At 38.8% G+C, this 243793-nt stretch overlaps 10 protein-coding genes across 16 annotated transcripts; 7 read left to right on the top strand and 3 right to left on the bottom strand.

Moving 5' to 3' along the window:
- Positions 1-15013: 15013 nt before the first annotated feature.
- Positions 15014-78101, top strand: plekhg4 (pleckstrin homology domain containing, family G (with RhoGef domain) member 4). Of its 3 annotated transcripts, none has more exons than XM_056753574.1 (24): positions 15014-15167; positions 29928-30125; positions 37381-39844; positions 42876-43010; positions 43502-43625; positions 43779-43872; positions 46222-46308; positions 48649-48765; positions 48925-49023; positions 52870-53018; positions 57414-57552; positions 58427-58549; positions 58778-58969; positions 71356-72275; positions 73532-73781; positions 74953-75042; positions 75149-75373; positions 75461-75631; positions 75741-75921; positions 76262-76378; positions 76725-76967; positions 77111-77307; positions 77682-77740; positions 77869-78101. In XM_056753574.1, exons 1-23 carry the CDS (start codon positions 15165-15167, stop codon positions 77718-77720), a joined length of 6357 nt encoding a protein of 2118 aa, XP_056609552.1. In that variant the 5' UTR covers positions 15014-15164; the 3' UTR covers positions 77721-77740; positions 77869-78101. The 3 variants fall into 3 exon arrangements, with proteins under 3 accessions (XP_056609552.1, XP_056609535.1, XP_056609543.1); XM_056753557.1 differs by having other exon boundaries at positions 42819-43010; XM_056753565.1 differs by lacking the exon at positions 77682-77740 and having other exon boundaries at positions 42819-43010.
- A 3591-nt stretch (positions 78102-81692) lies between these two features.
- Positions 81693-82931, top strand: si:dkey-148a17.5 (uncharacterized protein LOC100535037 homolog). Its single transcript, XM_056752869.1, has one exon. The coding sequence runs from the start codon at positions 81709-81711 to the stop codon at positions 82738-82740; it is 1032 nt and encodes a 343-aa protein (XP_056608847.1). The 5' UTR covers positions 81693-81708; the 3' UTR covers positions 82741-82931.
- Positions 82932-83065: 134 nt separating this feature from the next.
- Positions 83066-84326, top strand: si:dkey-148a17.6 (uncharacterized protein LOC108190685 homolog). Its single transcript, XM_056749786.1, has one exon. It carries the CDS (start codon positions 83136-83138, stop codon positions 84189-84191), a length of 1056 nt encoding a protein of 351 aa, XP_056605764.1. The 5' UTR covers positions 83066-83135; the 3' UTR covers positions 84192-84326.
- Positions 84327-86462: 2136 nt separating this feature from the next.
- esrp2 (epithelial splicing regulatory protein 2) lies at positions 86463-103314 on the top strand. Of its 4 annotated transcripts, none has more exons than XM_056751661.1 (17): positions 86463-86619; positions 86783-86935; positions 87370-87501; positions 93323-93436; positions 93692-93806; positions 94068-94163; positions 94691-94745; positions 94950-95060; positions 95301-95433; positions 95759-95801; positions 96356-96657; positions 97053-97289; positions 97440-97638; positions 98296-98500; positions 98590-98773; positions 101107-101208; positions 101984-103314. In XM_056751661.1, exons 2-16 carry the CDS (start codon positions 86804-86806, stop codon positions 101191-101193), a joined length of 2145 nt encoding a protein of 714 aa, XP_056607639.1. In that variant the 5' UTR covers positions 86463-86619; positions 86783-86803; the 3' UTR covers positions 101194-101208; positions 101984-103314. The 4 variants fall into 4 exon arrangements, 3 of the variants coding, with proteins under 3 accessions (XP_056607639.1, XP_056607644.1, XP_056607630.1); XR_008907065.1 differs by lacking the exon at positions 86463-86619 and adding an exon at positions 99855-99888 and having other exon boundaries at positions 86626-86935; XM_056751666.1 differs by lacking the exon at positions 86463-86619 and having other exon boundaries at positions 86626-86935; positions 94953-95060.
- Positions 103315-104889: 1575 nt separating this feature from the next.
- nfatc3a (nuclear factor of activated T cells 3a) lies at positions 104890-175058 on the bottom strand. 2 transcript variants are annotated; one of them, XM_056743857.1, is made up of 10 exons: positions 174646-175058; positions 147623-148796; positions 143832-143994; positions 131554-131753; positions 129550-129722; positions 129295-129435; positions 120993-121048; positions 120448-120574; positions 117161-118177; positions 104890-107353 (listed from the first exon to the last, which is right to left on the bottom strand). In XM_056743857.1, exons 1-10 carry the CDS (start codon positions 174734-174736, stop codon positions 107274-107276), a joined length of 3222 nt encoding a protein of 1073 aa, XP_056599835.1. In that variant the 5' UTR covers positions 174737-175058; the 3' UTR covers positions 104890-107273. The 2 variants fall into 2 exon arrangements, with proteins under 2 accessions (XP_056599835.1, XP_056599845.1); XM_056743867.1 differs by having other exon boundaries at positions 129301-129435.
- Positions 175059-183971: 8913 nt separating this feature from the next.
- On the top strand, positions 183972-186944 carry LOC130426150 (amine sulfotransferase-like). The gene is made up of 4 exons (XM_056752769.1): positions 183972-184114; positions 186419-186531; positions 186625-186719; positions 186792-186944. Exons 1-4 carry the CDS (start codon positions 183972-183974, stop codon positions 186942-186944), a joined length of 504 nt encoding a protein of 167 aa, XP_056608747.1.
- Positions 186945-190592: 3648 nt separating this feature from the next.
- Positions 190593-192556, top strand: ddx28 (DEAD (Asp-Glu-Ala-Asp) box polypeptide 28). Its single transcript, XM_056754855.1, has one exon. The coding sequence runs from the start codon at positions 190752-190754 to the stop codon at positions 192450-192452; it is 1701 nt and encodes a 566-aa protein (XP_056610833.1). The 5' UTR covers positions 190593-190751; the 3' UTR covers positions 192453-192556.
- A 1449-nt stretch (positions 192557-194005) lies between these two features.
- Positions 194006-227696, bottom strand: galr1b (galanin receptor 1b). Its single transcript, XM_056754869.1, has 3 exons — positions 226604-227696; positions 225925-225990; positions 194006-194958 (listed from the first exon to the last, which is right to left on the bottom strand). Exons 1-3 carry the CDS (start codon positions 227255-227257, stop codon positions 194641-194643), a joined length of 1038 nt encoding a protein of 345 aa, XP_056610847.1. The 5' UTR covers positions 227258-227696; the 3' UTR covers positions 194006-194640.
- A 7418-nt stretch (positions 227697-235114) lies between these two features.
- Positions 235115-238442, bottom strand: ctrb.3 (chymotrypsinogen B, tandem duplicate 3). Its single transcript, XM_056753665.1, has 7 exons — positions 238247-238442; positions 237403-237506; positions 237190-237269; positions 236725-236809; positions 236437-236617; positions 235822-235955; positions 235115-235742 (listed from the first exon to the last, which is right to left on the bottom strand). Exons 1-7 carry the CDS (start codon positions 238296-238298, stop codon positions 235581-235583), a joined length of 798 nt encoding a protein of 265 aa, XP_056609643.1. The 5' UTR covers positions 238299-238442; the 3' UTR covers positions 235115-235580.
- Positions 238443-238989: 547 nt separating this feature from the next.
- On the top strand, positions 238990-241118 carry LOC130426753 (chymotrypsin A-like). Its single transcript, XM_056753678.1, has 7 exons — positions 238990-239539; positions 239621-239724; positions 239929-240008; positions 240184-240262; positions 240386-240566; positions 240728-240861; positions 240957-241118. Exons 1-7 carry the CDS (start codon positions 239488-239490, stop codon positions 241116-241118), a joined length of 792 nt encoding a protein of 263 aa, XP_056609656.1. The 5' UTR covers positions 238990-239487.
- Positions 241119-243793: the final 2675 nt, after the last annotated feature.

Below are 243793 nucleotides of genomic sequence, written 5' to 3'. Positions count from 1 at the left end.
TCCTGACACTTGCATCTTTAGTTTTTGTCTCTGCTGTTTCTTCTTGGTTGTTAGGCCTTTAAAAACTTTTGGAGTGTGGCACTTGGAATTGTGTAGAGGATTTACAGTATAAATAACAATGAAGTCTTAAGGCTTCAACAGTTATAATAAACCCCCAGACATGAAACACTCTTAACTTGACACTAGAGCATAACAGTCTCTCTTAATGTGAAGACCACATTAATGGAAGGTCTGCTTGTTGTAGCAAGACTTAAGTAATTGAGAAAAGCAGAACACACTGGTGTCATTTAAGACCACCCGTCGAAGTTTAGACAACCTAGCTGTCATTTCCACAACTCCCCATTCGCCCTCAGTGTAATACTTAGTAGTTTTTAGAGTTGAAAGAATATGCATTTATATACTGCCATGTTTGATACAATATCCTGTTTCAAGTGGTTCCACAGGTGTAAGACTTTCATTCAGTATATTCCAATTAAAAAAAAGTTTTTTAACTATTTTCCTTTTATTTAGTTATTGGTTAAATAGTTAAAGACGATTTTATTAAAGTTAATGCATACAAAACATTTCAGCAGATATTTATTCTGCAGTGTCGTGTCTGTTTTACGTCATTCTGGAAGCAGGCTTCAACAGATCCCAGAATAAGGCTTTGTTTCTCACCTTTTGTGTCTGTGTCATATCCACACCTCTCATGGGCGATTTCTGTTGACATGCAGTGAAGAGGTGCGTCAACCTGCTCTACCAGAGTTCTAACACTTTCCATCCGTTTTGTGATCCATCAAGTTCACTAGTCTTGTTTATGTTTACATCAAAACAGATCTGCCTGTAACTTAAATTAACTTCACGAGCCACAGACTGCACTGTCTTTGTAATGGCTGGGATAGTTTCACTGACATGACTGGATTGACTGCACAAAAGTGGTTGATTTAAAATACAGGAAGCATCTTTCATGGAAGTCGATTGTCTTAAAGTGAAAGATTTCTTGAAAAATGACTAGCATCACATAGTAGCTTCATGTATTTTTATTTTCTTTTGTTGTTATCCATTTTTCTTCGGTGCAATTTTGAATTTTCCTAGTTTTCATCTTGGTTATGTTAAGGCAAGTGTACTGAGGCAATGTTATGTTAAGGGTTGTATATCAAGACATCTTGTGCCTGTGAACATTTTTACAAACTATACATCATAATTTGAGCATCATAATACTATGTTCTCTTAAAGGGGTGTGGTGTGTACATAGAGTTATAGACAGACTTTGAGTGTCTGTGGTAATTCTAAAAACGTAGTGTAACTTTACTACTCATACTGCCTCAAAAGGAGAGTCTCACATGCTCCAACAGGCAGATTTGGGAAGATTGGGAAGCAAAGAGCCGAACAGAGGGGTTTACACTCCCCGAGAGAGGGAGAGAGAGGGAGGGAGGTTTTACAGAAGGGAAAAAGGAGGAGCATTGTCCGGGTGAGTTACCACAGTGACAAGCCATCTCAGTGCGTGTTTGTGTATGCTTACACGATGTGTATTATCTCTCTCTCTCACATGCTACCAGTATTCCCAGAGAGGGTTTTTGGAGTCTGGCTGTGTTCTGATTCTGTAGGACTAAAGACTTGGGATTAGTGCTGAGGTGCAGAAATCCACTAAGGGTGAGTGAATCTTACACTGAACATTCTGTCTGTCTGTGTTTATCTGTTTGACTCTCTCCACCTGTCTCTGGAATTCCTGCTGTCCACTCGCTCAGCCTACAGTCATAGCTCTCCATGCCCCAGCAATTCATCCTTACAGTTTCTTTCCCCCACTTTTGTTCTTCATGCCTTCCATCTTCCTCATCTCTCTTTTTTTAACTTCACTGAAGCTGCTTTCTCTCTCTCGCTCTCTCTGTGAATTTGAGTACTAGACAAATATCAGATAACATGTTTTTCCAACATCAAGATTTTATTTGAAATGTATACGGATGTGTAAGGGGAAAGTCTTTACTTTTATGTTTGATGTTAACTAATCATTTCACAACAGATCTTGTTTAATATACTGAATCATTCATTATACCGTTCCCATGCATTATCTAGGCAGCTTATACAGTTTTGGTCTATTTATGATGCTCGGATGTATGGAAGCCAATCGAGCCATCCAGAAGGGGAGGGGTGGTGTTAGTGTTGGAATGGAACGCTGTGTGTGTGCATGGACAGATGCCCACAAGGCTCTGCACAGTGTTATTGTTTCAAATAGCCCTGTTAAGACTTTGTGTGCCTTGACTGCAATGAGTTCACACACCATTAACTTACCACACGTAAAGACGACTGTTCATACATCAGTCAGGTCAGTGTCAGAGAGAGAGAGAGAGAGAGAGAGAGAGAGAGAGAGAGAGAGAGAGAGAGAGAGAGAGAGAGAGAGAGAGAGAGAGAGAGAGAGAGTGAGAGAGAGTATAAAGAGAAAGAGAGCGAGAGGAAAAGAGCTGGGTTGATAACGAGTTTAGATGAATGGCTGTTGAACTTTTGTTAAGGGCAGGATGGATGTGACTGTGTTGATTTAGTACTGCTGCAGCCATTTGGACACCCCCATCCAAGAACAGAGCACTCATAATTTACACTTGCAGTGCAGGATGAGTGAACCGAGCGATTTCTCTGTGATTCTCATCATGTGTGTAATCTATAGCATAAGTGATCCTAAAACAGGATGTTTTTAAAAACATACACTGGATAATCTATACCTCCCTAAGAAATACCTCCTAGGTCCTGGATTGACAAATACTAGTTCTCCTCCCACCAGTGCTGTAGTCAGTTACACTAAATTAAACAACACAACCCGTACATTTTTCAGTGTATTTGTTGGACGATATGCTGATTGTTTATAAAGATGATGCATAGCTCAAGAGTTCCTGTTAAAATAGATATGTCTGCATTGGACCTGAAGGTAAAACATCTGACACAAAGTCTACTAAAAGTGGGGGAAACATCCCTCTCTGTTGGTTTTTGTCTGACAGGCTTCTTTTCAACACTCCTAAAATATAAAACCTTATGAAGATTAGGATGAAACGGCTTGATTTATGCATTACTCAAGGAAAAAGATTGTTTTACAATTTGAAGTTTGTAAATCGCTATGGCACTGTGTGTGGGTTGTACAGACACATTAAAGGATTTATATAGTTTAAAGGTATTTGTTGGACATCTGAAGTAATCACCCTTTTACATGTAGATTGTAGATAAGCGACTGTGAGCAAACTATATGTGCACCTCTTGACAAGGTTGTTGCTATTATTGAGTTGGACAAAATTTTGTTGTGGGCCCTGTCTGACCTAATGTGTAGTTAATGCAAGTGGTTGTCAAAGTTCTCCGTAGGAAGGTCCCCAATCTCTTTGCGGACCCCACCTTTGAAGATGTATAACCTTAAACTTTGAATTTAAATGAACAAACAAAAATCATTTAGTTTGGTTGGTGGTCTTATTTTTCTGATGTTTGATTGCATAAAATGTATGATAAATTTCTATATTTCATAAATTGCCACAACGTTTGTGCCTCCCCTGGATCCATCTTTCTCCCATTAATGTGCTTAGTGGGCCCCCCTCTCATCACAAGGTCCAGAACAATGTACAAGTTATGCTTCTGATGACAGCACTGCTGCCTGGTATTAGTAGTGATATTTTACATAAGCAGTCAAAAAAACAGAGAGGGAGAGGACAAGAGAATGCGCGAGAGACACGGGCACAGGATATTACAATATGTCCGTACAAAATAATAGAGTGAGCGCATTGCTCTCAAACTTTAATTTCCTCTTCTAAAGCTCCAATCATCCACCTTCTTCGTCCACATCCCAATAAGCCCCTGTGCATGGAGGTGAGAGAGCCAGAGAATCTTGGGTTATTAAATAAGTGGAGAAATTAAGAGCTGGGTTATCAGAGTATGTTCACTTTTGCCTGGATCTGGACTCTTTGGTTTTCACAACCTCAGGGTGAAATTACTCTTCTATTCAAACAGAAAACATATCTTCTCTCATTTTCTCTCTCTCGCTGTGTGAATATCCTGTATTAAATGTTTAGATTAGACAAACAGTACATTGATTTCCCCAGTGATAGGATCTAGTTCTCATTAGATTTGGTTAACAGGTTGGCTCTGTGTGAATCCTCTGGCTCGACAGGGTAGATAAAGTGGGTCCATAGAACTGCAGACAGGGTCAGAAGAGAGGGAGTGTTTGGAGTTTTTCCCACATGGGTTGTATTGTGTGCTGAAATAAGGACTTGTTATAAAGTCTGAAGAGTTTCATTTTATCTTACTTTAGCACATACACTATAGCTCAGTCATTCAGCTTGATACCTGGATGATACATTTGATTTGAATTTTAATCATGGCTCCAGAAGACTTCTGGACGCTGCATGTTTTTCTGCTTTAATTCAATAATATTGTACATCTGATCTAAGATCACTGTCAGCAGCAAAGTCTTTTTGTCCTCAAGCACTTGCACTTGAACGACAAACTGGAGCGGTTTTCTTGGACATACAGAAAAGCTCAAATGTTTATGGCTACTTTTGTTTATACATTTTTAATTGTTTGTCTGGTAAGAACAAGTAAGAAGGAGTGTAAAAAATGTATCTAACCAAGAGAACCCTTGATGTTGATTCATTGACTTCATTTACATGCACCCTCCAGGGTTTTAGTTTTTTTCCAGGTAGGTGGTGTCATCCTTATCTTGTACACAAACGCACATGTAGGCCTACCGAACCTTTAAGTGGCATAATCATGCATTTGGTGTAGACAGTGTAATGCTGCTTCAACGAGCCAACTGCACAGCTTAAAATATTATACATGATGTACGCTACGTTAATTTAAGAAACCTTTTAAGAAATTGAATGGTCTTGGATGCAAAACAAACAATATTCACCTGAAAAGCAGTAAAAGACAGCTAATATAGCTCCTATAAGCTCTTGTACTGCAACTCTTCAGCGCCTAACTAGGCTGATAGTGAAACAGCGCCTCAAATAGCACTTACAAATTACAGTTTTTGGACAGAATACATTGCAGTCTTTTTTGTGAAGACACCCATCATAATTTTGGCGAGAGTCTGAGGTGGTACAAAATTTGACGGAGCCGACTGTCCTCAATTTTTCTATGCAGGAAAAACCCTGCCCTCATAATGAGATTATAATAGGTTTTTGGCAATACTACGTTGGGAGACATTTTCCATCTTATTTCTATTCTCATCAAGGTACCGAATAACCATAAAATACATCCACATAACGAAAGCCAGTAACCAGAGGTGGAAAAAGTAAAAAAATATATACTCAAGAACAAGTACTACTACATTGATGAAAATGTTCTTGAGAGCAAGTAAAATTACCAGTCAAAAAATCTACTCAAAGTAAAAGTTACTTTTTAAAATCGGGGGGGGGGGGGGGGGACTTCTCCTCTTTGTACAATAGCAACAATAATCATCATAGTGCCTGATTTTATATATTAAAACGGGTAACAAGTGCACCGCAACAAATAAAGAATTGTTTGTCTTGTTTTGCAGAAATATAACAGAATCTGAGAGCAGAAGTATTAAAGAAACAATTATTAAATCGATATACATTTTCTTCAGAAGCAAAATTAAGCCTTAGAAAAAATGTAAGCCTTAGTTTCTTATCAAATTATCAATGGGACACACTGCTAAGTTTCAGTAATGAAACCTCCACGCAGGGTTCCATGTTTATACGGAACGAGAGTAAATGCAATGATTGACAGTTGTAACCCGGTGCTTACCATGGCAACATTTTTGCCGTTGATCGCAGTTAACAGAAAACATGAATCTTGCTGTTTGAAGACTGGTTAAGTGAGGCAATTTGAACTAAAACACAGACAGAGACGCTGTGTTTTGTTTATGTTCAGAGCTTCACAGTGCGCTCTCGCGGTGTTGCCATGTTTACTTATAAAAAAGAGCTTTGCATTTGTTGTTTAGTCTTTTCTTATGAACCTGCATACACATAAAACAGTTAATATACTGAACAGTTGCGGATAGTTTTTTTTGCCTTATTAAATGTGTCGATGTGTAGGTTTATTTTGGGCTTGTCATTTTTTGCTATTCTTTTCAACAATATGATTTGGCAGCACGGTCCAATTTACGGCAGGGCTTGTGAGGCTTTTCAAAACCTATGAAATAGCAAGCATATTTTCATGTGACTTTCTTGCCCCATATGATGCACATTTAAAAGCAGAAGTTGTTCAGTTCGGTTCCATTGCACACCGCGTAAATGTGGTGCAGACACATTAGTGAACTGTGCGTCTACATTTTGCATTATGCACCAATGTTGTTTTGACTTACTAAACTGTCCAAACTATTAGTTACAAATGCAACACAAGCATTATATTGTATTCTTGCACATAAGAATTTTTATAAGATGGTAGATTGCACAGCGTCCAAAATCCTGTCTTGAAGCTGAAATGGTTGCTTATATAGGGGTTTACTTCATTGTCTTCTGCAGTCAGAGTTCGAGGGGTCGACATTTGCACTACCGACCTTTATCCTTTTCGTCTCCATTGCTCTTCTGGTATTGACATAAAATTTACGTCATTCACTGGAGTAATTTTCGATCACGTTTTTTCCTTGCAGTATCTTCGTTTTTTTACTCGTTACCGATGTGATTTTTAACATAACGAAGTACAATACATCACACAAATCATACTTATGTACAGGTAAAATTACAGATTTTATAATCAACTTAATTAAGTACAAGTATACAAAAAACCTACTCAATAGAGTAACGCGAGTAAATGTAATTCATTACTTTCCACCTATGCCAGAAACACATACCTGTATCTGAGATCATCGTTTGAGCTGTGTATTATGGCAAATAAACTTCCTTACTCTGATTATTGGAAATAATTGCATTATTGATGCCACGTAAATATAGTAAGTGATCTGTTCCTCAACCATTATTATTTTTGTTAACAAAATGTAAAAAAATATGTAAGAACAGGCTGGAGAATGATGCTGAACTCACTAAATGTAGATATATTTAAACGTCAGTTGGGCTTGGGTGGACCTGCTCAATTCCTCAGTGATGTAACATTGAGTCTCTCTGCACGTTACATAGTAACAGACACGCCTCGCTTTCTTCTTCTCACTTATTCAGTGTTTTGAGATTAAGAGTCATACTCATCCTGTTTCAATCTGTCAAAACAGGTTTTTTATAATCGGATTTAACTCACAGCTTTCTCCATGAGTGCGGATGTTTAGTAAAACATTACTCTGTCACATCACTATTTCAGTCATTTCTGGCTGTGTCGTTCCTGACTGGTAGTGCATTTTGTGTTGCTCTGTGGCATACACCGAGCCGATTCTTCCTATACGCTGGTTGCATAGGGCCCCTAATCCACCAGGTGGTTTTTGAGCTCATTTCAGCACTTTTACATAAATTCATCTGCATGCATGAATGTCTTTATAGTTTCCAAAATTCGTTTTCTGTACTTCTGAAGTTACCCTGTCCCAGTGTTCTCTGGGGGAAATCCTCTTTACAAAAGACTGAAAGCTCCAAGAGTTTAATAAAAAAAGCCATCACGTTAAAACTTTGGAGGAGTAAATAATAATTTATTCTAATCTTATCTGTTTTAAAGAGATTTTATACTTGTTACTGTTTTATACTGAGTGAGTGGGACAGTCATAAATGCTAGAGTACATAAACTCGAACAGTAATTGTAAGATAGTGGGTGGTAAGTGATAACATTTACGGAAATGTAGCAATATTTACGTAAACAAGAAAAGGTGTTGCTGTATGTTACTCAAGCCCCTTAGCACCCAAAAACTGCACTTACCTTTTAAACAAAGGAATTCACTGGTCAATGTCACAACTGCTTACTTTGATAAGTGCAGAGTCTGACACCGAGTCTACATCGGACAGATCATGGAGCGATGTTCTAATGGGATTGTCGCACCGCGACGCATCCAGTGTGGACAAAATGTTAAATTATAATGTGTTCTTATGCATTCTATTGTCTCTTGTCGTGTTGTATCGCGCCCAGTGTAGACATGGTGTAACACATACTTTCTTTCCTTTACATCATAACTTTTATTAGGTGCAGATTTTTTGTGGAATCTTTTTTAGTTTGAATTTGTGAGGACCCCTTGTGTATATAGGGCTCATTCCTCTGTCATTCAATTCAATTTTATTTATAAAGTGCATTTCACAATGTGCATTTTTCCGAAGGCGCTTTACAGAAGAAAATAAGAAAAACACAAAAGCACAAAAAAGGTGCACAGCACAGTGCATGGTGTTTATAGAACAAGCAAGATCATTCTAGTAAATCATAACTAATAAGTCATCATTTGGAAACCGTTATGTTATTGTTTTTAAGACAGATGCTGAAGGCATTGATTTCCCTGTGTTTTCTGTCAAAGTTTGCAGTTTGTATTTGGTCGTATTTAATGCCTGATTTCCTTTACTGTAAGATAAACGGTTCTTTATATTTCAGAATTACAGGAGGAGAGCAGCCGTCTTTTTAGGTTCCTGGTAGATAGATTTTATCATAGCATCTTACAGTTTATATATTAGGATGCTTGGATTGACGAATAGGATCAACTGTGATGGTTCTCACACATCTTTTTATTATTAGAACTTTCTTGCTCAACATTTTTACATAAAAACACATGGCACATCACAATTATCCAACATCCTCCTCGTCAACAGTGAATTCCACATGTGTGTTGTGTAATTGATCTGTTTAATCCTTGTTTTCATTGCTGATGAATCTGGGTTAAGTTCTGTATATTTTTTGATTAGTGCAGATCACACTATAGAGTGATTCGGTTCTGCTTTTGATGGATCATGTGTTTTTCTCTCTCTCTCTCTCTCTCTCTCATACTCTTGCTGTGTTTGAATAAACAGTATAATCTAATAAATCTAAAAATAAATCTGTTCCTCAGTTCTCTGAGCCACTCTGAAAGCAGAGGGTTGAGGTTAACTGGTATCAGCAGAGCATTAGTCACTCATGCCAAACAAACTACGTCTCTTTTCATGTCTAATCACTAAATCAGATTGAGTTTTGAAGAAACAAAGCAGGACAGTCTTGCGATTTACAGCACGTATGTTTACAAATGTGTACCTGTTTGAGTAGGCAAAAGATCTGAGACGCAAAAAATAAGACTGGTAAGAAAATGCTATTTATTTATTTGAAGAAGGAAATAAAAAATCGGTGCATGATGGTAGGGTGTAGTAGGGTTGGAGGTGTGTGCTTTTTCTATGCATTATTAGCCTTCAGCTGCACTGTTTATTCCTCACTTGCTGGAATTTAGCTCTGAGCCAGTGCCTAGATTCCGAACACCCTCAAACACGCACAGATTTTCATCTGTGGCATGTCTGGAGAAGCTCATGGCCTTTTTCACCATTAACCACATTAAAAACAGCTCTACTAGTGACCTATTGTCCCCATCTTTGCCCATCTTCCTCTTAACATTCTCTTTGTTCCTTTTTCTCTCCACAGCTGTTCTCTGTGGGTTGCCAATTAGTCATTATGTTATCCGACCTGTTAATGTACCCATTATATCCATTAAAACAAGATTGCTAGCACTCACTTAGTCTGGCCTTTAGAGCTTGTAGAAGTTCTCTGGATGTTTTCTCTAAAGTGTAATAGCTTTTCAGATTTTCTCTGGAGATAAATTCACACTCCCATGTCTGATTGCTTAGTAAACTGAGAAAATATACTGAGATATTCTTCATTTTGGTTCAGTTGAATAAAACGGCTACCTGAATGTATACTCATTGATTTAATACATCAAGTTCCCTTTATTTAATACAAAAAGTTGCTTGTATTTTGCACAGCCCTAGACAACTTAACTCCTTACTTTACATATACTTATACAACACCATGCCAACCATAAAATAACTTCTGTAGAACAGCTCAACTGTTTATTAACCTCAAGCTCTGCTGTGTTTGTTAACCATATGATTAAGTATCTAACTGCAAACACACACACAGTCACACCGGAACTGAGAATGACTCCAAAGTCATTGCCTTGAGTCATGGACCATGACTAATAATGGTCCATTAACAAAGGTTGTAATACAAAACGCTATTCTTGCCCATGGCAGAATATCCACTCCTCACAAAAGCATTAACTGAAATTAAGTTATACTTCCCGTCATATAGGTACTTTGTGGAATTAAAGCGGTTTTGTCATATTTTATTAACAGTACACATCAGCAAAATGTAGTCTGCAGACTTTCCAACATATTATCAAAATCCGTTTACGGAAGTTGTGCTACTGTGCAGCCATGTTTGCAATGCCTCTGGACAGCTATTTATGTCATAGCAAGTCCCCAGTCCTAATTCTTGAATGAGGAAATCGGTGACATTGCAATTAAACATCATATCACTGATCAACAATTAAACAATACATAAACTGTATAATAACGTTGGTTTCCTAAGCTTAAATTGCGCAAAAGAACACTTTTTCGGGGTCGCCACATCTTCTGCACACAGACTGGCAAGCACCTCACGAGAGCACCGCCCCAGAGAATCGCCAGTCCTTACTGATTGATGATTGGCTCGTTTTACTGGAAGGCGGGACTTCTTTTGCTAGCGCGGCCATATTGAGCGATGCATTCCTCGCCGTTCACTGTAACGGCAGTGGCGTATCTTGTTAATTAATATCTTTGATATTTTGCATATAACTTGGGGATCTGCAGGACTGAGTGGATTGAAAAAAGCATGAAATGTAGCTGACAGCATTGCACTTTTATTTGTTGCTGAAAGCATAATACAGTTAATTTAAATTATTTAAAATATGTAGCGAACAAACAAACAAGGAATAGGCGGCTTCATTGGAAGCACACGTTGGGCCACATTTGTTTATGTTGTCACTTTAAATCTATCTTTAGAGCATTCATAGAGGTTTGTAAAGGATTGGCATTTAAATTCTGTGGAATCTGTGGAGCTTTCTCAGGAATTCAGTTTATACGACGCTGTTTTCAACTGATATCGGGAAACTTTTTATGAGTTTTAGAGTTTAGACTGAAACAGCTCTTTGCGGGACTGAAAACGTAAACTTTTGAAAACATGCAAGACTGAGCTTTCTGAAAACTTTTTCTCAACTATGTATTAATGTGGATATGCTGCACCTATAAGACCAGCGGAGACAGCACTTAAACAAACATATATGTCGACCAGCGGTATTAAAAAGCACTTGTGGGTTATAACTGTAAATGTGCCGTCGTGTTTCCCTCATATCTTCTCAATATAAGCATTAAATATGATGTGTTTTACATGGAACTGTTTCTCTATATGCTATGATGAGAAATAAGTGTTAGTATGGAGGATTGAGAGTATGATCCGATCGCTTTCCTCTCACATATCTAATTTAAGCCTTAGTTTTTATGATTAAAAATATGATTTCAAGAAGTCATCAATCCATTGTGACTATATAAAACACAACAAAGATCACATGCATGTTCTAATGGTACAATTGTTACCATCTTGTTTTAAACTAATAATTTCTGGGTGGATGCTACTAACTCTGAGCACCGGTGCTTCTAAGGCAACTCATTAATTTCGAGCCCTGGTCTCTATTTATTTGCTTAAATATTATCTATACAAGTTATCTTTGCCTACTATTCAGTTGTTAAAGAATTCTAAACTTTGCAGTTATGATAGGGGATACTGTCACCATGACAGTATAAAAGGGCATTTAAAGTCAATCAACAGCACTGTTTCCTCTCTCAATCAGTAGAAAATGTGGTAACAAAAATACCGCCATGTCTGGAAAACACCGTTATATACATTTTTGGTCGTACCGCCCAGTGGTAACCCAATGTGAGTTAAGTCTATTTATTATCAAAGTATTTGTCAGTAATACAGCTATTTGTGGGAAAAATCTCTATAACTGTCAATAAATGTCAGGCAACTCTGTTTTCGTTCATTTTCATTTTGTATGTTTTTTATTGTGCATTCAAAGTACAATATTTTAAACAGTTGGATTGTAATAGTAATAATAACTCAATAATACAGTTAAGTAAAACCGTAAAAACGTGATAAATATTATTTATCGTGTTTTTATAGAGTTATCTAGTTTTGCAAATAAACTCTTCATGTGGTTGTCTATTCTAGACACTTTTAGCAGACCATGGACTATTCTGATTATGTACACTGAATAATATGAAATACAAATTGTTATATTAAAAATATATAAACTATGACTATATATAATAGCGTTGGTGGGGCCTTGCACGATTGTCATCATTTTACCCCGATGAGTTTGCATCCCTGTTCAGTACACTTTACACATTGTGTTGAAAGCGAGTTTATGTACAAGCAATAAAATCAATAATCCTTATAACTTGTTTTTCTATATCAAACTAGACAGAACCTTAATGCCCTGGCATTGGCAGATAGTTTTGGTTTTATATTTAATTTGATTACAGATTAACAAGAAATATTTTAAGTTAAAATTGTTAATGCTACTATGTAAAGAAAGTACTGTTGTAAAAAAGCACACTTTTTGTTTAAAGTGTTTGCGATCCAAATCTTATTGCACTTTTGTTCCTATAGCTGTACTTTTAAAATAAAAATTCACAATACACTACTTTTGAATTCATTATTGAATTTTACACTTAATGCGATTAATGACGATTAATCAAATAAAAGTGTTGCGATTAATCACGATTAAAATGTCTTTGGCCAGCATTACATCATATGTAAATGTGTGCAGCTTGGTGCCAGCTTGTTACATTTTCTTTGTGCTTTAAAGATTAGTTTCAAATAAAGAGGCATTGATTTGTTGTCATCTACTTGTCGCATGTTGGCTGAGGAGTTTGAGGCCATGTCAAAACAATGCCCTAATTGCTGTTTATTTGCACGCATTGTATTCTATAGGAGGAAAGAGAAAATCAATATAAGTTAATGAAATTGAGACTGTTTTAATGTATATATTCAAAGTTTTGTTTAAATTGATTTATCTCAGCAAATGTGTTTAGTTATTGATTGGTGCTCTGTCAATATTACTTAAGACCATCAATATGTATGATGACTTGAAATGAAAAATTGCTTTAACCCAGCTGCTTTTAAAATTATAGCAATTAAAATAAGGGCGAACACGGAACATGGCTTTTTGCATTTCTTCTATTTATGTTGCCAATTGTTTCACTATTGCATAAACTGAATGGTCAAAATGTGCTTTTTATATTTTGTCTTGCTTTTCAATATAATAAAATATATCTTAAAAAAACAAGTAGATTAAAACAAAAAAGTTGACCCCTCTACCTTCTTGAATAGCCTGTATTAGGCCTTTGACTCACTGCTGAATGAATGTACAGTAGTCTGTACCCCTACAACAATAACCTCATTAAAGTGTCATTCAACATTACAAGCTAAAAATATAAATGAATAAACGAACACTGTTTGATTATTATAGGCTACACTGCAAAATGATTTAAAGGAAAAAAAACATGCAAGCAATTCTAACTGACTCCGCCCACAAAAGCTGACTGTTCTCTCAGCCGGGATGCACATTACATACTGCATACTGATGTCTCCGGCGCGGAAAGTTCTGTGCTGTGTCTTTCTGTGACACTTTAAAATGCTTATTCGGGCATTTGACTTATTCAGCCGAACATGCCTTTTTTGCTATTTTCGGTCGCTGAACATCCGGTGCATCCCTAAATTATTTTCCCAATAGGAGTAGCTTTACAGTCAATCTCAGGGGGCATTGTGACTAAATATCTTGTTTCCTTGAGTAAGTTCACCCCCTCTGCACTTAGGAAATCAAAATTAATGGTCGTTAATAAATGTGAACATTTTTAATTTAAGGCCCTTAATTAATGAAACTGTAACTGTAGATTGAACCACAGATGGAACAGAAAGAGATTTAGTTGCAAGGAACGGGGCCGAGATATAAATAATTTCTCAATTAAAAAGGTTTTTTTAAGATTCAAATTAAGTTAAGAGGTCCTTTAATACCTAGAGCAGCTGTGCTTTTGACTGAGGCACTGACCCCCTGCGCACCATGTTCACTTTACCCCACATGGCTGGTCTTTCTCATTATTTGCCCTTCTCAGCTCAGACAGGGAAGAGCAGATCAAATGACACTCACTCATCTTGGTCAACATCCTCCTACAAGAACTGCCCGTCTATTCACTGGTAGAGAGGAAGTCAGCAGGGTGTCAGTAGCTGAATGTGTATGCCTGCCTCACCGCTGTAATGCCAGATTACTGTGATTACTACAATTTCCCTGACTCATTTGTGTTTTACAAGTAAATTCTATTTGATTTAATGAAATATCAGGGGAAACCTATTTCATTTATTCATGGATTTTTACTTATAAAGTCATTTGCATTGTGCAGTGCTTTCAAAATAGCACTTTAGCGGTGAGGTTGTGGACTGCAACCAACGGCTCTCTCTACTCCTCCCCCCTCCCTTTCGAAGCACTACGGTCGGTCGGTGGCTGACACAGGACTAAGATGTCGTTACGTTTTTGCTTCTTTGCCAAAGGAGACAACGTAAATAGGAAATGTGCTCTGTAAACAGTTTGGCTATTTAGGGCTACTGTAGAAACAACATGGAAACATGTTCCTCCTTAATCTTCCACATTGCACTTTTAATGCAAAATTGATTTAACATAGACGCTAAGCCTAAATTAACCTCAAACTTGAACATTTTTTCTGCTCGGTTTCCACTCCACTCTGCGAATGCAAAATTAGTTAGAGTGAATCATCACTGCCTTCGCGTCAAACAAATATTTGTGTCTAAATTATTGTTCATAAATGCGAAATATACTTCTTCCTTTGCTTTCTGATTATATGGTATACTTGTTGTATTTGTTTATGCAAATCGGCCATGTTTTCTTTCTGCATTGTTTAAATTCAGCTGTATCAGTTTGCTCTAGCAGCCATATCCAGAGTGTACCGGGGAAGGGCTTTTTAAGGATGGGTGGGGCTAGAACTGTTTGAGTGACATGCATGCAGGCAGGCAATGTAGGAGGGGAGGGACAGAGAGTGAGGGGCGGTCTCTACCTCGTGTCTCGCTGCAGTGTGTGGGGAGTGTGTCAGTGTGTCGGAGACCTGCAGTTTGAAAGGGCTAGTGATTAACACACGGGCAAACTTGCCCACTCAGCACACATGTACTCACACACGGACATACTCGCATCAGCACGGGATGCCTCAGGACTGGCTGGAAAATGAATCTTGTTAAAGAAAGTGTTGGAAGGACTATCAGGCTGTACTATGGTGAGTAAAATGCTGGAGGATAAAAGAGTTTTGATGGCGGTCCTGAGGTGCTAATGACTTTACCTTACGGGGGTTGTGAAGGGGGGAAGGGTGGGAGAGTGGGGGCACTCTTACTGTTTTTATAGTAAGGCTGTTTTAATAGAAACGTCCTACTGCTGAATGCCTGTTTACCAGTCAGTCTGGAAATGAGCATGCTGTAAAGGTTGAACTACAGTTAATAGTGATGCAGTTTTTGGCGCATCTGAATTTCTGACTGTGTTACATGCAAGAATGGATTGTAATTGTTTTATGTGTAAGTGTGGAATAAGTCTTGTTTTTGACTGTGTTGTTCTTGAGGCAGGTAAAGCAAGGGAGGGGAGGGAATCTGAATTCAGCATAAATGAGCTCCACTGAAAGCTGTTTTTTTCAGGACTGTGTGTTTGAAAGAGCAGCCATGCTGAATGTGCCTGTGCTTGACCTCTCGTCATGACTGTCAGGGCGATCCAATTGTAAATGTGTGTGCGTGTGTTCAGGCATGTCACGCCAGCTGTTCTTTGCTTTACACTCTTCTTCTTTACATCTCAGCGAGCCTATAAAGAGGTCAACAATGCAGAGAGGAAGTGTATGTGGATGAAACACTCTTGGCCTTTCACTCCCTTAAAGGTGAATACTTCCCAACACCATGTCCTCCCATCCTTAAGTAGTTTGGGTGTCTAGTGTAAAAGCAAAAATGCTGCTCAATGCACCTTATTGTGAAGGCAAGTTTGAATGTGTTGTTTTACGTACGATTGTACACAGAGGGATATGAAACAGAAAGTGACTGGAAAAACATCCTGTTGCTATCTGTGATTTGATGGTGGTCAGCTTCAAAGATTTATTTTATGCTTGACACAGGTAGTCTCCATGGCCTACAGCATGTTCTCTGACCATCTGATATACAACGTCCTTGATCTCTCATGGGCTAAATGTACACTTCGACTGGAAGTTCTCACTTTGTACTGTGATAAAGTGAGGAACAAAGGTGAAATGAAAATGAGAAACAAGAAGAAAATCTAAGAAGTAGAGCCGTAAACTCATCTTTAAGCCATACTCCATTTTTCCCCCTTTTATTTCTTTGCTTCCATCTGGGTTAGAGAACACCGACATGTGTGGATTCAATTTAGCCTCATCTTCTGTGTTTGGGTTTGCTCGAGTTGATTTTGAAAACGGGCCCACCAAGAATAGTATTGAGCGCAGAAAGAGAAGCAAAAGTACAGGCATTGAATGTGAGTGTTTACATTACAATGTTATTGGTATACTCATATACTCATTTATCAGACCAAACCGCAGTTACTCTTTGAGCAGGTTGCTCAGTGCTAACATCTGCTTCTTGACCACAAACATTCGTGGTTCAGACTCTTTATGAGGCACTTCCTCTGACCTGGAGCGTGTCCTTGCGTACGAACAAACCGCTCTAAACCCATTTATTCTACTACGCTACTGGGCCTGTCCTGTTAGCAATTGCTCTGTCCTTGTAATTGAATGAGGCGGGTACAATTTTGAACTGTGTACCTTTAAACGTGCTTTTCCAAACACATGGTTTGGTTTTTCAGGAAACACTGCCGTTCTTTCTTGGTGATCTTCAGCTTACAATAACTGGAAACAAATGCTTTGAAAAGAAAAGGCTCCCGGACGGTCCCACTTGTTCATTCAATGCTGCTTGTCAAGATGTCAGAGACCTAAATTAGGCCCATTTATAGTCTCCTTTTTCCCTTCATTGCTTTTTTGTGTCCAAGGGCAGTTTGGCAGTGAGACGATCTTTAATTCAATCCACCTCGCAGTAGAGACGTTTGTCCAAGGGTGACTGGGTTATCTAGCAGCTTTGTTTGAAGGATTATTCAGTCTGTGTTTATTAAGTGCTCAGAGAAAAGAGGTCTGAGTTTCATCTGTATCCATTTTTCAGGTTTCTGACTTTCTTGACCCTGCTCTCGTGTGTTAAACTTTAACCCTTCAGAGTCAAGCTGCATGCTTGAAAGATCACAGGATTTCACAGGTTTTGTACAATGTAAGGGGTTTCATGAGAAAGTCAGCATGTTTTTGGTTGAATAGGGGAAAGTAATAACAAACACCTTGTCTGTGATGAAGGTATAGGGATGTGTGTTTATGTTTGTGTGCAGCTGCAGACTGCTTTTGTGGGTCATTTATCACAGTGTTTACTTTGGAAACACATCTGTCAAATCCTCAACTTGGAACTGTTGAATAATTATTTATGGAGAAAATTGAACAAATAAATTGGAAATGTGAAAAATGATCTTGTAGTGGCAGGATTTGGAGTTTCAGTTCCTAGTTAAGTTAGCATGGTAAACATGTGTTTGTGTAATGACATTATGGAAGGTCTCTGAGTTTATTTATCTTGGCTTTCCTGTGGTTCAGTGGTTATAGCATGGTCCCAGGCTCGATCCCACGGATTGCACATAAAGCAAATATAAGCTATAGTATAATGCAATAGTCGCTTTGGATAAAAGCATCTGCCAAATGAATAAATGTAAATGTTTATTGCTGAGGTAGAATTCTCTCGATGCCTCTCCTGATCACAATTTTGTAATACAGATGTAATGCTCTGTATTTCTCTCCTTTCTTTCTTGGACTGTCTGTTTATTTCTCTATGTTATGCTGGATATCAACAGAAATCGCTGAAGTAAACAAGATTTATGTTCAGAGCTCCTAATGTACCCTTTATAGTCCATTCCTGTGTTGCCCTAGCATACAGTCACATGAGTAGCTGGAGATTGGTTGATGGGGTTAGAAAAGTCCTGTGATTGATAATATGATAAATCTGGTAATCATCAATTAATCCAATGTCACATACAAATAGTAGTAAGCAAAAGGTCACACGGGAGGTTACGGCATGTTTGGACCAGCCGGTTTACCTTCATCTGCTCAGTGCCTTCTAAACGGTTCTGAACTTTAACCCTGTGATGCTTCATGTTCTTTGCACAGATAGCAGCATACTCTCATGTTGGAAGGTACAAAGATAGATCATCCAGCGTTGGATTGACTTTGAATAGCTTTTGGTAGAAGGATGCAACAGAGGTCTTAATAATAGGTTTATATTGTGAGATGGAGAGACAGTTGAGATTTTGACTAAAGACTTTAAGGGTTAATTTTGTCCTACATGCTTGTAAATCACTGTCCACTGGCTTTCTATGTTACAACCGTGACATAAACACAACTCAAGACGTGCTGTTTAAGGAGCCGTGAGAGAAAATGCAATGTGCAACGCTGAGGGATTCCACCAATCCCAGATATAATGATCAGATGGAATGATGTTGAATCAAGCCATGAGTTTTTTAAATGTTTATACACTATTTTCTTTAATGGCTAAGTTTTAATTAAGGTTTCTTTTCAGATACAATCAAAGTAAAAAAATGAATCCTTTATCTGCACCATATCCGAAGGTATTGTCGCATTACAGTTAGTCAGCGGATTCCATGAAACCAACAAACTCATGTTTATATGTATGTACTCAATATTAAAACGGCCTTGTATGCAAAGGACAGATGTGGAGGAAGTGTCATTTGTTTCTATCAGTTCCTCGTCGCATTTCGTTGACGTCATCGCAATTATTTCTTATAACCGCAATTATTGTAATACTTTAGGAAACAATGGTGATCTGCAGTATCTGCTGAATACTACATCCACTGTCTTTGATCTGCACTTACTTTTACATTCAAATGATATTGCCTCCATCATCAGAGTTGTATGAGCTTTGCATTTTTTGTTGATTTGTTTTGTTTCTAGACTTGCTACATCTACACAGCAAGACCCTCATATCTTGTTCTAGTGTTCAAGACTTAAGGTTGCTCTGATAAGGTCACTCTAAAGTAAATAAAATTAGTTATTTACAATATTTGGGTTTTTTTTGTAAATTTTATCTTCTTTGAATAAATTAATTTTCATTAATAGTTATATTTTCAAAACATTGTCTTAAAACAGATTAATCCATTAATCGTTTGCCAAATTTCGTAATTGCGACAGCCCAACTCTGAGGCTGTATGTTTTAGTAAAATTAAAATCCTGTTACCTTAGAAAGGCTGATACAATGAGATACAGAGCATGTGTAAACAGACAGCGGACAGCAAGCTGGTATAGACACTGATAAACTCATCTGCAATATAGATTTACAAAAACCATTAACATTTGTTTTTGAACAGAGCCTTTACTATAAAAACATAATTACATTCAGAAGCAAAACTAATCCAAGTTTAAGAGAGGATAAAGGGTAACCAAATAGCCTACATGTGATCTCATGAAGTTTGTTTATTTTCTTCACAGATGGTACGCATGCATGTGCCAAAGTTAACCATACATAGCCCTTCCATAAAGACCTTACAATGTCACATCCTGCTGAGTTCAGGCCCAGACAGCGTCGCCACACAATCCTGCGTTCAGCCAATAGAGTGTCACTTCACAATAGAAGAGGACTCAATCCATCAGTGGCAGAGGGCCAAAAGTCAAAGTTTTTTGTGTTGGGCTCATGAATAGGCTTTGATCTTAGTGCAGCCGCTCTGGAGTTGTACACCGTTCTGGAGATTAACCCCAGAGACCCAAGTACTTGAGAATTTGAGTTGAGTTTTAGTCTGATTATTTGCCAGTGGGTTTAGATAGTGTCCCATCTAAGGGTTTGGATTTCAAGGAAAGACTGATTATAATTAGATGGGATTATTTTGAGAAGACACTTGAACCTAGTAGCTGCCTGCCATGTAAGTCTGGTCTCCATGTGCATTTGATCGTTTCGCCTCTGCCACTCAGCCGTGTCTTAATCCAAATTCTCTTGCATAGGATTCATTTGCGTAGTCATAGAAACATGCTTGTTTCTGACAAATAATTGGGTTAATCATGGCTTACCTCACACAAGCTTTACAATAACCATATGCATCTCAGTATAGGTTTTGTGATTTATGTAAGAATTATGCCACTGGAGTAAAAGTTGCAGATCTCATAAACACAAAAACACCCCCTGGTCACACTACAAACCCTCAAACAATGACTGGCACCCTAATGGCACTAATGCTACACAATTTATTGTTTTAAGTAGACAGCTGTAGTCGGACAGGGCGTCTCGTGACTTCTGACTGGATGGCACACTGTTTACAGCCTGACGCCAGTGCCATGGCAGTATGAATCAGAATGAGCACTGGCCAGACGCCTGTGGGTCCACATGTGGGCTGTCTGATGAGTGCCACTCTTCAAGCATTCAGAGAATGCCAACAGGATACTTCAGAATGGCTGGCTTTATCTGAGAGCAGTATTTTAATGCTTCTGTCACTGTTCATCAGCACTCATGACAGTTTGAAATCTGGTCGGCAAATGCTGGGATTATAAAATGAAGAGAAAATTTGAAAGAAACAGTTGAAAAGAGACACCGCTCCTTTCCCCACAGCAGAATTGACAACTTGCATAGTAAATCATTTGGAAAGTACATTCTGAAAGTTTTTTTTTGAACGTGTTTGAGGGATGGAAACAGAGTTGTTTTAAATTTAAATTTATTCATTTGGCAGACGCTTTTATACAAAGCATATCATAACATTTTAACAACACACTAAACAGTACCTCTAGTCTACAAACTGTTACAAAATGGTTTGAACATTTATTGCTTGCGTTAGCAACACGTTTGATTTCCTGTGGAATGTCAGAGCACATTCATTTTCTGCTTCGCTTACACAAGAAATGTGATCATCTCTGCATTAAAGTGATGAAAGTTAACCCAGAAATGGTGACAGAATTTTCATTTTTGGTTAAACTATTGTAGGTCCAGTGTATGAAATTTTGTGGCATCTAGTGGTGAGGTTGCGAATTGCAACCAACGGCTCACTCCACTGCTCAGCCCTCCCTTTCGAAGCATTACGGTGACTGACACAGAACTAAGATGTCTTCACGTCACGAGATAACGTATTTACGAAGCACGCTTTGTAGAGCAGTTTGTCTGTTTTGGGCTACTGTTGAAACAACATGGCGAATTTCTATGTAAGGGGACCCTCGATGTATGTAGATAGAAATAGCTCATTCTTAGGTTATAAAAACATACCACTTCATTGTGTAAGGTCTTTATACACCTCTGAAGACAAAGTTATGTATATTGTATTGCATTTCTGTCAATAGATCCATGCTTTACTTCACGCTGTAAAAAATTTAGTGGTGGGCCGTAAACGGCGTTAACGTGCTGCGTTAACATGAGACTCTTATCGCGCGATAAAAAAATGTCGCCGTTAATCTATTCTCAAAGTTGGGTTGGGAGCTGGGTCTATACTACGCAAGATATGATGACTTTCACCTTGATATTTAAGCGCAGATGTATACCTAGCTGAATTGCACTGTAACGGGCGAGGATGCAATTTTTCAACACGCGTGATTCGCGCAATTCGCGTTATTCACGCCGCCTCATCATCTCATGACCAGGGCTTCATTCGCACCGCAAGTAGATCTATCGCGTCTTTGCATTGACTTAACATGTAAATCACTCATGCTTGACGCGCCCATTCGTGTTTGGTCTGAACACAACATTCGTTACTGTGAAATTACCACATCAAACGTGACGTGCTAACATGGATGCAGCTATGAAGCCGCCGGGTTTGCTTCAGGGAAAATGTATTTTTAAGAAGCTTCCCAATGGAAACATCGACAACACTAAGGTTGTTTGCACCTTGTGCAATGCAGAATTGGTTTAAAAAAAAACTTTCTCTCAACAGGTAGTGGTCTAGTTTTAGTTGAAACCAGTAAATTTGTATTGGCACCTAATGTATAATGGCTCCTGTATAACATATCGCTTGTTGCTCCCTAACTCTTTGTAAATTGCTTTGGATAAAAGCGTCTGCTAAATGACTAAATGTAAATGTACTTACAGTCTCAAGTACCACCTAAACGCAAAGCATCCCTTAGCTAATGCGGAAGTAAACACAACTACATCTTATTGAACATAATTTACTTTCATCACCAATTATCATAACGAACAGCTTTCTCAAGCAGTTTGTGATGCATTTTGGAAACAGGAGATGAGCCCCTGGTCTAATGCGCCACCTGGCTTGAGACACCCGTTCTCAAAGACTTACGTTTAGTCATTATTTGGGTAGCACACATATTCTGAATGCCTTTGGCAGAATTCAAATGAGCCATTTTAATCTAGATTAATTGCAAGATTAATCTAGATTAATCTAGATAAAAAATTTTTTATCTATGCCCACCACTAAAAAAATTACAGGCTGGACCTTTATGGACCTGCTTTCATAACCTTTTTTCCTTGTTTGTGCATATCTTCTAAAAGATGAAATGATATTCTAAAATGTGCAAAATAAGTTTGATTTACTTATAAAGGGGTCATATGACATGAATACGTGTTTTTCTGTGTCTTTGGTGTGTTATAAATTATCAATGCATGTATTAGGCACGTAAAACCTGCCTGAAACGCCTCATGTAACCACACCCCCCCAAATGTGTTTGTGGTATTCGTGGTATGATTTGACTAAGACCGCCCAAATGTATACGCAAGTAAGGTGGGCATACCTTTCAGTACAATTCCTTTGGAACCTGATGTACATATCAGTCACACGCTTTCAGTATTCGACCAATCACTACGCAGTACGCACTTGATAACTGGCCAATCATAGCACACAGAGCTTTGTAGAAAAATTGCGCGTTTCAGAGAGGCGGGGCAAAGAGGAAATTCAAACATACACGGTATGTGGAAAATACAGCGTTTTTTAACCTTAAATCGTGTATACCCATTGCACTGCATCTAAAACAAACGATAATAGTAGTTTTAGCCATGTCATATGAACCCTTTAAAACCATTTTTACTTTTAGAAAGTAAATAAGCCTGATAAGCCTGCTTTTATTTAAGTATATTGTGTTGCATTGCCCAAAGGATCTGCCTCATCTTGTTATCGGCCATTCAAACCCTCTCATCTGTTGACCACTTCTGCTGCCAGAAAAAGTTTTATATTTACTCATTCTGCTCTTCTTCCTGAACCTGTATCCTGTTCTCTTTATAGAAACAGTTGCTCATGAGATCCATAGGAAATTCGTTTTTATGGAACATGTCTATTAAAGTACCATTTGTCCGGTGAGCTAGTGTATAAATATTTCCTGAATGTGTTTTTCTACTTTAATGCTATATTTGAGTGCTGGAAAGGTGTTACAGGTAGATTTAACCCCATCTGCTCAGCTGGTTTGTGCAGCGGTCTGATGTGGTTACCGGGCTTTCTAATAGGGTAGTGGATCAACAGCTGTTACTTCACTTCAGGAAATGGGTAGACCCTTAATGTCCTCGTTCCTGGAACCTTATTCTTATCGGCCTACTGAGTGAGGAAATGTGTATGTTGGGGGGAGAGGATAAAATGAGTCTTTCTAGTGTCTCTGTAATCTCCACTAACGTGCCAACATTATATTGATCTCCAACTGAAGTTTCCACCAGCTAAATCTCAGGCAGGTTCATGTACAATAGCCTGGTCACCTCATTAGCTGGTACAGGACAAACATTGGAAATGGGAAATAGTTTGTCACTCTTTAGGGTGGAAGATCTCTTTTACTGTCATTCTCTTTCACTGTGTTGCTCTAATGGACAGCTGGTTCACTCTGTCGCTTGTGTTGGGGTAAAAGGTCAGGTCCCCAGTGGTCTGCCCTGCCATACACCATCTCTGAGTATGTGTGTCTGTCTCTCACTTGACATTTGTTACAGCTTGCCTGAAGTTTTAACAAATGCAGTCTCTTTCATGCAAGTCTCTTTCATATTGACTCATATTCTGTAATTTGTATATTATGGAAGATGTTACTGCTGCCAATTTTGAATTATCCCAGTTGCATTAAACATGTTGGATATGGTTAAATTAATTTCACAAGACTGCACTTTTTCCCTAACAAGTCAATGCAGAAAAATTATGCACATTTAATTGGAGACTCCTTATGACTAAATGAAAATGTGTCTCTACAATTCTCACTCTTTGTGTCTTTTTTTAAACATAGCACTGTAAGAGTTAAACAGCCAACAGATTCAGTGTTCCCTTGAGACAGACACAATTGATTGTTCACCAGTGAGAGTGTGACCCATAGAGATATTTTATTAAAGTAATCTAATATTGTCTAGCCAAAGGCCAAGCTGTTGTCTTAAAAGGGGATAGGCTTGATTTAACAAAGCCATATGCCTTGTGCTCCCATGTGTACTCCAATGTCATGATGATAATCATCGTCAAAAGAGCCCGTGTCATAAATAACAATATTCCTAGAAGAAAACAACATCCCCAAACAGACACAGCCCTAAGTCGTCATTGAGACTTTTTAAAATACATGGGAGTGGCTGTTTTATTAGTGTAGGATTCAAAATCATTTTAATTTGAATCTGTTTCTCAGAATAAAGTAGATTTTGTACAGAATCAGCACAGATGTGAAAAATGGTTGGGTTCAGTGCAATGAAGAACAAGTCCAAATACTATATATCCCTCTGAAAAAAGTAGCCGGGTTTCCATCACCCTTTCTTGACCATTTTGACATTTTGCATCAGAAACGAGTAGGGATGGGTATCGTTAATATTTTATCGATATCAATACCGATATCAATACTGCTTATCGATAACGGTACTTACCAATACTGTTATCGATTCCATACTCTATAATTTGATGTAAAAACACACAATGTTAAAAGATGTTAAACATTTTAAGTGTATTTATTGCAGCTGAGCTTTAGAACTGCAGTTTAAAAATGCTTCTGAGCAAACAGAAAATGCCACATAACAAAACTTTTGTGTGTTCCTTAGGATACCACTTACAGCACTTAGCATAGGCATAGGAGCACATCATAATGTAATGCAACATATATACTTTACTTCACTTTGGTTATTTGGCTGGTAGACTGCATTTATTTTTTCCTTTCTGGTTCTAGGTCTACATAAATTTAAGTACTATTTTATAAGCAAGTAATATATTTTTTATTATATTTAGTATTTTTTATAATTTTATTAGCGCATTTACTTCAATTTACTAAAGTAAGTAAATATACTCCGTGGCCGAATTATTAAAAGCAATGTTATAACTTGTTCTCAAATTAAGGACTTTTATTTTGTTGTGGGTTCTATCCCAGGGGATTGCACATACCTATGTATAAATGTATAGGTGTATCGAGGTTCAATAAAAGGAAGGAAGGAGGCGTGAACCGGCGAACATTTAAAGCACTTTAATCAAAACTGATTTTTTTGTGTGTTATTATTTTTAGACACATTATGTTTGTCAATACCCTTGACTTAGATGAAGATCAGATCACATTTCATGACATATTTATTCAGAAAACCATGAAATTCCAAAAAGTTCACAAACTTTTTCTTGCATTATAGACCATGATGCTGATGAAGTCCAAAATCTCTTAAAAAAGGTTAAAAAAAATAAAGGAGGAATGTTTGCTTTTTGCTCAAAATAGGAAGTCTACATTGATTCCCCTTCCTTCCTGGGTCAGAGCCTAAAGAGTAAAACACACACCAGAGTCAGACACAGTCATGCTCATCTAGTCAGGAGCACATGAAACCACAGCCTCCTCCAATCAATCTCTTTCCTCTCATACTGTGCCATTGTGTTGTCGAGGATGTTTTAATTTGAGAACTTGAAAAACAGATATTACATTGTGGTGATGGTTGGTGGCGTGTATTACTTTGCCAGTTTAAATGGGGGATCCTAATGATGTTATACATTATTCAGCAGAGAGAGTCTGCAGAACTTTTTGTGGGCCCCGAGAGTTTCCCCCCAGGCCCCAGTGCCTCCTCTTTGAATGATGCCTTCTTGGCACCTTAGTGGGAACTGTATGAGAGGAAAACCCCTCTGTCTGCTTTTGAAGGACGTCGGGCTGCCAGACTAAAAAAAGCCTTCACTCATCTCAAGTTCCCAGCTAAATGATGTATATAATTGTCTGAGGCTTCTTCGGTTCTCTGTTCCACACTACTCTCCTTTATTCATACATAATGGAAGCTAAACACCTCTCCATCACACATCATTTCTATAGGGACGCATAATATCAAATTCTTAATTTCACAAATCAAAGTTGAAAAATTACAAGCCTGCCACCAACGGCTCACTCCACCCTCTCCTTCCAAGCACTACAATGGCTCTAACAGGACAAAGATGTTGTCGTGTTTTTTGCTTCTTTGCAGAAGGTGAAATGTTTTAGGAAAGGCGCACTCTGTAGAGCAGTTTGTCCATTAACGGCGACTGTAGAAACAACATGGCAAATTGCATTCAAGGGGACCCACAAAGTATGTAGATAGAAATAGCTCATTCTAAGGTAATAAAAACATCACACTTCATTATGTAAGGTCTTTATACACCTCTGAAGACATAGTTTTACGTATATTATATGGCATTTGTGTAGATCCACCTAAATATTACACACAGCACCTTTAAGTTTGTCTTAAATAGTCATATAGCACAATAATTTAGGCCTGCCATTTATCTGCATCACTGAAAAATGAGTTACATATTAATCACATTAATTAACACATTGACACATTAATCTGAACTTTTTACATTGCATTATCCATAAATTTGACATGTCCCATTTTTACATCCATATTGTGCAGCTCTCTTCCACAACATCTTTCAGCGGGCTAACATATCGTGTGTCTATAATGACTGATGTTGATGAAGAACATTCAAGCATAGAGTAAACATGAACTTTCACATCAAATACTACACATTCTGGAATTTAGATTTGTATAATGTGAACAAGGTCAGAAAAACAGGTTTTGACTTTGTAATGCCCTTGATAGATTTAGTTCTTGAAAGCCACGGAGGGAAAGAGAGATTGGAAGATGAAAACATGAAAGAGGTGGGGATGAGAAAGAAAGAGGGATACTAGATGAAGTGAACTGTGAATCGAACACAGATTGTAATCTGTGTTTTAAACCAGCATAAGACACACACCAGTCAAAGTAAAAGCTGAGAATAAGAGAATAATGACACTTTTATCCCGTTTGTGTTATTTCTGATGCTTGAGATGTGCGGGGGGATATCACAGTTCCAAGGCTGACGGAGTTACAGCACTGATAACATGGCACAACACACACACACACGTACATTTATTATCTCTGTGGGAACAGTTGATAGGCGTTATGAGTTGTATACTGTACAAACTATATATTTTGTCCCCTAACCCAACCCTAAAGTATTATTAATTGTCTATAAATCACTCAATGGTCTAGGACCTAGATACATCTCAGATATGCTCATTGAATATAAACCAAACAGACTTCTCAGATCATCAGGATCAAGTCAGTTAGAGATAACAAGGGTTCACTCAAAACAGGGCGAGTCAGCGTTTAGCCACTACGCCACCCGTAGCTGGAATCTGCTTCCAGAAGACATCAGATGTTCATCAAAAGTAGCTACTTCTAAATCCAGATTAAAAACACACTTGTTTAGCTGTGCATTCACAACATGAGCGCTGTGCTGGTTTACATCAACTGCACTTCTATTTCTAATTTATTTTATTTTGCTCTTATTCTTTTTATATATACACTCACATTTTTTAATCAATTTTATTGCTGTTTTATTGTTTCTTAACATCTAAAGTATTTGTGATCTTAAATAATTTGCATTTTATAGATACGTTTTATTTCTTTCTGTCAATCATTTTATGTAAAGCACTTTGAATTGCCCTTGTGTATGAAATGTGCTATATAAATAAACTTGCATTGCCTTGCCTTGCCTAGACTTAAAGATCGTAGAAAACTTTTTGCATTTTAAGATTTTCAAAAATGATTGTTCTGTAGAATTTATAAACTTTTGTGCCCGTGGGGACCTCAATTCGGTCCCCACAGTAACACGGGTCCCCATGAGTTGGTGTGCATTCAGGTTAAGGTCCCCACTAACATATAAAAACCAAGTCCACACACACATACACACTGCAGCAATTAGTTGAAAAATTAATGCAGGTAAAGCAGGTTAATTAATGCCTCAATTAACCTGCTTCTTCCCTTTGGTCTGTAGAGAGCATTATGAGAAAATGATTTCTCTTTGTTGGCTGGTAATTAGACTAGGTCCTTCAAACTTATGAAAGATTTATAACTTTCTCTTGCCAAACAGTATCTCTATGGGCAAGCAAAGTTAGTTATGGCGTTGAAGCTCCCTGTGGTCAAAGTTGTCCTTTTAGAGAAAACGTTCGTTCTGATCGACATGTATTTTGACATTTCTGTGATCAAATAATTTTTTGAAGAAATTTTAGACTGTTTTATTTAGTAATTAGTCATTTATATATATATATATATATACAACTTTACTTAATACATTTTGTGTGCTGTTTATAGTTTGCCTTGTCATTTGAGACTAATGCAATGTAAAAACTGATGCAACACTGCAAACTGCAGAATATTTGCCTCTGATCTATCACATTTCTTCCTTCTGTTAACACACATCTTCTTTTAAAAAAAATCTGAATTTTGCAGTGTTTTGTGTAAGAGAAATTCTTTATCATCTTTCCTACTTATATCTTGTCTCTCATGTTCTGTTTTTTGTGCTGGTGGATTTCAAATACTTCCAGCTGTGCAGTGTCTTTTTTAGTCCTGTCATGTTCTTTGTTTCTTTATCTATTCTTTATCTCTTTTATAGTTTGCTCTCAATGCAGTCTTACCCCCTTGCGGTATGTGACTAATTGTTTCGCACTGGTTAACTTGCCAATCATATCACACCTCGCTTTTCAGAACGATGAGCTTTGTAAAAAAAACACATTTTAGAGATGTGGGGCAAAGAGTAGATACAAACATGCACGGAATGTGGAAAATACAGTTTTTTTTCCTTAAATCTTGTAAAAGTTTACCTTAATCTTGTAAAAAAAAAAAACGTTGCATTACATCTAAAACAAATGATAATATTTGATTTAGCCGTGTCTTATGACCCCTTTAATTGCATTTCTGAGCAGAAAAATAAATATCAATTTTCCCTGATTTACAGAAGACGCCTACTAAAATGTGAATCGGTGTAACAATCTTGTCAGGCATATTTACAACAAAAAATAATTTATGACATATTAAAAAACGAATTACTTTCAACCAAAATGCTAATTAGTTACATTTTGTAAATGTATGGTACTGTGTGGTGTGGTACTGTACTTCTGGTCATTGAAATAATCATACATTTTCTTCCTTTTTGGGTTGAGGAATGAGTGACAGATTTGGGTTTGTGTGATATGTGCACACATGAGTATTTGTTGTCATCACCTGGTTACAACTGCGCATTGCATGTTGAAGACCAGTAATGAGAAAAAATATATTGCAAAGTTGCAGAAAGTATCAACTGATTTGCTGAAGTACAAATACCCCTAAATTCAAGCAAAGACTGTAAAGGGTAGATGATGAGATCATGCTTATAAGAAACCAACCAACTGAGGAAAGTTCACTAGCCTGTTTCCTAAAGTGTGTCTGTAGCGGCTGATATTTTTAGCAGCTTTTTGGTTGGTCTGCAAGAGTCATGTTTCACTGCCCATCATGGAGGCCATCCGGAACGCTGATCAGCTGCTTTCCGAACACGTGGACACAGCGGAAAAAAGCTTTGCCTGGGTATTGACAGACAAGAACAAGCCTGGGTGATTTAGTGTGCTTTTAAAGTGCACGTGCTGGAGTTGCAAAATATATCTTGCTGTCTCCTGGTTTGATGGACAGCATTGCGTTTCATGCTTTTAGGATGATCAGTGGCCAACTGAAGTTATCTAGCATTCTCTTTATGTTAGTAGAGCTTCTTCTGAAAGTTGAGAGTATTTCTGTGTTTTTCTCTGCAGGACTCTGAATCTCTGGACAGCTGTATCCAGAGCACACTCTCGGCTCTCTACCCTCCGTTCGAAGCCACTGCGGCCACTGTGCTGTGCCAGGTGTTAGACGTGGTCGAGACGACATATCGCGGGGACGGGCTACGCTACATCATTGATTTCCTGGTGCCTGCAAAACACATCCTACAGAGCATTCAACAGGACGCATGTGTAAGTTTCAATGTTCCTTTTCAGTTGAAGAAAATAAATAGACAGACAAAATAGGAATGTAGTTGGGTTAAACACTATGAATTTTCATATTGGTCCAAGCTTATTTATATCAGGTTGGGTGTGGGTCTAGCTCACTGATCTATATAAATGACTGGATTGCGCATAGAATGCTTAACCAACTGCAGGAGGTTAAGCCACCAAAAGTTTTTGCACCGCCATGTTGGTATGCTCAAAGGACAGAGTTTGTTATTGACTTAAATAACTAAAATAACTTGTTTTGCAGCATACCATGAGCACAATAATTTTTTTAATTACATGTTTGTTTAAATTAATTGTTACGTCTAATGTTTTTTCTAATGTTTATGTTTATTTTGGGCAGAATTGTGATGCTTTGAAATTGTTAAGGTGAGTGCGTATTGCATACAATTCTGTTGTAAATGGCAGATATAAATGTAAAAGGGATCATATTGCGCGAATACGTTTTTTTTTTTTACGTTTTACTTTATAAAGACAAACAAATAACTGCATATTCATTTTTTTTCTTTCTTAATAAAAACTCCAATAAAGTACAATAACATTTGCTCATATTAAACAACGACCTTACCAAACGAATAATCAAAGCACACATCAAGCAAAAAATAAATAAGAAACGAAAATAAAAAAGCACTTGCGTTAGATAACTTGCAATAAGAATTATTATTTAATTACAATTAAATTAATGCAATGACAAGGAAAAAAAGCAATTCTCTGCTAAAAGAATAAGAAGGGTATGCGAAACAAAAAACGTTTAAGTTAAATAAAAAATTAACAAACAAAAAAGAAAGGAATACAATTTACTACAAAGGGTGGGTTATTCAAGATTTAATAAAAAAACTTCATTCTTAATGGTCACATGTTCTATAAGCTTTTGTATTAACACCGCTGGACCTCCGTAGTCTTTTTAGCTGTCTCGTCTTTCACCAAGATAAAAATCTACATCATGTTTGTTTGGTAATGACGCGATCGCGATCCAGCTTTTCTCCTATCTGACTAAACTTCCTTCTTCCCGCTTGAGTAGGCGGGTTTGCATGATGTGTGGTCCAGAGAGGTGTGTTTAGGGCGGGGTTTTAGAGCACCGCTGCCGAGCTACCGGCCTGACAGTGGAGACGCAAAATATTTTGTCCCCACAGCCAAAAACCTGAGGCCACTGGCTCGGCCCAGCTCGATGAAAGCCCTGGCTTGCACTGGACCCCCAGTGGAAACCCTGATATTTTGACTTGTATCACACTGAAGGGGCTTATTTCGCGATAACAGCCGACAAACTCTTGGTTTTAAGGTAAGAAACGATGTTCAAATGTCATGAACAGGCAATTTGTAGTAAGGCAATAGTAAGTAACATTAGATCATTAAAATTACATTTCATGCAGTCTGTTATGTTGCCGTGTTTGAAAGTAAGCGGTCTGCCAAGTTATAAGTCCGAAGGTGAATGACTAACAAAGTTATTGGATTGTAAAAAAGGGAGTCTACTCTGAATCACACAAACGAGACGTAACCTATTCCGAGTCATTATCCACCGCCTATCTACGTCACTAGACATTGATCCGGCCTATGTTTTGATGGGACTGCCGCGAAAACTTCATTCTCCTAGCCCAAACAATACCGCTCGTTCGTGATTCGTGTGCATCACATCTAGAACCTGTGTTCTTCTTTGTGAAACTAAGTCCGTTTTACGTAAACTACCAAAGGAAAAACTTCTGAGGAACAATGGTTACAATTCATTTTTCAAACGACAAAAAATGAGTATAACCCCTGACATAATAGTGTTTTTACACCTTGTATGTACATAAATCTGTTATTGGACACTCCATAAACCAAAGCAGGACCTTAAAAATCATATTTAACTTACTCTTTAATCATTTGTAAATATAATGTCATATATGTTATCAAAAGACATATTTATATTTAATTTGTCATAAAAACTGTCAAAATGATTTGCTGCCTCCGGGTAACCGTGTGTTATTAGTTTTGAGAGGTTGTTATCTGGGAATAACGAACATGCAAATGCCGCGACTGGCCATTCAGAATCAAGCATTCCAACGAGCCGTGTAATAATATTTGATAACTCCCTGTTAATTCAATAGAATGTTTGGGCATACCAACATAGATCAATGGTCTAGCTACATCACCAGAATAGTGACCTACAAAGTATAATGAAGCCAAGACCAAAAAAGACCTGCTGTTAAGTTAAGAAGGTTAGCATTAAACCACAATAATTGTTGGGGATCATGAATGCTGGTCTTTTAAATACAGAAGGCAGTGATTGATTGACCAGAGTTTTAAATACACGTAAGCTAATGAAATGTGTAGACAATGCATTCCCACGCCATTAGCAGGATGCAGTAGTTACACATGTCCCTTTTATTTTATTGCTCCCTCTTACTCACTACTTCATTCATTCTTTACATTTCAACGGCATTGTCTTAGTGTGTAGTCTGGATCTCTTGTTGTGTTATGTCATGTCCTCGTCTGAGTGTTATGTTTTGTTAGCTGAGCCCCCACTCATCATTAGTCATCGTGAGGGTGTATCCAGAACACACATTTATATTAAACAAAAGCGGTGGCATGCCTGTTGGCCTGAGTGTTTGTGTTAGTGCGTCTTGTTTTGGTTATTTGAGAAGAAACCCTAGAAGTCCTATCAGCGCTTCTGAGTGCAGGGACCTTTCCCAGCCATATCAGGGTGGCTCTCACACACAGCACACATACACATGTGCTCATAACAGCTGTCCACACACAAACGCAAGCTCTTCACGCTCCATTTTAGCTGCTAGTTCCTTAGTTACAGTTTTCAACACGACACCCCCATATGCTATACTTGACTGAAAGTGACAAAATGAGGACATGGGGGGTTTGTAATGTTTAGCAAATCTTCAGCATTTTAAAATGTCAAAGAATCAGTGGAACCCGATGGCTCAGACATCTGAGAGACCCCACAAATACTTTCCTTCATTCCTGCTGTGCTCTTCCACACAAAGGTCAGCGCAGGTGGAGAGGGGCTATGCTTTAGTGTGCACCTGAAAGTAGGCCCCTAAATCGAACCCCTACTGCTTTATGTATAGCAGGTTTTTGTTGTGTATTTGTGTGTGTGTGTGTCAGCATGTGCATTGATGGTCTCTTGAACACTGTGGGAACAGCTGCAGGTTGCTGCACCTGGGGTCAGTGGAGTATCTCCAGGTCCGTCTCTTCCTCCCTTGTAGGTGGGGGCCACAGCTTGGGCTTGTTTGAAAGTAAATGAGAATATAGTAATGGGAAACAGAAGCTTGAAATGAGAGGTCTGTGAATAAAAAGTCCTTTCACCTCCCCCATACCCTCAGCACAAGGACACACAACTCTCCTTCCTCCCTTGGCCTGTTCTGACTTTCAAAGGAAATGGGTCATTTTCTGCCGACCTGAGTTAAACTTATAATATTCATTTCATCTCTGGTATATCCGAAAGCATTTTGAATCATGTTACATAGAACAATTCAATATTAAAGTCATTTAGGAAGCAGATAGGAAGGAACGCCCTCAACTATGGAGTCATTTTGGTATTTAGTTGGAATGTTAGTTTTCTTTTTTTACATTCTATAGCAAAGAGAACAGTAAATACTAAACTTGTTTTGTGGTGAAGTCTTTTTACTTCCATTATTATTCATTAAAATGAAATACACACACAGCGACTGCAGTGCTCTGAATTGAGCTAAAATAAAAGGGCTTATTGTCTCTAAACTGTCTTGGTGACCTAAAGAAGCATCTGGATTTAACAAGAAAAGAACACGTGTCCTTTAATCCCCGTCTCCTCTAATCCCCTTCTATTTTATTAGCTGTTACTAAATGTTTTCTATGAATTTGAATACGTCCCAAAACATCCTAGAAGTGACCGAATGTTCACATTGTATCTATTATGCATTTGAATGCAGGCTTAATTGCATTTGTATAGTATAATAAAGAGCTGTTAGATAATTTGTGCACACAAACAGTCTTCTACAACCAAGTCGATCTGCAGAAATCTCGGTCTCGTTTATGGCGTTTATGGTACCTCGTTTACTCAAGGTACATCTCAGTTGATTCTCGATTTATTATTGAACAAACGGAGGCTTATATTCAGCTTTACATCCTTGAGAAATGTTACAAAGAGTTTAATCAAAGAACATACAGTTTGTTTCTCATTCGTTATCAGAATGGAAAGTACAGGCATTCAGACGACAAATACAAAAACATGTCTGAAGATCATAATAGGAAAAAAAACATTCAGAACTCCGATCATAAAAGCCATGTAAGCATTTATATTTTACATTGGCCACTTCAAATCATTTATAATTTAGCGCTCTTGTGATAACACCCTATTTAACACACACACAATTTAAGATTATAGTTATCATTACAAAAGAGTGTAGGATAATAATAGGGGTGACCCTAAATACTCGAAGATTCAATGCTTCGATAGGAGGAGCCTGATTCTACTACCAATCTCACAGTCGAATCTTTGCAGAGGTGTTATGCAATGGGGATCATACAATTTTGTTTAAATGGGCAGTTGAGTAGCAGACGCGCATGTACTGCTTGCCAAAAATATTATTTATGACGTAAGGCAGGTGTATTCAATTAAAGTTCAAAGAGGTCCAGTCTTTATATTTTCTTCGAAACAGAGGTCCGTATATATACTGTATATTTATAAATATATATATATATATATACACTGTAGAAAAGAAATGACCATATGCTTTATTTTTTTATATCCACAGTATGTATGTATAGGCTCTGTAGCTTTAGGGGAAAGCCCACTAAATAGAAGTCTGGGCCCATATTCATGAAAAATCTTGAAAAAGCTCCTAGTGACAAAATTCTATGAAAATTCTTAGAAATGTGGGCGTTTCCCCTTAGAATAACAGAAAAGATCCTAGTAAAGAAAAAAGTAATTCATAAAGCATCTTAATGCTTTATAGACGTCTTAAGGTCCAAAATTTTAGCAGTAGTGACGAGGACTTTTAAGATACTTAAAGGCCCCCTTTCTTCGTGATGGCATTTTCAACCCTAGTTAGCGTGCAATGTTGCTGATAGAGCATAAACAATACCTGCAAAATGATAAAGCTCAAAGTTCAGTGCCAAGGGAGATATGGTCTTTAAAAGAATTTGCTTTTCAAGGACAGTGAACGACTGGAATCGGACTACAGCCCTCTACTTCCTGGGTACATGATGTCACTATTCCGAGTGCTTTTAATAACCTCCGCTCAAAAGGAATACACCAGAAAATGGACGGGGCCTTACCTAGAGAAGTGGAAATGGAGTGGTGTTCGGTTATCAGAGATTGTTAACATTTGACTGAGCTGCGCACTGAACTACTTTCACTTTCATCACAGTCCAACGGCTGGTAATAAGAATTCATCTAAACACATTCTAAGATAACCAATCAAATAACAGCTTCCATGACTTTAACATTGGCTGTGAGAGCTGTGTTTGTGCGCATACCTCTAAAACACTTCTATGAAACATACATTGAAGTCCTGCTTCCAAATGTCTCCTGGTCAATCTGCTTGTTTTATTATCCAACTCGGGTCCAATATAAAAAGGCAAAACTAACTCTTCTGTTATTAGTGTAAATTAAAATAACCGGTCTGAGGCAATTAAAAAAAAGTGTGATCTCTAACAAAGATTGACGTTTGCACATGCACAAGTAGACCTCAGTCACACTTTCATAGACCCGCATGTTTTTAACTGATGAAGTGAATTTGACGCCATTGTTACTGTTTATTACTGAAATCCAAAGTTTATGAACACACGTGCACTGAGAGGGGCACCAATATGGTATGGTATTCTCACACACAATCTAAGTGGGGAACCAATCACGACAGACTGGGTCAGCTTTACCAATCAGAGCATTTTGGAAGGAGGGACTTTATATAGACCGGAAGAAATCCAGTCGTTTGTTAGAAGAGGGACAGCTGTGAACAATAGACTTGAAATATGTGAAATATAAAGCGTTATTTTAATAATAAACATGAACATCACTTGTTAAACACGCAAAAAGCATAATCAAAGCATCAAAAAAAGCTAAATACTGGCTCCTTTAAGAGTTTTAGTAACAGCAGAGAAAATGGACAAAACACGAAAAGTCGCGAACCGGACAAAAGATCACCACGATCGAGGGTCTCAAATGTTAAGAGATTTTCCATGATAAAAAACAAACGAGGGCATTTTCAGTTCCAACACTTACATGATGTTTGCATGAATACGATTCCCTCTTATATAACAAGAATTCGGGTTAAATTTGTGATTTTAATTCATGCCTCCTTTAAAATTTAATAAGATTTTATTCTAGTCATCCTCAAAAAGCAAGCAAACGTGCTACATAGCATAAGTAAGCGGTCAGGGAATCTTTCTGCCTTCACCTAAGCTCTTCCCACAAAAATGCGTCACAAAGTTTACTAACAGCAAAGGCCTCTATACACACGTATTTCAAATCAACCAATCTTAATAACCATAGAAGTATACACCATCAGATTTAAAGTTTTAAACATGAGCTATTTACAAATTGTTATTCTCCCCCTTTTAAGGCCATATCTACACACACCTCGGCCTAAGTCACTTGCGCATTGTTATATAACAATGTATTTTATATTTAATTTGTATTGATATTAATTTATATCTACATTTTATTGTATATTAATTGCATTCAATTAAATTAAAACCACTCAACAGTTTTTGATTCTTTGCTGAGGTCTACCCAAAGTTAAGTTTGATCCACAAAACGTTTGTTTTGGTTGATGCCTCTGAAACCGTCTATACACGGGTTCAAAGCAACAACATAAACGTTTCTATCCGTGCGTGCTTTTGTGGCCCAAACTTAACTTCCGGATCCTGTACAGTTCTTGTAGATTACAGTATTTCTGATAACAAGCTAAATAAATGACAATTAAATTACATTAGCTAGTAAGTTAAAATGATTATTTTAAGTTAAACAATCTATTATTTTGAGTTACAAAATAATATAATAAAATTCAACAAATTGTTTATTTAATAACTATTAAGTTAACTGTTATAAACTATAAAAAACTAATACTACAATAAAATACTAATATGAATTGATTAAAATATAAATAGTTATAATATCAGCCTCTAGAAAGACTGATAAACAAACATAGACCGAAAGTTCAGGCCATACGCGTGCATCCGATGAAATGTCTATACATGAGCATTGATAGATTCCCAGACTGATTGATTCTCTCTATTCTCTTTACAGTTTCCGTATTGTGGTTTCCTGTTCCGCCACGAAGGCTGGCCGTTGTGTATCCACGAGAAGATCATAATCCAGCTTTCCTCTTTGGACTGGCGTGTGTTACGGCCCAGTGACTTCTACTTGCAGGTGACACCATCACCTAGAAGCCCCCCTCGTATTACAGTGAAGTGCTTGGCAGTAAGCGGGCAGCATGTTGAGGAGCTGCACGTTCCGAAGCTAGCATACACCTCTCTATTCACTATGGACTGGCTGGACTCCATCAATCGGGAAAGGAGTGTGGTGAGAAGAACCGCCCTTGAACACTGTCTTTTATCAGCAGATAATGACATATTTAGGGTACCATGGGAGGATATCGTTCACCCAGAATTTATCAGCAGACCCCCCAAAGTTTTGGAACAAGGTGCAAGTATGGCGGTGGTCAAAGAGCATGGGGACAGAGAGAGAAGGAACTCTGCTGGAGATCAGGAAGACAACCCTGTTGACATAGAATGTAGTATTTTTATTGACACTTCCACAGACCAATCAGGGGAGACGGATTGTCAAAACAGGGATGTTAAGCTCCTCCCTGCTCTTGATGAGATGAATAAAGATAACAGCGGGCGGAGCTCCAGCTGCACAGCGGAGGATTCTGAAGGCGAGTACGTGGAGCTAGCCGATATCTCCTTACCGCGCTTTTCCCCACAGAAAGGCTCTCTCACTCAAGCCATTAGCATGAACTACAGAAATCTACATAAACCACAGACTGCCGGAGGCTCCACTAATTCTAAAGCTAAACCAGCAGAGAGATTCCTAACGAATGGAGCGTGCTCGCAAAGCATGGTGTGTGCCATGTTAATTGAAGAAAACCTGAATGACACCTACAAACCTGTGATCTTAACCCCCACGGTTCCTGCTGTGGTAGAGAGTGCATATCAGCAGGCGGAAGGGCCTGTGCCCACCTGTGCTACAGGTACAGCCGCCGGTGACTTTGTGTTTAAGCATGCGTCTGACAAAGAGTTTTTCGTTCAGCACTCAAATTGTGATTCAGCTCTACTTTTAGATATCCCAGCATGCAACACATCACAATTAGACAGCAGATTAAAGGTAGATGACAAACCAGTCAGTACATCACAACCAGACAGCAAAACAGTTAAGACGTCGCAACCAGACAGTGAGCCAGTCAAGGCTTCACCGCAAAACAAATCAGCTAGCGTTTTAGACAAGAACCTAGTCAGCACTTCGATATCAGACTGCAATACAGTAAACACAACACAACCAGAATGTCATTTATTTAGTGCATCCCAACCAGACAGCACACTGGTCAACGTGACACATGTAGACAGCAAAGTAGTTAACAAATTACAACCAAAACAGGAAGTGTTAAATAACACTAAAGAAAGTGAAAACTCAAAACAAGCTATTGTTGAATCCTCCATGTCCAATTCAGCGGAAGAACCAAACATCAGTTCTGAATCTGAGCAGATGAGAGGTGACCGTGATTTGGGAAGCTGTTATGACCAGCAGAACAAGTCATTGCCCATGTCTGAGTCCAGCCTATGTCAGATACACTCACACATTCCAACACCACCTGAAGAGGACCATGTACTTCCTGTAGTTCAATCAATCGCTCCTACAGTAAATAAGAACCATGAGACATGTATTGATGGTAGCTATAACACTGAGAAACCTGATGGTAAAGCCAGTGGTATGGAAGAAGTCGGGCCTGTTTTAACTGCTCTACAAAACAAACAGGTTGCCTTGGCCTCTGTCACCCCAGAGCCTGGGGAGGATCTGCTTACAACATTTTCACAAGGTCAGGTGAGGACAGAGGCCTGTGAAGACAGAACAAAGACAGAGGTAGAGATCCCGGAGGTAGACAGTTGCCAGACAAAAGCAGAACATGTAGAAACGGAAGACGTGGAAAAGCCACCTAGTGAGGAGGAAGAACAGGTGGAACTGAAAAGAAATGTAACGGAAGGAAAGACAGAGAGAGGTATAGGAATCGTTAGTACGACAGAGGAAGTTGAGACGGCTCGAACAGGTCTGGTAGATACCACACCCGAATTTCACTCCACAACAACAAACGTTCAAGTTCACGAAGAGGGCAGCTCCTCTGTAGGGACAGATAAGGAGAAACCCTGCGATATTGAAGTGATATCAGAGGGCAGTGTTATGAGATGTCCCGTGGTTATGGGTGAGCAGGAGGCCCAAAATAGAGTTGAATCAGCATGCTTCCAAGTCTCTGATACAGCCCGAGAGGTGCCAAACACAAACGGACACACACACCTAAAGCAAATAGACACAGACGCTCAGGACACAATGGGGATGGGAGAAGACACAACCACTGCAGGAGGGTTAAAAAGAGAGGAGGAGAGAAAGGGGGAGAAGGATGTGAGGAGAGATGAGGAGAGTCAAGAGGATGGCTCTTCAGCAGAGCATCAACAGCAGACTGACATGGAGTCCCATTGCCATCAGCAAGAAGAGCAAGGTAGAGTCATCTTCACCAAAGTCCATCTTCATCTCACCTTTACTTTGTTCATATGCTTTCTTTCTTCTGAGAACGTTTTTTCCCTTAAGTTCCCTTCCTGATTAATCTTCAGCAGTTCCTCTAAACTGCCTCTGGAGACTGCCTCCTCTCCCTAAACTCATGAAGAAGAGCCCGCTTCTCTCACCCCTCTCTTCCTCAGTCACTTCATTTCATATACCTTTTCAACAATTTGTCCTTAATTTTCCAATTATTTCCCGCTTTTGTGTTTTATTTCTCCTCACTTTTGTAATGAAAGTGTTTTATGCGTGAGTTGCGCTTTACAAACCATCTCAGTGGCACTATTCATCTATAGTATATACACCAGGCAGCTGTTAATTGTTCTTCAGTCGCAGACTTCTGACAGGTTACAAATTGCTCTCAAATTGCCCATGCATGCCCTGCTATGGCCGCTTTTCTCTTCAGGAGAAAGAGGTCATATAAAAGTCTGTAGACGGTATGCTTTCTAATTTAGACACACACATTTATTTCACTGAACACTGTCCAAGATAGACAGGGTTTTACAATGTGAGCTGAAAAAGTAGACGGCAGAGAAGCCGGGGTTATGTGAATGATTTCTGCTTTGTGTGCTTTGATAATGCGATATTGCTTGAATTGAGAATAAACTCTGTTTCTAGATTCCCAGCAGTCTGAGGGAGTTTTGCGTGATCTTTAGCTACCTTTATGCAGACTAGTGTATGGGAATTTGGTTTTGCCAGATGTGCTCACCTGGCTCAGGTGTGGTACAGGTGTGAAGAGATATAGGAAATGAGGTGAGGTGGGCGGGCTCGAATACAATCCCTGCTGTGTTACCTCAGAAAATGCTGGGGGGGTAGTTTGAGGGGGATGTTGGGTGTGTTTAAGTAACAGAGAACGGATGGGGGTTATATTGCAGACAGAATCAGTGACTGTGTGTTTGTTGTGGTAGTCTGACTATGATAGATCTTATTCTTATGATCTTAGTGGGTGGTTTTAAAACTTCAAAACATAGTTTGTGTTTCAGAATTACAACAGTGTTAATACCTTTATTACTGAAATGGACACAAAATTGAGCTTATTTTTTGTTTGTTTATTCTTTCGTTAAAGACTAAACTCTTACTTTTTGGCTACAAATTGACAATGAAACATTTTTAGAGCACTTTATTTTGAAAGGCAAATAACCTTTTTTCACACTTTTGTTTAAGGAACAGATCACTAGTTTGCCAACATCATTTACCCTCTAGTTGTTCCAGATGTGTATACATTTCTGATCGACACAGAGAAAGATATTTGGAAGACTGCTTGTAACCAAACAGTTCTTTGCCACCTTTGACTACCATAGTAGGAAAAATTGCTTTGTATATTTCTTTTTTTTCTGTTGAATGCAAAGATATTTCGAAGAATGTAGTTAAGGAAAACAGTTCTGGTGCACTTTTGACTACCAATGTTAAGGTAGTCAATGGTGGCCAAGAACTGTTTGGTGACAAGCATTCGTCCAAATACCTTTCTCTGTGTTCATCAGAACAAAGAAATGTATACAGATTTGGTAAAACTCAAGGGTGAGTAAATGATGACAGAATTTAGATTTTTGGATGAACTGTACCTTTAAGCACTATAAAACCTCTTAAACAGGAAAAGCAGCATATACTTTAATGAGAATTCAGGCTGTGAGAGAGCTGATGAGGTAGGCAGCTGGAACAGGCATCTATTTATAAAGACTGAGGACCTATGTGTTATCACTAACTATTCCTCCAGGGAACCATATTTGACTTTTTGAAGCTTTGCCAGAGTCTCTTGTTTACTAATGTGTGTCATCTTAAAAACAGACACACGTGCAGTATATAATGTACAGTACACATTCACAGGAAGGCACCTTTTTAGGACAATAAACATATCTCTCTACTAGTTGTATATTATACATTATAAATGCTATGATTTAGAGACGTTACAAATCTGGCTTCATGTCAGAATGGAAATGAAAATCAGATAGAAAGAGAAGAAATGCAAAAAGAATCAAGTCAGAGTTGATAGCCCACTCAGCTCCTTGGGGTTTCTTATGCTTGACTTCTTCCTTTGTGTTGCTGACAAGGAGCATATTGGATGGATGAGGAAAGCAAGAGCTTGTGAGGTGGCATGGGGTATGTGGAGAAAATGTAATAAAGACTTATTTCTCCGATTTACCGTAGCTTCTACCTAACTGTAGAATAACATTCCTCTGAGCCTCAAGTCTGCTGTTTCAGCCAAAATCACTTCTGAAAAAAGGCAGTCTATGGCAGATTTTGCTTTAGAACAATTTATCCTTGTTTTCCTTGTCCTCGTGTTAGCTGTTTTACGAGTCCTGTGCTACATGGAATTCCCAAGGCTGCATATCATGTGCTTTTGATCTCAGTATCTATTTTCTTCAACAGTAGCGGCAGTGCACTGGAGCAAAGCTTTAGTTTTATGACTCTCAGAAGCTGATCTCTAGTTATCTCTGAGCCATATCAGGCTGTTAGGTATATGAGGCACAGATCCACGCCTCCCTATGGTTCGATGCACGGAGTGATACCTGGAATGCTTTGAAATTTGACATATTGTGTTTGAGATTTTGAGGCCAGGCCACGTGCCGGGACAGATTGGACAAATGCTTACACTTTATGCTTTGTTGGAGGTCTTCTTTACTTTGGTGCTTGTTAGCTGAGGATTTAAGATTTATGGGTCTAAGACAGATAGTCTGAATAGTTTTTTTGTGTGTATTTGGCTTTTTTAATGATATCTTGATCCAGATTAAATGATCACTTTTTTGTGTGTGTGAGCAGTCAAAGTTAGCCACAAACTAACTCGTATTAATTAAATCTACGTTATTTATGCTCATACTGAGAAGTAGAAAGATGTGTTGTTGTCTCTGATGCCAAAATAGATGGAAAATTGATAAATGTGTTTGTTTGTGTGTGTGACCCAACTAATCTTCATGTTTCAGCTTACAGTGAAGCAGTAAGTGATGCCAATTGCAACTTGTCTGATACTCCTTTGTCAGCTATGAGCCAGAGTGAAGATCCTTCAGCAGCTCCTTTACCACTGCCGGCCATCTCACAGAAAACAAAGTCTGCTTTAAGTGAGACCCATGATATCAATCCTGATGTCATGAACTCAGGAGTGCTCTGCCTGCCTGGTGAGGAACTGGTTCAAGGACTTATAGGCGGTTTCAAAGCAACAACAGAAACAAACGTTACTGCGCATACGTGGGCTGCAGTTAACTTCTGTTACACTGTAGATTATTTCGGAAAATAATCAAAAGAAACCGAGAAGAACCGTTACTTGGCTAAACTTGTCTCTCCAATATTTTGAAACTAGACAGCGATACCAAGCTCTACCGCTTGATGCCAATGTACAATACGGTTTCTTTAAATGCAACCAATCTACAGCACCCAATCAACAAATGGTTTATTTATAAAAATGATTATACAATAAAATTACACAAATTAATATGAACATGAATTAAATAAAATATAAATAGTTATATTATTAGACACTAGCCAAACACGAACCGGAAGTTAACTGCAGGTCAGGCGCGCGCGTCCGATGAAACGGTCTATAGTTTATTCAAATACAGGTTTGAATTGATATGGTCCAAATGTCTTCTCTTTTTTATCTTAATCATAGGTACAAGAGATAAATCAGGCCATGCACTTGTGACAGTGACGATGAGGAATACTATCTGGTTGAATCCAAACTGCAACAGTGGAGAGCTGGTGCGGATCATGGTCTACTTCTACACTATACTCAGGTGAACTTCATTTCAGCTGTCACAAATCTAGATGGAAACGAGACCTTTGATTTATTGAGCAACAGATATTTCAGCAAAAGTCTTTGCTTTATTGAAATTTGGATAACAACATTTTCCACAAGTGTTTTATCTGACTTTCATCATGTGTTACAGAAAAGAAGTCAGTGCCTTGGGTTTGACCGTCTTGGTGGATGCCCGCAGGTGTTCTCCTGTCCCTGCTCTCTTTAAAGCCTTCAACATCCTCCAAGTAAGAACACCCTAACTGTATATGATGTGTTAATTAAGGGATATGCACAGACACACCCAGGTTCGTATCCTCCAGTGAACACGGCACTCATATCCTCAAGGCATTTCCTCTATAATACTTGCTTGAAAACTGTGTGGAATGCAGACATGCATTAAACTTAAAGATTTAACCTCGACTTCCAATCCGACATCCGCTTCTGAGGAATTCAACAGCCAGCAAACTGAACTGCGAGGAAGAGTTACTATCAATTATTATACCAACAATTATTATTGGCTAAACCTTGACAGACCGGCTCCCTATAAGGCAAATAAAACCAACGCATCATAAATGCAACAGTGATTTACCAACTGTAATAATATACAATTACATTTCCATGCATGCGTTCACGCACAATTACACACGCTGAGACATGCTCACACGAGAGTATGAAGATGAATGAGAGTAATTTTTCAGGTTTGGTGTCTTTCCTCAGCTGACATGAAGCTTGATATCAAAACCCGAATTCTTGTACATATTTTGTCATTTAATTAAATACGTCACTGTGTATGGAAAACGGCTGTCTTATCTCATATGGGTGGCCATACAAAATATGCTTTGTTGATATATAATCGCCTCACCAGCTATTTACATGAAAGACTTGAGGAAACCAGTAAACACTCAAAAACAATTCTTCAGCTGCTATAGGAATTTGATCCCTGAGCACTTTTAATGGAAGTGGTTTCTGGTTTCGAGCCAAGGGCTTTAATGCAGATTTCTGCTGCTTTCTTCTACTGCCAGCAATCTGCCCAACTAAGACTGACAGGCAGTGAGGCCATGGCAAGGCTAACTTTACCAACTTCCCGATTTAAGGAGAGAGATAAGAATCGGCAATGGAAAAGTAAAATTGAAAAATGTTTTTAATCACAGCGTCGTTTTTGCACAGCTTTGATCTTCGTCCGTATCATCTGTAATCCATGATGAAGAGCGTACAAGTTCTGTCTAGTGGAAGAGGTGGCTTTACACAGAATAGGGATGATTTAGGCAAGTCCTGAATGATGTAAACATCACATGTGTTCAGATGCCCTTGAGAGCATTCAGGGTTAGTACTAATGCCGACAGATGAGAGGAAGCTGAATGAATGCAGTAACTCAGTAGCTGGTCTTTAGAGAACTGACATGGGCTGATAATATCATCTAAATGTGGATGTCCTTTAGAGCTGACAATTGCACTTTTCCTGGGGTTTCGGTATTCATATAAATATGTTTGAAATGTGGCCAACCAACTTATTGATTTTTCTTCTATTGCTTTACAAATTGATTTGTCAACAAAATAGAAAAGCCCTGGTTACTTTTTCCAATTTATAGGAGCCTTTGATAAATATTAATTCAAGCTTTATCTGAATTATTGAGATATGATCCTATTATTATCTGTTATTTGCCAGACTTAGGTTTACTTTGATCAAGCCCCACATTAGCCATTCCTTTTCATCAGCTTTTAAGTTCCCACATGGCAGAGAAATGCCAGAAACCTGACCCAACCTTAGTCATATTCATACTTTACGCACACTTATGCATACTAAACAATGCTCAGGGAAAGAAACTGCATCAGGTAGTAAATATGTCTTCAACAAGATTTTTCCCCAAGTTGTTGTTGTTTCTGGAACATTCCTCAGTAAATGCTATTTTTCCTTTTCAGAAGTTTTTTTTCTTGCTACTGTTCTGATGTGGCTATGATCATATTGCATGACCTGAAAAAATATTCCTTGTCTGTTTTTACAGAGTGTTGTTTTTTGGTTTTTACTTGCGTGTATAGTGTATACCTGCATTATTCACACTGACAGGAGGCTTTTCTCAAGGCTCATGTCTGCTTATATAACCTTTGGAAACGATTGTTGAATGACGTGAATGCATAGTTAAGGAATATTCCTGGTACAAATACAACTTGAGCTCTATCGATAGCATTTGTGACTTTCACAGACTCATTTCTCAGTGTTAAAAAAACTTTGGCAACAATCGAAGTGTGTAGGACGAATATGCATCACGGGAATAAACATGTAAAAAAATACAAATGTTCATAAATTATGAATTCAACAATGTAAGCATCCAGTTATTCAACTCGAACCTGTTTAGCATTTGGAAAAAAACCATGAAGGATAATGACAACTATCCACAAAATGCTGTTTACATGGACCAAACTCAACCCACAGCAATTATATTGGTCATCCACTTCTAGTTGAATCAGCCAACACAGTTTTTAATAACATAAAAATTATTCGCAGCAGCTTAGCAATAGTGAGCATGGCTTCAGTTTAGTCAGAGACATGCAGCACTCTCAAAGCACTTTATAATAAAGTCTACTCGATTTCTGCAGGAAGCCATGCCTGGATGCATCCACACAGTACTGCTGCTGGCTGACAGAGATGTGGCTCTACGCATGGAGAAAGCTTCTTCTGTACAGGTAACATACACACTAGGGATGATTGTTGAATTTGTGTGATGCCACATATGGTGGTAATATGAGCTGCATATATTTACTAAAGGATGAAGAAAAAACACATAATGTAAATATGCTATAAATATGAATATGAAATATACCATAGTTAACTCTATAATGAGAAATAGAAATCAGATTTGACCTGGATGGTAAATAGTCTAATGTTCGTCTTCTAAAGTGCCATTTAGAAAGTTAATTTAAAAGAAAAAAGCAAGATTGTCTTATTAAACTTGGCTAAATGGTTTTTCACCACATAAAGTACAGCTTCAAGTTTTATGAAACCAAAGCATCCATCCAGTACAGAGTACTAACATTGAATTTTGATAGGATCACAACACTTTTTGCTGTCTAAGTAATTTTGTCTAAGGGTGTATTCACACCAGAAAAGTCCGGACCAATTGCAATGTTGATTTTTTTTTGTTTGCTGTGGTTTGCATTCACACTGCCCTTTTTGCAAGTGAACCAAAATTGTAAACAAAACCACATGTGTGCAAAGGTCATCCACTCATTGGACATTCATTTTCAGGAAGGGAAAAGCAGGAAGTGCAAAAATAGGCTAATCATGGAGATCTTTTATAGTGCAGTTTTTATTTATCAGCTACTAACGCAATATACAGAAACTATAAAAGCGTCCTAAAATACAATGTTTTCTATATGATGCTTTTATTAGGATTTTGAAAAGACAAGTTGCGCTTCAAAACTAGGGATGGGTATCATAGATTTGAATGGTATTACAAATACTGCTTATCATTGTAGTTATCCGTTTTAAAAATCATATTTTTATGCAAATAAGGAAACCAAAACAAAAACATAAAGGATAAAACTTACACTGCTTTATTTTTAAAAAAATGTAAAATAAATTGTCTTTAGCTTGGGCCAGCAACAACGTGTTTTTTATGTTGAAAAGATTAGCAACGTTGGAAAAAGAAAAAAAAATGGGGCCTACATAAAAACCCATGTGGAGCCAACGCATAAAAACTAAACGCACAAAAAACATACAAAACAGAATGTTGTAATCTGGTAATGTTCCTCAGCCAGTAAAAAAGAAAGAAGACACGCTGCTCTTCATGTGCCCGGTAACAATAGCCACAACTGACAATAAAATCTGTTTTTACCATTTATAATGTTGATAATAAATAAAGTCAATAGTATGAGTTAAGATCCTAAAAATTTACCCGCAGACAGAGCCATTGTAGTGCATGTTTTATAATGTGACTGTCATTTGAGGAAAATATTTACTAATTCTACTGATCCCCACCGCATATAAATGTTGTTCTTATTCGTGTTTCATTAGTTAAATACATAAACTATTGTTAATATTGTCATATTAAGTGGTATTTCTATACCTAATTGTTAAGTAATGTTTCCGGATTCTGTGGCTCACCAGATAGGCTAGTAATTAAATAATTTTGTGAGCGCCCAGTTTGTAAACTTAAAAATGAATGTTCCTAAATCTTTGTTCACTAAGTCTGCAGACTAATTTAAATATTTTATTACTTATTAAATAAGTCATTACAGATGAAACAAAAGAGCGTTAAATGAAAATGAACCTTCTAATAGTGTCTTCTGTGGCAGGCATTTAACCATGTTTTTCATTTTCGAATAATAATTGTAGATCTAATATTCAACTAAAGTTGTGCACACCCCTACTACATATTTAGGAGACACGCAGCGCAGTGCGGAGCCAGGTGCAAGTAAAAAACATTTACAGTCACCAGGCTGCCCCAGTGCTGCGTTTTTAGCCTCGGTGCCTGTTTAATTCCGGGTTTCGTTAACCATCCCTATGACAGTTCCGGCGGTAAGAACATGCTCTTATGTGCGCCTATGGCATGCTGACAGTGGCATTGCGCAGAAGACAGAGTTCTGCAACTGGGTCGAATCGAAGACAGGCCATGTTCACACCTTAAACGCACCGTTCCAGAGTTCGTTTGGAACCGGACCACCGCCTCAGCTGGGTCTTGGTATGGTTGTTTGGTCCGCACCCGAGTAGGATTGCTGTATTCAGACTTGTCCGCACCCAAGAGGGAAATTAATTTGAGTTCGATTCAATCGAACCAAACAAGACAAGTCTGAATTCACCCTCAGTGTCTAAGCAGTTGGCCAAAGATATTCTTAGCTGAAGGACTTTCCTGCTTAGCTACAAGAGTCTGTTACTGTAACAGCTGGACCAGATCTATTTAAACCCATACTGTAGCCTAGATATCTATCCAAGCTATTCTGACATAGCTGTTTCAAATACCGCTACAAAACATATTTTTTCCCCTTTAACACCAAAGCATGTTTTGTGTTTTTTCTGTTTGTCAGGTTGAGCTGTTAACATCCATGAAATCTCTCCATAAGCATGTGGACATCACTCAACTTCCCACAGACATGGAAGGCACTTTCCTTTATTCCCACAGCAGCTGGATCTGCTTCAGAATGGTGAGAAAATCTTCCTCATTTTCATTTATATGAGTAAACAAAAATCCACAAAAGCAAACATTTACAGACACGCTATCAAGAAAACGACAAATGCAATAATCTGTCAACAAATGATCTGGTCCATTTTTGTCTCTGAAACAATTTTATTTTGCATGTCAGAGGTTGGAACAGTTGACCAGCCATTGTGAGGACGCTGTGAACCTGCTTCAAAACACCATCAGCCAACTGGAGTCCACAGTGCTGCCCCCTACAGCAGAGGTACTTCAACAATAAAACTCAACGCTCAATAAAACGCTGTGAGACAGCTCCTCTAAAACTCCCACAGGAATCACACAGTGTTTTATGGATTCCAGCATGGATCCACACCTGGTGTTTAACCGTTTGCTATGATCAGTAAAAAAAGGGTTAAAGGTGGAGTAAGTGATTTCTGATAAAAAATATTAACAGATATCAACAGTGTTTTTTTAGAAATTGCTTGGTGGCACTTTAAATGCATTACACTACATTACACAATAGATTCCCCACAGAGTGATCTAGGGCGGTGTTTCTCAACCGGGGGGGATACGCGGACCCCTAGTGGTCTGTGGCATAATTGCAGGTGGTCTGTTATCGGTTATCTTGCATTCAGTGTCTGAAATTAACACCCGTCCAAACGCAGATAAAAATAAACCGAGTCGACTATTGCTGTCAAATTAATTGCCAAATTGACTGTTTACTCACTTTGCAGGGAAGGTTCACATAAACCTAATCAAATTTAATATAGCCTATTGCGCAATTTCTGCGTATTTCTGACTCAGACATACCCGTCATGTGGAGACATTTAGGGGCTGTGTCCACTGAGGCCTTTCTGCCGGCGTATACCATGTTTTTTCAATTGCGTTTAATGTGAAAGGTGCGTTTTTGGAAAACGGGTCGGACCTGGCACTGAGTGTGCGATAAACACAGAACGCCGGCTTTCGACCGGGTGCCCAGAGTTGAAAAATGCTCAACTTGGGGCAGAACTCTGCGCCTGCATTTTCAGCCGAGTAAAAGCGCCTCGCTGGACACTGCTCCTTAGAGCGGTCATCGCTTTTCATCGAAGGTGCACGTCAGGGCAAGTTGGGCAACTCACAGGTATTGCACATCAGATTTCAATGTCCACTCCTGATAGAAGTTTAAAACTTATTTTTCTTTTCTTTTTATTGAACAATGGATAGCCTCTATATCACGTTGGTAAATCTGTTATTGTTTTCTTGTTTTTAATTATTTTCTACACATATTAAACATTATGTAATGGTTACTTATAACGGTAACTGATCAGTAATCAGTTGGTGTAAGTCCTTGTTGACAAATGAATGTCAAAAGAATAAACTGCAGTAAAGTGTGTTTAAACTGTTGGAGATACTGAAATAGAATGTTTTGGCGATGTAATTTAGATTATTGTGTCATTTTAATGCAACTGAAAACCAATTAAATGATCACGTGTAATACATTTAAGTTAGATTTATTGAATTAACCAATATCATTTTTTTGACTTTATTAATCATTATATTAACCTAATTTAGTGGAAATATGTTGTTGTGCTGAGGATAGATAATGGGATGGGGTGTGATCGTGGGGTTGGGGTCCATGAGGATGATTTGAGAAATGATGGGGTCCAGTTCTCAAAAACTGATATAGGGCATGGAGCACCATGGCACTGAGACAGATGATTAATGAAATGCACTCCAGCTTATCACAAACTGGAAACTGTTCATTAGTGTACCTCCAACCTTCAGTCTTGAATATTTCGCAGTGTACATTCAAGTCTGTTACACTCAAGCTATTATGAGCATCTGCATCATTGGTGTGTCAGTGAACTCTGCCTCTGGAGGGCATCACCATGACACTAGGGTCTTCTATTCGGAGTCTCAAGGACGTCTGTTATGTTTCCATGAAGTAAAGCAGTGGTACCAGTGTCCATCTACAGTGATTTAGGGACATATCTACAGTATTTAGGAGAGATGATGTGGTGTGTGGTTAGGGTTAGTGTGTCAAGGCTTTGACTGACTTGACCTCTGGCTGTCAGTGGAGGTCATGAGGGACCTTTCTATCCACAGTGTCTGGGTGAAACCAGGGCCTCCGGAGAAATAATGATCTCCCAGAGGAGTTTTTTATCTGCAGCCATCTTTAAAATCACTTACTGAGGGTTTATTGAAGAGAGACCAAAAATCTTTTGTGGGATGGATTTCTGCCTTGAGCTGAATGTTAAAACAACCTCTTTAGGATGAAGTGATGCTTAGATGTTTGAAGACTTGAAAACCAGAACAAGCCCCATTCTGTCTTTTATTCTCTTTCCAATTCTTTGTCTTCTATCCTCCATCGTTAATCTTAATGTGACACTTTCCTTTTTAATGTGTTTTACCCACAATTCTAAGTTGCTTTTATATATTTTTTTCATTGTGTGTTTCCCCATACACCTCACATGTCTCCTTTTTAACACATTTCTCCTTAAGTTAAAATGCCCTGTTTTTCCTTATTACTCTTTCTGCACATGCTTAGGGGACATATTAAATGCAGCCACCAAGGAGTTTCAAAGCAGTTTTGTACTCTGAGCATGCACAGACAAAGTAAAATGAAGAAGCAAACCATATACACCCACAGACAGCTGAAGGTGTGGCAGTATTGTCAATTACACAGCGAGCAATTGAGTTTAAGACCATTTGATCGTTTAATGAGTACAAATATGACGTGGGATTAGATTAAAGGAGGTTTATTTAATGAATAATGCGGTGTGTGTGTCTGTAAGTGTCTGCATGCGTGTGGTCCTGGTAAACTTTAGTGTGAGGACCAGATGACCCCCACAAAGATAGTGAGACCAGTATTGACCTTGTGTGGGCTTTTTGGTCTCCATGAGGAAAACAGCTTATCAATCAAACTAAATGATGTTTTTTTTTACATGTAAAAATTAGGGATAAACCAACCACTCACATGACATATAGCATACATATAGCCCTATGATTTCAGCAATGCGTTAAAAACGCAGACGGTATCGAGGAATCCAGGCAAAAAACTGAATTTGCCTTACAATAAGGAATGCCACGGAATCTGGCAAATGTATTTTTTCCTAACAAGAAATTAGCGCTGAACTGCTAACAGCTAACGAAATATTCAGATACTGTTTAAATATGTATTCTGCTTGTTTTGTGTGACTGTGTGTAAAAGAATGGTGCGGTTGCGTGTACTGAACCTGTACGCATTGTGCTTGTGAAGCTTTCAGAGCCAGCGTTTCACTGCACAAACACATAAACAAACGTTCTTTGCGGCATTGTTATTATCAATAACTTCATTTAAGTAGACCTAAAAACAAAAGAAAAAAATGTACCAGTAAGATACTGGTTTATTAATATACTTGTACATTATACAGGCATAGGTTATAGGTATCAGTATCGGCGAGTACCAGGAAAAAAATATTGGTACTCATACTCTGTCTTGGTATCGGTTCGTCCCTAGTAAAAATGCAGTTTAGGGATAGTGGATAGAATATGCAGTTTGAATTGTATAAAAATCATGTTGTCCATGGAAAGTCCCCCTAAAACGTAGAAACGTTGTGTGTGTGTTTGTGTGCGCTTGTGTGCGTGCGTGCGTGAACGCATAAACAGGTAATGACAGTGTGTTTGTGCTGCTAAAGCTGGCACATGTATTATTCCGTAAATCCATGGATAGAATTGTGGGACAGAACCGTAATGATGGGGTGTGTTTGCTGGTATTATTCAGTGAGAACAGTAGATGTGATGTGCGTGTATAATAACAAGGTGTGCAGGTGTGTGTGAGCAATTTAGGGAATTGGAGAGGAAATGTGTATACATTATACACTACCATGTTTCATATGATAATAACCTTTGTTTTTGAAATGGTTGATATTGTTTTTTAGACAGCTGTAGATTTTGAGTCTGTCAGAATTGATTTACAAAACTTTGCTTTTTATGAGTCAGTATAGTTGTGCTTTGTATAGTTTTTCATTTTAATAATTTTTAAATTCTTCCAGTTTTATAAAATGGGAAAATTTGTAATAGTAAAGTGAGTAAATTTGTCTGAACTTTTAATATTGAGTTTATAATGACAAGTGTACGTGTGTGTTTGCAGGAAGCTCAGATTTTGTTGAATAAGTTCAGAGAACTGATGAGGAATGTTCTGGAAGACAGCCGGCTGGTGCGGCTGCAGCTGGAGGGAGGAGCTGCTCTGTCCCGTCTGCGAAAGGAAGAGACCAGTGTCAGCCTGACAGAAGACTACAGGTGAGAGATGACCGTCAAATCGCGAAAAATTAAAGACACCAAATACACCTGAGAAAAAATGTTGGGAGCGTGTTTAAGCCTCTGATGATCAGGGTTGGGTTCAGCTCGAGGTTGTGGGAGTGTAAATATGTTTTTCCCACAGCCGAGCCAAGAGAAATGTCTTTATCTGCACACAATTATTTTCATCCTGAAACATACACACATAATCTCAGACCTAAACAGACACCAGTTTGCACATGTGTCTGATAAAATGTTCTAGTTTGGATGCAGTGTGGCATTTGTGCTACATCCTGTTTGACTTTGTTTAAACATGCAGGCATGTATATGCTGGCTTTGTGCCCTCCTGCTCAGACATACAGTATAAACACTTCAAGCCCAGGGTTCATGAGGGTCTCCTATGAATGATTTCTCATTTTTCATTCATTTTCATGTCTGTCCTCAGTAGGCCCACACAGATCCTGCACACTATTTTACTTTTCAATGGATTATAAGAGAAAATGTGTGCAATACTATTATATTAAAAGTGTGTACAGGGTGTAATTTTTGTGTAATTCAGCATTGAATAGAATATAACAACATAATATGAACTGCTTGGGGCTGTATAACTGAACATGGAAGATACAGTCTTACTCCTCAAATAAATAGTGCAATGTTATGAAAGTGCTACAGACAGTTAGAATCTGATTTGTCTAAAGAATTATGCACAATATGAAAGATCTTGATTTTCACAAGCTGAGTGAATGGAGTGCCACAACAGTTTAGGGAATTTGTACGCTGTTTCTGATGTTTAAATGCATATTTGGTTTCATTATCACGTTTTCCTGGTGAGTTTTGTAAAAGTTAAGATGTAGGTCTGTGCTTGTTCTAAAGTTGCTCATTTGCTTCCAAAATGAATCCTTAGCTGAACTGTTCACACATTAGCACTTCACCTGAATGTTGACAGACACACAAAAAATCAATCTCACAGGTGTGACACCTTCTAAAACCTTGGACCATAGTGAACAAATCCGGCTTGTTTTTTCTCTCTTTTTCTTTGTTGTTGACACTGACACTTTCACACATAACATCTCTCAGTCTAGACTTTTGTCTTCTCTAGGTGAACTATGACCTCTTCCGTTTTCACTGACTGAAATGATGACCCTATTACTCAGCAGTGATTTTGACAACCTTGTGTATTTTTAAGTTTACATATCAGGAAACAAAGAAACATTGCTTTAATAAACACAGGCAAAGCAAAAAAAAAACACAGGGGGCAATAAACAATAGATAAAAATAATAACAGACTTGACAAGAAACAATAACTGACTGGATAGAAATAAACGCTTGACACTTGACACGATCTTGACTGATAGGACTAGACTATGGCTTCACTTGGAGGACAAAATCCACAAAGCAAGATGCGTAAAATTATTAGCAGGAATACAGAGCAAATGAACCAGCACAAGAAAGAAAACACAAGGGCATTATATAGAGTATTATGAAGAGGGATCAGGTGAGGAGCAGGAAAACATTACATCATCAATAATGAGAAAATGAGAGGGGGGAACAAGGACCGGAGAGAGTGCATGGGATGCCAAAAACAAACAATGCCGTGACTCTCTCCACACTTAACACCTGGTTACTGCCATGATCCTGACACAAGACTAGAAAACCTGAGCAAGGAAGCAGGATCATGAGAAGAATTCCTTTTAAACCACTAGACGTGATTATTTTGCTTATTTAACCCAATAGTTTAACTTAACAAATGTAGATACTAAATGTAGTGCTAAATGATCTTTTACATGGGAATAAACACCATGAATGCTTCCAGACATTTCGCCAGATTCCTAAATCATGATCCCATTTGCCAAATCGTTTTTGCTTTCTTTGTAAGTTTTCTCTCTAATGCTGAAAGATTGTATTTGTTTATACTGGGCTCCATACGAAAAAACCTATTTAGGAGCCATTGGCAAGCTGCCTCAAAATTCTTTTTTTAAGATCCACATAACATGAATTTACATTTTTAAGTCACTTACTTTTGGTTAATCCGTTGTGTGTAAATCTTTCCTCTTATGGGTTTTGCTCACATAAAGTTTTTTCAAGTTGTTTTTTCCTCATAAGCAGGGCCATACGGAATCTGCAGACTTGTTTGTTGATTCCACCCTAAATTTTGGGAAAAACCTTCAGAATTCCACAAAATAGTTTTAAATGTGTTTACATTTGTACACAAATATAATGTGTTCAAATAGTCTTAAAACGTTGCCTGTCTATGCATTTAAATGCACATGACTGCATATTTAGTTCTGCTTATTAAAAATGAGGCAGAGAAGTGTTGTTGATTGATGCTAAAATGGATTAATCCCTGAATACACCAGACCAAATTACTCTGAACCAATTCATTTGAATCAACAAGAAAGGTGCATGTAAAGACCATATTTATAAATTATACTGTAAGAAAAGTATATATTTTATTGTTTTAGAGTTTAAAGTAAAACTAAAGGAAAAAACGAAGCTTGATCATTATTATGTTGATTTTAGTTAGTTTTTTTTCACATGTTCACAACACAGCGTAAAGATAACTTCAAATAAAACTTAAGAGAATTCGCCTGTCATTCATTCTTGCTGTGAACGGATTTGAATGATCCAACTGTGTCTAACAACAGCTACGTTCCCTGAACTTTGCCGCGGTTAGTTTAGTTTTAAACATCTAAAATATCACATTGTTCGTCCGGGCTCATTAAAATCTGTCATAACAAACAGAGCATACTTATGAGGGGCCGTGTAAGATTTTATTATTGAATTAATTTTTTCAAACACTGGTGAAATAAAAACATTGATCGAACTTAGTGAAATTCTTTCATATGCATCACTGAAATACCTCTTACAAACACTTGTGAAATAAAAACATCGATTGAACTTCGTGAAATTCATTCATATGCATTACTGAAATACCTCTTACGAACACTTGTGAAATAAAAACATCGATTGAACTTCGTGAAATTCATTCATATGCATTACTGAAATACCTCTTACGAACACTTGTGAAATAAAAACATCGATTGAACTTCGTGAAATTCATTCATATGCATTACTGAAATACCTCTTACGAACACTTGTGAAATAAAAACATCGATTGAACTTCGTGAAATTCATTCATATGCATTACTGAAATACCTCTTACGAACACTTGTGAAATAAAAACATCGATTGAACTTCGTGAAATTCATTCATATGTATTAATCAGATACATCTTACAAACACTAGTGAAACTAAAATATCTATCGACCTTAGTGAAATTCTTTCATACCTATTACTGTGATACCTTTTGCGACCGTTTTAGGCGCAGTCTGGAGCCTTAATATATGTACAGTATATATATTTTGAGAGAGATTTGGTGTAAAAATTAATAATACAGCTGTAATAAACACCTTTATCCTGCTCTTTTATTTTAACAAGCACCAGTACTATGACTAAATGCTTAATTGTTCTGGCATTGAGGCCTTTTGATTTTTCATACATCCATCTTTGACTCTTATCTCTCTCTGCCACTTTTTGGTCATTCTCTTTCGTTGGAATGTCTTTGATATGGCCTGCATACTGTGATAGGCAGTGTTTGCTTTGGGTGTGTACTGTGAATAATTGGGGGGTTTCAAAGTGACTCCAGGGTCACTGATAAGCCTCTTGTGCCGCTCATTGTGCAGCTCTAAACCTTCAGCAAAACCCTAGTTAACTCTGAAGATTGTGCTATAAAAGTCATCTGTACTACTCAAAGTAGTCTAAAATCATGTTTATTTGATCAGTCCCACATTCCTGTTTTGACTGCCAAATATCTTATCAAAGTTTTGAAGTCTGGATGTTAATATTGACATTCATGTTGTGGGTGATGTGTGAGTGTATAAGCATGTGCATGGATTGAATAACTGTTTGACTGAGTTGGGATATCATTGAGGGGATGAATGTTTGACGAGAGCACAATACAGTATTGTGTAAGTGAGCTACAGCAGAGATGAAGTCATCCAGTAGACATCAACCACTGTTGCTTTATACAATGCCTTTGACATTTACACATGCCTTCAAAAGTCACATCTCGTAAATGTGCATGAAATTTCCAGACATAGTGTTGACATGCATTCACAGCACACAGTCCAGTATTACTCAGTATTTCTCTTTAGTCTTTGTATCCTCTCTCTCACACACAACACATGCACACACATGGAAGCAGAACAGCATTCAATATTTGAATGTCTCATCCAGTCAGTGTGGTCTGTTAGACCGTCTTAGCCAGTGGGATCACAGACCTGCATTCAGTGTTTTCATTCGGTTCCTCTCTGGAACTACTATCAAACTCCGGTCAAAATCTGGACAGTTTTTATATTTAATATACTAAAGAAGACACCCTCTCTGTTTGTGTTGTAGAGATGCCATTGAGAATGCAGGACATCTGTATAACCAAGTGGACGAGTTGGTTCACAGACTGGTGATGCTTTCCAACAAATGCACACAGGAACTGGAATTCATCATGGAGTTTAAGATTCTGGAGGAGGGATTCACAGAGGTGAGGACTGAAGCTTTGTACTTGTTGTTTAAAATTCTCTTTGTAATTGGTGACAATAATAACGTACTATCCATACTCGATGGATGAGACAATATTTCTTTGTGTTTCGGGTTTAGATTTATCTAGCTTTTAAAGAATGTGACCACTTCATTTCTCGTGCCAGCTTGCTTGCATGCACTCATAGAAGCAACAAGGGGACAAAACAAATACTAAGTCTTGTAAATATTTGCAAATCTGTTTTGACTTTACTCAAATTGTTATGCTTGTAATATCATTTTTTATTCAACTTTCTCAATAAGCTTATTAAGCATTTTGACAAGTCCTCATTGTCTTACCATGACTGTACATCTGGTCACTTTATGTCTTATAAGTTAGTTTGTGCGTATTTATAGCAATAGTTTCCCTAACGCTTTTTCTTAGTTACCTATAGCAAAAGACAAATGGAAAATACTTGCTCAAATGCTACAAACTCACATAAACATCCTGGCTAAGATAAACACACTCATTCTTGGAGACTTATTCATCTCATTGTTTTAATGACTGATTGTGCCCAACAGGCAGAAAGGGAAAAAATATTGGCATGAATATAGAGGAAATTGCTGAACCATATTCTCAAATCACACAAACGCACTCTCATGCAAACCATGAGTAAGTTAAATCCGGCACCATAGCGTCTTTTTCAGATGTCAGACACGATTGATGGTTTTGTGAGTTCACGTTTCAGCTGATCACGCGTGTCAAAATTTACTGCCACACAGAACACAATGTAACTGAGCCAAAATCTGTCACAACTACACATTCATCATGTTTGAATTCATGTACACTGAGTCATTCAGGCCAAATCTGATGTGTTTGTGTGTGTGTTATCTCTTAGGTGAGTAAGTGGATAGAGGAGGTGGGCGAGTCCCGTCTGAAGACACTCGGTGAGCTGGAAGATTCCTTGGAGCAGCTACATCATAAACAGACTGTCTTCAAAGATTTTTACACGGCTGCATATGTACGTCAACTCGTATTAAACACACTTCACACCGCACCTTTCCCCTCTCCAGCACGCCTGCATAGTTCTTGTATTTTCTTAACAAGTGTCAAATTTTACCACAGCAGTCAAACATTTGCTTAATTGTGTCAACACAAGCTTCAGGGTGTTTGTGACTGTTTTAAATCTGGTCAGCTTATTCATACCGTTTCAGTGTGTCATACTGGGTGTGTGTGTGTGTGTGTTTAGGAGCACTGTAAGAGTGGTGAAGCTCTGCTGAAGCGTTTAGAGAAGTGGGAAGATATCTCCTCGGCAGAACTCCAGGTGTACGAGGTGAAAGTACGTTCTTTCTGGGTCCACCTGCACAGTTTCTCCCAGCGAGTGGAAGACACCAAGGAAAAAATCCACAAGACTGTTCGACTCTATGAGTTCTTTGATAAGGTAAACTATCGTTAAAATCATATGTGCAACTACTAACAATCGCCACTGGTTGTTCTGGTTTTTTTTAAGATTAGACTCAACAGTACAGAACCAATGAAACACAGTTAGCATCTTACCAGACGTGCAAATAACAAAATGTATATAGATTAATATAAATACAAAGTGTATACAAATGTGTATTTACAAGAAATATTTTTTTATGCCGTTTTAAGTTATAAGACAAAGAAGCTGAGACCAGTTCAATGCATAACCATTAAATTATACTTTCAGATTGTTATATCATTGACAAGTGGCTTTCTTGGGTTAAAATATATCAAAATATATACTATGTAATTATTAGAATGTGCAAGGCTTTCTGACAGGTGACTAATGTTTTTACAATCTCAGCTCTTCAGAGAAGAATGCATTGTTTCTTAGGCACCATCTATTACAGAAATCCATGCAGTTATGTCAGGCAAACAAACGTATACAAACACAATTGTCTCTGGGATCAGACCATCATGAACAGTTCCTTGTGTTTCTCTATAGTGGCACTGGGTCAATGGTGCACGCTTTAGTCTTCAGTCCCCCCCTCCCTCTTCCTAGTAGGGACAGATGGTCTTGTTGGCTGACCACTATTCGATTTTATCATTAGCATAATCATAGTACTTTTTCCTGACTCGTCATTGCATCCATAAGCAATCTCCTTGCCCTGTTGGCATGGCGACCTCATCTAACACTCTCCTGCCATCTGTTGGCATATTGACAAATGTCATCCACGTGACAGATTTAGTGTTAGTAACTAGTTACAACGGGCAGGGAATAAAGTAAAGCTGATTTAATTTACATACAACTTCAGTGTCATACTCAACTCTTAATTCCTGAGGCTGTCTTCACAGGTCTGAGATCAGTGGCATGCAGCACAGTTGAGTCTTTGTGTAGTTTTCTTTAGATTTTCTCAGCAGAATGACACTTGTGGAACTCACTGGCATCGTTTTACTTGCTTACTGGTTTATTTTGACTAGCACACACGTATCATTGAATTACCACACCAGCTGTGCTGTGCTTACTGGATTTATGCTTTTCACTAGATGTGTGAATTGAATCACACCGTATAAGTATATTAGTCTTGTGTGACCATTGTGTGAATATAAAGGTGTGTGTCTGCGCGAGCGCATATGTGTGTTACACATGGATGACCATTGAAAGTCCAGAGCCTCTGGTTAAGTTTTGTGTGTGTGTTGGAAGTCTCCACATCCAAGGCTCTAGGGCTTGATTTGTCTTTGATGACAGACTAGCCCATCCCAGATTTAGATGATGGCTGTTTAAGCGTGTAACCTAGCAACCGGTCCAGCCTGGGTTTGGTTGATTGTGGTCATCTGTGTGATATGACAGCTGAGGATGAATTAAACCCACAGGAGAGGAGACATTCCGAAGCTATGATAGGCGGGACAACAATACACAACTCACACAAATGAACAGTAACAAAGTTAGCATTTTATATTTAGTATTATTTTAATAATTTATGGGATGAAAATTACGTATTTAGTGCAGCAAATCCGTGGGGAGACACTGAAATTAATGGGCTTCAGTGCAATGTTTGAAACTATCGGACGCTCAAAATTTACTCCCGCATTCTTACTGTGGAGGTCTATGTGAGTGTCGTAGCTCTCAGATTCAACGGCTCTGGATGGACCATGAGCAAATTCATCATTTTAAACCATTAAAATATTTTTTTTTTCATAAAACTGCAGTTTACCAAAAACAGTTTAATAAATGCAGTTTGAAACTGCTTCTGTTCAAGACGTCGTAACCCTGTAACCAATCACATTAACAGATTTTAGCCATAGATTTAGCCACAGAGTATTACCTTAGAATGAGCTATTTCTATCTACATGCACCACGCGTACCCATACATGCAATTCGTCATGTTGTTTCTACAGTAGCCTTATAGGGACAAACTGCTTTACAGAGCGCATTTCGTAAATACGTTATTTCCTTCGGAGATGCAAAACTGTGACAGCATCTTAGTTCTGTGTCAGCCACCATAGTTCTTCGAAAGGGGGGTGGAGTGTGCCGTTGATTGCAATACGCAACCTCACCGCTAGATGCCACTAATACCTCCACATTGCTTCTTTAAGGCATGAAGAAATTATCACAGAATTATCAAACATCACATATGCTATTTGAATGCTTAAAGATAAGTTTTAGGTTATACAATTATCAAATCCAGCCAGTGGGACTTTAAAAAACTTGTGTATATAAAGTGTATATTGCAAGACATATTATATTAAATTCATTCAAAGGTCTTTTTGGATAAACAGTGATTTAGTGGTTATCACATTTGACGTTGGTTTAATTCTGATCTGTCTTCAGATGTTTTCCTGACCCTTCTCCTTGTGCTTCTTTTGTAGGAAGAAAGCCCAAATAATGTCAATTGAAAGAAATTTCACTTATGTGTGACCTATATAGGTTTGACTCCAAAACAAACAGCAGAAGTGAATGTGATGAATGAATTAATTCGCTCTGACCTTGCCGAGCCCTCTTTGAGCGCACTGACACACATTGGGTGACAAACATAATATTGACAATCTATTGTCTGGATCAGAGCCCTGCAGGCAATCACAGCAGCCAGCGGTGCAGAAGGTGACAGGCGAGCTGTGAGCATGTGCCCTGGGGCACAGGAGACAGTAGAGGCAAATGTGTGAATCCTTTCTCCTCCAGATGGTCTATGTGTGTAAAACTGTAGAGAGACCGAGAGAGTCCGAGAGAGACAAAGAGAGACAGAGAGACCGAGAGAGACCGAGAGAGACCGAGAGAGACAGAGAGAGAGAGACCGAGAGAGACCGAGAAGACAGAGAGAGACCGAGAGAGACCGAGAGAGACCGAGAGAGACAGAGAGAGACAGAGAGAGACAGAGAGAGACAGAGAGAGACAGAGAGAGAGACAGAGGAATCACTGGAATGATCCCTGTTGTTTGATGAAAGAATGAGGGTGAAGTGACAGTCGGACTGCATGCCCACAGAGAAGGTGTAGTATTAAGGTTTAAACTTTTCTTTACTGCTCAGAGTTAATGTGGGGTTAGTTGACTTCTTTCTCAATTAGCCTCTGTATGTAGGAGGAAACTTTCCTCATTTGTCCTTTATGGTTTCAGGACAAAACACATACAGTACACCACACACTGAAAGGCAAGGGAAATGGCTCCTCTGTGTTTCATTATAATGTATCATTATAATGATAATAAGACAGCCCTTTAGTAAAGAACAGAGTTAACACTCTAAAGACCACTGACCAAGAGGATGAGCTGATTTATGCCTCTCCAGCTGTGTAAATGGAAAACATGGCTAAGTTATACTGTAACCATTTAAAAATATATATCATTTTTAATTGATATACTTGTGCTACATATTGTGCTTTTAATAATGGACAAAAACAATCTGTTTTTTGGGGTTTCCCAGTTTTTATTTCCTTATCTAGATAATTTACATTATTGCCAATTTTAAAAGTGTTTGAAATGGTTTATATATTTTTTCGCAATATTAATTGTAGGTGTTTTTTATTTTGATGTTATAGGACCTATAATAATGAGAATTATAGAAAATATCCTTTACTATAATCATTTAATGTCATAATGCAAAAAAGGCATAAGTAATAAATTATTAAAATGTAATTAATTTTACTTTACTTTTCCTGTTTATAATAAGCTCCATACAAATACTGTTAGTTTCTGTTACATGAGTGAAGACTAATAAAAGCATAAAATGCAAATTTGAATTTTTGTTCAAATGTGTGTTTTATGAAGCCCTGACATATGCAGCAGTTGGTGTATTATAATTGTGTGTGAGCGCAACATACTGTGACCGGTTGGGTATTGATCGTGTTATTGATACTTTCATGTCTCCAAGGAACAAACTCTTTCCCCACACGCCTTCTGCTGTTCTCTCTCCATTTCAGAATTATAACAACTTGCTCAACTACACACCAAAAATTATATCAAAATAATACACATCTGTGTACTATTGAATTTTGATCATTGACCTCACATGATAACCTATAATACATCATTTCCTGCAGTTTTGTCATATAGCAAGCATGCATCCCATCCATGTATATCATCACATCTGGTTTGCTTGGCACAATTTAACCTAGTCCATCTCCTCCAGATTTTTCCCTTTTACGGGTTCACACGGTCCAGTTAGCACCACTGTGCCAAGTTTTGGTCTCCCGTCCTCCCCTCTTTCCTTTACCCTCTCTAGTAATGTTCTTTGTAGTGTTGTTGACAGACACCCTCCTGTCCCATCCCCCTTCTCTCCCTGGCTTCGACCCCCTCCGTCCCCTCTAGTGAAGTTGCCGGGGCAGACCCATCTGGTATTTAGACTTGCATTTGCCTGTGAATAGCAGGGAGGTGGGGAGAGGAGAAGAGTGGGCGCCACTTGCTCTCTCTCCCTCAGTTACTTTGTCAGTCGGAGAGAGAGAGAGAAAAGATGACTGCCGCCGCTCCGTGCTCTGGTCACGGGACCACCGGCGTCTTAGTAGAGCAGGAAATCGGATATATCCATGAAGAGGTAGGAGTTTGTGGAGTTTGTGATGATAGAACAGAAGAGTTTGTCTAATCTTAAATACTTTCGTATTGCATGCACAGGAAGCTTTTGAATCATGATGCTTTGACACAAGTGTTATCTTTGTAGTTGACAGTGTGAGTGTAGCATGTCTTTCTTAAATGCTTATGTGTATGATTATGAAAAGATTGAGAACTCAATTGAACATTCTTTAAAACACTTTTAATGGAGCTTTTTGAGTCCGTTGAGAGTTTCTACTCTTTCCACTCTCCTCCCCCTCTTTCTCTCTCTCTTCAGTCCCTTGTTTAATAAGGGTATGGTTGGTAAAGTGTGTTGCGGAGGGAAGCACAGGCTGTTTGCTGTGGGTGTGTGAACTACGGTGTTTAATAGAGTTTCCTCTCTGCATGCGGTATTGACCAGCATTTTTCACACAGCTTACATCGGACTTTGCTGCCCTGGGCAAATGGGTCTCAACAGGCGGTTTATGCCATCTATTATCTGTGTAACTCCACACCTTGTTAGTCAGATCGTTATGGAAGTGGATTATTTTACGGCTTTGCCCCAGGAGCACGTTCATATGAGTGATGATCTAATATTCTGTCATTCACATGGTTTTACTTCTGTTGTCTGCGGGTGACATCAGTGATCGTGATGTCACCGTTTCCTTACTCCTTTTCCAGCCCAAAGGACTTTTCTGCTGTTGCGTGTTTTAAGTCAGTTTGGTTTTATATGGCATCCTGCAGCGTCATGTGATACTGTGAGAGATCGGTGGCATATACTTTCCCTTAAAAGTTCATTGGCAAATTAAGCTGCGTACAAGTAATCTAAATTCTGATGCGGCAAACATTAAAGCCACGAGACGAAGTTGCCGTTACCGTTGATTGTGTCTTTCTGGTTTCCAGATCTTTATTATTTAATGTTGGTTACTAGGTTACCAATACCACCATGATCCACTCAAGGAACTTGATTGAAACGCACCAATTTTGCATTAGTTTTTATCCTGTTATTGCGAACTTCGAAAAGATTTGCATTACATGTGGATGGAAACCCGGCTATTGTCACAGTGTAAATATAACGCTTACACATTTATTTTCATTAGGTTAACATACAGAGCTTGCACATTTATTTTCATGAGCTCAGCTGGCTTTTAGTAGCTATTAAATAGCTTACAGCTTTGCTGCTTTTGAAGTGGTAGTTCTCCCAAAAATGAAAATTCTGTCATCATGCACTCACCCTTTTATGACTTTCCTTCAATATGTATGACTTTCGTTTGCAGAACACAAAAGGAGATATCTTAAAGAAAGTTGATAACCGAACAGCAGTGGCATCCATTCTGTTTTTTTTTATTGTATGGACACAAAACCAATACAAGTGAACGGGTGTCAGGTAACAACATTCTTCAAAATATCTTTCTTTGTGTTCTGCAGAAAAAAGAAAGTCATACAGATTTGAAATGACACTAGAGTGAGTAAATGAAAACTTAGTTTTCATATTTGGGTGAACTATCCCTTTAAGGCCATCAATAAATAGTTTTTCATTTGAAATCTGTCCCTTTTCTAGTGATGTGCGATACAGAAAATCATGTTGTGCATGTGGGCAGAGAATAGAGAAAGTGTTAGTGAAGGTGTCAAAGTGAGTTTTAGGGAGTGGCAATAGAGCATAAGTGAGACCTGAGTAGAGAATTGTAGGGGAATCCCCTTTTTGTCTGATTATTTCTAGCATATGCCCATCTCAATAAATGTGTGTGTGCATTTCTGGCTTTTCTCGCAGCAAAAGTCTCACGTTTCTTCTCATCATTATGCGCTCTCTAATAACATTTCAAGACTACTACTGCTGCTGCTTGACTGGACTTGAGGTATGTTCCCCCTCCCCAAAATGTTGTACCATCTCTGGACAGTTCCCCCCAAAAACACAGGACCCCAACTCCCCTTTTCTACACCTCATTGCCCTCCAAACCCCCAATGGACAACAGGAGACAGCGTTTAGAAGGACAAAACATGCCTATGCTCTGTTAATTAGGTGTGTCTGTCTTTTGTAGAGCTTTGACTGTGGCCTCCTGTCTCTAGTCCTGTGTCCCGGTCTGTTATGGCAGAACCTGGGGTTAGCACCTGTGGACACAAAACCCTGACCTCCACACTTGTTCAGTGACAAGAAGCGAAAGATGATAAACTTATGGGAGCGATGATTGACCTCCCATGACGTTCTTACAGAACTGGGTGAAGAATGGGAGAAAGACTGACAGACAGAATAGGCTAAATAAAAGGGCTGTCGCTTTTCTCCTTGCAGCTTGTAATGACATGTTGACTAATCGCTTGTGAGTTTGCACCTTGCACTCATTAGCCACCTGGATGGCATGTGCTGGCTATAAAAACTCTTTAGTGCTCCAGAAGAGTTTAGGGATAGTGTTTTTACTTATGGGACACAAAATAAAAACACAAACAAAACTCACCAAAGTTTTTACTTTGTCTAATTACATTTATGAACTTTTGTATATTTAAAAAAATCAAGATTTCCCTTTATTTAGATTTTTGCCCAAAACAATAAATGCAGTTAAATTCTGTATAAGAAAAATTTTACTTACTGATTTAAAGGGATATTTTGCCCAAAGATAAAAATTATTCACCCTCAAGTTGTTCCAAATCTTTATACATTTCTTTGTTCTGATGAATACAGAGAAAGATATTTGAAAGAATGCTTGTAACCAATCAGTTCTTGGCCACCATTGACCACCACAATAGGAATAATAGCCTCAGAACTCTTTGCTTTCCTACATTCTTCTAAAATATCTTCGTTTGTGTTCTATAGAACAAAGAAATGTATACAGATTTGGAACAACGTGATGGTGAGTAAACGAAGACAGAATGTTCACTAAATTTCAATTAAATTTCAATTTCATAAATCCAATCATTTTTGTGTGAACTTTGTGAAAGTCCCAGTATTGGTGTTTAAATATAGAATAAACCACTTTCTTGGATTTTAGTCTCTTGGTCTGATTTTAGGATTTTCGTTTATCTTCCTGTGTTGCATACTGTGTATTCCCTTAGGGTATGTGACCTAATAAGCTTTTGCGGGCCGTGTGGGTGTGCGTGGGGCATTTAAGTAGCCACTCACTCTGATCAGTATTGTGATTGGTCGTGATTAATGCCACTCTGATGGTTCTAATGCAGTCTGATTGGCTTGCTCTGCAGACCCTGTTTTCCCAGCCCCCTCCTGAATTCTATCAAATTATACTCACTCAGACAAAACACACAACACACTCCTGTGATTTTTCTTCTTCTGTGTGCTTGTCCCCGGCTAGGTGGTCATTTACTTTTTTTCAACATTTTGGTAAATTAAGTTCTTTTGGGTCAATATTCTTCTCAAACAGTCTTATTTACTTCCACAAAGAAGCTGATAGGCCGTATAAAACTCCAAATAATTACAAATGGATCATTGTGCTACTAGTTCCTCTTTTAGTTCTAAATGCTGATCATTTTCTTGTAGACATTCAGCATCTATTGAAGCATAAAGACACAACTGCTTGTGTTCACTTACGCTGTAGACCCGCTCCCCTGCTTAGCAAAATGATTTCCTGTTCGCCTCATAAAGTTGGACTAATGGGCAGACGGTGTCGATTTTACAGCCCTCACCTGAGCACGCTGCCAACCAGGCCAGGGCAAAAAAACACATCAGCCCCCGGTCCTCTTAGCTTCATTTTCCAACCCGTCATTACCCCCAATAAAGCCAGCAAACCTCCACTATATGAAAAACAGTCCCTTCCCTCTGCACCGCAAGTTTGTTCGACATCTGTTCTGTATAGGCACACATCTAATGCCTTTTGAAGTATCAAATGAACCAGCTCAAATGCGTGTCCTCACTCTTTCTTTCCTGAGCTAGAGTTAAACCAGAGAGGAAATAGGAAATGGAAAGCTTGCAAAAGCCCAGCACTCCAGACAGGCATTCAGTTTGCGTTAAGAGTTCAAGATCTCCTTCCGTCTGGAGCAGCTGCCGTGCGTCTGCTTCCCACTGCTCTATATATTCAACACGTGTTTGATTTCTTAAAAAGCGCACATTCTATTTTAGACCAGAAAAAGACTATAAGGCACATCTGTCACAGGCTGTTCCCCCCTCACTTGTGTGTGTGTGTGTGTGTGCATGCCATCGCTGAACTCTTCTTCCTTGAGTCTGATTGCTCAGGCTTTGACATTCATGATTCTTTGTAGGAAACACAGAGAGGTTCCCCCTGCAGCAGACACGCGCATACTCGTATGCATCACTGCTGAGACGCATAACAAAAGAACAAAACAGAGCTGAATCACGCACTACTAATGCGTTCCATGATACGATCTATCATACACCCGCTTTAATTGATCGGTCCAAGATAAATGACTTTTATTGGCTGTCAGGCTTGGTGAATGTGATGCACCATTATATTGCATTAAACCACCATTAGATTGAGTTTGTCCAAATCACAAGGGGCTAGTTATCATACAGGTGCCATCTCTCTCTAGCTTGAATATTCTCAAATTATTTGAGCATTTCTTTAAATAGGACTCAAACGGAGGATAAGATAGCAGATGGTGCCTGGTTTGTTGACACAAAGTTGAAAACTATATTTTTTGGAGGTTGGTCATAAGTAGCGTCTCACCCATTTTTGAATAGCATAGCAACAGTAAATGCTTTTGCTTCTGTTGAGAGGGATTTAAGAGGATTCTAAGGTCTGTGGTTGGTCTTCTGACACTCAGCAGGGTGTCTTCATTAAAAGGGTCTTGCTTGCTCGCTCTCATTTCCTGCAGACTTTATAGCTGCTCGTCCAGATCAACTTATTGTCTCTTTTTACTACTATTATCTCAGTCCTTCACATCATTGTAGAGATGAACATCAACGAGCAATATTGTGTGGCCGCAGTGCTGTGTTTCAATCATTTCTTTCAATCGTAAGTTTACGTTAGACACGTCTGCCTGTAGTGTGCTGCTGTGAGTTCAACCCTGTCAGGAATCTTAATCCCGTGCCTTCTAAAACTCACGCTTTGACACACAGAAAAACAAATTCTTGGCATCGCTCAGACATGAGATCAGAAACGGGCTGATGTCATGAAAATCTTTCCCCCCTTTTCTGGTTTTGTATTAGAGGACAAAATAAAAGATGGTTCCTTTCAAGTTTAAAACGCTCCTCTTGACCCGCTTAAACTGCTAAGAGATTCATTTATGGGAGTGTACAAAAGCTCATTACAAATCTGTCTCCCGCTTTAGCACATCGAACTCTCTCCCTCTCTATTTCTCTCTGTTTCTCTCTGTTTCTCTCACTCTTTGTGTGGGGATGAATAGTGTGGGGCCTTCCCTCAGGCAAACTAATTCTGCTCTCTACAATCAGAGCCCTACCACACACACACACACACCATTCACACTTCAAAGAGTTTTACACGCCATCCAACCAAACGATGATGTCATCCCCTGCCCACAGTAATTTGGGTATCATCAGATAGAGTGTGGAACTATATTGAGCTATAGATCAAAGTGTTTGCTTTCTTCCACTAAAGGGGGTTCTTTTTTTCACTGAGGGGGGCAGATTTGAGAGCTGGATTGGCCTGTGGTCCTCTGCAGAACCTGTGGATGAGTATGGCAGCATAAACAATTGGTGCTGTTTTACTGCAGGAACAGTGCACTTTTTATATTTGTGCTTCCCATGTCTGTTTTACACATATGGGGCCAGATTTACAAAGCTTTGCTTAAGACAAATTATGAGATTGTTCTTAAGATAAATTTTAGGAAGTTCAAAAGAATGTTTGTAAGAGCGATTCTCAAACATTTCTATCTAACTTCATAGACTTCATCCTCTTAACTTTTGTCGTCAGAATAAAATAATACGATTTCACTCTCTTGCTCATGTGGTAACTGTATATGTTTATCTAATAAACTTTGTGTGTAACAAGCACATCACATTCTTATATGTCATATATATATTAGAATGTGATGTGTTAAAATGCATTTACGATCGCATGTTAGCTAATATGTTAGGAAGCGTTAAAAATAAATACTTATTAAAATACTTATAGGCATAATACTTGCGACCCTCTCCATTTCCAGTCACTTTATCCCAGAATATTGTAAAAAAAACTAATGTAAGGGAACTAGATCATTATTATATCCAAATCAATATTTCTAAATGGCAAGTAAACTTCTAAATTATGAGACAGCTTTTGTTTCAAGAATTTAGATTTTTCTTAATGTTTTCCTAAAATCAATCTTGAGAACATTTTTAAGAACTGATTCACATTTAATGTCTTTTGTGCGTGCAAGTTCGTTATTTTAAATTTATACACGTGGCAGGCGCACGTAAATAGGGAGAGACTCGCATGCGGTGTGGCGTGCATATTTTTCTAGCCCCGACGGCGTAGCATTGAGATGGAAATAGTTCAACTTTCGCGTTATCCACTTGGTTTTAGACACAAAATGTGAATCGCCCCTTAATACATTTTTTTTCGGGAATACATAACATTACTAGCTTTTAGATTTAGAATTTAAGAAAAAACATGGAAGTTAAGAAGAATTTTCTTCTAAAGAATGTTTTGTGAATCCGGCCGGACGAGTTTGGCAAAACAGGACGTTGATGTAGAATCAGCAATACGTGATGTTTTCGGGAGGCACCTGAGAATGCAAAATAATATAGTCAATATATTCTGGATTAAAGAGTTTTGGGTTTATAGCATGCTGTCAATAACCACAGAAAATAATTTGTAATTACAAACAAAACATTTTCGCTAATTGCTTATTTTCATCAAGTACATCAGTTGCATATTTTCTTCTTGTCTTCTTTGTGTGTCTCTTTCTCTTCTCTGTCTCTTTGAATCCAATGCTCTGTCACTTTTTGGCAATGTGTATTGTTAGTGTGGACGGCTGATCTCTGACTCTCGCTCTCGGGTGAGACTTTAGTATCTGGGTGCTAGAGGTTTGGCATGGGGTCTCCATGTCACCCTAACCTGAGAGTGAGGAAAGAGTGAGTGTGTATGAAAAGGCAAAGGATGTTACCATTTAAAATATCAGCAAAAAGAGAGTGTGGAGGGGAGAAAGAGGTTTTGTGTGTGAACAGAAAGAGAAAGAAGATGGGAGTTTTTCTTTCCCAGGAATGTCTAAACACAGGCCTGTGTTTGCAGCCACCATCGATGTGTGTGAATGAGTGCGTTGAGCTTGATCTGTGTTAATCCCATTTTAACCACTTATTTCACTATTTATAATGCAAACCTGTCAGAATGTTCATGAGAAAGTCATGAAGAATTTCTTAAATCTTCTAAAAAAAGGTTATATGCGAAAATGTGGTGCTGTGTGGCTACAAGAGCTAAGAAAGAGTTAGAAAGGGGCATTGAATTTTCTCTAAAATGGTGAGATGGTTAGTAAAGAGGTTTGCATGTGTCTTTGTGGCAGTTTTCTGTCACACATAGCTGAAACTATAGTCTGCCCTGCTGCTAAGCTGCACGTTAAAGCCTTCTTACCCAGACCTCCCAGCTCCTGGCTAAAAAACTCTTTATTTTCCATAAAAAAGGTGCTGGAGGTTTCTCTCTCTCTCTCTCTCTCTCTCTATCCTTTCCCCATTCCCTTTCTCTATTTTTTCCAGCTCTTTCATTCACAATGAACTCATCGTTTTGTCATAAAGACTCTCTTTGTCCCTTCTTCAACGTGTAAAAAAGTCTTACTGTGATATATTGCCTTCATTCTCTATATTGCTTTCTTCTCAGAAGGTGCCTTTTACCACACACAAAGTGCTGTTTTCATGTCTTTCTCATTATTTTTTTCTCGCTTTAGTCACCCTCTTCCCTTTCATCACATCATCTGACTCAGTTTTGCTCTCTCTCTCTCTCTCTCTCTCTCTCAGGCTTACGAATGGGCACTAGAGGGCATGCGTCATTTGGCGTGTGTTAGCATGGAGGACTGTGGTATGACTGAGAAGTGCCAGAACGTGATCACATGCTTGGAGACCTATCACAGTCAGCATCCACCGATACCAGACACACGCTTTCAGGAGATGAAAGACCTTGCAGAGGAGCTGAGGAGCGACCAGGGACTCAAGCAGTGGAAGTTCGCCTGGTCCAAGTGTCAGGAGACCAAACAGATGTTTGAGAAGAAGCTGGAGACTGCGTTGCGAACCCGCCGTGAGAGCGATTCCAGATCCTCCTCCAGACGAAACTCGGAAGTTAGCGGCAAAGCTCAAGAACGCAGCAGCAGCATTTCCTTCTCGTGTCGGAAAGCATTTGGTGGAGCTTGGGGACGGGATAGACTTTCCTCTCTCTCAAGCACATCCTCAACACCCAGCAGCCCATCGGGCGTCCGTGTGGACACCCGGGATTCTTCTATCCGAACCTCCACAGGAAGTCCCTATAGCGTTGAGCACAGAATCCCCCACAGTACACCCGTCAGATCCCACAGGCTAACACGCAGTGTCTCAACGGATGAGCCTGCTCACCGACCACATCCTGAAGGGCAGGCGTGTGCTCCTTCATGCTCCACCAGCCCAAGCCTCTCGTCTATAGAACCAAACCGCAGGGTTCTGCGGAAGACTCAAAGCTTTGATACGGCCGGTAGTGAGAGTGTGTCACGTTACAGCACCTGTCAGAGAACTCTAAGTGAACCTGCACGGAGAGGGAACACGGGGGTGTTTATTAAGGGTCTAGAGGTGAGCAGCACTGAGGTGATCGATCGGCCGTACAGCCCGCGACTGCCGCCAATGCACGAGTGGTCTTCTCTTGATTTGCACCGTGATGGGAGTCCCGCTCCAGAACCCCGCAGCAAGGGCAGGTGGGTCAAACAGCGCACACCTGCATGCATTAACACACACTCACCTGTAATAACATTAATACAATCGACCATGGAGGTCTGTGAGATCAGTTTACTGAAGCAAGCCTAAGCATAAAACTTAAGACTTTATATAACACTGTATGAATGGTGTGTAACAGAGCACACACACACAATGTTAGCAACAGTGCTGCCAATACACACAGACAAAAATATTTAGCCTGTCTCACAGGAGAATATATAGGAATACTGACAGGTTTGACAGCTGAATGCTTAAAATAGACATTCAAGGAAGCCAAGTTTTCAGAAGTCGCACAAGTTCACAAAAAACACACACAGACTATATTTCCCTAGTCATGCCCTGTTGAACTTTTTCATGTGTACTAAAGCGACTATAAGGTGATTGTGTGATTATTAGTTTCGTATTAGACAATAAAAGCTCCCATAATTCTCAAAATCCCTGTGGATGGGTTTTCCAGCTGTGGACCCTTCTGGTCACCTTTAACCCCCTGGGAAAGAGCCTGAGATACAGATGACTTTCCCAGGTGGGAGCTTCTCCGCTGGGCTTTGAAGTGTTGGGGAACATTTTTGTGTTCTGCTCAACCACATAGAAGAGATGGATGAAGTGACTATATAGATCTTTAGAAGCGTTTTTACTGTACATCTGTGTGACCCTCAAAACACATTCGTCAGGTTACCATTTGTAGATTGCAGTATACGGGTAATGTTGATACAGATTTTAAGAAACAAAGTATTCAGAAACAAGGCATTTGGTCGTGTGTGGTCTTTTTTTTATTGTGAATATTTAAGAAACAAACTGATAATAATACGGTCTATGGTTCATGTCAGGACAATAAAGTCGAGTAAACCTCATTTTGTAAAGTTGCAGCACAGTGTGATCACTTTACTGGTGAGAAGTTATTTTTCGTACTAAATATGTCCTGAAAAATCATCCCCGTCTTTTCTTCTCTCTTAGCATCGTGGTTCAGAGTAAACATCCCAGTGTGTGAACCACCTGTCCTTTAAAAAGTCTGGCAAAGCTATTAGACCCAAATTTACTCATAAACTCATTTAGCGTTTCAGAGCTACAATGATGATACTGTAGCTCCTTAAGAGGTCCCATTAGAAACCTTAGAAACCTTACAGATATGATTGTCAAAGGCTTTTTTAGAAAATCAGATTTGGCCCAATAGCCTTATCTCATAAAATCTAATCACACATATTTAAACACTTTTTGTGTCTCTGTGTCTGGCCTTCAGTAAACTACGTCACATTGTGGATGAGATGGTGACAACGGAGCGGGAGTATGTGCGATCTCTGCGGTACATCATTGACAACTATTTCCCTGAGATGGAGCGTGCTGACCTGCCACAGGACCTGCGTGGAAAACGCAGCGTCATCTTCGGCAACCTGGAGAAACTGGTAGACTTCCACAGCCAGTTTTTCCTTAAAGAGCTGGAGAGCTGCTGTAACCACCCACTACGTGTCGGCAACTGCTTCCTGCGACATGTACGAGAGTCTCTTTATTCTGAATATCTTATCTTTTTTATTAACACAGATAGGTTAATATCTGACTAATGTTGTATGATTTTTTTGTTTGCTTCCGCATTGGATGTTTTCAGTTCCAATAGAGTTGCTTAATCAAAAATGAAATTTTATAGCTTGACATTTCAATTCCATTTTACTTTTATTCAAAGCGGCTTACAAATAAAGCTTGAGTAACATTTTCATTGGCAGTACACTATTGAACTTAGTGTAACATTTAGTTACACATTAGTTTATTCAAACCTATTTAGAGTGCAATGCTATTTAGGGTTTAAGAAATCAAAATGTACGCTCAATTTGTATAGTAGAAACCAAGCTTAAAGTGAACATTCACCTAAAAATATCGTTATAATATATCGTTTACTCAGCTTCTTGTCATATGAAACTTGTATGAATTTCTTCTGCAGAACACAAAGAAGATATTTTGAGGAATGTTGTTAACCGGCATCCATTCACTTGCATTGGTTTTGTGTTCATAAAATAGAAGTGAATGGGTACCGGCGCTGTTCTATTACCAAATTTCTTCAGAATATCTTCTTTTGGTTTTTGCAGAAAAACGCAATCATACAGGTTTGAAATAACAAGAGGGTGAGTAAATGATGACAGAATTTTCATTTTTGGGTAAACTATCCTCTGTGTTTTTCCACAATAGAGTAAAACCAATCAAAATGTGTTGGCCATTCTCTCTTTTATCCACTATCAAAAAGAGCTCCTAGGTCTTCAAATAAGTTAAGGGCCGCCCTGCACTGCTATGTTTCTTCAGTCGTGGTGAACTCATATTGCTGGCTTACTTTAAGATCTTTACCCTATGACGCTTTAAAAACATTACTTCACAAAAGAGAGAGATAAAGAGAAATACACACAGATGCGAGCTGACCTACAGCAGAGTATGAACTAAGATGAAATCACTTTTGACATATTCCTGGTACAACAATGAATATATGGCACACTCCACATGAACCAAAACATGTTACAAAGCCATTAAGCCTTTCCGAACAAAAGTACACCTGGAAATGATAAGGGATTTTAATTTCCGAAACAACAAGAGTTGTTGTTCATCAGCATATTAATATAGAAAGGTGGATGATAGACCTGACATATTGGTTTTGTTCTTTGTTTCCATTTAAACCCACAGCATGACCAGTTTAGCTTGTACGCCTTGTACAGCAAGAACAAACCAAAGTCAGATGCGCTTTTGGCCAGCCATGGAAACAGCTATTTCAGGGTAAGCAAATCTATAATATTTACTGCAGACCACACAGAGCATCTGAAGAGAGTTGATCAAGATACATCACCACATAAGTGATCTCAGTGAACTGTTGTCTTTCCAGCATAAGCAGCTAGAGTTGGGGGATAAGATGGACCTGGCATCGTATCTGCTGAAGCCTATCCAGCGCATGAGTAAGTACGCCTTGCTTCTCAAAGATCTGATCAAAGAAGTAAGTGAGGTCCAGGAGCAGGAGCTATCGTGCCTACGTGCAGCAGCCGAAATGGTGAAATTCCAGCTTCGCCATGGGAACGATCTGCTCGCCATGGACGCCATCAGGGACTGTGATGTAAGTGCGAATGATTCAGTGGATACGCAAGCTTGATCCTCAACACATGTTCAGATACTGATACATTCTCTTCTCATGTGCCCTCAGGTGAATCTGAAAGAACAGGGCCAGTTGGTTCGTCAAGATGAGTTCACGATTTGGTATGGCAGGAAGAAGTGCCAAAGACACGTTTTCCTGTTTGAAGATCTAGTGCTGTTCAGCAAACCCAAACGGATAGAGGGTGGCCTAGATGTTTACATATACAAACATTCTTTTAAGGTAAGTTCCTAAAGTCGAGTGTGAGTTTGTTGTAGCACTCAATATACGACCGTGATTTTATCATATATTGGTTATGTATATTATTAAATATGTCCTATTCTTTCTGAAGGCGGCTGATGTGGGTATGACAGAGACATCGGGTGAGAACGCTTTGAGGTTTGAGATCTGGTTCCGCAGGAGAACATCCAAGAACCAGGCCTACATTCTTCAGGCAAGCAACGCTGATATTAAACACGCATGGACTTCGGACATTGCACGGATACTATGGCAACAGGCCACACGAAATAAAGGTGAGAAAGAATTCCGCTTTGTTTTGGAATGGAAATGATGAGAAATGAGAGAGAGACATATCTACACATTTTTGAGAACATGTACAGCCCCAGGCTAATAGGAGGCTGCTTTAAACAAAGTCGCACAACTATTATATTTCTTCAGTTCGGCATGGCTCAGCATGAGTGAATGATGCAAATTAAAGGCACTATTTGGTTTGCATATTTATTTTCACTTGTGTGAAGAAACCAGTTTTACACTTTTTCTAATGTCTGTTAGTATCTTAATGTCAACATCTTTGTGAGTGTGTTAATACATAAAGGAAAATTAAATCTTTATATAATGTGTGTGTGCATGCAGAGATTCGAATGCAAGAGATGGTCTCTATGGGGGTGGGCAATAAACCCTACCTGGACATTAAACCCAGTGATGCTGCTATCAATGACAGAGCCATCGATTACATAATGAAAGGCAGAGGTGAGCTTGTGTACTGTAACATGATAAACTAATCAACTAATGTTGATTTGCTCGTCTGGTTTGCTGAATTCTGTCTTGTTTTTTCTCTAATGTAAAGCTAAATTGTGTCATTTCTGCCCCACTAACATCATCTAACTGAATTGCAAAAAAATTAAAAAGAGTTTCTAAAAGTTCTCATTGTTGCAAAATCTATTGGTTGAGACCATATTGCTGAATCTGGCTGGTTGGGGGACTCCTTGAATTTTTGACACACTTTAGCTTTAAGTTTAGTGATATAACTAATAATAAACGTCAAGATTAATTGAAGAAGAAATGTACTAGCTTCATTCTTTTCCCTCTGTTACAGGGGCTAGAACAAGAGCCTCCATTGCTGTCTCTCTGTTTGACCACTCAAACCCATTCAAACGAGCGGCGGTAAACGCTCCTGTTAGCGGGACCCCGGCGGCCGGCGGCCCCTCTTCCTCCACGCTGCTGGGGCCGTTGAATCTTCACATGTTCAGCAGCCAAAGTCTGTTAGAGAGACCTCTTATCGGCCCCTGCATAGAGGAGGATGAACTGGAGCATGAGACCAGCAGTCAGCCCTCTATGAGTATGTAGCAGAAAGTGTTATTAACATAATATGACTTTTGTTTCTTTGTTGTATGTGGTTCAATAGTACAATGGCTGATCTGTTTTCAGATATTAAAGTATATGTGATGTTAAGGGTATAAATTCTATTGTGTCTGTCTTTAGCTACAGAAAGCTCGGGTTCGTCGTCTCACTGTCTGTCTGGTAGTGGCTCGAGTGGCTCAGACAGTGGATGTGTTTCCAGTCACCTGCCCGAGGCTCTGTCCGAAGAGCCCAGCTCACCGTGTGACTCCTCCTGTTACTCCTCCATCACCTCTCCCACAAAAGAGAAACCCTGCTACAGCAGCCAGTACATTTCAACAGTTAGTATTACAGTACATTAGGGCTCGGCATAACACCGACCGAACCGCAATGAATGTGACTTGAAACTATTCAAATACAAATCGGACAAATTAACAAAAAAGCTTATGACAGCCTTTTAATGCCATTAATATTGATTAATTTTGGTCTGTTAGCTTTTTTGTTTTCTCCCAATTAACAGAAAAATCAAGCTAAAGATATATGAGACCTGCTATTGCATACATGCATTAATGCATTCATGTACTGATCATTGTGTCTCTCTGAGCCATTAACATTTCATTACATCATGCTAATGCTAGCACCAATGCAAACAGCTGTGCAAACGTCTACTTTAACCTGTGATCTAACCCCCTGCACCCCTCTCGTTTTGTCACAGGGAGAAGCACAGGTGATAGGTCCGTCTACTGTAGTTTGAGCTCAGTAACCACTGCTGCAGTAAGTGGCTTTCGCTCCATGACGTCACACTGCTTGTGCATGTTTAATCATCATTAAATCCATGATTCATGCTTGTTTATTTCAGGATGCTGGTATGTTTTGTAACGTGTTATTCTTGCGTTCCATAGGTTTAATATCTGCTTTGAGAGTGACAACGCCACGTTACCATGCAGAAGAGGAATACAGAGCTACTATTTATTGTTCCTGTTGAGTGCAAGCAAATCTCATGTCACACCGAGTTTATTAAGCGCTCAAAATAGCACTGTTTCTTTCTGTTTTCTAAGCCACTTTTTCCTTTTATATAAATTTAAAGATTATCTATAAAACTGAATAAATATTCTTGTATTTATCTTCTTTTCAATTGTTTAGAACAGTAGTGTTCTTTGCTGCATTATTGACTGTAAATAATGACTGTAGCAGTGTACAATAGATATGCGTTTTAGTTAAGCTGTTCCCACTGTTTTTGTTGCCCACTTTGCTGCAGACCGCAATAGATTTGTTTCTCAGACAGAAGGCCATCCATTTATGAGCTTCAGTTTCATGTTTAAAGCCTTTGTTAACTGACAACTTGAGGTGTTTCTGTTAGTGAAGTCTCTGTGTTCTTTACAGTATTTCCATAATGACCGTGCCCCCTTTTAAATCTGACCTGTGGTAAGTCACCTCAGCTTTCTGTTATGCCGTGGAGTACTGGTATAAGCAGGTGTCACAGCATTAACTATCCCATGACTGACCTCAGGTCAGCTCAGCGCTATTGCTGCTCTTAGGTGCTGGGTACTGCTGCTGCCTGTTTGGAAAGAGTTTTTTCATTTCAGTTCTATTATTTACATTCATTAGTAAAACGAGAAACAAAATGTATATTATTGTAAATAGTTGCACCAGTGGTGCTTTGAGGAGATAGCGTTTAGGAGGTACAGGACCTTGTTAAGTTTATACATGTATGTGGATCACTAAAGTGCCATTCGTCGTCACCAATACAAATCAAAGGTGTACAAACAACAAAATAAATACGCAGGTTCCACCACTAGTTTATTTTTCACTCTAAAAAGTTCACACAAAATGTAATAAAGACAGATTGTACTGAAAACGGAAATGAGTTTTAATTCTTCGTTGTTGTCTTTAATGGTTTTGGCATACAGTACACACACAAACCCTGAAGGATGATATTCAGTTTCAGCACAGACTGAGATAAAAGAATTCACTGTTGTTATCTTGGTATTTTGTTAGTGAGAACGGTATCAACCCAAATACCTGAAAACACTTGCTGTGTGAGAAAAGATGCTCTGTTAAGTTTACTCTACCATTTAGCCTGAGGAACTCAGGCTGCTTGGAGAAAAAAAATGTGTTTGACTGTAGATCTGTTTGATAATGCCCGTGTGAGCTGATGAAACAATCAGATAAAAACAATGATGTTCTTTTTTGATTCTGTTAAGCTTTAAGGTAGACTTCACCCAACTATGGAAATGCTTTATTTTTTTGCTGCCCTTCATGTCATTCCAACCTGTATGACTTTTTTTCTGCACAACACAAATTATGATATTCTGAAGAATGTTGGTAACCAAACACCACAACTGTTGAAAATCAATCTCTGGAGTCTCGGTCAGAAAGAGATGCCTTTCAAAGGCCAACATCATCTCAATATCATTGCAAATTCCAAAGCCACATCTGGGCATAAAGCAATTAATCTTTATATAGATATATTTATATAGATAGTTAAGTTGTTTAGAAGGTCGAAAATAAAACTGAATTTTCCAGCATTCTTTGTTTGCTGCTCACACAAATGGAAACCTCAAAACCATGAGTGGAATGAAATGAATGAGTCGTAATTGGCTGAATCATGAGATGAGATTTGATCAGAGGCTGCATGTGGCTGCTCTTGCTCCCCCCCAACTGTTTCACCATCAGTCTTAAAGATATTACAGCCAAAACTCAACTACAGGAGACTGGTGTATGATGGAGGAAATCATTTTCCAAATGCCATAATTGCTTCATATAAAAGGTACAAAGAGAAACATCTCAGAGAGAGAGTCGTAAAACAGAATCTAAATATTAACAGCTAATTGAACATGGCCCAAACAAACACATATCTACATATTTTTAGATAATCATTTTCAGATTTTCTTCAATTTGTACACATCATTGAAGGTAAAGAATATTGTTGATTTTTAGCCTTTGCCACAAATCCACCAGCAGGTGGCGCCTATTCCTGACTCTGCAGCTTCCCAAAAACACACAAACGTACTAAATACAATTTTTTTAATTTACAAGATTTAAATGAATTAAAATACCTTTAAGTAAAATGTAAATACCGAAGTATATCAATATGTTAATTAATTAGTAACATGATACACATTAATCACTTGTGCCAGTACAGTGTTTCTGCATATGCATTATACCTGTCATGTGTCCCACAATTAACAGATTATTACAGCAACTTGTTATAGCTTCATAGTTCACTGCTTACATGAGTCCAGTTTGTTTTGTCACATAGGTGTCTATTTTTCTTTCTGCATTGTAAATGGTCCAAGTCTTTTGTTTGAGTAGTGCCTGCCTAGTAGGCCTTTGGTATGCCCCACCATTTTAGTGTTAATGGAGATACATGAATCAACACTGCTGTAATTATAGTCATGTTATGTTGTATTATAGTTATATCTGACAGGCTCATCAAGAATTAGTTTGTGTTCTGTTCTTGACGCAATTTATGGAGATGATCACCAGCAGTAAGTTCTGTTGTTGCGTCTGAAGCAGGTGCTTGAGGGGCTACACTGGACGAGAGCCTGGATTTAAAATTGGCATTTGCCTGCTCTTCACTATTAGAGGCACACTATAGATTTTGATCTGCTCTATGACTGATGCTTTGGATAACAGCTCATCCGTTTGCTCTTAAGTCCCTTTATCTCTTTTACATGAACAGCATTTGTTATGGATTTGTTACTTACAACATCTTGTGTGGATTGGGAAACAAACATTAGCTATGTTGTTCTTCTAAGAGTGTGGTTAAAGGGATACTCCACCCAAAAATGAACTTCTTGAACTTGAACTTTCTCTGATTGAACTAATGCAATCCTGTTGTCTCTCACACCTAAACTGTGTATCACAGATTTCACATGAACCTTTACTTTTTAGATTAATTAATCAATTTAATCTGGTGCCCAATCTGCGTATGTGCAACGGCCAATGATCGACTCTGAAGTGTACAACCATGAAACAGAGGACAAATAGAGAGATGAAGGTCAGGCACTCACTGGATTCTTAACTTTATATCAAGAAATTCAGAGACAAACAAATTATTACAGCATTAACAGACTACTCTCTGTATGTTATGAGTGTTACCACAAGATGGCGCTGCTGTCACATTCATCTATTTCCACCTGAGCTAATCGGTCTCCTTGCATTTATTTTTCAGATGTGACACTGACACAAAGAAAATTTCATTTGAATAAAAGGGTTATCAAATAGGCATTACATACGAAGGGAATAATTGCCTATTAAACTGAGACAAACCATTGTATTCTTAAAAATGAATAGTGGTGACATATGGCTTTTTCAAGAATTCAACAGATGAGAGTAAACTTTGCCACTTATAATACGGTTTTATTTGTTGTTCTTTTTTATCTCAGATCTATTTCAGATGAGAGATAGAGAAGAACGGACGCTTTAACTAAAATTAAAAAAAAAGATATAAAAATGCATTACAGGCTTTCTTTCTTCTTAAATAGTTCTCACTGCTCGCTTCTTCACACAACATACTAAATGATTTAACTCATAAACTGTTGCATCACACATGTCAAAAATGACTACACTAATTTCAGAATAGGCCTATATGAACTGTTTTCACAAGTAACTGCTTGTGTTTCTGTTATGTGAATAATATGGGCAGCTGACTTTCCTTATAAGCTTAATCATAAGGAAGTTGAAGCAAGAGAGTTTCACTCTGTTTTTTGATACATTGAAACCTGACAAACACAAACATGTCTCCTCTTTATAGTGCCAATGATACAATACCGGACAACTTGACAACTATAGAGAACACTATAGCTTGTGTGATCCTGGGTCTGTGTTTCCTGGTGGGCACACCTGGGAACCTGCTTGTGGTTTGGACCATCCTGAAGCATGTGAAGCAGCGCTCACACACGGTCGTGCTCATCCTTCATCTAGCCGCCGCAGATCTTCTGGTGTTGATCACTCTGCCTCTCTGGATCTACTCACTGGCTCATTCCTGGGTGTTTGGAGAAGCTGCTTGCAAAGCCATGGTTTACGTCATCAATGCCTGCATGTACTGCAGCGTCTTTCTCATCACAATCATGAGTGTGGAACGCTTTCTGGCTTTCAGGTACCCCTTAAAGATGTTGTACTGGCAAGACAGGACATCCATATCCAAAATACTTTCCATGACCTGGATTCTGTCATTCATTTTGGGAATTCCAGTTATCCTATTTCAATATGTCAATGATGATGATGAAGAAAAGCACTGCTTGTACCGAGAGTATAACTCTGTATCTTTGGAAGTGTTCTGTATTTCTTTGGAGACTCTGCTGGGATTTATTATTCCTTTTTCCATCCTTGCAATCTGCTACTGGCAGGTTGCCAAAGAGCTCCATAAGATGCATTTCAGGATTAAACCAAAATCGCTCTTCCTCATTGGTGGAGTTGTGGTTGCTTTTATTTTGTGTTGGTTACCGTATCATACTCTCAACATCATCAGTGCAGTACTTCTTCTAATTGAAAAATCAGATGAACCGTCCTATATCTTAACTATCGCCGGATTCATTTCCGGAACTCTGGCTTTTATTAGCAGCTCTGTGAACCCTGTGCTGTATGCATTTGCTTCCAAAAACTTTAACGGAAGTCTAAGGAAGTCAGGGATAGTGAGATTCTTTCAAGACTTAGCATCACAGACTCACCAAGCAAAAGATGTTGTTACTCAGGATTCTGGACTGCAGGATGACAAGATCGTAAAAGATTCGAATGATGTTGAACAAAACGAACTCAGAGATATATGACTTGTTGCTGTTTGACACAATAGTTGTTTGGCTATTTCACAACGTAAAATCCAATACTAATGTGAATTGTAACTTCTGTGAAAATCTTTTTTCATCTTTTTTCATATTCTTTGAGGAAGACTAATTTAAGAGGATACTACTGTGAAAATATTTTAAAAAGTCATCTTTCTAGATACACGATCACAATAAAACAATTTAAAGCACAATTTTATTGTTGTACATTATTGCTCCTCCCACACACATTTTAGGTATCTCTCTGTTTTTCTTGACCATGTTTTGGAGCTCAGTTTCTGTTTTTTTCTTCACAAAAGGGAAGTGAGTTTTGCTGAGGTAGACTTCTTTTGTGGCTGTGTTGTTAGAAACCCAGCAGACTGAAGTGGTGCAGAGAGAAAAACATGAACGGTACGAATTATTTTCAAGAAGACAAGGAGACTGTGGAAGGCCTGGTGGGGGCCAGTGTGATCCTCGGTCTGTGTTTCTTGGTGGGCACACCTGGGAACCTACTGGTGGTTTGGACCATCCTGAAATATGTGAAGAAGCGCTCTCGCACGGTCGTGCTCATCCTTCATCTAGCCGCCGCAGATCTTCTGGTGTTGATCACTCTGCCTCTCTGGATCTACTCACTGGCTCATTCCTGGGTGTTTGGAGAAGCTGCTTGCAAAGCCATGGTGTACGTCATCAATGCCTGCATGTACTGCAGCGTCTTTCTCATCACAATCATGAGTGTGGAACGCTTTCTGGCTGTCAGATACCCTTTCGCCTCAGCTGGCTGGAGAGAGAAAAAAGCACTGAATAAGCTTCTATTTGTGTTGTGGATAGCTTCGTTTGCCTTGAGCATTCCTGTTATTCTGACTAACAGTTTGGGTCATCCACCAGAGCCAGTTCAGTGTACATTTAAGGAGTACACATCGGAGACGCAGGAGGCTGTGTTGCTCATTATAGAAACTCTTATAGGCTTCGTCATTCCTTTTATCACTTTAGTGGTCTGTTACGGCTGCCTCTTCAGTCGCATAGCACTCATGAACTTCAAGTCCAAGCGTAAATCCACGGTTCTAATCTGCAGCGTAGTGGTGATGTTTGGAATCTGCTGGATCCCACATCATGTGACAAACCTTCTTTCCCTCATTGCACTCGCTGTCAAGTCTTCATATCCTGAAGTGTCAAACAACTTGGAGGACATCCGTGTGACAATGAGCTTAATAACAGGAGCTCTAGTGTTCATCAGTAGCTCAGTCAACCCGATGCTTTACGTGTTTGCCGCGCGTACCTTCCGCAGTTCTCTCATGGAAACTGGAATTCAGAAGTTGTTCCAGCATCTATCCAGTACAGCCTCAGGTGAAAGGAATAAAGAGTTATCATTTGTTTCTAAGAGACAAAATTCAAACACCAGCACCTCACAGTGTCTCACAGAGACAAAACTGTGTGTAGATGTGTCTATGGAAGATTTATAACGTCAACCAACAATAACCAGTTACTCAAAAGGAAGTGCATATAGCTTTAAAGGTTTGTTATTGAACAATTACTGTATTGAAGATCTGTTTTTGAATTGTATTCCAATTGAAATAACATTAAATAAAATGTCTGTTTGTGTTTTGTGCTCTTCTTCATGAGAAACATGTGTCTTGTGACACATGGAAATAGAAAGTGAAAATTCTTATACATTTCTTATATATTTGAAGATTTCAGAGATATTGTCACATAGATAAGAACCTTATTCTTTACAATTACATTATTTTGACATGTATAATTAATTGGTCTTTTCTGTGATTTCTTTCTATACATGTTTAACTGAACCACAAGGATTTCCTTATTTAAGTTTTTTTTAACTATGTGACGCACTGATTTCAACATATCCCTATTCCTCATATTGAAACATTTGTGTGTTTCTGATTCTTGTGAGTGTGTGAAAAGAGGAAATGGGCATTAAAGGGAACAGAGGTTAATACAGAGGAGGAGTACATCTTGTTTTACTCTATTTTTAATCAGAGAATCAAACATTTGCTCATATCAAACAGTACACACCATTTTGTAGATATACACCTACATCCATATCTGATAAGGTTTTGGTTTAACTGTTTCATTTACTTTTAGGGATGTAACAATATTATTATTATTATTTTATGGCAATAGCAAATTTGTCTCAATAATATCGCAGTCACATGAGTGCATGAAACATAGAGAATGTTAGAAAAAAATATAGATGTTACCTTTGGCAAGGTCCATCTGGTGCAATTCATTTATTTTATAAAAGGGATTTTTAGGTAATTTGACCCAGCTAATACTATAACTCATCCTAAGCAACAGTTATGATTAGAGGATAAAGGAAAGAGGATGCTCATGGCACTTCAATTTACTTTACAAGTGCCTCAAAACAGTTAACAATCTTTTGAGTTCTTGCAGAAAATAAAGCAGTTGATAACTGAAAAAAAAACCTAGAAGTTCTTCAGTGGTTTCAGCCGTAGCGTCTTCTGTGGAATTATCATAAGAATATTTACATTTTTAGAGCATACAGTTATACAATTACACACAAATTACAATTTTGGTAGAAAGGAAAAGCTACGAAAGGTGGCATCTACACAAATAAATGTATACAAAACCTGACTGTTTCTTGTTTTCACCTTCTCTATGAAATGTGTTTGTGAGCATGTACTGAGGAGTAAGAAAAAGACTGCAGCTGTGGTTGTGTTAGACAATGAATCACAGATGCTCATGTCTAGACCTGTTGTTTGTCTCTCTTTTACAACACTATCTTCATGTCCAAAACAATCCATTAATGACCATTGCTTAAGGGGAAAACAGCGAGACTGACATCCTACAAAGGATGCATAGGACGTATAATTTTCACCTAGGTTTGGCACACAATGAAAAGGTGAGAGGGCTAAAGACAAACACGCTCTGTGTGGCTCTTTGTCAGACTGAATTGTAGACAAACAGACAAAAAACAGACACAGTTGCTTGTTCCTAGAAAGTTTAATTTTCTATAACATTAAAATATAATCGTATAACACATAATAACATTTAGACATATATAAAACATGTAAGGGACGGTTCACCCAAAAGTAAAACGTCTGTCATTATGTACACACCCTTGAGTTGTTCCAAATCTGTATAAATGTCTTAGTTCTTCTGATGAACACAGAGAAAGATATTTGGAAGAATGCTTGTAACCAAACAGTTCTTGCCACCATTGACTACCATAGTAGGAAAAATGACAACGGTAGTCAAAAGTGCCCCAGAACATTCTTCAAAATATCCTATTTTGTGTTCAACAGAACAAAGAAATGTATAAAGCATTTTTCCTACTATGTTAGTCAACGGTGGCCAAGAACTGTTTGGTGACAAGCATTCTTCCAAATATCTTTCTCTGTGTTCATCAGAACTAATACATTTATACAGATTTGGAACAATATGAGGGTGAATAAATGACGTCAGAATTTCCTTTTTTTTGTGCGAACCGAGTATTTTTTTATCAAAAAAGAATGAAAAATAGAAAACGAAATAAAGTCAGAGGGCACCGACACATCAGATCAGGAAGAGGACCTATATAAAGGTGATCTGCAGTTTACCAGGACAAAATGAAGTCTTATCTTTCTAACTTCCTAGCCCACAACAGACCAATCAGCGCGGATTACATAGGCGCTTGCAACGTCACGCCCCGCCCTCACCTTTACAAACCAGCCAATCGGCGCGCTCCGTGGGGAGATTGACTCCAAACAGGGAGGCCGAACCAAAGCCAGGTAACCGAGAAAAAAGCGACACCGCGAGAAAGCCTTCAGGGCTTGTTGTGGGGTTAGCGTGAGACGAACCAGGACTTTTTTCTGCCGTCTTTACCAGTCAAACCAGTAACTCTGGATAGAGAACGCACAAGTACCGCAACAGGTACAGTCTCCTGCCGCACTCTCTGTCGTGTCTCTCTCTCTGGAGTAATCTTCTGTCCTTCCTCGTGTACTACAATTGAATTTCCATTTCTTTTGTGTGCTTCTCTTGGAGAACGGTGGACCCTCGTGTTACTGTTTTATTTGATCTTTGCTCTTAATTGTAGTTTTTACCCTTGTGGTCCCTGATGGCTTCGCACAGTGATACTCTGGTGGTGTTCTTTGGGGCAACAGCTGGTGCAAATGGGGGTAAACTGGGGTCGGATGAGAGGGAATTAATTCTCTTGGTGTGGCAAATTGTGGATCTACATGAGAAGAAGGTACGGACCTTTTGACCCCGTTTTGTGGCTAGTCACAATGGTTACACTATTCTAGTGTTAGAAATCACCTTGACAGCTGACATTAACCAGCAAGGTACGCTTTCTCGAAGTTACAATGTTACCGCTTTAACAACGCTAGGTCATGCTGACGTCAAAACGAACGCGTCGTTTATTTGTTTGGTAACCATATAGTGTAAAAAGGTGTCTTAAAGCCTCGAGAGAGGAAAGCGTGCCATGTTTGGTGCATGTCATCGCCTGTAGGTCAGTAACCCTGCCATGTCTGCTTTGCATTTACACCGACACTCAAACACGCCGCCCGAGATACCATCATCGTGTTAGTGTCCCAAAGCTGGATTTTGAGCTGTCTATCTTTCTATGCACGTGGGGAGTGGAAACATTGCGAGGCCGGTTGAAAGAGTTGATATTGTTAACAGGTGGGCAAACTTCAGCGGCGTCTGGTGAAGCCGGACAGTGTGGATCTCACAGAGCAGTGTAAGGAGGAGACGAGACTCACTGCAGAGGAACTGTGCAAGGCCGAAGAACCGCTGGAGAGCATCCTACAACAGGTGAGAGAGACTTCTGTATCCGTACAGTGTGTATGGTTTGTTTGTTTTCTACTTGAAATGACAAATAAAACATCAAGGCTCAGCATCCTAGCTAATGAGTTGGGAATATTTATTGACGCATTCTTTATTGAATGTCAAATTATTTGAAAGTAGGAAATTCCAACCAGTTTTTGCGATAAAAAGTTAATTATAGACACAATGCAGTTTAATTCAACTGTATTATTGCACTTTTCACAATTTGCATTTCTCCAGAGCAGCTTTCACAAATTCACATTTTGAAACGAACGGTAAAGACTTAAAAACAGTACAGAAATAAGGAAACAATTATTCTCATACATGTACGTGCCAAAGAAGTTGACTGTCCATGTGTAGGTCCTTCGTGCACATATAATAGCAGTATGTCAATGTTTTGCATGTCAATGTATAGAAATATTTTGTGTGTGTGGTTTGGGTGTGGCAAGGAAGGCACAAGCACGTTGCTCGAGGGGAGAGTGCAGGTCTAGTCATGTTTTGGACTGATGTGTTCAGCAGACATCTGGAACACGGAATGTTTACCTGTGAATGGACCTATACCTGAAAGTTACATTTCAGCAGCGTGAGAGACTCAGATATAAGGGGATAAACAGAGTAAGAAGAGAATACGGAGCCAGTTCCTTTTCTCACGTTTGGTATCCGTGTTAGCCCCGTTATTGAGCAGGATACGGATAGTTTCAGGTTCCTCCTGAGTTCTGCAGGTATGTTTTGACAAAGGGCGGTTGTTGCCAAACGTGTTTCTCAGCCCTGACATGGAGAGAATTTGTTTGTACTTTGCAAGCCTGTTCCCACCCCCCACTGTTTCACACCATCTCATTACTGTGCCTCACAAGGAATTTAGAATAAGAGCTCAGTTGTGGGATTGTTTTGTGGCTACTCTAAGCTTTGGTTGTAATGATTGGCAATTTCAATACATTTTATTTACTAATGTGGAATGAAAAGACTTTAAATGTTTATTCTAAGCAGGACTCTTTCACTTCTTCACATTGGAGTTGTAGTGCGCACTTCGTGCATTCACTTAGGGATATTTTTACATGCTATCACCTTTCGGTTTGTAGCCTATCCCTAAAGGGCTCTGTAAATATTAACTTGTGAAATCAATTTGTCCCGCCCACCTTTCAGATAGATAGAAAGTTGGCTGAAGTTGGTTTTTATTCTTGTGGTTGTCCTTCCTTACAAATTCATAGCAGTAGAAATAAATATATAGTGACCGTCATCAGATGTTTTGGTGTATTAAATGATTCATTCTTAAATAAGAGTGTGAATAAAAGAGAATAAAACTAAAATTAATGTTTTAATGTGTAGTAAATGAGTCTTTTACGTCTCATTTACACTGAGCTCTATTTTAACTTGTCATTTCTCACACACTGGGCTGGAAAACAAGTTTACAACTGGTGTTTAGCAGGATACACTTAATGTGGCTCATCCTTTCTTACTCGCGGTTTTTTAGAGCTTTGATGCTTCCTTTTCTGCTGTTTCCTACAGGGCTGCTGTGTCAACAGCAGAACAATAACGAAAACAGTTCACTGGATATATCACTTTGGCTTTACACCTGCTGATGGAGGCTAATGTTGTGGGAATAATGGGAAGCTAACACACCTGTGTGTGTGTGTGTTTTTGTGTGTTACTGTGGCTGAGGGAATTTTATTAAGAGTTTAGGAAGAATTGAGTTTGTTCGTGAGATAAGTGTGTTTGTCAGAGAAAGTCAGCTTGGTTGTGTAAAAGAGGGTGTGTGTGTTTGTGAGCTACCAGAGTGCAGAGCAGCCTGGCAGATGCGTGTCAGTACCTGTGTGTGATGAGCGGAGTGCTTTATTTCGCCTCAGACTGTCAGTGCTAAGGGAGGATTGTGGGAAACGCACACAGATGCTAGAATGTATAAGATGAGTGACACGTTCATCCGTTCTTTCATTCAGCCTCAGAGCAGAAAGGAACAAACTTTCCATCAGAGAAATGAAAAGAGATGAATGAGATGTGGGACAAAACACTTTACATTAAATGAATAGATTAATGTTGCTTAAACATCCGAGGCGGGCTGCAGGCACATCCTCTTACCTTATCTCAGAACACTCCCACTTTGCTTCGTGCGTGGATTCCTTTTCAAAGTGAGCTTTACTGTATTCTCGACTCACTCTGTCTCATGTAACTTATCTGGCACTTTATTTTGAATGACAATGATTCCTTACAACAGCCACCAAAGTTGTGTTTATCATTGATTAGATATAAAAAAACGTAATATTTTTTTATTCATGTTCATTGCAATTTGCATACTTTATTGTCATGGTGGGTAGAAGCAAACATGTACAGAATAGGCTGTTTTCTGTTAAAAGTGTTTACCTCTAAAATATAAATCTTTAATTTTCTCATCCTTATGTCATTTCAAAAACCTGTACGACTTCTTCAGAACACAAAAGAAGATATTTTGAAGTATGTTAGCAACCAAACAACACTGGACACTAGTTGACTTTTTTATTTTATGGAAACAAAAATACCTTTTTTTAAAGGTGGTGTGTGTGCCACAGTGTTTAATGCATTCAGACTTCTTCACAATGTCATGTCTGTTTTTTGTTGGCATGCGGCGCGTACATGCATAAGGTACACAACACTTATGCAGGGACAATGCGATGATGTAGTGTTTGCTTCTGCTTTAGTTCCACCCCTAGCCCACATGTGTTCTGGGCTCGCCTGTTTTCAGAAATAATCGTACTACAGCTGTTCTGTCTTTTATAAATGTGATCAAACTAAAGACTCTTTGAAGATTTTAAATATGCAATGCTACTCTATAGGTACTCAAGATTAATATGAGATATTACATGTGTGTTACATCTGCTTTCAAATATCTTCTCTTGTGTTTCATAGACTAAAGAGTCATTTAAAATCTAAAAGATATTAAAGAGATGCACCACTACCATAACAATGAATGGGATGGAAGCTTAAGAAACCAAAGTTTTGCTAACAAAACTTATTGATTGGAAATTTGCTCTGTAATTCAGATTTTTGGCAGATATTTAAGAAACCAGATAATTGTCTTGTTGCCATGTGGCATTGCAAACATGCCCACCGAGTGACACGACTTTTGAAAACAGACTTTGGTCTTTCAGGGTGAATAAATGATTACCTTTATTTTTGGGTGAACTATCCCTTTTAAAAGAGCGAATTGGGGGTTTAACTATCTTGGTATAATTTAAAGCAAATTACTTCAGGATTTAAAGTGAATACCGAGGAAATGCTACAAAAGATGACACAAGAATAAGTAATATTTTATCAAGGGACTTGAATGAATTCAAGTATTGGCAAGACATTACACCGCATTTAGAGCGAATCTTTGTAGGGTTTTCCTTTCCTTCATTGCCCTGTAAAGGCACCAAAAAGGGCATTTGGAATTTGCCCTTTCTGTACACACACACTAAGCAAACAGCCTGAACAGGAGAGATTGATTGATTGATTATGTAACCCAAAGATCAAATTTCTCTCTTACTCTGTTTTGCAGTAGAGAATGTGAAACTGAAACTTTAGTGTCCCAGTCGAAACACAGCAAAATATTGCTCTTTGTTTTCATTTCAGTACTTCTGAGCCTGCTTTACTCAGTCTTAGAGTTTGATCTTCTATCTCGCAGTCAATAGGTGTTGTCACTAGGGTGTGTCTCTGTTTAAGTGGAACGTTTGCGTTGAAGAATTTAATGCGATTACTAATTTGTGCAAGGTGGGGCTGTGCAGCGAAAACAGTCATTTGCAAACAATACACACAAAAAATCTCACGGAGAGCAGTGCTAAACAATTGCATTTTCTGGCAGAAGATTGCTATGTCAATACAGGGCTATTCTGATGCTTTTGGTAAACCTGTAATGACTATTTGAATCCTTGTATTAAGATGAGTTAAGGCTGGTTATAAAACATAACCTCACCGCTCAGGTGCCTCTCAAATTGATGAATGAAGTTTTTTTTCTCCTTGTGGTCATTAAAAATCCCATGGCACTTTTAGTAAAGAGTAAGGGTGTAACCCTGGTGGGTCGGCCAGATTCCCTCCAATGGCCCTTGTCAATCATGGCCTTCTAATATTCCCCACCCTCTGAATTAGCTCTATCTCTCTCTCCTCTCCACTGATAGCTGGTGTGTGGTAAGGGCACTTGCGCCAATGTACTGTGGCTGCAGTCGCATCATCCAAGTGGATGCTGTACACTTGTGGTGGGTGAGGAGAGACCCCGCTCATATGATTGTAAAGCGCTTTGGGTGTCCAGCAATAGACAATGAAAGCGCTATATAAATGCGTCGTTCGAACGAGTGTTGATGTTTTTGAAGCTCCAAAAAGTGCATCCATCGATCAAAGAACTGCTTGACATGGCTCCGTGGTTTTAACAAAGAGTTGAATCAATGTATTTGTTTAGGAGAAATATCCATATTGACAACGGTATTAACATTTAAAAAAATCAACACCCGTTCACTCACATTCTACCGCTTGGAAGCAAAATGATGCATGGTATTATATATCTGACTCGAATATTCTTCCAGAAGAACGCTGTATTCAGATAGGAAAACTTGAGGGTGAGTAAATCATGGGGACATTTTGATTTGGTAGTGAAATATCCCTTCAGATAGTCATGTGATAGATGCTGTTTATACGACGGAGTCTTCAGCAGAAAATGGAAAATTTCTTATGCGTTTTAGACATTCGGTTTGATGGAAACGGCTCTTGGGGTACTGAAAAACGCAAACTTTTGAAAGTGCAATTTTTTTTAGGTTCCATATAAACGGCCCTTTCTGAAAACAATGACGTCACACTCCTGCATATTACACACTCAGTAGCGCGAGTGTAGCCAAAACAATATGGCAGCTTCCGTACTGTAAGCTCTCGCTGGTCGACTATGTATTTAAGTTTCCCCAGCAAAATGTGGACAAACTATTAAAATTTCCCAGACATTAAATACACATATATGTCGAGCAACAGTATTAAAAAGCATTTTTGGCTTCTAACTGTGCATGTGTATGTGCCAAGGCACGTCCTGTTTCTTTACATTACAACATCGCCATCCATTGGCCTGGCATGCATACTACAGTGTTTTTATCCGTTTTCCTTGATGCGTGTAAGTGCAGACCGTTTTGATAATGCTGTCATGTGTATGTGAAACTTTTCAAAAACTTTTCCATTTTTCATCGTGTATACGTGGCCTTAGATACAGGATTTATTTTATCCCAGGATCTCTGAGAAATATCCTTTCTTTCCAAAGCCTAAGGTTTTCTCAGTCTTGTTGAAACATTATACAATATTTCCCTGATTTTGTTGTCACTTGTAGTTTTTTGGTGTTTTTATCGTACATTCAGTCTCATGAGGTGCTTGCCAACCTGTGCTCATGAGCAGCTGAAAGCCAAAAACACATTGAAAAAACTTGTGTATGTGAGAGCCCCATAGCTAAGAATGTGCAGGTGTTGTTTGTAAAGCTTTGCATTTGTTTTGTCATCTATGTTGCTAGTCATGTGATGCGCTTTATCTGAAATGACAACGGCAGCGGCCACGGCTCACTTCCTGTATTTTCACCAAACCAGTCTGACCAGCTGCTTAAACTGTAAAACAAGCAGACGCATGCGCACACAGGGAACGCTTTACAACGTACGAAGGATGACCTCTGTAGTTCCCTTGACATTGTGGTAGAGCTTTCAAAGCTGTTGATTTGAGAATCTTAATACACAAACAAGTTGATCTGTTTCTTGTAGGTTTATCTGATGCTGTGATTTTCATTGCTTGGAATGGAAATAAATCTCCTTGTTGATTTGTTTTCTATTCTTTCTTTCTTTAGTTTCACCAGTCTGTATCAGCTGAGCTCGAGTCTTTGGGCAGAAGCTCATACACGCTGTGTGTGGACGGCCCACTGCTTATCCAACAGGTGCTTCACCCTGAGGCCTCCAAAAAGGTAAATCCTCAACCACTCTTTCATCCTGGTTGGGATGATATTTCCAGTATCTACTTCATTTTATTCTAGCAAAAGATGAGCTATCAGTTTTGGTGTCATCTGTTGAGCACAAACATGTTTTAATCTTCACTGGAATGCTGGCACTTTCAGTCCTTTATCCCTCTTCAGCGCTCGCTGTTCCCTGCCCAACCCTCGGGCTCCTCTCGAGCGTATTTTCCTTCGCAAATCCCCCTCATTTGCCTGTCTGTGTTGTAGAATCTGGTCTTGCCGGAGTGTTTCTACTCGTTTGTGGACTTGAGGAAAGAGTTTCACAAATGCTGCCCCAACGCAGGCACGGTCAAAGATCTCACTCTGACCTCCATGCTGGACTGTATCCTGCCTCTAAAACTAGTTTTACTGTGATTTATGTAACCGATCTAAAGACTTGAGCAGAACGCTTGATGCGTAACATCCATGTTGATCCATTACATTCTATTTATCAGCATCAAATCTACTGTCAATTGAAACGAGATTTGAGTGTTTAAAGGAACATTAGAGGGAAAATGAAAATGTTTAGACCTCAGTGGTTCAGTATGAATATGTCTGTGCCATGTTTGTATTGCTCTTTGTGCCTTGACCTTGACCTTCTCAGATGTGTGCGTTCCCGAGGTGGTGGATCAGGAGGCGGGAGTGAGGGAGGTGAAGAACATGGTCCTGCTATTGTTGCACCTCCTGGCTGAACCTTACAGTGAGTTAAACAGCATGATAAATTCATCCTTTACTCAACTCAACTCAACTTTATTTATATAGCGCGTTTTACAAGTTTTATTGTAACAAAGCAGCTGTACATGAGACACATTGACTACAAGCAATATAACTAAAGTCATATACCTGTTAAAACAAGAAAAAGGTGAAAACACAAAAGACTGACAAATGCTCCACACACACAATATGCATACATACTTACACAGATCGACATAAACGCACACACGCACAGTGAAAGCACACATTTAAGATAAAGGAGAGAGAACCACAGGTCAAATATTAAACGGACTATAAATTCCTATATGCAATATTAATTATGTAAAATTTCTGAATTCTAAAGCCCGGCTAGGCAAAAAGTGCAAAACAATATGCAAACGGTGGCGAGGAACCCAAAACTCCAATTGAGTTTTACACACCAACAGAACAATCACACCTGCATTCACATTTGAAGCACACAACACGGCATGTAACAATTGATCTCCTAATCTTTATAATTTTTATTCTTTGTAGATCACACATTCTCAGATTATGAGGTTGTCAACTACAAGTTTGAATCCGGAGCGTGGTATGTACTGGATACTACTGATATACTTGGTGACAAACAATAAAGGCATGCTTTAATTATATTTATACAATGTAAGAGAGTGTCCATCAGCCCTGCTGGTGCCCATTAGTCTCAGGTTGATTTTGGCATTCCATTATGAATATTACTTGTGAAAAACTGCTGAGGATGTGTGATGGTTACCTGTGTGTCTGCATGTGTTTTCAGCAGTAAAACAGAGGCTGTGGACAGCGAGACGGTCATCAGAGCCCGCGGGTTGCCATGGCAGTCTTCTGATCAGGACATCGCTCGGTTCTTCAAGGGTCTCAACATTGCCAAGTGAGATTAAAGCTCAATGTAGCACTGAGACACACACTCACAACGATACAGAGCGTGCTCAGGACAGACCCTTAAGTGCCCATTAACAGCGTAATGTAAAACCTTACTGGGACTCCAGAATCCAGACAAATGTTACATAAAGTAGAATTGCATTAGAGATTCATCAGAAGTGTATCAATATTGTTACGTTTTACATGTTGCACATGAGTCTTATGTTTTTTCTATATCTGTGTAAATCAGAGGAGGCGTTGCTCTGTGTCTAAACGCTCAAGGCCGGAGGAACGGAGAGGCTCTGGTGCGATTCATAAACTCCGAGCACAGAGACATGGCTCTGGACAGACATAAACACCACATGGGCAGCAGATACATAGAAGTGAGTTTATTTCATCACGGCATCCAAACGCATCTGCATAGACATTAATTTGGTAACAGCACTCACATCAGTGACCGAGTCTGTGCAAAAACGATCATTCGTTTTAAAGAAGGTTCTTTACATTTTATGTAGGATGATTTTATGTGGAGAACGAAAATTACCAAAAAATGACTGTGTGTTTTTACACACTGGGTCACTTTTATTCTGACATATTTTTAATTGTTATATGTAGATGAGCAGATTAACACAATGTGATCGCACAACCATCATGACTTTCATTTTTATTAGTGCGATCCCCTGACATTATGTTTAACTCTCGTTTCAGGTGTATAAAGCCACAGGAGAGGAGTTTTTGAAAATCGCTGGAGGTGAGAGACTTTAAAGTCTTGACATTTCAAATGAATTTAGAAAGACAATTTGAGAAGAAGTTTCTCAAGTGTTTTTAGAGTAAATCTCCATCCGCTATTCCCAGGTGTGTGTGTATGCGTGTCTCATTTTTTCCTGCTGGGAAATGAAAGGCTCTTTGTCAGACTCTTCCTGTGCTGACTCATGTTAGGCAGGTAGAGAGGGAAACTCTACTCTGCTTCTCTCCTGCCCCCCAACCGTGTCCAGGCCAAATAGAGAGAGAGCTCTTCCCTTAGGGAGAAAGATTGGTCAGGTGCCTCTGAAAAGCCTCACACACAGAAGGTGTAAAAGACCAGCGGCTCGACTAGATATAATTACACCCGCGTGTGTTGATGCGTCTGCTGAAAGCTTTTAGAGTAGTTGAAAGCCTCCAGAGTGGATGTTCTGACATTCTGTACCTTTTGTTGCCATCAAATGGAGTAACACTGCTCAGGTGTGGGTACTCTGTTGAAGATTAAAGCAGTCACTTTATACTTTATACTGTAATCATGCCTATAATATTTTTCTTTCTTGACAGGCACATCCAATGAGGTTGCTCAGTTTCTTTCTAAAGAGAACCAGATGATTATCCGAATGCGGGGGCTTCCGTTCACTGCAACTCCTCAGGATGTTCTGGGTTTCCTGGGGCCGGACAGCCCAGTGACGGACGGGATGGAGGGACTTCTGTTTGTAAAGTACCCAGATGGGCGTCCCACCGGGGATGCGTTCGTTCTCTTTGCCTGTGAAGAATATGCCCAAAATGCCCTGAAGAAGCACAAACAAATCCTGGGCAAGAGATACATCGAGCTGTTTCGCAGTACTGCAGCTGAGGTCCAGCAGGTACACGTAAAGCCTTATTTAATCAGGAATGAAATAAAAGTCTTAAGCGTCAGTCAGGAACTTTCTTGGGGTTGTTTTTTCACACAGTGGTAAAACAAGGAAGTTGCAAGTCATTGTCAGTAAAATATTTCGAAACACACAACTTTATTTTGTTAGTTCTGTGCATATGATTGTTTACTGTTATAAGATCTGGCAACGCTGCCCTTGGTTATAATGAAAAAAATATAATGCAAAATATAGTATTTTCTTCTTGTCATGTATAGGGTGTTATTATATGGGATTTCCGTGGGTGTGTGGTTAACAGAAACGACCAGTCATTACAGTGGATTGGGTAATGTTTTTCTTGTCCAGAATAGTTGTGTCATTGTTTTTTCCTCTGCGTGTTTTCAAACTAGGTACTGAACCGCTACATGTCCACTCCACTGATCTCCACTCTTCCTCCTTCTCCTGCTCCAATCATGTCTTTGCCTGTTATGGCCACGCCTCCCTTCATCGCCACTGGCAGCTCACGAGACTGCGTCAGACTGAGAGGTCTGCCCTACACCGCTGCCATCGAAGAGATCCTGGAGTTTATGGGGGAACACACCATTGACATCAAACCACACGGAGTGCACATGGTCCTTAACCAGCAGGTGACAACTTTAACATGTCAGATAATAGACACGGGCCACAATGGTCAACTAGTCATCCTACAAAAAACTAGAGACGTCCCTGTCAGATACATGCTCCAAATCAGACATTTCTAGAACAATTTCTGACCACTTTTTCGGGTCATCTTCTAGGGTCGTCCATCCGGTGACGCCTTTATACAGATGAGGTCGGCAGACCGCGCGTTCATGGTGTCTCAGAAGTGCCACAAGAAGATGATGAAGGACCGCTATGTGGAGGTGTTCCAGTGCTCCACCGAAGAGATGAGCTTTGTACTGATGGGGGGAACTCTGAACCGCAGCGGCCTTTCACCACCTCCCTGCAAACTGCCCTGTAAGAGAGACTCCACCCCCTGTCCTACCTGAACCTTTACTATCAGCCAAATGCACCCGCTCTGAGCCATAAACGTGGGATTTGTGTTATGTTAAGTCCTTGTAGAAAGAGATAAGATGAACCATGGTATTAATAGTTCGTATTCAGCGTGAGCCAGCGGCTGTAATCTGGTCCCGCTCGAGAGATTCAGATTCTTGTTTGTGTGCCTCTACTGTTCTAGTCGGCTGCTATCAGCTCTGCTCTTTGAGATCAGATTTCGGTTTATGTGCAAGAAAGCAGCACGATCACCTCGGTCACCGATCTAAAGGTGCAACTTTTTGGCATTTAGAAAGAGCAGGACTGTAGTGGCACTAAAGAAAGGGCTGTTTACTTAGTGATTTGATCTGCTTGTCTGACCTTGGCTTGAGAATGGGCCGTATGTGCTCACGCCACACCAGAGGAGACTGTAGTAGTCCCTGTGTACATGACATTCACAGACTCTGGGTGTATGTTTGTTTGCGAGTGATTTGCATGCCCAAATAACTCTCTATAAACCACAAATGCAAATTCATTCAGAATTAACTCATCCTCGTGTCATTTCAAACTTGTATGACCGTATAACTTTGGCCCCTATCCCACAACACTGAAGCTTTTCCTAAGTGTATTGTTCTCTCTCAGGTCTCTCTCCACCTGCCTACGCTGCATTTCCTGCAACCACAGCTATGCTTCCCAACGAGGCCACATTGTATCAGCCCCCCCTGCTGGCCACTCCAAGAACTCCACAGCCCCCAACACACAGCCCTGGGCCCACTTTAGCCTACTACTCCCCACACCCACAGCTGTACATGAATATGAATATGAACTACACTGCCTACTATCCCAGGTATAATAAGTACACATGTGGTGTAGTCCGTAAACATTTGATATATATATAAAGAATTGACTTTAATCTCTCCCCTTTCTTTTTTTCAGTCCACCGGTCTCTCCCTCCACTATGGGTTATTTTGCAGCCCCACCTGGTTCAGTAGCAGCAGCTGTTGCCGGCCAGCCAACCCCTACCATCCTGTCCCCTCAACATGGAGCGCTGGTGCGAATGCAGGGCCTGCCATACAATGCCGGGGTCAAAGACATCCTCAGCTTCTTTCAAGGATATCAGGTGACCCTTCATTGGCTTATCCACTTCTTATTCACTTTCTCTAGGGACATAAAAAAGGAATTCGAGGAATTCAGTTCCCTGAGCAGTATATACAGTTTAAGTTTTATTTTAAGATTCAGTCTGCTCATGTGTGCTGTTGTTCTTGTTGAAAGTGCAGATTTGATATTACAGTACAACTTTCAGAATACTCACATCCATGTTTTTTGTAGGCTCTGTGCGATTAAATCACAACATTTTTATTCAATAATTTGTCTCTTTTTGGCTTAGTGACAAATCTTATAAACAGAACAATTCAAAAGTCACAAGTTATTTAGCACAAGCTATATTATCAGCAGCATAATTTTAATAAACATATTTCAGTAAAGTAATTTATTTTGTTTGCCTTGATGACATCATGTAATATTGCTGGCATTGACTCCACCAGTTTGTGCAAAACTCCATCGATGTTAGGGGCTCCCAAACCAGGGGGTGGGACACCAAGAGTGGGCGTTACGAGGCATTATTTTTTAATAATATTTAGTTTATAAATATCGTACTGCTTGCTGTTAAGAGCGGGCTTAAAAAAACATGCGCTTGTACTTTCTGTGCCTGGACAAATGGAGTCATATTATATTGAAATCAAATAAATTGAGTTCAATAAATATCATATGAGTTTGCAGGGAGAGGATGTTTCATGAGTGTCTATATGTGGATGTACATAGGTGGTGAGGATCCAGTGGGGCTCGAAAACATGTTTCTCTACAAAAGGGGGTGTGGCAAAAAGTTTGGGAAGCAATGTTATTCCAGTATGATCTGTGAATGTTTCAAAGAGGATCTTCTATGTGATCTGACGTTTTGTACTAAAGAGATAACATGGTCAGGGTCGCAAATTCTCTAATTTGGTTAGAGAACAAAAATATCCCCAATATTTGTTGTTATGCATATTTTTCTTATCGTAATACTTTCTAATTAGATATTTATATAATACCATTTCTTAAGTTACCAAAACACAGTCTTGTGAGTTCTGTAGTTTATATAGTCATTCTCTAAGATAGTGTTTTGCTCAATTGTTTTGTCCCTCCTCTTCCCCACCTCTCATTAGCTGACGCCTGAGTAGGCGGAGTCTTCAGAGGACGGTATGACACCCACTGTACACTCAGAGGAGGGAAGAGGGTTGTTAAAGTTGGAGGGATGGTTAGAAGGACGTGAATGATGCTTTGTTATGGGCATGGGTCTTTGTGTGCTTACTCTCTCACATCTAGTCCATGACATTTTTCCAGTAGCTGTGATTGTGTATATTTTTGTGGGATGGGAGAGGGTGAAACTGTCTTCAGCATGCAGTGTGTCTGCCCTGCCCTCTGAGGTCTGAGCTGTGGGTGTATCTGATGTGTTCACAAAGCATATCACGGTGGCGCGTGTCTGAGAAGCTGAATTCAGGTTTGACTTCTGGCTGAACTGATGAAATGGATCCGAGCCCAGTTCACCCTCCAAGTGTGCTTTTAACCTCTCAGACAAAATGCACACTACTGGGCTCTGTGTGCGGTTTCTTTTTGGCAGGTGGTCCAAACCCCCTTACTCTTTATCTATAGTGAATTCAGGCTTTTACATCCTATGTGCAACCTTATGTATTGTGTACTTCATTTTTTCCCCTTGTTGTGCAGTGTATTTTGGGATGTCCGTGTTCTGTGTGTTGTTTGTTTTAATGGATATGTTTGGGGTATATTGGTGTCACCTCTTGTGTTGTGCTATATGAGAACATAACAACTTGTGTTTGGAGCCTTTTTTATACATCAATATCATTCAAACTTCATAAAAGTGAAAATGGTGTTTATCTCCAGTATATTAATTTGCCATTTTTGTCTCACCTATAGTAAAAAAGCTAAAAAAAGGGGTGTGAATATGTGCTACAGTTTGATTCAATAATAATTCATTTATAATTATTAATGAAATTATCACCCCAGCTTATGACCGCTGAGAAAAGTGCTGACTGTTCACTTTAAAGTTTATCCAAAATGAAAATTCTGTCATTATTTATTCACGATCTTGAAATTTTAACTCGTATGACTTTCTTTCGTTTGCTGAACAAAAAAGAAGATATTTTGAAGAATGTTGGTAACCGAACAGTGGCGATACCCATTCACTTATATTTTAAATGGACCCCAAACCAATGCAAGTGAATGTTGTGGCGCTGTTCAGTTACCAACATTCTTTAAAATATCTTCTTTTGTGTTCTGAGGAAGAATTCATACAGGTTTGAAATGACAATGCAGTGAATAAATAACGACTGATGCTTTTTTTGGTGAACTCTCACTTTAAAGTGAGTCGAGTACTGACTGTGGCTCATTGTGCTGTAGTATGTTCCTGAAGACTACAGCAGCTTGGTTGGAGTGAGTGATCAGGGCCGGAGTCTGATTCAGTCTAAAGAATGGCTGTGTCTGTAGGGGGAGCTCCTTCAGGTAAGGTCCCACGATGCCCCCTGACCTGAACCTGTCGCTTGTGCATGGACTAAAACTCTTTAACTCCTTCCCTCACTTCCATTGGTCTGGGGTTGTCTCCAATCAGAAGTGGAATCCATTAATGCTCTGTTTTTTTTTTTGCATCAAAAATCTAACACACTTTCTCTTTGTTTTAGTAGTTCTAATGTGCTTGAATAATCTGTATGCTGCTGTTGGGTTGTGTGATTGGTTCGGGGTGTTTGTTGGGAAGTTATAAATGCTCTTAATGTACTGCAGGTCTTCTTTGCCTTTAAAAGGGTTTCTTAAAGGGATGGTTCACCCAGAAATATAAATTCTGCCGTTATTTACTCACCCTTATGTTTTTCAAACCTTTCAAACAAAAGAAGATATTTCGAAGAATTAAGAAAACATTGGCCCTCGTTGACTACCATTATATGGACACAAAACCAAGCAGACATTTCTCAAGACATCTTTTGTGTTCCGCTGAGAAGGAGTCATACATGGGTATTGAATGACGTGAGGGTGAATAAACGACAGAATTATGTTTAGGGGAATTATCTCTTTTAATCATGATTGAATAGATTTTTTTTAAACTAAACTTACTTCTGTTCATGTTTAATGGAGAAATGCTTTAATAATACCTGATTAACTCAAATCTTTTGTTTACGTAGCACTTCTGGGTCTAAACATGTGGAGGGGTTTTAACCCATTACAATGCATACCACAGGCAGCATGTTTTGTAATAACTTTAGTGTGTGTGTGTGTGTGTGTGTAGCTCCAGGCGGACTCCGTGCTCGTGCTGTATAATTGGAGTGGTCAGCGCAGCGGGGAGGCACTGGTGACTTTCCCCAGCGAGAAGGCGGCGAGACAGGCCATAGCTGAACGCTCCAATCTTCCCTTTGCTGGTCATCCCATCCGCCTGATCTGCTGCGAGTGACCAAACACGGACCGCAAAACCTACAGAGGGAGGACCGCACTTGATCCGTCTCACCCCCTTTCTTCCTCATTACCTGTCTTTGGCTTGCAGACAGTCCCTCTGTTTCTGACGCAAAGCAGTAGTTCAGGAGGGGACCTGACACAGAAACGCTGTATATATGTTTATATATACTCACAAGTGAAACATCCAAGTAACAGTGCCTTGCTGCTTATTCACATGGTGTGTGTGTGTGCGTGTGCGTGTTTGTGTGTGTGTGCGCATGCGCGTGATTGACAGACATAGAGAGCAATTGTATGCATGCTTTACTCCGTTCGTTGTGTGTCTTTTGATGTCAAGAAATCTTCTATCCTTATTCAGGCCTGACTGTATGTGTATAACAATGCCAGCCATTATCTTATGGAACACAGACGTCAGCAGAAGTTCTTCCAGCATTTATATTATATGTGTGTTAATATCATTCCTGAAGCACTGGGCAGTGCAGAACACTTAGGCCTTCCTAGTCTTTGTCTTGTGCTAGGGAACGGAAACACAATAAAATACTTCATACTGCTGTTACAGAAAAAAAGGATTGTTTTGGAAGTGCAGTGTGATTGTAAGAAGCCAAATACTGTAGATGCTATAAAGACTGTAATGCTGCATATGACTTAAAGAGGGCATGATGGGTTTTCTAATGTACCTCTAAACTGTTGGACTGAAACAACCTTCAGAGCTGTTTCTTTATTTAATAGACCAAGTGTGGACTCCATAGACTTAAATGAACTGATTTTTAGTTTAATCCAGTTGAAAAGGGAACTTTTTATTTAAAGAGAAAGATAAGTTGTTTGTGTGATCTGCATGCTTGTTCTTTATAGAAAGAGGTGTGTATTCTGTTGCCCCCATGAGAGATTATGTGCAGTCTGAACCACGCCGTGGCCTCGCCTTGTTTTGGACTTGCAAGAAAATGCAATCTACTTCAGTTCTTTTCTACTGATATCAGGCTGAATCACAATCTTTTTCTTTCACGACTACATTACCCAGAGTGCAATACAGGCTGAACAAACTGGCACACCTCTCTAGTGAAAGAGGGGGACGTTTTTTTTGTTTTCTGAAATGTGTATGTTTGTGTATGTGTGACTCTTATATGCAACCAATAAATTGATATTGCTCTGACATAAGCATATCAAATCTTGTTTAAGAGATAATGTTTTCCTTTGTGTAAAGCCACGGAAAAGCTGTGCTGTTCCAGTGTGTGGTAGTGAGGATTGTGTGTTAAAAATGTTTCGATTATATTTTTAAGTTCTGTGTCTTAATTATGGTATAAAAGTCGATGCAGAATTAAGATATAAAAAAGAGTGAATTTTAGAGATGTTTATAATACTATTATTGTACCGTCACATTAGTATTTTCATCCATAAAAGCAAAAAAAGTCCAAGACATTCAAAGACTCCGTGCTGTGAAAAGTTTTAGGCACTTGTGTAAAAAAAGAATGTTATAAATGAATTTACTAACTTCTGTTAACTAAATCAAATTAATATTTAGTGTGACCACCCTTTGCTTTTAAAGCAGCTTTCGAACTAGGTACACTTGCTGTCTTAGGGCATCTTGAAGACATGGCCACAGTTTTTCTGGGTTGAGTATCTGTTTTTTCTCTTGTCTGTGGCTACAAAGATATCTTACTGTATAGTTACAATTGATGGCAAAAGAAACGTTTGAAAATGTTAACTAAAAATATAAAAATGAAAAACAGGAGTTAGTTCTTAAATGCCCGTTTTCACAGTCAAGCGTATCTTAAGCAGGACTATGCCTTAGTTAAATTCGGATATTTTAGTTGATTTCATAAATTTGTCCTAAAAACATTACTGGTGTGTGCACCTGAGAAAAAAATGGCACTGTCATGTTTTCAGATGTCTCAAGGCAGCTCAAACATCTATTGAAGTTAAGGACCAGCGTTAAGCCTTGAATGTTACCTAACTCTGGGATAAGTGTTTTCCTATATCTGCATTATGTTTTTTATGCAGGGATAATGTATAAATAAACAGGCAATCAATACCCTGATGTAAAGCTCATGAGAGCTCATTGTATTGTATCATGCATGCTGGGTTAGTGTTGTAGCTTTAATTGGCCTCTTCTGCATTCATCAATGCACTAATGCTTCATATAATATATGATGTTATGTTAGGTGGAGTCAGCTAAAATGGGCCACTCTTTGGGTAATTGTCTAATTGTCTAAAGCCCGGTTTCACAGACATGGCTTAGTTTAAGCCTGGACTGTGCCTTAGTTGAATAAGGTTATATATGTTGCTTTTATAAAAATGCATTAGAAGAATAAATGGTTTGCATCTCTAGACAAAACATAGGCCCTGACATATTTTAAGACAAAAGTTTACTTAACTTAACTTAACTTAAAAATTTAAGTTAAAAGTTCTTAAATGTTAGATAATCAAATAAAAAAATTAAAGATGGAATCACTTTAATAGGGGAATGAGCTACAGTTCACCTAATACACACATGCTTTGTTTAGTCATTATTCTACATGTGAAAAATAGTCTGAAACTAAACCCTGCTATTTCTATTTTGGCTATAAATGTTACAGCCATGAAATATATTGCAGTAGGAGACCCTTGTAACTGGTTTGAATGACATTTTGTACAAAAATGTACTTTTCTTATGTGTGCCATTATGAAGTTAGTCATAATGGCTGTTAAGTGCAGTTCATTCACAAATTCTGTTTCACATTCCCAAACACAATGAGAGGCAAGACACAGTTGTGCATTTATTCTCTTTATTGATACACTACCTCAGAAGAGCCTATGCCGCACGCTGTTCCTTTTGAATAATTTCAAAAAGCACTGCAGTCTTAAAAATTACAAAATGTTACATACAAAATGTACATGAAACAATAATACAAGGCTCCGTAAACATCATTTGAACCTGTACTTTTATTTTACAAACCATCCAACCTATCCAAACTTGAGGAATGACATCCATTTCAAAGTATCAAAAATAGAGTTATGGTGTCTATGTTGTCAAAAATGGGAACACATTGTTCAATCTTTGGTTTATAGAAGAGAACAAAAATAGGTGCTTACCCAGAGGCCCAGCTTTATCCCGTAACCCCCCATATATTTTATTTTATTTGACCTAATTCTTTAAAAGCTATTCCTAAATCAAATCCATAACTTCATGACACACCTTCTCTAAAATGGTATTTAAACACAATTTAAGGCTTTCCTACTTTATATTTGATAGTTTAAATTAAATAGTCAAAAGTGGCATTAAAAACACCCTGTCACTATATGTAAAGGTTTACATACAACTTACATACAGAATAGATGCAAAAGTAACAAACAAACCTGCTATTTGTATGTTTGAAAATGTCACACCACCATTTTCAGCTGTCCTTGCATAGCCTAATATAAATCAATGTGCTTTTATACCATTCAAATTCAGAGTTGTTTAAAGATACAAAAACAAATATCTACAATTCATTTAATACAAACGGACATAAGCGCATACGCACAAGCACGTTAAGACGCTTGCTTTGTGCATAAACAGATACACATGTTGAAACACAACTCTGTCTGGCATACTACTTTATGAAGAAGCATCTCTACAGCATCTAGTCTAGAGGCATCAAGGTTTTTCTTTTTTTTTGTATTTTTGTTTTCTTAAAGGCAAAAGGCAGGTTTATAGTGCATAGCATCAAACGTGTACATAACAGTCATCATTACAGTTGTAAGTCTCAGAATTGATAGAAAAAAGGGTTTCGTCGATTGTGCCAGTTTTTAAGAAATATCCACACAACTTCAAATCCAAAATTCAAGACATGGAGTAAAAAAACATACATTTGCTTTAGCCAAATCCTAAACAGAGAAACCACATCTGCGTCTAGCATCTATTTCTTTGTGCCTCAATGCAAACATAGCACATTTAGGACCAGAGGAAATCTCACTGTGTTGACAAAAACAGTTTAGGCCAAAATGAAAGAATAATTATTTTTCAAACTGTGAACAAAAACACTGGCTGTAATAGTCTAACATTGGTTTGGATTTTGATAAATATATTAGAATGTTATATTAAAGTCTTCTTGTTGATTGTCATGAGGCAAAGGCCTGACGGCCAAAAAATGAAAAAAAAAAACCAGTTTTATTATTGTATATTGTAATTCCCAAGACTTTCAACTTGCAATGCATATGTTCACGCGTAACTGTTTATCTAACCAAAGGCACATCGCGACATCTCAGCATAATCAACATATTATTATGTTTAAATTCTACGGACATAAAGCTCCAGACCGTTCGGTCTTCAGTCATGCACCTGTACAAAACATCTATTTTGTCTTCAGACTCTGAGAACAACTCCTTTGAAAGCACAGCACTGTGAAATCTTTTACAAACACAAATCACAGCACTCGAGAACACAAGATGTAGGTCTGCTACTTCTATGTATAAAAAACACAAACATGATTCAACCGGGTCAGAAGAAAAATCTCAGCCGAAAGCCTTTTCCATCACAATCACAGCTAAGGCATTTGTTCAACCTGAAGAGGAACTGGGCCAATCATTAAACAGATTATCTACAGCTCAGAAAGGTCACTAGACATGTGGAATGTTGCATATTATTATTACTACAGACACAGTGGAGCGCACGAGGGCCTCTCCACTAGGGGGCAGCACTGGGAGACCGTGTCCTTAAAAAGGTTGTGTTTACGCTGGTAAGGCGGGGTGGACGTCTTATTCTGCAATGCAAATTCTGTTCAGGCATGAGGGAACTGCATAGCTAGCCAATACAAAGGGTTAATCTGCAAGCTACAAATAATACATCATGCTGTCAGAGAGCTCTGAATTATTGTTTTTTCCAGGAAAAGCTTGTGCGCCCGACACAAATCCAAGTTTACTCCCACCTAACCACACCTGCATATGCAGTATGTGCATACACAAACCTTCTCTCTATGTTCTTACCATACTCATCTCCAACACATGTGCAAGTGTGGTCATTTTGCATGCATCAGTAGCTGTCGGTGAAGTTTTTGACTGCTTTTGGATCCACGCTGGTCTTTCAGGACTTGGTCTGAACAGGGCAGACCGTGGGTTTGGGTGAAAGCTCCTTGCTCGGGTTCTCTGAGGATTGTCTGAGCATCCGATGTGGGCTAGGACTGACTGTGTGCTGCCGGAGAACCCCCATGAGCCCCAGGGGCTTGAGACATGTCTCTGCCTATTATCTCATTCACTAAAACAAACAAGAAAGAAAAGACATTCTTTAGATTTACTTAGAGAGCAAAAACTGTTTAGCATTTGACAGAGTTTTTGTACATTTGTATTGTTAAAAGCTAGGGCTGATCAATTATAACAAAAAATAATAATGACTATGATTTTTCTCAACACAGACAACTCATTGACTTTAGAAACAAAGTCAATATTAGATAAATTAATAATAAATACATATAATAAATAAAAAAAATTGTAAATTGAACACAGGATTCAACTTCATAATGTATATAAAAATTAAAATATATAAATATATATATACTGTATAATAAATGTAAAAATAGATCAATTAAAATATAAATGCATACATTTAAAAAAGTAATACAAAAATAAGAAAACAATAAATAAGAAAAATGCACCACGATACTAGTTTCAGTTTAGTAAGAAAATATATATAATTGTCTTTAGTCAAAACTTAAAATTGATTCTTAAAAATCCTATTCTGTATGTAACCAGTGAAGGGCAGTATTGAGCTACAGTACGACCAGCATCATCCACAAGAGCTGATGAAAATAAAAGGCAGATAGTGATGGGCAGAAAGAAACCCAAATAAATACTCAAGACTTTGGTATTTGACACGCTCAGCCATTGGAAAGAGAGTCAGAAAGAATTGCTGTGGATATAACAGTGTGTCATCTGGGACAAGAGTATCTGTACATGAGTTTGTGAGTGTCAGGATGTCAGTTCTGTCAGCGGCAGTCTTATTAAATTGACCACAACACAAAGGCTATAAAACCATCCTGCATTTCTGTAAAAGCAATGCTTTGCTACAGGCAGTTGCATCAGTTCATTATAAGTTTAATGGCCTTTGACTGCATTTCCTTCAGTTTGTTGGCTTGCCTTTTTAAAGCACTATGAAAGCTTGTTTAAAATTGATCCATTGTTAAAACATATGTTCCATATCCCAGAAGGCACTGGAGCGAGTTGTAGTAATTACTTTAGCAGGCCGGGAGACTGATGTTAAACACGCAGCCAAACATTTTCTTTTAACGGGACGCCCCAGCAGTTCAGATTAATGCAATGAACGTTTCTATAGTACTCGAGTCTAGTGGATAATCATGTTTCCTCAAAGCTGTGTAATGACTAAGATGTAGCAAACAGTGAATACTTTTGAACATACACCCATGATAAAATCAATAACAGTTCACTAAAGTTCACAGATCAGCTGGTCAAATAGCGGGAGAGCGCAAAGATAAATCCCCACTTTTCATTGCTTTGTGGAAAAAATGCTCAACACACGGCAGGTTTTGACACAGCACGACATTCAATCATCAGATTTCCAAGCCTGTCATCAAAATAAAAAACCCACATCTATAAAAGGCGATGACAAATCAGACATGTAACGCTGAGGAGAAATCTGAAGAGCAGGTTTGATTGTTGAAAGGGGGCAACCTGGGGCCTCGGGTATCAATCATGCTAAATGGGTACCTGCCTCTGCAAGTGATTTAATAATCCCCGCATTCCTCATCCAGACAGCCTATGAACGGTGAGCCCATGCCCGACTGGGATGGACCAAGGTTTCACATTTTCCAGTAGAACTAAAAACAGTTGAGTTCAGTCAAAGAGAACAAAGCAGTTGGTCTGTTCCTACTCAACACAGGATTAAAGCTAAGCTTTTTCAAACCACCATCAATAGCCAAGTATAATGACATGAACAGATATTTGCTTACAGGACCTCAAAAGATAGAGAGCTGGATTGATACTAAAAATAGCATTAAAGGAAAATGAAAGAATACATTTTTACATGCGAACGATGACTGTGGTGCTAAAAGGTGACAGAACACCTTATAAAGAAGTATACTGAAAGAAAAATATTTCAACAGTTTAGAGTCATTTACAATGTAAATATAAAGCAAAAGAAGATCTAAAAAATGTAAATGTCACTGGAAAGTAATTTTATCATTTCCGTATCTAGTATCAATCAGGTTAAGTGGTCTCTACACTTCTCATACTTCCTTACAAATTGTGGCTATTTGTTTATTGAAGATTTTATCTTGTAGTGTTTTACACAGTGTGATATTTGCGAAATTTTGTGTATTTGTTAGGTTTGGGTGTTTTCCTTGATTGCAGTACGTGTCTGTGCGTCAGCTTCAAGAGGTGATTCAAATTTTTATGTTGGTGTGTTTGCCGTTCAGAGTAGTTTTGTTTCAGTGTGTTGTGGTTGATGTTATTATTTGTTATGGGTTTGTATGCAAAAGATGAATGTTTGAGTGTGTGTGTGTGTGTGTGTGTGTGTGTTTCAAATGCCCAGCCCTTGTGACAGATCATCCTGTTGGCGTAGGCGGCTCTTCCTCTTGCATGAACACACTTCACACATACAGACCTGCTTTGTGCCGATTGTGACTTCTGCTTTAAAACCCACTCAACGAACCATTTGGCTTTCACACTTCATAAACGTACACTTAATTTACACACTCACACACACCAACACTGCGCAAACCTGCGTTGCACAACCTCACAAACATTCAAAGGGCAGCACCTCCTGCACAAATAATACTTACAAAAGTGTCACATTAACATCCACAAACAACCAAAGTTTAAATAAAGCAATGAGAGATATTGTGGATAAAGATGTGTGGAGTTTATGAGACGTTATGCTTTGGTTCACATTTTACCACTCTTTGACAGATTATTGTAAAAGTCCTTACTAAAATTAATGGAGAAAGTCCCTCTGTACGGGTTATTTACTTGTCAGTTAAATCAACACAGATGGTATATTTCCCAAAAGTAAGTCAATACAGTCTTTGCATGGTGAATATTATTCATAATTGAAGCTTGATAAGTAAAACATTAGACACGAGTGACATTATCATTCATAGAAATGTAAATGCATTTACATATGCGAGATTAATTCTGTAAAGAAGGACTCACTGAAATCTATTACAAAAAGTTGGAACCTAAAAAAATTAGGTAGATATATAGTTTTTTTCAAGAAACAGAAATAATACACAATGTTATGAAATATATTGACAGAAATGTATATCAAATTTCCATTACATTATATTTGTATTATATTTCAAGTGCAACTTTTAAAACATTATTCATTAAATGTGTCACAAATTTTCAGCTGAAGCGTTTTTTTAAAAGCGGTAACAATATTTCACAAAAAAGCACAAATGAAAAACACAAAGATGCAAAAATGTAAGCTTTTATATAACTTTTAAATAGCACAGCTACAGTACACAGTAAGTCAATATATACAGACCTCTATTTCATCAGTGCCTGTGGTATTGGCAGATTTCTAAGGGCGTTGATTTTGAGCAAAGTAAATTTAGGACGCCTCTGTGTTTACTCTGTTTTGAAGAGGACTTTCTTATTTGATAAATTATGTACTTTTCTCCGCTTAATGGGATACTTTACTGGCAAATCAAAATTTCCCCATGTTTAAATCACCCTAAAGGCATCCTAAATGAACATGTTTTTTCTTGAAGAATAATGCAGTCAGAGTTATAATACAACTTATCATTTTATTTCAAAGCAGTAAAATGGGAGTGAATAGGTTCGAAGCTCCAAAAAGTGCATCCATCGATCTAATAACTGCTTAACACAGCTCTGTAGTCCTTGCAGTTCTTTGAGTGATGGATGCCCTTTTTGGAGCTTCAAAAAGTCAACACCCATTCACTCCCATTCTACCACTTGGAAGTAAAATGATGCGTGGTATTTTAACTCCGACTGCATTATTCTTCAAGAAGAAAACCATATTCAGTTAGGATACCTTTAGGGCGAGTAAAACATGGGGACATTTTGATTTGCTAGTAAAGTATCCTTTTAAATCAAACGCTTTCTCTGTCTCACCTTTTCCAATTTAAGGTGACACAAAAACACTGTACTTCCTCAAGTTCATTGTAACATAAACATACACACTGCAATGTCAATGCACGCTCTCTTTACTCTACATCTGGACCATTTTGACAGCATGTTATGTCAGGACCTGTCCGGAGCAGCCAAAAAAGTTGCATTCACATTACAGAAGCTTACTGAAGACAATTAAAAAAGGTACAGTATGGTACATAAATCTCAACAACAGTGTATACTCAGAGAGCAAGTGTCTAAACTGAGACTGGTGCTCTGTTGATATTAGCGAAGCATCTGACTCAGTTAAATACGGGAAGTTACTGTGCAATATATCGCAATATAGCAGAAACAGACTTCAGAGGTTTCAGCATCGTCTTTCCCCACATGTAAGAAAGCATGATTCATCTCGATCGCTTTCACATAATGCCTGAGTAACTCAGTGTGTTTAAACTGGGGATCCTCTCTGGATGAGTGTTTGGGGGCATCCCTTCTTAACATATAATACACCGAGTCTGAGCCTGAAAGCTCTAAGTCAGTGATATTGCTGTATGGTGCTGCCCCGAATCTGTGAATCACTGGACTACTCACGGCTCCGGTTGACCGTTAGCAGAGATAAAAAGAGGCGTCAATCTTCCGAAACCTGCCCTAACAATGACTAACCGATTACCATCAGTTTTCACTGCTTCATTATGAAAGATTTTAGGAAAACAAATTCAGTTTTATTAATAGGAATATTGGAAAATTAGGTGCTCAAGTATTACAGTTTTGTCTTCAAACATTATATATAAAACTTTATTCCACTGTAGGTGAGATTCCGATAATGATACAAAGTGCAGCGGGTGCGATGTGATATAAGGGAAAGTAATAAAGCGAGGTAACATTGACCTCATCAAAGAACATTTGTTTCCATTAAAAAAAAAACTTCAAAAGTTTAAATAAACTGATGAGTGACTTAAGATCTATAAGTCTATTATGTCAAATCTAGTTAAAGTGCTCTTGTTCTCTGCTCTTCTTTAATGACATGAGCAGTGAGAAATCTATGGATTTAATTTGTATTATAAGAAGCTCTACGACATGAGCAACGCTTTGCAGTCCACTAGACCACAAACCTGAAACCTTAATGAACTTGTTTGAAAATAAATGCAGAAGAAAGTGACAATAAGAGAGGCAGAGGGAGCACAAGGGAGCAGTTAGTTAGGTCTGTGAATCATATGTGGAATCCCCATTTTAAGAGTCAGTCAGTGATTCATCCCCTAATCTTTGACCTGAGGCATAGGTTAACTCTTTACCATGTTTAGTCACTGGTTTTAATGACCAGCACAGCATAGCCAGGGGGCAAAGGGAATTTAGCAAAACTTTATGGTAATTCAGATGCTATTTAAAAGAATCAGCCTTAATTTTGTGTCTAAACCTGTGTTCATTGATCCAATATGAATCTGTTAGAGCCAATGCAGTTTTCTCATCTATACATTTTCAAAGTCTAACGCCATCCATTTTGTCAAAAAACAAAATATTTACTCTACTTGTTTTATTTTAGTATTAGTAAATTATGGATGAAAATTTATTCTTGGGCGAACTGTTCCTTTAAATTACATCTAGCAGATGATTTCTTAAATGATAATATAAAAACAGGCAATTTATTGCCTATAATAATAATTATACAAAAATAGTGAATTACAAGAGTAAGCAGAAGCAGCACAAATGCTAGAGAAAAGGTGTAACTACAAAAAAACTACAAAGAAAAGTGAAAGAAAAGAATACTTATTTGAAATATACACAACAGTGATTTTAATGCATGAAAGAGAATTAATAAGTGTGACTTAGAGTTTCCTGGTTAGAGAGCGCACTCCTGTTACATAAGTTCCCAGGGATCTTTGCACTACCTCACATATCTACAGCCAAACACCACAGCAATGCAAACTGGACAGACCATAGCGCCACTGCTCGCCTTCGCCAAGACCTCAAAACGACGTTCCAGAGTCGGTAATTGTGCGGAAAGATGACACGAAACCAGCTTTCCACTAGTTCCAAAGAGTTTGTTGATTGTGTTTAACTAGCTACATTGAGCCCAGAGCTCTGTTTTTCCCCTTCTGTACTCTTTTCCCTCTGAGATGAGAGCAGTTTTGTTTTTCATTTGACACAGTCGTTTAGCACTGGCTAAAGACCACAGACCTGGAATATGTTGCACGACGGAGTTTCCATACCCACAAACGGAAAGAGGGAACCACAAAGAAACAGACGGATCAGCACAGAAGGTTCTTTAAAGATCTGATTATCACGCCATTGACACATGGAGATGTTAATCTGGTAAGGCCCATCACATGTTAAAAAGGAGACACTGACTCTCATCTGCAGTGGGGAAATTCAAGAACCAAGCTAAGATACAGGGTATACGCTCAGAGAAACAGTGTGTACAGGAGGATGAGATACAGGACCCAAAGACAGCAGGCTTTGCCTATTATTAACCCAGATCAGTGCACTCACGCCGGGTTGGCAGCTGCACACAGACATGGAGAACAAAGGAGCACAAGCACATGCCTGCGTACACCATAGGCCTGATCTCAAACACAGACCTCTAAGACAACATTCACTATATAAACTTAAACCGACATGATGACACAGGACGAAACAGAGTAGAAAAGTTCAAGACGAGAAGAGTGAAAAGAGGAGACAAGAGGAAGAGGAAAGAAAGAAGACTACTATAAGTAGTGACACACTGGTCCTTCTGCTCAGCACAAGGAAACCGGTCCAAACTCATCAGGGAAAATATAGCATCCCAACTCCGTATGCTCATCTCACACACACACACACACACACACAAACACACACGGTCGCTTGCCAAATAAGTGGTCTAACAACCGATATCATGCTAATTAAATTTATATTTTTCTTAGCTCTTAAATGCTTTGCTTTTTTTCTTTATTCTAGTCCTTTTTTGACCTTTCTCTAAGCATGTGTATGTTTGCTTGTATGGATCCCTGTATTTGTCGTTCCATCTGTCAGTCTTCTGTAGCCCCTCCCCAACACCTCCTGCAAAGAGACTTTGACATCACCTGAGCCATCTGTTCACACACACACACAAACACACTCACACAACACCGTACGATTGAAACGTATTAATCGAAAAACAAACCCTGAAAAAGACCCATCAGGTTTCATAGCTCTCCTCATATTTGCTATTCTTAATAAATGGACAGTTGACAAATAAACCATAAATGTGTCCTGTGGTGCGACAGCAAAAATATAATAAACAAAGTGTTAAGAATATTTATTTTTATAATATAACATAGCATAACATTGCTGTCCTTCTTCTTTTGCCATAAATCATTATTATTAATCCCCTTTTATGTTTGTCACTGGGTAATATTTAACCATATAAAGCATTAAAAAGTGCTTGTCAATTTTGACAACACTGTATTTAATCATTTAATAGTAGTTTTTTTTTACATTTCCTGAAATTTTTTAAATTTGGACATCCGAGGTTTCAGAAGGACAGAGACGATAAGAGAGATTTATCTTCATCGTATGTTGTTCTACATTTTTCTGGTATGTCACACCATAGGACACATGTAAGGATTATTTGTCAACTACCCAAATACATTTATATCACATTGTCGTAAGCACAGCTCCATGCGGAGCTCAAATAAAAACAAAAGGACCGGAATGTCAAGGGGAATCTCCTACTACAAAACCAGTTTAACCAGAATTAAAACTGCGACTGAAGTGAAAGACCATGTAAACATCTACGTCATATTGCACTACATCGCGATCTGTACTGACATATCACACAACTCCCAGAATGCAATGCAACGAAAAGACAAAGAACCACTGAATTCTGCTGAACAGTGATTCATCAAATGGAACTGAAGTATCTGGGGCTATAAAAGTGCCGGAAAAGTGTGATTAAGAACTGCAGAGTCTGACTGATACATCACCTTATATTTAAATATAGTGAAACTTTCTGCCAGCTGCAGAGTGCCTACAGTTAACTGTGAAGAGTGATTCATGATCATCTCATGTAGCGACAGAGCAAGGAAGAAAAATTCACATGCTGTATAGAGGTGCGTATATTTAAATATATCCATTATAAATGACAACAACGACATCAATAGGTCTACTGGTTGAATCCCAGTGTAACTACTGGTCAACAGCAGTGACTGCTGCACTGTATGTAAAAGGCGGTTGACTGGAATAACTGTTGCTCTCTTCTATTTGCAGTTCATTTCTGACCTCCTTAAAACTCACAAAGCTGAAGAGCTTCAGACAGAGTGAAACAGACCCTATTTATAGTGTGTGCTGTGGATAGGACACAGTCCCCGGTAGAATCAGTTTAAAACTTCACTTTAAACAGGTTCAAATCCATCCAATCTTACACGTTGAATGCATGAGAAAGCTTGCAAGAGTCTAATCCTGCAGTATATGTGTGCAACATGCATATGCATCGCTGCATGTGTAGGCGTTTCTTTAACTTTGGGCACCTTTATTCTTATGTACTTGACAGCTTAAACCCTCTGAAACCACTTTTCTCACACTCACGACAGTTGTTTATTTCGATCCGTCTAGTAACAATGTGGATCACGGGAGAAATTTCGATGGCTTTCAGAAATTCAGAAAATGCTGTAAAATTAGACTTCTTTGTTTTGCTAGAACAAGTTTAGATGTTGAATTTTATGCATCCTGAAGACCAAAAATATATTTTACACTTTTTGAATAGTTTAACAGATTACAGAAATTATCAATTTAAAAGATAAAATCTGATTTTTTTTTTGTTTAAAATGTATGTTCAATGTGTTTCTTCGCACATCATGTTTCATATTTGAAGCATAATCTTCTTTAAAACAAACTTTTAAAAAAAACATATACATGTGAACCTTATTCGTTGTAACTCAGAAAAAGTAATCATCCAATAATGATAAATTATGAATTTATAATAAAAAAACTTTCCTGTAAAATGTTCAAACAACAAGAAGCAATTTTTTTTAAATAAACTCTTACTTAACCATAACAATACCTATAGTTAAAGAAACTAATTGCAATTGGCTTCTTTAAATATTGAATTTGTGGGAGTGTGTGTACACTGTGACCTCCGGCAATGATTCCATGTTTTGAACACATTAGTGAATTAGTCCGGACAAGTCCATGAATTAGAATGTACCCAAGAGTGTGGTTTTGGTCCTTTTACACATGGCTACACACGGTGGGGGCAGTTTTAATTTTCAGACAAATACTGGATCCTTCTGGACTCACACATCACTTAACACACACTTGTCTAATTTGAGAGACTCAAGCTGTTCATTAACTCTGTCTCACTGCACATTTGAATGCGTAACCCGCAGTAAAACAGAAAGCAGAAGTGACTCCCTATGAATAAACTCTGATCCAGGATCAATATCTCATAAACATGACAACATTGCTAGATCCTGTGCAGCTGAACTACAACACTGGCCTGAACATACCTCTCATCAGTCACTGAATAACAATAATCTACTATGATGTAGTGCCAGGCATTGGCTTCAATACAATAAAGACTACAGAGATATTTAACATAGTAAATTGCTGAGATTTCTTTTAAATAGGAAACCATTGTGGTCTGTTGTCTGTAGTTCTCACATAAACACATCATCAGCAAGAAATATCGGCATAAAAACAATTTCACTTATGGCAGTCTCTCTCTCACCCCCTCTCTCACATGTTCAAACTACTTTTTATATTTTTGTACATTTTTAAATAAAGCCTCTCTCTGTCTTTCCCTCCCCCACACTACAGCGATATTAGGTCTTATAGTTTGCTAATAAGGATTACCTGCATAAATAATCCAACCTGTGTCACTACACTATTTTCAAACACATTAAGTCAGTAAAGCATTTTCTTTTTGCAAACGCAACCGTGAAGACACAAAACTTCTGTTTACCCAGAAAGCATTTTCTTGTTTATTCAATTCACAGTTCTGTTATATTGTAGAAAAATGACTTACCATCATCAAGAGTAATGTCCTGCATGCCGATGGTACGAAAGGTAGGCTCTCGATCCTCCGGCTCCTGTTTGATGTTCAGACTCTCTCCCTGTTGGGCAAGCGGGTTCACCAAAGACCCTGCTGGGGACAAAACAGCCATAACAGGACTGCTTGCCTGAGGTGAAGGCTGTCCAGAGAGTGGCAAAGGCCCTAAGGGGCTGTTAGATGTGGGTGAAGTTGAGGTTGGTGAATGATAGGGGAGAGAATGGAGCTGGGGTGAAGAGGGCCCGGAGTGTGGAGAAGGCACCATGTGGACAGGAGCACTGGAGGATGTCGGACAGGAAGCGGACCGCTGCCCTGCTGGATGGTACACCGGAGGATGCTGGAGCTGTGGTGCTGGCTGGCCCAGTGTGTGAGTGGGTGAGGGGACCTGCCCTGGGGTGGGGCAATGGTAACCTAGAGAGTGCAGGTGTGGGGCAGAGTGTGGCATGACCTGGCTGCTACTGGCACAGCCGGCATGGCTGGGGCTGGAGCCAAGCACCGCTGCTACTCCAGTGGTGGGTGTTGAAGAAGCAGGGCCGTATACCATCCCCAAACCCAGGGTGTGACACCCAGCTGGGTCAGCCTGGAAGGGCATCCGCTCGTAGGCCTGTGAGGAGCCTGCAGTCATAGGAAGACCGTGCTGGCCGTTGAAGGACATGCTGTGCTGTAGGGGTGGGTATGAAGGTCTGGCGGTGGCAGCAGGGCCTGGGTGGAAGGGCATCTGGCATTCAGAAGGCGCATTCAACCCTTGAGCCTGAAGGTGGGGCAGGTGGGGAAGAGTGGGTGAGCCCATCGGGGCGCAGGGGGCCTGGAGTGGGTGCAGGCCTGGAGCCAGGCCACGTGGGGAGCTGGACAGAAGGCCGTCTGGTGGGTGGGAGTGCTCTGGGGAGGACAGCGGCTGAGCGCAGACCAAACTGGCAGCATGGACTAGAGGCATGGACATTGGTGGCATGGCAGGGGAGTCGAGATCTTCTCTATGTTCTTGCTTGACCAGGACTGGAAAGGTGAAGAGAGGGAGGAAACAAAAACATGATGTGAATAAATTACTTAGCATTTCACTTTAGAATACAAATATTTGTATCTATTCAGGTTTGGCTTTTTTTTATTCAAAGCATTAATATCCAATAAACTGACAGCAATATAACACAATGAACAATAATGATCAAGAATTTAGCCCAGTGCTAGTGTTCTCCTCCTTTCTTCCATGAAGACATCCAAACTCGACATGCGCAAACAATGAGTAACAGCCACATAGTGTTCAGTAACCCACTTCCCGATCTGCCGTTTCTATGGCTCGCATGTGTGGGGGAAATTTTTAACTTGGTGTGGACTCTGCGAGAGCATATGTTGCCTGGTTGAGTGCCATGTAAACCAGTGCTGAGTTTGGGAACTGAAGAATGCTGTCTGCCCTCCAGCACTGCTCCAAATGGGAACCGAAATTCAGTTCACGGCCCTTTCGCTACTACAAGGCCATTACTGCAGTTAAGACATGGCTTTCTCGTATAGAGAGCAAGTGACGGCCATGTGTGGGAGAGAGAGCGAGTGGGTTTCAGTCTGGTGTTACTAACTGTATATCCTCAACGTACTCGGAAAAACAAAAACAACGACGTGTTTAGTTTCGACTGATAACTGCTATTTAGAGTATACATTTCCAGATGTGTTTTGGAAAAAGCCAGGTGGATTTTTCTGTGTCTAAAAGACTTTTAATAAAGTTTATAATAAACAGTGCTAACACCATTCACAGTGTGTGTAGTTTGAATGAACACCTTATCATATGTTTGTCGCGTCTGGTTTCGTATTCATAACTCATGAAAAATCTGGCTCTGTTCTAAACATACAGCACCTCAGCCCTTCCCCCTGTCATGCCACTTTCTCAGCAGGCCGATGTCATGACAACCACAGTCGCTACAGCCGTTCAAAATATTGGCTGCATGTGCTGTCTTCTGATTGGCTGAGGCTCGACGGGTTAGTGTGGAAAACAGGAAACCCTAATTTGAGTGGGTGCTTTGTGGAGCGAAGAGGGTGGGCGGGAGGCTGGCCTCAAACAGTCTCGCTCTCCCTCTCTCTCCGTCTTTATCTCTTCAACAATAAACTCAGGTTTGCATGCAACGTGGCGATCGAGACACAGAAAAAAGTTGATCACGTGTGATTTAATTACGCCAACGCTGTTTTTCGGTTTGACTCGCTTTGGGAAAATAATAACAAACCAGATCATGGCTATGAGAACCACACACAACTGCACTTTATTGGAACGCTCGAAGCCATAAATAGACCAGCATCCAGTGTGCAGCATTGTGTGTTTCATTGTGTGTTCAATGTCGATTTTCAAAGCTAAATGTGCAGATGCAATGCATGTCACCCCAACACATCACACAAATATTATTAAAATATAACAATGTGAATCATCAACCTCAAAGTCATGATTTAAAAAAACTTACGAGGAAAATGTTCTTAAAAATGCACAACAATAATGTATAACATGACTAGTCAATGAAAGACAGAAACTTGATTGGACAGGGAGAGAGAAAGAGTAAAAGACAAACAAATCTCATCCCCCGTTTGCTGCCAAAGTATTTATTTTACCTCCAGTAAATGGGGGATGAGATCTGTTTGGTTACTGACATTTTTCCAAACATCTCCATTTGTGTTAAGCAGAACAAAAAACTTTATACATGTTTTGAACAACCTGAGGGTGAGTAAATGATAACAGAATTTTCATTTTTTGGGTGAACTATCCCACTACAACGGTCCAAATCTTCTATACCCTTGCCTTCAGCCACATGTAAATCATGCTGAATCTTGTTTTAAGGTGTTTTACATGAGCGGTTAACAGGTGCTTAACTGTTACTGGAACAACCTCATCCCTAACCACACAGCTGCACTGTGCACACGGGCATCATCAAACGGGAGAACCCACAAGTGTGCCATTGTGTTACTGTAAAGTGAAGTTAGTAAGAAAACTGTTTTGCATGAAGTCACACAATTGCTCTGAGGCCAGACATAATGTGAACTTTATGCAACGTGGATATGTAGGATGCCAGTCACCACAAACTCATGATTTTGAAGTAACACATTAATTTCAGATACTTCTTATATTTTTTATTTGTATTTTGTTACACCAACTATAGTTATTTTTACCGTAACAAAATAGAATTTGAATGCTGATTTCAATAACATTTTAAAAAGCATTAAAAAAACTATACAAGTACAATGATGCTGTAAAGATACACATTAAAAAAAAGATTTATAGTGAATGTATAATGTACCTGGCAGATAGGTAAATCGTTGTGATTGGCTCCTTTTCCGTTTGCCGTTGCACACATTAAACTGGACCTGCACGGCTGAGGTGACCGTCTTGCTGTGATATTGAGGCACCTCCACCACGATGCTTGACTGCAGATGGAGATATGAAACATGATTGTTTTTGTATGTATTACTGCATCTCTGGAGGATAAAATATACATTTTATTTCTAGTTTGAATTTAAAAAACATAAATTGCTTGAGGGAAAATGAGGACACCATAATTATGCAAGTAAAATATATTGTTGATGTCTGAAGCTCAGCTCAAAATTGCACCACGGAAAAAATACAAATCACAGTGAATATACTCATAAAACAATACAATGTGTTCCAAGTTTATCTTGTGTTGAACATTTAGAAGACCAAGATTCTTAATCGAGGTTGTCTTATGATAGTCAAGAGACTTGAAATAATTTTGCTCAGGAGGATCTCCAAACATTTTTTTTTTGAGTACCGTCTGTGCTTTAGCTGGCAAGTGAGATATGTGTTAAAAAGAAAGTATTTGCTTACTCCTTGACTCTTCTCTCGGATGACCTTCGCCTCAACCTCCCACTGCGGTCGTCCATCTGAAGAAAGAAAGCATTAGCTACATTAGCATGACTTTTAGGGCACTAGCAAACCCACATACTGATCTCAACTGATTCTCACTATGTGGGAGGGGGCAAATTAGCTAAACTCATTCTCTCATCATCATCCCATCACCATGGCCGTTTCTCAATTACAACTTGTGTTCTTGTGGAGAACGGTCTTGTGTGGCAGCCACGGAAGAGCAAACTTGGATGGACGCACAACAGTGACTTTTTGGACTTCAAACTTCCTTAGGCGTGCAAGGCTGCATACGATGCATCCTTGATATCGAGAACACATCAGGGTACATTCATGCGTTCTATGTTCTTGAGTATTGGAACCGTACGTTTTTTGATGGCGTAGAGCAAGAACACGAGGACACAAGACCACCGAAGTAAGCATATTGAGAAACGGCCATGTCTTTAAGCATGTGAACTAGGGATTTAGATTACAAATAGCCAATTACTATTAAGCTCATAAGATTGACTGGTAGCAAGAAGCTGGATGTTTCTACAGGTGAATCCACAGAGAACCTTCACTAAGTGTGTCTTGCACTGAGAAATTGCATTAGCTTGCAAACTGCTTTTCCCTCACAGGGAACGAGGCAGAATTGCTTGTATAGATCAAAATGTCAGCCTAACTCGAGAAGCCTGTACAATACTGCACAGAGTCAGACTACCAAAACAAATGTTATTTTAAACACTACAATGAAAGTAGAGTGATAGTTGAAATAGTAGAACAGTACAAAGAGAAGCAATTTCTTTACAATGGGCAACTAAAGAGTCTAACAAAAAATCAGATCAGTCTCACATTGACCAAAAAGAGAATACGCTTGGGCCTCTAACAAGTCATGAGATCATAAGAGACCGATTACAAACAGATAAGAGATGTGTGTAATATATGTAATTAATTGTTATTAACTGATTAATGCGGAAAACATTCTGTCACAGCTGTCTGCACTTCAAAGAGAGAGAAAGCAGAGGAAACGTGTTAACCATGATCAAGCAAGGTAAAATAATGTATTTACCATACCTATTATTAATTGCATGATATAGATATGAAATACAATCCTTTAGTTCTTGATAGAAGTTTGACCGACAAACGGTAGAAAAATCCTAACAACGTATGCAAGTAAGTATGTTGCATGTGTAATAATAACATTTGTAAATGTGTGCACAAAAAATCGTATAAAACATTTCCGAGCATACTTGTTTACTAAGACACACACATTTCAGAGGAGGAAAATGAAGTGTAATGTCTGAGGACAGTTATCAAACCCAAGAAGATACTGCCGTGAGCAGTTTTCATAATCAAATAGCATATTGCTCTCAAAAGACTGTAGTATGTACGATTTTACTGTGTAGTGTCTTAACCCACCGTTCTGCTTATGTGAGAATGACCTTGGATGCCTGTGACTTCAGCAGTAGTAGTATTGCAGCACATGTTGACATTCAACACACACTGGAGAGAAACCGGAGAGGGCCCCACATGCGCATCATGAGGGCAGGTTCAAACAGGAACCAGACACGAGCGCCTGGTGACAAGCATGCATGTAAACCTCCCACCCCCCTACTGAGAAATGCAGCTGTTCTGTTATTACTATTATGATAAGCAAATTCAAGAAAAATAAACTTTCGACAAAATCGTACAAAGCTTTTTTGTGCAATTATGTGGAAATGAAACGTCCGCCTGGCAACCGTAAACTAGCATCACCTGAAACAGATGTTTAATGTTACTCTTCACTACCTCTCTTACAATGGCATGAATCATTAATTATAAAAACACGTTTTTGCTAGCTTTCTTGGGTTTGATTTTCTTAGATGTATCTGTTTTTGACAATGAATTTGTTAAATGAACACCGTTTACTTCTGTTTGCTTGTTCACACAAAATCATACAAATGCTCTATGAAATTACGACACTTTACAATAAGGTTGTGTTTGTAAAAAATTTGTTAAGGCACTAGGTAACATGAACTAACAATAAAAGATACATCTAGACACAAGAGCATTTATTAATCTTAGTTCATGTTGATTTTAACATTTACTAATACATTTTTTTAAATGATAATTTTTCAAAAATTGTAAATTTAAATACACCATAAACCAACATGAACAACTGTATTGACATTAACTGATATTAACAAGGATGAATACATGATGATAAAACTATACTGTTCATTGCTAGTTTATGTTAGTTAAAGCGACAGCTCACTCAAAAAAGAATTTACTCACCCTCAGATTGTTACAGATCTGTATACATTTATTTGTTTGTTCTAATGAACAAGGAAGATATTTGGAAGAATGTCAGTGACCAAACAGATCTCATCCCCCATTTACTGCCATAAAAGGAAAAATAAATACTATGGGAGACAATTTGGGATGAGATCTGTTTGGTTGCTGACATTCTTCCAAGTATTTTACTTTTTGTTCAGCAAATGATGACAGAATCTTCATTTTTGGGTGAAATATCCCTTTATATGGATTTACTAATGTTAACAAACCTTAATGTAAAGTGTTACCAAATTAAACAATGTTTCTTTCAATTCTTGAAAAAAAGGGCAGAGTAACTTTACAATTTAGTTGTGTGGCTTTTCTGGTGTTAAAAACATTACTTATTCGACTACTTCACTGTATTCAACATTGTTAAATACCAGTTTCAACTGCTCAAAAATAAGTCTTGGAATCAGAACATGGCGATAACCTATCTCATTACTGTAGATCCAATAAGTCATTCAATTCCATTAGATACTATCTGTCAACATAAGACCTAAAATTATCAATCGTCTTCTCCTATGTCCTCTTTCATCCCCTACTGCTAGAGTGGCCCCTAGGGACAAATGCCTCCCAAACACACAGTCCAGTACCAGTCTACAGAAAGATCCATCTTCTCCATTTATCTACTATACTCATAGCAGCTTGGAAAGAATTGTAGATAATTTTATGTATTCCAGACTTAACCAACCCTCAGTCTGAGAACGAATGCCAGCTTTGACTTATTTTCCAATCTCTATAAACTCGGACTGGGCGCAGCATGGGTTAGTTCAGTCTCAGCATTAGTGACCAATGACACCATTTTTGATCAGAAATACAGACCCCACTCAAAATATAATACTTAATCCATGCTTAGGTAATGTGATTAAAAAAAGTCAGATATGTCACTCTTTAGTTTTTTACAAGATGCATTTTTCCTCATTAAAAACATTACAACATAAAATATTAAACAGTAAATTTCGCTTTATGAGATGTGTTCATAGCAGCTCATTTGAACATTCTCTGTACAATTCCACTGTTATTGGGAACTTTTGTTCATAAAATAAGTGAATCATTCCACTTTAAGACTACAATAACAAAGGGATCTGAAAATGTTTTACTGTTTTATTTTATTCTGTCAGCATCCATGCAAATTGATGTCAGTATAGGTCCAAGACAACTATCATATCAGCCAGCAAAAAAATTACTGAAAGCGTCTTTAACTGCCATATTCCACTGATATAAAACACAACTGGATGAGCGATGGAAAATCTACAATCAGTAATGCAAAACACAGCTCACACAAATCACCCAGAGGCTGTCTGAACATCACCTACTCGAAAAGAGATGAATTTTTCCCTGAGTTGCTCAAGGCAAGATGTGAGGGCCAATTTTCCAGCCTGCTTGTTCTAACGTTTCAGAACTTTCCATTTTTATACATCTCAACAAAAGCGTGGGCAAACACCGTACAGGTCCCCTTTAGCACTTTCCTGTGGGCACGCTGTGCCAATTAGAGGAGAGGTGAGTTATAAAGAGTGACTTTCTGACTGAGTCGGTTTGTATGCATCTGTAAACTGCTATTGGATGAGTCACACAAACAGGCTCAAGGCAGGCCAGGACTCATATTCCCAGAATGCCTTTCATTCATTGCCTTCATGTGAGGCTGGTCCTAACTTGCACTCTATTACTGAAGAACGAATGTCTCCATGAGCTATGGAAAAAATTAGCAAGAAAGAAATGCAGAGAGAGAAGACAGAAAAGTGTGAGAGACAGAGTTGCTTATCAAAGTATTTCAGTACACAAATCATACGTTATGTTTCTCCACCAGATCTGTCATAGGAACAAAGTAGGGTTGTACAAGAATATTCGAATATTCGTTCGGTGGGTTGGCATTCGATTTTCAATTTTGAGATTCGAATATTCTTTTTTTCCTAAAACCTGCCACCGATACGGTTCGCATTCCCGCTTGAATATGAATCGCCCATAAGTGTCCGTCATGATTTAGTTAATATGAAGGAGAAGACAAAAATGCTGAAGTCCTTAGGTGTATGGGAACACTTTAAATTCATTGAGGACAAGACAAAAATATGCGGTTTGAAACTTGCCTACAACAACACCACATCAAGTTTAAAAAAAATCGCATGAGCTCTTTAAGTAGTTGCCTACGCCTATAAAAATGCTAGTTTGTGAATCATTATGTGTTCAACTTTATGTGCGTATTGCGCAACACGAGAGCAATTAATGAAAGATGCTTTGCGCTGTCGGACTGTGCAGCGCTACATGATATCCGAAAAAACTAATATTTGGAGCAGTTTGGGACCGGTAAGGAGGACAGGTTGCATGTCACTATGTCGCACGTATCCAAAGATTTTTCTTAGAAGTGAAAGAATGAGAAATTTAAACAGTGTCATGCAGTTCATGCGTTTATATCCGCGTATCTGAAGTGGTTGGCAATATAACTGCGTTCTGTGCCTGAGCAACGAACAAGAAATACTCAAAATATTTTTCAGAACTAACTTAAGTAAGGAAACAAAATATATCTAATTTAACATTGAAAAAAACTATTTTAATGGCTGCAACAGTTTAAACAGTTTCCATATTAGCATTTAAATCAGCACTCGGCAATCAAATGCTTGCACCTGAACCACACACAAAAAATAATCAAACATTTTTAAACATTTAACAAGTAACTTAATACAGAAACTAAACTAAATATAATTTGCTATTAAAAACAAAACGGAATGTCGCACATATGCACGGTGACAGAATGAGAAAATTAAACAAGGAAATCCACGTCTCTGGCGCAGTTGGCAATCAAACTGCATCCTGTGCCTGACCCACACACACAAATACTCAAACTTTTTTTTAAATTAACTTAATACAGAAACTACACGAAATATAATTTGCCACTAAAAACAAAACGGAACTATTTTAATGTGAGGCGCGCCGCTTACGGCTCGCGCTGTTCTGTAGTTTATTTAACGTTTATTAATTCTGAACATGTCACGTGTCCATATTGCACCAAAATGCGACACTTCACTCCCTTGGCTCTGTAGCAAAACACCCGCCACGGGTGAAGTCGATTGGATAAAAATGCAAACAGACAGACAGACATAGAGATTCCTGCCTTTATTAGAGAGAAGAATATGTTCAGCGTCGAATATTCGATGTTGATTATACACAAACTTCGACGCTCAAAAAAATTGGTATTCGGTACAGCCCTAGAACAAAGTAGGAGAGTGAGAACTCCAAGTCCGGTGGAAATGTTTGTAAGGGTTTTGTTCGGTGATATCAGACTCAAAGGACCAACACAAATCTATATAGATAGACCACTGGTGGGAGCTTATGATAGTCTAATACCAAAAAGTCACAGTCTTAAAAAGCCTCTTGACTCTACTGTGACTGACACCAAGACTGACTACCACATGGCAGCCCTGCCTGTCGAACATGGGAAAAGAGAGCCACATCTAGAGTCAACATCGTAACACATACAGTGCATAAGACTGGAAGAAAAAAAAATGTTTGTAATTTTGTGTAATTTAACTTCACAGTTAATACCTGAGAATTTATATTATCCTTAACATGTCATGCAGTTAGAGAATCAGTCAAGTCCACAAGATGATAATGCCAGCGAAGTAATGTACATAAGTGTTACTCTAAGTATGCGTAATAGTAATAGCATACTACTTTAAAACCAATTTAATGTTATAAATCATGTGATCAATTCTCAAAAAACAGCTCTCACTGTGACGGTATGCTCATAAATGTACCAATACGTAGAATTTGGATACTAATTTGTACGCTTTAGTTAACCCATGTATGGTGCTCATGTTTTTGTTATTCAGCCAAATTCATGGGTCTAGTGAATCCACAGCTTTATTAGATTTTACAATCAATACAGTCACAAAAAAGTACTTTAATTGATCCCAATTACAAGCAAAATATACTGAATGGCTTATATTTGATTTACCTCTGTTTAATCACTTTTGTGAAAAAGTTTTATTCACAAATAAAACTTTGTGAATAAAATTTATGTTTTATTTTAATGAAATATTTTTTTTTTGCTATGCGTGAAACAAAGACATTAATCTTGAATAAATATTAACATCTAATCTTTTTTTGTAAACATTGATAACGAACACCACAAAAGGGATGATGTACGGTAATAAACATCCTTTGTGGGGAAATAAGTTAGACACACTGTAAAAAAAAATGCATGCCTTCAATTGTTAAATCAATAAATTAAGTCAAATTAGCTGTCAATCGAATTTAAATTAAAATTGTAAAATACAACTAGATTTTTTTTAGTCAGTTCGATATAATTTAAGTTTTTCTCTTGAGATGCTGTGATACTGTGTGAGACGGAGAGCGATCAGCAGCCTCCCTCCAGACGCAGCAGTCGTGCTGACCTCTGAGTCATCCTAACAGCAGATGCTGAGGACTACAGGTGATCTCCAGAAGATCAGTGACACGCCACTACACGGCCAACAATAAAACTACCTTGCATGTGTGTGTGTGGAGAATAGGAAAAACAGAGTTCAGAAATATAAGGAAATTATGTTTTTTTTAAATGATCTTTTTGCCTATGTGCACGTTTTCAGAGGCCTAGCATGTTGTGGATGTAGGTGCGTGCAGACTGCATTTACGTGTGCATGTATATCGGTGTGTTTGTGTGTATGTAGAGAGTGAAGAGTGTGTATTTTAGCGCTGTGGTATTTGTGTGTGTGTGTAGGTGTGTTAAAAATTGCACACACACACACACACACACACAATTTCTTCAGAGGAGAAGGGAAATCGTGGGAGGTCAAGACGATGATAAAACAGAGATAAACCTTTTGAAGAAAAACAATCAAATCCTACTGTGAACCGAGAAGTGAGAAATGGACACGGTTTCACATTTTAACCATAGCTCTAGCTCTCCAGGCAAACAGACCTGGCTCTTTTCTCTTTAATACTAAGATTATTTTAGATTTGGATTTATATTTTAACAGAGGTTAGTAGGGATGTAACAATTAAAAAAATCTCTGTATAAACTCTGTAGGGTAATACCGAAGTCCACAGTACAATAATTATTGCAATATTTAAACTGACAAATGATGACTTGGAAATGTGCCATAAGCATCCTCTTTTCTGTAACTCATACCTCTCAGCAACAGTTATGATTGGAGGCTATAGTATGAGATGGGTCAAATGACTTAAAAATGGCATTTAAAATATAAAATAATTGCACCAGATTGACCTTGCCAAAGGTAAGATCTATTATATTATTATGTAGGCCCGGAAGACCTATCGTTTCATACAGTCATGTGCAATTTTTGCGATAACACGATATTGACATATACTGCATAACTGCAACCTGTCACTGCAAATGTATTCTTTTAAAACCAATAATGCATCAAAACACTGTATAGTGCTCCATATAATGACTGTAGCTGTTTATTCTGAACAACTGTAAAAACAGATATGCATTAAATAACACTAAAATATTTAGTATTTTGGAAGTGTCACCCTCCGTAATGCTACGCTGTTAAGAGTTGCACTCTCTGCTATACAGTTTCTAGGGCACTGCAAGGATGTACTGGGAGGTTGCTAGGTAGGTAGAGTTGATAAAGACATTTGTGCTGCATACTCAGCAAAACTTGTAACCTGTAATAGTACCTCTAAACGTAAGTAAGGGATAATGTACAGTCAGCTGGACATTACTGCAAAATAAATAAACCATGACAGGGTGATGCAGGAGTTTTATAACACCCTGAAGGGGTCTATTTTACAACAATGACTTGCCATCTGTGAATTATGCCATTTAGCATAGCATACATAAGTGAAATATTGCTAAGAAATCAAAAATTATAATACGAGAAGAAAGAGTCCAGAGTGATACCAAGAGATATTATAGTAAAGCTTAGTAGGACATCACCTGCCGGTTATTTGAACTGTTTGACCACAAAATGCTGTTAAATAAGCTGCTGTTATAGTTACAGTAATAAACTCTTACCAGGACCTTTCTCCAGAAAGATGACCTTTGACTCTGTGAAAAAGTTAGAGCCAGTGATGACCATTTCCTCTCCTCCACTCACAGAACAGCTGCTAATACTGGCCTTCTCAACCTGAGGTAACTCCTGTGCCGAGCGCTGAGCTATATATTGACACACAAAAAATCAACTTACACTTGGGACATTACGATGTGTGTTTCTTTGATGCATTTAAGGGTTTGTGTGCACATGAGTGTATCGGTCTGTGCGAAACCTACAGCACTCCACTGGAATTGATGCAGCCTGCAGTGAGACCACTTTTCCGTTGGGTTGTGGGATGTGAACCCTAAACACCACACGAACCCGAGTGTTTTTCCGTCCAATATCTGTCTCTCCTTTCCTCAGCTCGATGTCCGAGTTTCTCAACTTCAGGATTCCAGCACAATCAATACTGAAAAACACAGCAAGAAGAAAACCTCAGAGAAGAGTATCATTAAAAATTTCATCTTCAACACTCGTTACTTTTGGGATTCATGTTTTTTCATTGAATTGGAAATGGGGGAAAATGTACACTGTTTAACAACAAGACTTGTATATTCCAAGGATATTTATGGTTTCTAAAGTTAAAACTTTCTGTTTATTATAAATAAAATAAAATATTGTCTTAAATCTTAAACTAAAATAAAAATAGAAATGAACTGAAGAACATGAACTGAAAGTTTAAAGCACTATAATGATAAAACAAAAACAACAACAAAAAACTAAAAGAAAAATAAATTAATCTTAAAATGAAAACAAAATAAACAAATGAAAAAATACAATGACAAAAGCTGGTAACAAAATTGCTAAATAAATATCGAGAGCATCTCTCGACTGCTGCAGTGGGAGGCAAGCGGTGTGACATGAAGGACACAGGTTACATACGAAACTTGGACGACGTCTTTCTGTCAGTCTCTTGACGTTGTGTCGAACCGACAGATGGGGTTCCTATTGAAAACGCCACGGCACTGTGCCGCATCACAATCTCTAGCGAAGCGCCGCGCTGACTGGCCTGGGCATGTAAAATGTGAGCGCTAGCGTGAAATTGTGACTATCCAGTGGAGAGGTATGGAGTCCAAGAGCTTTGGAAAGGTGGGAAGCCCCTGCCACCGGCCGTCACGTGCAGAGGCTTCGTTTCTTTAGCGTCGAGAAGCCACCCGGCACTGTAAGGGCCACTGGGGAAGAGCTGTTTCCTCACAGAGGAATCCACTGACAGATTAAGGATTATTGGCTTGTCAAATGTATTGATTGTAGTGGTGGGCATAGATTTTTTTTTTAATCTAGATTAATCTAGATTAATCTTGGAATTAATATAGATTAATCCAGATTAAAATGGCTCATGTGAATTCTGCCGAAGGCATTCAGAATATAAAGAGCTCCTACAGTACATTTACATTTAGTCATTTAGCAGACGCTTTTATCCAAAGCAACTTACAAAGAGTTAGGGAGCAACAAGCCATATGTCATACAGGAGCCATAATACCATAGGTGCCAATACAAATTTACTGGTTTCAACTAAAGCTAGACCACTACCTGTTGTTTTTTGTAAACCAATTCTGCATTGCACAAGGTGCAAACAACCTTAGTCTTGTCGATGTTTCCATTGGGAAGCTTCTTAAAAATAAATTTTCCCTGAAGCAACCTGGCGGCTTCAAAGCTACATCCATGTTAGCACGTCACGTTTGATGTGGTAATTTCACAGTAACGTAATGTTGTGTTCAGACCAAACGCGAATGGCGCGTCAAGCGCGAGTGATTTACATGTTAAGTCAATGCAAAGAGGCGATAGATCTACTTGTGGCGCGAATCGCGCGAAAGAAGCCCTGGTCATGAGATGAATTACGCGAATTGCGCGAATCACGCAAGTTGAAAAATCTCGTTCTCGCCCGGTACAGTGCAATTCAGCTAGGTATACATCTGCGCTAAAATATCAGATGAAAGTCATCATAGCTTGCGTAGTATAGACCCAGCTCCCAACCCAACTTTGAGAATAGATTAACGGCGACATTTTTTTTATCGCGCGATAAGAGACTCACGTTAATGCAGCACGTTAACGCCGTTAACGGCCCACCACTAATTGATAGTTTAATTATTTTAAAATGTTTTTTTCATATCCTGTGTCAGTTTAAATATATTGAAAGGCAAATACATGAACAAATAATCAGCAGCTTTCATTCTAACAATGTCAGCAAGTATTAGTCATTTGAGAGGTCTGAGAAACTCTGATTGATGTCAAAGGACTACCTGGCACACATGTTGTTTTCAGGAAGAAGAGGAATCTCCAGAACCTTTGTGCTGGTAATGATAATTTCCTGGCTTGCTGTAGCGACGGTTTTTCCTGTGATGCGGTGAACCTGGTAGAAAGCGTGCGGCCTCAGATAGCGGTCATCCGCGGTCCCGATGAACATCTGGAGATTTACAGGCTTCTCATTGTAGCCAATGAGCTGTTGGGAGAGACAATTCACAATCAGCATTTATATTTTTGCAAGATGAGCACCATTTAAAAAAATTCAAACCACAATTAAAAATGGTTGACATTCTGGTTGTAAGAATGCTACAACAAATCCAAATAAACAATAACTGCAATAAAACTACAGCAGAGAGAGAGAAAAAATGAAGGATAGGTCACTAGGCAATCATGGATATTTTTGTAAGCACTGAAAATCTACCAAGTCACAATTCATTCACATTACAATAACTTTCCTCTATGGGATCAAAAAAATCCAGCATATGTGCAACTCCTTCCCATTCTTTCTCTGTGGACGTTAATATCAGACATTAGCCCACAATTTCCAATGCAATTCCAAAACACTGGAGCTGGTCTTTAAAATCCAGACAGAAACATAAAGACAAGTTTTCAAGTCATGAGTAAGGAAAAATATAAAAACAGAACAGAAAATTTCCGGGAATAAGAGTGAGAAAAGAAAAACAAAATCATGAAAGACGTTCTATTTATGCTGCTAAAAAAGTATAAACAGAATTTTAACAATTGAGAACTGAAATGGGAAGTGAAATCCATTAAAAAGTGAATGATTAAATGTAACAGATCATTCCGTCTCTTTCCAGAACGAAAACCGTTCACAGAAGCTTTTCCTTCCCGTTGATGCACACCAGGGCATCCAAGCATACGTCAGCGGGTGACTGATCCACAGCGAGCCACTGTGACAGCATCCTGCCCTAACCAGAACTATGTGTTTTTTGTACGCCCAACCTGCCAATAAACTTCCTGGACAGGTGAGGAGTTCACAACTGGAGGGAAGCTTTTCCGCTGACATGCGTGTGCGGTTGGGTGTAGGTCGAGCACACAGGCTGCTATTTACAATCTCTCCACTGTTGAAATGTTTTGGTTGGCAAACTATACCTACCAGTGCAACGAAAGAGCGAAACGTAATGGGAGCAAAAGAAGAAGGGAGGAAAAGAAAGAGAGAGCCTTCACAGGTAAGATGACCAAGCCAACCACAGCAAAACAATAATGAGGAAAGCATGCATTTAGATCACATAAACTGACACGTCTAGACAACCGAGCCAGATATGTGCGCAAAGGGGAAAAGACGTTGATGGTGGGGAAATCAGAAGGCAGAATCGAATGGAAGAATTGGACACTGGTGGGATTTGGTTTGTGTGGTTGCCCAGGCAGCATAGTGTTATTACACTTGAAGACATAACTACCTGAGAAAAAAAAAGCCATTCTATGACTGAGTTTCTAAAGGAAATTAAATGGCAGCAGTTCCAAAGAAAAGGGTATGAGCTAGAGTGGACATTCAATTTCCAAAAATAAAATGGAGCTGTATGGGTAGTTCTTCACAAAAGCACCGTTTAATCTTTGTCTATCAAGCACTCTTGCTTCTTTGCACATTAAAGAAGATAAACACAACAGGTCTCTCTGGACAGGGACCGTCAGACACAAAGGTCGAGGATGAATATAGTGTACTCATTGTAGAACCCTCTCTTGGTTAGGGCAGTCAGGCACTGGGGAATTCAGGAGCAGAGGCCATGTTTATGTTCAAAGACCTGAAGATGGTAGAGTGCTCGAATGAGATGAGCCATGACCTCACCAACATCATGTGCATGTGGGATTTATTTCAGCAGTGGGACTCCTGCAACCCATGGTAACCTCAGCAAACTCTACTGGACAATTACATTTCATGTGTTTGTGTGCAAGGAAAAAAAAAATGAGATCTTGATGTGTATGTAAAAGTGCCCCTGAAACTGTTTGCTGTCCTACATTCCTCAGAACAATCTTTATTTTTTATTTAGAAATAAAATACATGGCATTATGAAACACATGGTACTTTTGCAAATATTTCATATCCTCTGCATAAACTGTAAAATATATTTGTAGAATTATAATCTGGATCAAAATAGTAATTAAGCAGATGTGTCAAATAATGCCTTTTCAAAAGCCACTGTTGTTGTGCAATGACTGAGGTCAATGAAATGGCACTCACATCCCACATTATTTCCATTATGTGACCTATTTAAAAGTTAAAGCCTTTGATGACACCTCATCTTAGCATTTGCCGTTGATATATTTGTAAAGAGTGAGAATTCCATAGCATAACTGAACTAGTTATTACACCAACACAATTATAACTGATGAAATCAGTGATGTACATTAACCAGCACAAAAGTACAACGTTAGTTAATGTTGGCTTAAATGTCACAAAGAAGTCCTTTAAAAAGAATAATTCAAACATACAATCTGTACGATGTGTAACTATGTCTTAAAAATGTCCATTCTTCAGGTTAAAGCAGACAGAAAAAGTGCAAAACTTTGTGAGAGATCTCAATGTTTTTGAATGTTCTAGTTTTTTTTACATCATTTTGTAAGTGCCATTCAGAAGTCAGAAATCCCTCGACTTGGGGGGACCCACCAGATTTTTCTACACGTGTCTGCTTTGAGTCAATTAATGTATGTATGGTAAAATGTCTTCGATATGTCATAAAGATTCGTAACAAATTAATAAAGCAAGTCTTTTTTTTTATATGACAACACTGTTTGATATGCAAGACCTTTTTTACATGTTTGGTGTTGCTAAACCCTACTGAATCATATACTCTAAATCATATTATTACCGCTCAACAAGAAAACCCTACACATAGGTGGGAATGTACTGCGTGAAGCTCCAGCCTGAACACATCTGTCACAGTTTAAGCCGTATCAGCACATGCTCAGAAAGATGACCGAGACTGAAATCCTGGAAACACTCCTATTCATAAACCTCCTCTTCTCCTTCTTGTTTTCTTCTTACTAATCCCTAAGAAAAGCTGAAAGGCTTCATGTCGAGAGGAAAGAAGAAAGGAAAGAAACAACAAAACAAACATGCTTAAAAACAAAAAGCAGGATAGGTGATGTGGCATCAGCAGCTACAGGAAACATCCTATCGTTCATCCTCTCATTAGCTCACGTCATGTCGGCAGGCCTGATGAAATCCTCAGTGTGTGTTTGTGTGAAATTTCACAAGAGGACGGTCTCTGCACTCCTGTAACCTCCTTTCCCTGACACTGGTTATATTAAACTGCTGACATTAAGAAGTCACATGTCCCATAGCTGGAATAAACATAACGGGAGCGAAAATAGCCTCGATGGGTTGGCTTTCATATCGAGAACTAAATAAAGACGTCCCGCTCCGACTGTTGCGCTGCTGAGTTGAAAGATTTGGTGACATTTTTAATAAATCATGAAGACAAGGCCTATGTACAAATGAACAGCATGTGTATTGGTGTGGAGTATATCACATTCTCTTGTTGTTGTACTTTAGGATACATGTTTTGCCGACTCACCTTCTACACCTTGACTTTCTCTCCAATTTATTGAAAAAAAGTCTCCTTCCTTTTTATTATCTCCTTCTTTCACTACCCCTCCCTCTTTCTTCATCTCTCTATCTCTTCCTTCCCTACTCGCTGCTGGCAAGTTGTTTCCCTATGTTGCTCTTTGGTTGCTATGGTGAGGCCAGCCGGTGCGTGTGCGTGCATGCACGAGTATGATTGTGTGTGTGTGTGGGTAAACCCGAGCCTGAGGGGGAGGGGAGGAAACTCAAGGTCACACATAAACATAGTTACACACACACAGTGGCCCTCGGCCCCAAAACGGGGACTCGTGCTGACATGCTCTCTGTGCTTACTGGACACACTGAGAGGTCTGTTCGCATGTTTACACAACGTATGCCTGCATGTGTTTGTGTGTGTGTTTGAGAGAGAGAGAGAGAGAGAGAGAAAGAAAGAAAGAAAGAAGAATAAATACGGTATACAGACAGAGAGGCACTCAGACCAATGAGGCTGGGCAGCCAGTTGTTTAAATAAGGTCAATACACATACCCTCTCTCTCTCTCTCTCTCTACACATAATGTATAGTGTATGTAAAAGGCTACACTAAAATTGTGTTAGACAGTCTCACACAAAAACAAAGCCATACACATACAGACATGCTCGAATTTGTTTGTACCCCTCCCTCCACAAAAAACGAAGAATGCACAATGTTCTCTGAATAACTTGAAACTGACAAAAGTAATTGGCATCCACCATAGTTTATTCCATATTTAGTAGAAATCAGGCTTTGCTTTAGATTTTTTATTCAAAATAATATTGTAAATAATAAAACAAATGAAAACGTCCCAAATGATGGGACCCCTAACCTAATATTTTGTTGCACAACAAACGTTTTCTGTAGCTCTCAATGAGTCTTCTGCACCTGTTAACAGGTAGCTTGGCCCACTCTTCCTGAGCAAACTGCTCCAGCTGTCTCAGGTTTGATGGGTACCTTCTCCAGACTGCAAGTTTCAGATGTTTGATAAGATTCAGATCAGGACTCATAAAAGGCCACTTCAGAATACTCCAATGTTTTGTTCTTATCCATTCTTGGGTGATTTTAGCTGTGTGTTTTGGGTCATTATCCTGTTGGAGGACCCATGACCTGCGACTGAGTCAGAGCTTTCTGACACTGGGCAGTACGTTTCGCTGCAGAATGCCTTGATGGTCTTGAGATTTCATTGTGACCTGCACAGATTCAAAGCACCCTGTGCCAGATGCAGAAAAGCAGTCCCAAAACATAACCGAGCCTCCTCCAGTTTCACTGTAGGTATGGTGTTCACTTCTTTGAAAGCTTGGGATTTTTCTTCTGTCAACAAAGAGCTGATGTGAATTGGCAAAAAGCTCCAGTTTTGACGCTTCTGTCCAAAGGACATTCTCCCGGAAGGATTGTGGCTTGTCAATATGAACTTTAGCTAATTCCAGTCTGACTTTTTGGTTTTTCTTTCAGAAGTGGAGTCCTCCTGGGTCTTCTTCCATGCTCAAAAAGCGACGGATGGTGCGATCAGAAACTGACGTACGTACCTTCACCTCGGAGTTCAGCTTGTATCTCTTTGGCAGTTATCCTTGGTTCTTTTTCTACCATTCGCACAATCCTTCTGTTCAATCTGGGGTCGATTTTCCTCTTGCGGCCGCGCCCAGGGAGGTTGGCTACAATTCCATTGACCTTAAACTTCTTAATAATATTTGCAACTGTTGTCACAGGAACATCGATCTGCTTGGAGATGGTCTTGTAGCCTTTACCTTTACCATGCTTGTCATTTATGTTCTTTCTGAGCTTCTCACACAACCTTTATCCTTTGCTTTCTCTGGTGAATGTTCAGTGTGGTGCAAAATGAAACCAAACAGCACAGTGACTACTTTTCTCTGTTTAAATAGGCTGAATGACTGATGACAAGATTGGATACATGTGTGATACTTAAAAAAACTAATTAGTTTGAAATATCACTATAATCCAATTATGTATTATCTTTTCTAAGGGGTACCAACAGATGTGTCCATGCCATTTTAGAATATCTTTGCAGAATAAGCAATAATTCATCTCTGTTTACAGCTTCTTTGCATTATTCTATGTTATACCGAAGGCATGCAAGTATACATGTTACAATAGCTTTTAATTAATTGGATCACTCTTCAGGAGGAATTAAGCATTATTTCAATGAGCTGTAAGGGTACCACAAAATTTGACCACGTCTGTATATACATTTCTGGCAGAGCTCAGATCACATCCACATCAGATAGAGCCTCATGTAACTGTATATCAAAGGTTTCACACGAACACAAAAGTATAAAGCCACCAAAACTGCTATCCCCAAAAAAACTATAAAATTCAGCATGACATCATCAAATCTAAACACCTCCGATCAGCACAGAATATCAGTGAGGGTTGTGTTTTTCCATGATGATGTTATATGGAACTAATCAATGTTGTAAAAAAAAATAAAGCTACTGCCAATGAGAGAACAGCTAACAGCAACTTTTTATGTTAATTTTGAGTATATTTTCATGGAATACAACACTGATACACTGGTAAGGATACCCAGAAGGTTGGAAGCATATTTGATAAGCCATACAACCCTGTTTTAAGTAAACTCTATCATTTACTTGCTTACAAGACCAAAACCAGAGACTCCAAACCATCGTAAACTTCTGTTCTGATAGTCAGTTCTCATACTGTGCAGCATTAGAAACATTGCACATACTGTGTAATTTCACTCTTTAGTTTGCTATGGACCGTTTCAGCGGCAACAATATAAACAAACTTAACTTCCTCAAGACCTACGCAAAGAATTAATAAGTGTTGAGTAGTTTTAAATTAATTGAACACAATTAATATACGATTCAATATTAATATTAATTAATATTTACATAAATTCAATATAAAAAAAATTGTTATATTACCAAACACAGACCGGAAGTTAACTTGGGGCCAGCATGTGCGCCTGATGAAACTGTCTATATAAAATTACATACATTTTCAACATCAGTAAAGGTTAATAATAAGGTGCTTATTACCAAAGCATTGCAGTACACATTTCATTTGTGTTCTGCTGTATTATAATTCGTATGATTCGTAAAAACTAATTATATTGCATATTATATTATTAATTCTATTTTTAACAGGTAAATTCATCCAGATATAAAAGTAACCTAACCTAAAAGAGACAATCCAGACTAATATTAACATAAAGGGGCGGTTTCCAAGAGAGGGATTATTTTAAATTTTTTGCGTAGTTTAAGCAAACATTACTTCCCGAAACATCACTTGTATGCTTTTTGAGAAAACGCAAAGGCACTGATGTATTTTAGATATGTCAGAGCAAGTTGCTTTCAGTTTGGACTGCTCTTACATTTATTTATATGAAAGGAACAGGTCACTCCATGACAAAATAATATGCGAACCAATCCCAAATGTAAACTCTGCTCTCTTTTGTGTTTAACTAGTTCAATTGTACTCTGTCTCTAAACACATATGTACTGTACACACACGCACATTTAGGAAAGTTTATGCCAGATGGGCTCACAACTTGTGCATGTCTCCTAGCAACAAGTGTACTGATTTTAGTCAGTCCCCTCTAATAATGAACCAACAGAGACAGGGAAACCTGAGCAAGGTTTGTAGGGTATTACATAGCATTCCTCGCAGACCTCTGTTCTGTGAATTAACCCAGTCCAAACACTAGCAGTAAACACTGTCAATTTGTTTTGCTGGTGTTTGTCTGGCTACTGTACGCTGCAAACCTCAGTCTTCTGTTATGGCAGCTTGACGTACTATCCACTGATACGCATACACACGTTTCTCTTGTTTTCACCACACACTCTCTCTCACATCTCACATATTAACATGTTGCATGGAGGAGTGCTTGAGGGTGTGCGTGTCTGTCACTAGTTGTAAGATTAGGCTATTTATGCCCCTTTAATGCAAATTTCGTGACCTTCTCTCAACCCAACCTTACGACCTTGCCGTGTTTGATCCACCATCCGCTTAACTGACTCATTTTTTATTATAAACACACAAGATTTACATGTTAAATGAGAGTGTGAGTTTACACACACACACCATCATTGGCCTTTACCAATGACAGGTATAGGCAGGTACAGGTTCACATGTTTGATCACAGCTTCAGTACAGAGGGGCTGGCGATAAACATCATCCACATGCACACACACACGCTCTTGCTCACATTTACTCACACAAACGCAGAATTCTTTCACACGTAAGGCGCTTTAACAACAGTCTGTCTGCGGGTCCATGGAAAGACAAGCCACCCACGGACCACCCACAGACTCTTCAGAGACTGTCTGATACATATTGCACAGAAAAAGGCAAGCTTTTTTTAATGATAAGATCAAATCTGATTGGCTGGCTTAATGCAACTTAAGAAATCATTATGCACCAGTTTTCTCCAGTCTATCACCAGTAACGTTCCAAATCTACTAACCAACATCAAAAACAACAACAAAAACATTGATAGTCTTGAAACCAAGGCTCGTACAGACATTGTACATTTTTTCATTGAATAATTTCTCATCAAAAAAGATCATGCATATATTAGCTAGATTAGTGGTTCTCAAATTTTTCATATCAAGTACCACATCTAATAAAATTAGACGTCACATGCATATCACAAAAAAAATAAAAAAAACAGCAATCTTCACTTGCCCCACAATTTGTAATGTGGAAGCACCTGCTATTGGGATGTTGCTATACATGTCCAATTCAACATGTACCACAGTTCTAGTTGGGCTACATTATGCATGCATTTATGAAAAGAACAGATGAACAACTATGATTAAAATATGAACAATAAAATGAAACTTTTAGGGTACTATTCATTGTCCGTTTGGAATCAAAGTCTCAAACCTAGTTCTCATAAACCTGTAGGCTGACCAGTGTGTAATTAAACGCATAATGTCAGCCTGATGCAGAGGCAGCTCTCCTCCGATTTCATGTTTTACCTCAGACAGAAGACTTCTCGTGGCAGTTAAAATGTTGAGGCTGTTGCTGCACTCTAGCTATGGTACACTGAATGTAGAGATGACTAAAGCCACAGGCTGGGCAAGATCGATCTGCATATGACATCTAACTAACGTGAGATCGATTCAAAACCTGTGCTTAGCTTTCTGCTAAGATTTGCGATTCATCAAAATTATTAAAAAACTGAAATTATTTTGCAATTTAATTTATATTGCCATTCAATAATTCATTCACTTTTCAAGTACCCCTTTTTAACCGAAACGTTTCAAGAGTCTAAATGTAGTAAATCTAGGCATTTTCAAGTACCTATTTTCAAGGGTTTTCCAGGGCTTACATCTAATAATTCAAGCATTTTTTTTTAATTCCAGCACCTTTACATTTAGCTTTTTATCATTCATGCTCTATTCAAGTACCTCTTTAAAAGGTTTTTCAAAACGTGTATCCTACTGCACGTGTCAAAATGAATTATTTAATTAAAAAATAATTTAGCAGTATAAGAATTAATTCTCAATCCATTCATTTTAAAACAAGCAGAACTGATAAAACAAGCAGTCACAGACAGCACTTATTTAATTAAAGACACAGAAACACCAACTAAAGAAACACGACCCTAATGGTATGTATCACTAAATTACCACCAAACATACTACTAAATCTACTGTTTTTAATATTGGAATTAAAAAAATATTAAAAGGCTAAATATTAACATTTGACCTCAGTTTTACCCTCAGTAGTTATTTATTCATTTCATCATTGTTGACTATGCGATACTGACACAAAAAAGCCTAGCAGGGTAATAGTCACTGTCCACCTCTTTGTATCAATCTTTATAGTCATATACATGTATACATAAAAACACACCGTGTCTGTGTTAGATTACAACTGACACACAGGTGTATGAGTCTGTCTTTCTGGCTAATTGGCAGCGTTAAGTGATGCTGACGGCAATATGACTCGAAGGGTCTGTTCTCTGTCACTAAGATCCAGTCACCGCAGAGAGCTTTACTCCCAGGACAGATGGAGTCTGTGGTGTCGTGCGCTGACGTCACAAACAACAGACACTCCACAGTAGCGGACTAGGGTTCCCACAGCGCCCGCCCCAGAAAGCTTTATGGGAAACATTATGGTAAACAGCTGTTCGCTTAAAGATCTGAAGGTATTGGAAATGTTATGTGTGTCTAAAATTTCTCAAATGGAATCAGGGATTGCAGATCAAAAATAAAGCAAAGTAGTTGAAATGAGCACCTGTACCTAGGTGCATGGATAAGTCTAGCTGATTCTACTACTTCATAAAGCTGTTTTGATCATGAATTAGCTGTATATTGGGTGAACCAATTTATTAATTCTATTCAGTTGATCAGTGACAACAAAACACACTTGTGTCCATGAGCTCGAAGCAGTTTGTTACGTGGGCCAGTGTATGTCTAACACTGAGGAGACGTCATTAATGGAAGGTAATTATGCATCCTCAGTCATAATGTGAAGGGAAGTGAGGCCATGATGTTAAAAAGTTAGTCATTAATACTGTGAAATAGTAAAGAAAGCACGCTCACACAACACTGATTCTCATATGCACATGAGTGGTTTAGCATGACAGGTTGGGAAAAACTAGAAACCAGCCTTTTGCAAATGACAATTAAATTGTTTGTATTTCAACTCCCTCTTGTTAGATTTTTTCTAGTCCACGAGTCAACGTATATTTTGTCAAACTGTAGAAAGAAAAAATATATTTTAAATGAACATCTGAGACATATATTTCAAGTCATCACTTTACTAAAATCAAGCTTCTGATTAAACGTATTAATTAGGGTGTTTTTTAGAACAACACCTGCCTCTTGAAAAACTCCTTCTGACAAACCAAACTGCAATTAAAATAAACAGTTACCAACTTATTACATGTTTACCATATTAAAAAAAGGAAACAAAATGAAACAATGTATTGCAAAATATTAATATTGGTGTGGTTGATTTACTGTGTAACAGTGCATTCAAAATTCTGTCATATCAAATATTTTCTTCTGTTTATTTCATGCAACCTGCGGTCTGTCTGAAACCAGCTTACATCTAGCATAACCACTGCCACACGGAAACATTTATTTTTAATAACACAAATGTCAATTGTCTATTTAGATGACCATGAGCTTATCTACAACAAAGACATCTACAAAGACAAAAAAGTCCCTCTTAACTTTCTTTCGTCCTTGATATGTTTACCCTGATGGAGGAATCACTGCTTTGAAACAATTTTTAAACTATAATAAACTAAGTAAAAATTCTAGAAAAAAAACATTTTGAACTGAACTGCATCATTTCTTCATTAAAAACTAAATTTAAATAGAAAAGCAAACAGGATTCACAATTGCAATTCTAATGTGAATTTATAATGCAGAAATTATATTTAAAACATGCAATTTCTCAGCAAGAATGAGGCCCTATGCTTGAATGTTATAATATACACATAACATATAAACTGAATATTTTTCTATTATGATTTGATGTTGGTTCATATAGATTTAATTATATTCATCAATATATTTATTTTCAGTGTAATGTCCGCTTGTGTTTAATCTTATATCAAATTATAACTCGCTTACGTTTTCCTTGTATTATGAATCATCATGAGCCTTGAAATGTTCAGCTCTCTTTAAATACATTTCTTAACTGCATTTGAAATTTTGCTACGGTACAATAATGAACTTAACAAAATAAATATAAAAATGATATACAAATATAACAAAAACATAAATGTACAGTAAATTACAGTGGGAAAATGCTATTCCAGCCACCCATATACACAAACAGAGACTACGGCTGAGACATTTGTTTGCATGTGATTGGCTGTGATCGTTTTGAAATTCTTGACCATATAAAGGAAAGTACACGGAAGGTAAAAAAACAAGTATTAACTGTCAAATACATTTTAAATGCAGTGTTATAAAAATAACAAGACTTTAGTTCATGAAAGCTGATAACACTAGTAGCCTAACAAAGGTCATAAACAAGAAACGATGGCCAATTAACAGTTCCCCAGATGCTAGACTGACGTGTGATGTGGCAGAAACCACAGGCTTGTAATTGTGATTATCTACTGGACCGTTCAAAGCCAAAAGTTAAGCCTTTAGAGGTAAGGCCTTCTTCTCTTCCTTACCTTTATACTGATCTCAGTTCCAGAGTTGTGCACGTGCTTCATTATGGTTGCCACAAAAGAGGCCACCGCTTCTCTGACCATAAAATATTTACCAACAAGCTCTTTCTCTCTCAGGCTCTATAGGAGAGTTAGCCTCAGTGCAGTGCAAGGTAAGATCACCTATCTGATCAGGACAACCACATGATACAGCAGGATACTAATTGGGCTTCATTTTACATAAATGATGGCATCGCCTCCACTCAAGCGTGCTTCTGAACTCTCACAGGTAAACCACTAGCTCCGGTTGCACAGAAACAGTCAGTATGAAATAAAGGCTTAAATCAAACTGCTACACTATTTATTCAGATCTAGCTGACATCATAACACTCGCTCACCCAGTAAAAGGAATTTTACAACCAGTAATGAGGTTACTAGGCCACACGGCAGACTCTTTCTGTGTGGTCTCGCTTCTCAAGGTCTGCTTCCTGAATGCTTCGTTCCTGCTTTTGCGGCCAACGTTAATAGTACAGAGAGAAATAAAAGGCCATAAGAGTTTGTGCCGCCAGAGAAACAAGTGTATTTAGTAGGAAGATCACTGCGGATACTCACCTTGACAATAGGGTGTCCACCAGACGTTGCTTTAATGGCCCCTCGGCTGCCTTCGGTCTCATAATGGGCTCTGTGGTGAGCTTTGGGATGAACCTCGATTTTCAACTCAAACTGTCCGTACTGATTTGGCAAGGGCCAGTCCAAGGGAGGAAGGGATGACGCCCTGTATGAAGACCAAGAGAAACATAAACAGGGCATGTACACAATGCATAATGAACAGCTTTTTTAGTAACGACATAAGAGTCCTAAATAGTTTCCCTTGTTGTTTTAAGTAACACAAACCTAAAAGCAAAGATTTTAATAAATAAGAAAATACCAATGGAAATCTTGCATGTATCATAAACATAACAGCCTTGAAAATATGTAGGCCAGAAACTTAAAATACTTCTCAATATCCTATATTATATGATAAAATATCATATCATTTCACATAACATACAGCTGAAGAAACAATTAAGAGATTGTTTCAAAATTATTTTCTGTTTTTCGGGGTTGATTTGGTTAAAATTCAACAGACACTCGACTGGAATGGCCACGGCTGTATACAACATATCATATATGATATATTGTTTCTAGGGCTGTCAAAATTAACGCGTTAACGCGAGATGATTAATTTCTGGAATTAACGGCGATAATTTTATTAACGCATTAACGCATTCCCGCCATGTTTTACCCACAATTCAACCCCCGCCGCGTTCATTCCTCGTCGCGTAAACAGCATGGGTGACACGAGCGAGCTGGAGGTGTCGGAAGTACCCGTTGGCCCTCTGGATGGACAAGAACTGTAAACTGATTAATATGGTCGAGGACACGGGCCTCGCAGAAGTTTTGAAAGCGACAACTTTAGACGCATTCTACAAGCTACCGTCGAGAGGCACAGTGATGACTAAAATCAACTGACGCTAAAAATAAAAACGAAGGAAGAGGATTTGGCGTCAGCGGAATATGTTGCTTTGAAAGGAGACCACTGGACCTCCGTTAGTAACAACAATTATCTGGGCTGTGACGGCGCATCACATCACTAAAACATGGAAAGTAATGTTGTTTGCTTTAACCTTAATGAAAACAGAAGAGCGTCACTTTGTAGAGGTATGTGCTCAACAGTTTCAAATCGTGGCACACAAGTGGAAAATTGAAGAAAAAATAGATTTCTCGAAAAGAAAAATGTTCCATTCACCTATTTGCTAAGAGCAATGGCTAAATTGCAAAAATTGTTTAGAATTAAAATAGTTTTTTGGATTTGTAAATAATAATAATGAAGAGAAAAATGTAATATCCGCTTCTTGTCATTTATCTTTCTGTTCTGAGAACAGTAGGCTACACACAAAACGTGAATTTTTTCAATCATATTTAGTATTGTGATTAATCGAAATTAATTCAAGAAACCTTGTGATTAATTAGATTAAAAATTTTAATCGTTTGACAGCCCTAATTGTTTCATAATATAGTATAATATTGCTACAGAGCATTTGGAATACAGTGCACAATTAGGTTGCACATGCATTCTTTTTCACTTAACTTGTAAAATTCCCCCCAAACAATAAAGTTAAATAATGTAAATAATATGTAAATAATTCCTCATAGTACTTTTCATTTTTAGGTGACCTTTTGTGAACTCATTTTCATTCCTCACTGTTTTCTTAATTAATTTCTATGCACTTCCTCTACTTCTCCTGGGCACCCCTCTCCAACAGGACGACATATACATGCCCGCTGTCATAGTTACATGAACAGGATCGCCAGGGGAACCTGAGACAGCTGAATGTGAGACCATAGTGGCCTTCTGGCCTGTGGACATCAAACGGCTTTATTTGGTGGATCTTTAAACTAACCTTACAAACCGGGGCAAAGAATCACTAAAAAAAGCAAAAAGTGGCACAGTTCACCCAAAAAGGAAAATACTTTTTATTATTTAATCACCCACAAGTTGTTTCAAACCTGTATAAATTACTTTGTTCATATGAACACATAGGAAGATTTTTGGATAAATGTTAGCAATTCTCAGTTTCTGGAAATCATTGACTTCCATAAGGGGGAAAAATAAAACGATAGTCAAAGGTGCCCCAGATTGGTTTGCTTTGCTAAATTCTTCAAAATATCCAATTTTGTGTTCAACTATGGTTCTACTATGGTAGTGAATGATGTCCCATATATTTAAATTGCTAACATTTTTCCAAAATTCTTAAAAAAAACTAAGATATTTATACACGTTTGGAAAAAATTGAAGACAGTGAATAAATGAAGACAGAAATTTCATTTGTGGGCAAACTGTCCCTTTAACATTTTCTTTTACATCGTGCCACTTTGTCTGACATTATTTCGTCAAAATGGTCTTCATCAAAATCATAGCAAACACATCATGAATATTTGATACTGTTCAGTGTATGTGTCTTCATCTGAAGGTGTGTTATGTTTTGCTGGCTCTCCCTACTATACATTACAGCTTAATGCACTGCCAATACTTTACCCTGCCACAGCACACTCATCTGTTAAACCAGACAAGCTTCTAGATTTTTCTATTGCTGCTGACAGACAGAGCAGCCCGCACACACACACACACACACAGGTCCGATGGCAGACAGCAGGAGTTGTAGGATCATATAGCAGGGATCAAGTATCATGTCTCTGTTGGATGGCTATAAAGATGTTAGTCAACACTGCGTGCTGTTTTCACTGGAGGTTTCTTGACGTGTTTGTTAAAGAGAGAGCGAGCAGATCACGAGGGTGTTTTTTTCCTATGTGACAATCAAGTCAGTGTGCTTGCTATACATTGTGTTTTATTAATAATTATTAATGGGTCCAGACAGACTTACAAAGTGTGTGTATGCGTGTGCTGGTGTGGTCAATAACAGAATCACTGTGGGTAGAGAAATGTTTGCAGCCCTCAGCCACATGCTCTCTTTACTGATTTATGTTAATATAGAGGCCAGGGCACACACATAGACCATCTTCATCTGACTAACGCATACACGCACACACACACAGTCATTATCTGATGCACAGATATGGATAGCAGACACACATTTAACCCTTTCTGTTGACCGGCTCACTCTATGCAAAACTGGTTTGTGCTGATCAGCCTAAAAACATCCTAAAAAACATCTCAAAACATCTTAAATAAATATTTTCTAAAAACAAACAAATATGTTTGTACAATTATATTTTAGTCTACAATTTTTTTTCATACATACTCTTGATCAAAATGATTCTAAAATTTCTTCATTCTTAAAGCTACAGTTTAAAGAGTAAAATAAATAAGGGATTTCTCAAACAAGCTAGCGGATAGCTAGACACTACTTCCGCATTTGTCCACGACACTGTTGTCATGCGGCTTCTCCGTCAGTAAAGGCGGTACCAAAGGGTAACGCGGATATGATGCAATTGACATGTGACTACACAGCACATCGTGAAATTACACGATTTACAAGTAGTTGGAAACATTTGAGATTTAAGTACTAAATCTCAAACAAAATACAGTGTAATATATAACACTGATCAAGTGTTTTTTGGATATCTTACTGCAAAATTGTTACAAACAGCACCTTTCAGTTACCCTACATATGTATGAGTCAGCTCTCCTAAGTTAAAGGTTTAAGAACAACTTTTTTGTTGTCACAGATATGAACACTTGCAGTAGATGTTTTATTGAGAAATATTGCAGAACTTTACCCACATGAACTTAGCACACCTTGGTCATATAATAAACCAATAACAGCAATGTGGCTAATAATTCAATTCTACAGTGACTGCTGATAAGAGCTCTTAAAAACAAAATGCATACAAGAGTTTACCTGAAAATAGGTGTGTGTCCTGGTTTGGGTTTGTTCCAAGTGAAGTGAGACGGAACAGAGAGAAACTGTTCTCCGGGTCCGTCCTTCTTCAACCCGTGCATGCCGTCCTCAGCGGGAGAGTCTAGTAAGGGAGAAACATTCCCAGAATCATCCATGCCCAGGTCACCCTTCCCTGCCTGGATTGCTGCTGTACAGTCTTGTGAAGTTTTCCTTGTTTTGGAAGGTATGTCGGCCTCAGATGGACAACATTGGAAAGGAGACATGCCCATCGACGGGCTTCCAATCCATGTGTCTTCGGTCACGCTACCCCTGGGCGAGTGACCGGGTGTTGCCGTCGGGGAGTGATGGGGTGATAAAGACCCCATGTAGCATATGTCTGCGCTGGAGTGGCGTCTTTTCCCGCAGGGTGATGTTGGGCGAGAAGAGGTCCTTGATGGTGAGCGAGGACTCAGCCAGTTTTCGTCTGTGACGCTCGTACGGGGTGAGTGGCATGGTGACTGGCGGGGCGATAGAGAATGGGAGTGTGAATGAGGAAGAGAGTGTGCGAATGCTGGCTGATGATGATGATGCTGTTGCCACACTTCCTCCTGTGGTCCGGCCTGTGGAGAACAGCCCGGCGAGGTGAGCGGCGACCCGAGTGTGAAACGTGCCGCTGCTTCGTTCAGTTCCGAATCCACATCGTCGTAAACATGTGAGATGGATTCACAGGACGACGCGTCGGAGAACCAGCTACGAGAGGACAGGCTACTGCATGGGCTTGGGCTCAGGGAAGAATCTCGGTAGGAGTGATCTAGAGGCAGGTACAAGTGATCACGAGACAGTGGTCTGTCATGGTAGTCTCTGTCTGGACCCTTCGCTCTCATGTCATTCTCACTGGCTTCCATTTCCTGCTGGCAGCTGGGGGAGATGGAGGTAATCTGGATGCTGGGACATTCAAAAGCCTTGGGTGGGCCGTTCCCTCCTCCACCCACCCCTGTGGGTGTGTATTTAGAGTCCGGAGGCTCGTAGCTGGGCTCGTAGGCCTTGTGGTGGGCCTGCAGGTAAGGAGACGTGGCAATGAATTGGGCTGCGGGTGGCCCTCCATGGCGTTGAAGACTGTGTGACTGGGTGACCACTGAAGGCGGTTGGCCCACATTGAGGATGTAAAATGAGGTGTTATCATCTGGTTCTAGATCTAAAAAAACACAAAAAACAACACACAGTATGAGATCAACAGAAAAATTGAAACAAGACAATAAGCATTTTAATAGAGCATAGGCTCATCCAAACCGATAACGATTACTATAAAGATAACTGTAAACATAACTGAATAACTGTACACACCAACGAACAATAACGTTACTATGCAGTTTCACATCTTAAATAGGGATGGCCATTGTTCAATAATTTCATATTTGAATATTTGAGCTCATAAAAAATGAATATTCGAAAATTTATTTAATTAAATTAAGTTAATAAAGACGTAAATTTTTACGTTTTTGCTTAGTCCGGTTTCACATCAAGCTTATAATTATCTTTAAATATCCATAACAAATTAATATTACATCCTGTATACAGGTTTTTTAATGTTGAAAAAACAAAAAAAGGAAAAATTCAAAAATTCATACAAACTGCATTTAAACCTGCGCGGAACGGTTTAATACAAAATGAAAACATACACGACAAAACGCAATGTATACTGACAGTCTGTGATGCATGTCATATGATATATGGTTAGCTTGTTTATTATTGTTCTGCACCAATTTTGAACATTCAGTTTATGCAATGGTGAAAAATTTTTATAAATACAGTGCCCACCACTATTATTGACAGCCGTGGTAAATATGAACAAAGAAGGCTGTACAAAAAATCTGCATTATGTCTCGTTTTGATCTTATAATTTAAATCTTTAAAATTCCAGTAAAACAATTTGAATATCAGGTCTAACATAGGGACCTGGTGCTCAGGCATCTAGAACGTTTGGGGTTACGGGTAAACCGGTAAAAGAGCAGGCTATCCCCCACACAGAGCATTTTTTCTCGGCATGAACTTGGCTCTGTCTCCATGACAGCGCAGCTGACTCCCGAGCGCACACAGTCAGTGCTGAACTGCTTGAACCTTTTCAGGCCAGAACCAGTGGTCTCCCTGAAAAAATTTCAGAGGCTCCTTGGGCACATGGCGTCCTCGGCTCGGGTTATCCCCGTCGGGTTGATGCACATGAGACCGTTCCTGCACTGACTAGAGAGTTGGGTTCCCAGGAGAGCGTGGCACACCGGCAGCAGGCGTATTATCATCACGCCTCCCTGCCGACGCACCCTAAGCCCCTGGTCTTCAAAAAGCTATTTACGGATGGGGGTCCCTCTCAGGCAGGTTTACAGGCGTGTCGTGGCGGTGACAGATGCCTCCCTGCAGGGTTGGGGTACCGTGTGCAACAGGCACGCAGGGTCACAGCTCTTTGTCTGTTTTGGAGGTCAGCAGAAGGGGAGGGCTGTCTCCAAACAGAGCTTGGCACTTTGATTGTGGACGCCGCCATCGCTACCGGTCCCAAGATCACCTATGCCCACTGGCAGTGAGGGCACACTCCACCCGGAGTGTATCCTCATGATCTGGATCCAAGCTTCTCACCTTTAGAGACACAAGGCCTCCGCCCGTGAAGGCCGATGGCAGGGGGTTGCCAATTTTCCAAAGCTCTGGGACCCCCTATCTCTCAATTTCATGCTAGCGCTCACGTCTGACACGCCCAGAGCATTCAAATGGGAATCCTATCTGTCGGGTCGACACAATGTCGAGAGACCGACAGAAAGGGAACGTCGCGGTTACGTATGTTACCTCTGTTCCCTGATGGGTCCTTCATGCCACAACACTTGCCGCCCGCTGCAGCAGTCGAGAGATGCTCTCAGGTTTCTCAGCCCAAAAGGTGAATGAATGCAGCACGTCGTCTCCACTTTATACCCGGATATCCGGGGCCGAATCCGGCATGGCAATTTAATTTTGCCAATTTCATTGGTCATTTCAAAGTCAGTCAGAAGATGATAGGTTTTCAAGACAAACCCCATCTGTCGGTTCGACACAACATCTAGTTCCCTCTATCAGTTCCCTCTATTCTTCGTTGTTGTGAAATAGGCCTGCCCCCAAATAGTCGGCTAAACGTTAGTCGATGTGAAGGAGGCTTGTTCGAATATGTTTTCACTGGTCTGTAAGTCGCGAAAAAAAAAAAAAACTCATGTGATGTCACGCAGTCAGTATACGTGTTAAAACTTCACGCCGCTGCGCAGCTTGGTCAGTGTATGCCATCAAAAGAAACACCGCGATATCAACGTGAACAGTGCCTATGTATGTTAATTAATATTGAGACGCCATTTGGTTCTGCGCGATAATGATAGCCTGACCACAAAAGCACTGAAAGTACGACTTGCAGAACAAATGTACAAGAGATGGGAATTGATGGAAAATCTCGCGACCAGCGTTTATAAACAAGCTGCAGTCTTAGACCCACATTTTAAGATCTTGTCATTCCTTGACACTGACAAATGAGAAGATCCATACTCGGATCTGGCAGAAAGTTTATCTACAGAAGCTGGGCAATATAGGGATCATGACAGCAGTACTACAGTAAATGTGCGATTATTCAACTAATTGTTGAAATTATTGACTACTAGTCAATCGAACCCACAACCTTGCATTGTTAACGCAATGCTCTTACCGCTGAGCTACAGGAAAACCAGAGATTCTGGACATCTTGATCAAATACATAGCATCATGTATTATATCAAATAACAACAGATATACAAATCAAAACCTGACCTGGTCATATAGAAATATTATAATAGGTCATGGTTAGATCTTCCATCAACACATTGGTTCAAAACAAACATCCAAATCAACAAAAAATGGGTCACTGAATACAAAATCAAGATCCTGCCATAGCGATCCCAATTCCCTGACCTGAACCCTATAGAAAATGAGTGGGATGAACTGAAGAAGAGGGACCACCAACATTTTGGAGACATTTTTTATGGAGGAATGGACTCAAACCTCATGAGACTGAAAATAAAACACTGTGTGTATTAAATACAAGGGTGCCAATAATTGTGGCCAACATGTATGGAAGAAAATTTATTTTTTTACAATGTGATATTCCCCCTATTTCGAAATTCCTTCAATCAAATGTTGGAATTTTGTAGATTTTGTAAATAAATGATCAAAACAAAAAACAATGCAGATTTATTTTTACAGCCTTCTTTGCTCATATTTACCAAGGTAGTGGAGGGCACCGTAAATAGAAGAAATACGAAAACCATGCTCGGTGTTCGGCCTTAGGTCAAGTGTATCATTTTTCTTCGGCTTTGGCCAAGAATTTTTATTTCGGTGCATCCATTCTCCTGTTACAATGTTTGTGATAAATTTAAAAACAAAATAAGTAATTGTCACTGTCTGTTAGTTACAATAAAACTTGATGAAATGCAGCGCAAACAGACTACTTTTGTTTCTGCAGATTTGCAACATTTACATGAATGCTTATTTGCCTACTTTCAATGAATCAGTGGAAACAGATATGATTTATCTTGTGTGACATTAAACAGATAAGTGGGATACCTAAAAGCCTGACGGATGTGGAAAAGCTTAATTTCAAAGGACATCTTTATGATGTTCATCTCAATGACGATAGAACAGATGCATAAAATAAGTCATTTATAGAAACTGTAAACGCATACTAAAGTTCACAGTTTAATTGCTCATACTGTATAACAAACACATAAATAATTACTGTCTATTGAGACACTTCAAGGTCTTTGTCTTGGTCTGCTGATAAGGGAGATGAAAGAGAACAGACTATTCTCTCCGTTCTCTCTCTCTCCTTTATTGGAGAGCTGTTCTGAAAGCCTTGAATAGAAATGACTGGATGCAAACAAGCCGCTGGGGAATCTGTAGACACTACAACACTAGCAACAGGTTAACAACAGGAGCCTTATAGCACAACAATACTGATATCACAGTGCGATATCTCAAAGAAAGAGATCCATTTAAAGCAGATGTAATGAGACAGAGGGCCGATGGGGTTGTCAATAGGGAGAATTCTGGGAGGGGTGACGGATGGGCTCAAATCCAGAGAGGAATATCCCGGGCACATCTTTCTAAGGACGCATGTAAAAACACATGGGAAACAAATTTGATCATAGGCACATGCTTTTGCCTGTCACCACATAGAGGCCGACCCTATTAATAACAGCAGCTCACACACAAATGCATACATATACAGTTATAATGTACTAATACTGTATTACTGACACACAGAGCATATTTTGGCTACGCTCTGTTAAAGGTTATTGATGAACTTCCAGTGACTGGGCAGAGGGACCCTGACAGGCCCAGAGAGCAGAGAGCAGTCAGTGGCTACATTCATACAGTAGTTGTGAGTCTGGTTTAAAAGTGCTAAATATCTTTACATTCTTGCACAGTTTGGTTATAACAGAAAGCAACAGCACTCAGTAGATTCACTTTTAAAAGTGCTATCTTAAAGTGAAAGATCACCCCAAAATGAAAATTCTGTCATCATTTTCTCACCCTCTTGTCATTTCAAACCTTTATGACTTTGTTTCTTCTGCAGAACACAAAATAAGATATTTGGAAGAAAATTGGTAACCGAACAGCACTGGAGCCTCCTTCACTTCATTTGTATGGACAGAAAACCAATGCAAGTGAATGGAGGCCAGTTAACAACATTCTTTAAAATATCTTCTTTGGTGTTCTAAGGTAGAAAGAAAGTCAAACAGGTTTGAAATGACAAGATAGTGAGTAATTTTTTTTAACGAACTATAGTTTTAATATGCCCTTGGGCCAGTTGCACAGTAGACTAGTCTTAGAAGTTGGTCATCTAATTATTTTCATCAAGACTGGTCAAATCTTCTTTAAATCAGTTACCCTAATGTCCTTCGGACGAGACAATAAACCAAGGTCCTGACTCTCTGTGGTCATTAAAAAACCCAGACAACCTGGCCAAATTCGCCTTTATGCATCATCATGGCCTCTTTGTCTTCCCAATATGAATTATTATTGGCTTCGTAACTCTATCTCTTCTCCACCAATAAGCAGGTGTGCGGAGGGCGTTTCATGCACAATATGGCTGCCGTTGCATCATCCAGGTGGATCCTGTACATTGGTGGAGGTTGAGGAGATTCCCCCTTCCATGTAAAGCGCTTTTAGTACCCGGAAAAGCGCTATACAAATGTAATGAATTATTAATATTATTACATAAAAAGGTAGATTAGGCTAATTGAAATATGAAAAGTAAAACTGGATAGTCCTAACTAATTGCTAGTCATTGAGACTTATTGTGAGACGCAGTCTTACCTTAGCGGGTTAGTTTACGCAACTGGGCCCTGGTCACCCACTTACTAGCGAGGCTGAACTGATGCCCTCCAGTTGCATATTTAAAGCTCCTAGGTTAAATACCAAGAATTCAGGAAACTCCTACTTAAAAGGGAAAACCACCCCGGATGGATATATAACTGGATGCAATGTCATGTGGCTTGTGTGTTTGGTTGCGCTACAATCAATGGAGGAGTCCGAAAGCTTCAAAAACTCCCCTAAAGGCAGGGTAACCGATTTCCGAATTACGCATTAGACAACTGAGTCGGGCCGAGTACCAAAACAACCTTGTAGCCAATCAGCAGTAAGGTGCACAGTGCACAGGACGGACATTAGCCGAGCGTTAATGAAAGCGAAAGATGGGGGTAGGGGTGTGTTTGTTTTGGTGATTTGAACATCAACAATGGCTTAGAGAAATCGGACACCCTGCCTTTAATTTGCATTCTAGGGGAAAAGGGAGGTCCTAAGGATGTCAAACTACTTGATGGTGAGTAATTAATGGCAGATTTTTCATTTTTGGGGGGAGTTCCTCTTTAATCTCTTACTTGGAGAGGAAGGACTGGAGGACTGTTTTGGAGAACAGGTGTATATGTGTTTGCATGATAAAATGTGTTTGTAAATACATTTGTGAATCTTAAACTCAGTCTCATAAATATTGAGATGTTGCCCTAAAAGCTGAACCCAGCTGTCAAAGAAACAAAGTTACCAAAGAAACAACACTGTGATTTCACATAACACTCGCTTCAATACACAAAGATGTCTTCATACCATGATTCCCCATGTCTGCTGTATGGGGCTCTGGATAAAAGCATCAGCTAAATGACTGAAGGTACATTTAAATGACAGAAGTCAAGGCTGCTCTCTCACTAACTCTCATCCGTGTTTCTCAGTTTTTAATTCAGCTTGTTCTCCATTCTCTCAATGCCATTTCTCATCTCTCTATTTTTAAACCCCCCCCTTTATCTTGCTTTATTTATAGATGCTCCACACACTCCGTGTCATAAGACATGCCTTTTTGTAATGACACAGCTTCACAGACAGGAAGAAGGACAGACCTATGTGTCACACAAGACTCAACATGTCGATCCATTTGTGAACTCTGACCCCCAGGGAAAAAGGCTACCAGGGTGTCAGTTTGGCTCGCAAGCTTTCCTTGCACTTGCACATGCCATACACACAGACGCAAACACAAACATACACATTGGTTTCACAGTCTAAACAACAAAAAGGTTGAACAATCAGAATTCCAGTTGTGCTTTTGTACAAAACTATTCACTGTATTCCCGTTAGATGTCAAACTGACAATTTCTAAACAATTCATCAAATGCTGGAGAATTTTCGAGCAGGCAGTTGTCTTTAACCGGCACAGTATAAAGTCCCTGTTTTGTTTTTACCCACAATTCCATGTCTTACTTTAATAATGAGAAAGACGGGGCCTTGATTAATCCACCTAACACTGGTTGCCAGTACATTAGCATAGCTCCATGAATGATTTCAACGATGTAGACAGAATAAAGGAGAGACCCAGGCACAGATGACAGACATGTGAAGGGTGGTGTCCATTATAAAGAAATGGATGAAGAAATGAAAAAAAAAACAGAGCGATGCTGTGGGAGTGAGAGAGAATGGAAAACGGAAAATAAGTGAAGTTCACCACAACATACTCTCCAAGAACAGCCTGTTCCCACAAAAGACCTTCCTAGACTGCATGATAGAAGCAGGCTGGCTATCCAACGGCCATCAGCTTTCATGATATAGATAACTGCTATGATCTTACTAATGCTTGAATTTAAATGTAGGTCAATTTTTGGGGGTGCGATGACTTCTAATACATGGCTTGTGAAATAAAAATGATTACAAAGCACATTTTAATTCCAAACTCTTATTTGTGTGTGTGTGTGTGTGTGTGTGATGTCTGTTGAAAGCATCAGTAAGAAAAAGCCTGACCCTCATCATCCCCAGAATCGTCTGCTGAAAGGATTTAGTGAAACTATGAAAGGTATTACACATTATCATACTGTTTAGTTACTGCAGCAAGTTCTAATTCAACACTTAAACAATGTGGCAGCCCTGTATAAGAGGTTGTGGTCGACAGAAACCTTTTATCCAGCTCCAAACCACCTAAGAGGGGGGCCACAGTTCCTGGGTCAGTAATACTTTAGTGTTATAATCTATGATGGGCAAAGTAAAACCGATCTTATGCAGTATGGAGTGGAGTCCCAGTGTCTGCCTGTTTACATCAGACACTGTTCAGCTCCACATCAGACTGGCTATCTGGTTAAATAAAGAGCCCTAAGAGGCTTTGCTGTTCCTAAGCTAATAATAGTGGGAAATCGCTGCAGTGTGCTGAGAAGCTCTCAATACCTTACCCAGTCTGTGACACCACAGCCTTTCACCAGTAAAGTCACTCAGAGGTGAGACCTGCTCTTCTGGTCTCTACCTGGGCCAGTGTGTCTCTTACAGTGTGTGTGTTTCATCACAAAATGGCTATGGCTTTCGGCACTGCAAGAGAGTACGTGATGACTGTTGCCTTGGTTCCACAAGCATACACAGGTCTGGAACTATCAACATGAACAAAAATTTATGAAAAATTCATTTCAGCCAATAATTCCTAGAGATGCATCAAAAGGACGACTATGTTTTAGAGTGAAATAAAAACTATTTCAAAAGTTTTTTTAAAGATCCCAGTCTCCGCGATCCAATTTTTCAATCATTAGTTAGTGTGTAATGCTGCTGTTAGAGCATAAACAATACCTGCAAAATGATAAAGCTCAAAGTTCAGTGCCAAGCGAGATATTGTCTTTAACAGAATTTGCTTTTGGACTACAGTAGAACGGCTGGAATCAGACTACAGCCCTCTACTTCCGGGTACATGATGTCACTATTCCGAGTGCTTTTAATAACCTCCGCCCAAAGGAATATGCCCAAAAAGAGTAGTGTTTGGTTATCAGTCATTTCCCTCACAATAGTAGGAAAAATAATTGCAGTCTCTAACAAAGATTTAAGTTTGCACATGCCCTAGCAGACCTCCGTTACACTTCGATCGATCCGCATGTTTTTAACTGATGAAGTGAAGTTGACGCAATTGTTACTGTTTATTGCTAAAAGTTTATGAACACACATGCACTTAGAGGGGCACCGACCAATCACAATAGCCTGAGAAGCGGAAGCTCGCTGATATGGTATGGGAGGGACACACACACACTCTAACCGGGGAACCAATCACAACAGACCTGGACAGCTTTACCAATCAGAGCAATTCGGAAGGAGGGACTTTATATAGACCGGAAGAAATCCAGCCATTTTGTTAGAAGAGAGACAGCGGTGAACAATAGCCTTGAAAAATAAAGCTTTTTTTTTAATTAGAAACATGAATATCCATTGTTAAACACACAAAAAGCAAAAGCAAAGCCTCAAAAACAGCAAAAGAATGGCTCCTTTAAGAAATTTTTGATTTAGGTCAAGTGCATACTGAATTATCGGTAACGGTTTCTGCCCAGAATTTTCATTTCGGTACATCACTTATTATTCTGTTTGCAATGACGGACACATAATTAAATTAAGCACATAAGCAGCACAGAACTCTCCAAACATCCGCAGTCGCTGTGAAGGCAGAGCAGAATAGTTCTTTCAACAGACACCTGTCGAATAGTGTGCATAACGCAACTGTCTGAACCCATCTACCACTGATGAAAGATGAGCAAATGCTGTAGAAGAATCTTTAAGGGATGGCCTGTTCCCTGTTTCATCTAAACTATAATTATCTATGCATGGACCACAATGAAGCAATGACGTCTGGGTAATTGGTTGGGTGAGGAATGCACTAACAAACACACAGGTGTGACACAAAGATGTCCCAACAATTTAAATACTCAACTTGACAGCTTCCTGGATTCTTAGGCTTTTTCCATTTTTGAACGATTTTCATGTCTCGCGTCACATCATTTTCCTACCTACACGTGATGTTTGGCTCTCCCCAGCTTCTCTGGAAAATCATTTGTTTTGCTGATGATCTGTGAAAATCATTTAACTCACGGGTTTGCACCATCTTGAAAATGATTCTAGTTAGGGCTGCCCCGACTAAACCTTGATGTGAAGGAGGCTTGGTTGAATAAGTTTTCATTGGTCAGTTAGTCACGTGACGTCACACAGTCAGCATGCATGTTAAAACTTCACGGCACTGCGCTGCTTGCTCAGTGTACGACATCAAAATAAACAACATGAGATCAACGCAAACTGTGTCTATGTTAAAGGGGTGCTGCAATGATGTGTCATGCATTCTGACTTCTTAACTATGTTAAACGTGGTGTCTTCTTATGCTTAACATGGTCAACTTGTCAAAAAACGAGCGTATTGGGCGTATTACGTAGTATTTCTGTGCATAATACTCTTCCCCAGCGATCGTACAGGTTTAGGGAAGTTTTTTTCGAACATATAAAACTTTTTTGTAACAATTTTTCTTAGTCCCTTATTGGGCAATTCTCCCGGAAAGGCATCATGGAGAGCAGGAGAAGGAGCATGCCCAGAAATCACTTTCACTTGTGTGAGGGAGAGACAGAGAGCATACGTTCGCGAAGTTCAGGTGTTAGTTTTTCACTGCATTTGTGTGATGAATGTTATATAAACTGTGGATATAATAATGCTGTGTGGACTAATTGCTGAAATGAAGGGCTACTAGTCGACTAGGAAAATCTTTAGTCGAGGCAGCCCTAAATCTTGTTTTAGCCATTTCACAGCCTGTGTGAACTCCTAGGAAGGTACATCTTACAGAATTGCTTACACAATATCCTGTACTGCGCACGTATCATCTGTATTGTCGGATGTAACCCAAGCCGGAGTTCCCTATGTAGAATGCACTCTCATAAGCGGCATGCTTCTCTCACAGTTTACGCAACAAGCACCTTCATTTGTAACAATAAAAATATATATATATATTTCAGCACAACATAGCCTGAACGATGGAGACTAACTAATAATACAGCAATTAACAGAGTTGACTGCACACATGATAAGAAAAAAAAGATTTGGATTAACAAGCTGCCTGTTTCTAAGAATTGATGGCAGAGTGCCGTCATGACTAAAGACTGAATCTCTGACGCAAGCCACACAGAACAGCCCACACCTGTAGCACCACGATGTCTGTAGTGCACAACTGCAGCCGTGCAAATCACAAAAAATGTTTGCGCGTTAATGCTTGTGGCAGCGCGTTTCTGTCTGCCTCAGCCTAAGCTTGCATACGAGCCTGTGTGTGGGTGTGCGAATGTGTGTCTCATTAGTCGATGCTCTCAGTCAACCCACTGAGTTGAATGAGGGCAACTGGGATTCTGGGGTCCTTATTCTCACACTCACAGTGACTGTTTTTTTAATTACTTTGAAATCTACAGACCTTTCCTTTATTGACTTCAAATAGATTTCAATTCAATTATCTTTACGTGCTGGTTTGGTTTTATTATCAGCAAAATTTCAGTGAAGCCAGTTTGCATCAATGCACACTGTAAAAAGCACTAAGCAACTAAAATGGTACAATGAGGTTCAATTTGTTAACTATATCTGTTAATGCATGCTTAACGAACATGAACAAACAAAAGATTGCACTACCATTACCTAGCATGAAATAAAATAAATAAATGTTGTAAAAAATATTTTACTCATTGTTAGTAAATTTTAATTTTAATAAATTAATTAATGCATTAATGATTGCAACCTTACTGGAAAGTGCTGCCAGTAAAATCAGATTTGAAAATAAATATATTTAAAGAGCACGTTCCCCGCAATCCCATTTTTCAACCTTTAGTTATTGTGTAATGATGCTGTTAGAGCAAAAACAATACCTGCAAAATGATAAAGCTCAAAGTTCAGTGCCATGTGAGATATTGTCTTTAACAGAATTTGCTTTCCAAGGCCTACAGTGAAAGGCTGGAATCGGACTACAGCCCTCTACTTCCCGGGTACATGATGTCACTATTCTAGTGCTTTTAATAACCTCCGCCCAAGGGAAATCGCCAAAAAAGGGGTAAGGTTGTCCTCAGAGAAGAGGAAGAGCCGCTGGAGTAGTGTTTGGTTATCAGAGATTGTAAACATTTGACTGAGCTAGGCCCTAAATTACTTTCACTTTCATCACAGAATGTGTGTAGATGAATTCTTATTACCACCTTTAGGACTAAGATAACCAACGGTCAAATAACAGCTTCCATGACTTTAAAGGTCTGATGAACTGTGCGTGTTTTTTGTTTTATACTGTTATATGAGGTCTATTTATGACCTGCATGTGGTTATTACATCCCAAAACATCAAAATCAATAAGTAATAGGCTATTTTCTACCCAGGTTTTGAGGTCAGCTCTGCAAACGTTCAGTTTTAATGGGCGTGCCGCATTGAAGACTTTATAAGTAAACGCTCACTGCTTTGATTGGATAGCAGTTTGGGTAGTTGGAGGCTTCTATGAATTAGGTTAGAGACGTAATGTTAGGTCACAGTTTTCGTAGGGTATCAGTATTATCTGGAGACCTCCTGTGATTCATAAATGACCTCCCCATGTCAGTATTTCATGTGACTCATTCACACGGGATGATTTTACTCAAATTTACTGACTTATTTCCAGGATGTGATGGCGAGGCTTTGCATACAGTTTGTATACTGTATAGCCTATAGTTGTATTGCGTTTGATGATATATGACTGTACCTGTCAGCATTTGAGACCAGTGATCCTGAACCGGACAAAGATCACCGTGACCACGGGTCTGAAATGTAACGAGTGTTTCCATGATAAATAAACAAACGGGAGACTCCCGGTAACTTATGGATATCACCTAGCCCCCGAAATAATACTAAAACACTTCAAAACAGTCTCCATTATTCGCAAATGGTGTATAAAACCTTGAAAAATTATATATGAGCCCACAAAAATCACAGAGATGGCGATTTGCATGGGATTAATATCACAGACAACCTTTGCAATTAATACAAATGACTAGAGGTCCCCAGGTAATACTAATCTCATGCGATCATCACGCAACTCTAACAAAGCAATAGTGGCGCATAGCTCAAAAAAGTTTGACTCACATAAGATTGCTGCTCCATTCCTATCGGATCCAATATAGAAGGCACAGCAATGCTGTTAAATTTTAAACTCTACACAAATTCGGTTTCGACCTGTGCCTTGCTCACAAAGGAATCCTCGGAGAAATGAAATGGACAAACGGTTCATGTTTTTCCCACATGAGCTGGAATGTCTTTAAAAATAAACTTATGACCCGCATTCCTAATAACGGTTTCGAAGGAAGGTTATGCAGCGACTGTATTCTTTCACAACCAGGGATGGGATAATATTTAGCTATCTTCAACGGCATGTTTGTTTATTGCTTGCTCGCTCTATAGGTTCTGCGCCACTGGTTATGTCATGCGCGAACCAGCGGGCGGGCTAGAGAATTAATCGTAGATATTTTTCTGTCGAGGCAGTGTTCAACCTATCATAGATAGGTGCATTCCAGAATCTGGCGTTCGCTGGGCCTGGTGTCGATAACACATGTAATCTCAGTAACAAGGGCGTTTTCAGTTCTAACACTTACATGATGTTTGCGTGAACATGATTCCCTCTTATATAACAAAAGCTCGGGTTAAATTTGTGATTTTAAATCATGCCTTCTTTAACATCGGCTGTGAAAGCTGTTCTGTGTAATATAGTGATATTGTGTGTTTGTGAGTATACCTCTAAAACACTTCTATGATTCACCCTGCTTGCAAATGTCTCCTGGTCAATTTGCTTGTTTTATTATCCAACTCGGGTCCAATATAAAAAGGCAAAACTAACTCTTCTGTTACTAGTGTTAATTAATATAACCGGTCTGACGCCATTCGGTCCGGTGTCATTTCCCTCGCCATATTAGAAGAAAAAAAGTGAATTCAAAGTGTTACAAAGATTTAAGTTTGCACATGCACTAGCAGACTTCCGTTGCACTTTGATCGATCCGCATGTTTTTAGCTGATAAAGTGAAGTTGCGCCATTGTTACTGTTTTTTGCTAAAAGACAAAGTTTATGAATACACGTACACTGAGAGGGGCACCGACCAATCACAACAGATCACAATCACACACATACTCTTAGCGTGGAAGCAATCACGACAGACCTGGTCAGCTTTACCACTCAAAGCGTTTTGGAGGGACGGACTTTATATAGACCGGAAGAAATCCAGTCATTTTGTTGGAAGAGAGGCAGCGGTGAACAAAAGACTTGAAATATGTTAAGTATAAAGCGTTTTTAGAAATTGGAAACCTGAAAATCCATTGTTAAACACCCAAAAAACATCAGCAAAGCCTCTAAAACAGCCAAAGACTGGGTCCTTTAAAAGCTACTGCCATACTTTCATGTAGTTAGCAACTTTTTGTGAGTAGCTTGTAATGCATCTTAAGGGTAGCTGGACTGTACTTCATTCTTTAAATTACAGTAACTTGATAAGCAACAGTTGCAAAGTAGCTTCCCCGGTACTGATTTAGGGCTGCAACATCTAATCAATAAATTAAATCACTAAATACTTTTGTTATTGATTAATCTGTATGCTGTGCAAGAGCTTCGGTAAAACTAAATTGTAGCATTGGAGCACATTATACTAAAGGCTGTAAGGAGGATCAGTAACATACAGCTTCATGTGTCAAGCACCGCAACTATTTCTATGAAAGAGTGCTTGTGTGATTTGAATGTGTTTTTTAACATGCGTAATTAACATATGTAAAAGGACAGCAACTAATAAAATGATAAACAATTAAAGACAGCAAGAATACACACGTCAAAGGTCAATCACATATAGAGAGAGCTCATTAATTGTACCAAAAATAATTTTCATAAATATTTTTGTTGCCAGATGTGACAGAGTAATGTAAGTAAGGGTTAATTTTATAGGTAGTGCTTTCTATCAATATAAATAATTTCAAAGCAGATTTTTCTTTTATGCAGTCATTTGACTGTAACTTCAAAAAGACAGCGACTACCTGTCCTTTCAAGAAGCAAGTGTGCACTACATTGCTGTGAAAGACCTAAGATTGACAGGTTCGCAACCACAGCCTATTTTGGTAGAATACCTCAATAGATATGCAGTATAGTTAAGGCAACTTCATGAGCGCAGAAGCGGGAAGAATAATACATACTTAGGAACAAATTGTAACTAATATAATTTGTCCGAAGATTACATTTACGAAGCAATATTCTACATAAAACCCAACTCTTCACTGTCCAGGCGAGCCACTGCTGCGCTTTCAATTTTACAGCCAGTTACATCACCAACAAGCTGCGGATGTCCGCTGTGCTAGGTGATGGCAGCCTAAGCCAACATGAACGTATGTTTGCTTTCTAAATAAAGCTCCCTAATTAAACCATCTCATGCTGTGATAACATTACAGGATAAACAAAGCTCAGCCGGCAGAGGGAACGCCTCAGGTTCATTTAGTCCCAACCTTGTCAATCACTTCTGAAATAGCCAAAACAATAGAGCTATATTACTTTCATTTTAACTGCTTACAATACACATAAACTTAAAGGTAGCCTTACTCGCAATATGTGTGTTTAGTATAAATGCTGCCTGTTCATAAGAATAAAAAGAATAAAATTGAATAAAAGTTGATTTCACAGAAATCGAAGTGATTATGAAAAAATTTGTAGTGACGACACTAACACGCAGTGAAGGCATCAATAGGTGACCACATACGTGAATAGTTTCATTGTTGAATTAGAATTTAAAACAAATTCCTAATGGAACCATCACAACTTTCCGGTAGCTCAGCGGTTAGAGGATGGCCCTAGTAACGCCAAGGTCATGGTTTCGATCCCAGGGATTGCACATACTCAGAAACAAATGTATAGCATAATGCAATGTAAGTCAATTTTGACAAAACCTGTCAGACCGTCAGATGATGATTTCAATCAGTACATTTTGCAAAAAAATGAGTTTTTGTGGCCAAGTTATAAGTAGACAACGCAGCTGCTTACCCCGTTTCGAATGGGTGAAACTAAAGTTGTCAAAATATAATCAAAATATACCCATTATCGTAGAGCCTCATCTGCAATATACCACAACTAACACACACATACTCAACCATCCAGCTGTCAGACACACTTTTAATTACACAACAGCCCAGAGGGTAAATTGTGTAACGATGCCTTGGGGAGTGAAAGAAGGGGAAGGATGTGAGGCAGTGACTCAAAGGAGAACAAGAGGACCTAAGGTAAATGGTAATAAACAAGTGTAAGGTAAATAAAGATTATCTGAGAATCCCTAAAAATTCTGTTAAGGATTCAGCTTTGCATACACTTCCGTCCACTAGGTTGCAAAACAGGTGGATTTGTTTTCTCAGTAAACACATGGAAAACTGTAACAAAAAATGTTGCATGTGTAATTTCAATTTCTTTTTTACATTAGATAAGGAGATTTAAAGTAAATCAGCAGTCCTTTCTTTTGCTTGTACCTGTCTTTTCTTAGAGCTAGGCCACTAGGATCATACCTGTCTTGACTATGTAGCTGTAGCTATGAAGGGCAAGAAGGGTGGATCACCTTTTGTCAAACTGCTATAACATCAGTTCTGGGTCGTTTCACAAAGGGATATAAGGGAAATTCCAGCGTTATGGATGTGTCATTTGCAGTCAAAACTTAAAATCTAACTGTAAAAAAAGCAATTTTATAGTATTTTTACATTTCCCAAAATGTATTTAAGTAATAATTTACAGATTTTCTCTGCAAAAAATATTTTAAATTGCAACTGCTTTGTCATTAAATGCAGTCTACAGACACAAATGTAATTTTTTTTGTTCTCATCTAAACGATATAAAACCTGTATTTTGACTTAACTTAAATATAGTACTGTAGTAAAACTGCTAGATCCTATAACGTTTTTGAAACTTTGCCTAATATATTAAATATTAAAATAAAGTTTTACGTGTGCAACGGTTATCGATTCAGTATAGCTAATACAACATATATTAACAATGTGTAATAATTTATATAATATGTAACAGTAAGACTTTTACTTTTAATTGAAACAACAATAATGTAATTCATCTTCAATCAAACTTATAACTCTCCTTTTAGGGATATATATTTTAGTTGGGTGTTAAACCGAGCATGTGAGCGAATCGGAGCGAGAACAAAGTGTTAATATTTCTCGCGGAGAGTAGAGCACCTTTCTGAAAATTCCGCTCCGAGTCGCTCGCTCAGGATTATTGTCCCATGTACACTGAATGAGGCTGAAGCCTGAATACTAGCACAATGGCAACGGCACATCAACTACAAGCACCTCGTCCATTTCCAGAGGTGCCTCGGCGCTTATTACTTTATCAGTTATTTTATACAGTTATTTTAGGCACTCTTTAAATATAAAATGACAAAAAATATTGGCTGTAATATGTATCACAGAATTAGGGACTGAAATATAACTGCTCTTTTTCAGCCTACTACAACTGAGACAAGTTTATTATAAACTGAAAACAATTAGGCCTACTAGACACAAGAGGGATTTTATATAGACCGTAAGAAATCCAGTCGTTTTGATAGAAGAGGGACAGCGGTGAACAATAGACTTGAAATATGTGAAAAATAAAGCATTTCTTTTTATTAGAAAAATGAACATCCATTGTCAAACACCCAAAAAGCCAAATCAAAGCCTCAAAAACAGAAAAAGAATGGCTACTTTAAAGCTAATTGATAGCTAAGGAGTAGTGTTAACGTTAGTACAGATAATACGCTAATTTGTATTCTTAAGATAAAACTTTCAGAGACGTTTTTATGAACGTTTTCGGTTATAGAAATGTATTTTGAGAACCAGATAGCTGATTATTACACCTGTAGGTAAAGTTACACTGCAAGAAATTACATTTTTACCAAGTGACAACAAATCTCACCCCATTTTTTGCTTGTTTTTCCATAAATTTAATTAATTCTTATATTATATTTCATTGAAACAAGACTAAATACCGTAGGTCACTTTTCTTGTCAAGTAATTGTATGTTAATTTAAGAAGTTTTTGATATTTTTACTAAAAACAAGACAAAACTGCTTAGGAAGAATGTCAATTTTTGCAGTGCAGGCAAAAAGGATCTAATATTTCCCTATAAATGTTGTTATAATTTCATAGCAACTCTATATCTTAATTTTCTTCTTGATGTTTTGTATGTGAAAATGTAAATAAAAACAATTTATTTAAAAAAAAAAATATTTTCAGTTTCTGGGGATCTACTGCATGTGATCTACCGCAGATGACCATGACAATCCAGGTATTAAAAAAAATGTTTTATTATCTATAATCTACCTCGTATGTGTGAATAGAATACGATTTATTTAAAATATTTTATTTATAGGTTCTGCGGATCTACTGATTGTGCTAATCTACCGTAGATGACCATGACAATCCAGGTATGGAAAAATTGGACTGTTTATAATCTAACATCTACCTTGTACGTGTGAATGTAATACATTTATTTGGCATTTAAACCACCAAATATTGTCAGAATATCACTATGGTGAAAACCTTTGCATGGAGTTGCTCATTAATAATCTATTACTTGTAGTCACCAAAATGTCTTTAGAAATAAAGTTAATAATATTAAATGAACAGATCAAAACAAACAAAAAATACAATTACAAGTGGGTTTGTAGACTGACATGTGTGTGATGGTGCTTACCAGTTACATAACTCTGAGCAATAGCTCAAATCACTCAATCAATTGCATGTTTTTTTATTGTAGCATCACACATGAGTTCATCCATTCTGACTGAGACAGTTCTCTTCTCTGGGTCACTTAGCTGATGAAATAACGTTCCTATGCCTAAAATCAACTACCACCTGTGTCCGAGATGCTTCAGTCACTAATTCCCACTATTACCAAAGTCTATGAAAGTTTAGGAACGCTCCCTGTGTAATAGCGACATATGCCCATTTGCTGGTTTCAGTTACACTAAATTTAAACTAGACAAATGCCACACATTTCTACTTCTGCCACACCCCAGGAAACAAGCCCCTCTAACCCAACAAGTTGCGGACCTTTTCTCATATTCACAACAAGAAAATAGTAATACACCTTTTTTGTGGCCTGATAAACTAAGGCAGCTCATTGGTACACTGTACAAAACCCTAGAAACGAACTTTGAGACAAGGGCCCGTGACACAATTGGTATTTTCACTGCTTTCCAAATGCATGTAAAGTAGATTCCCTGTCAAAATCTGTCAAGATGAATGTAGTAGAAAGGTTCAATAAAAGGAAGGTGGCGGGAACCGGCAGACATTTAAATAAAGTTTTAATATAAATAATAACAGCCGGCGGCCCCTCACGGCCGACCACGGCGAACAAAACAAAAACACCCAAGTAAAACACAAAAACATAAATACAAATACAAACATGTTCGGGCCCGGTCCTCTCTCCACAACAGTCCCGTCGCTCGTCCTCTTATGCTCCCAATCTCCACCGTGAGATATCCGGGACCGGTGTGCGCACAGCTGATTCAAACTATCAATCACGCCACCGGCCCCGCCTAACGGCTCTCGTCCATCTTCCTAACCACAATGAATATGGACGAAACATGGCAAAATAAGAACAGCAACACTGGGTGAACATAATCACCATGGAGAACAATGTAAAAATGCCATGAAATGACAACCTAATTATTCTGTAGGGCCATTGCATCAGCATATAGCTGTTGAAGTTCATCCACTGGAAAACACGATCACATTCACCAAATATCTCTGTTTTTTTTTAAATGACATCAATGGGCTAGCAATTGGCAAAATAAAATCACTTTGTGCCATTTTCTTTGGGAGTTTCAACTTTTAAAAGCTACATAGTGTATCTCCTCATGGTTCCGGCCAAATGGATTGACTGCACGGAGCTAAATCACACATTGATGTTATACTTTAACACTGTGCTGTAGATTCAAGACTCAGCACTGCTTCAAACCAGAACAGAACATATCTGAATATATCACTGGCAACAGACTCAATCACGCTCAAAATGCTCTTAGTAAAGTCTCTGGTTAGTGCAGGACTTCATGAACACAAGTAAACATGTATGTTTGAGCTGATGATGTACAGCCTTTCGAAGTTTTATGTTTCAGGGAGGTTTAAATTCTTTCAAGTGTACATAATGCATTGCTATGTGGTTTCTAGGATGTTCCCAGTGGTTCTAGGATGTTACGACGAGAGATCAAGTTCAAGACTCTATTACGCTGCTTTTTCTACAGGTCTATAGGTTTTTTTTCATCCACCAGGCACAAGTCTTTGATCTGACTGTTTAGAAACATAACAGCATAGCTTTAACAAGCCACATGTTGTGCCAAAGTTTAACTCTAATATCGATCACAATGATTAAGAATCTTCAAATTGGACAAATTACATTTTGCCTAATAGCAAAAACCAATATTGGTAATATAGCAAGAGCTTTCATCGCCATGGTCTCTTCACACTAGCAGCAGAATAGCTTGCGGTAAGCTCTTGTGCTCTAAATAAAGCACCCTGGCTGAGCTACACCCCAACAACTATCCCCTGACCTACAAGCAGTCACACCTGCTACGCCTGAGCCTGTTGCCTCACCTGGGGACGAAGCGCACAGCATTTTAACAGTCCTCTCCCGTTTTCGGCATACACACAGAGTGAGGCCGTGCGGGGCTGAATAGTCCAAAGATTCGTCTGGTGGCACTTGCAGTCTGAAGGGGGAGTCTTCCTCAGCCGGGACCAGCGAACCTGCAGTCTGCCCTCTGCCACTCTTGCTGTGGCTCAAAATAACCCACCCTGAGAGCGATGTAATTTCAGTCTTTCCCACGACCGAGACAGCAAGCCAGCCAGATGAGCAGATGCAAGCTAGCGCAGATGTCAAACATTGCACGTCCTGCTTTTTTCACCAACATTTGGCATCTGACTTGTAAACTACCTCTACGCCGGTTTTAATGGACTCTGTCAATCTGAATTTTCTGAACTACAAGACTGTAACGAGTGCAAAATGCTGTAACAAATGCTGCCAGTGCCATGTTGAGCAAACTACTGATAAAAAAGATGAACGAAGGAAAGCAAGAGAGAAACTTCAAAAGAGAGACAGAGAGAACCCTCTTTCCTCTTTCTGTCTAGGTCCTGTGCCCCTCCCCTTGAATTCCTCTGCCATCTAAAGACCACATGGTGTGCCTGGGCACAACGCCAGACAGCTCCACACTATCTGACTCTACCCACCCCTGAGAGAGCACCTTCTGCCCCTACTACGTCCACCTCTAGAAAGGGAAGAGTCCACTTTTACAGCACACTCACTTAACCTCTGTTGTACAGACACAATAATCACGGCAATTCGTAACTATTGCACAGGGTGGTTTCTTCGCACAATTTCATTAGTGAGTTTTAGTACGATTTACCTTCGATCAGAGAAGGTTAGGCTGAGGGGTTAGGTTGGGGATGGGGCTTCAGTGCTTTTTCCTACAAATTGTATGTTTTTGTTAGTGGTGGGCCGTTAACGGCGTTAACGCCGTTAACGCAGTGAGCCTATTATCGCGCGTTAAAAAAAATGTCGCCGTTAATCTATTCTCAAAGTTGGGTTGGGAGCTGGGTCTATACTACGCAAGCTATGATGACTTTCACCTTGATATTTTAGCGCGGATGTATACCAGCTTAACTGCACTGTACGGGGCGAGAACGAGATTTTTCAACTCGCGTGATTCGTGTCATTCGCGGAAGCAGAAGCCGCCTAATCATCTCATAACCAGGGCTTCATTCGCGCGATTCGCGCAGCAAGTAGGTCTATTGGCTCTTTGCATTAACATATAAATCACTCGCGCTTGACACGCCATTCGCGTTTGGTCTGAACACAACATAACGTTACTGTGAAATTACCGCATCAAACGTGACGTGCTAACATTGATGCAGCTATGAAGCCGCCGGGTTTGCTTCAGGGAATATTAATTTTTAAGAAGCTTCCCAATAGAAACATCGACAAGACTAAGGTTGTTTGCACCTTGTGCAATGCGGAATTGGTTTAAAAAAACACTTTCTCTCAACAGGTAAAGGTCTAGCTTTAGTTGAAACCAGTAACTTTGTATTGAGATCTAATGTATTATGGCTCCTGTATGACATATCGCTTGTTGCTCCCTCACTCTTTGTAAGTCGCTTTGGATAAAAGCGTCTGCTAAATGACTAAATGTAAATGTACTGTAGGAGCTCTTCCAGTCTCAAGTACCACCTAAACACAAATCATCCCTTAGCTAATGCGGAAGTAAACACAAGTTCATCTTATTGAACATAATTTAATTTTCATCACCAATTATCATAGTAGAACAGCTTTCTCAAGCAGTTTGTGATGCATTTTGGAAACAGGAGATGAGCCCCTGGTCTAATGCGCCACCTGGCTTGAGAAACCCGTTCTCAAAGACTTACTTTTAGTCATTATTTGGGTAGCACACATATTCTGAATGCCTTCGGCAGAATTCAAATGAGCCATTTTAATCTAGATTAATCTAGATTAATTTTGGAATTAATCTAGATTAATCTAGATTAAAAAAATTAATCTATGCCCACCACTAGTTTTTGTACAATTCACATTTTATGAATTCATCAGAATAACCCACCTTGTAAAATTAGTTAAAAATTCCTGTGAGATTAGGCTGGTTGTATATATTAAGGTTCAAAAGTAGAGGTCTTCAGTTGCTATTACTTCCTGTCCTAGAAGTCAGGTTTTTGCCATATTGTGTCATGTGCAAGTGTCTTAAAAAAAAAACAGAAATAGAAAATTGCACACATCCCCAAGTCTCGGATAGGGCATTCAAGGTGATGATGATTACTATGCAAATATTCACAGATTAACCAAACAAACAGACAGTCATGCTAAATTCACTTTATTCAACATGGGAAAAAACTTACCTAAGCTTTAATAAAAGTAATTATGAATTTCACTGCCTAACCAGAACATGAACTACTACCATCCACTTCAGTACAGTAAGGCTAAAAACTTATTATAACTGACAAATACTTCATCTTAAAAAGAACAGTTCACACAGAAATGTAATAAATTTATTTGTTCTGATGATCACAGAGAAAGATATTTGGAAGGCTGCTTGTAACCAAACAGGTTTTGGCCACCATTGACAACCATAGGAGGAGAAAATTCTGTCTTTATTCTGTTGAACACAAACTAACATATTTTGAAGAATGTAGGAAAGTAAAAAGTTCAGTGGAACTTTTGACTACCATTGTCATTTTCTTACGATGGTAGCCAATGGGGGGCAAGCACTGTTTGGTTACAAGCATTCTTCCAGATGTATTTCTCTGTGCTCATCAGAACAAAGAAATAGCCTATACACAGATTTGGAACAACTCGAGGGTGAGTAAATGATGACAGAACTGTTACTTCATTATGTATGTTTGACATGTTGCTGACATGTTGATGTTTTTTTATAATAATTGAGTTAATGTTAAAAATATCGTTGGGTGCAAACTTTGCTTTATTGTCTTAGTGATATAATGAGTATCTAAAGAAAATTAAGAAATTACTGTAAAAGAGTTAAAATGGGTTATAACAGAATTATGTAAAATAGTGCATCTATATGTGATTATATATTAGGGCTGGGATGATATATTGTGTCATTTTTCTGCTCAGTTTCAGAATGAATTAATGTTAAATGCAGTCACATCAGAAAGCCAGAGGGCGCTCTCGCGCAGAAACTTTAATATGCGACACAGAAGAAGAGCGATTTACACAGGTATGCTACGTCCCGGTTGTATACTATGCCCGTAAAGTATGTAGGCTAATGTTTTTGTCATGTAAAAGTATATACATTTTAGTGCATAGAAAAACTGTGTGCACACACTGAAGTGGTCGTTGTTGCCTAGAGGACACTGTGTTCCTTAACTGTCACGAACATCAAAATACAGCTTTTCCTTGCATTTAAGTATTTTATCATTTATTATTTTGCATTTAATGTTTACTGTATACTTACATTTATTGATTTAGCAAAATATCTTTTATTTAATTTTATAAATGCAGTGAAGCGTCACTAAACTCCACCCTCTCGTGGTGAGTTGTGGGAAAAATCAGCCGTTAAGTGTCCAGGGATTCACACTTTGAATTTTCACCGTAAATAGTAGTCCATCCGGGTACTTTAAGAATACTCATTTCAGGATACTATGATTTGGGACATTATAATTCTATTTTCGAATACTATTTAGGACGGATAGTATGCGAATTGGGACACAGCATTAGTTCAAGGAAATGCCAATGGGCATATTCTATCGCTGTTCTTCAAACCTTTTTAGGTAGTTTCATGATAACGAAGTAAATTTCTAATGATGATTTTTGACGAGTGTTGATTTTTCAAATGCATGTTATAAACAACTCAATCTAGTAGTGATTTAAGATTGAGCAGTACTTTCCTACTTCTAAAAACAGAATCGAAGTCTTGCGATTCAGATACGATTCTAGACAAGTATAATTAGCGTGAATCACGATACATCGTTCCCAGCCCTATGTAAGTCACGTCATTTTTTGGTTGTAAAATGGAGAAGAGTCAGACAGCACTGAGCGGCACCTGATGTGTGTGTGTATAGTAACAACAGCCCTGCCCTGCCCTTTAACTACATTAAAATCATGATGACTCGCATTGACCGACAAATCGCTAAACATAAGAACCTGTTAAACAACTAAAAATGAATGTCTTTCTACCCACCTGTGAAAACTGCTGCTACGTTAGGATTGACATACATATTTACAAAGCATTTTCATTTTTCTTTCCAATTAGACATGATATTTTCTTTACCACTGCCTGGCGATTACGCAAAACACAGGGCTGCAAGGTAGAAATAATACAAAATAAAAATCCTGTTCTTTCATCAAAACACTGTTCAATGATTTTTGTCATTCTCAACAGGTCTGGGGATAAAGGTGCTAGGTAGTATGTTGGGAGACATTTAGTTAAAGAATTCATACAGTCACAACAAAAAATCATAATTTTAAGAATAACACCTTTGTGTGTCCAAGCATATTGTCAAAATTATACAAAGCAATAGAATGACAAACACTGTATTGCACAGAGGTTCTTTTATTTCCAGCAGTTACTCCAAACACATCTTCTTGACTTCGGTCTCAAATTACACTTTTTTCCCCTTTCTTCTGTCAGTTTACGTTAAATATCTCAGATGGTTGTCATGTTACAAGTGAAATCTCTTTCTGCTTCAACGAAAGCACAACAGTGATGATTCCACTGATTCCTAAAGTTTATGAAGTAGCAAAGCCTCCTGTCCTTATTTGGTAACTTATCACAACAGTACAGCATTTAGCACAATAAACAAAACATTATTCTTTGAAATACGCCAAAATTGCTCTGCAATCTCCTTTTCTGACCATGCAAAACTTAAGCAAAAAACACAGAGGTGCACCCACACAGTGGCATTCTGCTTTCACTATACCCAAATCTCTTTCCTTCAGGACACACTCGAGCACACTGACAGATGCTGATATGGTTGCTTCTTCTCACACATGTTTTTTCATTAGGCGACACACACACACGTCACAAGCCATGCTTGTGGCCATGCCTGATGGTCACAAACTGTGGACTATCAGCACGACTTATTGCGCAGCTGACATTACAGTCACACACAGTTCAACAACAGACTTATCAAATTACTAACATTGAAAAGACGAATAGAGCATCCTTTTCTAGTGTCGGCTGAATTTACGCATTTCCTGATCAAGCAATATAAAGTTACTAAAGACTTGTTGAAATATTTAACAAAATGTATTCAAATTCTAACACGATCCTTTCTAAAATCTTCTCATGCTTAGGAGCAATTTACGGGCAATTGCTTTATCATGTTTACATTTACCGTCTTAGATATAGAAACTTTGAATAGCAAGAAGAACCAACACAGGATGTATATGCACAGCACAATTAAGTAATGCAAGTTAACAAATGTTTGTTCAGTTACACAATAACACATATATTCAGAGATTTAGTTTCATATAATAAATATTTTATGGTTACCCCAAAAAGCAATCCAGAACTATAAGCATTATCCCGAACAGATACACATTCCTCTTAACTGTGAAGACTAATTTATTTGAACACATTAATGATTCGATAACAACTTGCATTTTTTAAACACATAAAAAGGTAAACACCAGTCAGTACCTAAAATAGATGCAGGTGAATACTAATGTACTGTTGTAAATATAAGATAACAACACAAGTATTAATGGAAACTCTTTGTGATTTCAGAAACTTTTATAGCATTTCACTCTGTGCACCAGCTGTCGGATTCAGCTGCATTGTTAAAGACACGGTGGCTTTGACTCACACCACTTCAACGCGCCTGTGATGCCCCAAAACTGACAAGGTTTTGAGGCGCTGTGGACGGGCTCTCCAGTAGATTTATCCGAATGAGGATCTCATTGATTACATGAGCTCACCGGTCAATGCACTCATCCCCTAAAATTACCGCTTCACGGCTTCATTGGTTGAATTTACGACGACACATGAACAAAAACAAATACAGCGGTTGTAAAGCAAAAAGCCGGCGAATGCTGTCAGTTTCGCAGCACGGCCCTAATGCATTTGTTAATGTGCACGCGCTTTGTATTTGTTATCGACCTCGTCACTTTCTGGATGCATTATTCATGAGTTCATCTGCACCGACGAAGAGTGAGTAAAAGTATCCCGAAGTAAAGCACTAACCTGCGGGGCCTAGCGGGGGCTGCTGCCCGTCCTCCCCAAAGATCAGTCTGAAATCCAGCTCTTCATTCCCGGGGCAGTTTGCAGTAGTCATCGGGTTTGACAGCTCGGGCTCACCCGTCAACGTACGCCGAGTCTTTAATAAACTCACTACATTGACTGATAATGAAGGCAAAACTTTTCAACTTTTCCTACGTGCTGTATTTCTCTAACTCCGAGCAGAATATTATTATTGCGCGAAGCTTCTCTCTCTCTCAAGATAATCCGGACTTCTCGACCTACCACGGAGTTTGAGGGGACTCGCAGCGACTTGAACTTTTTGCCCGTGGCGTGAAAGGGGAGGTGAGCTTCGTGCGTCAGCTCGACCGTTGATCGAGCTCTCCGTCTCGCGCTCCTATCCCAACTTTTACTAACAGCGCGTGACAGGGCAGTTCCAGCGGTGACGTCAGAGGAGTCGGCAGACAACATAAGCGCGGGCGCGAGCACACGCGCGCATACACACACCACTGGTTAGTGTGTTTTAAAGAGGGTTTATGGGTCTTGTAGTTTGTGTGTATTCGGTCGGATGGAGCCCGTCTCATTTAAACCCCACGTTGCATTTTGTTGTCAATGCATAACATGAATAAGTATAACCTTAGAGTTGTCACATGTAACTTTAGGCCTACATAATAACAAAAGTCAAATAACACAAACTAGTGGTTTTACATATTGCACACCCGAATAATTTTTGTCAAATTTTACAAAAATATTCAAGGTTGCATTATAAAAACAAAATCCTAATCATCATATTTTTGTAATAGTTTTTGGGTAAACACGTGAATGTAATATACAGTAGCCAGAGAAAAGGTTCAATTATATATTTTTTTCATGCATTCTTTTACATTTAAGCTATTTGTGCATGCGCACATATATTTTCTATGCATAAATATATTTTTGAATATTATACACAAATTTATTGTCCTCAATTTAGCTGCCTAAAAACAGACGCAAAGCCATTATATCAATGAGCAATGTTTAAATACCCTTTTTGATTTATTTTTTAAATCTTGTGCAAATCAGTAGCTTTTTATAAATTCACTTTTTTATTCCCTGCTGTCCTTGACCCTTTTTGAATAGCCTTCGCCTATTTTGGAGTCGCTCTTATAAATAGAGAGGAGAATAGACAATGCTTCAAATCTCAAAGTAAATCTACATCTGCAAGTTTATTTAATATTTGCATATATCAACCATTTTCATTTAGGGCAATGTGTAGTGATTAGTGAGAAACACCTCTACAAAAAGTTTTTTTTCTCATATATGAACCTCATCTTCTCCTGTTTTGCATGAAAGTCAAATCCTGTTTTGCAACTATACAGTGAGGCATAAAATAAAAAATGAAAGAAAATACATGAATGCAGAATGACTGTGGGTCAGAAGTTTTCCATGTATTAAAACCAGACAGAAAAATGTGGAGAGAGAACCTTTATAGCAGTGTCGAGTAACATGGAATTGACAAAGATGAAAAAAAATGTTTCCTTGACGCATGTGGGCGTATAAATGCATATGCGCGTGAAAGCATATATATCACATTTCCTGTGGTCTTTATTTAATTTGATGTTAAAGTTAATCTACAGTACACATTAGACATTATCTTTCATTAAATACTCCCATTGCTGATAGTCTTTAATGGCTATAATTAGAAGAATTGATTGCTGTGTCAGATACTTAAAAAATCGAGACCTTTTTTTACAGATGCCAGTCACTTTAATACAGTATCTTGGATTTTAATCTTGGAAATAAAAAATTTAAATATGATCATAGTCGTACTATAATAATCTTTATTAAATCAATCACCTTTTTGCAAAGTTATCTGTCCTGCTTTTACCCATGTGTACAAACAATGTGTAAACACATACACAAACAAAATACCTTTCAATACTCACACGTAGACATAAAATCTTGCACATTTTAATTTTTTTAAGTGAAGCATGAGACCCCATAAAGTTGTTTTATAATAACAGAGGTCTCAATCAGTGTAAAAAGTATTATTATTCAACTATTATAAATCATGTGATTTATTAACTTTAATTTTATAACTTTAGAAATTGACACATACACATCTATTGTAAATAATTCCTAAGGACAATGGATTGTTCACCAAAATAAAAAGATTCTGTCATAATTTAATTACTCTTGTGTCATTCCCGTGTATGACTGTTTCTTCTGTGGAACGCAAAAGAAGATATTTTAAGAAATGTCTCAGTGGTTTTGTGTCCATACAAAGAAAGTCAATGGGGTCCAAATGCTGTTTGGTTACTATGAACTTCAAAATTTCTTCTATTGTGTCTCGTTTAAATTTACATGAGGATTAGTAAATGATGAAAGAATTTACACCTTGGGGTGAACTGTCCCTTTACTACGTCAACACACTTTTGAAAGGATCCTGCCAAAACTCATTGTTTACTATTCAGAATACCTGTGCTTCTTTTCATCTCTGATGACCTTTGTGGGAGGAAGACAGAGAACACGGTATCCGTGGATTGTGTAGGAGGGGGACGATGTGGTTTTTGATACTGTTTTCTCGTAAAGAGAGTTAAGAAGAACTTTCTACCGTCACCCAAATCCGGTTCAAAACTAGTTTTCTTTTCAAGTATTTTTGTTAAAGTAATATGCTATTTATTAATTTGCAAATGTGCACATGCATGTGCAGTATTAAGTGCAGCTAAACAAAAGTGTGCATTGGTTGGGATATTTAACAGGTATTGTGATTTGTTTAAATTTTTTATTGTTGGCATAAGTGGTGATGTGTATTTGATCACCTTTAAACTATATTTAAGATTTCAGCAACGACATCTGCTTTAAAATTCTAAACAGCATTTCTTTATAATTCATATTGAATTGTTTAGGAACAATAATGCACAATGATGCAGTAATTTAGTGTGTTTATCTTTGAAAGGTTCATCTTTCCATCTTTCCAACAAATAAGCAGAGCTAGACCAAATTTGAAATTAGAGTATATGTTGCATTAAACTAATTGTATCTAGTATTTAACACAATGCATACTTCAAAAATATATCTAGATTCATTTTCAATATTCCTGATACTGTATAATTTAACCTATGTAGAAGCAAATTATCTGTCTTAAAAAATACATGCATTCTTAGAAAAAGAAGACATTTTTCCAATGTCCCCAAACGGAGACATCAAAGAAAGACAAAGAACAAAACTCAACAAATTCTCTAACTAACTCACAAGACATCATCTTCAACTAATGCATGCTGCCCTCTGCTGTTCAATAAAGAAATGTAGCCATAGAACACCTGCTTTGTTTGAATTCTTCAAATTGAATTCTTCTCCCACAAAAGTAAAGTGAATAGAAAGTTATGTTTTTGAAACGAATGATGAAAAATTTGATTAGTTATAATTTGTTTCAAAATAGAATATAATCTTGTTTCTGAAGCTTACATTTACCACCACTTGCAAGCTTAATTACCTGTCTTAGAAATTGTACACTTCTTTATAGCTTGCTTTGATATGAATATATTTTTCTGAAAATACGACAAATTATGCCTGCCTATTGCCTACTATCCTAAACTGCTGTTTTTGTCTCAACATGAAGACAAACAGTCATCCTAGAGCACTGCTTCATTAAACTGACTAGGTTGTCTTTGCAGTGTGCTTTATAAAGCTGGGTTAATAATACAGACATGATGCTCGTCTAAATAAGGATGCTGTGGGGGACACAATAAACTTCTTCAGATAAAGCTGATTGCCTTTATCTGACTTTGACCCTTAAATTCACGAGCAGGCCTTAGAGGACACACAAAGGCCGTATTACTGATGCTCAAAGTTCTAACACCAATACAAAACCAAAAACGACAAAACTGAATGATTATCAAATCTAGTTCTAAAATTCCATGAAATTATTATGGCACCATGTCCAAAAACTTGTTAATAACAACGTCTTGTTTGTAAGTGACAATAAAGGCAGAAATTTCAATGCTTGAACAAACATTAAACCATGCAAATGGGCATATCTCATTCGGTTGTACCACAGAATTATCAACAGGGGGTAATAATGAGTCAAGAAACGACTTCACTTAAACCCTGGACTGTGTAACTGCTGTCAAAATAAAGTTCACTCTTGGATAATCTTAATATTATATATCTATATTATATTATATTATATGAAAAAAACAAATGAAACCACTACACATAAATGTAGATTACTTGTCCCCAGTCTCTGACACAGAATACTCTACTAGACGAATTTGTCTTAAAATAGTAAATATTGATACATTATGGTATTAAGATTATTAAAATAGCAGGTATTTTCTTTCTTTCATAACTTTTCACACTGAGCACAATGGTTCGCTAAAATGTGTCCCACAGTGATTTTAATGAAAAGCTCCTGCAACCCTGCGACCTCACTTTCTACTGAAGAGGAAAGAACACCAGAATTCTTTATGTATTATTAAAGATCATTTTAGTCAATGTATAGTGATTCAAAGAAAATGCCAACTTTAAAAAAGCAGACATTTATTGATCCTTGACATTTGGTGCTTTCCTTATTGAATAAATTCTTGACCGTAAACTGAACTCCTTCTCTTCCATCAATTGTACTTTACAAATGAATGAATTTTCCATATGACGAATTAATTCTTTTTAACTGCATGGAAGTAAAAACTAACCTTTATGAGATTCAACACATGGCACACAACATAGGACAAAAATGTGTATTTGCCAAAGAAATGGCCAAATCTAAAGTTTGGATTTTGTCAAATCCAATATAATCCTCATTATGATTACGCAGTCTTGAGTCCTCAGTGTTTGTTTGTTGGATGTGTGTCAGTGTTTTTGTGCAACATGTGACTCAGTCAATAGTCTGTGTGCCGCACTGCACCAGAGAGAACATCAATCAGATTGCTGATCGATGCAACATTTGGGAATTATGTCAGAGGATCAATACTAATCCCCCTTAACACACACACGCGTACACATACAAGACATTAGCCATGCTCTGCAGTCTCACTGTGCCACAGGCTTCCAGAGATACTCACCTTTAGTTTGTTGCATCCGACCACTGTGTCCATAAGCCCTGGTAAATGATAGCCAGTTCTCTATCAGATATGATAACTACACCAGAAGAGCTCCCTCCATATGTTTTTCTCCCCACGGCAAAAGAAGGACAAAACCCAGTGCAGACTACATCAGCTAAACGGAAAAACAGGCCTTAACCTCTGGTACTTTACAGTGTTATCTTAAATACCATCTTAACATGCTTGTTTTAGTCATATTGCATAAGCTCCTATGTTAAATGTTTAACATAAAGTCATTGATGAAGTGTATTCATTGCATGCGGCTGAATCCTTCTCATGAATAATTTAAGTGAAACTTCAACATAAAATGGACCTCAGCTTTAAAGCGAAGGCTGTTTTCAAGAAATGTGTGCTCTGTTAGACAGTGTGCCTCCTTGCCTGAGAAGTGATGCCTCTGGGAGATCTGCTGTAAAACCACTATCATGTAACCATCTCAGTGTCTCTTGAGGCAGCAGGGTGAAGCCTGTTTTGTCAAGCCAATAGCTTCCTGCGAAAAACTCAGATTCAAAGTTAAAGGGGTCAAATGATACGGCTAAAACGAATATTATCGGTTGTTTAAGATGTAATGCTATGTGTTTGCACGTTTTAAGGTTAAAAAACTGTATTTTCCACATACCGTGCATGTTTGTTTCTCCTCTTTCCCCCGCCTCTCTGAAACTCACAGATTTTTTCAAAGCTGATGGGCCAGTTAACCAGTGCGTAGTGATTGGTTAATTGGAATAGTGATAATACTGCAAGTGTGTGACGGCAATGTAAAGCCTCTTACCATATTTGGAACATCAGATTCCAAAGCAATTGTACTGACAGGTCACCCACCTTACTTGCGTATACTGGACATTTGGGCGGTATAAGTCAAATCATTCCACGAACTGATGTAGATTTGTGGGGGTGTGGTTACACGAGGTGTTTCAGGCAGGTCTGGATGAGCATTCGCTTTTAGATAGAATGTATCTTTTTTATCTTTATAGCACACCAAAGACAGAGAAAAACACAAATGACCCCTTTAAAATAAGAACATGTTTTAATTTTAATATCAGAATATTTGTCACGCATTGTGAAATCCACAGTGGACACACAGACATACAGTACAGATCTTCTTAATCTTGAGCCCCATTTCATAGTCAACCACCTTCAATATCATTTTATGACTGACCTACAGGCACTGATTAAAAGATATATTTTAAACATTTTGCATATTCATGCTGCGTCTTGATTTAAAAAATGAAATGTTTTGTTTTAGTGCACCTCAGCGCAGTAAATCTAGAAATAAACTTTTTCTTTTCTTCCTTGACATTTCAGGGAGCTTATCCATTATCTAGACTTCTCAATTAACCCAATAAATTGTGTTTGGCTTTGAATTCCTCATCAGCCCCCTGTGGTTACTCTCTATGCAGTGCTCTCTCAGTGCATTCAGTGCATAATTCTGTGCATGATGTATGATTTGTTTGTTCAAACTATTTCCTGCAAAAGTCATTCAGCGAGCGAAAAATAGCTCTAACCCGGTGCTTAAACATTTAAAACCAAGACAAGTAAATAGATTTATTTTGAAGAATACAAACCTTTAATATGAATATTAGGGAGACAAGGATGCAGAAGGAGAAAAACAGATAATGTCAGGGTGACCAACGAATTAAAGCAAATATCAACTCTATTTCATAAAGACAGAAAGAATTAGAAGCTAATTAAGGGAAGCATGATTTTTGTAGTGCAGAGTGAATCTATTTGGCCTTGGACGTGGTGAAGATAAAGAAATGTATGTTAAGTTTGTAGGTTAGATTGACTACAATAAAGAGATGATGGTATTTGTACTGTTTCATCGGTCTGACACTCAACATCAGAAAAACTCAATTCAAGGAAACACAGGACAGTTAATAACAACATTAAAGTCAATATGCCAGCTGCTTACGTTGTTTAAATCTATGAACAGCTAACAACACAAAGTTCTTTAAAGTTCTGAATGGAATACATTACCATACTAACTGCCTCGGGGGTTAAGGTATACATGTACAAAACCTTTCATCAGATCAACAGTGTAATATTAACACAAGTCGGTTAATCACAAGGCTTAATGTTTTTAATGAAAATTCTAAATGCCTGCTGTCTTCAAAATCATGCAGGAGATTACAGGAGATATGCAGTGACATTTATGACAGATAAAAATTGTTTCAAAAGAGGAAAATCATTTTCGCTGTTTTTTTACCTGTTTGGCATTCTTGTCTGGATGTATCCAGGTAAAACCACTGTATTGTGGTCCAAGTGTATGTTGCTTTTCCAAAGAGTTTCTCCAGAGTTTCAAAGAACTGTTGAGCCACCAGTTTATTCTGAACAGAAATGGGAAGAATTGTCCTACAAGACACCACATTTATTGTCATCTATTACGATATTGTGTTATTCTCTAAATTACCAACTACAGTTTACATTTGATATTTAACAGTTTAAATGTTATATGTCACATTTTACATTCAATAGCACAGCCAATCAAATATGTTACCAAGCTGTCACTGGGGTGGTACCCTTTCACCAAAAAATGGAAATTAGCACTGTTCTTCAAACATAGTTACGTATTAGTATTACCTCAAAGTACTGGAAACAATTGTAAACTTATCTTTACCTAAACAGTACATAGACATTATTAGGACCTTTTTAAAGGATACTGTCCCAGTGAAAGCTTGGGTACATTTTTTTACTTTTTTGTTTACATAGACTATTATTATGTTCTAACCACTTTAAATATTTCACAACACCTATGCCATATTAAATACTTCTAAATACAACATTTCCGTCTTAGAAATGTCAAGCTCTGGCCTGCTGTCTCTTTATCTTACTATAACGCCTGTTCTCAATCACACATGATTAAGAAAAAGTGTATTCAACACTTAAAAAACATTCATACAAATAAGTTAACCTAAAGAATTACTTTAACAAAAGCAACTTAAATATTGTGCTTATTATTTCAGAAAAGTTAACGCAGTGATCATCACAGTAAAGCCTATTTTTGTTACTCGTGGCTGACAGACTGCAGCAAATTCCGATAAACAAACACTGGAATAAAACTTTAACAAGACATCTGATGGGCTTAGTGATATTTATTCCAAACATGTAATTCTTTTAATGCCAAATTAGAAGGCTGTGGATAGAACATTCCTCTAAAAGTTTATCATAAAAGTCTAATTAATTTGTATTCTTAAACAATCGGTTCCTTTTACCGCCCTTAAACATTTATTATGTTTTCAATCTACCTACATTATTTAACAATGAATAATGATATATCATGATGTGTGTGTGTGATGCATAAATATTACAATTGCAAGCTTACTGTACGTAAAATGCAAAGAAAATGTGCATTACTCTGCTTAATTCCAACATTGCTGGGTTTCTAAAATCAGGCTGAAAAGAACAAAGAAAAGCCTAATTTAATAAAAATAAAATGAGAGAAAACAAAGTACTGCCAAATAAATCTGTGATGAAAAGCTCACGAGAGATATATGTGTGTCCGTTAGCATGTGTACAATGAGATCATTATATTGGTAAAGGTGACAATAAATCTGCAAGAGATGATTATCATGTAAATGTATTCAGAAGCGAGGAAAAATTATTATGACAGACCATCAGGACGATGAATCGTGAATAACTCTAAAATGTCAAATTGTGAACCAACATGACATTAGTTGCATGATTGACAGTTTAATTTCAAAACAATATTGAAGATTGATCTGCATGTTTCAATTACAATCATGACCATGACGAATGTGCATTTTATTAAAGCTGTGGCCAATTTAAATGCACTCAAAACATTGCATTTTTTTATATATGCTCCCTGAGTTTTGGCACATGCAGCTGACTTGTAGGTTATCTGGAGACAAAATATCATGCAAAATAAATTTTGCAAAGCAATGACAAAAATCTTGTGGGCACCAGTTCAATCAGAAACGACAATGAGAAAACAACTTGAGCAAGCAAGGCTTTAATTAAAACTACAAAGCAACAAACTGTGGAAAGGATGTCAAAACCTTTTTGTAAAAATTACTGTTTTTAGGTGGCATCGTATATGTAAGATTCAAACCGAAACAACAGAAAAGCTACAGAAACAAAGTCCTCAGTCCCTTCAGTATGCTGTGAAATCTTGTTTTCTTTAGCACCTGGTGCATGAAGACAACTCTTAATGAAATGAAGTAGTGCTGTCACCTCTCCAGATAGCAAGATCCAAATTGTGGGGCTCTGTGGGGATATGACTGTGGAAAGCAGGCCAAGATGTCTCCTGCAGCACTCTTGTGGGCAATTAAGACCACAAAAACTGTGCAGCAGGGTCTGACCAAACCAACACTCTACTTTTTGATGAACCTGCACACAGGGATCAGCATGACTTCCAGCACAACTGTGGCCTTCCAAACTAAGTGAAACAGAATAAAAAGAACTCATCTGTTAAAATGGATTTGTCACCAGAAAAAAGTCCATTACAGCCCCAGTCTGGCCCAAGGCATTCAGGAGTCTAAAGTTTGCTTTACTCTACTCAGAGCAGCACAGAGCCAATTTCTCATTAAGGAAATGTGCAAGAACCAGTCAGATGTGTTTGTCAATCAGCCGAAAAAACCCAGATTTAAGACAGTCATCTGTTCTGCTGTGCATCTAAAACATTTGCTGACAGCAAACATACTCCACAGAGCCTGGACACATTGGCAAATGTCATGCCTGATTGCAATGTCCATCCCTCTTGCTTATATTTCCTACTGGCAACACCTTATAATAATAAGGTTGTATTTGTTAACAATAAATGTATTTGCAAACATAAACTTAAAATAAGCAATATAGTTTAGTAGCATGAACTGATCCTTTATATGGTATTTCATGTTAGTTGTTCATGTTTGTACATTAACTGTTGTTCAGGTTCCAGTGTATGAAATTTAGTGACATCTAGAGGTGATGTTGCGAATTGCAACCAATGGCTCACTACAGCCCTCACCCCTCCCCTTTGAAGCACTACTGTGGATGACACAGGACTAAGATGTTGTCATGCTTGTTTGCCGAAGTAGATAACTTATTTAAGAAACATGCTCTGCAGAGCAGTTTGTCCATAACAAAACTACTACTGTACAAACAACATACCCGGGGTGTATAGAAATTGCTCATTCAAAGGTAATCATAATGCTTCATTGTGCAATCTCTTTATACACCCGAATACATAGCTTTGTATATTATATTGCATTTAGTCTATAGATCTTCCAAAAAATGACACACTGGACCTTTAACAACAAGCTACTCTGCACACAACAGCCAAAAACAAATGTTTAAGCTCTGTGTCGAACAAGCTGCATTATCTAGCATCACAAGTAGTGTTTAGCTGAGGCACAAAGGCCAGAAGGGGTCAAGGACCTTTCCAACAAAAATGCAAACAACAGAGCAGGTTTATTTGGAACATAAAAGCCTTTTTAGACTGTGAATGGTAAGAGCTGATGTGTGAAGTGCTTGGAGATTGTATGAGTGGGCAGCAGTTTCTGTTCTTTTTGACAAAACAATATATTTGGTGTAACACAACAGCAATTGTGTTGATGTAGCAGACATCACTACTTTGAGGCAGTTATTAAGTCACAGCATCTCATGGGGATATTGTGTTTAAACCATAATTGCTATCAACCTTAACACAAACAAACCTTTTCAGAGGCAGGGTTTATCCCAGCATTTATCATGGTTTTGTTGTTGTCTCGTCGCAATAAATAATGAGTTCTTGGCAAGAATGTTAACGAAAAGAAAATAAGGTAGCCTGTAGTTTGTCTCTCGTAAACATATGGAGTCCTCACAAACCTTTAATGGGTTATGTTTTGGGATGTTGAGATGGACACAAAATTTCCTAAATCTGATAACCAATACCATTCTGCCCCATAATCGACAGACATTTTATATCATTATTTACAGACCCAAAGAAATCCAAATATTTGTATCACTCTTTATTTGAGTACAAGGGAGCAAAATAATGAATGCTGGTGGGGGTGTGAGTTTCCTCGCCCCACTCAGTGACTCTGTCTGTGTAATTAGCTTGAGTGTTGATAAAAAGCCACATGGGAAAGCAGATGGAAAGCAAAATGAGACGAAGGAGAAAGATGTGAATTTTCTGAAGACAAATACTCAGCCAAAACTGAAGGGCTTCAGACAAGCACCTGATTTTAATCAGGATTTGAATAGAAAACAGCTGGTCAAACTAAGAGACGGATTTAACTTTATAGAGTTTATTATTTAAAAGTATAACGAAGCCATCAAATTGATGTAACCTAGTGCCAAGCACATTAAAAAGTAAAAATTTGGGCATAACAAAATGTGATTTTGTTGCCATTAAAGAACGTTCTATCTACATTGTAGGGAGACCGAAAGGCAAGTCTAAAGGAATTCATACGACAGGTCTTTGCCCTTAAATGCACTATGCAAAGCTATGGCATTGATTGTCTACATCTAAAACGTATAAAGAAATGCTGTTTGTGATAAAAATCAAACGTTAATATGTAAATGTGCTGTGACAAACCTGTAACAAAACTAGCCTGTCTGTTTTATTTTTCAGATCTGGGAAATTATATGTTTCCTCTCAAATAGACAATACTGTGGCCAACAACAACAATAACAGCCTGAAGTGTACAGAAAGATGGCCTTGCAATGCAATAAATATTCATTCTGTTTTTCCAGGGTTGAAAAACAACACTGCTATTTTTAAGGCTGGATGAGATACCCGAAATATGTCTTGGTGTCCATTTTGCAAATATAAAGAAGAACATGGAATTTGAAGAAAGCTATGACGAGTTGGTGGATAAGTTCTTCACCGAAAGGAGTAAGAGGCTTACAGAACTTTAATTCTGTGGAAGTTCATCGAGAAATGTTTTTGATATTTATTTAGCTTTAAAGGTTTTTTTTTTTGGTTTAGTGGTCGCTGGATGTTGGTTTGATCACATCAGAGGTTGGATCTCAAACAAAGACAAATACAACATCATGATCCTGACTTATGAAGAGATGATGTTGGTGAGAATTGTTTGGTTGGTTTCTCAAGTCTTTTGTTTTGAAAATGTAGTTAATGCTTCCATCTTTTATAAGGACCTCAGATCCGTCATTGTGAAAACCTGCAAGTTTGTGGGGAAGAATCTGTCAGATGAAGCAATTGATAAAGTGGTTGAAAAAGCTTTTTTCAACACCATGAAAAAAAACCGCAAAGCCAACCACAAATTCCTGTCCTGTGAATATCACTGATCGGCCAAAAAGGACTTCATAGGTGTCATAGTATTATTTAAAAGGTTTTATAAAAGTTATGTTATTTAATGTAAGGGATAATGTACTGGGAGCCGGTTGTAAACGGAGAAATTAAGGGGCTTGTTTCCAGATAACAGCCGGCTTCTTAGATATTATCTTGCATATTACGCGGCTAATTTCCAGATGAGAAAAAAACGTTGAAATATTGCAGACCTTAAGCCACTTATTTTTGTTTTTAAGGTAAGAAATGACATTCAAATGTCACAAACAGGCAATTCGTTAGGTTTCCTGTCTAGTGTGTCTTTGTTTTGTCTTTGTGTTGATGTTTTGTTTTGTCGTGAGCACATGGCATTGTTTTGACACCCAGTCATGTGCTCTTTGTCATTATGATGTGACCCCGCCCTCTTGTTATCCTGTTAATTATCTTGTCATGTTTTCATTCTCCTCATCTGTTTCTGGTCATTGTCTTCTCTGTCTTTTCTCTCTCCTCTCCTGTTCCTCGCTTGTGTTCTAATTTGCCTATTAAATCCCCTTCGTTTCTCTTGTCCTGTGTAAGACAGTTTTGAATGTGTAGCTAGCTATGACATAGTCTTGTCTTAATCGCGCTCTCAGTCTTACCTCGTCTCGTTCAGGGTCCAGTGCCTCCAGCACCTCCCGCTGACCACTCGTCCCCTCTTGTGAGCTTCTCCCCCTTGCGGGCTCAGGTGTCCTGGGGTAGTCTACACCTCTCCCAAAGTGGGTTCATCTCTCCCTAGTGGGTTTATCATCAACAGGAGTTTTCCACCAGCCACCGCTCTCTCTCCCTGTCCAAGCACTCCAGCCTGTTGCCCCATCTAGAACTGTGTTGTTTTGATGTGGCTCTGTTTTCACCTGTTTTATTTAATAAATTGTTTTTTCCCCGCACCTGAATCCAGACTCATTCCTGACACTATTTGGTTTAATCATTTATAAATATAATGTTGTATATGTTTTTAAAAGATGTATTTATATTTTACAAACCTGCAAATGTAGCGACTGGCCAATCAGAATCAAGCATTCCAACATTGTTATTATATGTTATGTTATGCAGCAGGTGCATAGGGGCCTGGGGGATTGGGGGCCTGCATCCAAGTTTTAATCATGGCCGTACAATACTGTAGAAAATGACTAGATGACTGATCTCAGATTTCAGGCACTTTATTTTCTAAACAAAATAAAGAAAAGATTTGAAAATGGCTAAGAGGTGTTTATAATAAAGTATTATAATAAAGTAACAAAATATTTTGTAAGTATTTTCTGAACAGAATAAATATGATGATAATGTATGATAATGATACTACGTTCTCATATCTTGTCTCTGTGGTACGGAACATATTATTACTTCACTCTGGAAGATTTTCCCGAAATAATAAATGAGACCACGTTCCAGTGGATTCTCCCGTGAGTCGCATCCCTGTCGCATCTCATTTACGCGAGCAAATAGCGCTAAAAGGATTGGAAGAAAAAGTATGTATGTGTACATTTGTTTTTACAAATGCTGCAGATGTCTAGACCCCCGCACACACAAAGGGAATTTTCCTATGTTATTTGTTAAAATAACATTAAAAAGACATTTAAATAAAACTTTTTTTCAACAGGGTTTATTTAGTTAGAGTATGCATCTAAGACACTCTTTACATGTCTGTCAGTCAAAGACTACACAGCTATAACATTAAATCACAATTTAATTAAAAAACACATGCCTAGAAGAAGCTATTTCTTGTCCTGATATAATTATCTGTAATAAAGCAAATTCTGCTTTCACAACTGGGTTTTCATGAATGTTTCACCACCCTCTGTCTGTGCAGAACAGACAATGTGTCCTAGTAGTGTGTAGTTTGAATGGTTAGAATGGTTTGTATCTGTGCTATAGTGGGCTAAATTTTATTATGATTACGTACCATCCCCACCTGATTTATACAAAGGGCAGGCAGTGTTGTTATCTCCCTCCTGTTCAAAAATGCTGAAGCACTCAAAATACATTTCTTTGATTTCTATCTCAACTCAACACCTGTGGTGAGTGAACGTATTGGGTGCGTACTCCATACAAAGTAGAATGCAGTTGGACAGACAACAATGTGACAAACAACTGTATGACTTTACAGACTTAAGTGACAATATGTAGTGCAGATGAACAGTGCAAAGTATAAATAGATGGAATGTACAAAAAAGTCAATATACATTATACACATATGGACAGTATATACACAATATACACATTAGACATTGAACATACACATTAAATATGCAGGTGTACACATAAACCTGTTTGTATTCAGCCGGTTTGTGTGGGTCGTTGTTAGTGACCAGGCCTATCACTGTCATTTCACAACGGTACTTCTATTGGTAACATTCGAGTCAACTAGAGCAGTGGTTTTCAATCCTGAGCCTGGGGACCCATCACTCTACACAGTGACGCAGTCGATTACCAACCTTTTTCAAGTGCTTCTCTTTCCATCATTATCCAGAGACAAGAGCTCAATAGTTTTTAAGTATTCTCAATAGTTTTTAAGTATTCTTTCTAAGTAACAATTCTAAGTAAAGTTAAAAGGCTGCTACATTACTATTGATTAAACAACAAACTCCCTCTAGTGTCTCTTTCTTTCTCTCGCTCACAGGGACACATCACAGGGAGATGTATACGTGAATACACTTGGCCTTCTTAAACTCAAACCACAGGAGTTTGTTTATCTCCCCTTGCAGACACAGCTGAATGTCTGTGTTAAAGTGAATGCAGGTCAGTAACAGCACACCTCTGCGGCTTTAGGTTAGAGCACACATTAATGAAGCTGTCAGGGGTTCATAACAAATTTGGGCAAATTGCTGATTACTTATTCCTTCGAGTATGTGAAGCAAACATTTAAACCTTAAGTGGTAAAAATTAAACCTTATGACTTAATTCTGTTTACCATGGCAAATCTTAATCTGGCAAGACATAGGCCTACGCTGGGGATGAGTCAAATGTTTATCACATTATTAAATGAATATGACATACATTTATAAATATTTCTGCATTGTTAAAATAATTGTTCCGCATCACTTTGGTTGTATTTGTTGGACACATTTTAAAACATGTCTAGAAATTAAAGCAAATTTAACCACCCCTATTCTACGCCATTTTGTATTATAAATAGTGTGAGTAGTGCTTCACATTGAACATTTTCAAAGAAGTGAACTTGAAGTACCCGGATGATGCAGTTTTTCTCGAAAATATGTGTGGAACTGTGGATACTTCACGCACTCAACGGCCGCAATAGCGGAAAGGACGCGGGGCTATCGGACGCTGCTCGAACAAACCTCTCCTGCAGAGTGATATTGCTTCAATCTATTGATGACTAAAGCAATGCTGGGGGAAAACAGATTAAAACTCCATTAAATGTACAATGTACAAGTTTAATTTTTATTCACACGCATTGTGCCGTGAGATTGACATCATTTTAGCTCTTTAAGCAAACCAAAATACTTCCGGTTAGCATAAACCCGTACAGTATTCCATTTGGGACGTTACTGTGAATACACTACATGGTTGAGTGCATAGTGGATAGTTTAAGTGCATAGTGTGTCATTTGGGCACAGTGCGTAAGTCTTCGCCAATGAGACTTTTATTTTGCCGTCACAACGTGGGTAGGGTGTACGTCATCATTCCTCGCCAGGAAAACCCGATGCTGTCTTCACGTGAATGTATGCTGCATTTGTCACATAAAACTACAAACCAATGTATGTATTTCAGATGTCAAGCGATTATACCATTAACTTTTGATTCTAAATTACCGAACAAGAATATCCGCGATGCAGTTCGCGAAGGTCGGAAACGTCGCTTTTCTCTTCAACAAACAGTTGCCAATAACGCGCAGTGCTTCTATTGCGCGCTGTTACGTTCCGTTAATCTGTGGACACATCGATGCAATGTTTGCGTCAGTACGCAGAATGACAACAGCTGCCTCGCCGGCTGTGGTGATCCGCATACCGAAACGCATGCAAGAACGCATAGAAAACATCAAACAAGTGCAAAGCAAAAGAACTAACAAGCTCCCAACAGTCAAGGCTGGCAGACTGCTGATCAAGAGCAAGAATCCTCAGCTAAACCAGTCTGTCGGCTATACCCTTGGGAAATTTGAACAGCCAGTGCTTTCCTCTAAGGGATGGAAAAGCAAGGAAGCACTAGGGGATTATTTCACCATAAACAGCATCCAGAGCGCACCACCATTCATTGTGACACACAAGGGTGAGGACAATGACACTGCCGGTCACAAGACATTTGAATGCTTTCATATTTGTCCAGAACTGGTTGAGACATTACAGAGCCTGAATATAATTCACCCCACGACAGTGCAGATGCAAACCATTCCTAAAATACTGAAGAGGCATAACATTCTCTGTGCTGCTGAGACGGGGAGTGGTAAAACATTGGCTTATCTGCTTCCCATCATCCACAAGCTGCAGGCGGAAAAGAGGTTAGAGACGTTCACAGATGCGGAGAGACGGATTCAAGCTGTGGTCATAGTCCCATCACGGGAACTAGCGGAACAAGTAACATCTGTGGCTCGTTCAATAGGCCAGCGGTTTGGGCTTGTGGTCAAAGCTGTGGGTGGAGGCAGAGGTGTAGGAAACATCAAAGCGACATTCTCACACAGCCAACCAGATGTGCTGGTGGCAACCCCTGGTGCCCTTCTAAAGGCCCTATGGAAGAAATTTGTCAGTTTGAGCGAACTGAACTTCCTAGTGATCGATGAAGCTGACACCATGTTTGATGCTAGTTTTGCAGGCATGCTTGAGAAAATTCTCTCCCATACCCAGGTGGCATCCAGGCTCTCCGAGACTGTCGGGTTCACCCGTAAAGCTCAGCTGGTTGTCGTTGGAGCTACGTTTCCTGGTGGTGTCGGTGAGATCCTCAGCAAGGTGACGGACCTGGGCAGCATGGTCGTTGTTAAAAGCCAGATGCTACATCATCTCATGCCACATGTAAAGCAGACGTTTCTGAGGGTGAACGGTGCTGACAAGATCCTGGAGCTTCATCAGGCTTTGAAGAAGGCCGAACAGGAGCACAAGGGTGTTCTGTTGTTTTGCAACTCCGCGTCCACCGTAAACTGGCTGGGCTACACGCTGGAGGAAATGGGCGTTTGTCACATGAGGCTCCAGGGAGAAATGCCTGCTGCAATGAGAGAAGGTATCTTCAGAAACTTTCAGAGAGGAAACGTTGATGTTCTCATTTGCACTGATATAGCTTCAAGAGGCTTAGACACACAGAGGGTTGGACTTATCGTCAATTATGACTTTCCGGAATCTCACACTGATTATATCCACCGAGCAGGCCGTGTGGGGAGAGCAGGTTGCTCCGGTGGAGGAGAGGTGCTGAGCTTTGTTACCCACCGCTGGGATGTTGAACTTGTGCAGAAAATAGAGACAGCTGCCAGGAGAAGAACATCTTTACCTGGGATGGAGTCTGAAATAAAAAATCCCAGCCATAAAACGGATTTATCAATTGAGTAAAAGGTAGTCTATTGCATCATCAACTAATGAGCGTTACATAAAAATGGAAAGATTTGAGATATTTGTTGTACTTGAGTCTTTATAATAAACCATTTAATATGAAAGTTTGCTTTTTTACCCTTTAGTTTAAATGAATTTCATATTTCTGATCATTTTTATTTTGTACGAACCCCTCTATGTCACATTAAGGCTTCACGCACAAGCCATTATTTGAGGTGTTCAATAGAGAACAATAGTCTAATTTGAAGAGCGCACAAAACCCAGATCATTCAAATGGTCTTGAGACTAAAACATGTTTACATTAGGCATTCTAGCGTTTTCCCATAGCTGATATGAAGCAGGTTATTTATGTGTTTATTTTAAACCAGCAATTGTTATCTTCTCTGTTATGGGGGTGAGATTGATAGAGAGGTCTGAAAGTAAGGATACATGCATCACTACCACTGTTTATTATCCCTGCACAACAGGAGGGTTGTCATGAGATAAATTTGAACTTTGCAGCAGTGTTATTGAGAAGGGAGCTTTTCATAACATTGATTAGAAGAAGCATAAACAGTTAGCCGTGAGGCGCTCTGATGGGCTTAATTCAAAGTAAATGATATCTGGTCAGCTGAAGCAAGCCCTTTTAAAGCAAAGATACATATGCATAATTTCTCCATTTTGATAGTAATATGCTTTAACTGATGCATAAAGGCAAACCATCAGACATATGATGTATTTGGACAGTGACTCTAATGTTGTTGACTTTGCTAAGTGCAGCAACTTTTTGGGTTCGAAATGCAACAAAGACTGTGAAGGTTAAAGTCCAGAGCTTTTACTCATAGGGACATTTGTTCACCGGGAATGCAGGCAAGGTACTGAGTTATGTATTGTATCATTCCATCTTTATTTTTCTAGATAATACTTATACTTGAGATATAATGCACAGTAATATGAATTACTTTTCAAAAGTCTACTCGTCTGCAAATCCACATTAGACGTTTATTTAATAAATGACACAGTGGAAAATCAAAAGTGTTGCCCCTGTGCGGAACGTAGCATTGTTTCTGATCCTTATGACGAATATCCAAAACTTGTTACAAATCTGCATTCTGACTGGAGACATTGTGGTTAATGTGAAATGTGTAAAAACAGTTTCATCTCTAGTGCTACTAAGAGCACTGCAGTGCTATTATCTCACCTACGTTTTTCCCAACATCAGCGCCGGCGTTTGACCGGGCCCCAGAGTTGAAAAATGCTCAACTTTGGGCAGGACGCTGCATCTGCAGTGGATGTTTTCTGCCGAGGTCCTGCCGTTTTCAGCAACATAAATGTGCCTCGGTGGACACAGCCCCTTATTGTGAGAGCTGCATTGTATTGGATATGTATTCTATAAGGATCAGAGTCATGATTAAAAACTATAATATAAACACCTGTTGGAAAATGTGCCATCCAGCTCCTTGTTACTTCAAAGGGAAGCTTCGAAACTCTCTTGACTCAATAGTAATGCTAAACAAGTCTGTGTTTATAAGAGCTTTTATCCTGGTATCTCACAGACGGGTGTGAGTAAGTATGACATACACAAAAAGTTTCCATTGGTCTTTTGTTTACAGCCCTGTCTGGTATGTCAAACAGTTACCCATAAGCATTTACTTTAGGTAGAGATACATCCACTTTAAATTCTCCCATACTCTTCATACTCCATTTGTTGTTCAATGAAATATATATTTTCTCTATACATAACATATAATCAATATAGTAGACATTATACACGTGAACCAATGTTACAGAATAAATACAAAATTACAGCACAATATTCTAATTTACAAAGTGTTCGTTCAAATACATAAACTGCACAAATGGTGTTCAGATTGGGTCATCCACAAACACAATCATGTTCTTTAGTGATTCTTTACAATATAATTAAATAGCCACATTTCTACAGGAGTTTATTATTTCCAAAAAACCTTAAACACACATTAAATATGTACATAAATAATGAAATAAAAAGAAGTCTACTGTCAAACACTAAAAACATTTTAGAAGCAAATGTCTTTGATAAATTAATTGGGTTTTCCGCGTCAAGGAAACTTAAACTGTCCTTGTTAGTTAGACCTTGGATGAAATATATAACATGAAGCAGAAACAACAAAACTATCTCTTCCCTGCTAGTAATATCTAAACAGTGATAAAGGGTTTCCTCCCTGAATCATATGTTAGTGGTAGAATGTGTTGTGGAGAAATTCTCCATGCGAATCCGCACCACTTTTTCCACAGGAGGAGGAGAGTAAAAAAAGCGGCATGTGAAGACCTGCTTGCAGGCTTTTCTGAAGTTTTCAGAAAGGAAGGCATATAGAATGGGATTGACACAGGAGTTTCCGTAGGCCAGGCAGTGTGAGATGATGCGGAATGCAAAGGAAGCATCGTTCAATGGGAACTGGCCGAACTCCACCCACATCGCTATGATGTGGTGTGGCATCCAGCAGATGAGGAAGGCAGTGACGACCAGCAACACTGTCTGAGCTGTCTGCAAAATGAAAACATATGTTGGTTAATCATATTCCACAAATCTTTAATGTGCAGATTTTTGCAGGTATTAGAGTTTTAATTTAAAAAACATCTCAAAGAACAATTTCATGAGTAATAATTTACACTCAACACAGTCTACAGTCTATACATGAATGTGAAGGTGTATGGGATTACAGAACTCCAGAAGCAGTCACTGTTTCAATTTTTTACTGCCTCGCATGGACAAATACAAGGAACAGGTTATGCAGATCCATTAAGACTGAATGAAAAAAGTTAAACATCTTTAATACTTAATCATCTGTGAACTTGGAAAACAAAACCATGAACTCTTAAGGGTCAATTTGTTGAAAGCTTTCCATTGATATATGGATTGTTAGGATCGAACAATATTTGGCCGAGATACAACTATTTAAAAATCTAGGGTGCAAAAAATCTAAATATTGAGAAAATCGCCTTTTAAGTTGTTAATCAGAAGCGCTGTAGCAGGCCGTTGTTTGGAGAAACAGGTTTGTTTTAATGCTCCCGAGAGCTGAAATCCTAAGTTCCCTTTCTGTCGGTCTCTCGACGTTGTGTCGAGAACGACAGATGGGGTTCGCCCTTGAGAACCAATCAACTCTGACTACTATAGAAAAGGCCAATGAAATTTGGCGAATGAAATTTGCATGCCGGGCTCCGCCCCCGGATATCCGGTATAAAAGGAAGCCGGCGTGCAGCATTCATTTACCTTTTGTTCTTCAGAGCCTTCGCTCATGACTACGAACTGAACGAATTCAATGAATTCTTCGTCTTCTTCTACTGCCGGATCTACGACGTGTAGCAGCGGATCGTCCCTACCTGCAGCGACCTTCCCCTGGGCGTCTCGGCAGTTCCGAGGGTGTGAGATTTATCTAAAAGTCCTTTTCAGGACTGACTGAGCATTCTCCAGCGCGGCTGTTCTCTTTGGTGCGGAAAGGAATGGATACGATCGCTGCATTAGGTGTGTGGGCGTCCAGCACACTGAAGCAGCGTTCGTTGACACATCTGCCCGCACTGCGGGTAGATTGTCATTCAGAAGTTGCGGTCACGGGTGGCTGTCTTCCTACGGGAACCAGCCACCATTTCGTTTGCTACCAGGGCTGTGACATCTGTGGCTACGGCCCTGATGACCACCCATGTTAGCAGCGTTAGTGATATGGGGAACTCTGCGAACGTAAACCCGCCAGCTAAGTGCTCACGGGCCGATCGCACCCCGATTCGCTTTTCTGAACGTTCCCCAACCGGCGGTGGCATACCGTCCGGATTCTCACGCACACACTTTGAGAACGACATGTCCCGCTGTTCTCTTGGGTGCGGCAGGGGACTGACACGATCGCTGCATTAGGTGTGTGGGCGTCCAGCACACTGAAGCAGCGTTCGTTGACACATCTGCGCGCACTGCGGGCAGATTGTCATTCAGAAGTTGCGGTCACGGGTGGCTGTCTTCCTACGGGAACCAGCCACCATTTCGTCTGCTACCCGAGCGGTGACATCTGTGGCTACGGCCCCGATGACCACCCACGTTAGCAGCGTTAGTGATATGGGGAACTTTGCGAACGTAAACCCGCCAGCTAAGTGCTCACGGGCCGATCGCACCCCGATACGCTCTTCTGAACGTTCCCCAAACGGCGGTGGCATACCGTCCGGATTCTCACGCACACACATCGGGAACGATGTGTGACGTAGATGAGATGTCGCTCGCAGCATCGGAGGGAGACTGACATCCGACTCTGACGAATCCGAGCTCCACCCCCAGCGGTCGAGTTAGGAGGAAGCAGAAATGTCATTCATGCTAACCCGGGGTTCCGGAGGTGCATGAGGAGCTGTGTAAAACTTGGAGCGCTCCACTCTCGGACCGCTCCAGTGAAAACCAGCTCCACCTCCCTTACTTCCCTCGATGGTGGGGCAGCCAAGGACTGCGTCGAGATCCCCCGAGTGGAACGTCCGCCCGCGGTGCACCTGTGCCGCGGACGGCTACCACCTGGGGGGAATCGGCCACGCCTACGGTCCAAAGCACGTAAGACTTCGGCATCACTGGTGTCGAGGGCTTGCGATGCCGCGGACAAGGCTGCCTCCTCTCTCTTCGCCATGGCCATCCTGCAGGTCCGCCAGGCCAAGGCGTTGAGAGAGCCCCACGAGGGTAAGACCGACCTGGGTATAATGCAGGATCTCCGTGCCGCCGCTGACAGCGCTCTACGGGTGACTAAGGCGGCGGCACGGGCCCTGGGTCGGACGATGTCCACGGTAGTGGTCCAGGAGAGACACCCCCGGCTATACCTTGTGCAGAAGAGTGATACCAAGGAAGTCCGCTTTCTTGATACACTCATCTCGCAGGGTGGGTTGTTGGTAAAGACCGTCGAGGACTGCGCTCAGCAGTTTTTGACGGTGAAGCAGACAGTGGCAATTAACCACATTTTTCTCACCGCGACTCGGCCGCCGGAAGGCCTCCGAGATCCCGCGTGACGTCTGCTTCCCTGCAACCCAGGACCCCTTCGACATCGATTCCGGTTCTTGTGCCCCCACAGGCGGCACCCCGGAAGTAGAGGTCGAGGGGGAAACCTCCACCCCGTCAGCAAACTTCTCACGAGAAGGGACACTGACGGGAAGACTCCAGGGAGAACAACATCGGGCCCGAACCATCACAGCCACGGCTCTGATCGGTCGGCACGTGACGACTCCTGCCTCGTCACCAAAGCCGGGCCCTTTTCAGGGCCTGGCGCCCACTTACTCACAGAGTTTTTCGGTCTCCCCGGGTGTACTTGCAGCCGATCCCACACTCCACTGGACTGTGCTCGGCGAACCGACCTCACGCCCTGGCGAGGCGTGAGGTCGTACACATACGACAGTTGTCACCACTCTCAAACCGACAGTGCGTGCCATTGTCCCGCCAGGCAGGTAAAAAGGCGGAGCCATCCTTCCCTCCGGGGACCCCCCGCGACAGATGGTTAGCTCCGCCAGCCGACGAACCACCCCCCGTGGAAATGATGAAGCAGACTGCCCCCTTGGTCACCCTGTACAGTCCCTGGGAGCTCAAGAGCTGCCCACACTGTCTCGCTGGCTAATGCGGGTGGTCCGTCTTGGTTACTCGATCCAGTTTCCCAGAGACTTCTGGCAAAACAGGCATCGAGTTCGTCCAAAATCAAGACGTTCAGTGGGTCACAACCTGCACTTCATCATTCCCTAGAAAGACGGCGGGTTGCCATAGGTCTGCGTACCCTGAACAAGCACCTTCACGAGTTGCCGTTCAGATGCTCACGCAGAGGCGCATCCTGACATCTATCAGGTGTCAGGATTGGTTTGTGGCAATCGACCTGAAGGACGCTTACTCTAATGTCTCGATCCCCTCGACACTGCCCCGTTCCCATGGTTCGAGTTCGAGGGGTGGGCATATCAGTACAGAGTCCTCCCTTTCGGTCTGTCCCTGAACTATCTCGACGACTGGCAAACACTCGTGAGATCTGTTCTGTACACAGAGGGACCTGGTGCTCCGGCATCTAGATCGATTGGGATTTCAGGTCAACCGAGAAAAGAGCAAACTCTCCCCAGTGCAGAGCATCCTCTTTCTCGGTATGGAACCAAACTCTGTCACCATGACGGCACAGCTGTCCGCAGCACGTGCCCAGTCAGTGTTGGAACTGGAGGCTCCTGGGACACATGGCATCCTCCGCGGGGGTAAGACCCCTCGGGCTGATGCACATGAGACCGCTTCAACACTGGCCACAGAGTCAAGTTCCGAGGACAGCGTGGCACACCGGCAGCAGGCGCACGGTGATGACGCCCTGCTGCCGACGCACCCTAACCCCTTGGTCTTCCATGACCTTCCTCTGGGCGGGGATTCCCCTCGGGCAGGTTACGAGGCACGTCGTGGTGACGACGGACGCCTCGCTGCAGGGGTGGGGTGCAGTGTGCAACGGGCACGCAGACGCGGGGCGCTGGACGGGCCCCCGTCTGCGCTGTGCAATTGCCTAGAGTGGTGTACGCTCACGGTAACTAACACAACTTGCCCGACGCCTCCTCCTGTGGAGTTAGCAGGTGATCCGCTCCCTGCGGGCCACACACATCCCAGGCAGACTGAACCAGACAGCCGACACGCTCTCTCGTCAGTATACGCCTTGCGGAGAGTGGCGACTCCACCCCCGGTCCAGCTCATTTTGGGTGTTGTTCGGACAGGCACAGATAGACCTCTTTGCCTCCCATGACACCACCCATTGTCTGCTTTGGTACTCCCTGACCGAGACCCCCTCGGCACGGATGCCCTGGCGCACAGCTGACCACGGGACGGGCGGAAGCACACCTTCCCCCCCAGGAGCCTCCTTGCACAAACACTGTGCAAGGTCAGGGAAGAGGAGCACCAAGTGTATTGGTTACACCACACTGGTCTAACCGCACTTGGCTTCAGAGTTGATGCTCTGAACAATGACTCCCCCTGAACCATTCCCCTGACATAGGACCTGCTCTCTCAGGGGAAGGACACGTTCTGGCATCCCAGATCAGACCTCTGGAACACCCATGTCTGGTCTCTAGACGGGACGAGAAAATCCTGAGATGGCTACTCCCCCTCTATGGCTGAGACCATCACCCAGGCTAAGGCTCCATCTACTAGGCGGTCACACGCCTCTAGACGGCGCCTCTTCTCGTCCTGGTGTCTCTCTCTCTCACGAGAAAAGACCCACTGAGGTGCTTGATCAGGATTGTGTTCCCCTTCTCACGAGACTGGAGACTAAGATCTCCCCTCCAAACTGAAAGTGTATGTAGTCGCTATCGCTACTCATCACGACTCAGTTGATGGAAAGTTTCTAGGGCAACTCGACCTGGTCACCAGGTTCCTAATGGGCGCGAGAGGGCGGAATCCGCCTCATCTCCGCTCCATACCCTCTTGAGAGCCCCTCAGAGGTTCCGATCTTCCTCACCTGAGTAAGACGGCCCTCCTGTTGGTGCTCGCTTCCGTCAAGAGGGTAGGGGACCTCCAAGCATTCTCTGTGTCCCCGGATTGCCTTAAATTCGGCCCTGGTAACTCTCACGTTATCTTGAGACCCAGGCCCGGATACGTGCCCAAAGTTCCCACTTCTCCCTTCGGGGACCAAGTGGTGGACTTGCAGGCGCTCCCCACTGGGGAGGAAGACCCAACCCCATCAGTGTTGTGTCCTGGACCGCACGCAGAGCTTCAGTAGCTCTGACCAGCTCCTTGTTTGTGTTGGAGGACAGCAGAAGGGGAAGGCTGTCTCCAAGCAGAGTCTGGCGCACTGGGTCGTGAATGCCGTTACGACGGCATTTCGATCTCAGAATCTCCCATGCCCATTGGCAGTGAGGGCTCACTCCACCGGAGTTTAGCCACCTCCTGGGCACTGGCAGAAGCACCTCACTAGCAGACATCTGTAGAGCTACGGGTTGGGCTACGCCCAAACACCTTCGCAAGGGTTAACAACCTTCGCGTAAACACGGTGTCAGCCCACGTCCTGCGTGGCGACATGTAGGACTGGCATCCGGGGGGGCGTATGCCTGCGAAAGCACCTTCCCACCCTCCAAGAGGTTGGGTCAGTGTGCTATTTACCCTTTTCTTCTTACCCAAACACATGGCTAAGAAAATTGGTACCTCACCAACCTTCCTTCTTACCCAGACACTGGTTAAGAACAGGCACTCCATCCATCACTAAGCAAGCACCTCCTGGGGGTTGGCTGGGCAGAGCAGCCTTCCCCCTTAGGCCGGGAAACCTTATGACCTATCACAGATAGTTCTAACCGGACCTGTGCTATCGGACGCAGTAACACCCCCTCCGTGGGCTGTTCCGTCTGTTATACCCTCATGACAATGGTTCCCACACATGGTAACCCATGAGCTTCCCCAGGTGGACCTCCACCTCGCGGCACTACCCAGTCCGCCCGTTCCATGCGTTCTCCTCCAAGGACGAGACCATATCATATCTCCACCATATTCCTCCCCACGGGTAGGAGGTGGCCTCTGCAGCGCTTCTCTGATTAAGAGTTGCGCTTTTCCCGGTGTAAACCCGAGCCGGACGGCCTCTCGCCTGTAGAGAGCTAAGGCCCCGTCCGTGAAAGGTTACCGGTCAGGGCTGTACCCATCTTTCTCCCAGAAAGCTCTGGAACCCCCCGACCACCACACTGGTAGGTTACAAGTTTCACGAAAGCGTCGAGCTGACACGCCCAGGCTTGTTACCGTCGCTTCGCTGAGATTGTGACGCGATACAGCGTTTGTGGCGTTTTCCATAGATAACCCCATCTGTCGTTCTCGACACAACGTCGAGAGACCGACAGAAAGGGAACGTCTTGGTTACGTATGTAACCTCAGTTCCCTGATGGAGGGAACGAGACGTTGTGTCCCTTATGCCACAAACACGTATCGTATTCTGCTGCAGTCGTGAGAGGATCTCAGGCTCTTCAGAACAAGAGGTAAATGAATGCTGCACGCCGGCTTCCTTTTATACCGGATATCCGGGGGCGGAGCCCGGCATGCAAATTTCATTCGCCAAATTTCATTGGCCTTTTCTATAGTAGTCAGAGTTGATTGGTTCTCAAGGGCGAACCCCATCTGTCGTTCTCGACACAACGTCTCGTTCCCTCCATCAGGGAACTGAGGTTACATACGTAACCAAGACGCTTTACATAGATACCAAACTTTAGTGGGTAATTCCCAAAGTGCGGGGAGCAGCGATCGAAATTTGTAAGCTTGTTTCTCCATTTTTGTTTTTGACAAAAATATCTTCATGCGACATGATCTTTAATATCCTAATGATTTTTGGCATAAAAGAAATATAGATAATTTTGACCCACGGTGTGTTTTTGGCTTTTACTACAAATGTTCCCATGTGTGAAATGGGCTATATGCATGCGTGACTTCCGCGTTTCACTGTCAGACTTAAAGTAGAAAAATTAGAGTATAGTAAAGTTTTGGAGATACTGTACATTGCGGCACACAGCAGTGGTATATAGAAATGCCGTTCTACCGTATATTTAAATTATACTTTCATAAGTTAACATTTCGTTATAACATCTACAGTTTATACCACTGCTGTGTGCCGCAATGTACAGCATCTGTTAAATTAAAATATTCTCTATATGCTTTAAGTCTCCCCAACCAGAAATTGCCTTGGGTTCTGACCGTGAAAACCAACTTAAGTGCATTGTGCCACCTACTGTGATAAAAGAGTGAAGAGAAATGTCTATATTTCCTTATATATTTTCATATTACCTCACTGTTCCTAATAAATCTCCGTACTGCACTCACTCGTTTTCCTGCATATAAGATATTACTTAATGTTTATTCCTTACATACTATCTTTCCAAATATTCTGCCAAAACATACAGCAGATGGTCATGTATCTTTTTTATACGCCACGTGACTTTTAACTGTACGTTCACACAGCTGCCGTTGAGCGTCAAAAATCACTCTGGCCACACTGCTAATAACACTGTAGAAAGATTTGTGGACGCTCTGACGTAGACCAAAGAAGGCTGCATTCTCTGTAATCCTCTTAAGCGGTGGACTTTTATGATCCGATTGGTTGCCGCCGAACCGTGTCATAGCTCATTACCATAAAGTTGACCTGATTTCAACTCTCCTCGGCGCCCTCAACGGCCAAGACGCGCCGCTGCTTGTCGCTGCCGGCTCACATCGAAAATGAATGACTTTTGCGGCGGTGTGAACTCACAGTAAATACGCCAAAAAGTGTCTCCATTGCAGTTTTGCGAAATATGTGGGACAACTTTTTGGGGATACATGGGAGTTTTTGGGAAATTGACATGTTTCCATTGGGCATACTTAAAATGCGCTGTTTTAATTTACAGATTTTGAAGGGTAATGGAAATGCAGCTATTGTTGTTTACGTCTTGCAGAATGGTCTAAGTGGGCTGGGAATCAGAGGCTGGTCAGGTCATTAGAGACAGCAACGGGGATGTATTTGGTACACTTGAGGTGTATTTGGTCTTGTTTGTTGGTCTTATTTTACTCCTAAAATGCAGTTGTAAACTAGAGTGGGAGGAGTGTGACATTTTCTTCCAGGTTTTTCTCTCTGGAGCCAAACTGTTTTCAGATACAAGGCAGATGCCCTGGTGAACCTCACTGTGGGTTTGATAATACACAGCTCATGTGGCTACTGATGATGCTACATATATCCTTTGAGTGGGCAGATGATGCACCATACCAGAAGATTGATGAGAGAAGAATTAACTAAATCACGACACTAAATTTAGCCGTGATGTGTAGGGGTAGGAGATGAGTATCAAATGGAAATGAAATGTAACGCCCCTTGCTGCCTTGATAATGGGTGTTATGTAGTCTTTCTATTTACAACCTGTAAAATAAAGGGTGCCCAGAAAAATGAAAACTGCTGACAGCTCAGTTGTCTGCTTTCACGGAAAGGAGGATGAAACATAAATTTTCTTCAAATTCACTTTACAATTATAAGGTTCTATCTTACTCTTTTGTCAAGTTATTCACATATTCTTATTACGGGACTACTTATTTATATTATACCATGTTTGATTTTTTAAATGTGTAAATTTTGGGACTAGAGCAGCTCAAACTAAAGTATGTTTTTACGCTGGCAGTCAATGGTGGCTGTGAACTGGTCAAAAGTAGATAGAGAACCTTACAGTTTTAAGGCGATGAAATATAGATTATTCAGATTGAATTGTTGATGAATGCATACAGTTATCTAATGTCATTCTTCATATCTTATCTGAGATATTCTTTCAAACAAACTGGTATGCTGGCTTATAAATGTTCTGGGATAGATTTATTTAACATAAATGAAATAATGGGCAGTAATAACTGAAAAAATTAGCTACATAAAATAATAATTGACAAACTCAAAGAAAAAAAATATATATACATAATATAATATATACATACACACAATTTTGGTGTTTCCTGGCCACATACAAAAACAATAATCAAAAATAAATCCCTCACGCAACCACATCAAAGATAACATTTAATTGTTTGTGAAGTACACAACTGACAATGATGAATGCAATTATATTATCTTTTTGTGTCGTTTTTTGCTCATATAAGGTGCATAATTTATTCAAATGCTTCTGAAATGTATTTTTATAAAGCTGGATTTCAGAATAGGTCATATGCACTCAGGGTGATGATGTAAGTCCACTAACATTTCAGCTTCAAACAAGTTCCGCTCTGATAGCACTGCGGTAATTTGCCACCAAGCGATAACGAAAAAACATTCAAATTTTAGTAAACCGACAGCACTATGGCTGAACATTGTTGAGTGTATCAACAATCAAGCCTCGAGTAGGTCCAAAGGTTACTTCGTTTTTTTGTGCCGGATGTAGCATGAAATGTTTAGCTTGACGGCTTTCCCCTTTTTGGTTGTCAATGTTTGATGTAGTGTTTGGATAATATGACTCACATCGTTGACTGGGGCATCTTTAAGTGACCTAGTGAAAAACATTGTTGTTCCCTATGGATGCTACGCGGGCTGGATGTAACTGAGCTGGCTGAGACAAAGAGTGGTAGTGATCATGGATCTATTAGGTTTTTAAGAAAAAATATATAAGATATCAGTGCAGGGATTGGTTAGCTACAAGATTAATGCATCATATACTCAAGCATTGTTCAGTGTTCCTTACTCTAGAATGCACAATTTTGTCAGACCGCTCAATCTGGACTAATCAAATTGTCCAATATGCTTGAAGAACTTAATTAGCCAGGGAGGAATTATCAAGAAGAACAGAAATACATAACTTTAGCTCATATGTATTAAGCGACATACAAAGATGGGTTCCCTGGAAAGCAGATATTCTACCACCCTCTAATATATAAACTCATTACCAATGAAGATAAGCTCAACCAGACTTGTGCAGTGATTATACAGAGTAAGTCTATTTTTTTTAATAAAAACTGAGTAGATGACAGTAGACAGCATCTGTTTCACGAAAATCACAACCCACACATAGTAATTTTGTGAAGGTTAAGTACTGCCTGTAACTAAATCATTTTTAATAAGGTAATATTCGCCAAGTTTGCATCTCTGTATAAAAGATGGACCTAATCTATACAGTATATATCCTTTTCAAATTCTATTTTGTCTAAGTTTGAAGTACCTTAATTGCTTGCTAATGTAGAACATGAAAAGGAAACAATGAAATGTTATATTGGATTTGGACACTTGAAACAATGTGTGGGTGAGTGATGGATACAGAAAGAGAGAGAGAGAGAGAGAGAGAGAGAGAGAGGAAGAGAGATGGCACAACTGTATTAAATGACGCAAAAATTTAACCACCATGGTTTGTCAAAGCATGAGAGTTTAAGTGAGTTAGATTTGATAGATTTGTCAGAGGCCCTGTAGTGAAGCAATTCAGCACTTTAGAGTCTTTGTGCCTTGAGATATTGAATGATTCAATACTAAAGTTTTTGTTAGATTCATCAATCTCATGTTTTGTAGAGAATTAAACAGTGATTAAATGTATGTTATTTTATTATGAACCCAGAATCTCCCCAAAGAGAAGACTTGAAACTGGAAGCCATGTTAAAGCTTGTTGAAGCTCACCATTCGTTTGGATCACATCTTTCTGCCACATGACCTCCAACCCATACCACTGTGTATCAAATAATTATGAACTTTAGTTGATTATCAACTACAGTCAAAATAAAATAAAAATCCATTTTTTAAAGCTAAAAATGATATTCACAACTTGATCTCAATTGGAATTCACCACTTTTTTTCTGAAGTGGATAATTTGTATGAATTTGAAACATAGAACGATGTGAAACATAAAAACGTACAATATGATTATTAGAATAAAGCAATAGTGAAGACCCTCCCCTAACCCCACCCCTTTGCTTTCACTATAGCGAAAGCAAATCGCAGTAAAACGTAGGAATGAGATCGTACAAATACAAATCAGCTAATTTACTTAATACTTAGTTACAAATATCTGTGAAATTTTGTGCACTTATGAATCAGTCACAACAAAATAAGTAAAATAAAAAGGGACGCATTCATGAAGACTTTAAATTACATTTGATCAGATAAATTGCATGTAATGAAATTTTGAAATGTCAAATCAAAATGATTTTGTTAAGTTCTGTTATTTGGGATACAAGACATGATACTTTGATAAAAGTACCTGTGCTCCCCAAATTAAAAATAAATTGGTGTAACATATGGTGTCTGGAACAGTGACCACAAGGATTACTTACAATCAATACATAAAATGATGATTTCTCTAACATTGCAAGGAAAAACAAAGTCCAACGTGCTAATCCTGCATTGCTCTTGTCTTTAACCATTATTTTTGAAATTTCAAACCTTTTTATTTACAGTAAATGCAAGAAAAAGGTTAAAAAGCCACTAGGGCCATCAAAATGAAATATTTGATATATTTTAAGTATATTTTTAAAGAAAGCATTTTTTATATTTGTGATCATGAAATGGAACACGGACTAATGTCTTAATCCTTACACTTAACAACTATAAACAAAGTTCCCTATACTTTCATTCTGGCATATGATGACCGGTCTTTACCCTGTCGACTGTTGTACAAACTGACGACTGAATGTGTACGTTATGATGTGAATGGACTATGAAAATAACGGGAGGCTAATAACGGCTCTCAGACTGATTCAAACATAATTACTATTATTTTCCCACTGCTACTATCCACATATTTAGCCGTATTGGTTATAGAAAACAATGGCTTTATTCTGAAAGGCAGGAGAAGGTAATAGTTAACTTTGCAGCTTGTTACCAGGGGATGAAAGAGTTTGTCAGCAGTCAGACACCTGCTGTGAACTCTATTGCCTACAACTGTGTTTCAAATCCTTTTCTTTATCTCACCCATGTTTTTTTTTTCTCGCTCTGAATGGTCCATTTCACTTTTAAACACATATCTCTCTCTCTCTTTCTCCTATCATGTTCACGTTCTACACATACAGATGGGAATCTACAAAGAAAATGGCAAATATCTTTGACAAGAAAAGGCTTTAATGCCCCATTTAAAAAAGCCATTAAAAGTGACTGACAGTGTGTGTTGTGTGAACAATATTGAATAACGACGCTAACAACTTATTGTAATTTATCATAAAGATATGAGAAATTATTTTAAGATAAAGGTCAAGAACTCTAAATTATATATTTTCCTGAAGCTAATGAGGTTTGTTGGAATATCTCTTTATTCTGGTCTGTAATCTTTGTCAGAGTAAATCATAGTAATAGATTGTCATTTGGTGTTCAATATGCATGCAAGCTGTGTAATGATTAATTAACATTAAGAGTTATTAGCACCAGAGTTGGGAAGTGCCAAATTTTCTCCAATGCATTTACTTTTGATTATACTGTACATGGTGTCTTATGCTAACCCAATCGTAACATATACATATCTACGGAACAGAGCTTCACTTTCTGTCGGTCTCTCGACGTTGTGTCGAGCCGACAGATGGGGTTCTTCCTTGAGAACCAATCAACTCTGACTACTATAGAAGAGGCCAATGAAATTTGGCGAATGAAATTTGAAAAAAACTACATTTCTACACACATTACCCATTTCTAACTAGACAATTTAGATTTGTTGCTAGCATTAAAAGAGTCTTTATCCACAAAGAACGACAGTTCAAGTATGCAGGTATATTAACATTTGTAATGGAATCAATTGTAATTGAAGTTTGAGTACATTTTGAAGTATAGCTAATGTCAGTGCTGTGACCCTGATACTATTAGATCCTTGTAGTTCGGTGCTTAGGAAGAAAGAGAGAAGCAGTCCTTCGTAAGTAAATACATTCATAAGTTAGTTTCATTAATTCAATAAAGACATGTATTCTTTTGTCAATTCAATATTAATGTATAATGTTTAAAATGTTAACATTAGTGGCATTGCCAAGGAAAAGGAATCATTAGACTTGCGCTCATGAGTGCTTCTACATAATGTGTTAAAATAAGAACTTTTCTGTCAAAACTGTATGGTGCTTGCAACACAAAGGTTCCCAGAAAATACTCACAAGATGTATATCTTTCCTGCACTGTAAGTCGTATTGGATAAAAACTGACTGTAAATGTAATATACTGTATGTAAGCCACTAGCTCTGACACTTTAAGATTTTATAGCTTCTGGTAATTTAAAATGCAAATGCTCTCTGCAGAGAAAAGTTTTAAAAGAATGGAACTTGTCCATTTGATTTGTAGTGCATCCTTTGGAGACATCACACATTTCTCTAGTTCGATTACAAGCAAGCTTTTCCTTCATAGCATGCTGACTTCTTATCTGCAACAAAATAAGACAAGTTAGTTGGGCAGCAACATCAATCAAGTGATCTCAAAGGAGATAGAATCATCGCTGAGGCACACAACAGGGTGATGTGTAATGTGTCTCCCTTTGATGCATGCAGAAGCAGAGCGTCTTTGCTATTGACTTGTGAGTGTTTTGTTGTTTTCTGCCTTCATTAAATTATACACTTGAACAAAGATTCACGTTTCATTCTCAACCCAGATTTATTGGCATTATTGTTAACATTTACAATTTTGGCAAAGCGTATAAAAAAGTTTTTGCACAAATCTTTTGTTTATTCCTTGCTGTCATGGGCTTATAGATATTAATGGCGTGATCATGGTGTGGATAGAGTTTTGCCATTGATCAACACAAAGAATGCTGAACGCGTGATCATGGTGTGGATAGAGTTTTGCCATTGATCAACATAAAGAACGCTGAACAAACCCAGACATAATGTTGCGCGACCACCTCTGGTTTTGACAGTTCAGATTTTGCTCTCCGTTAGCAAAGTACATTAATTACATTAACGGCAAACAGAACAAGTTGTGCATGCTTGGCCTCAAACTCCATGAAAGCTCACAATCAATACAGTTTTCATTTTTTTAAACCCAGCAAAGATGAGCCACTGACAGAAGAATGAGTTAACAACAGTGTCTGGAGTTTTACCAGAAAGAAGTCACATGAAAAATGCAATGCATTGTGGTATGATGCTCAGATTTGTTCTATTTGTGGCAGTCATATCTTCCAGCACAAGCAAAAAGTCTAAAATAAAAGCAAAATGTCTAGAAAATGTTAATGAATTATATAATGGTTCCATGTTGTTGTACTGTACACCACAAATAATTTATGAGTATAGTACTTTGCGTTTGATGTTTGATCCTGTGTGATGTAGGCTATGTTTTAATAAAAGACCGTCTGTGAATTTGATACTAAATTTGAGAAAGGTCACACTCAAATCAGTTGAAAGTAGTTTGAATGTTACATAAGCAGCATTTTGGGATTGTGTGCATTGGAATGCCCTTTACAGTGGTTTAATCGCTATTACACATGGCGTCTCATGGATTATCTATAAAACAATCAAAATCAGAAAGTAGCAGTGTTTTACTTTCCCTGCTGTTAAGTTCAAAGCTGAGTGGGAAAGTTTGACAAAGAAGACTTTCCTTCGTTTTCCGACAGGTCAAAAAGGAAAGCATATTTGTCACCCACAATGCAGGCGACGAAAGCATCCTTTTACACGGTATTAAGAAACAGTTCACCCAAAACTTAAAATTCTGGCATCATTTATTAACCCCGAGTTGTTCCAATTCTGTTTTCATATCTTTGTTGTGATGAACACAGATAAATACATTTGGAAGAATGCTTGTAGCCAAACAACCCTTGGACCCCAGTGACTAGTAGGAAAATTTACAATGTTAGTCAAAAGTGCACCAGAACAGTTTGCTTTCCTACATTCTTCAAAACATCTTCTTTTGTGTCCAACACAAATTTTGAGCTTTCCTGTAGCTCAGTGGTAAGAGCATTGCGTTAAAAATGCAAGGTTGTGGGTTCGATCCCAGGGGATTGCAAATACCTATGTAAAATGTATAGGATAAAGCAATGTAAGTCGCTTTGGATAAAAGCGTCTGCCAAATGCCTAAATGTAAATGTCACCTTAGACTTATAAGGTTCTATCTGACATTTTGGTCAAAATTGAGTTATTCACATGTTCTTATTCTGTGACGATTTATATACATTATGCAATGGGTGCATTTTGGGACCTTTTTAAAGAAAACAAAAAGCTGCTATCTACATAATCGGATAACAATTTGGTGCTATTAGGTTCTATCTGCAAGAGCCAATCAACGCATTGAATTCACTCAAGAGGACCAATCAGGATCATCTTTCTTTGTCATGTGTCCGGACTCCTTAGTGACAGGGGAATATCTGAGGAAACAGTGCAACACAAAACAATGTTTAAAAGAAACCTCAAGGTTGACTGTTTTATTGATACTCTTGATACTCTTTATTGCAGCTCAAACAACAGATTTATGGTTTTATTATAGGTTTTGTTGAGGAGATACATTTGTTTTTGTTTATAGACACAACACTAGCCAGCAGCACTAGCTTCCTAATACCTGTGTTTATATAGACTCTAATAATGTCAAATAGTTAACAACATCAGCATTCTTGATTACAACAATAAACATCGTTATGTTTTTTCATCCATATACATCTCTAAAAAAGAAATTTGATCTGTCCCACTTTCAGTGGATAAAACTTCAAAACAACAATTAGCATGGCCTTTTATGTTTAACCTGAACAAGAAAAAAAGCATCCTAAAATATGAAATAAGTGTCATAAAACCATGTTACTATGCCTTTTTTACACATTATTCTACACTTATTTCATGTTTTATCAAAAGTTATAAGTAATTTAATTGTGTTGCTTGCAAATGTATTGCTTTATTGCATGTTTTGCAGATAGAACCTTATAATTCTAAACCGAAAGTGATTTTCTGAATCATTAGGTTCTATCTAGGTTTGACCTGTTCCAAAAAAAACATTTACGAATTTCAGAAAATGTTGATATTGTATATTTTGAATACAGTACATTAAGTGTCACTGTCTTTTTCATGTATAAAAGAGATTTGTTTCTCATATCATTTTTGTTATATGAAATGCAGATAGAACCATATAATTCCAAGGCGGCAATATACATATATATTTTACTATGGTGGCCAAGAACTGGTTACAAGCATTCTTCCAAATATATTTCTCTGTGTTCATCAGAGCAAAGACATTTCTACAGACTTGGAACAACTTTAGGGTGAGTAAATGATTACAGAATTATCATTTCGGGTGAACTGTTACTTTAACAAGCATCTCAAATGTACGTGTGTGCCGTGCTGCAAATTTGATATGCATTAAATATTTTTTCTCCAAACATGGCAGCTTTATTCCGTCTCCCTTTCACTGTGATACTGTCACAGTGTCATCTCTCCCCCGCTTAAATGAGTCACTGGCACAGTGACACAATCAGAGATAAAAGTAATTTTATTGACAATAGATTGTACTAGAGATTATGCTTCTCTCTTTTTTTAATACACACCCAAGAAGTATACTGAAAGAAAAGTTACATTTCAGTCTGCACTGTCTTAAGTTTTAGCATGTTTAAGCCAGGGAAATATATTTTTAAATGGATACAAAGAACGACCACTCATTTGGAAATGAATTATAGTCTTTAACCTAGTTCTCTACGATGTTGATATCATGAAGTAATGTTTTCTTCATTTGTCTACTTATGTTTTCATGCAACCTTGGGGTTATGTGAACTGCACTGCTGTGATGTAAATTCAGATTGTTTGGATGTTTTTTAGATGAAATCTAAACACATTTTTTTTTCTTGTGTAGCTGAAACCCCTAAAGAACACAAAGCCTCCTAATGCTACAGTAGTGTTACATCTAAATGTTAAAATGTACCCAGTATATTTTAGGGTTGTAGACCATCCGACCATCCAACCCTCAAACATTGTTTTTAGCGCTGTCATTATGGGATCACCAGAGAGGTTGATCTTAAGTGTAAATTGGGTGCGATCAAAGGAAAGATCATAATCAAACATATGAGTCACAAAATAAAAATAAAACATCATATAACTGATCCTTTCACCACATACAGTACACAGACGCTTATATTGTCGCTTTAATTTGAATACACATCTAGTCTCTCTCTTTATCGTACTTTTGTTTATATTTCAGTTCCTTCTAATCCAGCTTTATTTGTTTCTCTAAAGCAGCAACAAAAATCTATTCAAACCTCGTTTATTGCACTCTAATATAGTTTAAAATGATTTTAGAATGGGTGTAACATATTGTTTTGCATTCTGTTTCGCTTTGTTGTAACCATGACATTTATTTTGACAAAAGCCAAATGTTACCAAATAAAACGTTAGAAACATAAATCTACAATGGTCCTGTGTCACATTTTATGTGTTAGTCACTGTGGGAGGGCAGACAATCAGAAATATTGTTTAGTTGTTCTTAACTTATATAATGATTGGATATATATTCTCCTTAAATATCTTATTATTCTCAGAGCCGATTTGCTCCGGTTACGCATCAGGTGAACAGGGTTCGATTCCTGTCTCGTGGTCCTTTAACCAAAGCCACCTCCTTCTCTCTCTCACACTTCGCTTCCTGTCCCCTCTCTCACTTAACTGTACAAATAAAGCAGGAGTTTTAAAAAGAATCTTAAATCATTAAATGAGCACTTTCAACAAGTTTGTATTTATAAGGCGACTAAACGGCCCGGTCCATTTTTTAGAATGGCAATTTTCTCAGGATTTAAAACCAGTTGGAAACATTTGAGATATTGTGAAATTTGACTTTCATGCAATGGGTCTTTAAAAAAAAGAAAAACATGCAATTTTAAGGCGCTTGAACTGAAAAGTTAACTGGATTTTCACTATTTAACAAACTCTTCCAGTTTTATCTATCAAGCAAGAGGAAATAGTATAAGAAGATATTTTTTGACAACTTCACACTGTGATCAATTATTAAAAAGTGATTGTATTTGTGAGGCAAGCAAAATACATAAATATGAGGAAGGAGATATGAGGAACGTCATTGGAATCATATCTTTAAACATAATGAGAACCGTAGCAGTCTTGTGGAAGAGGTGGTTCTTTTTTTGAAAGGCTGATCTTTGTAATATCCCCCACATTTATTTTTTAATTATGAGGTTCAAATTAGGCTTACTTGAATGATCTAACTCCACTGTTTATGTGAATGCCCCACTCTCCATAAAAATGGTAAAATGTGTTATCGGAGGACCACTACGAATCCAGCAGCTCATTACAAATACTCAGAACTCCTTGCCAAGGGTTCATTTGGTAAGTGTCAGGTGTTAATTACTACATTAAATAACTAACATGTAGTTAACCTGTGCAGTTTTAACACAAGAATCCTCATGACTCCCATGTTAGCTAAGGTTAGCCCATTCATGGCCATGGCCAAGGTTTGAAAATCAGTGAGGTCTGTGGTGGGGTGTCAATAATTATACCTATTATTACCAATAAATGTGCTGCTGTTTTCTTCTGGGTGCTGCACAGATAGACCAAGAGAAAGACGAGCTGCGGTCGGCAAAGTAACACTGCATAAGCAGCGCGAAAAAGACTCTGCCAACTGAAAACAATTTAAAAAGCTGCGTCTAACAGCAATAGCCTACACGTTTTCTATGTGATCGGACGCCTACACTGGTTTGTGCGCGTGGCGTGCATTTGTCTGTGTACACGTGTGCCTGCATGCGTGTTTATTTGGCACTTGGCGTGTCCGGAACGAATTCGAATTCTACGGGGAATAGGCTTAGTCTATTCCTTAACAGTCTATGCATTACTAATCAAGCAACATCAATGACCAAAGCATTTAACGTTAGCTTAATAAAAAAATTGGTTTTAACTTAGCAGAGAGTTATCTTTTGTGATTTCCTCAGAGAAAACTCTTACACAACATAATCCAAATCCAGCTGTCTCACAAGACTGTATTCAAAGCCTATTAAAGATAGCGAACTAAGATGTCTCGACACATTTCTGTGGTTTTAAACTCATTTCGCTTTTTTTGCCTATAACTGTCTTCTACACGTGACTTCTGCACACTTAATAGGCTTGGTCGTGGTCGGCATAGCCGGGAACGCCCACAAAAACCTCATAGGTTTGTGCCATGGGGGAAAATCCATTACAATCGATGCATGTGGACCTTGTTAGGCGCTTGATCTTAGCTCTTTTTAGTTATTACGCCAGATTTTTATTTTTTTATGCAGTGTTGAAAAGTTTCTCTGTGGTGTTCTGAATCTCTAATAAGTAAAAAATACAGTGTAGTCCCATCCCCTTGCACAGCAATTCAGGGTACTTTCTATAAATGATTTAAAGTGTCCAAGGTCAAATATTATATGCTTCTTAATTGCATAACTGAACTGTTATTTGATTAAAATAACCCTTACACATACTTTTGTCCTTCCTATAGATGTCCATTATAAGAAAGCAGCTTCGTGGATTAAAACCGAAACAAGGACCATCTTTAACCAAATGATTAACTAAATTTCTTTAACACTGATATCAACCATCAACATAATAACACAAAATTCTGTGTTATTATGTTATTATGCCTTAAGATGTTCCCTTATAATGGACTTCTATTTGGGAAACCGTTGCGTGCTACAGTCAAAACTGTGCATTAAATGTATATGTTTATCATGTTAAGACATACTCTGTTATGTCATATAGTTAACGAACGTGGGATAAAAATATAGACTGTTGAATGACCATGGGATATTGATATTACAGTTGTCGGCTAGCTGGAGACTTAATCAGGTACAAATATGTCGTGAAACGACTTCTCCAGGCCATTCCGTTGGGTCGTTTCTTCAATCAAAGATACTACACAGAGACTCCCACCCAATACGGCTTGGTTTTTCTATGTATCTTGCTCTGTTAAATGGAAAACGTGATTTTATGTAGACCATAATGGCTAACGCCGTGCATTTCCAATGAAGATTGCTGTGTTAATATGATAGTGATTGAGATATTGTCGTTTTTTTGAATATGGAGTAAATTATGAACTTGATTGTGAATGTTAAATCTGGTGTAATTCAATAAAAAGAGGTTTTGCAGTACTTCCTATTATTTGTCCATTTTGAAAATCAGCTAAGTATTAACGGAAATACTAGTTAAAGCAACAGAAGTACTACCAATAATAAGGCCTGTATTTTTATGCTAACACCAGTGGGGAGCAAAAACAATATTGTATAGTGTTGAGGTGGTTTCACATTTAACAACACTTGGTGTTAAAATTACATTAAATGGGTGTCAAAAAGTTATCACTATCAAAAGTGTATAATTTACCCTGAATAGTGTGGACACATATAGACACTTTTCCTGTGTTAAATGTGACACTATGGGTGTTCCTTTCACACCAGCGATTTTGCTGTGTAAGTTCTCTTTGAACTTTCTGAATACAGAAATGGCAGTCATTTCATCCAAAAATACAAAACACAGAAGAACCACTTAGCAGAATCTTTAAACTCTAGCTTATTTCAATAGATAATGGTATAAAAGAAGTCTTCCATAATGACATCCCATTTAGACTTTTTCTATGTGTGATATTTCGCTGTGTTATCCAAATCATAATGAAAATCTTACTTTCAAATACATTATCACAGCTAAGGCAAAATTGGAAAAGACACAGAGTTCTGGTAATGGCCAGATAAGATTAACTTTTTTTTATTTTTTATTTTAATGTTAAATATTTTGTTTTGATTTAACAAAAAAACAAAACGTTTTGACTCAGCAGTAAAAAAATTGTTTTGGCAAACACACAAGTATTGATTAGCTTGGGTTCCTTTTAAGTTGGAATAATTAGCTATAGCTGCTGTAATAATGTTCATCATAATGAACTGATATCACAGATAAACAACATTCAGACATTCAGAACATGAGTTGTTAAATGACACAATCTGGAATTATACTGTAGATGACTTTTCAGAATCAATGTCATTTACAAACATGTGGAGGTCACCCGGAGTGAGACATAATAAGATTGCCAGGGATCATGCTGTTTTTACACTAATGTTAAAGAACCCCAGTTGAATCAAACCAAGTCTGCATAAAAGTTTGTCAGTTTAATAAGTTAAAATTTTCAGTCTTGCACAAAGTTTCTGCAGCTCTGCTGGTAGAGCATGGTGATAACAATGTCATGGGTTTGATTCACAGGCAATGCATAAACTGATAAAAGTATACCCGGTTAGATAATGCATGAATCAGTATATGTAAATGAATTGAAATGTCAATGACAACAGTAAAGAGAAGTGGAGAAAGCAAGGCAGCTGACCACTGGTTTGTATTATGACAATTTCAGACCTAACATCAGTTCTGCAGCAAAATACTGTAAAATACTGTTGTGTATAGAACAATTCAAGAATTCATATTTTTATTTGATTAATTAATTGATTGTGTTTAAAAGTAATTTTCTTACAACATTACACATTTTTGCCCTTGTATCCATTCATTTCAGTTTTATCTTTACAAAAGTGTAGCATTAACACAAGCTGTGAAGGCAATAGTATAGTTCAAACAAAACATAAGAACGAAATGCTAGGGTGTAATTTCAAATGAAGAACGAACACTAAACTAAGTACAGATTGAGTCTCTGTGACAATGCCATAAAACACTGAGAAAGGCCAATCACAATGAAGGAAAAGATCAATTTCCACAACAAAGGTTGGCCAGGTGGAACAAACAACTATGAATTATTTATAACAAATACCTTAGACAAGCTTCTTATCAATTAATGAATTTTTTTTCAGCACATATTATTAGTCTTAGTTATGAATTGTAAGAATTTACAGTTTTGCTGTCAATCCCACACAAAAGGCAGAAATGAGCAAACACATTAACTCTTTTTGTAAACACATTGTCATTAATCCACTATTTGTCTGTTCTTTAATCATCACATACATAAACTTAAATACTGCAATCAAGCTTTGTGGAACGACTGTCGTGATCTCAGTCTTGCCGTTAATTTGTATCTTGTGTGTATGTTTTGTTATGTCAAAGACGTGTGGACCCGTTTTGACAGGTCTACACGTGTTCAGTGTCTACGTCACTACATGCGATAGGGGTCTAATAGGGGCCCTCAGTTCACCTCCCAGTTCTGGAAAGAGTTTTGCAGACAGATGGGGGCCTCAGCAAGTATGTCTTCCGGTTTACAGCCCCAGACCAATGGGCAGTGTGAGCTAGCCAACCAGGATCTCATACGCAGACTCCGCTGTCTAACATCGCAGACTCCCATTCTTTTGAGCCTACAGCTCTCCTGGATTGAATACGCCCACAATTCCCTTCCGGTGTCCTCGTCAGGTATGTCCCCCTTTGAATGTTCTGTGGGTCACCAACCTCCTTTGCTTCCCTCACAGGAACTTGATGCTGCGGTTCCTTCTGCTCTGGCCTTCGTTCAGCGCTGTCGCCGCACCTGGATGAGTGCAAGACATGTTCTGGCCCAAACCTCCCAGAAGACCAAAGCGGCCGCTGATCATCACCGGTCTTCTCCCCTGGCTTATGTGTGTGGTCAGCGGGTATGGCTATCCACCATGGACCTGCCTCTCCGGGTGCCTCTCGGAAGTTGGCTCCTAGGTTCATTGACCCGTACCGCATCACCAAGGTGGCCGTCCGGCTCAAGCTTCCCCGAACTCTTGGTCGAGTTCACACTGTTTTTCATGTTTCCATGGTCAAACCCGTCGTCACATCCCCTCCTCTAAGCGACCAACCCTCCCCCCCCGCGCCTCGTGGACGGATTGCCGACGTCCACAGTCAGGAAACTGATGGACGTATGTCGTCGGGGCCGGGGACTAGTCGCGGACTTCCACCGGAAGCGAGGTGAGCCCCCTCCTAGGCGCCCAGTGGTTCCATCTGTAGTTATCCATCTGTAGCTCTTTTCCTGCTGTTTAGGCCCCCTCTATTTATTCCCTCTTGTCCTCTCTTCTTGTGTCAGACCATTGCATGTTTTGCCAGTTCTGATTGCCACAGTCAAGTGCATTCTAGTACTGTTAAGTTCATGTCATATTCACAGTTACCAAGCCGTAGTCTTAGCATCTGCTATTTGCTCCAGTGCCTTTGCCTTCCTGTTATCTTCCTCTGTGCCGGACTTTCCTTCTCATCAGACCCCGGCATCTCTCCACCAGTGATCACCGCTGTCTTCCCGAATCAGGTCGAGGCTTCTCCACGCTGAGCATGCACCCCGTGAGGGTCAAGATTTCCTGTTTCGGATTCTACTACTGATTCTTCCCATGAGTACCGTTGGGTCGAGTCCTCTCCCCACGGACTCACATGGTTCCTGTGCTCGAGGCCAGTGTCGCCTGGGGGTCTTTTGGACAGTACTTTAATAAAAACTCAGTGATTATACACCCATTTGAGTCTTTGAATTCTCTGTATCTTCCAGCGTCATGACAACTACAATATGCTCAAATTAAACTTTTGCAGAATTGATTGTATAAAGTGCATAATAACAAGGAACGAACAGAGTAGAAATCTCACAAGGAGTCTCATAAGAAAAATTGACAATGTTGTGCAGACAGCCCAGGGTCATCTGGCTCAAATATATTTTTTCTAATCCTCAACCGTAATCCATTTTCCCTATTGTGCCGCTGCCTCATTCAGAGGTAGAGAATGACACAGAATAGAATTGTCATGATTCTCAATGTGAGACATGGCGTGAGAACCCAATTGCAGGCAGACACGGACGGTAGATGTGACAGGGATGTTTATTAACAAATAAACACAACAAAAGAAGACAGGCAAAACAAAAACCCACGATGGGGGAAAACAATACAGGAATATATATACTTTAACAACAAACAAGGACACTGACTTACTAAACTAAAACTAAGAAAACAAACACTTGGAACAAACACTAAACTGACACTTACTATACAGGGAACAGGAGCAAGGTAACAACAGGTACAAGGACATGGACATGTACAGCATACAGCAAACAATGCACGAGCACAGGACAATGAAACATGAGGACTCTTTATAGGAGACAAACACAGGATCATAACGAGCAACAGGTGCTGGGGATTAGCACTAAGGAGAGGCTGACGAGGAACGAGATGTAGGGAACAATGACAAGACACGAGAAAGAACCAGGTCTTTCCCACATAAAACCATCAGGCAATGCCATGGCTCCACTTGAGACAGGAATAAAACATGACATGGTAGTGGAACCATGACAAGAATTGCTCATACATTGAGGTTTCATCGACAAAATATAATTGATGTGGAAAATTAAACAGGAGCAAATCTATACATCCTCAGGTCAAAGGTTATGATGAGAAAAAGGTGCAGACAGGCAGTTTCAGTCATTTGCAGTCTAAAATTCCTCAAGACTTTTAGCTGTTAGCTGTTAGCTGACAGGAGTAAATATTTACATAATCATTATTTGTTTAACGATATATTACTTTGTGTTTACATTTTGGTGTAAGGCTTTAACTGTAGCCTACTTTGGGAAGGTTACCCTTACAAAATATCGGCAATACATCCTCTATAACACAAACACTTCGATTCGCTTCAGAAGACCTTTGTTAAGACCACGGAGCCGTGTCAAGCAGTTCTTTGAGCGATGAATGCACATTTCGGAGCTTCAAAAAATTTCCCCCCATTCACTCCTATTCTACTGCTTGGGCGAAAAATAATATGTGGTATTATAACTCATACTGCATTGTTCTTCTAGAAGAAACTCATATTCAGTTGTGAGTGAAAACATGGGGAAAATTAGTTTTGCCTCTGAAATATCCCTTTAACTTCAGATTGGAAACGGAGCTGCCTTTGTGAATTGCTATCGTATGTGAAGAAGCCCAAGGTGTGTGAAGAGCTCTTATCTTGCTCCTGGGTCAAAAGCCTTGAAATGTTTTCTACGATGCAGGCTTGAATTAAGGAAACTACCTTATAAACAGCTGGACAATGGTAGAGTCTTCCACCTACAGTATAGTTGCTCACTTATCGTTTCCAACACTTTTTTTCAGGCACTGTATTTTGTGCTCATTTAAACTACGCAAGGTCGTGGGTTCGATCCCAGGGGATTGCACATATCTATGTATAAATGTATAGGACATTGCAAAGTAAGTCGCTTTGGATAAAAGCGTCTGCCAAATGCATGAATGTAAACTGAAATTAACATTTTGACACACCTACCAGTGGCTATATGCAGCTGTGGAAATAATAAGATAACATTTTTTGAGTTTTCAGAATTTACTATTATGTAAGTGAATGTTAGGTAAAATGTTCATTTGCATTTCAAATACTGCAAAGAAAACGAGTTCATATTCACCTTTAAGCAATACAAGAGTAATATTTGTAAGTGTATTTAGGAAAAGTTCAATAAAACAATTACGTTAAAACCACCTTGGATTTAATCACAGTTTTTTATGTGTTTTGTCATGTTGTCAGTTTTTCACATACATTTTTTGATGACTCTACACTCACTCCTGAGGTTTGGTTTTGTTGAAATTCACACACTGGACAAAGGACTGTATAAGCCACAGTATAGAATACTGATTAAATGAAAAATTTGAATGGTCTGCTATTTTTTTATATTAATAAATATATATAAAATTCTACATTAAAGTCTCTATACAATTTTATAGTCTTAAAACTATATTTTATATTGTTTTGCAACATTTTTTTTATTTTTGTTTTATTGACAGTAATTCTTTAAGCAGGTTATATTTTATGTAAATTAGAGACAAACAGGACAGGAGTTGGAGTACTACAGCTTTCCTGTAAATCAGTGGTAAGAGCATTGCGTTAACAATGCAAGGTTGTGGGTTCGATACCAGGGGATTGCACATACTTAGAAACAAATGTATAAGATAATGCAATATAAGTCGCTTTGGATAAAAGCGTCTGCCAAATGCATAAATGTAAATATAAAAGTGGTCTGCCTCTAAGCCTATTATGTACAACATCATTGTTTGAATTTCTGTGTTACTGCATCGGTCACAAACACACAAAGACACATTGTGTTTTTACTTCTAACATAATTAATTTGAATGATTTAATGCATGGAAGATTACACATGTCACAACAGAGAGACCAAGTGACCTAGAAGAAGAAGTTGTAATGACATGTAGCACTTATGCTTAGCACTCATCTCTTGAATATTAAGTTCCCTCTTCCATTGATTTATATAGTGTTGATACAACATTACAGTTGCTATGGCATTCATGTTATCATCTAGCTGGAACATAGAAATATGAGAATTATGGAGGAGAAAAGAACAAAGAAAAGGGAAGGTAACCAATCACCTTAATTAAAGTATTATCTGGCTTTCTTTTCCGTTTGTATATGGGACTGTGATTCACTATTTAAGAATATAAAATTGTTACAATAATGAAATACTCTTATTACGTACAGAGTATGTTTAGCTTTCTCGCTGCACTTTTGACTGCTTCACATCGTAAATGGGAACACTGAACTTAAACAACAGCTTTGATTTAGTGAGTTATTTTAACTCATGGCTATCTGAAACTATTTTGTTACCAACATTCTTTTGTCAACATTGAAGCAACACATATTCAAGTTGTCAAAATATATATAACACTTTTACTCCTTGCAATATATCTCAATTCTTATAAGAAAGCATTTGAGATAAGAAACATAATATAAATGTACTTTTGCACACTCCTACTCCATGCTCGTTTTTTAAAAGTACTGAAACATTTCAATTTGGTAAAAAGGTAACATACCGCATTTTCCACAGAGTTACAAAGATCTGTTATACATTGTGCACCTCAGATTGAACAGTTCTCTCTACTACACAGCACAAGTGGTTATCATGGAAGATGCCAACATCTCTTTTCTTGAATCATCAGATGACATGAAAGTCATGTAGTCTGATAATGTAAATATAGTCACAAGTCTGTGTTCTGAAACATTTCCCCATTATGCACAAGAATAGGTGTGCTATCTTCTAAGAAAGGATTCAAGGTTAGTGATTCGTTGCTATAGATACAGACCTCAGATTTGTAGTTATGCTCCAAGAGTGATCTTTGTCACATTAGAGGTCAGTTTTGCTGCATCATTACATTTACTCCCATCCAAGTCAAGTACATTGTGTGTGTGTGACATTAGGACAATATTGTAATTCTGCTCTGACTCCAGAACATCCACTCCCAGTGCTACAGGTCCAGCTCAAAAAAGGTGTATTGGTCGTCAATGGTTACAAAGACCACTCTCCGGCATATCGGCTAATACAAACCATTAACTTAAGTGAGGAGCAAAAACCACAGATGTATGGCGTCTGACATGCATTTCTTGATTTAAATGGACTATTTAAACATCTGAAATATTTAATTTGAAAATCTAACTGTGAAATTCCCAGTCTGCACTGTTTATGCTCCCGAAAGACATACAATGTTTCTTTCTGATAAACAAAAAAATGAACTCTGAGTATAGACCATTTCATCGGACGAGAATGCGCATGACCCCCAGTTAACTTCCACTTTGTGTTTGGCTAGTGACTAATAATATAACTATTTATATTTAATTTAATTTATGTTAACGTTAATTTGTGCTATTACTTTACTGTATAATAATTGAATTAAATAAACAATTTTGTTGTATGTTCGTTTTATTAAAAAAAACTTTCATTGGATGGGTAGTGCACTTCGCCCGCGTTTAAAGAAACCATATGTGGTACATTGACATCTAGCGGGTGAGCTTAGTATTGAAGTCTAAATTAAAAATTTTGGAGAGACAAGTTTAGCCAAGTTACGGGTCTTCTCGGTTTCTTTCGATTGTTTTTCGAATCAGAATCATAAGGAGTTTAATTGCCAAGTATGTTCTCACACACAAGGAATTTGACTTGGCGACAGGAACTTAGTGCAGAAGAAAGTGTACACATGGTGCAAACAAAGTGCAAATATACATTAAGATAGAAACATATCTCATCAGAAACAATATACTGCACTCTATTGTTTGTGAATGTGTACCAGACGTTAAGTTGGGGCCACAAAGGGGGCATGCGCAGTAATGTTTGTTTATGTTGTTAAAGGACTCTCCCTTTCAACAAGGCTATATGATTTATTAGGGTCTTCTTGATATGTCTGGAACAAGTTTTGCTTAAAAACACTCTGGCTGTGTAAACAAAACCCTTTTTGCCTCGTCAAAACAGATATGCTCACAGCAACCCCTTTGGAGCATGTCTCTTTAAATGATAGAGTGAGAGCGCACCCCACCCCCCTACCGTCCGGCGAGTCAACAACACACATTTAGTACTGACATGGCAATGGTTTAGCTAAATTATGTTTCCTGAACTCCTCTGCGGTTAGTTCCGTTTTAAACGTCTCAAATCATATGCCGCAGACTAAGAAAATCCGTCACGTTGTGCGTGTATGCTTGCCTAAAATCCACGGAATGGGCACCTGCAGATCTAAGCGGAATTACGTGGATTTTAGCGCTTGTCGTTGACAAGTAATAAAGTTACACACATACGCCTAAGGACAAATGATTTGAGATGTTTAATACGAAACAAACCACTGTGTTCACCCCTTTTCATTAGCAAAACAAACACCTTGCCCCAGCTGAACACAATGTATCAACATACATACAGCTAAACTCCAAGTGCCCATTTGCCAAATAACATATAAACGTAAAGTAAGTTTAACACTGGCTTTGAATGTTCTATTGAGCCCGTGACTTAGCTCCCTTCGCTATCATATGCTAACGTTATCCTTTTATATATACTGCACTGTACATGTACATCAATTCAGAGTGTTAATAAATACAGTTGAAAGAAAAATTATGTGAACCCTTTGGGCTTACTTGGATTTCTTCATAAATTGGTCATAAAATGTGTTCTGATCTTCATCTAAGTCACAACAATAGAGAAACACAGTCTGCTTAAGCTAATACCGCACAAACATTATACGTTTTCATGTTTTTATTGAACACAACATGTAAACATTCATAGTGCAGGGTGGAAAAAGTATGTGAAACCCTAGGCTAATGACTTCTCCAAGAGCTAATTGGAGCCAGCAGTCAGCCAACCTGGGGTCCAATCAATGTGATGAGATTGGATGTGTTGATTAAAGCTGGCCTGTCCAATAAAAAACACACACCAGTTTTGAGTTTGCTGTTCTGAAGAAGCGTTGTCTGATGTGAACCATGCCTCGCACAAAAGAGCTCTCAGAAGACCTACGATCAAGAATTGTTGACTTACATAAAGCTGGAAAGGGCTACAAATGTATATCTAAAAACCTTGATGTCCATGTGTCCACGGTAAGACAGATTGTCTACAAAAGGAGAAAGTTCAGCACTGTTGCTACACTCCCTAGGCGTGGTCGTCCTGTAAAGATGACTGCAAGAGCACAGCGCAGAATGCTCAATGAGGTGAAGAATCCTAGAGTGTCAGCTAAACACTTACAGAAATCTCTGGCACATGCTAACATTTTTGTTGACAAATCTACAATAAGGAAAACATTAAACAAGAATGGACTTCATGGGAGGACACCACGGAGGAAGCCACTGCTGTCCAAAAAAAACATTGCAGCACGTTTGAAGTTTGCAAAAGAGCACCTGGATGTTCCACAGCACTACTGGCAAAACATTCTGTGGACAGATGAAACCAAAATTGAGTTCTTTGGAAAGAACACACAACGCTATGTGTGGAGAACAAAAGGCACAGCACACCAACATGAAAACCTCATCCCAATTGTGAAATATGGTGGAGGGAGCATCATGGTTTGGGGCTGCTTTGCTGCCTCAGGCCCAGGACGGATTACTGTCATCGATGGAAAAATGAATTCCAAAGTTTATCAAGACATTTTGCAGGAAAACTTAAGACCATCTGTCCGCCAACTGAAGTTTAACAGAGGATGGACGCTGCAACAGGACAACGACCCAAAGCATAGAAGTAAATCAACAACAGAATGGCTTCAACAGAAGAAAATACGCCTTCTGGAGTGGCCCAGTCAGAGTCCTGACCTCAACCCGATTGAGATGCTGTGGCATGACCTCAAGAGAGCGATTCACACCAGACATCCCAAGAATATTGCTGAACTGAAACACTTTTGTAAAGAGGAATGGTCCAAAATTTCTCCTGACCGTTGTGCAGGTCTGATCTGCAACTATAGGAAACGTTTGGTTGAGGTTATTGCTGCCAAAGAAGGGTCAACCAGTTCTTAAACCCAAAGGTTCACATACTTTTTCCACCCTGCACTATGAATGTTTACATGTTGTGTTCAATAAAAACATGAAAACGTATAATGTTTGTGTGGTATTAGTTTAAGCAGACTGTGTTTCTCTATTGTTGTGACTTAGATGAAGATCAGAACAAATCCAAGTAAGCCCAAAGGGTTCAAATACTTGTTCTTTCAACTGTATTACTTAAATCATCAGCTTTGTGTGATTCAGTTGGTTTCGATCCCTCTTGAGGAACAACTTTGAAGCTAATCCTGCTTGTACTGTCCCAGGTTGATAAAGCACTCCGGCTTGAAGTGATTCGCGCAAACAAGCTGGTTTTTACTTATGGTTTCTCAGGGATCTCCACTCAAAATTAAATAAATCCACTCCTGTCTCTTCCGTGGTTAGGACTTTGTGCAGCGTCTACATTGCTTGTTGTCCAGGACCTTTAGCATGGCGTCACATACAAGCACTTGGGTGGAATTGCGTAGATTAAGGGCTGGTAATATTATAATAAGAGCCTACGTCACATCAGGAGCGAAATCTGAATGGCTCGATTTCTCACGTGCTTTCGGAGATAGGCTTACCAAAACAAAGTTACTGGGATCTTGTTTTTCATGTTTTCTGGGTTGCTAGATGCACCCGGGACCTGATTATAGCACTTAAACATAAAAAAAATCATGCAATGGGTCTTTTAAAATGAAACCGTTTATATTTTAATTTTGTCAGACATTTATCTTCAGTGAAATTACCAAAAAGCAAGGCCAAACATTGAAACTAAACAATCATGCTACCTGGACCATGAAAGTAAAGTACGATCTGCAGATGAAGATCTGCCTTCATACCCTTCAGTGGATTTAATAGCAAATACTTCTATCCAAATTCTGGAACTTACAGTACTGGGTAAATTTCACTGCCGGATATCACCATATCCATTAAAAATTACATTATTTGCTTTCAAGAATAGTAGAAACCATACATCCACAAAAAAATTAATTCTCTTACCTTTCGCTTTGATCGTTCAGACTTCTTGGACATATTTTTCATTTTTTTATGAAGATGATACAACACCTGAAAATCAAAGGCAATACTGTAGTCAAAGACTGCAGACTTTTACAACTGTCTTCCACCAATAAACATGAGGTTACACATTCAATATTTTACAATTGGTAAGGGATGAGTAAAGAAAGCTACTTTAGAATATTGTTTTCACATGCTGCAGACAAAAAGGTAAATATTAAAGGAATTTCAATCATTCCAGTACATACACACACTTATAATCATGGCTCTGTCCCATTAAAATACATAAATTACTCCTCACTGAACACACAAAATAAGCACTGTGATCCACATTAATTTACATTGAAAAGCTTTAAAGTTATGGTACATGGATTTGCTCCAATTTTTGGTAAAAAAAAAAACTACACCATAAACTCTCAACATATGCCAGTGGCCACCTGTTGCATCCTTGACTATCACATGACACACGCATCCTATAAACACGAATGCTTTCGAGGTTTACTGTTTTTTTATTTAAAGCTCGAATGCTATTAATACAGTAATTTGTCCATAGTGAATAACTGTTGGTAATTTGATGGCACAACTCACATTTTCGTGATCAAAAGCTCAGCAGCCTAAGCGTAATGATTAGTGATATTTTACAGCAATTAAAGAAAATCCTTACCTTGGCATAACAACATGTGATCAAAACCAGAGGTAACAGATATCCTATCACTAGAATGGTGACTTTATAAGTGTGCTTGGCCACCCGTTCGGTCCAAATCTCCCAGCAGAACGAGCTGTTGGGAGCCTTGTGGTGATCTGTCATAATTTGGTGCTGCGCAACCGGGACGGCAAAGATGAGGGAAAGCATCCAAATAACACAAACGCCTATGAGCGCATTCCTCCGGTTACGAATACAGGGGGACTTTTTAGAGAGAACAACGGCAATATACCTATCCACGGACATGGCCACGAGTGTGAATATGCTCACCAGCATGCTGACCATGACAAAATAGTGCACGAATTTACACAGGAACGCCCCGAAGATCCACTCGGGAAGAGAGTATATGGTAGCTTGAAACGGGACGCAAAACAGAAGAAACGATAAATCTGCAATACTGAGATTAAGGATGAAAATGTTAGTAGTACTTCTCGAGCGCCTCGACTTGATTTTCCCAACGACAACCATCACCAGAGTGTTTCCAATAATTCCTAGGAAAAATATACATCCAAATATGACTGGCACAATCACCACCTCCGGACCGAAAGTGTCGGTCGTTTGGTTTGAGATGCACTCATCTGTCCAAACGGTCGTGTCATTTTGGGATAACCCCATGTTCCTTGGATTGACGATTCAAGTCCAGAAGAAATGATATGACAGAAGTCCGTTCAAAAGCAAAGAAAGTGCTACGATCATTCCCTAGTTCTGGTTCTTGTCTTCTTCCACTTGAAATTATCCCAAGTTAGCGCACACCTTCAAATCTGGCCCGTTGCGCGCTGGCTCGTTTATGAAATACTCGGGAAGGCTGGGAAACGCACCGGCTGGGTGTGAAACACTCGAGTGACAGCGCACATCATACTACATTTCTTCTAGGGAATAACAGTGTAAAACGCCCTGTAGGGTAAATTCCCGCCCGGAAGCATTTGCGTCGTGATGTGGTCTTCCGCGATTACATTTTATATTGCTTCTCTAAAGTTTAATTAATAACGACTACCTGTCTTCCATAAAAGACTTTGGGTCAAAGAGCAGCTGTTTGTCTCTGTAATTACGAACTTGGCGACGTCTGAAAAAAACAGTCTGAGGACCTTGACACTTGTTTTCTGATTATTTTAAAGCGTCACGATGCAGATAACTGGTCTTGCGAAGACTCATTGTAGCAAGGTCTAATTTGTTTGTTTTCTGTTTCGAGCACTGCAGCTGAAATATTTCAAAGAATATTCACCTAGAAATTGTCTTCCTTTATTTACCCTCATGTCAACCAAAACCTGTTTTTGATTCTTCTGTGGCACACAGACATTTCAAGAAACGTTTCAGTGGTTTTGTTTTTATACAATGGCAGTCAATGTTCTTTAAAAATATCTTCTATAACTCACAACGCCACCAGAGTGAAACATTTATTGTTTTCATTCAGTCAAGTCAAATGTGTTATTTATCATCCCGGTACTCGGTCATAAGTAGCTTAATGCAGGCAGCATGCCACCCACACAGATAACCTTAATAAATTGATAATAAGAACTCTGAATAAACATGTAAACGTTTAGTGCACTGGAAGCTGTTATGAGTTCTTTAATTTCATATAGACACACTGTTTTTGAAAGCAGGTTCAAAGCAGGTTTCAAACAACATGGTTTTGTAAAGACATGCAGCTGATTTTAAAGAGGTATTAAGAACATGGACCTCCACTCTCTTTTGTTCACCAGTAATGTCAGATTTTGTACATACTATATAAAGGGGGACAACCAATATAAACCTGTCTTATCCTGCGTGACTCAACCACATCTGCAGGTGTTACACCTATTTCCAGTGAGAGTTGGGTTTCATTTCCAAGAGGTAGAAATAGCAGACCTGATGCACTCCAGTGCTTATAACAAAGTTTAACAGGTTGAACTCCAGCCAGGTGCTTGTGATCCATTAGCAAAAGGATGATTTTTTGTTTTCTTCTGCCAGAGATAGAACTCAAAGACAGGATATCGATGTGATTGTCTTCCAGTAGCAGGTGTTGACTGCACTCTAGAGGCAGTAAATCAAGAATGGGACTGATATTGGTTTAGAAAGAAATCTTTTCAACAAAAATATTTAGTAGTGCTTCCGTTACAAATTGGTTGGATGCTTTACATAATGATTCTGCTGCCAGATGAACTCCACAGTGTTCCAATGTGCAACTTACATCATATCCGGCCTCGCACTTTTCCTGATGTTTTGTCTTTCGAGAAGTCTAGGGGGCATCATCATCGTTGATATGACTGGGAAATAAAGTGGCATTATAGAGAAGGATTAGCGAGGTGACAGTGTGGTAATGTGAAATTGGAAGTGGATGGATAGGGTGCAGGAGAGGGTCAGGACTGAGTCATTCAGTAGATCATGAAGACGTTGCCTTTCATTAAAGTTAGTAAGATAGTCTAAAGGGGTTCCTGTTAAATCATATTATTGCAAGGTGCATATTTCACACAGCAACAGCCACATTTGCACTGAAATATTAAAAAAGTCATAAATAGGGTGGTGGAAAGACATTTATATTACGTGGCAGTTAGAAAGGTTGTGACAAATTAACATATGTGAATAACTGGACATTAGTTAATACTTGTAACATCATTTTTCTCACCAACCTAAAAAATTATGTTTTAGAAGTAAAGAAAACAATGTACTATTCCAAATCTGGTTGTCTCAGAACATTTGCCATTATCTGTAGGTAAAAGAAGTCAAGGGGAGACTATTTAAAAGGGAAAATCTAAAGTAGTTTGAATTAACAAAATTGGAACTTTGTAGAATGTCAACTCCTTGAGTATACAGTACTTATTGGACAGTGATTCCATGATTGATCACTTACCAGAGGGAGATCTGTCAATCAATTTCACACACATGAAAAGTCCTGTGCTTTTAAAAAAGTCAGAGAATCAGGTGATGTAACCATGTAAACAAGTATTAGTGAGGGTGCTGCTGACAGTAGAAGGCTGATTCAGAGTAATGGGGTCCTGTTGTTGTAAATTGGCTAGTGCCAGGGGTCAGGGTTTGGCTGGGTACATAACCCTTCCTGGCAATTGACATAACTACACCATTATGTGGACAAAAAGCATGTTTTTCCATTGAAGACTGTTTAAAAGCAGCTGCATTTCTGTCAAAATAAAAAATGCCCAAAATATCATATTTTAAAGTTGTGGCACAGTGAGAGACACGACGGACACAAGACGGCAGATGAAACAACCCCGAAGGGGGAATTTATTACAACAATGAACCAATAATCCACAATGTGACAACCCGGGTGCTTAAAATCAGGAAACTGCCAGTCCGTGCTCGTGCAATAAAGTTCTCCTCGCTTCACTCGCTTGACTCTGCAAAACAGACAAAGACACAGTGTTAGGTGCTTGGGAGAATATTTATGTTTTAATGAAGACCAGATGATTACTTCTAAAGTTATTGGACAACTACTAATCTACTAATTAGTTTTTTTATCCAGCCCTAGAAAGCCTTTAGAAGTTACTAGCTATAGTCTGCATTTGAAATATTCATTTAAAATCAGTGTGTGTGTGTTTTTTTTGAGGGTAAGAAATACAGTATATGTGAATAAAAATGAAAGCGACAAAGAGAAGTAATTAACAAGAATAGGAAATGAAGCCTAATGGACTGGGGTGTTTGCAAGCCTGGGGTTATTTTTCCAGACATCAAGGCTGATATCATCAGGCTTGATTGTTTACTGTAAGCTAGTACAAAATAAAAATAAAAAAACATAGAGGATCAAAATATGATGAAACAAATTCTAACATACGAATGGGTATTTTAGCACGCACAAGAAGATTGTATAAAAGACTCAAAACCTTTACATTTTCACATTTTTAAATCACCGTGAAACGGAAGTAGCAATTGGCTAGATAGATAGATTCCAGATTGTGATGTATATCTGAGTAAAATGGCTTCTGAAATTAGAAAAGAATGTGGCGGGGCTTTATTTTGCGCTTCCCTTTTTGATTGGTTTGTTGTAAATTGGGCCCGGAGGGAAGGGCTAAAAATGCCTAGGAGTACAGTCCAACCTCTTTATTGTTGCTTACGTCAAGTGGTGAAGAGTTGTTGAGAGGGGGAGAGAAGCTTAACTATTTTTCTCTCGCAATTTATGGGTACAACTGATATAAAAGTATAGCACAATGTGTCCCCATATGGGTGAAATTCTCAAGGCATATCCTGTGGTTTTGATCTTCTCTTTCCTGGTGTGGGCCAAATGAAGACATGAAAGCTTCCTGGTTCATTGAGGGAGAGAATCTCAGATCAGTGAAGTGCACGTTATTCCCGAAGGAAGACTCAAACTGAGAAACAGAGTGCAAAAAGATGGAGAGGGAATTATGGAACGAGGACGGAGTGAAGGGTCTTAAGATATGGTGACACACATGTGTCGTTCGTCCCGCCTTCGTCAGCCACGCCCCCTGTACTAAAACAAATTCCCCTTCACGCATGATCACTATCACTGGACTTTTAACCTCAGCACTACATTTCCCATCATGCACTCTGACCTCTGACTGTACAGTTAAATTAACATTTTAAACAGTCAAAACCCATAAAAGACATTATTCTATAATGTCTGTAATGGGACCATTTTCTTTTAATTAATGTATTTAACTTATTTATAAAGGAAATATTTGAATAAAATTTAATTATTTCAGTGTTTTATACCCCTTGCAGTTTATTTATTTACTTTTTACCCTTTTCGTCAAACATTAGTTCAAGGTCTAACAAGTCTGGAAGAAATCAAAACAAAATGAATAATGAAGTTGTGGAAAAGGACAAGGACAAAACTCAGAAGTCAGTTCAAATCTGTGCATGGTGATTTTCACACAACATTAAACAAGTTATTTATTTGCCTTCCACTGTGGCTTCTAAATTAATTTAAATATTTAAATTGTTTAGCGTTTTATAAAACACAGATTCAGAAAACTTCTTGAGGCTGCTGGTTGTATTTATTTGCATAACAAATATTTTTTCCACATTGTCCAAAAGCATTAGGAATAGCATTCTTTCTTTCTTTCTCTTTCTAAGCTTTTTACTTGATTGTGCGATTAAATGTTAAAAAACTTGTAATCAGGATAAGCAAGATATTATGGCAACAATGCCTGTAAGAGAGGATAATGCAGAGCCACAGATAGCATTACCACATCATGGCTGAGTACCATCTCTTGTGTGCCACTCACATGGGCAGCTGGATCCTCTCAATGCTCGGATTAGTCCTATGGGAAAATTGCCAAGATTTCCTATTTCAATTTGAGTTGGACAAGCTGTCAATTAATTTAAACTCCCTTGATCCTTGAAACCCCTGATGTCATAAAGCAAACATCAAGACACCCAAAGAACATGGTTGAAAACAGAATTCATCTTATGCTACTAATCTTGAACGTTCAATTCTGGTCTGTCTAATGCCTGCATGAATACAGAAAGCTCAAACATGACTCAAAGGTGACAAATATGAAAAGCGAAGCTTCTGAATTGCTTGAATTTGATTCAGACTGACATTCACCTTGAATTTTCTCTGAGGACTGAGTTAGGCTTTTATCACAGCGCATGTATTTTCATTCGTACATGACATGACATAACCTAGAAAAGATGAGAGCTTTTTTTATTTTGTCATTTGCCTCGGCTCTTTATCTTTTGTTTTTCAACCCAGCATCTCTTTGAAACAACTGAGTCAACAGATGTATATGTGTCTCAAAGAGGTTGCCATGGAAACCTCTGTTGTTGTGCTACATATTTAACAGTCTGAAGGGCAGCAAGAGACTGTATTGAATACACAAAATAGTTTTGACTTGACAAAAGTATCTTTCAGTTATGTTTATTTACGAAATTACCACATTTTTCTTATTTTATTATTGTACTCTGTAGTTTTGAGTAAAACACAAGAACATACATTTCGAGACTAAAGACCACACTCAAAAAAAAAATTTTGCTGTCTGTTCAATTTACTTAACTTGCTTAAGTTAAAGCAACACAACTTTTGGAAAATATGGTTACAACATGATTGTTTTATGTTTAGTCATATAACTGAATCCATTCATGTTGGGACAACATAAAGGAGTTGTGTTGAGTTAACATAAAATAGTTATAATAGGGCAGAGGACTTATATTTCCCAGCATGCTTTGCGTACACTGCATTTTGAGAGCTATTTTCTTAAATAAGTGTTTTATATCATGCATTTTTCAGTAAAAATAAACACTTGTTAGTGTTTAATGTTCATTTATCTTAAAAGTTTTAAAGAGTTAGTTTTATTTTTGAGTTTGGTGGTTACCCTTGTTCAGAAAAGTGTTGCCTTTGGTTAGGTTGGCAGTCTTTAGAGATTACAGAGTTTGTAGAAGTTATTCTTTTTGGAACTTTTTTTTAATGTACATGCTTTTGATATTGAAACGTAAAGGTAGTCTTTAGAGATTACACAAGTTATTCTTGTTGGAAAATGTTGTAAAAGTTATTGAAATTATTGAATAAATTCATTAAATAAACAGGAACTGAATGAAACTGTAGAATTTATTTTGGTTGAACGTAAAAATATAAACTTTAGGATAACTGAAGTTAATTAACTCAATAGTTTAAAACAAAACAAAGCCTGTTAAATCGATTCAACTAAACAACATTGCTTTACCTTAAGCAATTAACTTACATTTACTGGAATAAAAAATGTTATTTAATTTCAATGTAATGCAGTTACGTGCAACCAGTTGACATAAAAAAGTTAAGTTAGTCCAACATATTATTTTTTTGAGTGCAATAAGAAGTTTTTAGACGCGGCATTCAGACTACACACCATAAATAGAACAGAAGCAACCTGGCAACAGTTTTGGAGATATATCAGGCTTTGTTTTCTGTCTACAGTCTCTATCGCCATCTTCTGTCAGAAATACATTTTATTTTATTCGCACGGGTTTAGTAGCTTTGCCCTAAAGTGGGACATTTTTGCATTTCAGATTTAGTGAAATATTGAAATGTGTAGCCAAAACATTACATACAAAACCAATACTATAAAAAATACCCAGGATGTGTCCTAATTACATAAAAAAGGAAATGCAGATAACACATTCATAAAAGAAATTATAAGTGCATATAAGTGCACTTAGTGCCAATCGTCTGAGAAAATGAGCAGTTTCCAAATGTGGGACAGTTGTTTCCTAATGTGGGACACGGAAACGTTTATGATAAATGGCCAATCTCTCCTTGATTTCTCCTTGGTTATGGATGGTTGAAACATGGGAAAAAACTGAACATCATCAGACAAATAATACAATATGATGTATTTTTTTTAAGACATTAAGCAACTATTATGATAGACCTATGTTGTTATGATAGAAATGAGATGCACAGAAAATGCAGGGATCCCACCATCCTCAGCGATCTGCCTATACTCCTCTATGGCTCATTTCATCTTGTCCTGCCTCCACTGATTTAGATTCCTTCTCTAATCCTTTCCCTGAATCTGCCTCTCTCTCTGCATCTCACAATCTTTACCTGTTTTCTCCCCTTTGCCATTGTGATCTGAAATACATTGTTATTGAATTAATCATTTGATGCATAAAATAAAGTGGAATGGCTTTATTGGGTTTCCAAACTGTACATTCTGTCCCCTTACCTTAACCCTACACCTAAGAACCACAAAAAAACCTTCAAACCACCCCCAAGAATCAAAAATTTGCATGACCGTAAAGCAGTAGTTCACATGTTGTTACCAAAATGTTGGTAACAGAACAACATAGCCCACCTTTCACTTCTATTGTAAACAATGCAAGTGAATGGGGGGTTGTTAACAACATTCTTCAAAGTAACTACTTTTTTGTTCTGCAGAAGAGAGAATGTTGTACAGGTTTGAAATGACAAGACGGTGAGTAAATAATGACATCATTTTCCATTTTAAAGGTGAACTACTCCTTTAAACACCTGCGAGAATAGCATTCTAATTTTGCATAAAATATATAAACCCACAAACCACGGCCCACCACACATCTTTGACTGACTGAAGTACTGTTCCACATTAGGATAATCATACTGTCCCACTTTTTGAAACCACATGTCCTGAAGTGGGACACTAGAAGTTTGATTAAGTATTTTCTAGGGTATGTATGATTTAAAAATTACTTCCCCACATCTGTATTTCATATTGCGCATTTGCACAGGAAACGACCCAGCACCAGAAATATGTTAATGTCAAAACACTTTAACAAAGCCTTCATTCGCGAACAGTGGATAAAACGACCCCGCCAAATCACAGAGATGCAGATTTGCAAGTGACTATTATCAGAGGACCTCAGAGTTCGCTGAAATAAAGGTAAATTGCTGGGGAAGTTTTACATCTCAAATTACAGATATGGCCTATTCGCCCTTAACCTCCGCAATTATTATAAATTATTAAATTAGAGCTCCTCAGGTAACCCTAATCCCATGCAAATAGGGCTTTGGTTGCACAACTTGTTCAATTTAAATAAACTCAGATATGAATGAATAAATAAGAAATGTTACATAGCTAGATTAGTCTTTATTTGGGAAAATACAAGATATTTACTAGAAAGAAAATTTGGAGTGAAAGTAAATTTCCATTAAAGTGTTATTCTGTAAATATCGCTGCAGTCCTTCCAGAACCTCAGATGTCCAAATTCATAGTTTTCATAAAATACAAAGTTTAAAAGAACTTTTTGATACTTTTTTTGGTTTTATATTTGCAAAACCAAGTGACAAACATAAAAGGTGACTAATAATAATGATTTATGGCAAAAAAATAAAATAACGAAATATTGAAATATGAGGTCTCATTAGGACAGCAGCGATATTACATTTGTATGGCATTTGGGTCAATAATAACATAACATTTCATGTTGGAATGTATTTTTACTTGTAAAGATGTTTTACAATAAACTTATTTTTTTTAAATTAAGGATGCTGTTCATTGTTGTCAGGAAATCTCTAAATACAGTACATTCTTTTTTAATTGGAGATCAAAATCTGATCCACCCAGGCACGGAGTTCTGTGACACGGGCATAAACACCGGGTATACTGGTGTCACAGCGGCTGCTTCCCCAGGACACAATACCCACCAGTGTCCATATGTTATCCTTCTGGCACACCAGAGGACCACCAGAGTCACCCTAAACCAACAGAAGGCCCACAGAGTTACTCTTAATCACTTAAAATACCTTTTATGAAAGAGAGAGTGAAAAGTCTTACCATGCAGGAGGAGGCACCAGCAGCACCAGCACAAATCATGACGTCACTGATGTTACTTCCCCAGTAGTTCTTGCATTCTTCATTGGATAGCAGAGGCAGGGCAACCTGCTGGAGCTTATCTGGGGTAAGCAGAGCTAAAGGCAAACAAAGAAAGAGTAGGTATTCAATATGTTATAAACTATATGTAGCATAGAGAGATTAATTACATTATTGACATCACGAACTGAGATTCTAATAGAGGGTATCGACGTGTCGCCCCCGTGGGTGGCAAAAACTCAGAAAAATGACTGCTGACAATATCAGGAAATTCAATTCCGCCCAACATTTCAGTGTCCTGGAACACGCGATTCCTTAGGAAAGTCGCAAGGTTCACTGTCAAGTCCAAAAGCTTGTAATTTCAGCAAATTATTGCGTGTTTTAGTCCCGGTTTCTTTGTTTCTCCTATTCTACTCAGCCATTTTGCTGGGCGTTTTGCCACCGAGCGTGTACCAGGTCGTGTCCCGACATGTTCATGTGGGAAAGTGACGTCACTGCATATCATACCCTCTATACTAAGTCTAAGTACTGTTGAATGTGATACATTAGTCTACATGTTTATTTTAGTGGATATTTAACCATTATATCTGGTCACTCCCCAACCAGAGGTCACACAGGTCATGCCAGGGGCAAATACATCAGCAGTTTCTGCAAGACAGACGGGAGAGACGTGATCATTCAGAGTGGCGGGGGAGGCCAGCTTCACCAAGGCGATATCATTGTCGATGGTATTTGGATTCCACTGAGGGTGGGTAAACACCTGCAATTCACATGATTGCATCATTAATGTCACATTTTTCAAGGTAACAATAGAAACAAGCCAATAGAGCTGGTATGTAAAACAAATTTTTGAATGTTTGTTCTCACCTTCTCCACTTTCATGGTCTGTGTGTCTTCCTGATTCTGAGTGCTTGCCTTGTTGTGCTCTCCCAGGATCACACTGTGACTAGTTCTGCAGAAAAGCCATATTCAATTAATTTACGTCTATGCCAATATGTTTTCATACATATTGACTTTAATTCAATACAATTTATTCATATAGAGCTTTTCACAATGTGCATTGTTCCAAAGGAGCTTTACAGGAGCAAATAAGAAAACACAGAAAAGTATAACACAGCACAGTGCATGGTGTTGATAGAACAAGCAAGATTATTCTTATAAATAATATCTAATAAATAGTTAGATGCAGTCTCCCGGTGAGCAAGCCAACTCTGCCCTGCTTCAGTGTGGTGCACTAAGGAAAATAAATCTTTGTCCAAACTGTTTCGTGCTACCAACAGACTTAAAGCCGATAAGAAGGAGAACAATGCAGAATACTGTATATAATTTTACCTGACACTGCAGTGAGCAGCAGTCACAACCCAGTTCTCATTGATCAAAGACCCACCGCAGAAGTGCCAGGCAAAGGCGTCCTGCAATTTTAACAATCAAAACAGAAAATAACTAGTCATAAATGTTTGTTTTAGCTTGTTGTCATTTTCAGGCTGTTAATTGACAATGTCGAAAGTCTGAAAATGTAGTTTGAAGTTTTAAGCTATCAGATACCTGCAGAGACACCTGCCAGGGCCATGAATGAGGCAATGCTTCTTCACCATTTACGATGCGGCCATAACCACTAACAACAGGTGGGATGGCAGGAACACCGCAACCTAAACGAAAGAGGTAAAAATGGACGCAAAATTAGTGAAATTTGATATGAAGTCTATATAGGCCAAGCAGTCAATGCATTCTTAAATTTTTCTAAAGTTTCTCATTTTTACTCATGTTTTCGAAACAATATTTGGTTACATTTTACAAAAAGGTTGTATTTTTTGACATTATTAATGCATAAACTAACATAAAATAACAATGAACAATACATCAGCATTTATTGAACTCAGCTCATTTTAATTTCGGTATTTACCAATACATTTTTTTAATAAAAAATTGTGAATGCAGGATGAACCAACAAGAATAATTAACACCAAGTAACAAACGTTAATTAATGATGAAAAATTATTTTGCTCATTTTTAGTTAATTCATTTACTAATTTTAACAAATACAATCTTATAAAAGGTTACCCAATATTAGATTTTTTGAATTATTTAAATTATGTCATTATTATAGTTTATCTTTGGACAGAGTTTAAACGTTTTTCATGACTAATCATTTGTTACCATATTATTTGCTAATACAGAATAATCAAATAATAAATGAATAATAAATTATTTGCTTATCAGTAGCCTATTCGCTGAATAATGAGATATTTTAACTTTATAAGCGCTAAAATCTAAAAACTAAATTATTCAATCAAAAACCCCAAAATCTCATGACATCATGAATACACGTTCTAACTGTATAGGCTATTTGTGAACTTCATGGAACTTTAAAATCAAAATAATTTCTCACCATAGGCTGCATTAAGAAAGGCAAAACAGGACAACAGCCACAGGAAAGACATTCTGTAGAAGAAATGGACTTATTTACAGCAGTACGCCCTATTTAAGACCAAAATACGAACCCACTTTTACCACTGACAACATGACAACCAGATGAGGACGTGTGTGGTCAAAAATTAACCCCGACAGGTTTCATCAGCTGCTCAACACCTGTGTACAATCCCATTTTTCTCACCCTTTTTGTGAACACTGAAATTCAAGTGTTCAAGTGGGTGACAAACAAACACTTATGTTTGACTGATTTTGAGAAAAATTGTATTATTTGTTGTAATTTTTTGTATTGTTTTATTAGTTATAATATATTTTACAACTTATATTGAACTGATGTTTTTATTTCTTATTGGTTTATTTAAATAGGCACAGTACAAACTGTAAACATGATTCCAGCCATGTGCAGATAGAGATTTACACAGTTGTTACTCTAATTTACATCTCAAGTCCCTATAGACAGGCTTCATATACAAATTAATACAATACTTGAACTGCAATAATATATCACATTACATTTATGAATATACAGCAAGTGAAAATAAAACTAAATATATTTTTTTAAGGTTACCTCCAAGCCTGGCAATATAGAGATTCAATAGATATTAAATAGCACAATATCATTATAAAGGTCAATGTAGAGATGGGTACAGCACTGTTTGCTTTACAAGCACTTTACAGTCAACATATATGTTGTACTGCTTTAATTTCAATAGTCAACATGTTCCAGATTTGGGACCCCTTTCCAGAAGAAGCTATTTGCTATCTGTGTGGTTCTACAAAGATTGTTGGTCTTTTTTTCTTGTTAATGGAGTATGAACATATTAAGCAATTACTGCATTGTCCAAAGAAATCAGCAAAACTTCTTATGTCTGCCACAAAAAAAGATATCAAGACTGTTGGTTATTTAAAAAAAAAAATCACATTGTATTCAACATTTGTTAAGAGACCTATGTCAATCTATGTTCAATTTGTTTTCTTTTTGCTCATGGCATGTCTATCAGTTCTTTCACTTATAGGTAAAATATTGCATATAGACATTTCCCACTCTTCTGTCTGACGAGGTTGAGATAACGTGAACAGGTGACGCAGTTACATGGTATATGTATTTTTTGGGGGTATTTCGCAACATATGCAAATGTAAAGCAAGGTATATAAAAGCCCAAAGTGCTGCTGTGACAACTCAGAGATCTCAGCTCAAAAATGGCCTTCCTTTGGATCCTGTCGTGCCTTGCTTTCATTGGAGCAGCCTATGGTATGTTACCCTTTTTTTTCGTTGTTATCCTTTTTTATTTTTTTACCTACAGTACAACTAATACTTATTTATATTCTTAAGGCTGTGGCAGTCCTGCCATCCCCCCTGTCATCACTGGCTACTCCAGGATTGTGAATGGGGAGGAGGCAGTGCCACACTCATGGCCCTGGCAGGTGTCTCTGCAGGTACAGTCAGACATCTTCATTTGGAAATGACTTCTGGATATCTTGAGAAAATCTGAAAATAATGAGTTTTAATTAATTAAACATTAATTTCAGCGGTTACAGACAAATTCATATATTGTTCCATCTACATGTATGGCACTACTGTACTGTACATACACTATATAGAATGTTCATTAACTGAATAAAACTCTTGTTTCACCTAAGGACTCCACTGGCTTCCACTTCTGTGGTGGCTCCCTGATCAATCAAATGTGGGCCGTGACTGCTGCTCACTGCAATGTGAGGTACAGTAGACACTAGACATCATAAAAAAATATAAAGTCATTTATAATGGATGAAACTATTAAAACATTACACTCTTATTTAAGAATGAGGCATCAAAAATATGTTTCTGTGTTCAATGGAATTCTATTAAGTTCTGAAAGAAATATATACACAGTACATATATATTTTTGTTAGAACCTCTCATCGCGTCATCCTGGGTGAGCATGATCGTTCCTCCAACTCTGAGCCCATTCAGACCATGGCTGTTGGCAAGGTGCAGTATCATATATATTTTCAAACCAATGTGATTTAAGGTTGTAGCAAAGACACAACAGAACAAGAGTGCTGCCACTAATAATAATGCAAATGCTGAGGTGTCTTAAACTTTTTCTCAAAGGTCTTCAGGCACCCCAACTACAGCAGCTTCACCATCAACAATGACATCACACTGATCAAACTGGCCACCCCTGCTCAGCTCAACACACGTGTTTCTCCTGTGTGCCTTGGTGAAACATCTGACAGCTTCCCTGGTGGAATGAAGTGTGTAACCTCTGGATGGGGTCTGACCAGATACAATGGTATAGATTTTAGACATTCTAGCAGCATTTCAATTTAATGTTTTATCACTGTATTCTGTTGCAAACTTTATGTTTCCAGTATACTCTTTGATTTTCCTTTTTACTATGAATTCAAACCTTTTTATATATCTTATAAAATGCAATACATCTTTATTTTCCAGCCCCTGATACCCCTGCTCTGCTCCAGCAGGCCACTCTGCCTCTGCTGACCAACGATGAGTGCAGTCGTTTCTGGGGAAGCAATATCACAGATAAGATGATTTGTGCTGGTGCCTCCGGTGCCTCTTCCTGCATGGTAAATTTCTTAGCAAAATATGAAAAGTAAACTGAAATGGTGTTCTGTTCTTGAATGTAGAACTTGAAGTTCAAACTAATTTTTATGTGTTTCAGGGGGATTCCGGTGGTCCTCTGGTCTGTCAGAAGAGTAACGTCTGGACTCTGGTTGGTATCGTGTCTTGGGGCAGTAGCATGTGCTCCACCTCCACTCCCGCAGTGTATGCTCGTGTTACTGAGCTCCGTGCCTGGATTGACCAGACCATTGCTGCAAACTAAAGCAGCCATTGTGCTTTAAATAAATAAAGTGTGAAATTGAGAAAGAACATTCTCTCTGCTTGGTCTTTTGTGTTTATTGTAATAATTACATTCACATAGATGGCTTTGAGTCTTTGTATATACAGGAACAGTGAAACTGAAACATCTTGTCTGCTTGACCACAGTTTGTACTAATTTGTCTTTGGAACGACATACATGTCCTGAATTGTGGCTACAGGGATTCTGAGCCATTCCTTTTACAGAAATGTGGTCAGGTGCTGGTGGAGGAAAATCATTCCGGGCTCTCCTGAGCAAGCTGAATTGGCTGAAAAACCACATCTAACATCTGCGCAGGGCATTTCAGATCAATTATACATTTTTATGTTCATCAAAACTTTCTGTCGCATGTTTTGCTCTGTATGTTGTTGCATTATCATTTCAGGGTACAATGGGGTACATTTCAGGGTACATTTGTACCATGTAGTCCTTTAATTTAATAAATCCAAATATCTGAAGTTCATACCAGCTAGATACAGGGCGTCATTTGGGTATTGCAGGTGATGGCGGCTGTCAGGTCAGTTCAAAGTAATATTTTACTGCAGTTTATTGCAGGAACATGGGCGTTGGAAGGCACTAAAAATGTAGGTAGATCGTCCCCCAGAAAAGAGTATAAAAACAGCATAGCTTCTATAGCTTTAACAAATATACAAGAGACTGTCATTTGGAGAGACAGTAGTAAGATTGGATAACCTCACGAGAGTCTGCCATACCTTGGCTTTAGGTAAATTAATGCCACCGGCTAGAGACAACAAATTGTCCTCTGAACTCTGAAATGACTACAAACTAAAGTAAATATATACATTAAAACAGCACCACCTCACTGGCATCGACTGCAACTCTGAAGGGATTCTTAAAATTTGGAGCCAAAAGTACAGGAGCTGTGGTCAACATAATTTTTGCATTGTCAAATGCCTCCTGGCACTTCTCTGACCATTCAAAATGAACTTTGACACTAAGAAGATCAGAGGTTCCACAAAAGAGGCAACGTTTTTACAGAAGCCTCTACAATACCCTGCCATACCCAAAAACCTGCGAAGTTCACGTCGGTTTTGAGGCAAAGGGAATTCACAAATAGCATCAATCTTCGCTTCAACAAGCCTAACCTGCCCACTACCTTACCAAGACAAGTGACCCTGGCTTTTCCAAACTCACACTTGGCCAGGTTTATAATAAAATTAGCAGCGCTGAGACAAGAAAAAAGTTCAGTCCAGGAACTACTATATATAACCATATCATCAAGGTATGCCTCACACCCACGCATCCCATATAACCCATGATTAACAAGACGTTTTGGACTCCAAATGGCATGACATCGTAGAAGAAATGATCAGGTGTCACGAATGCAGACAGTTCTTTTGCTCTATTGGTTAAAAGTATTTGCCCTTATCCTTTTCAGAAGATTACATTTCCCCTCATTAGACTCCCCATTTAAGGCCCTCGTGTTTTCTGTCCCGGGAGTTGCGTAATGTTCCTATAGTGTTCTATAGTTCCCGTGTGATGACTCAATTCCTGGCCTGTTCGGATTATTCACGTGTAATTTTTGACCTTTCTTTGTTTTGCCCCTCATGGCGTGTTTTATGTTTAAACCTTGTTTTGAGTTCCTGTTTGCCCCATCAAGAGTTGAAATCCTTGACAGAACGCAACGCCATAACCAAACTATTAACTTTTTGGGCTTCGGCAGGGGGATTGCAGGATTCACAAGTTCATTAAGGACTTCGCGGAGGTAGCCTCAAGACTTCAAATTCTGATTTATAGTCCATGAAGTTCTGTCAGATGTTGGTGTGATGTTGGTGAATACACCAACAGACAAATCGTCGCCTTGGAATCATAAAGTTTTATCTGGGGTATGAGTAGATTTTAGATATTGAACTTTTAAGTTTCTGCATTTCATAAAGAAAAAAATGATATGAGGAACAAATCTCTTTTCTACATGAAAAATAAAGAGACCTTAAATGTATTCCAAATTGACAATATCAACATTTTCTGAAATTTGTAAATGGAGTTTTTTGGAACAGGTCAAACGCAGATAGAACCTACTGATTCGGAAAAATCACTTTCTATTTAGAATTATAAGGTTCAATCTGAAAACATTTATTCAAGCAATACATTTTTAAGCAACGCAAACAATTTACTTATAACGTATTGGTTACGGATGTAACCTCTGTTCCCTGATGGAGGGAAGGAGATGTTGTGTCGAACCGACAGATGGGGTTTGTCTTGAGAACCTATCATCTTCTGACTAGATTTGAAAAGGCGAAGGAAATTTGCATGCCGGACTACGCCACGGATATCCGGGTATAAAAGGTGAAAGCATGCTGCATTCATTCACCTTTTGGGCTTAGGAGCCTGAGAGCCTCTATCGACTGCTGTAGCGGGCAGCACACGTTGAGGCATGAAGGACACACCATCTTGTTCCTTCCATCAGGTAACAGAGGTTACATCCGTAACCAAGACACTCCCTTCTGTCGATCTCTCAAAGTTGTGTCAAACCGCCGGGGTTCCTACGGAAAATGCCACAGCGCTGTGCCGCTTCACAATCTTTAGCGAAGAGACAGTGTCTGGCCTAGGCTTCTCAGACGGAAGTGCTAGCGTAAAATTGTAACCTTCCAGTCGATGGTAGAGGGTCCCAGAGCTTT

The sequence above is a fragment of the Triplophysa dalaica genome, chromosome 1 (assembly GCF_015846415.1).
Source record: "Triplophysa dalaica isolate WHDGS20190420 chromosome 1, ASM1584641v1, whole genome shotgun sequence".
Lineage (NCBI taxonomy): Eukaryota > Metazoa > Chordata > Actinopteri > Cypriniformes > Nemacheilidae > Triplophysa > Triplophysa dalaica.
Note: the sequence above shows the minus strand (reverse complement) of the source record. Positions and strands in the feature narration are given on the sequence as shown.

Excerpts from the sequence above, each read along its gene's own strand:
- si:dkey-148a17.5 (XM_056752869.1), top strand. The coding sequence starts at position 81,709 with ATGTCTCCTCTTTATAGTGCCAATGATACAATACCGGACAACTTGACA.
- LOC130426753 (XM_056753678.1), top strand. The coding sequence starts at position 239,488 with ATGGCCTTCCTTTGGATCCTGTCGTGCCTTGCTTTCATTGGAGCAGCC. Across the intron at positions 239,725-239,928 it reads CCTGGCAGGTGTCTCTGCAG|GACTCCACTGGCTTCCACTT; the intron begins GTACAGTCAGAC and ends GTTTCACCTAAG. Across the intron at positions 240,263-240,385 it reads AGACCATGGCTGTTGGCAAG|GTCTTCAGGCACCCCAACTA; the intron begins GTGCAGTATCAT and ends TTTTTCTCAAAG.
- esrp2 (XM_056751661.1), top strand. The coding sequence starts at position 86,804 with ATGGCTTCGCACAGTGATACTCTGGTGGTGTTCTTTGGGGCAACAGCT. Across the intron at positions 93,807-94,067 it reads TCTGACCTCCATGCTGGACT|ATGTGTGCGTTCCCGAGGTG; the intron begins GTATCCTGCCTC and ends TGACCTTCTCAG. Across the intron at positions 97,290-97,439 it reads ACATGGTCCTTAACCAGCAG|GGTCGTCCATCCGGTGACGC; the intron begins GTGACAACTTTA and ends GTCATCTTCTAG.
- plekhg4 (XM_056753557.1), top strand. Across the intron at positions 46,309-48,648 it reads AGAAAGCTTCTTCTGTACAG|GTTGAGCTGTTAACATCCAT; the intron begins GTAACATACACA and ends TCTGTTTGTCAG. Across the intron at positions 48,766-48,924 it reads GCTGGATCTGCTTCAGAATG|AGGTTGGAACAGTTGACCAG; the intron begins GTGAGAAAATCT and ends TTTGCATGTCAG.
- nfatc3a (XM_056743857.1), bottom strand. The coding sequence starts at position 174,736 with ATGACTACTGCAAACTGCCCCGGGAATGAAGAGCTGGATTTCAGACTG. Across the intron at positions 143,995-147,622 it reads GGACACACACCTATTTTCAG|GGCGTCATCCCTTCCTCCCT; the intron begins GTAAACTCTTGT and ends GTCTTCATACAG. Across the intron at positions 129,723-131,553 it reads GAAAACAACATGTGTGCCAG|TATTGATTGTGCTGGAATCC; the intron begins GTAGTCCTTTGA and ends TGTGTTTTTCAG.
- si:dkey-148a17.6 (XM_056749786.1), top strand. The coding sequence starts at position 83,136 with ATGAACGGTACGAATTATTTTCAAGAAGACAAGGAGACTGTGGAAGGC.
- galr1b (XM_056754869.1), bottom strand. The coding sequence starts at position 227,257 with ATGGGGTTATCCCAAAATGACACGACCGTTTGGACAGATGAGTGCATC. Across the intron at positions 225,991-226,603 it reads TCACATGTTGTTATGCCAAG|GTGTTGTATCATCTTCATAA; the intron begins GTAAGGATTTTC and ends TTTGATTTTCAG. Across the intron at positions 194,959-225,924 it reads CTGAACGATCAAAGCGAAAG|ACAGCTCAGACAGTGTTGCT; the intron begins GTAAGAGAATTA and ends TTCATTTTGCAG.
- LOC130426150 (XM_056752769.1), top strand. The coding sequence starts at position 183,972 with ATGTCTCCTGCAGCACTCTTGTGGGCAATTAAGACCACAAAAACTGTG. Across the intron at positions 184,115-186,418 it reads ACTGTGGCCTTCCAAACTAA|GCTGGATGAGATACCCGAAA; the intron begins GTGAAACAGAAT and ends GCTATTTTTAAG. Across the intron at positions 186,532-186,624 it reads TAAGTTCTTCACCGAAAGGA|TGGTCGCTGGATGTTGGTTT; the intron begins GTAAGAGGCTTA and ends TTTTTGGTTTAG.
- ctrb.3 (XM_056753665.1), bottom strand. The coding sequence starts at position 238,298 with ATGTCTTTCCTGTGGCTGTTGTCCTGTTTTGCCTTTCTTAATGCAGCC. Across the intron at positions 237,507-238,246 it reads CTTTCTTAATGCAGCCTATG|GTTGCGGTGTTCCTGCCATC; the intron begins GTGAGAAATTAT and ends TCTTTCGTTTAG. Across the intron at positions 236,810-237,189 it reads GCTGCTCACTGCAGTGTCAG|AACTAGTCACAGTGTGATCC; the intron begins GTAAAATTATAT and ends GCTTTTCTGCAG.
- ddx28 (XM_056754855.1), top strand. The coding sequence starts at position 190,752 with ATGCAGTTCGCGAAGGTCGGAAACGTCGCTTTTCTCTTCAACAAACAG.